Source organism: Xenopus tropicalis, chromosome 8 (genome assembly GCF_000004195.4).
Source record: "Xenopus tropicalis strain Nigerian chromosome 8, UCB_Xtro_10.0, whole genome shotgun sequence".
In the NCBI taxonomy this organism is placed as follows: domain Eukaryota; kingdom Metazoa; phylum Chordata; class Amphibia; order Anura; family Pipidae; genus Xenopus; species Xenopus tropicalis.
In genome coordinates this window covers 22395951-22655674 of record NC_030684.2, presented here as the reverse complement: position 1 = coordinate 22655674, position 259724 = coordinate 22395951, and the positions used below count along the sequence as shown (strand labels likewise).

General features: G+C 44.1%; 10 protein-coding genes across 45 annotated transcripts; 7 read left to right on the top strand and 3 right to left on the bottom strand.

The window, feature by feature from the left end:
- Positions 1–2497: 2497 nt before the first annotated feature.
- Positions 2498–12239, bottom strand: wdr34 (WD repeat domain 34). 2 transcript variants are annotated; one of them, NM_001006745.1, is given in 10 exon segments: positions 2500–3315; positions 3633–3790; positions 4454–4686; positions 4795–4962; positions 5543–5652; positions 5915–6072; positions 6257–6366; positions 7854–8111; positions 11610–11674; positions 12162–12239. In NM_001006745.1, coding segments are annotated over 8 exon segments (1368 nt in total). In that variant the 5' UTR covers positions 8046–8111; positions 11610–11674; positions 12162–12239; the 3' UTR covers positions 2500–3076.
- An 8544-nt stretch (positions 12240–20783) lies between these two features.
- Positions 20784–28006, top strand: set (SET nuclear proto-oncogene). Of its 3 annotated transcripts, NM_203710.1 has the most exon segments (9): positions 20834–20982; positions 21060–21245; positions 22950–23007; positions 23501–23643; positions 25127–25230; positions 25315–25428; positions 25672–25842; positions 25926–26085; positions 26656–26988. In NM_203710.1, coding segments are annotated over 8 exon segments (825 nt in total). In that variant the 5' UTR covers positions 20834–20982; positions 21060–21172; the 3' UTR covers positions 26658–26988.
- Positions 28007–34743: 6737 nt separating this feature from the next.
- Positions 34744–53306, top strand: pkn3 (protein kinase N3). The gene is given in 21 exon segments (NM_001126725.1): positions 34744–34829; positions 42570–42855; positions 43312–43466; positions 43637–43906; positions 43983–44187; positions 44415–44597; positions 44679–44788; positions 45010–45153; positions 45230–45305; positions 46776–46935; positions 47261–47399; positions 47588–47655; positions 48267–48333; positions 48720–48811; positions 48900–49076; positions 49626–49688; positions 49807–49883; positions 49971–50113; positions 50955–51062; positions 51612–51692; positions 51774–53306. Coding segments are annotated over 20 exon segments (2805 nt in total). The 5' UTR covers positions 34744–34829; positions 42570–42581; the 3' UTR covers positions 51987–53306.
- Positions 53307–56759: 3453 nt separating this feature from the next.
- zer1 (zyg-11 related, cell cycle regulator) lies at positions 56760–76370 on the bottom strand. Of its 5 annotated transcripts, none has more exons than XM_012968053.1 (17): positions 76282–76370; positions 72500–72626; positions 69191–69464; positions 68762–68912; positions 67443–67882; positions 65952–66128; positions 64683–64797; positions 63941–64087; positions 63648–63821; positions 63326–63541; positions 63167–63208; positions 62448–62567; positions 61686–61801; positions 61408–61596; positions 60473–60570; positions 59447–59549; positions 56760–59258 (listed from the first exon to the last, which is right to left on the bottom strand). In XM_012968053.1, the coding sequence occupies exons 3-17, from the start codon at positions 69346–69348 to the stop codon at positions 59201–59203; spliced, it is 2304 nt and encodes a 767-aa protein (XP_012823507.1). In that variant the 5' UTR covers positions 69349–69464; positions 72500–72626; positions 76282–76370; the 3' UTR covers positions 56760–59200.
- Positions 76371–76422: 52 nt separating this feature from the next.
- On the top strand, positions 76423–91265 carry tbc1d13 (TBC1 domain family member 13). 2 transcript variants are annotated; one of them, NM_001127049.1, is given in 12 exon segments: positions 76423–76464; positions 78872–78945; positions 79476–79516; positions 81401–81462; positions 82590–82689; positions 82769–82851; positions 83638–83797; positions 85231–85441; positions 87476–87639; positions 87908–88068; positions 89325–89382; positions 89467–91265. In NM_001127049.1, coding segments are annotated over 12 exon segments (1212 nt in total). In that variant the 5' UTR covers positions 76423–76441; the 3' UTR covers positions 89542–91265.
- Positions 91266–96981: 5716 nt separating this feature from the next.
- Positions 96982–200427, top strand: fnbp1 (formin binding protein 1). 26 transcript variants are annotated; one of them, XM_031890579.1, is made up of 19 exons: positions 96983–97331; positions 127436–127551; positions 133946–134002; positions 135725–135872; positions 152131–152193; positions 156683–156787; positions 174227–174355; positions 177161–177307; positions 182275–182466; positions 182748–182825; positions 183782–183964; positions 187350–187445; positions 191285–191299; positions 192756–192883; positions 192981–193113; positions 193950–194071; positions 194330–194469; positions 194574–194732; positions 196340–200427. In XM_031890579.1, exons 1-19 carry the CDS (start codon positions 97308–97310, stop codon positions 196345–196347), a joined length of 2043 nt encoding a protein of 680 aa, XP_031746439.1. In that variant the 5' UTR covers positions 96983–97307; the 3' UTR covers positions 196348–200427.
- Positions 200428–200607: 180 nt separating this feature from the next.
- On the bottom strand, positions 200608–218693 carry usp20 (ubiquitin specific peptidase 20). Of its 3 annotated transcripts, none has more exons than XM_012967784.3 (25): positions 218555–218693; positions 214191–214292; positions 213770–213823; positions 213624–213686; positions 211665–211796; positions 211457–211553; positions 211118–211187; positions 210917–211030; positions 210641–210719; positions 210199–210559; positions 208827–208964; positions 208360–208472; positions 208093–208265; positions 207655–207749; positions 205447–205480; positions 205315–205360; positions 204581–204761; positions 204347–204473; positions 204067–204236; positions 203385–203466; positions 203104–203212; positions 202755–202857; positions 201774–201845; positions 201522–201693; positions 200608–201372 (listed from the first exon to the last, which is right to left on the bottom strand). In XM_012967784.3, exons 1-24 carry the CDS (start codon positions 218675–218677, stop codon positions 201533–201535), a joined length of 2799 nt encoding a protein of 932 aa, XP_012823238.1. In that variant the 5' UTR covers positions 218678–218693; the 3' UTR covers positions 200608–201372; positions 201522–201532.
- A 43-nt stretch (positions 218694–218736) lies between these two features.
- On the top strand, positions 218737–227758 carry c9orf78 (chromosome 9 open reading frame 78). Its single transcript, NM_001172299.1, has 9 exons — positions 218737–218833; positions 224802–224861; positions 225424–225475; positions 225676–225746; positions 225843–225920; positions 226459–226656; positions 226855–226991; positions 227130–227228; positions 227477–227758. The coding sequence occupies exons 1-9, from the start codon at positions 218748–218750 to the stop codon at positions 227566–227568; spliced, it is 873 nt and encodes a 290-aa protein (NP_001165770.1). The 5' UTR covers positions 218737–218747; the 3' UTR covers positions 227569–227758.
- A 2444-nt stretch (positions 227759–230202) lies between these two features.
- tor1a (torsin family 1, member A (torsin A)) lies at positions 230203–236121 on the top strand. Its single transcript, NM_001016237.2, is given in 5 exon segments — positions 230203–230455; positions 231994–232259; positions 233071–233246; positions 233568–233695; positions 235441–236121. Coding segments are annotated over 5 exon segments (984 nt in total). The 5' UTR covers positions 230203–230286; the 3' UTR covers positions 235686–236121.
- A 6666-nt stretch (positions 236122–242787) lies between these two features.
- On the top strand, positions 242788–252727 carry tor1b (torsin family 1, member B (torsin B)). Its single transcript, NM_001045631.1, is given in 5 exon segments — positions 242788–243027; positions 246216–246481; positions 248948–249123; positions 249239–249366; positions 250969–252727. Coding segments are annotated over 5 exon segments (1026 nt in total). The 5' UTR covers positions 242788–242816; the 3' UTR covers positions 251214–252727.
- Positions 252728–259724: the final 6997 nt, after the last annotated feature.

Below are 259724 nucleotides of genomic sequence, written 5' to 3'. Positions count from 1 at the left end.
AAGTACATTAGAGGGGATTATAGGCAGTTGGGGGATGTTCTTTTTTCCCATAAAAACAATCAACGCACCAGAGGTCACCCCTTTAGATTAGAGGAACGGAGCTTCCATTTGAAGCAGCGTAGGTGGTTTTTCACGGTGAGGGCAGTGAGGTTATGGAATGCCCTTCCTAGTGATGTGGTAATGGCAGATTCTGTTAATGCCTTTAAGAGGGGCCTGGATGAGTTCTTGATCAATCAGAATATCCAAGGCTATTGTGATACTAATATCTACAGTTAATACTAGTGGTTGTATTTATAGTTTATGTATGTGAGTATAGATTGGTAGGTGTGGGTTAGGTGTGCTGGGTTTACTTGGATGGGTTGAACTTGATGGACACAGGTCTTTTTTCAACCCTATGTAACTATGTAACTATGTAACCCCAGGTGGGGTAGAAGTGCAAGAGTGTACCCCTTAGTGCTCCACGGGGTTGTAGGTCTTTGCACATAGTGCTAGGTCAAAAATTCAGCGCAAAAAGGAGGTGCAGCTCAGCCCTGTCCTTACCCTGCTGCTGCTCCTACTTTGCACCTCAAAATGATGTGCAAAGTAGAGGAGGAGGCCTACATACCTCCCCTTTTTAAACTAGTAAGGCTTAAAGGAGAAGGAAAGTCATCTTACTGCAGCTTCCTTGCTGCTGGTAGCATAGATCACACATTCTGATGGGAGGGGGTGTGAATTCTTATGAATTTTTATGGTAGGGGGATAAGGAGAGAGGAGAAAGCTGTGCAGACTTGTGCCCCAAACCTGAAGGAGCCCTAAAGGAGAAGAAGTCCGAAAAACATGTTAACACAAAATAAGACAAATCCAGTGTTTCTTGCGATAGAGAACTCTAGTGCAGCTTTTCTGTAAGTGCTTATTTACATAGACCTTTCTGATAAAGCTTACTTAGTTTTTACCTTTCCTTCTCCTTTAAGGCAAGCAGCGCTAGATTCAAAGAGCAGTCCACAGGTCTCTGCCATCTCCATCTGAAACAGAGTCCAGTGGCTCGTGGCTATTCACACAATGCTAATTGCAAAAATTGGGCGATTGCTGGCTTTTTTTTTTGTTTGATTTCTTTTGCACACTGTGTGGGGCATTGTAAATGAGCCCTTTGGGACGGGTTGTTCCATCAGCTGGCACCTCAGCAGCTTTCAACTAACAACATTATAAGAAGAGGGGCTGCTGTAATATGCAATAGACACTCATTGTTTATTGGGATGGTGGGGGCTGTTTGGGCCTCTGTGTACTGGAAATGCCAGGACCTATTTTAAATCCCAGTCCAGACCTGATAAGAAGTAATCAGAAGCATCTTTTAAATATCCCTGGAGCCAATGGGCTGTAAGAAAGAGGAAAGAAATCCAAATTCCACTCCCCTTCAGAAGTGCAGGGTTAACCTATTGTGTCAGTTTGCCTTTAAAAGCATGTTATTATTTCTTATTCCTCTGACTCTTGGTGTTGAGCCATAGCCACCCACTGCTTCTTCTTCTTGGTCTGTAGCCCCCCCCCCCCCCCCCATTACTTCAAATTCCTGTAGGCGCTGGCATAACCTGGGCTTTGCAAATACTGTATTTATTAAAAGCTGTGGTGGATTCAGTTAGATCAGTGCTGTCCGACTGGCAGCCCGCAGGCCGCATGCGTCCCTCGACCCCCCTCTGTGTGGCCCCCCACCTGTCTGGCTGCTTTGATGGCTTAACTTTGTGTTATCTTTAAATGGTATCAGTACTGAGATTAACTGGGCCCCTGCATGGTTATCACCTCAGATTCAGGCTGTAATCTCTCTGTATTGTTTAAAACTGTAATCCCCTGTGTTGTTCACACCTTTTAATCTCTGCAGTGTTCACACCTCAGGCTATAATCACCCACATTGGTCACCTCTTCACACCTCAGACATTGTATGTACTGCCTGGCCTATGCTGTCTGTGTATAGGCAGCATAGGGTAGGCAGTGTATGGCACATAAGAAGCATAGGGCAGGGAGGGTATGGCACCCACAGGCAGCATAGGACAGGCGGAGTATGGCACACACAGGCAGCATAGGACAGGCAGAGTGCTGCCTGTGTGTGCCATACTCTGCCTACCCTATGCTGCCTGTGGGAGATGAACCTGGCAGGGGTTTGTTCTGGGAGTTTGTTAGCAGTTGGAAATAGCCATTAAATGATCCCTAAGGTGTGTAATTATATGCTGGGGGTTGCTGTGCTATCCACAGGGGAGGAGGAGGCAAATGGATTTAAGGGTGTGTCTTAATATGACTAATATATAGTCTAATAATAATATAATTCTTTCACATATGAATGATGGTTGATATCCCTGCAGCGACCATTGTGATAAAATGGGTGTGGTTTGAAGTGGGTGTGGTTTAAAATGGGGGAGTGGCCAAAACGGGCTTCCATTAGCAGCCCTCCACCATGTTTGCGAGAGAAACAGCACTGAATTAGATATTGACTAAACTGTTTTACTTTCAGTTTCTGATAGATGCTATCCAGTCTATGGATAATGATATTGTTTATTTATCACAGTCACAAAGTGAAATCAAGATTTTTCATGGTTCATGTGAGTCCCAGCCCCTGTAGATCTTCCAATCTTCCCTTTTAGTTTGAAATCCCCTAAAATTACTCTAAATGGCCCCCAGAATAACATACCTTCCCCCACATGCAGATTCTATTTCTCTATTACAAGCAGCTGAACTGCTTTAAAGTGGCAGATTGTATTTTACTGCAGATGCATGCTATCAGAACTGAGTAGAACATTGGGAAAGGTGACTTGTTACTTGTCCTTTAATAATGTCCTGCAAGACAGAAATGAGGTTAATTTTTTGTTTGTTTGTTTTTGCAGGATTGGTGTCTTCTCTGGCTCTGCCTACTGGCCTCATCCTATACTAGAATTATATATACCTATACATTAGCATTCATGGTCTGTTCCATTTTCATACACTCCAGCAGCTGGCACTGAAAACAGACTGTGTGTTATTTACACTCCTGTACCTTAGCTAACTTCTATTTTATTTGTATCAATCTGATCTGTGTTAGTCCTGATTCCATTGCGGGCCCCAATGAGCCCCAAGTTCAGCCTACAACCTCGCTGGCAATTTCATCCAAAAGGGCCGTCTCTCGAGCTCTTTGCTCTATAAAGTCTGAACTCAGCTGCCAGATCTTCACAGTCCCAGTGCCGTCCCCGGCCGCTAAAAGTTGGCTTTGTGCATGATTAAATTCCAGGCAATAAACTGGCCTTCCACTGGCTGTCTGCTTTATGCACAGCGAGGGCTTCTGGAAGCTCTTAGCAAAGTCAACCAGCACCACCTCCCCTTGAAAGACAAAAGGAAAATCGTTACAGTTCTCTTTAGTGACGAATCAGCCCAAAATTAAATATATACCTATGCTCAGTAACAGGCCTGGACTGGGATTAAAAAAAGGCCCTGGCATTTTAAGTACACAGAGGTCCAAACAGCTCCCCCAGGCCTATTAAATAGTGACTGTCTATTGCAACTTACAGCAGCCCCTTCTGGCATTTGCCAGAACACACAGATCACCAGTCCGGGCCTGGTCAGTAATCTGGTCAGGCTCCCATTTGGAATTCTACACCAGCAGTGGGAAATATCCACATAGGATGCACATTGCTTACCATCACCTGAGGCTGCAGCAAACACTAAGGGGCGCACTGGGGACCATCGAATGCTGAAGAGATATTTCTGGGAGAGTTGTAAGGAAACTAGAGGTTTGGCTTGCAGCATGGAATACAGGTGAGCGTGTCCGTCTGTCCCAGCACTCAGGAAAAGGTTCCTAGAAAAAAAACAGTTAGGATCAGCACAGACTTAAAAAAAATAAAAAACAAGCAAGGCTTTGTGCATCTGTAATCCTCAGTGTCAGACTGGGCCGGTAGGACACTGGGGAAAAATCCAGCGGCCTCTCCTGACCACGGGCTGCCATCGGTGGGGTATTGGGGGCCCGGCCATGCTGCATTTAGTTGATTAGCCACCAGGCCCCCCCCCCGCTGTCAGTGAGCTGCGGACATCAGAAGTGAGGGATGGAGCTTGGATGCCTGCATCGTCTACCCTCTAAGTCCTGGTAAAGCTGCATGGGGATTAGATGGGATGGAAGGGAGTTCAAGTTTCACCCATGCAATCCCTGTATGGCTCTACCAGGACTTAAAATAAAATGACAAATGAGCACCCAGAAAGTTTTGTAGTAGAAAGAAGATGCAGGCACTCAAGCTCCTGCCCCTTTCCCAAGCCTGCAGCTCAATGACAGAGGGGGGACCCAGCTAATTAAGTAAGTGCAGCACTTCAGGGCCCCCCTTGGGGGTAAAGGTTCGGGACAGGAGGCACCTTGAGATGTCAGCCCCAGTGGCACCTAGGCACCCCAGTTCGACACTGGTAATCCTAGTAGCAAAGGTAATTCCAGATCATATGCTGGACCTCAAGTCAGACAAGCTCTGCTACATACCTATGGAAGGGAGAACAGGTGACGGAGTACACTGGGCCACCATGTGGAGAAAAGGTGAACTGCGCCGGTGCTCTCAGTGGAACAGAAGAGCCCATGTTGATTGGAGCCAGTGTCTGGACACTGGAAGAGCATTTCAACAAATACCCTCCTTCTACCCCAACAATAAACAGGCTTGGGTCAAAATGTGAATAGGAGAGGCATGTTACACCAACGGCGGTGTCCCCCCGTCCAGGCTGGAAAGATGTAAAAACTGTTAAAACCATTTGACCGGTGAATTATTATAAGTCAATTATCTGCGTGTGTTAAGTCAAATAAATGTGATATATATGGAGAATTAGAACCTTGTGTATCTTTGTGTTGCTAGGGATCTGCTGAGCTACCAGGGCGAAGCCATCCAATAATACCAGGTGCCCTTCTTTCTCCATCTGCCACACAAGGATCTTTCCATCGGAAGAGACACTGAAAACCTGGTGCCGGTGGCCTTGTGACTTCTCCTGCATCCAGCCAACCTTCCAAAGGAAAATCATGGATAATTGCTTTATTAAAGGCTTTAAGGGTGTGATTTACCTTCAGGGTAACTTTTAGTACATTACAGTATGGCCTATTCTTAGCTAGTTTTTAATTGGTTGTTGTTTTTTATATAGTTTATGTGGTTGTTGTTTTTTAGTATAGTTTTAATAGTTTATTAATTATTTGCCTTCCCCTTCTGACTCTTTCTAACTGTCATATTTGGGTCACTGACCCCGGCAGCCAAAAAACGATTGCTCTGTGAGGTTACAATTTTAATTTTTTTTTTTTTTTTACTTTTTATAGCTTATCTTTCTATTCAGGCCCTCTCTTATTCATATTCCAGTCTCCCATTCAAACCACAGTCTGGTGGCTAGGTAAAACTGGACCCTAGCAACCAGTTAGCTGTTGTAATTCCAAATAGGAGATCTGCTGAACAAAAAGCTAAATAATTCAAAAACCACAAATAATTAAAAAATGAAGACCAATTGCAAACTGTCTCAGAATTGCACTCTCTACATTATAATAAAACTTAATTTAAAAGTAAACAATCATTTAATAGATAGGTTGAATGAACCATACCTGATAGACTGCATCAGTATGAGTGTCTCCTACATGTCCCGTCCTTCCAATCAGGGGGTCATCTGTCCGACTTGTGTCCCACACCAGTACATCACCATTAAAGAGACCACCTTTAGAACAAATCAGTAAAATAAAAATTACATACTATGTGCTTTTTTATCTGCCTATTTGTGTTTAATGATTGCTCTGATGAAACAGTGACAGTGATGAAATAGTCTTCAATTCACCTTGTCGTTTCCTGCCTCCTGATAAAAAAGGTTTAACCTCATGGCTCATGTATCTCCCAAGATGGGAGAGAAAAGTAATTACATTCTTGGCGCACAATTCTTAAAAAAGTAGAGGCAATAAGGAAAAGTGGGCTAGAAGACATACCGGCAATAAGAGAAGGCTGTGAGGGGTGCCATGCCAGGCACATCACTGAACTCGGAACATCTAAAACAGTATCAGGGTTGTTTGCGTTGAAGCCTCTGCGATCCAGATTCCACGTGCACACGTAAGACTTTTCAGTGCTCCAGTCACCGTCACCGAACCTGAAATTGTTGTTAAAGAGAATTGAAGCAGCAGGTCTATATCACGCCCCCTTCGCCCACCCCCTCTCCCCCCTGAAGCTGCCATTAGGCACAGACCCTTAGAGTCTATATGGAGAACACAGCCCTGTACATAACTGCATACAGTGTATTCTATTGCTGTCAATAACCATGCTAAGTACCTTACCTGCCATATGAGCAGGCAATAATTGACCCAGTTGAATTCCAGGAAACGCTGGTGACCTGAAGTTGTTGCTCCAAAGCATCAGGGTACTGGAGGCTGTGTAGGCAGGTTACCTAGTTTGATAAAAACACAAATACTCTTGAGAGAATGGAAAGATGACAGCTTGGTCCTGGCCTGTATGGGGCCTCATTTTAACCCTCTGAGTGCTAAGTGATTTCCTAGGAGATGCTGGCCCTTTGTAACTTGAGTGACAGCACCACTCTATGTTTGAGCTTTATAAATATTTGCTAATAAAAGTAATGATAAACTAGAAATCAATTCCATGTCAGCACAACATTGTAAATGTGCCTTTTTTTGCACTCTGCATTCTGCTGTTCCTGAATGGTCTCAGGCCTCTACATGCTCCAAACACAGAAACCTGCAGTTAGCCCCTTAAATAAAGCGCTGCCTGCATCATTTTATCCAACAGGGGCAGGCAGGGGGAAGCATGTAAGTACCCCCTCCCTCCAGTTACCCTGTGCATCATTCAGAGAGGCAAATTAGGGAGCAGCAGGAGAGGCAGAATGCAACCTGGTCTGGCCTTGTCTGCACCTCCTGACACTGCATCTTGCCCACCCTTAGTGCTCTAGCAACTGCGCCCTGGGGAAATGTAAATAACACCTATATGTCAATCAACCAGTGATATATACTATCCAGGGATGCACTAAATCCAGGATTCAGTTCAGGATTCTTAGCAAGATTTGGATTAGGCTGAATCCACGCTCCTGGCAGAACTGAACCTGAATCCTTACTATCACATGACTTTTTGTCACATAAAAACAGAAGTTGAAAATTTTTCAGTTGCCTTTAACACTTACGTATCCTAATTTGCATATGCAAATTAGGATTCGGTTCGGTATTTGGCCAAATCTCTTACAAAGGATTCGGTGCATCCCTAATGGTATCCATGCCTATTCCAGGTCAGCCACATCCATGTAGAAAGCAACAACTACCATGGGCATATTGGCATTAGGGAAACTCTACAGGGGTCACAAATTTTAAAAGTAAAAACAGACATAATCCAAAGTTACATTAAAACATCTCCAAAGACCCTACACGTTTCATGCCCTAAGGGCACTCTGAATAAAGTCTTTTTTACTTTTAAAATTTGTGACCCCTGTGGAGTTTCCCGAGTGCCTATATGCCCATAGTGGTTGTAGCTTTCTGCACCCCATGCTGAGGGGCCGGTGCACCTGGGCCACCACTACTACTACTAGATGAGTGGCAGGGCCGGAACTAGGGATAGGCAGAAGAGCGCATTGATTAGGGGGCGCCAGTCATTAGCGGCGGGGGCAATGACCCATCGCATCGCGCACCCCCCCCCCCCCAACAAAGCACGGGGGGGCGTTGTGTCCGACCGGGTTGCCTAGGGTGCCCGGTCGGCTTGGCCCGCCCCTGGTGAGTGTTATGGTCATTTTGTGCCTTTATTTTTGGTTCTGCACCTACAGGTTTATCTGGCTGAATTTTTATTGATTTAGGTAAAGTTGCCCAGTGTGGAATAATCACTGAATGAATGAATTTGCCATACTGCCTATGTACTGTCAGAATGCATTAGATTTACCTGTTCATGTTGCTCCTCCCAATTCACTTCATACCCATCAAACGCGTGACTTTTCCAGTTTTTGTTCAGCTCCTTTATCATAATTCCTTCCACACGTTTCAGAAATTGGCCCAGATCAGGGTAGTCCAGAAGGGGACCGAGATCAACGTCCAAGGTTCTCTGATTGGCATTCAGCTCGGTCTGAGTGCCCATCTCACGAACATGGCAGGCTTGGTTAGATGCCTCCTTTGCCTTTAGGGAGATGGTCTGACAGCATCTCTGTAGAGAACAAATAAGTCATCAGCAGTGGACGAGGACCCCACAATTGCTGGGTACTTGGGTGGGCGGAACAAAGAAGGCCCCAGGGTATCAGTATTAGTTTAGGAAATGATGTCATACAAATGACACCATCAGCCTATATAGCCCATAGGTGACCCACTGGCTGTAATGTAACTGATGATAGAGATGCAGGGGGATTGACCTAAATGGGGGTCGGTGGAAGAGATAGAGAAGAGGGGCCCTACAACACAATAAACATTTATTTACTGCCCACCTACCCAAGTGATGCAAGGGGGGCATGGAAATACCCTCTCTGCTCCAGCTTATGACAGGGTACGTCGCCCATTACTTATACGCGTACAGGACAGGGACATGGAGGTGGTACAGTCACTTTACTAGCCCATAGCCCAGGTCGGTACCACTTACCGACTCACAGCGGGACTCCTGGGACTTCCGCCATGCAGACTCTACTGTTACCTCCTCCAGCACCGCATCAGAAAACATCTTACTGTCAGCAAAACTCCCGCTGTCACATCTCTATTCTATACGCACCCTGCTGTTACCATGCCAACCGCAAGCTTCCGGCGGCGCATTATTTGACGTTCAACCCACATGAGATATAACATTCGTGCTAAATTCTTGATTTCGGTGTATACACTCTGTATTCTATACAGAATTTGCAAATAAAACATAGCAGTTTTAACCAACAAGGATTTTGCGCATTTCTACTTCCAAAGAAAGCCGCCACCTCACCGAAAGTGTAAGCGCCATGTTTGAAATGGGCAGCGTACTTAATGACGTATATTAAATTGAAATATGTTGAACCCCCAGTCTGTCTAAAAAAGACACTGTCTCCTTCGTAACAAAATGAACCTAATTTAATACTTCGAAATTGAAAGTGTGATTTTAATGGGTTAGCTGCCAGCTACAAATATGGCGCCTAGTTAGAATGACCTTAGATCAAGCATTATGGGTAGCCAATAAAGCTGTCGCTGTCAGGGAGCTGTTATTAGTTTACGTGTAATAATGTAAAATAATATATCTGCCAAGAGCTTAAAATGGTATGTGTTTTCCTTCTGAGGCTAAATTCTTGTTAAAAGGCACGCTACAGAATTGATTAATTCTCTTCTGCAATGCTGTACAGTAGAAATGATCACAGCACTTTAGCATAGATGTCAAGAGGTTTACTGTATAATGCATTCATCCTTTAAAACACAAAATTCCCCCACCTTCCTTACTCACACAGTTTACATACTATTTGGGGGGGAAAATACTTGGCCCAACTAGGGTTGTCAGGCGTCTGGTGTTTCTAATAGGGACTAAGAACAACAGCAAGAAAAGGCCCCTGCCCCTTCTCCAAGAAGACAGTACTTTAACAAGTACTAGGGATGATGAGGGCCTGGCCCTAATGGCTATTGTGCTTGATGGCAAAGTGACTAATGTAGTGAACAGACCTAGACCTACAATCTGTAGATTTTGGCAAATGCCAGAAAGGCTGCTGTATGATGCCATATACCCCCCAACTGTCCACTTTCCGCGGGACTGTCCCGGTTTTTATAGCACATCCCGCTGTCCTGGATAGTTCAATGAATGTCCCGCATTTCCGTAATAGATTACGGAAATGCGGGACATTCATTGAACTATCTGGGACAGCAGGATGCGCTGGCTGAAGTCGGGCGCTCCTGCCCCCTGTGTGCGGCTCTTGCTTCTTATGCGCCTACTTTTGCGGCGGCGACAGGCCCTTTTATAAGGTTGTGTATGGGGGGTACTGTCTATGGGGGCAATTGGGGCCACTGTGTATGGGGGGTACTGTGTATGGGGGCAATTTGGGGCACTTTCTATGGGGGTATTGTGTATGTGGGTACTTTGTATGGGGGCTACTGTCTATGGGGTAAATTGGGGGCACTTTCTATGGGGGGTACTGTCTATTGGGCCATTGGGGGCACTGTGGGGGGCGTGGCCACAAAAGTGGGCATGGTCAAAATTGCTGCAGTGAGCGCGCCAAATATTTTTGTCCCTCTTTTCATTTTTCAAATGTTGGGAGGTATGGTCTCTGGCGGGGGTTGCTATGGCAGAGCTGTCAACCTGACAGCTATGATACTTGGGAAAACTGGGGCACGTCAGTGTGCTTCTGGAAGTGACATCACGCTTATGCGCAAAAATCACAGCTGAAGCTGGAAAAATTTTACCCATGCATGCGTCACTGATCACTTACTGCACATGCACGCCTATAATTTACTGCAGGAAAAATTGGGAGAATGCTGCTGGGGGACGGGAGAGCGGGGCAAGCCTTCAAAATCGGGCAACCCTCAAAGAAATAGGGGGAGGGTAGACAGCTCGGCTATGGGCCTCTGTGTACTTGAAATGCCAGGGCCTATTTTGAATCCCAGTCTGGGCCTGGTAGTGAAATACTTTGACAAGGAAAATATTCTAATATGAAATGAAATTAAAAAAAAGTGGTTTCACACTTATGTAGGGCATCAAAGAGGCAATAAAATACCAGCCATGTGGCAAACAGCTGTCATTGACTGAAGCAGAATATGTTTGAGAAAAAATAATGTGAATTAGGACCTAGTATTGAATACTCCCTGTGATACTAAGATAACGTTGTTTATCTTTAGATTTTCTCAAAAGTCACTTACATCATGTACCTATGGATTGGAAGAAAGTTGGTGTACTTTAATAACAATATTTAAAAAGGTATAACAATTTTTGCCTGAGAAATACAATCCTGTAAGCCTGACATCTCTTTTGGGCAAGCTATTTGAAGGTTTGTTAAGGGATCCCATTCAAGATTCTGTTCCAGAGAATTGCATTATAAGTAATAATGTAAGAATACATTTGGGATACAGTCATGCCAACAGTATTGCCTGGCATGGCAACATTTTGCTTTGTGTCCACAGACACCCTTAATTAATTCAATACACAACCAGGGACTGTGGAAGGTGACAACTTCATCAAGCTCATCAGACGAATGCGGAGCCAGCCATATGGGGAAACTGGGGCCATTGGCTTCTTTGATCTGTTGATCAAAAACAAGTCAGTTGTGGACCTAGAACAGCAGGGGGGGTACAGCTATGAGAAAATATAGATTATAGAAAGGGATCCATATCTCCTTGGCTTTAAGGTTCACATCCTCATAAATCACATATTGATTATGGGGAGGTCCCATGCTTCCCAATGATACCAAACAGGGACTGCCTATACCCACCAGTTAGGAGGGATAGTTTCTGGGGGACTGGTAGATGAGACACCCCTTATGTTTGGTATCATTTTGATCACCCACATATGGGTTAAAACAATCCCCTACTTTCATATTAATATTGGGTACTGGCAAGTACCAATATTATATGACAAGAAACTGGCATGAGAAGTACACCTCTCTACAGGGGAGGTCTTGTGACACGCCCCTGGGCACTCCCTTCTCATGCATACGGTAATGAGGGAGGAGCTATTTGGGGCGGTGGTGTGTTTGGGGGTGCTTGATGTTAGTCTAACCTGTGTGAAAGGTGACTGCGTGTAACCCCTTAGTTCCCCTACCCGCGTCTGGGACTGGCGTGTTCCTGACAGATACAGAAATATGCAGGCAAGTTAAACACATCATTGATAGAAAACAACCTTGGGGCACTTGTGGATAATACATGATTGACTAGGCAATGTCAGGCCAACAAGGTATTGTACTGTATTTAAAAGGGGTATAGATTAACTAGATGGGGAGGGGGGTCATACCCCCCCCCCCAACACTAAAAGGCGCTGTCTAGAATATGCAGTGCAGTGTTGATCTCGAAACCTAAAAGTATATTACAAACAGAGAAAGTCTAAAGAAGAGCTATTAAGTTGATAAAGGCTATTAAAATCTCAGTTATAAGGAAAGATTGGCTAAAACGAAGATGTTTATGCCGGAGAAGAAGAGTTTAAGGAGTGATACGATTACTCTGTATAAATATTTAAAGGGGAAGGAAAGGCATTTTGGCATTTTACTGTGAATAGATTAGCCCCATTAGTGCAAGCTAGAATTCTATATTTATTCTGCAGAAAGCTTTATCATACCTGAGTGAACAGCACTAGAAGCTCCCCTTTGTTTGTGTTAGATAGCAGCTGCCATTTTAGCTTGGTATCAGTGGCTTCTGTACTGCAGCTCTAGTTGCTGGTAGCTCAGATAATACAGGGATAGGAGCAAATTCTGACGGGTGGGGGAGCAAATTCCGGTGGGAGGAGGAGCAGAAGGGAGGGGTAGAAGGGGAGAAGGATAGAGAAGCAATCTGAGCAGACTTCTGCCGATGCCCTGAAATATTTTTCTGAGAGAATAAAGTCTGACACAGAAGAACATGTGTACACAAAAGAAGAAAAGGAATCCTGTGTTTGTTTTAATAGAGGATAATAGTGCAGTGTTTCTGTGAGTGCTTATGGCTGTATTTACATAGACCTTTCTGATAAAGCTTACTTAGTTTTTACCTTCCTTCTCCTTTAAGGGGACCACACAATAACCGCTTGGATGCTTTTTTCACCAGTAGATCATTCCAGCAGACACATGGCCATCCATTCAGATTAGAAGAAAGAAGGTTTCATTTTAAGATGCGATGAGGACTGTACATTTGTAGAACTCTCTCCTCAAGGCTGTTGTATTGGCAGATTCATTAGATAGTTGCAAAAAAGTATTGAATCTGGCTGGGTTACCCCAGGGCCCACCGCTGCAAAGCTCCACCCCAAGCTACGGCCACTCCCGCGCTGCTTACTGTGAAAATATAAAGATGGCCGTGCCTTCCACTTGGAGGCATCTTTATCCAACCCCATCTAATATGTTAGTATGTGTAACCATATGTGTGCACTAAATGCTGGGTTGGATCCGCTGGGGGGCAATGGTTGCAACTCTTTAGTTCCAATCGTGTGTGTTAAATGCAGGGTAAACCATGGGGGCATGGGTTTGATTCAACAATGTAGGATAAGTGGGCTCCAATTGGTACCAGCAAGTCATGTGACCCCCCCCCCCCCCCGTAAGTGCATTTGTACCCTAACCTGCAGAATAGAGAATACCTTAAATTGCCTTATGAATAAAGCACTTCCTGCACTGAGCTGGGAGGAAGCATGTATGCGACTCCCCTCCTGTCCCTAACATGCACTTTATTCAGAGGCATGGTAGGGAGTGATGCCAGGCATAGGGTGGAAAGGAGCCCTATGCAGAACTGCCTAAGGCCACGATACACACCTAGCACAGGATTTGAATCCGCCGTCATATGAAGACAGCAGCAATGCCATAAATCCAAAGTTAACAAGCAACAAAAGGCGTGATCTTGCACCCCTTAGGCCCACCTTGCACATAATAAGCAAAATTGTAGGTCCCCTGTGACCCCACTACATAGGGTTGCCACCTCTGCCGGCTAATAAATCCGGGCACGGGGCAGGGGTGACATCATGGGGGGGCAGGAAGGAGGTAGGACTGTGATGTCACAGGGGCCTATTGCAGATCGCTGTGTCATTGTTACTGAGTCATGCCCGGTTTTCCCAATTCCGGGCAGGAGGTTTTGACCCGGACAGCCCTTCTGAAACAGTCAAAACTGGACAGGTGGCACCTCTACCTCCACAGAGGAAGCAGAATCCTGCTGGCAGTGGCATAACTACTCTGTGCTGGGCCCGCCTGCAAAGAAAATCTTCAAAGGGGCCCTGTGCAAACTTACCAGGGCGCCTGCCCTGATGCATCTCCCCACCCCCCACCCACACGCATATAAATCCCCACTCCCCTACCTCAGAGGCATGGAGTGGGGATTTATATGTAAAATAGAGGAAGCAGACCCCGCGGTCCAGGCCCCCTTGTCCCCCATCTGCTTCCTATATTGTTATGCCACTGCAGGCTGGCCCTTGGCTACAGGGGTCTGCTTCCTCAGTACTTACGCCACCATCTATACCCCTTGTTCTAGCTCAGTGGTAGTTTTCTATATAAACAACTACAGTGCTATTTCCCCTTTAACATATAAAATTGTGTTTGTATTTCCAATACGCCCCATCTTCCTCCTGGACCTCAGTGGCATTTATTCAGGAGGTGGGAACTATAAAGGCCAAATAGCACCCCCTAACTGCTTTAACAAACCTTGCATTGTGTTTAAACTATAAAGCCTCCCAAGCTGTGGAAACTTTGCCTCTATGTTTGGAACGAGCCCACCTATATATTATAATTTGCCTTTAACGGCCAACGAGGTGCTAAATATCCACAGCCAAATCTCAGCCATGCACTTTACAAAGCTAAATGGAATGTATTTACAGAACTACTAAATTCTGGAATGTCGGCATGAAATAATATCCAGTTCAGGCTGTTTTCTCTAGTTTCAGCATATTTAATCACCAACTTCTACCAATATTAAAACCATCTGACTGCTATTTAGTGTAGATGAACTGGGACGGGGGGTGGTCCAACACTGACTCATTTGATTTAAACAAAAAAAGCAACACAGTTTTAATATAGCGCCCCCCATGTCTCAATTGTCAGTATCCTAAAACTGACCCCCATTTGTCTTTTTTTTTCTGAATGACGTTCAACTGGACTTTTAGGAGTGGATATGATTTGCCCTCCAGACTGCCGCTGTTTCAAGTGATGACTGCCTGCAAGTAAGTGTACTGGCCCATGCAGGCACTGGGAAAATTCAATGTCCCCTTTTGATGATGATGCCAAAGCACCCCAAATCACCCCTCTGTGTCAAGCACATAGCTTACCTTGACTCACACTCAGCCCTCCTTTGCATCCAGTTCCACTTAATGTAGGGGCTTTGGGAGGTCTCATTCGCTCATTTGGTGCAACTGAACCTAACAAAAAATGAAGTAATGATCTTTCTTCCTAAGCCTGGTCCTACACCCCCCCCCCCCCCCTTTACTATCTCACTACATCAATGGCATGCTCATTAACCCTGTCAACTTCTCTCTCCTTCTCTGACTATATTAACACCACTGTTAAAAACCTGTAATTTTTTCTTACACAATATTCAGCCGGCTCAAAACCCCTTCCCCCCAGTCACACCTCCATCCCTTACCTAGTTGGAAGTCCTCGCTCTTCCACCGATTGGCTCTGCTGCACTGGGGACAGGCGGAAGATTTAAATCTCCAGTCCAATCCCCAGTGCAGATGCGGCTAGCAGGTGGCCTAAGCCACCTTTGTGGCCTACTCACAAATCAGGGCCTGACAATATTGCCAAAATCTGTCCCTTTCATTCAACCATAACAGCTATGATGCTCATGCATGCCCTCATCCTATCCCGACTAGACTACTGTAACCTGCTACTTACTGGCCTCCCCAACTCCAATCTTTCTCCTCCTCTCATCAAGGAGAGTTCAGACCCTTCCACTACTCAAGTCCTTATCTTGGCTTCCCTTTAAACAAAGAAATATTTACAAACTCCTTCTCTTAGGGCTGTGGCACACGGGGAGATTAGTTGCCCACGACAAATTTCCCTTGTCGTGGGCAACTAATCTCCCCAAAATGCCATCCCACCGGCGAGAATGTAAATTGCCGGTGGGATGGCATACATACACGCCGCCACGATTTCCCCGAAATGCCTTGAGAGGAAACTTCCGCAATTTCAGGGAAATACAAATATACAGAGAAGGAATGTTCTGGGCACACAATAAGCTGTACCCTCATACTGTACTGTCTAAGGGAAACAATATGGCACCTCCCTCCCATATGTATAAATACAAATATACAGAGAAGGAATGTTCTGGGCACACAATAAGCTGTACCCTCATACTGTACTGTCTAAGGGAAACAATATGGCACCTCCCTCCCATATGTATAAATACAAATATACAGAGAAGGAATGTTCTAGGCACACAATAAGCTATACCCTCATACTATACTGTCTAAGGGAAACAATATGGCACCTCCCTCACATATGTATAAATACAAATATACAGAGAAGGAATGTTCTAGGCACACAATAAGCTGTACCCCCATACTGTACTGTCTAAGGGAAACAATATGGCACCTACCTCCCATAGTTACAAATACAAATATACAGAGAAGGAATGTTCTGGGCACACAATAAGCTGTACCCTCCTACTCTACTGTCTCTAAGGGAAACAATATGGCACCTCCCTACCATATGTATAAATACAAATATACAGAGGAGGAATGTTCTGGGAACACAATTAGCTGTACCCTCATACTGTACTGTCTAAGGGAAACAATATGGCACCCCACTCCGCGCATGCACAAACTCGTGATCGCACATGCGCGGGGCTTTACACTGGCATACGGGGCAGTGGGGGAGAGGTCCCCATTGCTCTGTATGCTAGAAAAAGTTTAAAATTTTGCTGCGGGGGGGCGGCATGCCGCCCCCAAATTTGTGGCGCCCTAGGCCTGGGCCTTTCCACAAATCCGGGCCTGATGGCACCTCTCTCCCATATGTATAAATACAAATATACAGAGAAGGAATGTTCTGGGCACACAATAAGCTTTACCCTCATACTGTACTGTCTAAGGGAAACACTATGGCACCTCCCTCCCATATGTATAAATACAAATATACAGAGAAGGAATGTTCTCGGAACACAATTAGCTGTACCCTCATACTGTACTGTCTAAGGCAGGCATCCCCAACCTTTTATACCCGTGAGCCACATTCAAATGGAAAAAGTGTTGGGGAGCAACACAAGCATGCAAACATTTCTTGGGGGTGCAAATAAGAGCTATAATTGGCTATTTGGTAGCCCCTATGTGGACTGGCAGCCTATAGAAGGCTCAGTCTGGCTGTTCACTGGGTTTTATGCAATCAACTCTTGCCTTCAAGCCAGGAATTCAAAAGTGAGCACCTACTTTATGACCACTGGGGGCAACATTCAAGGGGTTGGGGAGCAACATGTTGTCCCTGAGCCACTGGTTGGGGATCACTGGTCTAAGGGAAACACTATGGCATCTCCCTCCCATATGTATAAATACAAATATACAGAGAAGGAATGTTCTCGGAACACAATTAGCTGTACCCTCATACTTGTATGTATAAATATAAATATACAAAAAAGGAAAGCTCAGACAGCATGCTGTTCCTTTATATTGCCTATTTAAAGGGAAAATTCATAGATAATTTCTGCATTTAGTAGTTGTATAATTAATATCTGACCCTTCCTATTCTGTGATGCTGGCTTTGTATGTTTATACACCCATAGGCATTTTGCTTATGGGCTGAACCCTCATAACTGAGTCCTGCTTTGCTTATTAGCATTGCTAGTATTTGAAGCAGCAGTGCATTGAAGTGGTTAATGCTGGTGTTCCCCCCCCCCCTTACTGCCTACATCATTACATGACTTGAAGTCTTCTTATAGTCACAATAATATGGGGGGGGGGGGGGGGTGGGAAAAAACAAGCCTTCTCCCCTGCACAGACCAAACTCTATGGGATTGTCAGGTGAATTATGCAAAATCCTTAGTGAAGATACAAGCCATGAGTCTCTGTCCAGCCCCTAGGAATTTTAAGTTTAAATATATATACTGGAACTGATACCAAAAAAGAAGCCGATTGCAATCCCATTATGAAATATATGAACAGTACTTAATTTGCAGCATTTTGTCTGCATGGGAGTGGGATGCCCACTTAAATGGCAGCATTGTGTCTGCATTGGAATGGGATGCCCATTTCTATTCAAATGTACATCTGCTCTGTTGTGATATGTTAATGACACACATTCATATTTACAGAGGGATCTACAACCTGCGACTTTCCAGCTCTGGCAGGACTACAACTCCCAGACACCTGTGCATGTCTCATTTTATATGACTAAGTAGGAAAAGAATGCTACTGACTTGCAAATTTGTTGCAAGCCAATAGCAATAGATGGGGTTTGTTCCATCATTGCACTTTATTTTATATGCATAAAATAAAGTGCAATGATGGAACAACCCCTAAAAATTGGATTTGAGCATACAGTAGGTAATTGTGTTTTATTACAGTTTGGAAACACTAGAACCTTAACTGCAGTCTAGCCCTGGGGCAGGTCTGGATTGGGAGTCAAAATAGGCCCTGGTATTTCAAGTACCCAGAGGCCCAAACAGCCCCCCACAAGCCTAATATATATTGACTGTCTATGGTATCTTAGAGCAGCCCCTCTGGCATTTGCCAGAACCCACAGATTGCCAGTGCAGGCCTACTGAGGCGATCAAATAAATATTTCCCAATGGCAGTTAGGCATAGCAGGTCAGGCCAATATCATGGCAGATCCAGTCATGTGAACAGACTATCATCTAAAAAACCTTAGTACTTCAATCTCCAATAACTAGCACAGTGTGATTAGCGACCCACTCGCCAGAAAGTGGCCACAGATCTGTAGATCTGTCTGAAAAACACATAGGGGCTACACATGAAAAAGATTTGGGCCGGAGCAAAATTCTCTTTACTGACTTATCCGCATGTATGACAATAGCCTCTAAATGTCGCTTTACAAGCTCTACATCCACCATCATCAGATGCCAACCAACCACATGTAATTTCTTCTCTGGAAAAAGGTGCTTGTGAGAGGACGATTACTCTGTACAAGTACATTAGAGGGGATTATAGGCAGATGGGGGGGGGGGTTCTTTTTTCCCATAAAAACGATCAGCGCACCAGGGGCCTCCCCTTTAGATTAGAGGAATGGAACTTTCATTTGAAGCAGCGTAGGGGGTTCACCACAGTGAGGGAAGTAAGGTTGTGACCCAAATCTAAATAAACTCCAAAAGCAAAATGATAAATAAATTAAAAAGTTTGTATTGGGATGGTAGTACAAATTATACCCCATACACAGTGCCCCCCATACACAGTGCCCCCATACACAGAGCCCCCCATACGCGCTCCGACTCCTTGCGCTGCTTCTCTTATGTGGCTCCTCCGGTGGTCCCAGGCCCTTTTATAAGGTTGCGCCCCGTGTGTACGTGTGACGTCATTACGCACGGGCGCAACCTTATAAAAGGGCCAGGGACCGCCGGAGAAGGAGCCACATAAGAAGAGAAGTAGCCCAAGGAGTCGGTGCGCTCAGCTTAAGACCTCTCATCCTGCTGTCGCGGATCCTTCTATGAATGTCCCGCATTTCCGTAATCTATTATGAAAATGCAGGACATTCAGGGAACTATCCGGGACAGCGGGATGCGCTATAGAAAGCGGGACTGTCACTCTTAAAGCGGGACAGTTGGGGGGTATGCATAAGCAGTTGAAGGAACTCCAAGCACACCGGACAACGGAGTTTGCTAAAAAACAGTCTTTATTATTCCATTTAAAACCAAGGTGCCTGACGTGTTTTGTGCACGTGCGCACTTAATCATAGGCCAGTGAGGTTGTGTCAGTATGGGTCTGTATGTGAGTGGATAGATAGGTCAGTATGGGTCTGTATGTGAGTGTATAGATAGGTCAGTATGGGTCTGTATGTGAGTGTATAGATAGGTCAGTATGGGTCTGTATGTAAGTGTATAGATAGGTCAGTATGGGTTTATGTATGTGAGTGGATAGATAGGTCAGTATGGGTCTGTATGTGAGTGTATAGATAGGTCAGTATGGGTCTGTATGTGAGTGGATAGGTCAGTATGGGTCTGTATGTGAGTGGATAGATAGGTCAGTGTGGGTCTGTATGTGAGTGGATAGATAGGTCACTATGGGTTTATGTATGTGAGTGGATAGATAGGTCAGTATGGGTCTGTATGTGAGTGTATAGATAGGTCAGTATGGGTCTGTATGTGAGTGGATAGGTCAGTATGGGTCTGTATGTGAGTGGATAGATAGGTCAGTGTGGGTCTGTATGTGAGTGGATAGATAGGTCACTATGGGTTTATGTATGTGAGTGTATAGATAGGTCAGTATGGGTTTGTGGGTGCTGGGTTCACTTAGAACAGTTGAACTTGATGGATTCTGGTCTTTTTTCATCCCATTGTAACTTGAGGGTGCCACTTTGGACATTTTTGAAATCTTAATTCCAATTAGCACATGGGTCGGAAATAACAATACATTACTCTGTAATAATAAACAACGGGCATTTCACTTCCATTAATCTTGCTGCATTTGCAAGCACCTGCTATGGACTGGGATTGCATCATAAAATCGATCTTATGATCGTGACTTTAGTTTGCAACAATCCGGGCCTGGGTCATTATCCCCCCTCATGACATTGGGCTGGTCCAAGCTTTAATGCTACTTGAGGCTTCCCTAATTCCTCACTTGGTGAACCAGTCTCACCAGCCACCTTAGCATCATACCCCTCAACGTCACAGCCCCGCCACATGTTGAAGGCGCCCATGCCATACTACATTCACTTGTGTGTGGCACCGAGCTGGTTAAGCTGACAGCGGCAGTGGGAGGAGTAGCCATTCTCCCTTCCTCTTACTAGCATGCGGCGGGAACTCAGCGCGCTCACAAAAAAGCAGTCGAACCTGCCGCCCACATGTGACGGCATGACGCGCCGCAGCCCGGCCTTCCAGTCCGCCTATCACCTCCTTGGCTTTCCCTTGCGCCCTACGTCATTCCCGCCGACTTCCAACCCCTCCCCCACAATAAGATCGACCCGCCCTCCCTTAATAGGGGACTGAGAAAATTGGGCGCGGCTTCAGCTGTGCTGCCGCCCACTTTAATGCGCCCTCCTTCCTTCGCGAAGAGGAGGGAGAGAAGTGGGTGCGGCCCTGAGCGATGTGCCCTTTGCGGACACGCCTTGGCTCTGCCCCTTTCTCCCCGCCTGGCTGAAAGGAGGTGGTTCCGCCTGGCTTTTACCAAGAGCGGGAGCGCGGGTTGGTGCCGAGCGCGTCCCCCCGCCCCCTCCTTCCTTTTTCTCTCTCACACACGCACGGGAGCGAGATCTTCCCTCACACACAGCAGCGGCCATTGCGCCTTCTTCTACTTTCCCCTTTCTCCCTCTCAGCTCGGCACCCGGCAAACACACACGCATAGCTCCCGCCGTAGGAAGGAGGGGAAATTCCCAGGGCGTTCCGTCCCCCTTCCCAGAAGCGGCCGCCTCACACCGAAGCAGCTTCCTCTCTCTGTGTTTCCCCCTCCCCTTCCAGCCAGGCCTGAGCCTGCACTCCCTCCCCCCCCCGCCTTGCGCTCTCACCGCTTCTCACACACACAACATGTCGGCGCCGGCGGCCAAAGTCAGTAAAAAGGAGGTGAACTCCAACCACGACGGAGCGGACGAGACCTCAGGTAAGGTAGCGGGAGAGAGAAAGGGGAGGCGGGGAGGACGAGGCCTCGGCACCAGCGCCATTTTCCGCGGCGGAAGGCGCGCTATGCAGGCCGCGCACAAGGGGAGACGAAGCCCGCCCGCCCTGCCTCGGAGAATGCCCCTATGGATACGGCTAGTGGGGCCCTTGGGTTGAGGCTATACAGAGCCCAGAAGGGGGGCTGGGCGGCCCCGCGTTGCGCAGGAAGCCCGGTGGCTCATTGTCCTGTTCCGCCATGATGTTTCCGATCCGCATGGCGCAGGCCGCAGGGCCGCGGGGGTATGAGCGGGAGAGTTCGGGGAGGAGTAGAAAGCTCAGCGCCGCTATCCGTTCCCCGGAGGCCGATGGGTAGGCCCCGCACGGAGCCCTCTCATCTTCCCCAGCACGTGGGGGCCCTGTAACCTTGGCTCTTGCGCGACTGCATCTCCCGCACACTTTGCATCGATTGGAACTCCAGTCTAGCAAACGTTGGCACCCACAGGCTAAACAGGGTAAAACCCCCATTCCCTTCTGGCTGTGCCGTAGGGCCCGACAGCTGCTGTGGATTTATGCCCCCCAAGCTGCAAATGATTAGGGTGGGCTCTCACATGTCTTCTGTTTACCCGCCATAATGTTTATGCTGTGATGCTAAAGGGCAAAGGTGACCTGCTTGCAACTATAGGCTTCCGAGTTCTTTCCACTTCTATCATGTGGCCAAGGCTTCTCTATATGCCCCTGAATTATCTGCATAGAGGGACTGTTGTGGCTTTATTAACCCCAACATCTCCACCTCTTACATGTTCAGCTCCCAGTATCCCTACAGGTGATGAGCTACAACTTCACCGAGACAAATCTTTAGACAGTTTAGCTCTAACAAGAACCTTGTGGGCTAATTGAAGCGTTACCTATACTGTCCTGGATATTCTCTTAATTTTATCCTTTCCAGTGGAATCCTTTGCGGGGTTTAGTGTTGTTGGTTGTGCTTCCTGGTCGTGTTTAAATGATTGGGTAAAGCGAGTTGTTTAATAAATGTGCTACCAAGCCACTCTGCAGCTAGCACTGAAAAGGGGTAAACGGCAATGGGGGCAACCGTTGCTATGTTCAATCAGTTCTGTACATGTACTTGAACTAGAGAGGACTTAAGTTTAAGGACTACTTGGTTTCCTGCACATGTGTTGCATCCTTTCTGCAATCACTTATTAATAAGGCTGCTTTATGGCATAGGGGCAACACAACTTCATGCCCTGCTGTTGCTAAGAAGCTCTCTGCATCATTCCCTTGGCATGTTGGTTTGCAGTGAAGGAATTGGCTGTTGGCCTGCAGCCTGGGGCTTTACTAGGCTACCCAGCGTGCCGGTTAAGGTGGCCATACACTTTACAATGACTATCTTTCCTGCGACCATTGGTTTGTGCCCTCCACTAACCTTTTGGGTTGAATTGTTACATAAGGGGGTAGAAACAATAGGAATTTTGCCCCTATCAGACGATTTAGAGAACTAATATCAAAAGCCTTTGCAATATCGGTAACCTAGTCAATGTACCATACATGTACCGAATAGCGTACACTTTGCATCCAGCTGTAATGGGGCTGCATCCACCTGTTCTTAATCCACAAATGGGGTATAACTCAAAGTTCAATGGCAAATGAAGAAAATTGGAATCTTGCAAAGTTTGTAGGTCTTAAATGTTGATTTTGTTTTATCTTTTAGAAAAAGAGCAACAGGAAGCCATTGAGCATATTGACGAAGTACAAAATGAAATAGACAGGTAAGAGACTAAACATTAGCATGTCATTTCCTTAAACGTCTATCTACCATTGATGTGCTGATCTGTCCCGTTGACCTTTTATACCATTGTCGCAGTTTTGTTGCTTTTGAATCATGTGTTTACTGGGCTACTGCAGTACATTGCTACAGCTAGCTGTTTATAAGGCCTAGTGTTTCCTCGTAGTAGCATGTCTGCAAAGTGAAAGGAAACCACATCCTCATTCAGTAATGCCAGAGTCTCGGGCCACGTGCTCCTGTCAGCTTCACTACCTGATTATGCAGGCTATATAGTTCAGCTCCTGGCACTTTTTTTGGCATCTACATCAAAGATCAGTGCTATCCAATTAAGCCCTTGTTGGAAGTGTATAGCCCTGCAAGTCTAATTTCTGTGGAATTCTTTTAGAGGGTTTTGTAGCATCCTGCCTGTTTATGAATGTCCATGTTACAGATTGCTGCTTGGTTTTTTTTCAATAGCATCACCTTTGTTTCCTTAGACTGAACGAACAGGCAAGCGAAGAAATATTGAAAGTAGAACAGAAATACAACAAACTTCGTCAGCCATTTTTCCAGAAGAGGTCAGAGTTGATCGCCAAAATCCCTAACTTCTGGGTTACAACATTTGTCAATCACCCACAAGGTTGGTTTTCCTAATCCACTTTTTTGTACTGTAATAGTGTATTGTACATAGTTCCCAACCGTATGGTCAGTTGTGTCTGAACCTTGTTGCATTTTTTGTTTTATAATTTACTCTAGCAGTTTGATAGTGTTTATGCAGTAGTTTTTAAGTCGCTCTCACTTACATGCAATTTTTTGTTTGATGCATAGTTAATGTGGTGGTTTCTGTTCTTTAAAGGCATAAGTTTATTTTCAATAAATGTTTAAACCGAACACATTGCATCACTATGTATTTTGCTAGAGTCCTGTGACACTGGATATGGAGTTTTGCTACACAGGCTTATTAGGCAGTTTTTTTCTGCAGCATCATAATGACACTATTCACCCTTTACTGCAAATTGACTTGTGTAGGAGCTATATCAAAGTTAGACTTTTTACCCAGTTCCTGTTGAAGGGGATTGGGGGGCCTTCAAAGTATATATATATATATATTTCTTGTAATTCCCACCCTTATACCTTGTCTTGTGAGCTTGGCACCCCAACACTAAATGTTAGATGTTGCTACTTATGGTAATCACTTTTGTATCAGAGCAGATGGAGTGTAACAGATTGCAATAGTGACTTGCTGTGTGAATGTTACTGTAAATGTCTTCATTCTTTCAGGTCTGTAATAGATTGGCCTGTTTACTTGTAAATGAGGGGCAGGTGGTGGTTGCTTTTCATTGCATTCCAGAATCAAGACAGTTTAAAGAAGCTGTTTACATTGCACCATTATTACTGTACCACAGTTGGTATAAGCAGTTAAAACACACAGATTTCACATAACTATTTGCAGTTTTGCCATTCCATTGAATTATAATTATGCAACATATAAATACTGACTTCGTCTTGGCAACTTAATGTTATTGGTGGCTATTCTTGAGGCTGCTTTCAACTTTTGGCATGGCTCCCCAGGCCAGTACCTCATTCTCTCATTTAGTCAGGCTGGTGTCTATGTATTCTTACATAGCTTCAATGTAGCACTTTAATTCTCTCAATTGAGACTCCATTCTGCAAATGAGATGGATGGCTAATGAGGAGGGGCACGAGAAGGTTGGATTATGTTCACAGGGCACTAGTAGTTTGCATATGCAGGAAACGTGTAAAGAATTTTCTCTGCCATTTTAAATGGTAGACAAAGTTAACAATTAGAAGTGGCTACTACAGTTTGACATGTTACAAGAGCTACTACATACTTTTGCTAATTGTCAGCGCTCTATATAAATGTACTAAATGTTTAGCGCTGTGGTGCATATAGCATCTTGCTAATTCTGTAGTGCCAACCAAATACTTTGTGCCATAGCCCTTATGCTTACTCTTGTGAGGCAAAAGGTTGGTGGGGATTGACAGAACAATCAGAAGGAAGTGATTGTGACCATAGTAGTTTTTTCAATGTTTAGTTTTGTAAGGTTAAACCTTTGGTCTAATTCCTCTGCATATTGGTGAGTCTATTTTATTTTTTGCAGTATCAGCATTACTGGGTGAGGAAGATGAAGAAGCACTTCACTATCTGACTCGGGTGGAGGTTACAGAGTTTGAAGACATAAAATCGGGTTACAGAATAGATTTTGTGAGTATTCAAAACTAGACCAACACGCTGCCTTTTTGTCAGAAACTCGTGTGCTTATTGGTAAAACTGTTTTTCCCGCTCTAGTATTTTGATGAAAATCCCTACTTCGAAAACAAAGTTCTCTCTAAAGAATTCCACTTGAATGAAAGTGGAGACCCATCTTCAAAGTCAACTGAGATAAAATGGAAAGCAGGGAAGGTAAGATTAAAAATAAATTCTGAAATAAAATATAGCACCTAGTTTTCGGGGAGCATTCTTTTTCTGTATATGCGCATTAACAGCATGGTCCCCTGCCTCTCAGCCAGGGCATACTGTTAATCCTGTAATAGTGACATCTGTTTTGGCTGTATAGATGGCAGCAAGATACTCAAGAATTTTGAATGTTGGTTTCTAATCAAAAATTGAAATTGTGTTAATAGCTGAATTTATTTGTTTTATTAGGATTTAACAAAGCGTTCCAGCCAGACACAGAACAAAGCTAGCAGGAAGAGGCAACATGAAGAGCCAGAAAGCTTTTTCACTTGGTTCACAGATCATTCTGACGCAGGGGCTGATGAACTTGGAGAGGTTATTAAGGATGACATCTGGCCAAACCCACTGCAGTACTACCTGGTGAGGAGGAAAGAATAACTATAATAAAACCTACAGTGCTTGTATTTTGGAATGATTAATCTTCTGATTTTTTTTTTCTCAAGGTCCCCGATATGGAAGATGAAGAAGCAGAGGGTGAGGAAGAGGATGATGATGACGAGGAAGAGGAGGGACTGGAAGATATCGATGAGGAGGGTGATGAAGATGAGGGTGAAGGAGAGGACGATGATGACGAAGATGAAGAGGGAGAAGAAGCGGAGGTATGTACGTAAAATCATCACTTATTATGCATGCAGAGAATCTTGCTATTGGGCATCTGTCATGTTGGTTTCAGGTTCCCCATACTTAAGCTCATAAGTATTCATTGGTTTTTAGCTGGTAGGGAAGTGCCTAGATATTCCTGTTGCTTTAATGAAACCAAGTGTCACCCCAAAACTGCTTTTGGAACAGTGTGACAGCCAAGGAGACGATGGTAGGCGTGTTGCTCACATTTTGCTGCGCTATTTTCTTGGCTGTATCTCTGGCTTAAAGCTCAGACCCAGTTAGTCAGTACAGAGCCACAAATCACTTCAGGTAGCAAGTTTATCCCTGGCTTGTTCCTCTGGAGAATTGACTTACAGTAATGTCTCTCCCCATCTGTGTCTCAGCGCAGTAGTTACATTAATGACACCTTTAGTGTAACCTTCACTTTTCGCAGCTTTTGCTGTGCGTTGGGTTGGTCGTCTCATAGGGTTTTGTTGTACTACAGGCAGTCCCTGTTGTAATGAAGGGCGGAAGATGAATATATAGCTATGGTTTCATGGTTGCTTACCATTACTATTCTATTTGTTGCAGGAAGACGAAGGTGAAGATGATTAAGTGATCTCATTGTTTGGATTCCACCCTTTTCCTTTTTTTTTATCCAGCCCCTGGGAGCAAGATGCTGTCGTATATATAATTTCAGTTTTTTTTTTCTTTTTATTTCGTGTGCTCAGTCGCCTTGTTCTCTTGGTCCTTTTCCCCTCTCCATACCATGGTTCATGAATCCTTTTTTTTTTTTTTTTTCCTCCCCCCCCCCCTTGGGGAGGGGTAAGAACTGAGTAAAACGCAGTGGAAATCTCTAACCATTTTATTTTCCCCCCCAAGTCCATACTTCTCGTCTCCAACAATAAACTTTAAACTTTGTAACATCCATGTTGTCTGTGGGGCACAGCTTACCCTGGCTGCCATCTCTGGTGGAGGCTGTGGAATGTCGAACTGTGTGATTAGTGCATAGCAATCCCACTCTTATATTTTGTTTTACCCATTTCCCCTCTCCCTTCTCTGTATATTGGGCTCTGAGGTTACACTGTTTCCATGTGAATACGGACAGATAGCATTTACCACCATGTATCGGTCTAACTTTTTTTTTCTTGTTTAAAAAATGAATAAAAAGTACAAAAAAAAATACTGTGGGGGGTGGGCTAGAAGTCAGTGGGAGGGTTTTCAGTGACAACAGGGAGGTCGGGGTGGGCTAGGTTGGGCATTTTGGAAACATGGCTTTTTCTCTTTGGCATGTTTGTGATGTTTAACAGGACATCCATGCAGGTTAAGACACTTTTAAAATAAAAAGGCAAAAGAAACCTCCTTATAAAGGCTTTCAGGCCCGACAACCTGCAGGGACCTCATGGGACCCTGCTGGATAATATTGGAAACAGACATTCTCAGTTTTTTTTTTTTATTTAGGTTCTTTTTTTTTCTGGAAAGGAAAAATGCTCAGTTTTAAACGTTAAAAGTGTACAAGTTGCTTTGTTACAATAAAACTAAATGTGTACACAAAGGGACTGCTGTTTTTCACTCAAACGCTACCTCCCGAACCAAACCCCTCCCCCCCTTTACCTTTTTACGTTTCCAGAATTTCATGCAGATTTTGTTTGTGATGGTTCAGACTATATTTAATGTTTTTTGATACAGGGCATTTTGTAGTAACCTCGAAAACTTAGCCTGGCAGTGGTTTGGGGCATGGCTGTTGACCTGGCATCTTGCACAGCCAACATCTCTTCTCCATGCAACATGGAGGTTTTTGTGGGAGTTTTTGTACCTTTGCTTGGCAACAGTGATAGTCGGCACTTAATCTGATTCATAGTCTGTTATCAATCTACATCTTTGCTGTCAGATTTATGCCTGTCAATCAACACTACAAATAAAGTAATTGGTGTGACCTGTATGTACTATTCTCTTGAATCTTGTATTCTCGGGGAGGCATTCAGTGCAAAGTATTGCAAGGGCCCCTCCCTGTACTTTTTGCACAGTAAACTGAAATATACCTAATTGTCCCCGTTGGGACCCCCACAGTCATTTGGTCTGCTCCTACTATTGTTGCTGTAGGTAAAGGGCATGGAACCTCCCCCATAAAGTGCCTGGTCTCCAACCACAACATAGTCTCTGTACCTGGCTAAAGAATGCAGTGCATCTTAGTTCAGTTGGCTCCTGCCAAATGCCAGTGCATCACATGGGATTCCTGTTGTGGCATGGGAAACTCAGGACCCAGCTTCCACTAATTGGCTCCTGGGGTGTGTGCCTTTCCTTGTTGGTCTTGGCTAGGTATGGAGGGGCTGTTTTAAAGGGGAAGGAGAGATGGGGTTGTTCTGTATTCTTTAAACACCTAGAAAAGATAATAGATATGTTTGCCCCACCCTCAGATACTTACGCTTAGCTTATAACCATATCATGTGGGAAAACTATACCCCCAAACAATGTAGGTCTCAAGATATATTGCTTAAACCAAGCTAATATTTAAAACCCTGCTTCATCCAAATAAACCATTTTCAGACTTTTTTTTACTAGTATATGCCACCCCTTGGGATCATAGGATTTACAGTGCACACAAACAAGCCAAGGCACACATACATGCTAGGCCCCATCGGTCAATGAATGGACAGAGTTCTGTCTTTTGCTTCCACACTACTTTTTGTTATGGGAAGGTGTGGTATTTCTGGTCATGTGATCTCTGAGGGAGCACCCAGCCCATCACTAAATGGTGCATCAAGAGAAAGGATGTAAAAGTGCAATATTTACATATCTATATATTCCAGTTTGGTAAGATACTTTAATAGGTCACTTAATATAAGTTATTTGTTGGTTAAGGATTCATTCTGGGGGTATAGTTCCCCTTTTAAGGGCAAAATAAGCTTCTAGTGATGTCTGTAGTCAAACTGACACTGAGGTTTTTGAAAGCAGGGAAATCTGATGTTTATGCCCCCCCCCCCTGTGTCTCCATTGTTTTGGCTGTAAGTTTTTAATTCTGTGGGCAACGTTATCCAAACACCTCAATGCCCTCCTATGGAGGATCACTGGATTCTAGGCTGTTTTTGGATGTGGCAGATCACGGAAAGAATTGTTCAGCATGGGGCAGTAAGTGTGTGTTTTGGATGGGTCGGGCCCCTGGTTACAGGGTACAATGATATTAGACAATTCTGTGCTTCCTACCTTGTGGAACAGGTTGGGGAGGAAGACTCTTCTATTTCAGCACAATAATGCCCCCCCCATGCACAAAGCCAGGCCCACATATAGTGCTAAAGGAAAGCCTGGTCCCCCAAATTCACAGATCTGCTCATTGTATCCCTTTTATGAGTCAGATTATGATTGGCTGCCGCTTGCATCTACTCAAAGCCCCTACCTAATGAGCACAAAGAAAGTGGCGGCTTTCCCTAGGGAACCCACAGTTAACTAGTGCTTTATACAACAGGGCTGCATTCTTTATGGCCATTGGCTTTTGTAATGTAGGGTGGGTGTGGTGAGCAGCCGCCTAAAGGCAAAATGTGCCTGGGTATCACCTTCAATGCAGTTTCTATTGTGAAGTGCAGTGAGGAGATATTTGGGTCAGTGGTGTTGCCATTGAAGAGGCAGGCACCAAAATTGAGGGGGAGGGGCAAGCAAGGTAAGGTGTGTTTCCAAGTGCATAATAAGCGGGGGGCATGTATAAAGGAGGAAACCCCACTTAATGCATGTATAAAGGAGGAAACCCCACTACCACAACTGAACTACTGCGAGGAACATAAGTATTTGAACACCCTGCGATTTTGCAAGTTCTCCAACTTAGAAATCATGGAGGGGTCTGAAATTCACATTGTAGGTGCATTCCCACTGTGAGAGACAGGAAATCACATTGTATGATTTTTAAAGAATGTATTTGTATCTTTTGTATTGCACTGCTGCACATAAGTATTTGAACACAATCAGCAAGAATTCTGTCTCTCAAAGACCTGTTACTCTGTCTTTAAAAAGTCCACCTCTACTCCACTCATTAATCTAAATTAGTAGCACCTGTCTGAACTCTTTAAAGACACATGTCCACCCCACAGTCAGACTCCAACTACTACCATGGGCAAGACCAAAGAGCTGTCACAAAAGAAACCAGAGACAAAATTGTGGACCTCCACAAGGCTGGAAAGGGCTACGGGGCAATTGCCAAGCAGCTTGGTGAAAACAGATCAACTGTTGGAGCAATTGTTAGAAAATGGAAGAGGCTAAAGACGACTGTCAGTCTCCCTAGGACTGGGGCTCCATGCAAGATTTCACCTTGTGGGGTATCACTGATGATAAGAAAGGTGAGGAATCAGCCCAGAACTACAAGGGAGGAGCTGGTCAATGACATGAAGAGAGCTGGGACCACAGTTTCAAAGGTCACTGTCAGTAGAAAACTACGCCTTCATGGTTTCAAATCATGCATTGCATAGAAGGTTCCCCTGCTCAAGTCATTACATGTCCAGGCCTGTCAGAAGTTTGCCAATGACCATCTGGATGATCCAGAGGAGGCATGGGAGAAAGTCATGTGGTCAGATGAGACCAAAATAGAACTTTTTGGTCTAAACTTAACTCTCCGTGTTTGGAGGAAAAATAAGGATGAGTTGCATCCCAAGAACACCATCCCGACTGTGAAGCATGGGGGTTGAAACATCATGCTTTGGGGGTGCTTTTCTGCGAAGGGGACAGGACGACTGCACTGTATTAAGGAGAGGATGAATGGGGCCATGTATTGTGAGATTTTGAGCAACAACCTCCTTCCCTCAGTCAGAGCATTGAAGATGGGTCGTGTCTGGGTCTTCCAACATGACAATGACCCGAAGCACACAGCCAGGATAACCAAGGAGTGGCTCCGTAAGAGGCATATCAAGGTTCAGGAGTGGCCTAGCCAGACTCCAGACCTAAATCAAATAGAAAATCTTTGGAGGGAGCTGAAACTCTGTGTTGCTCAGGGACAGCCCCGAAACCTGACAGATCTAGAGGAGAACTGTGTGGAGGAGTGGGCCAAAATCCCTGTTGCAGTGTGTGCAAACCTGGTCAAGAACTACAGGAAACGTTTGACCTCTGTAATTGCAAACAAAGGCTTCTGTACCAAATATTAACACTGATTTTCTCAGGTGTTCAAATAATTATGTGCAGCAGTGCAATACAAATGAAGTAAATTTATACTTACCGTAATTTACATTTCCCTTAGTCCCTGCGGCAGCAACCATGAGATTATTTCGTTCCCCTGTCAGGTAGGACAAGCATAAAAAGTTAAAAATAAAAGGAAAAAAAAACCACCTATAAGTAGGAGTTCCCTTCCAGCCTTCATTAGTGTATTTAAAAAGTAACAAAGACAAAAATGCTTTAACCAAACTTTAATGGGAGGGTAATTCTTGCGGCCGCAGGGACTAAGGGAAATGTAAATTACGGTAAGTATAAATTTACTTCTTCCCTTACGTCCCCTTGTGGCAGCAACCATGAGAACTAACGAGTAGTTTAGGCTGGGTCTAAGGTTACACTGCCCTCTGGATTATGCTACTGCCAAAGGAAGCTTCCTGAGAGGCTAAGATGTCCACCCTATAATGCTGAACAAAAGTATTGGGATTGCTCCAGGTAGCTGCACGGCAAATGTTGTCTATGGACACTCCGGCCATCTCTGCCCAGGAGGTTGAGACTTTCCTTGTGGAATGAGCTTTTATCTTGAATGGAGGAATAAAACCATCTTTAATATACGCCATCTGGATAGTCTCCCGGATCCATCAGGCAATAGAGGGTCTAGAAGCTTTCAGCCCCTTTTGTTTCCCTGCAAAACTGAGAAATAGATTCTCCTCTTTCCTGAATGATTTTGTTTGTTCAAGGTAAGCCTTTAGAATTCTACCGACATCCAGCAGAACAAGCTGACTATCATGATCCTGAGATCCTTGACTAACATAGGGAAGCACAATCTCCCGATTTATGTTATCAGTTGTAGACACCTTAGGTCTAAAATTAGGCAGAGTTCTTAACACCACTCTATCTGGCAAAAAAGAGATGTACGGTTCTTTAGATGAGAGGTCTTGAAGTTCTCCAATACGTCTAGCAGATGTAATAGCCACTAGAAAGAGAGCTTTAATGGAGAGAAATTTTATAGTACAATCCTGAAGAGGTTCATAAGGCGACTCACAAAGTTTCTTCAAAACCAAAGAAAGGTCCCATGTGGGACAAGGGTAGAGAACTTTAGGACGAATCTTAGATATGGCTTTCAGAAATCTCTTGACCAGGGGTACCGAAGAGAGAGGTCTGTCTAAGAGGGCCGACAGTGCAGAAATCTGAACCTTGATTGTGTTGACAGCAAGCCCCTTGGAAAAACCTTCTTGAAGGAATTTCAGTATCGATTTGATAGGTGGTTGTTTTTGAATAATCTGATGATCAACGACACCAGCTTCTGAATCTTCTCCAAATTCTGGAGTAAATACCATTGGTAGACTGCTTCCTGGAATGGATGAGGATGTCAACTACTTCAGGAGATAAGTCTTGCTCTGTTAAGGTGGCCATACACGGACCGATTTTTTACTTACAAACGACCGATTCCCGAACGATCCGATGCTATCGTTAAGTTATCGTATAGTTGGTGGTGTACGAACGATCGTCGGCCCACTAAACGAGCCGACATTATCGTCCCCAAAATCGATCGGCCAGGTTTAAAAATTTTGGTCGTTTAACGATAAAATCTGCCAGTTGGTGTGAGTGTCAGACATTTGTCTTTCAACGATTGTTCTCTGCGCATGTCACGATTGCCAGCAACGACATTGATCGTACGTAGATGTACGATCGTAGGTATTTTACGATAATGATGCGACAAAATCTTTCCCGAATTATCGTTGCCCGTGGATGGCATATCGTATGGGAACTCGATCGCCATACGATCGTTTGTCGATATAATCGTTCATCGCACAACGAGCGAAATCGCCTCGTGTATGGCCACCTTAAGAATGGACCTGTCAGTCTCCAAGCTGTAAGCTGAAGCCTCGCAAGATCCTGACAACATAGAGACCCCTGGGTCAACAAGGAAGGAAACTGGGGAAGAACCCAAAATCTCCATCTGGACATTCTCATCAATAGTGCAAACCAGCTTCTCTTGGGCCAGAAGGGGGCTATTAGAATGACATCTGCTTGATCCATCCTTATTTTCTGAAGTACTCTGGGAATCATCGGAATCGGTGGAAATATATACACTAGGGAAAAATCCCACCTGAAGGACATGGCATCCAAATAATCTGAATGAAGGCTGGAAGGGAACTCCTACTTATAGGTGGGGTTTTTTTCCTTTTATTTTTAGCTCTTTATGCTTGTCCTACCTGACAGGGGAACGAAATAATCTCATGGTTGCTGCCGCAAGGGGACGTAAGGGAAACATTCTTTAAAAATCATACACTGTGATTTCCTGAATTTTTTTTTAAACGGTGTCTCTCATAGTGGGAATGCACCTACAATGTGAAATTCAGACCCCTCCATGATTTCTAAGTAGGAGAAGTTGCAAAATCACAGAGTGTTCAAATACTTATGTTCCTCACTGTATAAATGTCATGTGGTGGTACAGTGTCAGTATTATGGAACGGCACAGAGCTGCTGTACAAGCAGACACATACACTAGCCCCCCATGGGACATGCACAGAGCAAAAGTCAAACCCCTGTGTATTAGTCACTGCTTATAAAAGGGTGGTGCCAATCAGTTATCATGGGTGCTGCAGGCCTACACTCCCTTTTCCTTCCTGCCTCATGTTGTGCCTGGATTAAAAGGAAGATATGAGTCTGTGGCACTCACCAACCCACCCAGCCAACCTGGAAGCCTAAGGTTCTCCCTCACACCTGAAATATGCACACACCAAAGTACAGACTGGGGGGGGGGGGGGCATTACATGCTAGCAAGTCTAGCTAAGGGAGTACATATCTGGGGCTGATTTGGTTCAGTCTGCATAGAACTGTTGGCACTGAGAAAAACCCCTGGCTGGTGCAATTTTGGGAAGAAGAGGAGTGGGTCTAAAGTAACTGACTAGGTTCAATGGCACTCCCCAGTGATTTTACCATTCAGCTATTTAGCTTTTTGTTCAGCAGCTGTGTATTTGGTATTTTAGGAACTATCTGGTTGCCAGGGTCTTAGTTACCCTAACAACCAGGGAGTTTAAAGAAGAGATGGGAATATGAATAGTAGAGGGCCTGCATACAAAGATAAGTAATGAAAAGTAACAATAACATTGTAGCCTCACAGAGCAATAGCTGTTGGTTCATTTAAAAGCTAGAGTCAGAACAGGAAGGCAAATAATTCAAAAACTATAAAAAATAAATAATGAAGACTAATTGAAAAGCAGATTAAAATTGGCCATTCTATAACATACAAGCCCATATGTTCCTGCTCAGAAAGCCTTATAGTAATAATAATTGTAGAAAGTATATTGCATTTATTTCCTAATACCTTTTTAAAGAGAATTTCCTACTTGTCTACTAGCGCTGCAATTCACTCTTCTTGCCTTTCGGTGGTGCCAAAAGGCTGCTCCTAGGCTGCGCACCGCACGATGTAGTTTCCGTCCGTCGCCACTAGGTGGAGCAGTGCACCTGTAAGCGGCCGCAGTGTAGTGAGTGTCCTCTGGGCGGAGCCGAGTCCATTTATATGTTTTTTGTAAGTGAGCTTCCCGGGAAGTTTCAAGTGTCCGCCAACGAGCTCCGGGAGGCAGCACTCGGTATCCGGACAGTGGGAGAGGCCGGGAGCCGCAGTCACAGAGGTCAGTAAGGCAGCGGAGTAGCCCCGCCGGGACATTTGAGAACTGTGGGACGGTACAAGGGTGACAGTGAGAGGGGTGTGTGGGGAGGGCTATAGGGTGTAGTGCTTGGGTGGCGCTACATGAGTAGGCTTATAGGGGGTCAGGGACTGAGATCTGGGGGGCTCCAACTTTCAGCTATAGCCATGTGATATTGCCAGGGATAACGAGCAGGAATTCAGAGGTGCAAAGGACATTACCTCCCCCCGATCTGCTGTAAAGCAACAGGACTGTGCCTACAGCAGTTTCATATTAGGGGCCCCTCTACACTATGGGAATTAGAGATGTTTGTTGAAACTGCTTATTAGTCAGCACCCAGCTGGGACCCTTATACCTCTGGGGCCCCCAGCACTTGCAATATCTGTTTCTCTATTGTTACACCCCTGACTTTGATCATAGGTGCTGTAATAGTGTTACATGTGTCCGACCCATTAGCCTGGGCTTCTGGTGCTATTGGATCTGATGGGCACTGGTGTCAGTGGAATTGTGATCGAAAGCAGCGTCTGTCTGTTACTAATCAAAGCACTGCTGGCTCTGACTGCTGAAACGATGTAGAAGAAGCTTGTTGACTTATGCTACATTGTTTTGCTTTGATCCAGGCTGCTGATACAAGGCAGGTTTTTGAGACAGTGTCCATATACCCCCTGTAGCCCAGGTATGGGTCAACTGGGAACTGATCTATGTGGCTGCGTTCCTCTGGCCCAGAGCCCCAGGGCTACTAACTCCTGTTGTTTTAGCTGAGGCCCCTCCTACAGCCCAAACTACAGCTGCCCCGGGGCACAGAACTGGATCGGTTGGTGAGGTCAGCTGGTACTTTAAAGGGAAACTATCACAAAGGTTAAAAATCTACCAACCCACAGTACAGTAAATGAGGGTTTGCCCTGGCACCTCTGGGACTGATAAGAAGAATTGGCTCTGGTATTTATAGGATTAGTGAGAGGAATTTGCTCTGTCACCTTTGTGATGGAAAGATGGGAATTCCCTGGCACCTTGAAGACCTAGCCTCCTACTTTGAGACCAGAGAGAGACTCCCTGTGCCACCCCTGCGATTGGCAGAAAGGAATTATAGTGGCATTTCTGGGTGATAAAATGATTTTACCCTCACACCTTTGGATAATCCTTTGGCCTAGAACATCTCGGGATGGTAGATTAGCTTTGCTAAACCCCTTTAGGGTTAGTGAGAGGATTGGCCCTGGAAGCTTTATTAATGAAAATAATATGCTCTTATACCTCTGGGACTGGCAAAGGCGACTCACCATCCTTCTCTGGGACTAATGAGGGATTCCCTGTGGCTGCTGAGAAAGCTTTGCTCTGGCACCTCTAGAAACAGTATGAATGTACCAGGACATATGCCTCTTGGTTATCCTAAAGATGCTGTGTTGCAGCTCTTGGAATGTGCCCTGGCACCTCAGGGATTAGCCAGAGAGTTGTGCCGTGGCTCAGTGACACCAGAAGTGTTTCAACATCCTCTGCCGCCCTAAGGTGGCCAAATCAATATATCTATATATGATAAAGATTCCTGTTAAAGGTAATATTGACATTTATAAATTGTCTATGACATTGCAGATTCAGATTACAGAATTGATACACCTTGCAGTTGGTCTGTCTGTACAACAAGTTGAATCTCCAAATGCGGAACAGTACAAGCTTTAGGTCCCTGGAAATGAAAATGGGAATTTGAGTTACGAGTTACTTGGCAGAAGGAAAAGGAGTTGGTCAGGGACCTGCAAACACTGGGCCACTGTACAAGGAGCAGCTGGATTGGCTCCCAGTATGGCAGCGCCCAGTCCAGGAAGCAGATTCAGGAAATGACTGTGTGTTGGCTCACAATTTCCCTAACCTGTGCTTTTTCTTTTTGTCCTTTGCTCCATAGCACTGGAGCACAGCTCTGCCCGCAGCTGAGACTGGGAAAGGTTCCAGGGGTGCAGGGGGTAACAGTTTCAGTCACAGAGGCTCAGTGTGTCCTGCATCAGCTGGAAAATATATTATGCTTATAGGTGTAATCCACAATAAGCTATACCCTCTGAACTGAACTGTCTAAGGGAAACAATATGGCACCTCCCTCCCATATGTATAAATACAAATATACAGAGATGGAATGTTCTGGGCACACAATAAGCTGTACCCTCATACTGTACTGTCTAAGGGAAACAATATTGCACCTCCCTCCCATATGTATAAATACAAATATACAGAGAAGGAATGTTCCGGACACACAATAAGCTGTACCCTCATACTGTACTGTCTAAGGGAAACAATATGGCACCTCCCTCCCATATGTATAAATACAAATATACAGAGAAGGAATGTTCCGGACACACAATAAGCTGTACCCTCATACTATACTGTCTAAGGTAAACAATATGGCACCTCCCTCCCATATGTATAAATACAAATATACAGAGAAGGAATGTTCCGGACACACAATAAGCTGTACCCTCATACTGTACTGTCTAAGGGAAACAATATGGCACCTCCCTCCCATATGTATAAATACAAATATACAGAGAAGGAATGTTCTGGGCACACAATAAGCTGTACCCTCATACTATACTGTCTAAGGGAAACAATATGGCACCTCCCTCCCATATGTATGTATGTATAATTTTATTTATAAAGTGCCACAAGGGTAATCAGCGCTGTACAATCTTACAATATACAGAATTACACACAAGTGAATACCCCATCCCCACGAAAGTTAATAGAAACATGGCAACAGTGGTTCTCCTACTTAAACCAATACAACAGACTTTGAAAGTATTGTACCAATATTCTAACTATAGACCAAAATCAATCTAACTTTAGTTTATTTAACGAAAGCATTCCATAGTCTATTACGTTACTTACCTGGTTAAGCTTACACATCCTTTTCATGTATGTAAAACCTGCTAAAAAATATGGTATTTATAATAACAATCTGAAAAAGAAAAATAAACTGTGAATTAATGCATATGATAATCATCATGGAAACTACAGTGGATATAAAAAGTCTACACACCCCTGATAAAATCTCAGGTTCCTGTGCTGTACAAAAATGAGACAAAGATAAATCATTTCAGAACTTTTTCCACCTTTAATGTGACCTATAAACCGTACCACTCAATTGAAAAACAAACTGTAGACTTTTTATATCCACTGTATATGTGATATGCTATGTTTGAACAAAATAAAAAAGAACTTGAATACAAAAAAAATAAAATAGGTATAAATACACAGGGAATAAGTGCCATGTGGTAAGAGACACAGTAGGAAGGAGGTCCCTGCCCCATAGAGATTACAGACTAAGTGGTTTGAGTAACATACAGGCACATATATTTGTATAAATACAAATATATAGAGAAGGAATGTTCTGGGCATACAATAAACAATACCATCATACTGCACTGTCTAGGGGAAACAATATGGTAGCACATACAAGACATGTATTGTTTTCTATATTTAGTCAGGGGTTCCCAGCTGTATGCCGTGGGCTAATAAAAAGTAGTGTACAAGCTCCCTCTACAGGCTAGTAAATCAGAATGCACTTTTAAAGGGGATTTTTATTTTGATGATTGACAGAACTAATCTTTGTGTAAAGATGTGAGGGATTCTCGTTTTGTTAGCACAGGTAAACGTTAGCGTTAATTATATTTAACTTGTTAATGGCTGGTTTATTAAAATATACAATATTTATAAATAGGTCCTGCACTGCAGCAGCTTTATTTTCCTGTAAATGACAGAGCAGGACTGCTTACAATGGGGATCAGATAGGATCTGTGCCACTGTGACAGAATGCTCTGTTATACAGATAGCTAGAATCTCAGCCATAATGCAGGGAAGGACTGCTGCTTACAATGGGGGGATCAGAAAAGATTTGTGCCACTGTGACAGAATGCTCTGTTATACAGATAGCTAGAATCTCAGCCATAATGCAGGGCAGGACTGCTGCTTACAATGGGGATCAGAAAGGATCTGTGCCACTGTGACAGAATGCTGTTATACAGATAGCTAGAATCTCAGCCATAATGCAGGGCAGGACTGCTGCTTACAATGGGGATCAGATACAATCTGTGCCACTGTGACCGAATGCTCTGTTAGGGCTCTGGCAAACGGGGAGATTAGTCGCCCACGACAAATCTCCCTTGTCACGGGCGACTAATCTCCCCGAACTACCATCCCACCGGCGAGAATGTAAGTCGCCGGTGGGATGGCACACGCTGCGCAGGCGATTTTGGCAATTCGCCGAAAATGCCTCGCGAGGCGACTTGTGTGCCATCTCACCGACGACTTACATTTTCTCCGGTGGGATGGTAGTTCGGGGAGATTAGTCACCCTTGACAAGGGAGATTTGTCGCGGGCGACTTATCTGCCCGTGTGCCAGAGCCCTTAGGGCTTGTGACACACAGGGAGATTATATCTTTGCAAATCTACCTTGTTGCAGGTGACTAATCTCCCCAAAATGCGATCCCACCGGCTAGACTGTAAATTGCCGGTGGGATGGCATACGTGGTGCCACGATTTGCCTTGAGAGGAAACTTCTGCGACTTCGGCAAATTACGGTGCCGCATATACCATCCCACCGGCGATTTACATTCTAGCCCAGGGGTGTCAAACTCAATCACATAAGGGGGCCCAAATCTAAAACACAGGCTAAGTTGCGGGCCAAATTTTTTATTAATATACTTAGTAAGATACTAAGGGGTATATTTATCACAATGTGTAAAAAGTGGAGTAAGACATTACCGGTGATGTTGTTCATAGCAGCCAATAGATGCTTTGCTACTGTTTAAATCTCATTACTGATTGGATGCCTTGGGCAACATTACTGGTAATGCTTCACTTCACTTTTTACACAGCATGATAAATATACCCCTTAGTCTTAGTTACTATGTGAGGAAAATGGAAATTGATCAGGCTGGATGGTCAGACACACTCACCAAGGGCCACATAAAACAGCCAGGTGAGCCGGATTTGGCCCCCGCGACAAGGGAGATTTGTTGCACGGCGACTAATTTCCCCATGTGTCACAGCCCTTATACAGATAGCTAGAATCTTAGCCATAAAGCAGGGCGGGACTGCTGTTTACAATGGGGGGGATCAGATAGGATATGTGCCACTGTGACAGAATGTTATACAGATAGCTAAAATCTCAACCATAAAGCAAGGCAGGACGGCTGCTTTTTGATGTTTTTGAATACTCATAATATGAACCTATATAAGCACAAAACTAGTTATACAGTTTTCATATTTACAGTAACCAAGAGGCAGTCAAGGAGCTTGAAAACCCCAAACACAATTTATTACATTTCCTCCTAAACACAATGGCAGGAAGCCGAGAAGGGACAATTACTGGTAAATAAATAGCAGCAAACCTGTAACACACAGCGCCACATTAAAGCGATAGCAACATGTAAATGTTAGACAGTACAGTATGAGGGTACAGCTTATTGTGTGCCCAGAACATTCCTTCTCTGTATATTTGTATTTATACACATGGGAGGGAGGTACCATATTGTTTCCCTTAGACCAGTGCTGTCCAACTTCTGTGGTACCGAGGGCCGGAATTTTTCCGACCTACGTGGTGGCCGATAATGGAAGACAGTTTTGACCACTCCCCTTTTTGAAACCGCACCCACTTGAAACCACACCCGTGTTATCACATGACCATACCCATATTAATGGTTGTAGTACAGCAAAAAACCTGCCATACTCTGCCTTCCCTACCCTGCCTGTGTGTGCCATACTCTGCCTTCCCTACCTTGCCTGTGTGTGCCATACTCTGCCTTCCCTACCCTGCCTGTGTGTGCCATACTCTGCCTTCCCTACCCTGCCTGTGTGTGCCATACTCTGCCTTCCCTACCCTGCCTGTGTGTGCCATACTCTGCCTTCCCTACCCTGCCTGTGTGTGCCATTCTCTGCCTTCCCTACCCTGCCTGTTTGTGCCATACTCTGCCTTCCCTACCCTGCCTGTGTGTGCCATACTCTGCCTTCCCTACCCTGCCTGTGTGTGCCATACTTTGACTGTGTGTGCCATTCTTGGCTGGTTTGTGCCATACTTGGCCTGTGTGTGCCATACTCTGCCTGCCCTACCCTGCCTGTGTGTACCATACTCTGCCTGCCCTACCCTGCCTGTGTGTGCCATACTCTGCCTGCCCTACCCTGCCTGTGTGTGCCATACTCTGCCTGCCCTACCCTGCCTGTGTGTGCCATACTCTGCCTGCCCTACCCTGCCTGTGTGTACCATACTCTGCCTGCCCTACTCTGCCTGTGTGTACCATACTCTGCCTTCCCTACCCTGCCTGTGTGTGCCATACTCTGCCTGCCATACTCTGCCTGCCCTACCCTGCCTGTGTGTGCCATACTCTGCCTGCCCTACCCTGCCTGTGTGTGCCATACTCTGCCTGCCCTACCCTGCCTGTGTGTGCCATACTCTGCCTGCCCTACCCTGCCTGTGTGTGCCATACTCTGCCTGCCCTACCCTGCCTGTGTGTGCCATACTCTGCCTGCCCTACCCTGCCTGTGTGTGCCATACTCTGCCTGCCCTACCCTGCCTGTGTGTGCCATACTCTGCCTGCCCTACCCTGCCTGTGTGTGCCCTACTCTGCCTGCCCTACCCTGCCTGTGTGTACCATACTCTGCCTGCCCTATGGCACACACAGTCAGCATACAGTAACACAATGCTGGCACTGCTCCTACAGTCTGCACAATAACTATATATTAAAAAACTTTTTAATTGCAGTACCACCTTAGTATATGTGGACAGCACTGCCTTAGACAGTACAGTATGAGGGTAAAGCTTATTGTGTGCCCGGAACATTCCTTCTCTGTATATACATATGGGAGGGAGATGCCATATTTCCCTTAGACAGTACAGTATGGGGGTATAACTTATTGTGTGCCCAGAACATTCCTTCTTTGTATAATTGTATTTATACATATGGGAGGGAGGTGCCATATTGTTTCCCTTAGACAGTACAGTATGAGGGTAAAGCTTATTGTGTGCCCGGAACATTCCTTCTCTGTATATTTGTATTTATACATATGGGAGGGAGGTGCCATATTGTTTCCCTTAGACAGTACAGTATTGAGGGTATAACGTATTGTGTGCCCATGCAGCTCTCTTGCATGGTTACCTGTTAAGCAAAGGATAGCTTACAAAATCCTTCTGCTAACATTCAAAGCCCTTCACTCCTCTGCTCCTCCCTACATGTTCCTGGTCGTCTCCTCCGCTCCTCTCAGAGCCTCCGTCTTTTTACACCATCCACACCCACTGCGCTCTCTCGTCTTAAACCTTTCTATCTTGCTGCCCCTTACCTCTGGAACTCTATCCCTGAATCCCTCCGTTGGAAACAATCACCCACTCTCTTTAAGAAAAAGCTCAGCTGTAGCGCTGAAGCATTATTTTGCCTAGTCCTGCGCTTAAGGGCAAATGCCCATACCTGGTGCACTCTTACCTTCCAATTTGTGCCTGTATGTTACCCAACCACTTAGATCGTAAGCTCTACGGGGCAGGGACCTCCTTCCTACTGTGTCTCATACCACATGGCACTTATTCCCTGTGCATTTATATATATTTATTGTATTTATTAATTATAACACTTGTCCTCCCTGTGTGTAATTCTGTATTTTGTATAGATTGTACAGTGCTGCGTACCCTTGTGGCGCTTTATAAATAAAGTTATACATACATACATACATACATATATGTATCTCTCCTTGTCCTAGGGCTCTCACTGAATGGAGTTCAGAAATGCAGGCCCCCCAGAGCTCCTGGACCCCGGCTTTCAACAGCAGCTGGAGGACTCCCGGGATCAGCTTAAGCGGGAGATCCAGAGAGAGCTGAAGATAAAGGAAGGGGCTGAAAACCTGCGCAAGGTATCCACGGATAAAAAGCACCAGGGCCATGTTGAGAGTCAGCTGAGGGCATCCAACCGGCGCCTTCAAGAGCTCCATCGACAGCTGCAGGAACTCAATGGGAGGATTGTGATCATGGAGAAAGACCAGAAACAAGGTTTCTGGAATATTCTTGCATCTCTATAGGAGGGAAGTTCCAGTGCCAGGGTAACTGCACCCATTAGTTTAGCCAGAGAAAGGGGACTGGAGATCAGGGGGCTGACTTGGGATGGAGAAATAATAGAATAGGAGTTGGTGGCAGTGATATAGGAACTTGGTAAGAGTATGATGTAGAGGTAGGAATGTGTGGGTGTCAGTGACCAGTTAGGAACTAGGTTGGAGCAGAAGTTAGGAATAGGATTGGGCCAAGTGGCAGCCACAAGGAACTGGGTTGGATCAGGGAGCAGAAATTGGTGCAGGGCAGTTGGCAATGAACAAGTGTTTGGTCATGGCAGAATGCTGGAATTATACAGAGATGGGAAGGGAATGGTATTGAATGGGAAGCGTGAGCATAAAGGGGTGTTGGACCAGCAGAGGCTGAAGCAATGTTCCACTGAGACCCAATGTTTTCTAGATGGTGCCATGTCTCCTGATCCTTGCCTATGGGAACAAAGTTTTGACCCCTGGCAGCGAAGGGTGGAAGCCTTAAAGAGGCAGTTGCACATAGAAAGCAAGGTGAAACAGGGTGCAGAGAATATTATCCAGATGTTTTCTAACGGGACCTCCAAGGTGAGTGAATGCAACAGAGCTGACAATCTGATGGGCTCTGTATGATCAAGCTATAAGACACATTCCCACTGGCATGGGCCATAGCTCTAGTTCTTTTAGTTCAGTCTCTATATATAACAGCTACCTTACCCAGAAGCACTGCTTTCAGGCTTTGCTGTTGCCTCCTTCAGGATCGGAAGCTCCTCACCACTGCTCAGCAGATGCTACAGGACAGCCGGATAAAGACCGAGTTGCTGCGTATGCAGATCGTTAAGCTCACCCAGGCTCCCGGTACAACCTGCGAATCCCAAGAGGCCCCAGAGACCCTGTCCCCTCCGGAGCTGCGTATAGAGGAGCTCAGGCATCACTTGCGGGTGGAGACTGCCGTGTCTGAAGGAGCCAAAAATGTGGTTAAACTGCTTGGAGGCCGGCGATTGCAAGACCGCAAGGCTCTGGCTGAGGTTTGAAAGGGATACTTCTTTGGGGAATTTATTCCTGCTGGATGTAGTCCATAATACTTTCCCACCCTGTTTCTAGGCACAGTCCCGACTACACGAGTCCTGCCATAAGATTGACCTTCTGCGCCTGTCCCTTGAGCGGTGCCTTGCAGAACTTCCCTCTGATCACCCAAAGCAACAACTTATTAAAGAGGAACTGAAAAATTGCCCAACCACAGCGAGGAGTAAAGATCCAGGCCCCAGCCACCCCTTAACTTCACTCATTAAGTCCACAGCACTCACAGGTAGCTCAAAGTAAATTATATGTGAACCCAACTGCCAATGAATACAGCCAATAGCTGCTTTCTAGGATAGCTTGAGGTATCATGGTTTAGCTTTAGATGTGTTGCTATGTAGGATAGCTTGAGGTACACCACAGTTTAGCTTCAGATGCATTTCTATATCCTTATAAGCACCAACAAGAGGGCTGGTATCAGTTTATTGTATTGCCCTCCTTTCTGTGCCCCACCAGGGACTCTGGAAATCCACCTCTTGGGCTGCCAGGACCTTCTGGAGACTGTCCCTGGCCGTTCTCGAACAACTTCAGTTCAAGGGAGTCCCGGCGAATCCAAGAACTTTATTCGCTACCGGCCTGGAGGAAGCACCCACGGATGGGGGGGATCAGGCCGACACTTGCGGTCTGATGAACACTGCGGTTAGTTTTACACTTTATATGTCGCACTGGTTAAGTGCATTGGACTCATCTCTAAATGTTACTCTGTGACTTCCTTTTTAGGCGATGTCATGTGTGTTTTGAAAGTCGATAATAAGCAGGTGGCCCACACCAGTTGGGGACCTGTCCATAACCAGTGCTGGGACCAACGATTCACCATAGAGTTGGAGAGGGTGAGTCTCTACGGTGAGGTGTAATGCATACGCACCTTGCTGACTCTCTAGATACTGTATTCCAGCAACAGCAGTTGAGTTTGCCTACAGCTAACAATAAAAAATGGTGAGTCCTAACATTAAATTTAATGTTAGTGACCCACATAGACTTCCTTGTACTCTGGCTACAGCAGTTGAAGTGGAAGTTGCTTGAACTTTCTTTAATCTTTGTTGCACTTCAGTCACGGGAGCTAGAAATCTCTGTCCACTGGAGGGACTGGAGAGAGCTGTGTGCCGTATGCTTCCTGCACCTGGAGGACTTCCTGGATAATGAGCGCCATGGAATGTGTCTGCAGCTGGAACCCCAGGGGAAGCTTTTTGCAGAGGTGAGGCCAGGAAGCAGGGGCGTGTTGGGTCAAGATGGAGGAAGGTGCATATCTAACCTGTCAACTGTTACTTCAGGTCATGTTCTGTAACCCAGTTATTGAGAGAAGGGGCAAAGTCCAGAGGCAGAAGCGGATATTTCCCAAGCAGAAAGGTAAAAGTGATACCCCATAACAAGCTTCATATTGATGTGAAGAGCCTTCGTTATCTGCATATTGGTATTTCAATAACACAAGAAAAAGGGAAAGTTGTGCTCAACCACTAAATTGTAAACCATTAGGCGGGGGTGTAATGAGGCTGTGACCACAAAATACATATAAACAACCGCAAAAAATCCTCTGCACTCACCCATTATCAATATGTAGAAATAGGACATTAGGACATTTCTGTGCATTCAGCTACTAAGAAATGCCTTCCCTCCCCACTCCAAAAAGAGGGATTGTTTGTCCGTACATTGCAATATACTTCAAGCTGGCCAACTACGTCAAAGTCATCCCTTCTGGCCAGTCCTACACTGACTGACCTATACAAGTAATTTAAGATTAGTACTGAGCAAAGGGACTAAGTTTTACCTGCAACATGCTTGCGTATAAGGTTAAAACTCCCATATGGTTGCCCTTTTATTGGCTCCATTGGGATCACCTGACTGTAGCTGGGAATAGTGGGGGCTACAACATGGAGCTGGCCACTGCTCCTGTATAAACAATAACACAAGAAAAAGGGAAAGTTGTGCTCAACCACTAAATTGTAAACCATTAGGCGGGGGTGCAATGAGGCTGTGACCACAAAATACATATAAACAACCGCAAAAAATCCTCTGCACTCTCCCATTATCAATATGTAGAAATAGGACATTAGGACATTTCTGTGCATTCAGCTACTAAGAAATGCCTTCCCTCCCCACCCCAATAGTAGCCCCCACTATTCCCAGCTACAGTCAGGTGATCCCAATGGAGCCAATAAAAGGGCAACCATATGGGAGTTTTAACCTTATACGCAAGCATGTTGCAGGTAAAACTTAGTCCCTTTGCTCAGTACTCATCTTAAATTACTTATATAGGTCAGTCAGTGTAGGACTGGCCAGAAGGGATGACTTTGACGTAGTTGGCCAGCTTGAAGTATATTGCAATGTACAGACAAACAATCCCTCTTTTTGGGGTGGGGAGGGAAGGCATTTCTTAGTAGCTGAATGCACAGAAATGTCCTAATGTCCTATTTCTACATATTGATAATGGGTGAGTGCAGAGGATTTTTTGCGGTTGTTTATAATGGTATTTCATCATGACGCTGGCAGCAGCCATCATTGCTTAGATCACTTAAAAAGAAAAAACTGCTGGTCAGTCAAAAATTGGTCCATCACCTATTTTACAATGGGCCACCATGATCCAGTCCAGTAGTTCTCACACTGAGTTTGGGTCCAATCAGAAAAAAAAAACCCATATTCCCCTGTAGAGATCCTCTTCCCTGCCTTCAGGGGATGGACTTAATACAGAAAGATTGTTGAGCAACAGGAGCATAAACCAGTGGTTGATGGGCAAAGTGTGAGAGAGGGTTTTGAAGAATGATTGGTCCATGGTGTTGCATTGCTTTGTAGCCTCTAATGGAATTTTCTACTTGTTACCAGGAAAGGACTTCCTGCGGGCCACACAAATGAACATTAACTTTGCCACATGGGGGCGACTGATGATGAGTATTTTACCTCCTTGCGGTGCCATGAGCACACTGAGCCCTCCTCTTACCGTTCACACTTCCGCAAATCCTCAGCCATATTTTGCAGGTGCCAGGTGAGTACTGAGTCGCTCATTGGCACACTTACCTGGTTACTAAGGGTTTAGTGCCCTAGAGATTAGTATTACACAGGGAAGTAATCATTGCATACTCCAGCCCCCCCAGCAAAGTATATTTCTGAGTTACAACCACCCTCATGGAAAAGAGAAATTGACTGGGCTCTATTTCCTTCCAAGTGACCCCACAGACACACGGTCTGTGGCCCTAAAAATATGGGCTGAGAATATCCCTTTAAACAAGAACATTCGTGCCTGTCTATTCAGCCTCTCTGTCTCTCTCTCTCTAGCCAGTCTATTGACCTAGACTTTATTTCTGGTGCAGTGATTTCCCCGTCAAAAAATTATTATTTAGTGAAGAACCATCACCGAAGCCTCCCCCAAAACCTCCACGACTCTATCTGAATTCCGAGGGTGCGACTCCTCCCTCCCCTGCGGAATCTCCTGGCAGAGCAGTAGGAAAGGTGAGCGAAGGGGGAGGCCATTTTGCATTTTGTTTATAGATTTGAACCCTTACAACAGGGCTGTGGAGTCCATACAGAAATTCTTAAACTCCGACTCCACTCTGACCCCTCAGCCCTGCCTTACACAGTGTTTACCGGGCTTTCTCTCTCTCTACCGTATCCCTTCATGTGTTATATCTTTGTTTCAGAGCATGAAGAGGATCCACGGGGAAGATGGGGGGACACAGAGTAATGCTGAGCCCACTAAAGTGCATAGGTCAGATGTTGGTCTTTAACCACTGCTAAATGGTTGTCTATAAATGAATGCTGAGACAGGTTGGAATTAGGTACTTTGTCACCCAATTTAGTAGTTGTCCAGGAGACAGGGTAGAATTACCAAAACGCCCCCTCAACACTGCTCTGGTTTCTGGCAACATTTACCTGGATTCTAATGGAGAGCAATGGTTGCTGATCATTTGAGCATTCTGTCCCTGGCTCTTGGGCAGACAAAACTTCCCAAATAACCACTTGTGGCATTTTTATTCATGTGAGGAGGGCATATAAAGACAGAAATCATTATAAAACCATATTAAGTTAGTTGAGAAGGGGGTGTATCTTCTATACAAAGTGATTTCAATCTGTTTTAGTTGAGCCAAAGATAGTCTCTCCCTGCCATACTGGCAGTTGGACCCTGTATGGTTCCTTGCTATAAAGATATCCAACCCTTTTCTGATGTATTTGCTGGTTGGAGTTCGCCCATCGCCACTAGTTAGCAGGTAGCTTTTATTGATTGGCAAATCTATAATTGGTTGCTAGGGGTTACTAGACCTGAAGCCAGTACATGACATGGTTATACCCTTAACTCATTCCTGTTTCCTTCCATTGCAGAAGAACAACGCTGCAGGTGGATGATTTTACCTTTATATCTGTCCTTGGTCGAGGGCATTTTGGCAAGGTACGTGGTACAGAATAAAGGACTGAGTCTATAGATGCGCCCAATTCTATTCCTCAGGGTTTAGCTGTTCTTCTAGTGAAATCCTTGTCTGATACTTGTTCTTTCCTCTAACATATGCCTTCCCATGACATGTAACCACCAAAAATTTGTTGCATGTGTAGAAAGACCACTCCTTCTGTAAAACCAATTGTTTCCCCCGAGGCCACCACCTTGTGGAACCCATTCTTGGAGACCACAGTTTTGTGAAGCCTGTTGCATTTTAACATGCCAGTGCATTCACCCTCTTCATCCTCTTTCCATGGCAATTGTAGGACGAGCACCTTTTTCTTGTTTGGAAGACTCTAGCCCAAATAGAGAGTTTGAAGAAAATTCTTTCTTTATTTCAGGTGCTTCTGGGCCAATTTAAGGAAACAGGGAAAAATTTTGCGATTAAAGCCCTGAAGAAGCGCGACATTGTGAGCAGAGATGAGTTGGAAAGGTCAGAAGCCAACAAGGCGTTGGACTTGCTGGTCTTTTTTTTTTTCTCCCTAAGATAATCATGCTCTACAAACTTTATGTTTGTGTAGCTTGCAGTGTGAGAAGAGAATTTTTGAAGCTGTTAATTCCTCCGGACACCCCTTCCTGGTGAACCTGTTTGGTTGCTTCCAGACTCAGGGGCACGCGTGCTTTGTTATGGAATATATGCCTGGTGGGGACCTCATGATGCACATACACAGCAACGTCTTTTCAGAGCCGACAGCAAGGTCAGCTACAGTGACGTTTCTTTGTAATGCCTTGGTGTATCTCTTAGGGGGTGTTCCTTATATTATTATAGGGGGAAATTAATTGCTTACATGGAATAGTAAAGTTTGGAATACCTTAAAAGATCTGCCCATTTGGCAGCCTTACTTGATTTATACACTAACATGCTGGGATGATCAAGTGGATTGGTCACAACCCAATGATTGGGTCATAATGAGGCCTAAAGAGACACATGCTGACATAACCTTGTCCAGCCTGACTTCTAACCTGGTCACTTTGTCAGGAAGACCATCAGTAAATCCACAAAAATAGACTGAGCAGTTTTTATTGGCCCAAGTGTGGCCATTTTAATATTCTGGCTATCTTCCCATCTGCTTATGGACTAAACCATTTCTTCTTCAGGCAGGGTAGTGGTCTTCCATATACCCTTATATGCAGTCACAATATTAAACCTTGGAGGCTTTTTATGGAAATGTGTTGGGCCTCTGGAATGTCTGTGAGTGTGGTGGGTGATGGATAACAGTGACCAACGTCATCTCTCTCTTCTGCAGGTTCTACTCTGCCTGTGTGGTGCTTGGCCTCCAGTTTCTTCACGAGAAGAAGATTATATACAGGTACAGGTGTCACAACAGAAAATATAGCCCTTAAACTGATGTCCTATTTCACTTCAGCTTGTTGCACATAATATCCAATGGATAGATGCACTTGCATTACCCTCTGTGTTTATTCCAGAGACCTGAAGCTAGATAACCTCCTGATGGACGCAAGCGGCTTTGTGAAGATTGCCGACTTTGGCTTGTGCAAAGAAGGTGAGACTTGGGTCTTTGCTTCAGTTTGGTGTTTGGGCTGTGACTGAAGTATAGAGTAGTTACAAGAGTTCAACTCTTTGTTTATAGGCATGGGTTTTGGCGATCGTACAAGCACATTTTGTGGAACCCCTGAATTTCTGGCTCCGGAGGTCCTGACTGACACGTCTTATACATATGCCGTAGACTGGTGGGGGCTTGGTGTTCTCATCTTCGAGATGCTTGTAGGAGAGGTAAGGGGTAGGCTAAGAAGAATATACCAAAAGGTAGGGGCATCTGTGGTACCCTCATTATTCCTTGGCAGCGTCTCGGGGGGTTGAACCACTGGGACAACAGTCTCTCCCCTCCTGGCTTTAGGCGTCTCCTGCTCTAGACTTGCCTGACACTGGACACTGGCAGTTTTCTTTGCCCACAATGCAACATTGGTTAGTAAATTCTTCTCAAATGGGTGCAAATTGCACCTGATAGGGAAGGGCTCCTACACGCCATTTTTAAATCCATGCCATTTACCTGCTGCAACATCTTAGGTGCAACATGCAAAGGGAGCCATGGACTTTTTGCCTGGGCAAATCAAGTATAAGTTACTTGGCTCCTATTGGTCGTTTATTAATGGGCGCAATTCTGCCCCCATTTCCATGCCTAGTGCTGCACTATTAGTAGATAAGCCCTTTTGTCTCTTCAGTACTGCTTGGTCAACCATTGGAGCATTAAAGGAAAACTGTAGAACCTAATCGCTACTGGCAGCAAAGAATTTAAAGGGCAAGGAAAGACATTTTGCTACCAATAGATTAGCCATAATAGTGCAAGCTAGAACACTATATTTATTCTGCATAAAGCTTTACCATACCTAGAAGCTCTCTCTCTTTGTTTAAGATAGCAGCTGCCATTTTAACTTAGTCTCTAGCTCTAGCTGCTGGTAGCTCAGATTACACAGATTTGTGGTGAGGGGAGCAAATTCTGATGGGAGGGGGAAAGGGAGAGAGGAGCAAACTGAGCAGACTTGTGCCTGTGTCCTGAAGGAAAGGCAGACCCAGAAAATATCTTGGTTTTTGCATGACACCATTTGCATTTCAGTGTCCCTTTCCTGGCGATGATGAAGAAGAGGTGTTTGACAGTATTGTCAATGAAGAGGTGCGATATCCTCGCTTTTTATCCAATGATGCCATCAACATTATCCGCAAGGTTAGTATTGATTTCCTCTTCTCTTGGTGCCCAGACTGTGGGGATTGCAGCGTTACAGTATTGCGTTACCATACACCATTGCATATATGTCCAGTGCCACCAGGTGCCAGTAATCTAGTTCTTGCCCAAACCCAATAACATATGGGCAACTAAACCTTGTGCAGGTAGGGTTTTTTAAGTTGTTCCCCATTACTCTGTGTAGACTGCTGATCATCAAGTTCTTCATTAATCAAGGAAAAGGGGGAAGGGCAACTACAACTCTCACACCTGTTAATACAGCAAGCTCCCGCTGAACTTCCAATCCAACAAGGGTATATAGAGTAAACTATAAATCAAGAAAAGAAGAAAGATAACCCTTTTTACAATGTTGGCGAAGAAAATGAATTATATGTGGTAAATTTTCCTTTCACTTTGTAGTTGCCTCAATATCAGCAATTAGCTACGATGCAACTACCTCTCTCATCTCAACAACAAAACATTTCCAATTTGAAGGAATTCAACACCCTTGTTCTTCAGACCTTAACATCTCTTCTGCTCAATCCTGTTTAGCTTCTGCGAAAGTCCCCGGAACGGCGGTTAGGGGCCGGTGTTGGCGATGCCGAGGAGATAAAGCCACAGCTCTTCTTTCAGGTACTGCATGTTCCTTACAGCAGAGCAGTGAGTGAAATCAGTGGTGTACCCTTAACCCTCTTTGCTCCCCACCCATTACAGGAGATCGACTGGGATGCACTTTATGCCCAACAAGTGAAACCACCTGTTGTTCCCATATTAAGCGACCCCTTTGACATCAGGAACTTTGATGAGGAATTCACGGGACAGAAAGCCATACTCTCCCCGTCCGATGACCCTCGCCCTCTGTCTTCTGCCGATCAGCTTCTCTTTAAGGACTTTGATTTCGTCTCGGAACTTCTCCTTGCTCCCTAGCAAGGTCAATCTTCTCATTGGCCGTTGGCTGGCCAGTGTCCTGTTGCATGGTTGGTTGCCTTTTGTCTTGTGATTTCAAAGGAGAACAAACACAAACCTATAATATTCACTTCATTAAATGATATGGGATCACTTAAAAGATTAATGGAGGGATTCCACCCTAGGTTTCCCCTTTGCACACTACCTGTAGACACTGATAGGTGATGCTGGTGTTGTAAGAGGTAATCTCATTGGTCATTCTCTTTATTATTTCCTTTATATTCTAAAATAACTAAAAGACTTAAATCTTTCTTTAAACTATATCTCTGCACTTTCATGCCCTGAAGGTCACCTCCTCCAGGCCTAAAATTTAGAAAGACATGATGTCATTTAGGAGTGTATGATGTCACTCAGAGTAGGCTGGATTGTGCTGAAGAACTCTGCAAATTATAACAGGAGGAAAAGTAGTGTAAAGGGTTTATATTATTTAATAAACTGAATTTATAGCCATTTTAAAACCTAATGTGACTACATAGTCTGCCTGTCAGGATGCTGTATGCATTTATGTTCACAGGAGGAATCAACATTATCTGTAACCTTTCCTTCCCTACCAGCTACCATAGGTTTCCCTTTAGATTTCCCTTTAGATTTCCCTTAATGGAGTAGTTTGCCTTCAGGATTACTTTTAGTATGTTATAGAATGGCCAGTTCTTTGCAACTTTCAATTGGTCTTCATTTTCTATTTTGTTATAGTCTTCCCAGCTTGACCCCTGGCAGCCAAAAAGCTACGGCTCTGAGAGGCTACAATTTTATTGTTACTTTTTCTATTTAGACCCTCCTCTATTTATATTACTATCTCTCAAACTACTGCCTGGTTGCTAGGTTAAATTGGACCCTAGCAACCAGATAGCTGCTGAAATTCCAATCTTGAGAGCTGCTGAACAAAATGCTAAATAAATCAAAAACTACAAATAAAAAATGAAGACCAATTGCACTCTGTACATCATGCTAAAAGGTAATTTAAAGGTGAACTACCCCTTTAAATAATGTTTCTGTTATAGTCGATCCCCGTACTGTAGTTTGGCTGTGCCTGAATATGAAGGAAAGCAGTAACTGTAGCACTGGACAGGGCATGGGAGTAGCCTATCTAGCATATTATTGGCCATGGATGAATATATGAAGAAGCAGACTCCATTTCTAGCCAGATGTAATATATTTATATATGTTTGTGTGTTGGAAGATGATGGACTCAGTTTCTGGTTTTTACAGTTTTCTATGGCAGTTTATTTATCAATGTTTGTATGAGAAATAGAGATGCAAATATAAAAAACTTGTCCAGTTACACTGTGTGGGTTTCTCATTTCACAAGAGGCATTGCCTCAGCCTTACCCACTTCTGGTTCAGCTGAATAATGTAAAAACTGTATACCCTGAGGGGGGGGGCATAGGGTGCTATATTGGTGGGAGAGACTTGTCTTTTAATTCACTGCAACTGGAAGCTGCTAAATAAATTAGGACTGCTGGCCATAGACTCGCAATGACACCGTGCCCCCTCTGGCAAAATAAACATTAAAAGAGTGGTAGTTGGCTTTATGGAGGAAACAACTCTTCCCATACCATGCCCCTCCTTATCATGGATCCAACCAAAGAAGTGCACATAAGCCCAGCTAAATTGTGGATGGGATGGACCCCTGTTATTGGAATGCCAGGTGCAATGCAACCTTAAGGTGTGGCCCAAAGCCTTCCTTCTTCAGACACCACATTGACTCCAGGAAACGTTGTATTTACATCCAAATAAAACCCAACACAGTGAAGCTGAACGTACATCGATGATGGTAGAGTTAAACCTAATCTGTGTGGGCTGAAACCTTGGGCTTTTGTTGCTTTAAAGGGCTGGATTCAGCAGCACATAGAGGGGCTCATTTTCTAATGTACGTTAGAGTCCTTCATCGGGTTGGTTACCCACACAATACCTGCAAAGCAGTCAGGTTCTGGGCAGCAAGACCAGATGTGGGCAGTCCACAGGTACCCTGCCTGGGCCTCTGGAGTGATGTCACTTCCAGTTTGGGTAGGCTCGAATTGCGGGGAAAGGGGCACAATAGTCTTTTTTTAGCGGGTTGGGTCTGCCACACTGGACTCGCAAAGGAATGTACATGTAAAGTGCTAGGCACAAGTGCACCCAAAGGGGCATACAGTGGAGGAAATAATTATTTGACCCCTCACTGATTTTGTAAGTTTGTCCAATGACAAAGAAATGAAAAGTCTCAGAACAGTATCATTACAATGGTAGGTTTATTTTAACAGTGGCAGATAGCACATCAAAAGGAAAATCGAAAAAATAACTTTAAATAAAAGATAGCAACTGATTTGCATTTCATTGAGTGAAATAAGTTTTTGAACCCCTACCAACCATTAAGAGTTCTGGCTCCCACAGAGTGGTTAGACACTTCTACTCAATTAGTCAACCTCATTAAGGACACCTGTCTTAACTAGTCACCTGTATAAAAGACACCTGTCCACAGAATCAATCAATCAAGCAGACTCCAAACTCTCCAACATGGGAAAGACCAAAGAGCTGTCCAAGGATGTCAGAGACAAAATTGTAGACCTGCACAAGGCTGGAATGGGCTACAAAACCATTAGCAAGAAGCTGGGAGAAAAGGTGACTACTGTTGGTGCGATTGTTCGAAAATGGAAGGAGCACAAAATGACCATCAATCGACCTCGCTCTGGGGCTCCACGCAAGATCTCACCTCGTGGGGTGTCAATGATTCTGAGAAAGGTGAAAAAGCATCTAGAACTACACGGGAGGAGTTAGTTAATGACCTCAAATTAGCAGGGACCACAGTCACCAAGAAAACCATTGGAAACACATTACACCGCAATGGATTAAAATCCTGCAGGGCTCGCAAGGTCCCCTGCTCAAGAAGGCACATGTGCAGGCCCGTCTGAAGTTTGCCAATGAACACCTGAATGATTCTGTGAGTGACTGGGAGAAGGTGCTGTGGTCTGATGAGACCAAAATAGAGCTCTTTGGCATTAACTCAACTCGCTGTGTTTGGAGGAAGAAAAATGCTGCCTATGACCCCCAAAACACCGTCCCCACCGTCAAGCATGGGGGTGGAAACATTTTGCTTTGGGGGTGTTTTTCTGCTAAGGGCACAGGACAACTTATTCGCATTAACGGGAAAATGGACGGAGCCATGTATCGTGAAATCCTGAACGACAACCTCCTTCCCTCTGCCAGGAAACTGAAAATGGGTCGTGGATGGGTGTTCCAGCACGACAATGACCCAAAACATACAGCAAAGGCAACAAAGGAGTGGCTCAAGAAGAAGCACATTAAGGTCATGGAGTGGCCTAGTCAGTCTCCGGACCTTAATCCAATAGAAAACCTATGGAGGGAGCTCAAGCTCAGAGTTGCACAGAGACAGCCTCGAAACCTTAGGGATTTAGAGATGATCTGCAAAGAGGAGTGGACCAACATTCCTCCTAAAATGTGCGCAAACTTGGTCATCAATTACAAGAAACGTTTGACCTCTGTGCTTGCAAACAAGGGTTTTTCCACTAAGTATTAAGTCTTTTTTTGTTAGAGGGTTCAAAAACTTATTTCACTCAATGAAATGCAAATCAGTTGCTATCTTTTATTTAAAGTTATTTTTTCGATTTTCCTTTTGATGTGCTATCTGCCACTGTTAAAATAAACCTACCATTGAAATGATACTGTTCTGAGACTTTTCATTTCTTTGTCATTGGACAAACTTACAAAATCAGTGAGGGGTCAAATAATTATTTCCTCCACTGTATTTATTAAAGTGATACTGACAGCCACTTAAAAATTTTTTTTTACACCTGCTGTTGTGTTTTAATTTGTATCATCTTTAAATTCCTTATAAACTAAATCTGCAAATTTTTTTCGCTTCATGATTATGGTAGCACAAATTACAGACCCACGGAGCAGCTGTTTGTTCCCCTCTTCCGGGTTTGAATTTAAATGCCTCCCAAGTAAATAAATATGCCCAATCACAAACCTGCAATGCCCCTTCTGCTTTCAGCCGATGTGTGACATAAGCTCAGCTCTGTTGTCTATGTGTAATGGGGAGGGAGAGCCCTTAGAAGCAGGCAGGCACAGGAAAGCTTAAGCTGGCCTGCTATTTAATTCTTTGTGGGAAGAGCAGAAAGGGGGCACAGTCCTTTGAAGTAGGCAGGCAATGGAAAGATCAAGCCTGCCTGCTATCTAGTTCACAACGCCATGCAATGCTATGCGAGGGAGGGGGAACTCTTTGAAGCAAATGGCAAGCTGAATCCTCCCAGTTTATGACGCAGGCCTTTTGACAGATTGAGAAGCTACCAGACAGTCGGGTTCAGGATCTTCAGTAGGATTAATGTAGAGAAACAGGACTTTTAGGAAAAAACAGTCAACATGATCTATAGGTAGGTTTGGAAGTAGGTTCATATTTTTATAAGAAATTTTTTGGTGTCGGCATCACTTTAATATTGGAGACAAACATCACCAGTGATCTTGCCAATAGAAACCAATCAGCAATTACATTTAAAAAAAAAAGGAAAGATCTGATTAGTTGCTATGGGCAACATCGCCAGTGATGTTTGTCTCCAATGTTAATAAACCCACCCCTAAAGGTTAACTTCTCAAGGCTGTGCCCTATACTTTACGCACATCAAGGCAAGCCGCTAAATACCTTCATATAGTTACAAGCATTACCCATAAATATTTAGAATCCACATACCCTAGATCTTTGATTGGCTAAGACTTGGCAGTAACAAACAACACTAATTCTTTTTAATATGACTTTATTCGTTCAGGCGCTGATCCTTTTTTTTTTTGTTTTAATTTATTAATTTTTTTTACAAAACATTATGCACAACAGAACTGTACCTTGCCCTTTGCCTCGTGTCTTACATCTTATTCAGAGATCAAATGCAAACAAAATAACACCCATAAAAGGAGGATCTCGGGGGGAAGGGCTTAGTATAATTTAGAGATCCATGAATAAAAGGCTGATGGTTGGGGGATATGGCGTGGAATAAAAGAAGCCATTTTATAACACTATATAACAGGCCATGCCCACACACTGAAGCTGCCCTAGCCCTCTAATGCCCAGTAACCAATCAAATATTTCATTTCATTAGTCTAATGGCAGTAGGCAAATAAAAAGCTAGTTGCTACTGGCTAAGAACCAGGCCAGTGTTGCTAGTGGATGTGCACAACCCCCTAAAGAATCTAGAGAGGACAGAAAACAAAACACCCTAAAAATATTTTTTTTTTGTTCTTATTTTGATTTCCTCTTAGGCACAAGGTCTTTTCTCAAGGGACAGTCTTTGGCTGATGTCCAACGGAGCCCACGAAAAATCTCTGCTATAGCGGGTGACTAGGAGTTGGCAGTGGAAAGGCCTTTGCATCGCTTTGGTTTTATGAAATTGCCTGCAGGAGGAAACATCACGCTTTAAAAATCTAAAGCGTTGCGAAGGCTTTTCCACCTATTGTTGCTGGTGGAAAGGCATTTCAGAGCAGTTAGTTGCCCACTATAGCAGAGATTTATCGTGAGCAACTAACACGCCCTGTTGGGCATCAGCCCAACATAGGAACTTACGGCCAACTGGCTGAACTAGAACAGCTGGAGGGCTGCAGGTTTGGGTTCCTTTATCTAAGGCAAGGGCCACACATGATGTCTTCCTTGGTGCCTAGCTCTGTGTTCTATATGCACCAGAAGCTGCACGTCTGACCCTTGCCTAATGGTTGGGGGCACCCCCCTGCATCGGTTTCCCATTCTCCATGACCACCCTAGTTATCATAATGACTATGCTGCTGCCATGATACGTGAGGGAAGACTGGTGCAGAAGGGCTAGGAACACTTGGAAATATACTTGAAATAGGAGATAAACCAAACAAGAGACAGGCAGTGGATATATCTGAGACAAAGAAAAAAAAAGGGGGGGAGGAAATAATATACTACACATATACATACTTACAGATGGCAAATGGACTAAGGAACGTGATCATTCTATTACGCCAGCCAATAGATACAGACTGTGTGAAAAGGACGTATCCTCGATCAAAGTGCACCATCAGTCACCAAACGACTCTGTCTTTCCAGCACTGACAGAACAGACAAAGGCATGGCCAGTGATACTGATAAGAAATTTTAAATTACAGAACTGTCTCGGCCCATTGGGCAAATTATGGCTGGTTTCACCCTGCAGTCTTTCCAGAAAATATAATTCCTAAAGGATACAGTTGAGACAGCTCAGCTCTTCCTCCTGTGACTCCTCGTGATATCTCCATTAGGTCACAGTCCCAGTCCATTTGTGTGTGCCCAAGTTGCTTGGGCAGAATTACGTATAGATCACACTGAAAAGGAATATATATATTTTTTATGGGACATTTATTTGCCCCACACCAGTCTATTAATAGAGCATGGATTGGTGGAGAAGTGGCTGTGTGATTGCCTTCCAAGGCGAGTCTCAGAAGTCCAGCTCAGTGAACCTGTGATGAGGGGGCTTCAATAGCGAGGGCTCTTGTGCCGGCGTAAGAGCTGGTCATAGATAGAGGCCTTTGTAAAGGACTGGCTGTGATCCTGTTCCCTTAAGGACACTAGAAAGACTGATCTCTTACCTGCAGTTTGCAGGGGGAATAGCAGCTCAGGGAGGTCTTTCTTCTAGTGTCCTGCCCCCTAGTGGTGGGTGCTATACCCCACCGTGAGTAAAAATCCAGATGAGTTTGTCCGGCTTAGCATATAGTCTTCCTGAAGGTGGATATGTAACCTTTACAACACAGTAGGCAACCTTTACTCTGCTGCTGAGCCAATCCTATTGGTTAAACACCATAGAGTCCATTAGTGTTGCCAGATTTCACTGCAGGGTCCATATAGCTCTGTAACCCACTCTTGCACTTGATCCTTGTGATCAAGGAGCTGTACGGCAACTAGATAGAAAAATGTTTAGAGAGAAGGCTTTGGCCACTTCTCTGTCTGCCATGTTATCTTGTACAGGGGGCTCAGCCCAACTCCTAAAGTGCCTTATTGCCAGAGCATTCCGGAAAGATTACTTGAGGTTTTTCTTTTTATCCCCCCGTCAGAAAAATCACACTCGTATTTAGACCAAATCAACATATAAATGATATGACAGAGATCTCCTCTCCTATTGGAACACACAGGGCTCCTCTGCGCCCCGAGAAGGAGGAAGTGAAGCGGCCTTGCTTTTACGTCTGTCATCTTCCTATAACGACGTGTCCATGGTGTCTTCATTATAATTACTGCAAAGTTCAAGGACTTTCCTGGAATCCCCAAAAAAATGGATTGAATTAAAGGGCAAGTAGTTGAGTAGATGAGAGGGCAGCTCTATTGAGTTTTAAAATAGGTTTAAATAATTTGCCATATAATATAGATGCTATTTAAGGTGCCATTACTTAGACAAGGGTGACAGAGACCTTGCACAGAGAGTGTTAATGCCTTTTAGTATTACCTTGCCATGTCCTTGGTTTGCTCATCAGCAGAAGGCATATTGATCAAATCTGTCAGGAGAGGTAGCCCTCCTTCTTTGATCAGCAGGGGGCAGTATTTGTCCGCTGAAATGATAAAGGCATTAATAAAAATAATATATCAATTCAAAAGCTTGGCCCATACACGGGCATAATGAAGGGGTCGATTTAGCAGCTTATTTGCCCGTGTATGGGATATATCTGGCTAAAAATCAGCCAGATGTTGATTGGACAGGTTTGATTTTCCCATCGGATCGAGGGCCACATTGGCTCAATGATGTGGTCCGCCCTTTGATGGCCTCTATCCCTGTCAGATCAGCCTCATATCACCCACCTTAGGCCAAAGGAGCAGATCATATATGTATGGCCAGCTTAAATGGGTAGTTCACCCTTAAGGTCACTTATGTTACAGAATGAGCAATTCTTAGCAACTTTTAAATTGGTCTTCATTTTTTCTTCTTTATAGTCCTCAAATTATTTACATTTTTCTTTTGACACTTTCCATTTTTTAGATTGGCCGGCAGCCAAAAAAAACAAATGTTCTGTGAGGCTACAATTTTGTTATTGTTACTTTTTATTACTTATCTTATTATTCAGGCCTCTCCTAGTCATATTCTGATCTCTCACTCATACCACTGCTTGGTTGCTAGGGTAATTTGCAACTCTAGCAACCACATAGCTGCTGAAATTCCAATCCAGACAGCTGCTGAACAAAAGGCAAAACAATTAAAAAAAACTACATGTAATAAAAAATGAGGACCAATTACAACTTTTTTTTTCAGAAAAGCACTCTCTACATCATACTAAAAGTTAATTTAAAGGTAAAGAACCCTTTAGGGCTCTTCTTAATTCATTGCATCTTACGGAGGACCCAGCTTTTTTAACATCATCATAACTTACCGTATCTGGATAGAAAACAAATTTCCGACAGTAAATGAGTAATATGGGCAATGATTTATAAAGAAAGAGTAAAACACTTCACCGCCCCACTATGTAGGGGAGATACTCACGGTATACAGACACCAGGTTATACAAGGCCCAGGTTGCCCAGTGCTGGCTGACTGGGGAAATACTCTGAGGGAGGAGCCGCAGGATTGGTTCAAAAGACCTGCCAATAAAGATTAAAAGACGCTCGTATTTAGGATCAGATGGAATTATGGGAAAGTAACAAAAAAAAAATATATTGCATCCTATATAACCACCAAGTCTTTACAATTATAATAAAACCATTTATTCCTTAATGAGGTTATGGAGCAGAGAAACGTCACATTTCTCCAGTCCTTTCTAAGCAGAGCAACATCACAAAGCTGTTCCTCCTCTTAAGAAATTATTTTCAACCAACTCTAGCCAGTTGGTGAAATAAACAGCAGGGGGCACTGTTGTTTCAAATCCATCATACTATTCAACTGTTTTGAGGGTTTACATTTTCTTTAAAGGGGTGGTTAACTTTTAGTATGTTATAGAATGGCCTATTCTTTGCAAACTTTCAATTGGTCTTCATTTTTTATTTTCTATACCTTTTGAATTATTTGCATTTATCTTCTGACTCTGTCCAGCTTTCAGATAGGGGTCACTGACCCCAGCAGCCAAAAAGCTATTGCTCTGTATCATTACTTTTTATTCCTTATCTTTCTATTTAGGCCCTTCTCTGTTCATAACCTTGTCTCTCTTTCAAACCGCTGCCTGGTTGCTAGGTTAAACTGATTCATAGCAACAAGACAGCTGCTGAAATTCCAAACTGGAGACCTGCTGAGCAAAAAGCTAAAGCACTTAAAAACCGCAAATGATGAAAAAATGAAGACCAACTGCTAATTGTCACAGAATAACACTCTCTGTATTATACTAAAAACTAATTTAAAGGTAAACTACCCCTTTTATGCATTTAGACCAATTTAAAAAGAATGATTGATGGGTTGCTATTGGTTGTAGAGGGATTCCCTCTAACCTGTAGTTGATATTCCTCCTCGAGCTGATGTCCCAGCTGCGGATAGCGCTCCACATCCGTTCTTCCACCTCTTGTCGGGTCGGCTCACCAATGAACCAGGCCTGGGGCCCATCGAACATGATGTGAGACAGCACCCCGCAGGCATTGTACGACACCTCTATGCCATCTGCTTTGCTGTCCAGGAGGTTACTGAGAAACCAGAGCAACACCGGCCTATCACAACCTGCCATGCTTATTTGATATACGCTAAAACGTGTCATAGGAGGGGATTGGGATACCTGAAAACTGTGATGAACTGTGATGTCATCAGCTGGGGTCGGAGCTCACGTACCTCCGCTACATTTCCCAGAAGTCCCAGCATGTTCCTGTGGAGTTCTTGCTTTTCTGGGAATTCCTGAAAATAAGTTAGTTGTTTTTTTTCTACCCAACAGTAGGGGTCACTGACCCCAGCAGCCCAAAAGCTATTGCTCTTATGAGGCTACAATTTTATTGCTACTTTTCAAAACTTTTTCTTTCAGCCCTCTCCTATTCATATTCCAGTTCCTCATTCAAACTAGCATGGTTCTTAGGGTAAAGTTGACCTTAGCAACCAGATAGCTGCTGAACAAAAAGCCAAATAATTAAAAAAACACAAAAACATATTTCAGATATTTCGAAGTATATCAGAATACAGGTATTCCAGAATGCTTGGGACTAAGGGTATTAAGGATAAGGGGTCTTTCCGTAATTTGGATCTCCATACCTTAAGTCTACTATAAAAATCAATAAAACATGAATTAAACCCAACAGAATTGTTTTGCACCCAAAAAAAGATTAATTATATCTTAGTTGGGATCAATTTCAAGGTACAATTTTATTACTACAGAGAAAAAGCAAATCATTTAAAATTATGAACCATTTGATTAAAATGGAATCTAAATGTGTTTGTTTATTTGTTTAAGTTGTTAAAGGTAAAGTATCCCTTTATGGCAGTCAAGTCAGTAAGTGGTTACAATTCTGTACATGCAATGCAGCAATGCAGTACATGGGCAGTTGCTTACTTTTAGGCACTCCAAAAACAGCTTCATGCCATTGTAGTTGAGGAACATCTCACAGTTGTCGGGAGTTTCGTCGGTGATATTCCACAAGGCGCTCCAGGAAAACTCCATCACCTGATCGCACTGTCCCCCAGGGACAAGAAAAAAGGGGTGTTTACTGGGGCACCAGCTGACTGTATTATCAGGAAAGGGGATGCATCTGCTAAATGATCATAGGTGTCACCTTGCGTCATGCAGACGCAGCTGGCCATACCCAGGCTCGAGGAGGGATTCAAAATAAGCCCTGGAATTTCAAGTACACAGAGGTCCAAACAGTCCCACAATAAATAGTAACCGGCTATGGCATCTTACAGCAGCCCCTCTGGCATTTGCCTGAATCCACAGATTGCCAAGTCCAGGCCTGGTTATACCCTAGCTTCTGCCTCCTTTTCCAGCTTGTGGCACTAACCCTTGCACTGCCCTCTTTTTATTCCAGTTTAGCCCTGGCCCATACTAAAGCTATACACAGCTTAGGCACAGTGCAACCAGAACACTTCCATATTGGGTTCCTTTGCAATCCCCTCCTATTCTGTTGATGCCTTACAGGCCAGGACTGGCAATCTGTGGATTCTGGCAAATGTCAGACAGGCTGTGGTAAGATGCCATAGGGCCTCTGTGTACTGTGTATTCTGAATCCAAGTCCAGGCCTTATGACCTGCCTGACACAATTTGTGACTACTCACCATTTTATCCTGCAGCTTCTTCTGTATAAGTTTAAGCATTGTCTGCAGCAGAGAAGAAACAAGATTAACCTTGATGGTAAAGCCCCCCCCCCCCGATACACTTGGATCAGAACCTCACAATCAACAATAACATCAGAACTTATCACTGCGTGTACTTACCATGACAAAGCCCATCTTGCCGACGGCCTCTTTATGGTCATTGTCTACCTGGCAGACTAAGGCGTTGCAGAGATGCACAGCGATGCGCTGAATGGACTCGTCCTGCCGCGTAGGGATCAGTATGTTGAGCAGCAATTCATTAACCCTTTGGTACTGAAATTCTAATTCTTCTGGGATGCTGAAGTTGCACAGGGTGAGGCAGCAGTTTCTCTGCACCTAAACAGGAGCGAGGCACTTCATTTCTGTTCTCAGACAGTAGGAAAGGTTTGTGGAATAGGGATATCAGTTCCCATTTAAACTTGGCGTTACCATAGGGCCTCACCGTAACTTCCTGATATGACTCCATGCCGTTGAGCACCACTTGGATGACCTGTTGACGTAGGCGGACACTTTGCTCACTGCGGTAGTCGGAATTGGTTAGGTAGAATAGGGCAGCGCTCCCTGTCACCTGGATGGTTTTGTCGTACTTGTGACACTTCAGAGCGGTGATGACCAACTGAAAACAGTTAAGTGTTTCATGATCAGACTGCATGCAGCACTTTTAACTGCCTGACAGCACAGGCCTCAGCATGGTAGAACCCTAAATAGTCACAATGTATCACACACAGTAATTACCTGCAGGGCTCTTAGGGGCTGGTTACAGCGTTCAATACGGGCAATGTCAAACAGCAGATTGATGGCACGGGAGGTAATCTCTGGACGATGCTCAGTGTAGGCCTCTATTGCATTCAGCACTTGCACTTCATTCTTGTCCCCGCTCACCTGTGAAATGGTACATGCCGTAAGATCAAGGACATTTTTACAACAGGGGAAGTTCTATGGCATGGTTACCTCTCTGTACAGGCAAAGAGCAAACTTAAAGGGGGGGGCTGTTCCTGCTGAATTGTGCTTAGTACAGGGGAATACCTATGCTGCCATAGTTTTATGGGATCTCTCTGTACAGGCTATGAGCAAACTTAGGGGGCTGTTCCTGCTGAATTGTGATAAGTACAGGGGAATATATGTACTGGCATAGCTATGGCATCACTATTTTAAAGGTTATTATAAAATGTCCCTGCTCTCCCATTTTGGCTGCTCGTTCTCACCATTATGCCATACCTGACCCAAAATATAACAGATTGGCTATGAGAAATGATAAAGTAGGCAGTGGCCAGCCGGCCAGCCAGCCTATGACAAAACCATGTTTAGTATATTGTAAGGCAGAACGTGCTAGAGTAAGAAAACTTAATAATTGGAAGGAAACCAAGCAAAAAGACTCAAATGACATATTTACCTGTTAATATCTTTAACAAATATAAGGTAAATTTTAAAAATAATTGTATAATGAACGTTTAATGAGCAATCTGTATCCATTTACCTTGTAGGCTGGGATGTGTGTCAGGCGGCACAGAGATGTTTCAAACAAACCCAGGAACTGCAGGGGCCTTTTAAGGGCTCGGAAAGGACTGATGCTGCTTTTTGCAGGGTTGTTGCTACACAGGGAAATTAAACAGAAAGGCAAAGTTGCCCATGCAGCAGCCATAGAAATACAAGCAGCAGAGTCAATTACAAATATTATGAAAAAGGGAAACACCACTCTGCACCTAAGCTTATCCATCCTGTCTGTCAAGATAATGTCAGGGAACTAAATTGGATGACACATCTTAGCGTACCACCTTCTGACACAGGTTAGGCTGATGCCACACGTGGCGTTTTTACGCTGCGTTTTTTCTCAGCCTCAAAACGCCGCACAAGCCACACAGCCCCTGACTATGGCGTTTTTCAGCCTAGTACTGGTGACGTAGCAAATCCCGTTTCCATGGTGCTAATAGTGCAAAATAGTAAAAAACACCGCGTATTTCAGCTAGGTCTGGCAGTTGCCTTTGTGTATACATAGGAATAGCTTGCTTTGCAAATACTGGCGTATTTCAGCCAACGCTTGAAAAATCCATGCTAAGGCGTTTTCTAGTGTATTTACGCATTGTGTGGTTTGCCTCGAGTCTTTTCAAGTTATTTCTATGGATGATGATATCGGGCGTTTTTCAGCCGCTGAGAGAATTAGAGAATACACAGCGTAAAAACACCACGTGTGGCATCAGCCTTAGCCTTTGACAACAACTTTTTGCAATGGTGCCTGGGCCTTTCCCCTTGTTTAGTGTCTAGTTTTAGTGCCCTAACTTCTAGCAAACGTTGTTACACCTCAGTTGTATGCTGCCAGTTTGTCTAGTCACTTAGATAATTATGAGATTACAAAGTAATATTGTGTAATAGTCACCCTGTTATAGTTCCAAAGGTACCCATTGCAGCAAATAAGCACTCACCCCAAATCTCCCCCTAACTGGCCTTCAGGCCCCCTTAGCTCATAACAAGGTTACAGATATATAGAAACATTGGGGTAACAGTCATCCTGCTATAGTTCCAGGGGTACCCCAGGGCACAAATAAGCACTCGCCCCAAATATCCCCCTAACTGTCCATCAGGCTGGGCCCCCTTAGCTCATAACAAGGTTACAGATATATAGAAACATTGGGGTAACAGTCACCCTGCTATAGTTACAGGGGTACCCAGGGCAGCAAAAAAGTACCACCCCTTTTTGGCCACCCCAAACACTGCTTTGGGAATTCTTGGAAAGGATCAGCTCTAATACCTGGGAGGCCCGAGCTCGTCATCCATTTTGGAGACAGCACAATTCTCCAGTGTCAGGTGTCCAGAGATATCCAATGATACAAGCTCCTCAAGATTTTGTACAAATAGACTCAGAACTTTGCGAGTCAACTTAAACTTGTAGTAGCTAGAAAGCCTATCCCGCGAGATATCCAGATGCCTGTAAGGACAGAGAGAAAGCTGAAAGCACATACTTGTATAGGCATGAGTATGCTAGTGGAACAATCCATTACCATAGAACAGGGCTGTCCAACTGGCGGCCCGCGGGACCCCCCTCTGTGTGGCCCCCAACCTGTTTGGCTGCTTTGATGGCTTACCTTTGTGTAAGCTTTAAATGGTATCAGTACTGAGTTTAACTGGCCCCCTGCATGGTTCTCACCTGAGATTCTGGCTGTAATCCCCCTGTATTGTTTAATCATGTAATCCCCTGTACTGTTCACACCTTTCAATGCCTTGTTTTCCCCCTGCATTGTTCACACCTCAGGCTCAGGCTGTAATCACCCATTTTGTTCACCTGTTCACACCTCAGACATTCCCTCTGACACATCCAGCATTGTGTCTCTGTATGCTGCCTGTGTGTGCCATAGGGCAGGCATAGTGTGGCACACATAAACAGGGGAGGGCAAGCATAGTATGGCACACATAGGCAGGGGAGGGCAGGCATAATATAGCACACATAGACAGGGGAGGGCAGGCAGAGTATGGCACACACAGGCAGAGTAGGGCAAGCAGTACTCTGCCTGCTCTATGCCTCCCCTATGATGCCTGTGTGTGCCATACTCTGCCTTCCCTATGCTGCCCGTGTGTGCCATACTCTGCCTTTTCGTATGTTGCCTGTGTGTGCCATACTCTGCCTGGAAGAAGAGACAGAAAGGGAGAAAGAAGTGTAGATGCAGAGGTCACATTTGGCCTTAATTGTGGGTGGCACCAAAGGGCTGCAGATGTATACTCAGCTTTATTCCCAATTGGTTGATATAAAATGTTAGCGTTGATCAAAACAAAAAGGAAATAAAAAGTTCCTGCCCAAGAAAGCAGAGTGCCTCTCCTAGGTTAGGTTGTTCATTTAGGCTGTTACCAGGGAAGTATTTAGGTCCGGTGCCACCCTAGGCACTAGACCAAAGTACGGCCCCCAGATGGCGGAAGTGACATCACCTGGATGGCTGCATGTGATATCACTTTTGATGTGTGTGACGTCAAACTTGGGTAAAAATTATGTCGGACCCCTTACCCTCCTCAGCTCTGCTGCTGTATTTCCACCTGTAGGTCTGGTAGTGGCTCAGGAGGGGTTTTTTACTTAATTGATTATATAGGCACTAAGGCTGTCGCCCTAGGCACAGGCCCTCGGGTGCCTATATAAAAACATAGCCCTGATTGTAAAAGAAGACTGGCTGTTAGGAGGTTACTAAAAACTTTGTCTCTAAGGATCCAATAGTTGCGTCGGCAGAGCCAAAGTTTCTTGCCAACAATGATTTACCTCAGTTTGTGTAGCTGCACTATGACCCGGATGTGTTCCTCAGACAGGTCCATATTGTACAAGACTAGTGACACCAGACTGTCCTTCCACTGTGTGAGGAAGCCAATGTCATTCAGCTGGATTCCAGAGAGGTTCAGGGCTTTCAAGCATATGAGAGGGCGCAGCATCAGCTCCACATCCACCACTTTGGCGATGCACCCCAGGTTGAGGAATCGCAGGGACTGGAATCCTTGGAATGTAAAGTCCCTGACTAGGACCTGCCTCGTAGGGTTTACTAGGCGGTCAGTCTCATCATAACCCCCTAGGCTCTCCTCCTCATAGAATATGTTGCTGCATCCAAAAAGACTGAGGGACACAAGGCTTTGGCGGAAGTTTGCCAGTGTCTGCAAGCTCTTGGCTGTTAGCCTTTCACAGTTAGTAAGGTAGAGCTCAACCAGGTCCTGGAAGGAAGAAAAAAAAGCCTCAGCTTGCTGGTTTTTAAAGGAGAACTAAGACTTAACTAAAGAAATAGGCTAGAAATGTTATATACTATGTTCTGGGCCAGCCCAGGGAACCCCAGCCCTTTAGCAGGGACGAGCTGTACCTCTAATAATGCCCAGTCTCCCACATCTTTTCTTCTGCTTATTCACTGCACATTCTCTATGCTGCTGTCACTTACCTAAGCTTAGGGACTGACTCATAATATACTGCATATATAGAATTAATACAGATAATTACTTCATGGCAGCTTAGAAACCAGTGCAACTAGTATGAGAATTTAATCATCAGCCCTGTAGCATCAGTCTATATGAGGCCAGTCTCATCATTTGCAATGACCCCTAAGCTTAGCTTCTCAACAGCTGCCCAGAGTCCACTGAGCATGTGCAGTGTCACAGACACTAAAGTTGCTATAACTATAGGTTGGTGCAATAAGTTCATTATATAAAATAAGGCATTTTGAGGATTTAGTTCTCCTTTAACAGTACATGAGCTTCTCATAATAAATTTCATATTGCCAGAGCCATTAAATGAGTTGTTCATTAACTTTTAGTATGATGTAGATATTGATTCAGTTGAATTGGTCTTGATTTTGTATTGTTTATGTTTTTCAGTTATTTAATTATTTGTTCGGTTGCTCTCAATATTGGTATTTCAACAGCTATTATTTGAATACACAGTGATGTTCAGTGCACACAATAAGCAGTACCCTCATACTGTTCTGTCTAAGGGAAACAATATGGCACCTCCCTCCCATATGTATAAATACAAATATACAGAGAAGGAATGTTCTGGGCACATAAGATAAGGAAAATTGCCCTTAGGTAGACCCTACAACTCACTTGTTTCCTTATGGCTTCCAAATCCTGATCTTGAACAATGTCTTCTCGCAGGTGGAGGCGCGTGAGCCGTGTGCTTTGTGGCTCTGAGAAGAGGGTGAAGAAGCTATCATGGGGCTCAAAGCTGCTATCAGAATTAACCAACTCAATGTATCTGAAAGAAATAACAGGAGTTGGTAAACATTTACCCGATAAAACATACAGGTATGTAGGATAGATAGGGCACGCTCCTCGGACTAACACAATATCAACATTTCAGTCCAGGTTCTATGTCCTTTCTCAATGTTTGACTTGGATACATAGCCAAAACCCCAAATACATTTTGATGATCTCTATTATTAACAACTAAGGATAAATACTGGCATTTCATAAATCAGACCATATTCCCTAAAGCCCCCAGAAGTCCTAGTTCATGTAACCCTCATTACTTACTCATTCACAAGCCTGTCACAGATCTCACTTGGCAGGAAGATGTCTGGGTGCAAGCGTAGGATTTCATTGTCTAGGAGGTAGCAGAGGGTTCCCTTTAAGTTTCGGAGGCAGAAGTCAGTACAAATGCTCATGAGTGAGTCTGGGCTGTCGGATGCCATCTTGCTGGATGCTCCGAAGTGAGTTCTTCAGTATACAAAAAATAAAAAAAGGCCCCTGAATAGATGGCTGCCTTCGTATTTAGCTATCCTTCGTGAATCATTAGGGCAGCAGATTTCTAGAAGGAAATGGAAAGAACTTATATAACATACAGGTCATAATAAAAATAATAAATAACATACCGATCATAATAAAAATAAATAATAGCCAATCACAATCCTTATGTGGAATTGCAAGTCCATAAACAGTTACCGAGACTCACTTTTCCTTAACATCATAGCAGCTAGTGTTATACTGACATATAAGCAATATAGGACAGCTCTACACAACATAGCCCACATCAGTAAGGAGCTAGATAAACATTATCCAGCTGCGGGGCAGGGAATATGAGCCCCTAGTGTATCACTGCTATATCACTGCACTAATGCGACTGTCTGCACTACCAAGTATACCAGTGCAGTCCAGTGTGTCCCTAAGCACAGAAAAAGTTACTCATGAATGTCTGCCTTCAGTGTTGTACAGTCAGTGTCTCAGCTGCTATAAGTTCTGTAGCCACAGCCTGATTCAGGTAGAAGTTGGGCCGTAAGCTGAATCGCCAGCCGGTCAGTTATAAAGTTACCTGTAATGCATACGGCTTTTGTTCTTATTAACAAAAAGCAACCCTATACATAAGACATAAAGCCCTCACCTCTTGAGTTTCCAAAAAGTCCTCCTCCTAAAGGGCATTTATCAAATATTTATTCTATTCTATAGTGATAGTGCCTTGCTGACTTTAATCTTAACATCTGCAGGTGCACTGTGGCCCGATATCAGTTGTTAAACAGGACAACACAGGGGTGTAGTCCCGAGCTAATCACGGTCCATACTTCCCAATGTAGCCCCCAGATAAATGCTGCTATACTTCCCAATGAGGCCCCGAGCTAATTGCTGTCCATACGTCCCAATGCAGCCCCCAGATAATCACTGTCCATACTTCCCAAAGTAGCCTCCAGCTAATCGCTATCCTTACTTCCCAATGTGGCCCCCAGCTAATCGCTGTCCATACCTCCCAATGTAGCCCCCCAGCTAATTGCTGCTATACCTTCCAATGTAGCCCCCAGCTAATTGCTGTCCATACTTTCCAATGTAGCCCTCAGTCGATGACTGTCCATACCTCCCAATGTAGCCCCCAGCTAATTGCTGTCCATACTTTCCAATGTAGCCCTCAGCCGATGACTGTCCATACCTCCCAATGTAGCCTTCAGCTAATCGCTGCTATACTTCCCAATGTACCCCCAAGTTAATCACTGTCATTAACCAGCCAATAGCTGTCCATACTTTCCAATGTAGCCCTCAGCTAATTGCTGCTATACCTCCCAGTGCAGCCCCCAGCTAATCACTGTCCATACCTTCCAGTGCAGCCCCAGCTAATCACTATCCATACCTTCCAGTGTAGCCCCCAGCTAATCACTATCCATACCTTCCAGTGTAGCCCCTAGTTAATTGCTGACCATACTTTCCAATGTAGTCCCCTAGCTGATAGCTGTCCATACTTCACAATGAGTAATGATTATGTCAGAGAGATTAAAGGGCCAATAACACTAAAAAAGCAATATATTATATGTGTTTTAATATGGTGGCCACATATTAGCAGCTCCTCAAGAGTAACTATAAGTTACTGGTCCCTAAAGAAAATATTTTTCAGGCCCCCAATCCTTAAAGCCTTTGGAAGGATAATATAAACTGCATATAAATGTTTAAACTTCACATTAGTTTGGACCTGCACTGGGACACCTAGAAGCTACTGGATCTGCTCCATCCTATACATCCTGTACATCCTATTATCCTACTATGTGGCATCAAAGTCAAGATAACATAAAGTCCAGGTACCGTAGCTCGCTTTTGCATCCCTTAGTGCTCTGGCGTAAATGCCCAATAAGGAGACGTAGATTTGTAACTTCATACCTAGCTTAAGGCATGCATTCTTTACATTTACACTATTACATCGGGCACAGGACCACACAATACAGGTCCACACAATACAGGTCCACACAATACAGGTCCACACAAGTGAATGAAACACCCAGTATTGCCCTTATGATGTTGCTAACCAAGGTTGTACTGCTGCACTGTGCAGATAAACTGTAGGAGAATGGAAGACTGCAAGAGCCCAATGTCACTTCTGACATCCTCATTAAATTACAACTGAATATGCCAGTGTAGGGCAAATTTGTCTATTTAGCAATGCAAGTGTTAATAGATTAATTAAGTCATCCTGGCCAATATTTTAAATATTGCACCAAGGCCCCCTCCTGAACGGTATTACTAAGAACTGCCAGTGCTTTGCCTGTGCTCCTGTATGACTAAGCAGTGTCGGACTGGGAACCCAGGGGCCCGCCAGAAAACCTTCCACCCTAGGCCCAATTTCCAAACTATTTTTCCACCTTTCCTCACCCAACATCTTCATTCTCCTAGTTTCTTTTATTTACATGCTAGCATCTATTCTTCCATCTATTTCTCCTCTTTCTTCCCATTCAGAAATGACCATGAAACAGACCAAATGGTCAGGAGCAGGAGGGCCCACTTACACCTGGGCCCACCGGGAGTTTTCCTGAGAAATGCAGACCTATGCTGCCAACATCATGACAACCACAACACTTTATACCAGGGTGGCAAAACCAGTGGCCAATCAAGACATATAATATACTTATAACTAATTAAAGAGACTTTGGGACGACTGATCCGGAGAGATGGCCCCATGATGGTCCTATGACGGTCCTGCACCGAACTGATATATATTTCATACATATATAATAAATATATAATATATAGGTATCATTCTAGGTGTTAGTGCAGCACCAGGTATATAGATTAACCATTAATTACAATGCATCTGGATTTGTGCCCACAAGACAGTCCCACCCTATAATGTTTCAGCCTGTCACCCTATTGGATAAAGATAGCATCATACGAGAAGGAGACCCGATCTCACCCTGTGCCACTAAGCCTTCCTGGTCCCCTCGCAAACCGATTCCCCTGCCCCCATGTACAGAGACATTTACCCTGCACACAAGGCGGGCACCTCAGCCGGCAAGACAACTAACCCCCCCCCCCCCAGCTCCTTACTACCCGGTTCCGATTCGGGCCGCATTCGCAGCAGTGGCTCCTACTCACAAGGCATCCTCCAGACTCCGCTGTCAACAAATTCCAACGTCACTGCCGGGCGGTCGCTATAGCAACCGGGCAGCTACAATCACATCAACAAGCCGACTGGAAACTGCAGCTGATCAATTAGGTTCCGCTGTAAAAAATAAAAACATAAATCATTTAAATGCTTTGGGTCCAGTTACAGGAAATTCTGTGCAGGAAATGAAGGTTAAATATGTTCTCGTACCGTACCTATTATGCTGTGTATTTGTGAGGGGACCAGTTTCCCACAGTGGGTAGGCTTTTATCCTTAACTCCTAACACAAAACCTGAATGTGAGACCCTCAAAGGACAAGTCAACCCAGAATACATTTTTTTTGCCTAATTAAAAAGAAAAACAATATTCTAAGCAACTTTGCAACATACATTCATTTACACATTTGTAATGGGTTTTGAGTTATATGTATATACAATTGCTATAAAAAGCAGTGTTTGTCTTTTCTATTCTCTGCCCTGGAGGCCCTGACTCTTGAAGCAATGTAACATAAGCCAGCAGATTGACAGACCTGTCTCGCTGGAGGAGACTGACCTTTGCAACATTGTTTAAAAAGAAACAACCAGGAGTTCAGTAAATGCTGCTTTTCAATAACAAATCATTTTTAAAGCACTGAAATTTCATTTTGCAAAGGTTCTTAGGATTATGTTTTCTTTTATTAGGCAAAAACTTTTAGGGTTGACATGTCTTTGAGAGCAACCTACATCCTTTCACATGCAGTTCAACTATTACTACCCCCCAACCAGAGTTTTACTGGCAATATCAGTTATAGTTAGGTAAAAGCTTTCTCAGTAATATTATGGGAGAAAATCTTACTCCAAACTTTGAAGCCATAACCTGAAACCCACAAAACCCTTCAGGCAGGTTCTAAGATGAAACCCTAACACAAGGCTGTGCACAAACCAGATAGTGCAGCCCTTAAATGCTAAAAATCTGTCTGCACCTCTGAGTGAGATGCTTTTCATCCTTCTCATTGCTGGCCTCTCTGCAAGAGCCTTGCTGAAATCATCAGCAGGGGACAAAAAGAATGCAGAACAAAACAGAAGGTACAAAAAGCACTGATCAGAAGAATTCAGAGGCCAGAGTGTGCTGGTGGATTTGTACCAGCCTACATCCTGGCAACAACTCACACCCTGTTTTAACTTCAGTCCCAAATTTACTGTACAGTCAAGATAAGTTGAATGTCTCAGTGCCGGAGGGGTTGTCGTAAGATGCCATCAACAGTCATTATATTTGGGGCGATGGGGGCTGTTTGGGCTTTTGTGTTATGAATTGCCAGTGCCTATTTTGTATCCCTATCTGGGTTTGGTGCCAAGCTACATGACAAGTGTGGGTCTTACAACAGCACTGGTGGCCCCTGGAAATAAAACAGAAGGCTGGGAGCTGCGGGGGACGCATGCCCAGTTACATGCACATATTAATGTGATATCAGTATTTCGGCCACTTGTACAAACCTGTAACCCCCCAGCCTTTGTACCAAATACATAAAGTTCTCGTTAACATTAGCTGGAGGGTTGCCAACTAAAAGCACTGAGAGGTTTTGTAACTCATCCCCCTCGCCTTCAGTTTATAACTTTACACATATCCAACCTCTTATACAGTCAACCTGAGAAGATAATAAATAAATATCCCCCCAAAAAAATGCAAACTATATGACAAAATTCAAGATAGGTAATCTCAGTGCACAGGGACAACAATAATAAAGGCACAACTCCTTGCTTCCAGGACTGGCTGCTTGCACCGACACTTATATGACTATGATCTTACACCCCCCCTCCCCTAATACACAACCTAAACATAATCTTCAGCAGCTCGCCATCAGATAACACTTCCCCGTATGCACCGGCACACAGGTCACACTGTCCTACAACAATAAATCAGCTGTTTATTCAGTCATTTTTTATTGGGCTGGTTTGTGGCTATTTGGGCCTCTGTGTACTTGAAATGCCAGGGACTATTTGGAATTCCAGTCTTTATATAGTATTATAAGTAACAAAGTACACGCAGACCTCTTGTTTTGCAATAAATTCAGTAACACATGGACACAGTTTTAAAGCAACATCAGCAATATAGTAAGCAAAAAGTAAAGTGCTGTTTTTAAATGCCCAGCTATCCTTTTAAAGGAGAAGGAAAGGCAAAGTCACTTGGGGCTGCCAAAATGTTAGGCACCCCCAAGTGACTTAAATCGCCTACCTTTTACCCCGGGCTGGTGCCCCTGTTCTGAGAGAACAGCACCAGCCCGGGGTAGCTGCAGCGATTCCTCCTTCCTGCTTCGCTTGCGCGCATGCGCAGTAGAGTGAAAAACCGAACTTTAACAGAGAAGTTGGTTTTCACTCTAATGCGCATGTGCCGGTCCCTGGAATTTGCCGGCAAAACGAAGCAGGAAGGAGGAAGCGCTCGCTACAGGTACCCCGGACTGGTGCTGTTTTCTCCTAACAGGGGCACCAGCCCAGGGTACAAGGTAAGCGATTAAAGTCACTTGGGGGTGCCTAACATTTTGGCACCCCCAAGTGACTTAGCCTTTTCTTGTCCTTTAAAGTGCATTATGGACGAAACATCAGTTCTGTATGCACCAAATCCACTTTTTTGGATTTGGCCAAATCCTACATAAATGATTCGGCTGAATACCTATCCGATTCCTAATTAGCAGCAAAAAATTTTCAACTTCTGTGTTTACATGACAAAAAGTCACGTGACTTTTAGGATTCAGAATCAGTTCGGCCTGGGGCCAAATCCGAATCCTGCCGAAAAAGGCAGAATCCCGAACAGAATCCTGGATTCAGTGCATCCCAATGATACCAATGCAAACTATGCAACTCTTTGTGAAAACATAATATATACAGGTGTTGGATCTGAATTACTGGAGGCCCATCTCCCATTGACTCCATTTTGATCAAATAATTCCAATTTTTAAACATTTGTTGCATTTTCTCTGTAATAATAAAACAGTATTTTCTACTCGATCCCAACTAAGGTATAATTACCCCTTATTGGAGGTAAAACAATTCATTTGGGTTTTTTGTTTAATTTATTTTTTAGTAAACTTAGGGTATGAAGAGCCAAATCACAGAAAGACCACTTATTTAGAAAACCAAAGGTCCCGAGCATTCTGGATAACAGGTCCCGAGCATTCTGGATAACAGGTCCCATACCTGTATGAAGACAAATATTCTGTTCTTTTGTAGGCTGGAACAGGTAATTTGTTTGCACTTTTTAGTATTTTAGCAGCCTGGCCAGTAAAAATAGTGATTATTATAATTATATGATTATATTATAGTTATTTATAGTGAAAAATAGGTAAATACAAAAAAATATTGGTCATTTCTTTTCAAGAAAAGATTGCAACTGTGTGCGTCTGTGTGTCATACAACTCCCAGCATCCTTTAAGATTCAGTGCTATCTGCGGTTTGTTGGGAGTTGTAGAGCAGCAATGGCAAGAGAATAAAACTAAACAAGCACCATATATGCTTATTTGAATAAAGATAGATGATAGACAGACAGATAGACAGATGCACAATTAAATATATATTTAAATAAAATCAAAAGAAAGTCACTAGGTAAGATGGATAAATGTAGATAAAAGGAATGACTGTAAGAAGCGACTTACCTCCCACAGTCAGATATGTAGAGAGATAAATACAGATATAGAGCTCAGTATATAGAGGAATAACTGGCAGAGCTAGAGGATGAATGGACGGCAGAGAATACATACACAGATATGCAGGCAGAGAGTTGGGGTGGCCATATACAGTACCTAGGCAGCCCACTAGGGAGTCAGTAGATGGGGAGAACCCCAGTCCCAGGCAGCAGGACAGAGGGGTTAGGGGAGTGAGAGTCAGTGGCAGGTTCCTGTTTCCTGCCGGAACGTTCGTTCCCTCCCTCCCCCCGTACCCGAGTGGCCACAGGAAGTCACCATGTCGAGTGCGCACAAGAACAAGTAAGGCAGCTCCGGGGTCCGGTACCGGCTGGCTGGGATTAGCGGGGTGGCTGGGGATGTGAGAGAGATTCTATTTTGCACATGTGGTTAATCCGCAGGCATATGTCTGGTGTTAGTGCCCGGGCAGTGTGTCAGACACAGGGATACACTAATGTCAGTGCTGGCTCAGCTATTGCCATTACTGGGAGCTAAACCAGCGATCATCCCGTGGGTCTTATGAATGGGTGTTATTACGGAGAGGTGAGTGGGATACGTGGGTATGAGGGCTGGGAGGTGAGTGCGATATATGAGTATGAGGGCTGGGAGGTGAGTGAGATATGTCAGTATGAGGGCTGGGAGGTGAGTGAGATATGTCAGTATGAGAGCTGGGAGGTGAGTGAGATATGTCAGTATGAGGGCTGGGAGGTGAGTGGGATACGTGAGTATGAGGGCTGGGAGGTGAGTGGGATACGTGAGTATGAGGGCTGGGAGGTGAGTGGGATACGTGAGTATGAGGGCTGGGAGGTGAGTGGGATACGTCAGTATGAGGGCTGGGAGGTGAGTGGGATACGTGAGTTTGAGGGCTGGGAGGTGAGTGGGATACGTGAGTATGAGGGCTGGGAGGTGAGTGGGATACGTGAGTATGAGGGCTGGGAGGTGAGTGGGATACGTGAGTTTGAGGGCTGGGAGGTGAGTGGGATACGTGAGTATGAGGGCTGGGAGGTGAGTGGGATACGTGAGTATGAGGGCTGGGAGGTGAGTGGGATACGTCAGTATGAGGGCTGGGAGGTGAGTGGGATACGTCAGTATGAGGGCTGGGAGGTGAGTGGGATACGTCAGTATGAGGGCTGGGAGGTGAGTGGGATACGTGAGTTTGAGGGCTGGGAGGTGAGTGGGATACGTGAGTATGAGGGCTGGGAGGTGAGTGGGATACGTGAGTATGAGGGCTGGGAGGTGAGTGGGATACGTGAGTATGAGGGCTGGGAGGTGAGTGGGATACGTGAGTATGAGGGCTGGGAGGTGAGTGGGATACGTGAGTATGAGGGCTGGGAGCTGAGTGGGATACGTGAGTATGAGGGCTGGGAGGTGAGTGGGATACGTGAGTATGAGGGCTGGGAGGTGAGTGGGATACGTGAGTATGAGGGCTGGGAGGTGAGTGGGATAAGTGAGTGTGAGGGCTGGGAGGTGAGTGGGATACGTGAGTATGAGGGCTGGGAGGTGAGTGGGATATGTCAGTATAATGGCTGGGAGGTGAGTGGGATAGGTGAGTATGAGGGCTGGGAGGTGAGTATGAGGGCTAGTATGAATAAAGACTGCAGAGAGGTTGGCAGATGCGCATATCTTTTCCCCTGATATGGCGACCTTGGGGTACTAACAGTTGCATTACAATGAAGGGGATACAAGACGTGAGAGCCAATGAGGCGACGCAGCCCTTGATTTGATGGGAAAATCAAGCCTGCCCAATCAACATCTACCCAATTCTCAATTTTCCAAAATACACATAAAAACGTGAGACTTTCAAACTCTCGCGTTTTTATGCGTATTTCCGCTACATGTGCCTGCACCCGAGCGTATTCCATTCATTCGGGTGCAGGCACAAGTAGGAGGCATAGGGCGGACTTTTTCGCCCTACGCCTCGTCTGACATCAACCTAAACGCTGTCCCTATCGCTAACCTCTAGCTAAAAATGCAGAGTAGCGTAGCAGCGTACCTGGCCAACATCTTCTTACCGACTGAAGACTAGTCTAGGCAGTGATAGTTAAGGGTGCTTCTTGCACCCGAGGGTATAGTTCTCCTTTAAGGCTAATATCACATTATTTGGAACTTGGATGCCAGTGTGTGTGGCACATTTGTTACCTGGGATTCAGACCAGTACCGCATGTGAATGGCAATTGGTTGCATTAGATTTGCCCACCCCAGCACTGTATACCTTCTGCATATGCTGGAGCCATGATGGACTTGTGTGGCCCCCATATCAAGGGAGATCCATAACAATTCCTAATGTTCTGTAGGAACCCCCAAGTGATACTAGCTTTTTTGCTATAACTTGCCATGTGAACTGTTAGAAGGTGCCAATCATTACTGAGCTGCATGTTGTTATTAAGGGTTAAATAAACTATAGCTGGTTTGTGAGGCTTTGATTTGGTGACCAGAGTTGGCATCATAGAGATGTGAGCAAGTGTGTCTTAACTAGTCCAAGGGCTCTAAGCCTGGTACCCTGAGTGGCATAAGCCTGAATACAAATAAAGGTGACTTTGTGGGACTCCCAGCCCTTGCACGTGATGGGAGGGATAGTTGTACATCAGCAGGGAGGGTACTGGTTTCCTAAACCCCAGTGCACAGGATGTGGCTCTGATAGTACAGCAAGATCACGTGACTAGTTGGTTGCGCACATATTGCTATATCACGTGCTACTTTCTTGTTGCAGAATTGCAGAATTCCAGAGTATTCTCAGCGAGTCCCACATCAACCTTAAGGTGCTGCGAGAGCTCTGCTTTAACGGTAAGCATTACCCTGCCCCTCCTAGTGTGCCATCTTGGCCTTTGCCTCTTCCACTTGTGCTTTCTCTCCAGCACTCAGGGCAAGATTCCACCTTGTGATTGGTTTAATTAGTGAGATATTAACTGGTCCGCACAGCCAATGTAGATTGTAAGCTCTTTTGGGCAGGGCTCTCTTCACCTCTTGTATCGGTTATTGATTGCTTTATATGTTACTCTGTATGTCAAATGTATGAAACCCACTTATTGTACAGCGCTGTGCAATATGTTGGTGCTTTATAAATAAATGTTATATATATATAAATAATATAAGGGACTTTGTGGGGAAAGATAGGAACACAACTGGCATATGTTTTTTGTGACATACAACTCCCAGCAGCCAACCAGAGACTGGCTTACCACCTCAGCTGGAAGATTAAGCCATATTTACACTTCCTTTTGCATTTACATTGCTAAATATAGAATACAGTATATTTTATTACATTGCATTAGTATTTGTTTTCGTCTCTGTAAATGATATATTACTGATTACAGGAATTCCATTTGAAGGGGGTATTCGCTGCCTGTGCTGGAAGGTGAGTCCCTATTTATGTTTTACACAGGCTTCATCCTGTGGCAAGAAATATTCTATAATAGATATAGATATTCTGAGACAATTGGCAGTTGGTTTTCCAGTTATTTACCTTTTTGTTCAACAGCTCTCAAGTTTGGTATTTCAGCAACTACCTGATTGCTAGGGTCCTGTTTACCGTAGCAACCAAGCTGTGGTTTGAATGAGAGTGGAATATGAAAAGGAGAGACCTCAATAGATAGATAAGTAATAAAAAGTAACAATAATAATAACATTGGAATCTCTCTGAGCAATAGATTTTTTTTTTTTTTTTTGCTGTGGTGGTCAGTGACCCCCATTTGAAATCTGGAAAAATGTAGAAGAGGAAGCAAATAATTGAAAAACCATAAATAATAAAGGCTATTTGCAAAGTTACTGAGAATACTAAAAGTTAACTTAAAGGGGAACTAAAGCTTAACCAAAGAAGCATGCTAGAAATCTTGTACATTATGTTTTGGGCTTCTGTGCCAGCCCGACGCAAACACAGCCCTTTAGCAGGGAAGATCTGTGCCTCCAAATATGCCCCCTGTAGCCCCCCATTTTCTTTTCTGCTGATTCACTGCACATGCTCTGTAGTGCTGATTAGTAAATAATACAGCTAACTACTACATGGCAGCTCTGAAACCAGTGCAGTCAGCATGAGAATTTAATAATCAGCCCTGTAGTATCAGTTTATATGACAGGCCAGCCTTATTTTCTGCTTGATAATGTGCTCCGACCCCTAAGCTTAGCTTTCCCAACAGCTGCTCAGAGCCCACCGAGCTTGTGAGTGACACTTCTAACAGATTCCTGTATGGCAGGCCCCATGACAACTTTTCAGTACTGAATCATTACTACTATAGAAATGCTGAGCCTTAAATAAATTCAGTATATAAAATAAGGCATTTCTAACCCTATTCATTTTTAGGGCTTTAGGTGAACCACCTCTTTAACATTTGTCACAGAAGCTGATGCTACAGGGTTAATAATAATTCCGTTATATTACAGAATGCACTGGTTTTAGAGCTGCCATGTAATAATAATCAGTATTAATTACTAATCAGCCTTTTATTGTGGCTTTTATATTAAAGTGGTCTTATAACAGGAGGCCAAGGGAAACATATTATACTGCTGAGCTGGAATAGGACAGTAAATAATAAGTCTGTTCACTTGTGTATTTGGAGAATTCTCCATGGCGGGGAGTGGCTAAACCAAATGCTTTATTCCCTTGGGCCTGGGAAGAATGCAGCGTTACATTTTAGTGCTTTCTGGGTGCTATGTAAGACATATATATATGCCATATATATAGTCCCAAAATCGGCACTCACCAAAACAAAAAGTATAAACCGGGTGCTAGCCACAACTTAACATATCCTCCTTAAGAAAGCACTCACGGTATTTGGGAAAAAAAAAAGAAAGAAAAGAAACATACACATATATGTTTTGCTTTAATTTGTTATATGTAGGCTTAATATTAAGGTCTGGGAACATTGTAACCCTTGGTCTTTAGCACATGAACATCATCCAACGAGAGATTTCAGCTATGAAACTGGTTCTACTGCAGAACATGCTCTGCCTTTTATTCAGCGCTATCAGGATTGACGACGAGGGGACAAGGAAAGGGGCATTTGACTGTGACTGTTCTCTGCAGTGAATTAGCAATATTGTTTTCTGTCTAGATACCCTTTTTGGCACTGAGAGATGCTTACCCAGGCCACTGGCCCTAGCAAACCATACTGTTTGGCCATTAACATGGATTGCTAGGTCAAACAATATCTGATTGGTTGCATAGCAAAATGTTTGGCTGCTTTAACAAAAGTGACATCAAGAACAAAGAATGTAAAATTAATGAAGCTGTTCTATCTTTCAGGTCCTGCTTAACTATCTTCCCCGGGATCAGTCATTATGGGACACTGTGCTGCAGAAGCAGAGGTGAGAGAGGCTTTTCGGGGACCTTGAGTCCCCTTTTTTCAATGTAGCATTGCCCTGCGTAGGTCCCATTATGATCTGATTGTTGTCCCAAAAGAAAAAGGACTGGGTCATAACAATTGGGCCGTTTTTAGGTACTCTTCGATCTTGCTGGGGGAGAGAAAAAAATGGGGGTAGATCTTGAGATCTTGTCAGTTAATGATAGGCCATGGGCGCCATCAGGAATTAGTAAGTCATACTACTAAGTTCCTCCCCCTGCCAAGGTAGTCGTTAACCAAATGGTTGCTTGGGCCCCTGGGTGGGTGGCCCTGCCAGCAGTAAGAATGGGGCCCCAATGGAAAAAATTGTGGATGCATAGCAGCACACCATGCCAGTCTCACTTGATGCACCCAAGCCCTTCCCCCTTTATGACCCAGGAATTACACTTTTTAGTCACAGTCCTTTGCTATGGGGTCCCTGCTGATGACCACTGGGGGTCACTGTCTGACCACAAAGAAGCCTGGTTAGCATATTAGATAGACTTTTTATTTTTAAAGTGATACTGACACCAAAAAAATTCTTTTAAAAATATGAACCTACTTCCAAACCTACCTATAGGTCATGCTGACTGTTTTTTCCTAAAAGTTCTGTTTCTCTACAAAAATCCTACTGAACATGCTGAACCCGTCTGTCTGGTAGCCCACATAGACAATGGAGCTGAGCTTATGTCACACACCGGCTGAAAGCAGAAGGGGCGTTGCAGGTTTGTGATTGGGCATATTTATTCACTTGGGAGGCATTTAAATTAAAACCTGGAAGAGGGGAACAAACATGGCTGCTCCGTGGGTCTGTAACTCGTGCTACCATAATTATGAAGCGAAAAAACTTTGCAGATTTAGTTTATAAGGAATTCAAAGCTCTTACAAATTAAAACACAACAGCAGGTGAAAAAAAAAATGTAAGTGGCTGTCAGTATCACTTTAAGCAGTGCAAACCTTTGAAAAGCCCCTCTAACTATCCATGACTGCCCTGCTCTCTTGAAGGAGAACCATGGTCTTCAACCCCAACTTTAGTGCTTTAAAAGTATCAGAACCCTCGGGCTATCATTATTTTTTGTGACGTTATCTGACATGAGGTTATCTTCTCATCAGGGAAACCTATGCACATTTCCTGCGAGAGATGATTATCCAGCCAGGTATTGCCAAAGTCAAATTTGGGGTGTCCAGAGAAGATGTAACTTTGGAAGATCACGTAAGTAAAAGAGTGTTTCTGTTTTGTTGGAAGAGTGTGTCTGAAAACCATTCTAAATTTGAAACCATTTATTTTACAGCCCCTGAATCCCAACCCAGACAGTCAATGGAACACTTACTTCAAAGATAATGAGGTGCTACTGCAGATAGACAAGGATGTCAGGTAACCAAGATTCATAAGGCAGTAAAGAAGCCCATACAGAGGCACAGCATAAATGGAAAATGTACTGTGCCCACATACTTTTGCTAATTGAAGGGGTAGTTCACCTTTAAATTAAATTTTAATATAATGTAGACAGTGATATTCCAAGACGGTTTGCAATTGTTCTTTATTTTTTATGATATTTGATTTTGATTCGCGTTTTCAGTTTGGAATCTCACCACTGTCTGGTCTGTTCTACCCTAGCAACTGGAAACTGGTTTGAATGAAAGACAAGGAGATAAACAGGAGATAGATAATAAATAAAAAGTAACAATAATAGTGTAGCCTTACAGAGCAAACTTTTTTTTCTACTTTTTAAGATATTGGCAGCTTTTAAACAAATTTGAAACAGCAGCGCCTCCTGATGGTTATTTCAGCCATGTGGCTGAACAATTAAAGGGGGACTCTGGCTTCCGAAGCAAAATTTATTAAAGAGCCCCGCACAACACAGAAACCCCTAATATACCTATCACCGTAACCTGTTCCTTCAAAAAGTGTGAATAAATACCATTTTTATATGCTGAAATCCAGCAGCAAAACAGTTCTTCTCTTTCTGCATCATTTGAAAGCCTGGCAGGGGAGGAGGGAGTAAAATATTGATGTTACAAATTGTAACAACTTCCCCAAAGCGCAGCACAGTGCAGGATTTTTAAAATTATTTTGATACACTTTACTTTTTGGTGTTACTGTTCCTTTGGGTGGAGTTCTGGACTGGATTTTACATTTGTTTTCTTTTACCTATTTCAGGAGACTGTGTCCTGATTTCTCATTCTTCCTGAACCCCACGGATTACCCCTGCCTTTTGATCATGGATCCGGAAAACGAGTACGAGACTCTTCGGAAACGCGTGGAACAGACCACCCTGAAGTCTCAGACTGTAGCACGAAACAGAAGTGGCGTTACTAACGTATGCTTTAGATGTTTATCAGTTTAAACCGGTTTGGCCTCATCAGGTTTAGCACAGGCGTTTGCTGCAGCTTGACACTTCTCTGTGTTTGGAGTGTTGACATTTTTAGTGGCGCTCCCACTTTCTTAAGGGATTTAAAGAACAACAAAATGCTTACAATTGCCCCAATTTATTCCAATACTGAAAGTCTGCGCTCTGGCGGGTCTGGTGATTATTGCTCTAAAACGCATTAGCTAGTCTTTTAAGCAATAATCCCCTGATCTGTGGATGCACTTGATTTGTATAGGAATGAATGGGTGGGCTATTGTGAGCACTTTGTCAGCTGGCTGCCTTGGGCATCAAAACCCCCCCCAAAACATGGAAACCATCTATGTGCCTTAGGCTGATGGCCTACAGTGTAAATTAGTCACGCGCGATAGACCTCTGCTACCGTGGGTGATGACTCTGAAATGCCTTTCCACCACCAACAGCTGGAGGGCCCAGCGGAAAGGCCTACGTATTGCTTCGGCTTTCCAAAGTTGTACAAAGCTTCTTCCTGCAGGCAACTTTTGGCGACTTTGGAAAAGCCAAAGCTATTCATAGGCCCTTCCACTGGCGCCTCGCTCCCTGGGCCATTAGCCTTAGGCTGCTTCTGTTTACGGTACTGTAAATTGAAACTGTACAGTCATATTAGTTGCCCTTGCACAAGCTGATCTTCATGGCTATTCTTCTCTTTAACCTTGTGATGTTTTGATTGGGTTCTGGTTGAACAGATTTTGGTTGGAAATGCTGATGAGTCACATTAGTCCTTGTAAATTTGCCATTAGCTGCACAGGCTGCTAGGCATCTACCTGATCAGGTTGTTGCACTGAATTGTGAAAGACCGGATCATTTAATTTAATTACCAATGTGGTCCAGCAATTTTGCAATTTACATTCATTCATGCATTCATTATTTTTAATTCCAAGATATTAAGGGTTAAAAGTACTGCTAATATGAATGCATTTTGTTACAACAGCACCACCTGTTGGTCCCTTTTTGACCATGAAGTATTCAAGGATGTTGTCAGGAGAAAGAAAGAGGGCTCTCTTTCTTTCTCCTGGCAACTTCCTCGACTGCTTCATCTTCGGTCAGCTACCAGCAGGTGGCGCCTGCATTCATATAACCTCTAATATCTAATATGAATGAATGTAAATTGCAAAAGTGTATAGAATAGCGCACTCACAGTTATACATCAAATTATTTTAAAGGTTTACTTATCCTTAAAGTCATTAAAAAGAACATTGATCACAATAAAAAAAGAACATTGATCACATAATTCTTGTGCAACTGTTGCTGTACTTGTGATCCTGAGTATATATATATAGCATGAAGTTTCTGATAGGCTATTGCATGTATCCGTAATAATGGACCATTTAAGCAAAACCTTTTCCTATTTCTTCTTCTCCATCCAGGTAAGCTCTCCCCTAAAATCCTCCGCTTCCAATTCTCTGGGAGACTACAACCCTCTTCCTAACGGCAGCGAGGCACACTGGGAGGTGGTGGAAAGGATCCTCTTTATTTACGCCAAGCTGAACCCCGGTATTGCCTACGTCCAAGGCATGAACGAAATAGTTGGGCCTATTTACTACACTTTCGCCACTAACCCAAATAGTGATTGGAAAGGTAAGATGCCAAACTATCGCTGTTGGTTGGGGTGGCATAAATAATAAAAAACCATATTATAAAACAGACGTTACAAATGATTTATCCCTATATCTGCAATATAATGATGTAAGTCATAAGTAACATCATAACACACAGGCTATTTCTGTATGTCAGTGATGTGTCCAACTTCTGTTGTGCCAAGGGCCAGAATTTTTCTGACCTATGTGGAGGACAGCCAATAATGGAAGAGAGTATTGTCCATGGCCAGTTATGATGCTGCACCCACTTTAAGCCATGCTCATGTTCCCACACCCACCCAAACTGCAAGAGACTGACTGACTGACCAACATTAAATGGCACAGTTACGTCCAGCATCACAGGCACTGACCAGCCAACATTAAATGGCACAGTTACATCCAACATCACAGGCACTAACCGGCCAAAATTTCGCTGCTAAGTAGCATCTAGCATTACATGGCAGAGTAACTTCCAGCATCAATGAACACCAAAAAATGATAGCACAGCAAATATTTCATGTTTTGCTCTGCAACTCTCCAGTTTTGAATTTCAGCAGCTATCTGGTTGCTAGGATTGAAAATAGCTTAGCGACCAAGGAGTGCTTTGAATTAGAGACTGGTATATGATCAGGAGAGGACCTGAATAGAAAAATAATTAATAAAAAGAAACAACAACAATAAAATTGTAGTCTTATAAAGAAATAGTGTTTTGGCTGCCAGGGTCAGTGACCCCTATTTGAAAGTTGTAAACAGTCCTAAGAAGAAAGCAAATAATTTAAAAACTATAAAAAATAAATAATGAAGACCAATTGACAAGTTGCTTAAAATTGCCCATTCTATAACATACTAAACATTTAATTTTTATTTATTTATGACTAAATACCACCTGTGGCATGCTGAACTATTCAAATGTCTTCAAACTGCTCATTGAGCTACTCCTTGCATCTGATAAAAATGTCCCTTCGCTCCTCTGTGCGTCTCCTTGCACCACTGATTATATCTGATGTCAGCAAGACATAATTAATGGAGCACAATACACATATTCACCGGAGTGCACACAAATTTAGCAGATGAGATGACAAGCACTATGTCTTATAGACAAGGAGGCATTTAACACTTTACCCAGTAGGGAGCGGAGAAAGCAGGAGGGCTGCACAGAGGGGAAAGAGGTTGGGCGCACAAGGTATTTCTGCTGGATGTCAGTTGGACAGCACTGCTGTACGTCATAGAATTATAGGCATAGAAATACAGTTCCCTTACTTTAAAGGAGAAGAAAAGGTATATGTAAATACAGCCATAAGCACTCAGAGAAATGCTTCACTGAGTCATCTATGAAAAGAAACACAGAATATCTCCTTTTCTTTTGTGTACACATGTTCTTCAGTGTCTGACTTCCTCTCTCAGAAAAATCCTTCATTCCAGGGGCCAGAGTCTGCGCAGCTTTTTCCTCTCTCCCTTCTCCTGCTCCCCCTCCCATAAGAATTCTTAAGAAATTACTCCCCCCTCCCATAAGAATTCATAAATATTCACTCCCCCTCCCATCAGAATCTGTGATCTGAGCTACCAGCTGCTAGACCTGCAGCAGGAAGCTAGGAGACCAAACTAAAATGGCAGGTGTTATCTTAAACAAACAGAAGGAGCTTCTAGGGCTCTTTACTCTGGTATGGTAAAGCTTTTTTGCAGAATAAATATAGTGTTCTAGGTGGCACTAATGTGGGTCTATTGGCATTAAAATGCCTTTCCTTCTCCTTTAAAGGGAAAACAACCCCCATGCCTGTGGTACCCTTGTGCAAGCCCCCCTTCAGCTGCATAAAAAACTCCTTAAGGGTTTGCCCACTGGATTCTGGCCTGCAAATGCCCCCAGTAGCATGGGCAATGGCTGTGAGACAGCCAAATTTGGGGGTTTCCAACCCTGCTGCTCTACCTTTGCACACGACATAAAGCCCATTTTATTTCTAGTGCTTTTAATTCCATTAGACATCTCGGTGTGTTGATCTTATGATGCCCCATGTTCCTGTTCTGTACCTGCCCACAGAGCACGCTGAGGCCGACACGTTCTTCTGCTTTACCAACCTGATGGCGGAAATCCGTGACAATTTCATTAAGAGCCTGGATGACTCCCAGTGTGGTATAACCTCTAAGATGGAGAAAGTTTACTCCACCCTGAAGGAAGAGGATGAGGAGCTTTACCTGAAACTGGTGAGCAAGTACTTTGCTATGTATTCTGGAAGGGGCTAATCACATGCTTACATGGATAGGGGCAGGGAGTCTGATGGCAGTTTACAGGAAGGGTTGGTCTGGACAAGAAACCTCAGCTTAAAATGGAAGGGTTAGGGAGTATGAACTAGGACACTAATGCAGTGTGGGGTTCATTCACTTGTTACTAGAACCCTCTCAGAGCAGCTTAAGGTTGGTATATATGACTTGCTAAATACTGGCTACATTTTTTTTTATCTTCCCCCTTCAGCAAGAACAGAACATCAAACCGCAGTTCTTTGCTTTCCGCTGGCTGACTCTGCTCCTTTCTCAGGAGTTTGTTCTCCCCGATGTCATTCGGATCTGGGATTCGCTGTTTGCTGATGAGAACAGATTCGACTTCCTTCTCATGGTCTCTTGCGCTATGCTGATGTAAGTGCTGCAGTAATTATCTAAAGGCTTTTTACTGATTGGTTAGTCTCGTATTTAGGGGGGCACAGGGACTGTGGAGTAAAGGCTCCCTTCCACCTGAAGGCAGGACACTGCAGTGATGTCAAATTAAAGGCTTATCCTTCTCATTTTTCCACTTACCTGGCCAGTGGCATACCAAGCAGTAGCCGGGCCCCCTGTGGGGTAGCAACCCATCGACTCTGCTGTGGCAGACAGGGTCTGCTTCCTGTACACACCTGTATGGCAGTGTATGGTTAGGCAGCATGATTTATATTGACCAAATTGCCCACTTTAAATTTTTTTTAATTGGATCACAGATGGTGTCTCAGAGCTAGGATTGCAACCTTTTTTTCTTTAGAGAGCCTTTGGGGGGGGCGGGCATTGACATGACTTGGTGGTGCGTGGCAACATTGTGGGGCAGGGAAATGAGCAGGGCAGACACTGCCTAGGAGGAATTATAGGTAGGGTTGCCAGCCTTATAAATTTAAATTTGTAATAGCAGCACTGGCCCTAGCTGGCGTTTGCCAGCTAATCTGGTCAAATACTGGCTGGGTGGCAACCCTACTCGGATCAGATATCTGATCTTGTCATTGGGGAGTGGTAATTGGTTGACCTGGTGAGTCAGTGGGAATGACTGGGAATTAACCTCGTTTCGTACGATATTCGGTGCGTGTATGGCAAGTCGGCGAGTCGACCGATATCGCAGGAACCTGCTGATATTGGTCGACTCGCTGATCGGGCCAGTTAAAAGATTTTGATCGGGCGCCATAGAAGGCGCCTGACCAAAATCTGCCTTCAGGGCTGAATCGGCAGAAGGAGGTAGAAATCCTATTGTTTCTACCTCCTTATCTGCCGTTTCAGCCCTGAATGGTTTGATCTTTTGTGCGACCGATGGTCTAATGAAGCACACAATGTGTACTTAACTGGGATATTTCAGATGGTGCAGAAGCGCCCAAAGCTGCCCCTTGCATTTTTAATGGTAACCCCCTGAAACTGCCCAAAAAATGCATAGGGTGATAAATGTAAATAACTAGCCATGCAAGGTGGTTTCTATTGGGAGGCAGCCGGCACTGTTTTATTCCTCCTTTTGCCATAGCCAGCTGCTAATTGTGAAGGGAACATGGCTGCCCAAGAGGTTGGGTTGGAATTGGATGCTATGAGCCAGGCATCTTGGGTATCTATATGGAAGGAAGTCTAAATAACCAGAATATCATACTGCCCCTGTGGTTCTCTTGCAGACTAATCCGGAATCAGTTACTCGAAGGAGACTTCACAATTAACATGAGGCTGTTACAAGTGAGTAATTCTTGTACCCCATACCCAAGGGTTTATGGCTTTGTAGTATGATCGGCTGATTGATGCCAGTTTCTGTCTCCATAGGATTACCCGCTGCCTAATGGGGATGTTCTACCAATACTGAAAAAAGCAAAAGAATTGCAGGACTCAAAATGCTGAAATGCTGCTGCCGAGACCTCCAAAGGGACATCTGTGCCGCAGGGATCCCCACATCTGGAATGGCGTGTGGCCTGGGCTATGTTGGACACAGAGATCTGGACACTAATTGGCTAACTGTACCCTGGCTTCTGGCCAAAGCCATTCTGCACTAAAGTGACAAGCAGTGACCAACACAGCAAGAGTTGACTTTCTTCTGCACTATTTGGAATGGGGGACCAGAATCATCTCCTTGGGAGCCACAGCATTGTCTGATCTCACTCATTCCATTAAATATATCCCTGCGTCTCAAGAAGGGTCATGGCTGCTGCATGCCTATGTGATGGCCTTTTTAAGGGTCATCAATGTATAACAGAAGCATCATCATGGAAGGGAGCTCTGGGCAATACCTTATGAGTACTCGCACTCCTATTCTAGACTGTTAGAGACACTGTAACATCTCACTGATGAAAGCTGCTCCTGATATAGCCTGTTGTGTTAAATACAGGAATGTTCTACTGTCATGTTTCAGTACTATGTTTTCTTTTGTTCCAAAGCATTGTACTGGGATCTCTGTATGTTTTACCCCTTTTAGTAAAAATATACCCATCCACAGTCATACTGATGTAGGAAACACAGGCACAGCATGATCTGACCCAAGGCAAGGTAGGGCCGTTACCAACATACTCCAGCTGTCAGCCTCTCGGCAACAGAATTGTGTCACTTCATTGTATAGGGTTCTGTCATGGCTGCCATATTGCGACTCCTCGTATACCTGCAGCAATCAAGTCAGCAGGGGTGTTCTTGTCCAAATCCTTTATACTGGATAACGCTGCACCCTACTCCCCCGCTGCCTGTTTATGGGGGAAGGACTCTCCTTATGTAGTTCTTTAAATCAGGGCAGCAAGTAGAAGTGCTAACAGTATTTAGAGAGTTTGAAATTAAATGTTATTCTACAGTATATCAGTTTTCCACCAGCTGTTTTAAAAACTACACTTCCCATACACATTTGGGTTTCTTGGGAAATATATTTATATAGGTTGTTCACTTTTGAGTTAACTTTTGGTATGACGTAGACAGTAATATTCTGAGACAGTTTCCAGTTGGTCTTCATTTTTTAATTATTGGTGGATTTTTAGGGTGAAGACACATGGAGCTACTACTAGTAGCTGCTACTAAGTAGCTTTGTGTGTCTTCACCCTTAATGTTTTCACTTTTTTGTTTAGCAACTCTCCAGCTTTGCAATTTCAGCAGTTATCTAGTTGCTAGGGTTCAAATGACATTAGCAACCAGGAAGTGAATTGAATGAGAGACAGGTATATGAATAGGAGACGACCTAGGTGGAAAAATAAGTTACAAAAAGTAGCAATGAGAATAACATTGTAGCCTCACAAAGCAATAGATTTTTTTTTGTATGATGCAGACATTGACATTCTGAGAAAATTTGCAGTTGGTGTTCATTTTTTATTTGTTCATTTTTTTGTCAGTATTTAACATTTTGTTCAGCAGCTTTCCAGTTTAGAATTTCAACAGCTATCCGGTTGCTAGGGTATTATTTACCCTAGTAACCAGGCAGCAGTTTGAATGAAAGACTGGAATATGAATAGGGGGAGGTCTAAATAAAGATAAAAGATAACAATAAAGTTGTAGCCCCACAGTGCAATAGCTTTTTGGCTTCTGGAGGCAGTGAACCCTATTTGAAAGCTGGACAGGGGCAGAAGAGGATTGAAAATAATTAAAAAAAAAAACTATAAAAGATAAATAATGAAGACCAATTGAAAAGTTGCTAGGAAAATGACCTTCTATAACATTTTTAAAGTTAAGGTAAAGTTGAACCCCCCTAAACTTTTAGTTCTAGGTTTCCTTTAAAACTTTTGACTAAACAAACCTTCTGTTCCTATTGGTAGCTAGAACTAAAGGCCTTGCAGTCACATGACTGACACACTACAATCCGCTAAGGCCCTGCTCTCTGCCTTCTGCCAATGCTCATAGTCATACTGCGGTTGCTAGTTTCCCTTTAGCTGCAGATGAGTAAACACCATTCCGACAGATGGACACCAGTGTTGTGTACTTTTCGCATGAAATCCTGTTGTTTCTTTGTGATATTTTCCAGTTCAAGTGCAATTAACTGTTTAGGTGCCTCTGCCCCATTACAAACCTATGAAGGCTTTTGTTGAGAACGTGTAGGTTAACTATTTATTTAACAGGGATGTCCAATCTGCAGTCCTGTGGCTGCTAGGACTTGTCATACAAAACTAGCTAGAAAGCTGCACCATAGACCTTCCTGGTAAGTCTGAGGAAAATTGGACCAATTTCTATTTTAAAACCTTTCACTTTTAATTATATAAGTGTTACTTTTTTATTTCTGTGTGTAAAAAAGCAGAAGAATGACCCCCTAGCTGTTAAGGACTACAAATCCTAGCATCCTCAGGCAGCAGCCGATGGGCAGTGAGTCTGATACGTCACATACAGATTCTGTTTTATCTCACAAAATACACCAGTACAATCAGAAAGTCTAGTGAATGTTAAAGGTGTTTGGCAGAGGCCTCTCCTGAATGTATGTGTGTTTATTGTGGATTTTATGTTTCAATAAATTTAGTATTTCTTTGCAATGTGTTTGTATTTGGCAGCTTGGTACTGTATCCTTTCCCAGAATTTAGAGGTCTGATGGTTGTGCAGCCTTTGGTTTTGACCCGTAAAAGAGCTGATAAGCCCCCCATATGTGGCCTGTCTGGCTGCTGTGACTGCTTACCTTTGTGTAAGCTTTAAATGGTATCAGTACTGACATTAACTGGCCCCTGCATTGTTCACACTTTTAAAGGAGAAGGAAAGGCTAAGTCACTTGGGGGTGCCAAAATGTTAGGCACCCCCAAGTGACTTTAATCGCTTACCTTGTACCCCGAGCTGGTGCCCCTGTTAGTAGAAAACTGCACCAGCCTGGGGTAGCTGCAGCGAGTATTTCCTCTTCCTTAATTCTTCTGTCTTGGGAATCCGTGGGCCGGCACATTCGTAGTAGAGTGGAAACGCTGACTTGTTTGTTAAAGTTCAGCTTTTCACTCTACTGTGCATGCGCAAGCACGCAAAGGCAGAAGCAGGAAGCTGCAGGTACCCCGGGCTGGTATGGTTTTCTACTAACAGGAGCACCAGCCCTGGGTAAAAGGTAAGCGATTAAAGTCACTTGGGGGTGCCTAACATTTTGCCACCCCCAAGTGACTTAGCCTTTCCTTCTCCTTTAAGCTCCTGCCTTGCTCCCGCCTCTAATTGTTTACAACTCAGACTGTAAGTGCTCACATTGTTCAAATTTTAACACCTCAGACTCTGCCTGCCCTATACTGCCTGTGTCTCATTCTCTGCCTGCCCTATGCTGCATGTGTGCCATACTCTGCCTGCTCTATGCTGCCTGTGTGCCATACTCTGCCTGCCCTATGCTGCCTGTGTGCTATACTCTGCCTGCCCTATGCTGCCTGTGTGTGCCATACTCTGCCTGCCCTATGCTGCCTGTGTGCCATCCTCTGCCTGCCCTATGTTGTCTGTGTGTGCCATACTATGCCTGTCATACTCTGCATGCCCTACCCTGCCTGTGTGTGCCATACTTTGCCTGCCCTACCCTGCCTGTGTGTGCCATACTCTGCCTGCCCTATGCTGCCTGTGTGTTTCATACTCTGCCTGCCCTACCTTGCCTGTGTGTGCCATAACTCTGCCTGCCCTACACTGCCTATGAGTGCCATACTCTGCCTGCCCTATGCCGCCTGTGTGTGCCATACTCTACCTGCTCTATGCTTCCTATGTGCCATATTCTTCCTGCCCTTAGCTGCCTGTGTGTAACATGCTCTGTCTGCCCTGTACTGCCTATACTGATATGCCTATCTCCAGATATGCCTATCTTTAGATAGGCATATCTGGAGAAGACCCGCTCGCTCATCAACCTCGCCAAATGAGTGAATTTCTTATGCCCACCTTAAGATGTCCTATGAAAATTGAAAAAAAAGTGCATGATTCACCTAGACTTATGCCCCTGATTCTTATCTGCATAGGAACAAATATAGTGATCTCATCCAATCAGAAGCAGGCTAAGCATTAAGTTGTGGGCTGTATACTATATTGTGGTGACCACATACTGATTCATTTGGGTTAGAAACGTCCCTTCCTGCCTTTAATGCTCTCCTGGCAGAGCTCAATGAGACCAAGTCTGGGAGTTTCGGCTATCAATGGGACCACAGCAGCATTCTGGGAGATCAAAGAGACCAATGTTAATCACAACCACCTACAATAAATCTATCTGTACCTTAAAGGAGAAATAAAGGTAACTAAGTAAGCTTTATCAGAAAGGTCTATGTAAATACAGCCATAAGCACTCACAGAAATGCTGCACTGACTTCTCTGAAAAAAAGATTAGTTGTGTCTGTAATTCATGTGCCACAGACACGCAGCTTTCTGTTCTCTGCACTCTCCTGCTCCCCCCCCCTCCCTCAAGAATGCTAAAAACTCTCTCCCCCCCTTAGGAATGTGGATCTGAGCCAATCAGCAGGAAGCTGACTCATAGTCTAACTAACTGAGCATGTTCACTTGGTCTCCGTGTCTGTGCAGGAGTGAGGCATTATGGGAACTTTCTTTACACAGCTCAGCGTTTTTTCTTTCTGTTTGGCTTTAGATCTTCTGAACAGGTGAAATATGGGGAGACTTAAGGGCACTATTGAGACAACTGAAGGTATGCCTGCAGCTTGAGATTAACTCTTTATTAGCCTTTCCTTCTCCTTTAACAGAACAATTCAGTGTAAAAATTAAACTGGGCAAAATAGATAGACTGTGCAAAATAAAAAATATTTATAATATACTGTAGTTAGGCAAAAATGTAATCTATAAAGGCTGGAGTGAGCAGATGTCTAACATAATGGCCAGAACACTTCCTGCTTTCAGCTTTCTAACTTCTTAGTCAGTCAGTGACTTTAGGGGGGGGGGCACATGGGACATAACTGTTCAGTTAGTTTGTGAGCACGCAGGTCAGATTCAAATGCAAACTAAACTGAACAGTTATGTTCCATAAAGCCCCCCTTCATGTCACTGATTGGTTACAGACAGCTTATAGAGTTATAAAGGAGGAAGTAGTGGACTACAAATGACTGAATGCTGCCAGAGGGCAACATAAGGCAGGTTTCTAGGCCATGTGTACCATAGAAATATATACCACAGTTGGTGGAACAATTTAGTAGTACACAGGTACACTGAGGCCCAAACAGCCCCCCAATAGTGACTGTCTATGGCATCTTACAGCAGCCCCTCTGGCATTTGCAAGAATCGACAGATACAGGCCTACCTGGTGCCAATGCTACCAACCCTACCTGCTTCATATAGTCCCAGAGCAGTGGCATCACCTGACCTTGCCTTTCACATGGGGCTTCCCTGCCCACACCCACTGTTCACCCACTAACTCATCCCCAGTGAAACCCTAAAGGTTCCTTCCTCCTAAGTGGACCCTGTTGCTAGGCTTACAAAATGTATCACCCAGGAAGTTGGGAGTGAAATGCCTTCAGAGCTTCAGGTGCCCCTGTAACTCCCAGCCATACACATGTCCATTTCTGCCCACCTAATATTTTGTGCTTTAGAGAATCTGTGCAAATGAACATGTCTATAACAGCAGCTGACTTGTCACTAACTACAACAGCCCTCATTCATGGAGTCCCTGGCCCCCAAACACCACTAAGGTGTTGGCCTACATCAGGGTTCCAGGCTATGGCCTCTTACTACCTCAGAGCCCCCCCCCCCCCCCCCCCAGGAAATCCATCCAGTTTAAGAGGGAGTCCAAAGAGTTAAAACCCCCATATTTTAGACTAGAGCATAAATACCCATAATACACATGGGCCTATGGGAGTGGGGGGAATTAACTCTCTCACTTCCCTTACAATCAAAGGCCCTGTACAAATGTAACATCTGGGTTAATAATGACAATGAATTAAATATCAGCACAGGGTGATCCTGCAGGCGGTGCATAGGGAGGACTAATAAAAGAATCAACAAACAATGGTAGAAAGAATGCCTATTTTATTACCACACAAAAACTGCCAGCATCCCACAGAAAGCCAATTGCAAAGAAGACAGTTTTTCACTAGGAGGAGCCATTCACCTTCTTTTGGTCAGTAGGGACGGAAGACTGCACCACCACAGCAGTACCCGCCTCTCTGGCGTGTGATTGGTCAGCCTTAAAGATCCTGTAGTAACCGTTATTCTGGGAGAGCGCGATCCCGAGCTGTCAAAATAAGCACGGCCCCTTTCTTCTCTAAGGCCCGCCTCTTTTTGCTATGCTGCCACTCAGCATGCGTTAATTGCTTGGGCTGGGAGAGTGGGCTAATGAATCAGGCTGACCCAGATTTCAGCTATTCAAAAGCCAGCACACTCCCGCAGCAGCAATAAATCCACCGCAACTGCTGCAGAACCTCTTGGCAAGGTGACACTGATTTATGGGGTTTAGATTTTGATCCCCTGGAAATCCTATCTGCCGCTTTCCAGATGGTGCTTAACTCCCAGCAGCCTCTGTTCATTGGGGGCGATGAGAGTTGGAGAAGTACTGCTAAAGAATAAATAGGTTGAGTTGTATACATTGTATCATAGACATTCTATTAGATTGTCAGCTCTTGGGGCCAGACTCCCTTGATTATATATATATATATATATATATATATAAAACGTCATGCTTCCAGCTGTGATGTCATCTGGATCACAGTGACGTCAATTCTGGGTTACAAGGAAAGTACAAGTACAAAGTAGCAGGTCTATGGGGACGAACTGGAGGTAAGTAGGGCCGAACTGGACCTGTTAAACACCTACTTTGCCCTGCTGCGGCCCTAAATAAACATACTTGGGTCCCTTTATCTTGACCACACACGGGGCCAAACTATGGTCTGCCATAGCGCCAGCTAGTGGGGTCACATGTTAGTCGGCCAAGTGCAGCACTGGGGAGGGAACATGGTCTGGGGCCACCAGGCTAGCCTGATGCGACCATCAGATTGGGCATTAGATAGATCAGGCCTCGCCATTGGAAAGTGTATGATGTCATCGACCAAACTGACGGCTTGGCCAATTGGCTGTAACAGTGCAGTTTTAGCATCCATGAGCCAACTAGCTGGGCAAATGGACCTGATTTCCAGACCTCTATAAGTTCAGCTTACAAACTAGTTGAACACTACAACTCCCATCAGGCTCAGCCTGCCATTTCCATCAGAGTCTTCATTTCTGTCATTCCCTTTCTAGCCAATCAGAGAGCGCTTTGGCAGATTCCAGGCCATCAGCGGATCCTTCCAGGCGCAGTGAAATGGCCACTGTGCCAGGTACTGTAACCCCAGCAGCACACAAGCCGAGAATCCGTTGGCCTCAATCTGTCATTCTCGGACGGCTGCGATGGATTTTATTGAAGCCCCGCCTTCTCCCTGCATTTTAACCCCACCCTCGGCATGCGGAGAGCCCGAAAGCCCCGCCCCTTCTCTCTCCCTCGCACTAGCTCTCGCTTTCACCTCTCCAACCCTGTCGTGCCCGCGCCCGCGTTCCCGCTGTGGCTCCTGGGCTGCCTGTAGCCGGAGCTTTTCACCCGGGAGGAGGTGAGAGTCGGTGTGAGTGAGCGACGGGACTGCTTGGGATTTATACGCCGGAGTGTGACTGGGAAAGAAGAAAGAGATTCAGGGACACGGGGCTCTGACAGCCCGGATTGCCTGACACACCTCCCCGGGCTTCCGAGAGAGAGAGGTTGCCTTCTGTCTGCACCGAGGGGGGTGGGATCCACCCCACGGCCCCCGGGCACCATGAGCTGGGGCACAGAACTCTGGGTAAGTACTGACAGTCTGTCCTTGTAATCCCCCCAATAAACCCTCAGCCCCAGACCTGCACTGGGGTCAACCAGCAGCCTGCCCTTTATTATAGGGAACAGGGGTCTGATAGCCTCACTGGGGTCCCTCACACCTCCCTCAGACCCCAGGTCTTGCACCCCTCACACCTCCCTCAGACCCCAGGTCTTGCACCCCATTTGCAACTTCTAGGGTGCTGGCAGCCCTACCTGCCCCTCCCAGGGCTTTGACACCCTTGCCTGGTCCCTTGTAGTGACTCTTACACCCTTACCTGGTCCCCTATAGTGGTTTTGACACCCTTGCTTGGCCGCTTACATTGGCTCTGACACCCTAGACTTATCCCTTATGGCTGCTCTGATACCCTTGCCTGATCTCTTATAGTGGTTCTGACACCCTTGGCTGGTCTCTTATAGCAGCCCTGACACCCTTACCTGGCCCCCTATAGTGGTTCTGACACCCTTACCTGGCCCCCTATAGTGGTTCTGACACCCTTACCTGGTCCCTTACATCATCTTTGACACCCTATACTTGTCCCTTATAGTGGTTCTGACACCTATGCCTGGTCTCTTATAGCTGCTCTGACACCCTATTCTTGTCCCTTATAGTGGCTCTGACACCCTAGTCTTGTCCCTTATAGTGGCTCTGACACCCTAGTCTTGTCCCTTATAGTGGCTCTGACACCCTTGCCTGGTCCCTTATAGTGGCTGTGATACCCTTACCTGGTCCATTATAGCTGCTCTGACATCCTTACCTGGTCTCTTGTAGCTGCTCTGACACCCTAGACTTGTCCCTTACATTGGCTCTGACACCCTTGCCTGGTCCCTTACATTGGCTCTGACACCCTTGCCTGGTCCCTTACATTGGCTCTGACACCCTTGCCTGGTCCCTTACATTGGCTCTGACACCCTTGCCTGGTCCCTTACATTGGCTCTGACACCCTTGCCTGGTCCCTTATAGCGACTCTGACACCCTTGCCTGGTCCCTTCATTGTCTCTGACACCCTTGCCTGGTCCCTTATTGTGGCTCTGACACTCAAGTCTTGTCCCTAATAGAGGCTCTGTGGGGGTTTTTTAATTTGGGTATGACTCTTGTAAGCCCCCTGATGGCTTATCTACACATTTCAACTATTTTTTCTTCTCGTTGTGTTGACTTTGTTACTCGGCTGCTGCCGCATATCCATATGGGCAGATAATTGCTAATTTTCTCCTTTTTGTGCGACATTGGCACTGCTTAGCCTGACTGCCCTGTTATTTGTCTGTGTGTCTGTCCTCCCCAGTCTTTATGTGTCTGAGTGCTTTGCCTTTGGGTCTGTGCATCTGCCTGGTCTGTGTGTCTGAATCCCTCCTGCTTTGCTCTAAAAGATCTGCCTGTCCTGTCACTTGAAGTGTGTACTTCTCAGCCCCGTCCTTTGGTTTCTGTGCCTTACTGCCATGTCTGTTGGTCTGTCTGTTTTTGCCCTTCTGTCCGCTGTAGACTACCCCACAAATTTTAGGTTTGTAGGAGTTGGATATCAACAATTTTTTGTCTGCATAAATATTGGGCCCTCTTGCTTTTGGGCAGGCAAGGCAATGCTTCAGCCCCATTGGCACTAACTAAGAACATTGGTCACAGGGGGTATGACATTTATTTTTATTGCTATTATTTTTCTAATGACAAATTTGGCCCCATGGCCCTAATCTGTGTTGCTTTGTGTTCCATTCCCTGTTAGTGAAACTGTTAGTTTCACCTGCATTCACCCACATTTAACTGATTTTTTTTTATTCTAATGGCTGTTTTCCCCTTCTGGGATGGTGTCTGTCTGCTATTCCTCTGTGTGACTTGTCCAGCTATTTGCCCTGCTTTTCCTTTCCCCATAGAGTGCATGGTGCTGGCCTTTTTTCCCACACCCCATGGTCCGCGGGGCTGTCCGTCGCCGCCCCCACTGGGCCCGCGGGGCTGTCCGTCGCCTCCCCCACTGGGCCCGCGGGGCTGTCCGTCGCCTCCCCCACTGGGCCCGCGGGGCTGTCCGTCGCCTCCCCCACTGGGCCCGCGGGGCTGTCCGTCGCCTCCCCCACTGGGCCCGCGGGGCTGTCCGTCGCCTCCCCCACTGGGCCCGCGGGGCTGTCCGTCGCCTCCCCCACTGGGCCCGCGGGGCTGTCCGTCGCCTCCCCCACTGGGCCCGCGGGGCTGTCCGTCGCCGCCCCCACTGGGCCCGCGGGGCTGTCCGTCGCCTCCCCCACTGGGCCCGCGGGGCTGTCCGTCGCCTCCCCCACTGGGCCCGCGGGGCTGGCCGTCGCCTCCCCCACTGGGCCCGCGGGGCTGGCCGTCGCCTCCCCCCTTCTTCCATTGCTATCCTTTCTTCTATGTGGATTGTTTCTTCTCCTCCTTGGTCCACATGGCTCCCTCTCTCCTCCCCTGCAGTCTCCGTGACTGCCTACACCCCCTTTTTTTATAATTGTTAATGACCAGGTCAGTAAACTGCCATCACACCAACCTGTCTGCATGGCTCTTTTTGTTTTTGTTATCTTCCACCTTTGCCTGAGTGGCTCTGTTTGATATGTGTGGTTCTTTTTTCCTCCCCCTCGGTCTGCTTGGCTGCTTGACCCTCCCCTCGGTCTGCAGAGAAGTCTGCTCTGCTACCTCACACATCCATCATTCCCCAGTCTGTGCATCTCTATATGTACTCATCTGCATCATTCTCTGCAGTCTGTGCAACTGTCTGTGCTGCATTCTGCCCCTCTTATCAAGCACAGTGCCCCCCCCACACACACACACATTGTTATCAAAATACACTAGTTTTCTTCTTTCCTCTTGTGTGCTCAGCATGTAGATCCCCCATGCATTATTATACATACCCAGCGCCCAAGCCATAGGCAAACTGTAGTGAGAGTGTTCTGCAGCCTCTTGACTGCTATCTGACCCCCCCCCTCCCACCCAGATCCCCGCTTTATAATTAGGAATAGCTACTGCCCCAGAGATAACCACTCTAGCTTCCCAGCCATATTGCCAGTCCCTTCCCCCTTACCACTCGCTGCTCATCCCTGCACTTTTCTTCTCCGCTTTGCCCGTAGGCACCTCTGTCTTTATAAATGGAAACGATGGAGCAGCCCTGTGCCGACTTTTTCCATTTGGCCCTGTGTGCCTTCAGCTCCCCTTGTTGCTTTTGTCAGGAGCCACAAATTAAATTAGTTCCAAGCAAATCATGGGAATCTGATATTTGCTAATCTGCTTAGCCGATGATGTAGATGAGGAAGGGACTTATCTGCATTTGCTTCTTTAAGACCGTTGCAGTCTGCATTCATTTGCCTAGCTTTACTGCTGTGCATTATAAGGAGTTGCAGGTACCTCTGTGCCCGTAGTGCCTGGTCATTTTTTTTCTTAAAGTCTTGGTTTTACTTTCAGGTTAACTTTGAGTATGTTATAGAATGGCCTATCCTTAGCAACTAAGCAATTGGTCCCCAGCAACCAGATAGCTGCTGAAATTCCAAACAGAAGAGCTGCCGAACAAAATAATAATAAACAAAAACCACAAATAATAAAAAATGAAGACCGATAGCAGATTTTCTCCGAATAGCACTCTCTGCATTATACTAAAAGTTAATTGAAAGGTAAACTATTCCTGCAATTTTTAATGGTGGACTGCTGATCAGTTACATTTTTAGAAAACATGTGCTTTTGTATGGCCTTTGTTCCTAAATGAAACAGTAGTACAGGTATGGGATCAGTTATCTGGATTCCAGGTCCCTTTTCTCTGTAATGATAAAACAGTACTTTGTACTTGATCCCAACTAAGATATAATTTATCCTCTGATGACAATTCTGTTGAGTTTATTTAATGTTCAAATGGTTTTCTTTTAGACTGTGGAGTTTCAAATTACAACCCCCTTATCTGCAACAACCCCAGGTCCTGGGCATTCTGGATAACTGGTTCCATACCTGTACTTACATGATAGAGGGATGTTTACTTTAATTCCTGGTTGTATACCAATCCAGCACCATTCTGCCTAATAATGGGGCCTGTCTGCAGTTGAGAAGGGCATTGCTCATCTGAGCAATCATGGCTTCCCCCAGTAATGGTAACATAGGATTTTTTTTGCTCATTCAATTCATTTTCCAGTGTTTAGTGTAAGTAAATTGTAGTGGGAGACTCCTAGACCATAATATGGGATGAATCAAAATGGAGCAGAAGTGCATAAGGAAATTGGCTTGTATGTATAATTTGCAACTATTGAATCAGACTTTATGACTTGTCTCCTTCTAATAAGTGCCGTTGGCAAGTTACCTCCACTGCGTTATACTACTGTACCCAGTGAGAAGGGAGAGATTGTATAGCATTATGCAGTGACAATATGTAATACAGTATATAATGTGTGGAATAGACCTAGCTATATGACATTTAAGCCCTGAGAACTCGTCTGGATTGCCTCTGATGCTGGTCCAAGTCATCAGAGTTGTACCTAAAAATAAGGACCAAGGAGTGCGTGCCATTTCTCTTCCAAGAGTTGTACTGACCTAATCTAAGTATAGTATCGGCTTGGTTAGGCCTGGATAGACAAACTGGCAAATGCCAAAGGAGTTGCTGGACGCTGACATAGGCTGGTGTTTTATATTGGGCATGTGGGTGATGTTTGGTCATATTTGGGGCATGTGTACTTGGCCAGCGCCTGTTTTAGCCCAGACATCGGCTAAAACATAGGCAAAAAATCTGCCTCTGCCAGGGCTATGGTGCGATTGGCTGATCGGGGCATCATTCAAGAGGAGTCCTCTCTGGATTTCATAATATCTGGCCAGGCCAGAAGTTTTGACCCAGACAGCCCTTTTGGAAAGCAGACAGGTAGCAACCCTTAACAACTTTGGGCTTCTGATTGACCAATTAAAGCAGCGCATTGCAACTGTGGTTTAAGTTAACGTAACTAATAAACCATAACTGTGAACAAAGTTTAGTTGGCTATATCTGGTGTAGGTGGTCCTACTTGGATCAGAACCAGAGAAAATGTAACAGTGCATTGTGTATAGTGCAGGGTGAGCAAGATCTGGGCACTGGTACATCTGTCTGTGCTACCTGGGTGATTGCTAATTCAGGGCCTGTGAAACAGCATTAGGCCGCTTGTGGCTTAGTGCAAATCCCTTATGATCTGCCAGGAGCCGGAGCCGGGGCGGGTCGGATGGGGGGTTCTCTCTTCCAGAGCGAGTTATTAGCCTGCACTACAATAACATTAGAAGCGGAAGCCATTCCACTTTGCACACTGTACCTGTTTTGTACCTGTTTTGAACAATGTGATGGGGGGCTGCGAAAGGTTTGATATCCATGAGCAGGGCAGGAAACCTCTTTACCCAGTAACCACACACATGAAGATCCTAAGCCGCAGCCTGGCTATGCTAATATTTCTCGTGATGCTCAGCAGCTGTGCTTTGCTGATGACAGCAACAAGGATCTCCTGTGTAATTACAACAATGTAATGTGTCATATTAAGCCCCTCCCCACTGTGTCATGTGTGCGGCTGCCTGAGCACGATGGCAGCCATGGCTTTTCCCTGCAGGGAATTTATTTATGATTTCCCACAAGCTGCACGTGTGGCAGTAACTGCAGCGACTGCAATTCTTTCCATGCAGAACACATGTAACTCGTACAGGGGCAAACTGCTGATCCTTTGTGGCAAATCCTTTAAAAGTTCCCAGTGACCGAGCAGATTTTGCTCCTGGGATCTAACTAATCCTGGATTTAATTCAGGGATTCGGCCTAATCTCAAGATTTTTGGAGAGATTCAGATTCTTTAGAAGCCCTGGGATCTGGCCAAACTAATTCAAACCATGATTTTTGCTGCACAGGACATGTGGGGGGTGGGGCACAGGTGCTGACCATTGCAGTGTATTTATGAATTCTGGTTTTATAAATATTATATGCTTGCTTGTTTTTCATTTGTGAAAGATTTAGGTTATACCAAATTTAAAGAACTCAGCTCAGTGTCAAAATACTGTGCAAGCGGTGTATCAAAAACTTGTGCAAGGGCCATACTGTCAAAATGAGGTGCAGGTGCTGTAGGGACAGAATGGCGTGTAGGGGCTCTAGGGACAGGATTGTGTGAAGGGGCCCTAGTGAGTGAAAGTCGTGCCTATGATTAAGTCCAGTGTGGACAAAATGTGTCAGGCGGTTTTAATGTTTTGATGGAGAATAAAGGACTTTGAATAATAATAATCCAGTGTGCGAGCTTTCTACAAGAAAAAAGAATGGAGTGCAGGGGCCCTAGTGAGTGAATGGCGTGCGGGGGCCCTAGTGAGTGAATGGCGTGCGGGGGCCCTAGTGAGAGAATGGCGTGCAGGGACCCTAGTGAGAGAATGTCGTGCAGGGGCCCTAGTGAGAGAATGGCGTGCAGGGGCCCTAGGGACAGAGTGGCGTGCAGGGGCCCTAGGGACAGAATGGCGTGCAGGGGCCCTAGGGACAGAATGGCGTGCAGGGGCCCTAGGGACAGAATGGCGTGCAGGGGCCCTAGGGACAGAATGGCTTGCAGGGGCCCTAGGGACAGAATGGCGTGCAGGGGCCCTAGGGACAGGATTGGGCGCTGGGGCCCTAGGGACAGGATTGGGTGCAGGGGCCCTAGGGACAGGATTGGGTGCAGGGGCCCTAGGGACAGAATGGCGTGCAGGGGCCCTAGGGACAGAATGGCGTGCAGGGGCCCTAGGGACAGAATGGCGTGCAGGGGCCCTAGTGACAGAATGGCGTGCAGGGGCCCTAGGGACAGAATGGTGTGCAGAGGCCCTAGTGACAGAACTTGCAAAACATTGCCATTTTTGGACACCCAACCTGTACTCTTTTCAGAATCTGACACGCACCCAACCCTAACAGGCCATGGTTGCTAAAATTTTGGGCCGAACCCGTCTGACCTATGAATAAACCTTAGGGTTCAGCATGTTTCAGGTCAGCCCGCACAGGAACATACTGACAGAATGACATGCAAGGGCCTTACTGTAGGAAAAAGTGCCAGTGCTGAAAGGCCAGCGTCAGGTGCCGGGGGGCCATAAGACCAGCGTCAGGCACCGGGGGGGGGGGGGGGCATAAGGCCAGCAACAGGGGCTGGGGCAGTACTGACAAAACAAGGTGTAATCCCTGTAATTTCAGAAGCAGGTGTGAGTTCCTTATTGTCAAATGACGCACAAGTGGCACACGGTAGAATAAAAACGCAAGTGCTGTATTGTCATTGAGTTCACAGCTACAATTACACTTCATTTTCGTCTTTAGAAAATCTGATATATTTCTGGAGCAGCATGCAGTTTATCAAAGAGAAAAAAAAAGCGTTAATTACTGACAGATAATTGTGTATGTGTCAAGCAAAACTTGTACCATGTGAGACACGATGAGGAAACGTGCATGACACGCTGGGGAAATGTGCATGACACATTAGATACAAACCTGGGCCGGACGCACTCACCGATTCTCCCTAATATAAATGTTATCCTATAGCATCCCTTTATTGCTTCCCTGGCACAGCCTCTGTGTGTGTCTTTTATGGGTAAGCACCCCACTGTAGGCAGCTTTGGGGTAGATCTGCCCCAGTGTAGCAGAATTTGGGATTGGCTGTTATTAGACCATGTGATATGAAAATGGCCAATGTAATAATAGGTCTAGTAACCCATAGCAACTAGACTGCTGCTGTGTTAAGAGGTTTGTCATACAACAATCTGTTATTTTTTTCTCCTTTGGCTGCATTGTGCTGTGGGATACTTATTTAGTAGTCCCTACATCAAGCCATGTCCAAATGGAACACGTTTTTTCAAATGTTCTGTGGGTTTTTCTTTATGGCTTGATAATAATGTGCTGAACAAGTGCTGAAATCTGTGGTTGCAGTGAAAATGCATGATTTCTCTGGCCGAGAGTCAGCCTTTAGCCTATCCAGCTGCCTTAGACATCAGTGCTTCAGCTGTTCCAGTGAAAGTCATGTTACAGTGTGACAAGGTGATGGAAGCTGGGCGCCCGACACGTGATTGCACAATAACACTGTATGCTATAGGTCCTCCTGAGCTCCAAGGGTACTGTGTGCCATGCACAAAGAAGCATTAAGGGGGCATTTATAATATATAATATAATACATTTATATGTTTAAATATATGAGAATAAACACCACCTTATGAGTTCTGTTGCAGACCTGTAGCTAGGGTCCTGCAGCGGGTCGGGTGCCTGCAGGTTAACCAAAAGAAAAGTGGGTACCCTGTGAGTTGCGGGTAGATTTTTTTGGAAGTGCTAACCTCGCCGAATAAGCAGGTCTTTTATTGCATGGCTTGGTTAAAGTGATTGTGCTTAGCAGAGCTCTGCTGTTTGTGGAACCACAACTGCCTTATAAAACATCAAATCCCATGTTTGGTGCCTCCGGGGCACCGGGTAGATAAAGTGATTTGTCTGAAAATCCAAAGAGCTGCTCTTGAAATGAAACCAAGTTCTACAGAGGCTCCCCTTGTTCTGCCTGTTTCTGATTCCAAAAGAAAATACCCCGCATGCTACTGTATTTTTCTATGGCTTACCAAGTGCAATCATGTGAATTTCTAGGCAAATAAACTTATGGCCTTTTGAAAGCCACACATTTTTACTTTTTTTCATCTGAAGCCATTGGTTACTGTGGCACGCTTGTTCCATATTTAAATGCTATTAAAAATATGTGCAAATTAGCCACACAGCCTAAGCTTAATGTCTAGCCAATGTACTCTGCTTTTTTCTTGGCAGGGAGTGTGAGAGGTGACAGTCCCACAGAGCTTAGTGCTTTTAGGATTCCTGAATAATTAGCTGTATCCTGAATATTCCTGAAAAGCCAGAGAGGCATGGTTAGATTTTGGGTGTTGGCTGATTCACCCCTATTATAGTTTACTTAAACCCATGCCTGAATTTTCTTACTATAATGCCTTTCCTGTAAACCCCCTCATTCCATAGAAAATGGTCACCCAACCAAGTTCTTAGCATCTTAGTCATTGCTACAAAATATTTCTATTGTTAGTTTACATTTGTGCATAAGGGCAGGGCTGTTGCTTACAATGGGCATCAGATAGGATCTGTGCCACTATGACAGAATGCTCTGTTATACAGATAGCTAGAATCTCAGCCATAAAGCAGGGCAGGACTGCTGCTTACAATGGGGGGGATCAGATAGGATCTGTGCCACTGTGACAGAATGCTCTGTTGTACAGATAGCTAGATTCTCAGCTATATATATATATATAGTCGTTTCTGTTTTGTGCTCGTGTGTGTGTAGTTAAGTAAATTTGGTGCACCCTGGGTGCCTGTGCCTATAGGCATGTAAGTGTCGCTGCAACCACTGTCTCTGTGCTGCTGTCAGGAAATCCTGAGCAGAGTAATGCTAATTTGGAGGTTTACACATTTCACATGTTGCTTGGGCAGAAAGAGTCTCTAAACCTGCTCTATCAGTCTCACAGCTTGCTGCCATCCCAGCCAGAGTGAGTTCTGTGCAAATAAATGGGCCTGAGGTTTCCTCTTTGGACACCTTCGTCCTGTGAGATCTGTTATCTGAAAACCAATTATTCTTTGAAAAAATCCTGCATTCTTCTTTTTTCATGATTTCTATAACAATGTAATTTAATTAAGATTAATTTTATTACTTTTCTGCAATAATAAGTAGTACCATGTCCTGAGCTATAACCTGGGCACAAGGCAGGCAGCATAGAGCGGAAATTTTGTATCATGGAACCAATGGCAGGGACCCAGCCTGGCCTTCTCAGTTTAGCTCTCCAGAAATAGCCAGGTCACTGCTAGCAAAAAAGCTTTCCCAAGCAAAGCACAAAAGTCAGTTCTTTTAAAGGAAAACAATACCCCACAAACCAGTAGATAGTTTATATCATATTAAGTAGCCTATTAAAAAATCTTACCAAACTGGAATATTTATATATATATCAGTAAATATTGCCCTTTTATATCTTTTCCCTTGAGCCACCATTTTGGAGGGCCTTCCGTCTTCGTCAAAGATCACCTGACAGGAAATAATGCAGCTCTAACTGGAACAGGAAGCAGTGTGGGAGCAAAAGACAGAACTCTGTCTATTCATTGACTGATGGGGCCTAGCATGTATGTGTGTGCCTTGGTTTACTTGTGTGCACTGTGCATTGTATGATCCCAGGGGGCAGCCATTAACACTTAAAATGTCAGTTTTCTATTTAGGATTACCCAATCATGCACACTACTAAAATACTATACTTTTATGAAAATGGTTTATTTAGATGAATTGGGGTTTACGCAATATCATTTTATGCAATTTATATTTTAGACCTACATTGTTTGGGGTATAGTTTTTCTTTAATATGAAGTCATTTACCACACCCTTGTATCCCTTTCTACAAAAAAAGCCCCTAGTAAGTGTAAAATTAAGGGTATACTAAACCACCATACAAATTATGATTTTTAGGGCTTTGGCAAATACAGGACCCCTTTCACCTGTACCATCCATATGCTTGCCCTGGTGCCCGTTATATGGTTCCCTTATAGAGGAACATGGGTGACTAAAATAAACCATGGGAACTTCTTTTAAGAAGTAGAACACGCAGGGCCAGGTTTTGGTTCTCTATGAGAATACTTAGGGCAGAAATGAGACCTTCTTAAAACCTCAGGTAGTTTCTAAATGAGAAGTCACCGGTGTGGCACCAGAGGCCCGGGATTAAGCTTGGCTGCCAGACATGTCTCGCATGAATGCTATTGATTTCCTCAGGAGATCGAATCTGGAGAAGGTGGGTGATACAGCACGTCTCTGTTCTTTTTAGAATGGCCGGTGGAGGAATCAAAGGGACTTGCCTAAAATGAACTCTTGGTGTGGTGTAGATGGAGACGGGGATATAAACTGGAACACCCACAGGAATTTACAGAAAATACAAACTCCTTGCAGATAGTGCCCGGGCTGGATTCAAACTTAGGACCCCAGTGCCAACCCCTATGCACCACGCATGCAAACTATCTGGGCCTTAATATCTATTTTTTTTTTTTTTTTTGCAGAAAAGTTCCATTGGGTTCTTAGGGTGGGAAAAACCTTCAGGCGAGCATAAACAAATGTTCATTCAGAATTGTGCTTGTAGAGTGTGTTCCCCTGGGTCTGTGACCAGGTGGTACAGTCCAGTTGCTGCACTAATATTAAAGATCATGTGGTCTCCGGAACCAGAATGGAACGGCCTTGTCTAACCTGACCCAGTGCAGATATGGTGCTGTCATTAAGGCATTTTCTTGTTCTCAATATTGATGTTATTCTGTTCCACATATGAGTGACCTACCTGCAGGCTCCCATTTGCTGTCTCCAATTGGCTTTTGCTATCACTTGTGCCAGACCCTACCACCCTCCTGTTAGTGGCACGTATGGTGTTCCAGCTCTTCATTTTCCCCTAAGGCAACATTATGCCAAGATTAATCACAAGCCACTGAGGACCTACAATGCTCTTAAAAGGACAGCCCTTACACCGAACATTATAACATTATAAGAATTTAAAATGTACAAGTGTCCCTTTAAATAAATGTAAAAATGAAAAGCAAGATGTTTGATAACAGGTGGCCTTTTAGCCCAGATGTGTGTGCCAGCCAAGACCATGCCTGCCGCCAGATTCCAAATCATAGTAACAAAGAGTGCTTTAACTTTTTCCACTGCATTAAAGTAATGGTGCTTAAAGGAAAACTATACCGCTAATTAATATAGGTCTCAATAAAAATATATTGCATAAACCAGCTCATATGTAAAACCCTGCTTCATCTAAATAAACCATTTTCATATAAATATACTTTTTTTGTTAGTATTTGCCATTGGATACTCCTAAATAGATAATTGCCATTTTAAGTACTTAAGGGGCCCCCTGGGATCATAGGATTCACAGTGCACACAAACAAGCCAAGGCACACATACATGCTAGGCCCCATCAGCCAATGAATGGACAGAGCTTTGTTTTTTGCTTCCACACTACTTCCTGTTACAGTTAGAGCTGCATTACTTCCTGTCAGCTGATCTCTGAGGGAGCACACAGCCCATCACTAAATGGTGGCTTAAGGAAAAGGATGTAAAAGGGCAATATATACCGATACATTACTGGGCATGCTCACTGCCTCTACTTCAATTAAAATTAATCGGCATGAGCAGTAGGCACATCTTTGAGGTCATAATAGTTGGAGAGAGAAGGCGTTCTCAGAAAGAAAAAGGGGTGGGGCCTCATGTTAGACAGGGAAGTAACTAAAAGAACTGCTGTTCAGTTGCTTATAATAAAGAAACAAAATTCCCCCTTTCCTAAGCTTTTTCATGGCCAATCACCCTCTTTTTAAGCAGAGGCCCAGCCTGTGTAAGTTGGGTTCCCCCACAGTCTGCCCCCCACCAGGAGACTTGCCTTAAGATTTCCTTGAAGCCCCTGCAGTGACTTTGGTGGGCTCTACCGGGGGCCCCACCCATTTCCCTGCCCAGACTGTGCATTTCCCACCGTTGTTATATCCTCACCCAACCCCTAAGAGATGCCACCACCTGCCCCAAACCCAAAGGTTGGAATTGTTGGCAACCGTTTACCTGGCCCCAGGAATATGCCTGTTGATGTTGCCAAAGGGGCTGGGATATGGGCTGTGATGTCACCTGAACACATTTGTTGCCCCAAACCTTCCCATGCCCATGAGTGGGGGGAAGTCCTCAAGAATGATTTTAAAAAGCTAGGTGCAAAGTTGAGGGCGAGGACTTTTCCTTTTCCTAGGTAATTTTCTCAGAGATATTACCTGTGCCACGAGCAAAATTAAGAAGGCAGTGGGAGCTCAGGGAGATTAATGCGTGGCTGAGAGATTGGTGCAGGGAGGAGGGCTTTGGGTTTCTCCAGAACTGGGCTGATTTCTCAATCGGCTACAGGCTCTTTGCCAGGGATGGGCTGCACCTCAATGATGATGGGGCAGCTGCTTTGGGGGAAAAGATGGCTAGCGGGTTGGAGGAGATTTTAAACTAGGAGTGGGGGGGGGGAGGGTGCAGCGGGAAATTCTGTGGGAGACAGGATAGATGAGGTAGTGGGCATAGTAAGGGAAAATGGGGGAGGAGACTTGCTTGGGGATACTGATAATGGCAGGGAGGCCCATAAGTTGTTTACACGTCATTCTCACGCCGGAACCAGTATTAAATGTATGTTTACCAATGCAAGGAGTCTGACTGGTAAAATGGGAAAGCTGGAGGTACTGGCGTTGGAGCGGAAATATGATGTGATTGGTGTTGCTGAAACTTGGTTGAATGAGTCTCATGACTGGGCAGTTAATATTGGGGGGTATACATTGTTTCGGAGGGACAGGGGCAATAGAAAAGGAGGAGGAGTGTGTCTGTTCATTAAGCAGGAATTAAAAGCAAATATTAAGGAGGAAGTGATGGGGGTAACAGAGGGAGCTGAATCCTTATGGGTTGAGCTTCTCACAGATAGTAAAGAATCTACCAAACTAATTGTAGGGGTATGCTATAGACCCCCTAATTTAAGCAAAGAGGAGGAGGCCCAGCTCCTGTTGCAAATAGAAAAGGCTGCTAGTTTGGGGCAAGTGATAATAATGGGGGATTTTAATTACCCTGATATTGACTGGGGCAATAGTACTGCCAGGACAGTAAATGGGAACAAGTTTATAAACTTGCTGCATGACAACTTTATGTCACAAGTTGTTGAGGAGCCAACCAGGAACTAGATCTAGTGTTCTCTAATGGCCCAGAACGTATAGCAAATGTGCAAGTGGTTGAACCCCTGGGTAATAGTGACCATAATGTTATTTCATTTGATGTTTGGTGCAGGAAACAAATTTACACGGGGGCAACAAAGACACTGAATTTTAGGAAGGCAAATTTTAGCTCCTTAAGGGCAGCGCTTCAGGGCATAGATTGGGGCATTATGTTTTCTGATAAAAACACAGAGCAGAAATGGTTGTCATTTAAAATGATATTAAATCATTACTGTTCTCAATTCATTCCATTAATAAGAAAAAGTAGAAGTGTTAAGAATCACCCTATGTGGCTTAACTCTGAGGTAAAGAAGTTAATAGGGAAAAAAAGGAAAGCTTTTAAGAAATATAAGTCAGAGACAGTAGATGCGTTTAATGATTATAAACACTATAACAAGTGTTGTAAAACAGCAATCCGGAAGGCAAAGATAGAAAATGAGGAGCGCATCGCGGCCGAGGCCAAGACTAACCCCAAAAAGTTTTTTAAGTATATTAATAGTAAAAAGATGCAGGTTGAGGGTGTGGCCCCATTGAGTTATAATAACGATATGGTTACAGCGGATACAGAAAAGGCAGATGTGCTTAACCAGTTCTTTTCTTCTGTGTATACAGTAGAGGAGCCAGTGGGCCAAGTCCCACCCAATAGCTTCACTGTTACCTCAGCTCCAACTACACAGTGGCTGGCACAGGATATGGTGCTTAAAGGGTTACACACGATAAATGTAAACAAGGCACCTGGGCCAGATGGAATACACCCTCGGGTACTGAGAGAGCTAGGGGCAGAATTGCAGTGGCCCTTGTTTCTGATATTCTCAGACTCTCTTTCATCAGGTATGGTACCTAGGGATTGGAAGAAGGCGAATGTCATTCCCATATTTAAAAAGGGAGTAAGATCTCAGCCTGGCAATTATAGGCCTGTAAGTTTGACATCCGTGGTGGGCAAGTTATTTGAAGGCTTGTTAAGGGATCACATTCAAAATTATGTAGTGGAGAATGGCATTATGAGCAGTAATCAGCATGGCTTTATGAAGGACAGGTCATGTCAGACCAATTTAATTGCTTTTTATGATGAGGTAAGTAAGAAGCTGGACAGTGGGGATGCAGTAGATATAATCTATTTGGATTTTGCCAAAGCATTTGATACCGTTCCCCACAAACGACTGCTTTCTAAGCTAAGGTCTATTGGTCTTAGTGAAGTCGTTTGCACATGGATAGAAAACTGGCTACAGGATCGGGTACAGAGGGTGGTTGTTAATGGTACATTCTCTACTTGGAATAAGGTCCTCAGTGGGGTCCCTCAGGGTTCTGTACTGGGTCCACTTTTGTTTAATTTGTTCATAAATGACTTAGGGGAGGGTATTATGAGTAATGTATCAGTGTTTGCAGATGGCACAAAACTCTGCAGACCAGTCAATTCTATCCAGGATGTGACATCCCTGCAGCAGGATCTTGACCAACTGGCAATCTGGGCAGCTAAGTGGCAGATGAGATTTAATGTGGATAAATGTAAGGTCATGCACCTGGGATGTAGAAATATGCAAGCCCCGTATACCCTTAATGGGACTGCACTAGGCAAATCCATAATGGAGAAGGACCTTGGAGTCCTTGTAGATAATAAACTTGACTGTAGCAAGCAATGCCAGGCAGCAGCTGCAAGGGCAAACAAGGTTTTGAGCTGTATTAGAAGGGGTATAGATTCACGGGAGGAGGGGGTTATTCTTCCCCTTTACAGAGCGCTGGTAAGGCCCCATCTAGAATATGCTGTTCAGTTTTGGTCTCCAGTGCTCAAACGGGACATTATTGAGTTAGAGAGGGTCCAGAGAAGGGCAACTAAGCTGGTAAAGGGTATGGAAAGTCTCCGTTATGAAGAAAGACTGGCCAAGTTGGGTCTGTTTACACTGGAGAAGAGGCGCTTAAGAGGTGACATTACATTAACATTTATTTATAAAGCGCCAACATATTCCGCAGCGCTGTACAATAAGTGGGTTACATACATTGGACATACAGAGTAACATATAAAGCAATCAATAACCGATACAAGAGGTGAAGAGGGCCCTGCCCAAAAGACATGATAACTATGTATAAATATATAAAGGGATCATATAATAACCTTTCTAATGTTTTATTTACCAGTAGGTCCTTCCAACGGACACGAGGGCACCCACTTCCTTTAGAAGAAGGGAGGTTCCATTTAAATATTCGGAAAGGATTTTTTACAGTGAGAGCTCTGAAGTTCTGGAATTCCCTCCCCGAATCAGTCGTGCTGGCTGATACATTATATAGCTTTAAGAAGGGGCTGGATGGATTCTTAGCAAGTGAGGGAATACAGGGTTATGGGAGATAGCTCTTAGTACTAGTTGATCCAGGGACTGGTCCGATTGCCATCTTGGAGTCAGGAAGGAATTTTTTCCCCTCTGCGGCAAATTAGAGAGGCTTCAGATGGGGTTTTTTGCCTTCCTCTGGATCAACTAGTAGTTAGGCAGGTTAAATATAGGCATTATGGTTGAACGTGATGGACGTATGTCTTTTTTCAACCCAACTTACTATGTTACTATGAGTCAAACCCATGAGTCCGCGTGCTTAGGCAGGAAAGTATACAGGCATGCACACCTGAGACACACAGACAAAAGGTCAGACACACATAGGGCCACCTACATACTCCTACAATACAATAAGCAAATAGGACGCAGAAGGAATACAACCACTTTCTGTACTTAACATAAGCGCTGGCCTGGCTTATGCACGTAGCATATATGTTGTTTTATTCATGATTAGATAAAAGCCAAGTTTTGTTTATTGCGGGTCAGCATTTTTGTAGAAAAAAAGGCCATTATTGGGTCCCCCACCTACACTCATACTGAGCGCATTCTTCTGCCTGTAGCCCTTGCATGGCTGGGACAAAGGGAGCCCTCTGTTTCGTGGATCCTCAGCAAATTGTTTGGAGGAAATCTAAGGCAGCAGCGCGTCACGCTGAGAATATGTTATCTCTCTGCCGAGACTCCGGAAAGTTAATTCCACCGGGGGGTTTATAAACTAAACATGAAGTCAGGGCCTGCTGCACAATATCCATGCGCGGCAGAGACACGAAAAACTGTCTGAATCTGCCATATTCCTGTGGCGCGCGCTCTGAGATGGATGTGTGTTTCTGCGGCTGCTTAAAAGGGATCTCCACCCCAAAAAAACTGCTTTATTTTCTCCTGATTCTGAACCCTTTCCCCAATTTATTGTCATTGCACCCCTTTAAGGTTATTTGCATTTACAATTGCTATTGAAAGCACTGTTTTTGTGTATCATTCTGACTCCTGAAACATTATAGCAAGTCAGTTCTCCTCCACCTCGGCTAACTTCGGCAACGTTGTTTCAAGGACTCTACAAAACTGCCATGGTTGGGTTTGGGCTTCTCCTGTTTAGCTTTCATATTATAACAAGCTAATAGACTTGTGTCATCTAGGCATCTTGATCTTTTATACAATGTAGCATGCTCTAGCTAGGATCTTGTTCCCTATACATTTGCTGGGGACGGGCAGCAGAGGTGACTCCCAGGCCCGGACTGGCAATCAGTGGATTCTGGCAAATGCCAGAGGGGCTGCTATAAGATGCCATAGACAGTCACTATTTATTGGGCTGGTGGGGGGCTGTTTGGGACTCTGTGTACTTGAAATGCCAGGGCCTATTTTAAAGCCCAGTCCTGACCTGGTCAGTGGAGTCCTTAACCTGGCAAGGGTTCACTACAGGCCTGGACTGGCAATCTGTGGATTCAGGCAAATGCCAGAGGTGCCAAAATGCCATAGACAATCACTTTTTAGTGGGCTGGTAGGTGGCTGTTTGGGTTTCTGTGTACTTGAAATGTCAAGGCCTTATTTAAGTTGGTGATACCCCACCCTGGTACTGTATGTAGGTGCCCTAGAGGCACAGACCTCAGCCTGCCTCCTCCTTCTGTGGTTGGCATATGTGCAGAAGGCCCGTCTGTTCTTGCTTGGGAAGAAAGTACTCCCCTTACCCCTCAGCTTTGCTGTTGGATTTAGAGCAAAGACACACGGAGCTACTAGTAGTAGCTACTTGTCTTGGCTACAGAAATAGACAATGCTGATCATTTACTGATAATTGTCTCTACATGGCAATTCTCAGTATTGTCTATGGCAGGGTATATACATTTAGTAGTTAAGCTTTAAGTAGTTAAGCCTTAAGCTGACTTATCTGGCAGCAAGAGGGTATATTTTTTATTTACCATATAGGCACCCAATGGCTGGTGCCCTAGGCAGGGGCCCACAGGGGTACCTACAGTGGCTTGCAAAAGTATTCAGCCCCCTTGAACTTTTCCACATTTTGTCACATTGCAGCCACAAACATGAATCAATTTTATTGGAATTCCACGGGAAAGACCAATACAAAGTGGTGTACACGTGAGAAGTGGAACGAAAATCATACATGATTCCAAACATTTTTTTACAAATAAATGACTGCAAAGTGGGGTGTGCGTAATTATTCAGCCCCCTTTGGTCTGAGTGCAGTCAGATGCCCATAGACATTGCCTGATGAGTGCTAATGACTAAATAGAGTGCACCTGTGTGTAATCTAATGCCAGTACAAATACAGCTGCTCTGTGATGGCCTCAGAGGTTGTCTAAGAGAATATTGGGAGCAACAACACCATGAAGTCCAAAGAACACACCAGACAGGTCAGGGATAAAGTTATTGAGAAATTTAAAGCAGGCTTAGGCTACAAAAAGATTTCCAAAGCCTTGAACATCCCACAGAGCACTGTTCAAGCGATCATTCAGAAATGGAAGGAGTATGGCACAACTGTAAACCTACCAAGACAAGGCCGTCCACCTAAACTCACAGGCTGAACAAGGAGAGCGCTGATCAGAAATGCAGCCAAGAGGCCCATGGTGGCGCTGGATGAGCTGCAGAGATCTACAGCTTAGGTGGGGGAATCTGTCAATAGGACAGCTATTAGTCGTGCACTGCACAAAGTTGGCCTTTATGGAAGAGTGGCAAGAAGAAAGCCATTGTTAACAGAAAACCATAAGAAGTCCCATTTGCAGTTTGCCACAAGCCATGTGGGGGACACAGCAAACATGTGGAAGGAGTGCTCTGGTCAGATGAGACCAAAATGGAACTTTTTGGCCAAAATGCAAAACGCTATGTGTGGCGGAAAACTAACACTGCACATCACTCTGAACACACCATCCCCACTGTCAAATATGGTGGTGGCAGCATCATGCTCTGGGGGTGCTTCTCTTCAGCAGGGACAGGGAAGCTGGTCAGAGTTGATGGGAAGATGGATGGAGCCAAATACAGGGCAATCTTGGAAGAAAACCTCTTGGAGTCTGCAAAAGACTTGAGACTGGGGCGGAGGTTTACCTTCCAGCAGGACAATGACCCTAAACATAAAGCCAGGGCAACAATGGAATGGTTTAAAACAAAACATATCCATGTGTTAGAATGGCCCAGTCAAAGTCCAGATCTAAATCCAATCGAGAATCTGTGGCAAGATCTGAAAACTGCTGTTCACAAACGCTGTCCATCTAATCTGACTGAGCTGGAGCTGTTTTGCAAAGAAGAATGGGCAAGGATTTCAGTCTGTAGATGTGCAAAGCTGGTAGAGACATACCCTAAAAGACTGGCAGCTGTAATTGCAGCAAAAGGTGGTTCTACAAAGTATTGACTCAGGGGGCTGAATAATTACGCACACCCCACTGTGCAGTTATTTATTTGTAAAAAAATGTTTGGAATCATGTATGATTTTCGTTCCACTTCTCACGTGTACACCACTTTGTATTGGTCTTTCACGTGGAATTCCAATAAAATTGATTCATGTTTGTGGCTGTAATGTGACAAAATGTGGAAAAGTTCAAGGGGGCCGAATACTTTTGCAAGCCACTGTATATGGTAGATACCGCCCTGCCCACCGCGCTGTTGTGTCTAGCAGTGTAGCAGAACCTCCTTTATGTACTCTCAATACAATGTACCTTTTCATGGATTGTTACATTATTAATACACATGGGGGGGAAGCTATTGTGCGTGCACTGCCATAGTAATATGCTCCATTGCCTTCATATAGCGAGAGTATTGGGAGTGAAGTTTTCTATGACAGGGGAACTTTTTAAGAGCCATCCACATCAGTTACTTTGGGCTCTTTCCCTTTCCTTGTTGTGCAAACAGACAGTGCTAATGTGACAGAAATCATATGCTGTAACAGACTGGGGCTGTGCATGAACAATTCGGCGGCGGCGCTTGCTCTGAGTCTCTCGGGATGATTCATGGCTTGGCACCTTGTGCTTCCCCATCTTTTTTCACTCGCTCCAAATATCTCCCCCAGTCACACGTCCTTTAGTGTCTGTGAATTCCCCTGGGAGCGAGCTCATATAAAAGGGCAAGTTAAGCCACAGTTTAATTGGCTTGGTTTGTTGTTTCCCCATAGCCACCAGTATCTTCATTCGGCCTCCTTGTTTTCTTTTTCACCCAAGGCATTATGGCAGCTTAAAGACTAAACCTTTTTTTTTTAATCTTTAAAATTGCTCTACAGCCCCCAGAACACCACACCTTTCTCCCTGCATCCAGGTTTATTTTATTTCTCTATTACTGCCAGTTCTTTTTTTTTTTCTCTCTCCGGCTCTGAGGACCAGATGCCTACTGAGCACGCCTGATGCACCTCTTTGAGGGCTTCATAGTAGGAGAAAGAAGGAGGGCTCAAAAGAGGGTGGAGCTTCATGCTAGACAAGGAAGTAAGTAAAAGAGATGCAGTTCAGCTGCTTGTAATAGAGAAACAAAATAAATCTGCATGTAGGGAGAAAGGTATGTTATTCTGGGGGCTGTTTAGAGTAATTTAAGGGCATTTTAAAATAAAGGCTTATGTATCCTTTAATAGATATGAATTTATAATCCATAAAACAAAAGCAGAGCATACGTTAATTATATGGTTGGGCCCTTATGTGGTTGTTTAGAAAGATTCCACAGACAGTGGCATAATTATATGGCATTGGGCCCCCCTGCAAAAAAAAAAAACAAAAAAAAAAATCTTTGGAGGGGCCTGGCACACATCGTCCCACACACACCTGGTCACATCCCCCTCTCTATGCCCACTTGCTCTCAGGTAGTAGATGTAAAGTAGCAACAGTTCAACTGGTCTTCTTTTTTTACAGTTTTTAAATGATTTGACTCCAGCTTTCAAAGGGGGTCACTGTCCCCAGAAGCCAAAAATCTATTGCTCTGCCAGGCTACAGTTTTATTGTTACTGTTACTTTTTATTGCTTATAATTCTGTTAAGGCCTTCCTCTATTATATTTCTGTCTCTGTTCATACTTCCTAATAATATCTATGTCTCTGGTCATACTACCCACTGCATGGTTGCTAGGTTAAATTGAACCCCAGCAACCAGATAGCTGCTGAAATTCCAAACTGGAGAGCTGCAGGAACAAAAAGCGAAATTATTCAAAAAAACACTAAAAAAAGAAGACCAATTGCAAATTGTCTGAGAATAGCACACTTTACATCAGGGATCCCCAACCTTTTTTTTTTATCTGTGAGCAACATTCACATGTAAAAAGACTTGGGGAGCAACACAACCATAAAACATGTTTCTGGGGGTGCCAAATAAGAACTGTTGGCTATTTGGTAGCCTCTATATGGACTGGCAGCCTAAAGGAGGCTCTGTTTGGCAGTACACCTGGGTTTTATGCAACCAAAACTTGCCCAAAAGCCAGAAATTAAAAAATAAGCACCTGCTTGGAGGCCACTGGGAGCAACATCCAAGGGGTTGGGGAGCAATATGTTGCTCACGAGCCACTGGTTGGGGATCACTGCTTTACATCATATTAAAAGTCGATATAAAGGTGAACAGCCCTTTTAAAACCACTTCTTTCTTTGGCTGAAAAAGGACTTCAGCCTAGTGCTGGGCAGTATGACCAAAAATTTATATCACGGTATTTTTCAAAATTATATCGGTGTCACGGTATTTGACGGTATTTTTTTTTCCAATTAACATTGGTGGCCAATGCCCCTAAAAGTCAATTTGACCTTAGGCCAATGAGATTCTCTGGCTGGCCCAGTTGGTCTCTGTAGAAAGCACAGATCACTCTGAGCACAGGAGGTCAAGGCAAGAGAAGCAAACTGACAGCTAGTGGCGGTGTGAACATGGGACACTTCAGAGCAAATGTGGCACCACACAAGTTCATCTGCAGATTTATGACCAGAGAAATAAAAGTGTAGCCAATGACTCGGGTAACATGACTGGGCTGTTTATTCACGTGTTCTTGACTGACTTTTATATCGGGGGAGCTTCTGCCATGATCCACGGTGGGAAACTCTTCAGGGTGGCATTTGAACAGGGGTGCGCCCGTGCGTACTGACGTCACGTACGCACGGGGCGCAACCGATCTACACCGGTATGGGGGTATGTAAAAAATTTATATTTTTTTAAAAAAAAAAACTGTATTCGGTATTTGGCGGTATACCGCCCAGCACTACTTCAGCCCTTTGCCAATTTTGCCTCACTTCTAGACTATCGAACCACCCAAATCTGTATGTATATAAGAGTAGCATGCACACGTAAATCTAAGAGAATTAGTCAGAGATACTATTTGATAGAAGGTGCTCCACAGGGGAATCCCTCAAGCACATTATACTTGGCTTGCAGCTATTTTTTGCTTAGTATAAAGGCACTCCAAGCCATGACACCACTTAGATATGGCCAGGCAGTCCTGTTTTCTTGTTAATTATTCATCTTGAAAAAATACTTATGCTTTTAAAAGAAGTGGGGTAGAAATGCTGCACATGATGTTTTGGGGTTCTGTACCAGCCCAATATAAAAGTTATAGTACGCGGCTGATTAGTAATTAATTGAGATTCTAACATGGTAGCATATAAGCAAGTGCAGTCTGCATCCAAATTAATTAATAATCGGCTTCAGTGCCAGAAGTAGAACCTCATTTTCTTTTTGATGATTACTGGCACCCCCTAAGCTTAGATTCTCAGCAGCTGCCCACACTGAGCATGTGCAATGCCACTGGCACACAAAATATAGCCTAACAAGATCCAAGATGGCTGATGAACAACGTTGATGGCCTGGATCATTACTGTTATAGGGCTGCTGAACCTCTGGGCTGGTACAATATATCAGTATATAAAATATTTTATTTTTAGCCCTATTTATTTTTAAGGTTTAGTTTTTTTTACTGTGATGGTTGGTAGTCGTTGCTCATATGAGGCAGGGCTGCTTTTCCTCTCCTGTTCTCGGTTGTTTCTAGGTTAGATTGTGGCTGGCTCTGGATCCAGGCCCTATGTTGTCTGATGGTCAGCCTGGCTAATTGAAATCTGTGGAAGGTGGCTCATTTTTCCAGTCAGTGGCCATTAATCCCAGAAACCAGACTCCCACAAACCCTGCCTCCCACACCTGAATTCAGAAGTCAGAACTGCTCAATGGAGTTGGTGGCCACTGAGTTTGGACACTTCACTGCCAGTGCCTGGCTCGCTGACCAGGAGCAATGCACAAAGGAGCCCAGAACCAGTTCCGATAGCAGTGGTGAATGTTGGGGGGTTGGGTTGAGTAGTGGGTCCAAGCTGGTAGAAATGCGGGTCTGGGTCAGGTGTTATAAATTGGTTCCATGCAGGACTCAACTAGAAGGGCTGTGCATGACTACTACCCCTTAAGGGGCTGTGTGTTAGTGATGTGTCGGTGACCCAAACCCTGCAGGACGCAGAGGGTTTAGTTGGAAATTTGGGCGACCATCGTGGGTATGCCCTATACTGTTGAGGCTCACAGTGATAGACTGCTTTATACTATTGCATTGCAGCCTATTAATAAAGGCAAACCACAGACAGCCTATGGCAGCTCTGCCCGCAGGCAAGGTTCTCAGCTGGCAGTGGCATAGATGTGTTTATACAGATATTTGTGAATGTTACCAGCTACTTTTCATAGAAGCTGCATAAAATGTGTTTTTTTTTTTTAATACTAATTTACACTTTAATGCTTGGCGCTGTGGAATGTTTGGCATGCCCAGGCAGCACGGAGCTCAGTCAGATGTGCCAGCTTTTTGTGCATAGACGGGCGAGCAGTGACTGCGGATACGTTACCTTGGGGATGGCTCAGGCTGTATGAATGCTGCCCTTCTATGTCCCTTCGCTCCCCTGTTCCAAAATTGAGCTGCGCCATTTGTTACTGTCTGTCACCGCTCCAGTCTGGCTCGAAGCTTCTGGGAAGAGGCATTCATAGCCCCTATGGCCCTCTGTGTGCCTGAAGAGCAGAAGCTTTTCCCATGCAGGCCCCTCAAGCAAGCTCAGTCCTTTTAGAAGCGTGATTTTCAGGTTTCCCCACACGTTCTAAATATTAAAGGGACACTAATGTCAAAGTCAGTGTTTTTGTTTTCGACCGAAAACAATGGATTCTTGATTTGCCTGGTGCACATGGGCCTATCCGCTTTCTTCCAGTCACGCCGTTCTACCTCCTTCTAACGTGATTATTTATTTTATATATTTAAAGGGGAAATGCACCCAACACACAACTTAAGCTTTTTGAAAAGTAACCAAAATTTCAAGCAACTTTGTAATATACAGTACATCAATTAAAAATACGCAGGCTTTTCATGATTTTAATGTAATAATATGGTTTGGAACAGTTCCCTGTTCCCCTGCTGTTCTGGCTGACTGCTTTGGCTAACAGTAGTCGACTGTCCTCTTCTGCCTTCAGCCTGCATCCTCCAAATTCCACAATCCCCTGCTCACATGATGTCAATAAGGAAAGGAACATTACAGTGCAATGCATTGTGGGTTATTTAGTTTTTGCATGCTGTCTGTAAGCTGTTACATTGTGACATCAATGTTTTAGTCCCTCCTCCCCTGCCAGCAGATAGCAAAGTTTGGTTACCCGGTTAAAGGAAAAGTAACACTAACATTTTTTAAGTAAAAAATCTATTCTACCCTGCCCCAATAATTGCCCTATCCTGCAAACCATTTATTATTTTGAAGGCTTTAGTACAAAATACCTGTTAAAACTTGGCTTCTTGGCCCCTGGCAATGCAGGGGAAGTATCTGGGGAAGCATCCACTATGCAGCGATCGATTGCTTGAGCCTAGCCTGACTCCTTCCTATACAGAGAATCAAGGCTAGACTTGATCAATCGATCGCCGCATAGTGGCTGCTTCCCCCAATACTTCCCCTGCATCACCGAATCGCCTTTCTTCAAATGACCGGAAGCCAAGTTTTAACAGGTATTTTGTACTAAAGCATTCAAAATAATAAGTGGTTTGCAGGATAGGGCAATTATTGGGGCAAGGTAGAATAGATTTTTTACTTTTTCCTTTAAGGGGCTGCGGCCTATTGACTTGAGCCTCACAGGAATGTCCCTACTGATATACCCATTTGATTGCCTGCTGACCACCCCTACCTGCCCTTTTGAGCCTGCTTTGTGTAAATTGCCCCTTAACCTAAGCAAGTTATGTCACATGACCTAGTGAATCCTATGAGTTATAAACTCATAGGATTCACTAGGTCATGTGGTAATAAAGGGTAACCTAACTTTAGATAGCTTTCCTTGTTTTACTACAGTTAAAAGGATGACAGCACATATGTGATTGGTGATTATAGGATTATTATAGGCTACTGCGCTGGGGTGAAAAGACGCCATATTACCCCATAATCCAGTCCTTCAGTTTTGATTTATATCAGTGTATCTTAGTAGGATATTCCAGATTCCTCCTTAATGTCTGAACGTTTAAGGACAAAACCATTATATTTATAGCGGTGCTGCTCTAAACTCTGTAGATTAAAGGACATTGAATCATATTATCTGAGGGTTAAAAAAATAAATAAATAAAAACAAAAAGAAATATTAGCTTGCTGTTTCCCTATGTTTGTTGAGGGAATTGACATACCTTATTAAATAGCTTGTCCCCATTTAGTATACCTGGCCCTTCTCTTGTGATCCCGATAAGAACAATAATCCCCAGGGAGATAAGTGTTGACTAGACCATAATCCCTGCCATTAATCTCTAGCTTGATAAGAAAGGAGCTTTCTGACTTCCACTGCTTAAAGGGGAACAAACACCCATCATCTGGGTTTATGGGTAATAAGGTATATGAAGCCACAGTGGCCCTTGAGTGTTTGATGATTATAGAGTGTCTGTTTCCTATTGGAGCACATGTCCTATATGTTCTCCTGTTATTGGAGCAAACTTTAATCCTATTCCTAAACTTTTTCCTATTGGTGCAGGCTTGCTGAATGCTTTCCTATCGGAGCATACGTTACATATACTTCCCTATTGGAGCAGATTTGCTAAATGGTTTCCAACTGGAGAAATCTTTATGTATCATTTCTATTGGAGCAGACGTGTTAACTCTTTTCCTATTGGAGCAAGTGAAAAAAATGCTTTAGACATACTAATTTCTTATTGGAGCATTATGGGATCTCTTATCCAGAAAGCATCTATTCAGAAAACTGCCTAAGGCTGGTGGCACTCAGGGATATTAGTTGTCCGTGATAAATCTTCGCTACTATGGGCGACTAATCTCCTCATCAAAATGCCTTTCTACCGGTGGAATGCCATATGCGTCGCTTTGGTTTTCCAAATTTGCCTCACAAGTAAACTACAGGCAACTTTGGAAAAACAAAGTGACACATATGCCATCGCGGGTCACTAATTTCCCAGTGTACCACCAGTCTAAATCTATATTGGTTGCAAAACAATCCTATTGGGCTATGTGCCTTGCAGAAAAGAACACTGCCAGTCTGTAGGAAGCTTCAGCCAGTGTCTACTAATCTCCCTGTGTGGCATCTTACAGCAGCCCCTTCTGGCATTTGCCAGTCCGGGCCTGCTTGGCATTATGAAGACGGGGCTTTAAAAATAGGATTATGAAAATTTAAAGCACCTCTGCCTGTAAGTTTCCATTTAACACCCACTGCTATTTAATTCCTGCTGCCTGCAGGCAGAGCTCATTTTGGGAATGCTCATGTGTTTGTGCTGCTGTACATGAGGGAGATGTACAAGAGCCCGCCTCCCTTGTGGCTCTCACCTGATCTGCCAGGCTCTCAGTAAAGGGAAAGTTGCTTAAAAGCATATTGACGTCAAGGCTTCGGTACATGGAATTTATCTGGCAGTCTCCCTTCTAGAGAAAATTCTGAATGCAAACCCCCCTGGTGCTTAATATGTGTAAATGTATTCCTTTATAACATCTGCTTTTTTATAATTCCAGGTATATTTGTAAAAAGGGGGGCTAGACCAATTAGAGGGCAATAAGTGAGTAGACAGTACATACAAAATATTGTCAATTAGGACAAAACCAAACAATAAGCCTTCTGTAAGTACAAATATACAGAATGGAATGTTCTGGGCACATAATAAACTGTACCCTCATACTGTACTGTCTAAGGGCGAGATTAGTCACCCGTGACATTCAGTGAAATCGCACCGCCGCGTATGCCATCCCACCGGCGATTTACATTTTCGCCGGTGGGATGGTAATCCAGGGAGATTAGTCACCCGCGAACAGGGTGATTTGTCGCGGGCGACTAATCTCCCCGTGTGCCAGAGCCCTTAGGGAAACAGTATGGCACCTCCCTCCCATATGTATAAATACAAATATACAGAAAAGGAATGCTCTGGGCACACAATAAGCTGTACCCTCATACTTTACTGTCTAAGGGAAACAATATGGCACCTCCCTCCCATATGTATAAATACAAATATATAGAGGAGGAATATTCTGGGCACACAATAAACTGTACCCTCATACTGTAATGTCTAAGGGAAAAAATTGTACCTCCCTCCCATATGTATAAATACAGAGAAGGAATGTTCTGGGCACACAATACGCTATACCCTCATACTGTACTGTCTAAGGGAAACAGCATAGCAGCCCCCATATAGAGCCTCCTATCTTATGGATCCTAGCTCAATTGTGACGTACCTAGTCTTGTCTACAGACCCTTACAAAGACCCTACATGTACTACTCTTCTTGCAGTGCTATGTAGCAGGCTCGCCTTGTCAGTGTATCAGAGGCTCTCCCAGTGCAGGGCAATTCCCAACAACCCTTTTCAATTCCCATCAGAGGCCTGTATAAAACTGAGCAATTAGCAGAAGCTACTGATGTTGTAATCACAAAATGACGGTGGGGAGGGGGGGGGGTCTCCAAAGAAACCCGACAGTTTTGTGAGAACGACAGTGACGCTTATTCATAAGAGGCCCAAAGCTAACAGTGATGGGATTATTTTGGCTCCGATTCAGCAGCCACAGGATGGTTTTAATACATTCTCTTACATCAACAGCCTGGGCTGGGAGTTATTGTGAGCTCACAGGATCAGATTGTACGTGGGTGCTAGTAAATGTTTCAGTATTGGTCTTGCTTGCTTCCAGTAATATATATATATATATATATATATATATATATATATATATATATATATATATATATATATATATATATATATATATATATATATACAGAGAGCCACACACACAGGGCCTGAGGAAGAGCACCGTTAGTGCTCGAAACATTGGATCTTTTTCAATAAACATATTATTTTTTGCAAAGTCCCTGTGTGTGTGGCTGTCTGCTTCTGTATTATTACTATTTTTGCCAGCACCCAGGGCTTTTGATTTTCTATAGGGTGTGCTCCGTTTGCTGATGAGGGAACTTTAATTTAACAAAGGTACTTTCTAAATAATGACTTGGGATTCCCAATGGGCAGAGCATGAGAATTAAATTTTTCCTCCATTTCAAAAGAACAAGGATATTTAGCAATTCTCTAGCAATGACCCACCCCCCAACCTTTTTTCCCTTCTGTACCATTTCCCAAATAATATAATAATAATAATCTAATAATATGACAAAGAATTATAACCCAATTCAGTCCTCCTTCAGATCTGTTAATCAGCTGCTATATTGTTTAAGAAGTCAAAACCAGCCATGCAGTGAATATAAACAGCCAGACAAATACAGCATTTGTAAAGGCATTTACAATTATCTATATAATACCAACTTTCGTCCACGAAAAGAGGCACGGGGTGGGGGGGTAATTAGGTATTTCTTATGCCAGCTGAAATATGAAGAAGAAACATTACATGTGCCATAGGCCTTGCACCAATGTTGATTCTATCTGAACGCAACCGGATTTTAGTCTGTGACTTAGATCTAAACTGACTGTCACATCGTTAGTTAAGTGACTGATTTAGTTACTGATATTAACTCTGTAGGTTCATATTGATCAAGAGACTGGTCGTATTAAAATGCCCTATTAGAATTAGGAAATGTTACCCACAGGGCTGTATTAAGGTTCAGTGCTGCCCATCTGCTTTCCATCAGTCTGAAGAGAGGGATACCTTTCAGCCATGTCCAGACTGCCAATCTGTGGGTTCTGGCAAATGCTAGGGGGGCTGCTGTAAGATGCCAGAGCCAGTCATTATTTATTGGGCCTGTGGGGGCTATATGGGCCTCTGTGTACTTTAAAAGCCAGACCTGTCCAAAACTATGTCACTGGATTTATCCAAAAGTCTCCAGCTGGGGGGAAATCTTTTTTTTTTTTTTTTTTTATACAGGCACCCCCTAAAGCTACCTCTGCACTGGCCCTTACCTGTATAATAACTAGAACCCTCTAAAGCAAATTAGATATGGACTTTTTTCCCCCCCACTTTCCTCTGGATCAGTGACAAGACAGATGTCACTGAGGCAAGAAGTGGACATGCCCCTTATTTTCAGCCTCATCTTCTCTATTCGTCTTAAAGTGATACTGACAGTGAATGTACCTTGAAAGTTACTGTATGTTATTTGTTTTTCACTAATAGGGCTGCTTTTGTAAGTGATTGTTACTTGAAGTTCCTAAAACTGACTGTTTTGCCCAGCTGACTGTCCCTTCTCAGCCTGTCAGTTATAGTTTCTAATGATAACAGACTCCTGCTGCACAAATATGGCCGCCCCCTTATACAGGAACACGGGATCATATAGGTAATTAGGCATTTGGCAAATACTTTTATGGCAAAATTATTAAGGTCCTGCAAAGACAATGTTATGTTATTAAAGGTTTAATTTTTAGTGTCAGTATCTCTTTAAGCATTAAGGTTTCATTTGTGCTGGAAAAGGAAATGGAGATATTTTAAAAAGGAACTAATGGAGCATCAGGTTGTGTTTCTACCCTGTTGCACTTCTTTTAAGTCCTGTAACCCTTTCCGTGCCACGTCTCTTTGATGTTGCCAATTAAACACCTGGTGCGGCATGGATCAGCGAGGACCCTGAATTGGTAGAATCTATGGCGCTGGCACCATGGTTCTTTTCTGCCAGCCTTGTAGAATCTACAGAGTGTTACAGCCTGGCAGGATCCGCATGCGTAGATAAGCAGCGCAGCATGTTGAGCCTGAACTATGTAGTAGACGTGAAACACGTCCGTGCGCTGCCAGTAAAGCTTTTTTCTTTTTTTCCTCCCTATTTTTTGCAGGATCAGTTTGACAACTTAGAGAAACACACACAGTGGGGGATAGAAGTGCTGGAAAAATACATAAAGTTTGTGAAAGAGAGAACCGAGATTGAAATCAACTATGCAAAACAGCTGCGGTAAGTAGCTGCCATTCCTGCTTAAAGGAGACCTATCATATAAAAATTAAGAATGTACCAATGAATTAGCCTCTTCTAAATATAGAAGGATTGTGCTTAAAAAAATTGTGTTTTGAACTGATTTATTGAAACATTCCACCAAAACCCCACTAGTCCCAACCACCTGTTCAACTTCCTGCTGGCTGAATTATCTGGATGTGCAGGGAAGCCGCCAGCTCTCAGTACACTGCACTGTAAGATAGGAACCAATCAGCAGCTAGGCTGACCTGATAGGGAACTGAAGCCTGTCTTTGCTTGTGTGAGTGCAAGGCTGTGATTGGCTATCCCCCTCCTTTTGTGCTTCTGGCAGGGACTGTTAGGACACGCCGACCCTTCATTTCAAACACTGGCAGAGAACGGATAGGATCTATAGGGAGCTCTAATAAAGGGGCCATTTTTACAGATAGGATTCAGTTTTAGCCCAAAGTGAAAAGAGCACCATATATTACTTATAATTGCCTACAAAATTAGGGTTTTCTTCATTTATCAGATATGTCTTCTTTAACCCTTCCAACCATTTATAAATGGTATGCCCAGTCTCCCTCCCTTCTCTTGTACCCATATAAATTATACAGACCCCTATATCAAGGTAATGGCACACAGGTTTTTTTTTGCATTTTGTAGCTCTGTGAGTGAGGGTAAAGTTCAGTACTCAAATTCCACCCCCCCCCCCTTACTTTGATTGGGAGTCGCTTGCAGTGGTGCAGTCAAGTGGCAGGTGCTTATTGTTCAAAATTGTGGCACAGGGCTTTTTTGAGTAATAAGCATTTGTCCTTTAATGTAAATGAGGGGCAATTTCTACTTTTCTCCCTTTCCTAAAGAGCGTGGGCAACAAAAGCCCAAAATCACCTGTTTGCCATCACCCTGAAGAAAAGTGTGGAGGTCCACAAGTCAGGTGTGGCACTTCCTCCTGAAACCCACTTGTCCATTCCTGCCCTGCTTTATGGCTGAGATTCTAGCTATCTGTATAACAGGGCATTCTGTCACAGTGGAAACAAAAATATTAGACGGAGCACTGGGAACATTGCCTTAATTAAAATATCGCTTTTATTAATAAAATTAAAAACATAACCATCCTATATAGCTCGCTTGACGCGTTTCGTGGCTTCGTACCACTTCATCAGAAGCTGCTATGGTCTCCCTTCTCACCCGTTTTTAAATACACACCTCCAAGTGTCCCCACCCCAGTGGTATGTTAACCCATTAACTCCAGGTAAGTAAAAGTAATCATTAAAAGCATCCTAACAAAAAGCCACAATAGGCATCATACAAGAAAATAGAGCTCTTCATATTTTACCACAGTAATGTACTAAATGCGCCCCATATCAATCAACTGAGAGTAAGCTAAGTAAGGGAGAGGAAAATTGCAAATGCGTAGTGTTTTGGAAACAATATAAATACCTCAGAAAAAGTTATTAAAAACCCAATTAAAATTAAACATTGAAGAAAATCGTATTGAATTTTAGATAACCCCCCCCCCCGTCTCTTATTACTCAGATAGAGGGACATGGTTACCCTATAGAGGGCTTGCTGTTTTGTCAGGTTTGTTTATGGGGATTCTGGAATGTTTGGCACAAGGTTTGACCGCATTCAGGCAGGCACACTTCATTCTTCACATAGTTCTTCCTTCTGTTAAGGATTGGAGAGAGAAATTCTATGCCAAGGGTCATTACTAGTAGATTTAGCCATATTGTCCTGGACCTGTTGGCAAGTGAAATGTGCAAGTCAAAATGCTTATGTAATAGAGCCCATCTTCCTTAGAAGACCTGTATAGAAATGTAGAAGACACATAATAACTGTTGATTAGATGTGAGAGAGGCCAAGGTTTAGTCCCCACTGGATGCCAAGGTTGAGGCCTGCTGGATCATAGGCTTTACCCATACACAGGCCAACATGGGACTTTTCCGACCATCAAATATTGTGTAATTCCATCATCCATGAAGAAAGCTGGAGCTTTACCTGTAACCAGCCTTATATTACATTGGGATCACCCTAGGCACTTAGTGGGACTATGCCAAATCTTCCCCAGTGGGTTCTTCCTCCAGTTTAAGCCTTGTGTATTCGATCCGCAAATAAATTCCATGGTGACTACACAACCACAGAGGGGACTTTATTAGTAGGTGGGAAGGGACTTTCACGTTCGTCTTTCTGGAATTTTCTGCACTTTTTCCCAACAATCCAGTAGTTAGTTGCATGTAACGGTGGCAAGGTGATGCTGAAACGCTCAATACCCTGTCATGGGGAAGTATGGCAGCCCTGAGGAGTGTAGTTTCCTTTTAGGTAAGCAGACTGTGAGTGAGAGCAGAGGGGAAGTGGCTGATGTGGGGAACTTGATTCTCTTCCTGTGTGCACTACTGTGATCACTATCACACTCTGATTAAAAAATGTATTTCATTTTCTAAGGGGGAAGTAACCAGTTAGGTCCTTTATGTGCTTTCTCTGTAGGCCTTAAAGGGCAACATTAACCAAAATCAATTTTTTGGCCAGTGATAGAAAATATAATCCTAAACAACTTTGCCATATACTTTCATTACTCATTTTCCCTGCTTTTCAGGCTATTTGTAAATGTATTTGCTATTAAATGCAGTTCCTGTTTCAAGTCCCGCCACCTTGTTTCCCTGCGCTGCATGTTCTGGCCTGCCTAGAAGAAGTGTGCAAGGCATTGTGGGAAATGGAGCCTTCGCTGATTTCTGATGCTTTATTTCTGCTGCCCGACAAGCAGAGATGGCAATGGCACAGAAGGGCAGGCAGATACTGCTCACATTCACAAATACATATAGCTATAGTGCAATATAAATAAAGGATATCTGGGACCTTTAACGGGTTGTTGAACTACAACCTCAAGCAGCCACTTTCTTTCCCTTTATATTTAGATTCTATTAAGGTCTCTGCCCAATTGGCAGCAAGGAAAGATTAAATTCCGGAGATAGTGGGACACATGCTGTGCATTAGTGGCCTAATCAGTCCCTGCCCTGCGCCTCCCCTTACACACACTTCCCATCCTGTTGGGGGCTGCCGATGTGGAAAGCAGAGTTTGGGATGAGTAAAGCCGATCCACATGTGTTTATTTGATATAAATGCCTCTTGTCTCCTATGGGGGCTGATTGCTCCTCTTACTCACTACCCACCCAATAGCAAAGGCGTGCGTCAGTGCTGCAGTCATGCAGCCAGAATGCTTTTCAACTTGGGTGTCCTGAGAGTTACTTCCAAGCTTTCTTCCCCCTCTGTGTATGGTGTTTATTCACACCGGCCAACCCCAAATGCTCCCTTTCCAGCCCTGTCTCTACTTACATAGTGTAAACTCATGGCACGTTCTTGAAGTCATTCCGGCTGATGCACCAGGGAGTGTATGAAGCCCCCAGCAGGGTCAGATGGACAGGGGCTGTGGTAACTTTATAGGGTCGGTACATGCCTATAGTGCACATACTAAAGGGATTCTCATGTAATACAGGGTTTAAAATGGTGACAGGGGAACTGTCACCCATACATAAAAAGCTGTATAATAAAAGTCCTTTAACAATTAAACATGAATCCCAAATTTATTGTTTAATTAAATCATCCATACCTGTTATAAATGTATTTGTATTTTTGTAATTATTTTTGTTCTGCATCTCTCCAGTTCGGAGTTTCAGCAGCTTATCTGGTTGCTAGTGTCTGCATTATGTTAGGCACCCGGGGAGTGGTTTGAATGAGAAACTGGAGAGAGACTGAATAGGAAAGTATGTTCTAAAAAGTAACAATAACAATAAAATGTAGCCTCACAGAGAAATAGCTTTTTGGCTGCCTGGGTCAGTGACCCCCTTCTGAAGAATTCAAAAACTATAAAAAGGACCAACTGATACATTGCCTAGTATTATCCATTCTATAACGTACTTAAATTCAACTTAAAGGTGAACCACATCTTTAATTCCCCACTCTCCTTACATAAAAATGCTGCACTTTGGGCTGTGAAGTTATTTCTATGTGGACCTCCCCCCTCCCTCCAAAAACAGATGCTCTTATAGGTTCTTTCTGCAGCTGGCTAGCTGAAGCCTGTACACAACCCAGAGATAAAACCCAGAGATCCTGAGTCAGTAGCTCTAGTTAGTCTTCCTTACATCCTCATTCTGCTAATTATTATTGAATTATTCAGGTACTGCAGCTCTCTGGCTTATTTAATTGGTTCATCAGCTGGGATCCACTTCTGGAAAAAAAAAGTTGTTTTTTTGTTTTTGCTCAGCTGGCGTTGGGCTTAAGTGCAATACACTAATATGCACACAAATTAATATTTTAGCATAATACAGTGCACAGAATTTACTAATGTGAACACTTATTAGCTTCTGGCATGGTATCTCTCTGTACGGGCTGAATGGCTGAATTGTGCTTAGTACAGGGGAATCCCTATGCTGCCATAGTTTTTTTTGGTATCTCTCTGTACAGGCTATGAGCAAACTTAGGGGGCTGTTCCTGCTGAATTGTGCTTAGTACAGGGGAATCCCTATGCTGCCATAGTTTTACGGTCTCTCTCTGTACAGGCTATGAGCAAATTTAGGGGACTGTTCCTGCTGAATTGTGCTTAGTACAAGGGAATCTCTATGCAGCCATAGTTTTATGGTATCTCTCTGTACAGGCTATGAGCAAACTTAGGAGTCTGTTCCTGCTGAATTATGTTTAGTACAGGTATTGAACCCATTATCCAGAAAGTTCCAAATTACAAATTTAATAATTCACATTTTTAAAAATGATTCCCTTTTTTCTGTAATAATAAAACAGTACCTGTACTTGACCCCAACTAAGATGTAATTATTCCTTATTGGAGCCAAAACTATCTTATTGGGTTTAATTTCTGTTTAAATATTTTTTTAGCAGACATAAGTAGGAGATCTAAATTACAGAAAGACCCCTTATCCGAAATACCCCAGGTCCCGAGCATTCTGGATAACGGGTCCCATACCTGAACAGGGAAATACCTATGCTGCCATACATTTGTAGATATTTGTAGAGTTGTGATAAGCAAGCTGACCCATAACCTGTGGGACCCCAGGTTTAGGCAGGTTAGAGTCAAAAAGGTGATTCCCAGGTGCGGGTTTTGGCAGATGGCAGGTTAAAGGACAATGAAAGGTTAATATAAACTAAAAGTAAGTCTAAAGGCATTCTTTTTAAGTACTTACTGCATATCTAAATTCCCAGATCCCTGCTTGCTTCTCTGAGATATGGTGCTGGCAGCCTACAGCAGTGTGAAGACTACAGTGACATCACTGAAATCTCTCTGTCCTTCCTGTAGGTGCCAGCGGCAGCCTTCCTATTCTCTGAGCATGTGTGTAACTTGATCCTGTCTGCTGTTCTGAGCTACACATGCCCACCAGCCAATCAGAAAGCGGATCTGCCAGAGGGGAGGGGGGGGAGGGAATGAAACACATGTGCAGTATGAAGCAAGGAGGGAAAGGAAGGGAGAATACCTTTTTAGAGATGGCTGCCTGTTCTAGAAAATGTGAAGTAAGTGTGACTGAGTAAATATTTGATTAGGTGAGCCAAAAGTGTGGCGTTTTTACTAAACAATAGGAGGACTATTGGGCAGTATGCTTTTTAAATTTTGACTTGCATTCTCCTTTAACCTCATATCATTAACTGATAAATCATCAGAGGGGAGTTGGGTTGGGTTCATAAAGTAGGAGAGAACCCTTACGGTAAAGGCACACGGAGCCACTAGTAGCAGCCAGAAAATACCCTGCCATAGACAATACTGAGAATTACCTCTGCTAAAACACACGTAGGGACAATTATCAGTTAATGATCAGCATTGTCTATTTTAGTAGCCACGACAAGTAGCTGCTACTAGTAGCTCTTCACCCTTAGACTGGTTGGGTGTAAGTTTGGAGGTAGTGGGTTTGAATGAAAAAAATGACCTGCTTATCATTATTATGTTGGCTATGAGACAACCTAAGGCGATGGCCCTGCTGTCAGTCCTCTATTGATTTCTTTGTATTGGGATTATAAAACAATAGGAGGGCAACGGGAGGCAATAGGAAGCTTTTGGCAAGCCTGCCTAAGCAACATTGGGAAGGCAAAAACTTTTTTTCAAAGTTCAAGTTTCTAAAAATGCGGCTAAATGCGTCCTTTTGGGGTTTCCTATAGACAGCAATATATTAATGTGACCAATGAAATACAAATTTGTTCCTGTCGGCAGTGCTGCGAAACCTCTCCCCTGGTGCATATTAATAGCATAGAACAGCTGGGTGGCATATTTATAGGTCTCACAGTACCTAATGGGTTGCCTGGCTGGAGGTGATTATACAAACAGACCTGTGGGCGCGGGCGAGTGTCCTTTGCTTTGGTTCAAATATTCCGCTTTTGAAATGTCTTTGTTTTCTCGTAGGAATCTTTCCAAAAAATACCAAACTAAGAAGAACTCCAAAGAAGAGGAAGAATCAAAGTGAGTGCAGCCATTAATAATATTATTATAACAAAAAGCCCCTAGAGAGGTTCTCTCTGTTCGTTGTCTGTTCTCAGTTTTTAGAACTGCAACTCCCAGCAGCCTTAGTCAAATCACTGACAAATTGTGGTTGAAAAAAGTATAAATTGTTTGTAGAAAACTTGTTTCATTTCAAGGAGGCTGCAACCATTTGGCTTTCTTGGCCATGCCCATTGCCTTGCCCAGACCCACACCTTTAGCTCTATGTCTGTTTGTTGGGGGGGTATAAAGGAGAACATTTTGGATAGTTGACAGATCTGCATACAGTATGTTATATATCTTTCATTTATATAGGAATGACTGCCCCACCCCCTCGGGTGACATCAACATTGGGTTTGTCTGTATGGGATTGTAGGCAGCAATTGTGTACTGGATCGGCTTGGTCCGGGTTGGTTGAGGGCCAGCTCTGACCCTCCCATCCCTCTTTTGTATGTATTTTCTTTGACTAAAGCTGGTCACACACTCTTAGATTCATTCGTTTGGTGAGGTTGCCAAATGAGCGAATCCTTTCACGAAATTCCCACCTAAGGTTGGGCAATATTGGGCTAATTTGATCAAACGGCCGAATCACAACAAATATAGGGGCTGCCGGATAAAGCAATGAGCGGTCCCCGATCTTACAGGAAAATCAGACCTACCCGATCGACACCTGGCCGATTTGCACTCATTTGGTTGGAAGAGGGTAACTAACCTACCCATTTCCACCATGAGATTTTGCTGGAAGTGTTTGGGGGAAGTCTGGAAAATATAATAGAAAACCTTTTATTTCTATATACTGTAGGCACATGTTGGCCGCTCTGCTGAAGCTGTTGCCCAAGGCATGTACCCTTGCTGCCTATAGAGAGAAAACAGCCCTGCTTAGTGATCCATAGCCACACCCACATCACTCCTTGTTATACCCCAGCCACACCTTTGCCCCACCCCTACAGAGTATTGTTTTACATTTTATATTAGTGAAACAAGGAACTTAAAGCAGTGTTATTCCCCGGGTTACTGGATAACTGTACTTACACCATCAGAATCTATGATATTGTATGATAGAGGAAACACAAAGATTCTGGTGTCTGAATAAAAGTGCTTAATTTTGCTGGTTTCATGGTGGAAATTTCCCAATTCAACATGCATTTGTACTCTAAAATCTGACAAATTGTGTCCTTATTAACTATTTTCTTGTCAGAGCCCATTGCTGTTCCTGTCAGATATCTGGGATGAAAAAAACTCTAGACCTTGTAGACCTCCTGTAGACAAAATTATCTTGGTAAAAAAGTAGAATATTTTCTTGCCTTTATATAACAATGCCTTTAATAATAGGTATATCTGTGAAGTGGCAGAAACTTTAAAGGGGAACTCCAGCTTCTGAAACAAAACTTGTCAAAGTGCCCCACACAACACAGAATCCTATTATACCTATCACCTGAAATACAGCTGCAAAACAGTTCTTCTCTTTCTCTTTTTGTATCATTTGAAATTCTGGTCGGGGAGGAGAGACTAAAACATTGATGGTTCAAATTGTAACAACGATCATGAAAAGGCTGCATATTTTTAAATGATATATATTGCAGATTTTCTTGAAATTATGTTTACTTTTTTAAAAAGCTTAAGTTATTTAGGTGGAGTTCCCCTTTAATTCAAATGTCCCTCTGATTCCTAAACTGTGCATCTATTTATCATACTGTATCACAGATACACATCATGCAAAGCCTTCCAAGCCACACTGAATGAAATGAATGATTATGCTGGGCAACATGAAGTCATTTCAGAGAACATGGCGTCCCAAATAACAGCAGAGCTAACACGGTTCGTGCAGGAGGTGAAACAGGAGAGGAAACAGGTAATTTGCCCTCTTTTTTCCTTCTTAATCATTGTTACTTTTAGTATATCTTGTTGAACCCTCAGTGGAGCGGTCCTGGGATATCACACCATATGTGATAATCATTTCTTCTCTTAGGGCTAAGACACACAGAGCTACTTAGTAGCAGCTATTTGTCACAGCTACTAAATGACAAAAAAATACCCTGCCATAGACAATACTGAGAATTGCCTCTGCTAAAACACGAGAGAGAGAGAGAGAGACAATTATCGGTAAATGATCAGCATTGTCTATTTTTGTAACCATGACAAGTAGTGCTACTAGTAGCTCTGTGTATCTTCACCCTTAGGGCTCTGGCACATGGGGAGATTAGTCGCCTGCGACAATTCACCCGTGTTTCGGGCGACTAATCTCCCCGAAAGGCCATCCCACTGGCGAAAATGTAAATCCGTGTGCCAGAGCCCTTACTGTGCTGCTTGTGCTCTCAGGCAGAAGAAACCAGGGTTTTATTATTCAAGGCTGTTAACGAAGTTAGTTATGTGGAAGCCAAAATTATTTGGGGACGAGATAAAGGTTAGCCCTGCAGCGTAAGTCTGAGATTTTCACTGGGACAGACAGAAACATGCATGTTGCCCAGCCAGGCGTTCCTAAGAGTTTCAGGGTAATGTCCTGGAAATCAGGTCATAATTCCCACAACTCCCTCCTTCTATCTGTGTTAGAGGAATATGGTTTGAGCGATGTCTGCAATACACAAGGACACTTCACATGAGAGCCAAGTTTGTGGCCAAGGAGCGTGCAGTAACTCATCCTCCCTGTATCACCATCCCCCCTAACTTAACCCTGCAGCCAGTCTCCTTACACTCCATGCCAGGGGGTTTCTTGTGTGACTGAAGGCTGGCCAGAACCAATAAACTCAACACTGCATGTTATTTTAGATAGCCTTTAATCTTGTTAATAAACCGGAAAATTAGCATCATTATTTTTATTATGCAGAATTTGACAAAGAATATTGATTTGGTAACATCCAGGACCTTACATAATAGGTTCAGTTTAATCACTGGCAAACTAACCTATCAGTGTGCTTGTGGGCTGTGGTTTGGGGCAAGTCATAAGCCCCCAGCACTGCGAAGTGACCTAGCGGTGTTAGCCATTGTGCCATACCTGTACAGGATTATATTTGGAGGTCAAATTCTGCATACTGCAGCGGTGTTTGTCTGAGACTCTGCCATTAGACAGCAGGGCTTCCTCCTGAAGGTTAGATCAATGACCATTGTGATACCAGCCTCACTTCTTGGTGGCAACGTTGGCAATGACTTGTAGGCCACTGGCCTATAGTGTGTGTGAAGCGTTTCTTTTTACAATTTTCCATTGTTTGTGTTCAAAATTTCCCATCCTGCACCCACTGCTTCTCAGCCTGAGCCCAAGGTTGAGTAGGGACTTTTCTACCCAAGCCCAGAGATGACATCAGTCGGCATGGGCTTGGCACAGCACTATACATCCCACGGCTGCACAGTTAGTGGTTATTGTACGCTGCAGCTACTCCATAGTAGCCACAACCCAAACCCTATCTAGATAATGCGGACTTCAACCCAGAACACTCCTAAACCTGTGGAGACTAGCCAGCCTTGGCCTTACTAAAGTTGGATGCCATCTCATCAGGTCTCACCTATTCAGTATCTGAGAATGTTGGTAAACCATGTCTTCATTTGCCCTGCATTCAACTATGCAAGGCCTATGTCACATGGGTGTTTTGAGAGTCACTGGCCTCTGGCAGAGAACAGTAGCGGTCAAAACACCTGTGTCTGCCCAGAGGCGTTCCTGTGTTGACTGATTCCGAGACCAATTTTGCTCTCTGCACTGGAAGAACTGAATTTCCAGTTCCAACCCCGGAAATGTTGGTTCTTGGTAAACCGCTGCCTGAGGCTAGGTTCTAATGGCAGCAGTGTCCCAGTGTCCACCTGTCACTTCTTGTAATACAGGTATGGGATCCCTTATTGGGAAACCCGTTATCCAGAAAGCTCTGAATTACAGAAAGCTCATCTCCCATAAACTCCATTTTAATCAAATAATTCAGAATTTTAAAACTGATTTCCTTTTTCTCTATAATTATAAAACAGTACCTTGTAATTGATCCCAGCTAAGATAAATAATCCTTATTGGATGCAAAACAATCCTATTGGGTTTATTTCATGTTTTATTGATTTTTTAGTAGACTTAAGGAGATCCAAATTACAGAAGGATCACTTATACGAAATAACCTTGGTCCCGAGTATTCTGGATAACAGGTCCCATACCTGTATTAATCAATGTTAAGTACCCAGTCTGACGCAGTGGCGTCCTTGGGTGACATTAGCCTAAGCTCTTAGCAATGTTGCCTCTGCGGCTCTGGTTTTTCATTGCATCTAGCTGTGCCATGTCTTGGCCTGTTTTTTAAATTGCAGGGATAACAGGACAGGATCATTTCTGCTGCAGAGTATACACAGACCTTGTTATTATGAAGCTCCACCAGTCTCCCTTTTCATGAAAGAAAACATTATCTGTACATGTTGCTTACAAACCACACAGCAGGTTCTGAGCAACCCTGTGCCTTTAGGGCAGATGTACAGTAAATGGAAAGTATGGTGCCTTTGAGAAGACAATGCCATTTGTGTCCATCCAGCTGGTCCTAATGCCGCTCGTGACAAAGCAGCCAGCCCAGTACTGATCCGGCAGGCTCCTAATCGGCAGTGGATGTCACTGCTTGTTGCTTTATTCCCCTGGGAGCAGGTGGCAATAATCCATGCGGTACATGTTGCAGGAAATATCAAATGTCTGGAAGACATGCATTTCCGATAGAAGCCACCTGCTCCAACAGACTGGAACCGGAGTCTCCCCTTTTTAATCCTGGCCACCTTTTTTTGTGATGTAATGCCAGCCTTCGAGTAAGGAAGTAGTTGATAATGATACAGGGGGTTGGAAAAATTGGTGGACAGGGCAGCAAAATGGACGGACTGGGTGAGGAATGGACAGGGCATAGGCAGGACTGACCTTATAAAGGGGAATCCAGCAGCAGGGAGGTAAATTTGTAATTTTGGCCCTACTGGAGATTAAGCGGCTGGGCTGGTCAAATACCGGCCAAGTGGCAACCCTATTCCCATCGATAACAGTGTCTGCCCTAGGGAAGGAACCACCACGTTCTTGTGCGTCAGGGATGTTGACTGGAGGCCCTAGCAGGTTAACTGCCTTGCGGTGAATCTGCTTACAGATATATCTTTCCTGTCTTCTGTTCTACCTGGTTAGACTTTCTTAGAATCTCTTGTCTTTGTGCAGGTCATTTCCTTTATTAGAGTTCTAGTGACTTTAAACTAAAAAGAAGATAGGGTGCAGCAGAATTTTTAAACCTCCGCAGTTGACTTTTTTCCTATTCTAAATGTTGCATTCCCCACTCAGGGAGAGCTACAAAATACGTTACAGCCAAAAGTACAGTTAGGAGTATCTGTTTGTTTAACTGTTTCATAGATTTGTCCTTCTGCAGGAAAAGGTGCAGCCAGATGAGCCAGAGTGCAATGCCTATAAACATAGAAACTCTCAATTCTAGATAAAAACACAAAATAGTAGTTAAGTATAGGGAGTCAGAAGTCCACAGAGACCTCAGTGGAATTTCAAGCAAAAGCTGACTTCACAGTTTGATGTAGTGGGATAGCTTCTCTGAACCTGCAGTGAAACCTCTCACAGGATGTTACTGTGGCAGGATATATTATAACCTACAAATGTACACCTTTGCATGTTGGTGGTGGATTTATCCTAAACTGTCTAATTGGTGTTCTTTGTGGTGATTTATTTGTGATAATCCAGATGAGGCTTTAAGGTTATGATTGGGGATGCCATTTTTGGCCAGCCAATTAGTGAGGCAAATTGGGTTTTTATGATCATTTGGGCATCGGGGATTTTACTACATCCTTAGGCTGGGCAGGCCTGTTATGGGAGGACCTCATCCACAGCCCAGAGAGGTCCTTCTCTAATGGCACTTCTAAGCCATTTTAAGTGATAGCTTATTGAGCACTTCGATTGGAGAGGCATACATGGGCTAATAAGCTGTTGTCTTGGGTCAGTAGTGGCGAAGTTGATAGCCAATATGCAACTGTCAATGTATCTTAAGGCTTTATAAAAGTGTTTGAAGGTATGGGTGTGTTCCGGTCTCCAGGGGGTAACAGGAATGCAAGAGGATGAATTGATCTTGGATGTACCACTAACATGCAGTATCAGGGTCTGGTGTACAATAGACCAATAAGTTTGGGCCACAAACATGTACTTCACTAGGTTTTCATTTTAGGCCAGTGTTTCTCAAAGTGTATGAGTCCAGATTCAGCTGCAGTTCTGGTGAGGCCAAGAGGACTTCTTTCTTCACATAAGACACACTGAACAGCCACCGGATTTAAGACTTTATACTAAAATGGGGGTGGGTGAGGCTCTTCTAAAAGAGGCACTTCTAAAAGCTGATGAGGGGGCTGGGGGGTTTGCAAGTAATCCTGGGCGTTATGTTCCCCTTTAAGCAATAGCTTCATACGTAGTTGACAGGTCTTTCACGTCTTCTCCAGAAAGAGATATACAGTGGCGATATGTTTGTTGAAGTTATTGACTGTAAGATCTTGTTCTCCTTACTGTTTGCCTTTCTAGTAAGGGTTGGTGTCTAATAGAAAGTGAGAATAATTTGCAGAGACGCAGCTTTATTATGACTTTCTCTTCTCTGGGTCACAGTGGCGCAGGGTCTTCTGTACAAGGGAAGAATGGACCAGTTCCGTTCAAGTGAGAAGAATGCTTAAGTGCATATTCTATGAACTATGAGGAAAGATAAAAATAGCCCGAGGCTCACAGAGCCGAGACTTCATCAGCGGGGGCACTTTTATTCTTTATTGTGATTTTTTCCCTTAGGGTGTTCAATGGAATCTGCAAACTGAATTTATTTTCTGTGCAAAGTATAATTTATTGAATGCCCTTCCAACATTTTGTTGTGTATTTGGATCCTCTATACCAGTGCCCCAGCTCTGTACTATTTTTTTAAGGTATTTCCCTCCACCCCACCCCCAACATAAATTCAGAATACAGTAAATCTGGCTTTTAAGTGTAGGCTGCTAAGGATTAATCAACAATAGTACATAGAAGCTTTGTGATAGACAGGTAGAGAGCAATGAAAGCTTTCGGCAATCTGAAAAAGATGTAACTAATAAATTCTTGGCTCTGGGCCCCCAGCCTTAAAATGGGGCTCTTGGCAAGGTTATAGCCTTCCCTAATTGATAAATGACTTATTATTTATATACAAGGTAGACAACTTGCACAGGGTTGTAGAAACTTAATCCTCCAACCTTGCATTTAAATTTAAAAGAGCAGTGCGGCGAAAAATCGTCAGCGATGCTAGAAAATCATGCTGACGCTGTAGGTTCTGCGGTTTGGGGTTCCCTCTTGATCTATGCTGCACTGCAGCAGATTAAAAGGACCCCGGGTGCTGGTAAGGACTTTGTCACATTTGAATTTTGACCACCACAGGGGCCACCCGAGTACCTGACCTCCAGGGACCTGCCATCACTGACCACTTCTTTCCATTGATGACTGCCTTCTTCTGCCCCACTACCATCCAAACAAAAGCACTTCAAGACCGGGCCCACCAGGATTTCCCCTGGTATCACAGTGGGCCAGTCCCATGCTGTGGAGAACCACTTCAGCCAACATGGCTTTGGTCACAGCCAAAATTAATGTCTTTAGGGCCATGTCTGCCAATAGGCAGTGTCTTATTTTTTGCTTTAAGTTGCCGAAGGATAAATAGGAAGTTGTATTTAATTATCAGTGACTTATGTACATATTACAAGTTATATATGTGGCTATGTTACTGGACCCCACATCTAGGGTTTGCATCTTTTTCTATCAATAATACCAGCTTCAGGCTGGGGGCCTGTTGTTACATCATTTTGGGGCAGGGCTAAGACATAAAGGGCAGGGAAATGGGTGGGCTTGGGGAAGGTGGATGGGGCCAGGAAATGGGAGGGGTTATAGGCGAAGCAGAGGGTGGCACGTGGTTATAGGGTGATCGGTAATGGAAAGGGAGGGATTTATAATGCATTACATATTTATTGGCAAGTACATTGTAATACTGGTGCCGGCCCTAACTGGTGATATAATGGCAACCCTGCCCACAGCAAATTCAATTTAGGAGCCCAAAACCTATTCTTCCAAAGATATGTTGGAATTGCTTATTCATTAGGATCATATTGGGCCCCTTACACTCCTGGGCTCCCCTGCAGGGTCTGCTTTCTCTGTAGTTACTCCCCTACCTGTGTGGTCCCATTTCTGCTCCTTTTCAAACTACTACAAAGTACAGTTAAAATACAAAGTAGTCAGTAGTAACACTGACAGACTTTCGGGAACACGTTTTCTATAGAGGATCAGATAAGGCATTGTACATGAACTTCCCTCCGTTGCAGGAAAGTTGTTTAATTCAATCACTTCCTTATTTGCCTAATTAACCAAAAACCCTTCTAAGCAGGAAGGGGAGATTGTAAAGAAGAAGCACACAGTTTGGAACCAAGTATTTACTATACCCTTAGATACGTAAATAGCTGTCTCTATATTAGGAACATCTCCCTCTCGCTCTCTCTCAAGCTCCTCTGATCCTGTGTTAAAATAGTCTTTGGCACCTGATCTGTATTGAATGGAAACATACTGTATTGTTAATAAATGGATGTCATGAATGCAAAATAAATATATATACTGTAGATGGCTTCTCTGCAAATATTTGCCTGGTAACGGGATGTAGGTGACATGAACACAAGAAACAATTTTTCTTGGGAGGGATTAGAGGTAATATTTTGATTAGGGTTTAAGGCAATAATACGTTGGGAGGGTGTGGGCGTATTATAAATATAAAGAGTGATGCATAGAAAGGCCAACTTATACTTTGAGAATCTATGAAGGAGAGACTTGCAACTAGTTCTATAGAGAGGGCTGGTTATCAACTCTGCTGCATGTTTGGGGGCCAAATTATAATAAAGTTATGTCATCCAAAGAGTTCTTAGAGGTCTTGGGAGCAATAAAAATCTTATGAAGGACCATATCTGGTCCAAAGGGTTACAGCAGAGCAAATGGAACTCCATGTTCTACAGTACAGAGTAGAAAAAATGACTTGCTCAATGCTGAAGGGATCAGTGGAGGCACCGAAGAGGTCAATTCTGATGGAGAAAGAGGTTAGGGTAGAGGTTAATTCATATGGATAGTGTTGGGCAGAGAAACAATGCAGTGCTTAGGAAGGCATATTTGGTTCAGCGAAGGATGTGACCTCACTATATAGTGGTGGGTTAGAGAGTCTCTTGATGAATATTATTGCTGACACATTGGTTTGTATTGCCTCTGTTTCCACTGGTCAATGACCGTCATGGGGACTAAATAGTTAGCTTCAGTCATGGTCTTCTCTTTAGGATAAAAGGGAAAGGCAAAGCAGCCAACAAGAACTGAACAAATGGGAAAGTTCTCTTTCACTTATTTTTTTTTTTTTTTTTATAGGTTATAGCAGTTCTGTCCAACTTCTCTGGTACCGAGGGCCGGAATTTTTCCGGCCTACATGGTGAAGGGCCAATAATGGAAGCCAGTTTTGACCATTCCCCTTGACCATTCCCCCAACCCTGCCTGTGTGTGCCATACTCTGTTTGCCCTATGCTGCCTGTGTGTGCCATACTCTGCCTGCCCTATGCTGCCTGTGTGTGCCATACTCTGCCTGCTCTATGCTGCCTGTGTGTGCCATACTCTGCCTTCCCTACCCTGCCTGTGTGTGCCATACTCTGCCAGCCCTATGCTGCCTGTGTGCCATACTCTGCCTTCCCTACCCTGCCTGTGTGTGCCATACTCTGCCTGCCCTATGCTGCCTGTGTGTATGGCACACACAGGCAGCATAGGCAGGCAGAGTATGGCACACACAGGCAGCATACAGCGACGCAATGCTGGCACTGCTCCTACAGTCTGCACAATAACTATATATTAAAAAACTTTTTAATTGATGTACCACCTCAGTATATGTTCATTTTGTAGTGTGCAGGGTTTATTTGTGGGTTTCTACTGCTCCTACATAGTAACATAGTAAGTTCGGTTGAAAAAAGACATACGTCCATCAAGTTCAACCATAATGCCTATATATAACCTGCCTAACTACTAGTTGATCCAGAGGAAGGCAAAGGTGTGAAGAGGTGTCTGAGAAGAGAAGTCTGAGGTGTGAAGAGGTGAACAATGGGGGTGATTACAGTCTGAGCCTGGGGTGTGAACAATGCAGAGAGTAAAAGGTGTGAACAACACAGGGGATTAAATTTTTAAACAATACAGGGGGGTTTACAGCCTGAATCTGAGGTGTGGGCAATGCAGGGGGCCAGTTAATCTCAGTATTGATACCATTTAAAGCTTACACAAAGGTAAGCCATCAAAGTAGCCAGACAGGTGGGGGGGCCACACAGAGGGGGGTCGCGGGCTGCATGCGGCCCGTGGGCCACCAGTTGGACAGCACTGGGTTATGAACAGGGGTTTGTGGGATTTAGAGAAGGCAGGATGAGGACAGTTGACTACTGTTACATTTTATTTAAGTCACAAAGTAGTCAGCCAGGTCAGCAGGGGAACAGGGGGTGGGGCTTAGGGAACTGTTCCAAATAATATTACATTTAAAATCACGAAAAGGCTGCATATTTTTTAATTTATGTATTCTGCTATGTTAAGTGAAATTATGTTTTCTTTTCAAAAAGCTCAAGTTGCATTTGGGTGGAGTGCTCACTTTTTAATGTACATACTTGAAGCTTTATAAATAAATGTTAATAATAATAATGAAGTGCTTTGCCGGTTTCTGTTGGTCAAGATAATCCAGAATGGTTGAAATATTTGATTTTTGTTTAGATTTCTTATTGAAACAACTTGACAATTAGACTTATAGACCGTGTTTGGCTGCTGTTGGGAATCTGTGTCAGTTGCCTCCCATTGATGTGCTTCCAAGGCAAAAGTGAAGTGAGCATTTTGGGTAAATGCACCATAGTTCTTCAGTCAAAAGGGAGAAAAATATAGACTGGCAAGGAACCTTCATCTCTGTTTATTGGACAGTTAGCAAGTCTGGGGCCTACACTTCTTGGTTTTAATTTGGTTTCTAATTTATGGGTAAATGCAAGAAGTGATAGGCGGGTTATGAATTAAAGGCCACCAGCCTGAGGATGGACAAATATAGAGAACGGCGGAGAGTTCATGAGAAAAACACTTATCCCAAGGAAGAGATGAAGGTGCCCTCCCTAGCAGATAAGCTCTCATCTTGATGCCATTGTCCCGTGCAAGCGTCTCACTTATTATTCAAGGTCTAGTGCAGTATCACTTATGGCCAACACATTGAGAAGGAAACAGGAGGGGCTCAAAGGGAAACATCCATCTTCCACATAACCTTCAGCTCGGAAATACTCTGTAGGAAAAGACATAGTTAGGAAGTCGCACGTGGATCCTTCAGCAGCTTTATCTCTAAGAAAATTGGCCTTTGGCATTAAAAGGAATATTTTGTGCTTCCCTAGGCTTGTTTGATTGGGATCTACACTATCCAAAGTGTACTGTACCATCTGCTGTGGTGTAGCACATGTGCAATGAACCGCCCTAAATCTTACAGGAGTGTGTGTCAGACTTTTTCAGTTTATCCCCTTAAAGGGCTGCTGCCCCCTTTTAACCTTTGTTCCAGGCCCCCAGAGGGTCCAGTCCCATGGTTTGGGATCCACTTCCCTAAAGCAACTACTCCCATATTTGTTGAAAGGAAAAGCTATTTTACCGAAAGAGAGGTCGGCACACGCATGGGGCTTCTATGGACCTCTTGAGTTGAAATGTTTTAAAGTGGGCTAAGAAGACTCTGGGAGATGGTAGTAGTACTTTTGAAGCTATGCACCCTTTAAGCTGGAAGGCAAAGGAAAGAGTCATGTAGATGTTATGTGAGCACTTAGAATGAAACACTGATATGAGGCTATTTTGGGAGTTCTAGGATAGAGAGCAGAAGTACCACTAAGCACATGGGAGATAGAGGGGAAATGGCTGCAACACTCCCTTGTTTGATAAATAACATTTAACAAGTTTTCAGCCTTTGACTTGTTTCGTTTAAAGGACAAGCAAAAAAGCAAAATCTAGAGGTTGTGTTTCCCAGCAAAGTACACTGCACTGGTCCAGGTCAAAAAGTTGATGCTTTTGCCTGACACACCAGTGTTTTAAACTTTCCTTGTCCTTAAACCACCACCAAGTATTATGAAACATTTAATTTACCATAAACTGAGGAGTGCTTCGTAGAGTTGGAAGCAAGTTTGGGTACCTGGAGTCGGAGGTACCATAAACTGAGGAGCGCTTCATAGAGATGGAAGCAAATTTGGGTACCTGGAGTCGGAAGCTATTTTGGGTACCTGAAGTCGGAGGTACCATAAACTGATGAGTGCTTCATAGAGATGGAAGCAAATTTGGGTACCTGGAGTCGGAAGCTATTTTGGGTACCTGAAGTCGGAGGTACCATTAAACTGAGGAGTGCTTCATAGAGATGGAAGCAAATTTGGGTACCTGGAGTTGGAAGCTATTTTGGGTACCTAAAGTCGGAGGTATAATAAACTGAGGAGTGCTTCAAAGTTGGAAGCAAATTTGGGTATGAGGAGTCTGAGTTGGAGATACCATAACCTGAAGAATGATGTGTTGGAAGCAATTTTGGAGTTGAAGGGTTTATATACTGACTTAACAGCCATGGATTTCTCTCTTTCTGTCCCTAGGCCCAACTGCTCTGCTGGTCCAACAACTCCCTGCACCTCTGCTGCACAGCAATTTTAACTGCAAAGAGCCAATACTGGTTCTGTTAGTAGGGTTGTATTTAGGTCCCGGCCATCGGCGATCAATGCATGTGCAACCAGACCTGCTGTACTGTTCATTCATTGGTTACACAAGAGCAAAGTACCCCCCTCTGCTCAGTTGGTGGCAGGCTAGGGTTTTTTCCCCCCACTTATTTATTTACCATAAAGGCACCCGAGGACAACCTCATTAAATCTTCTGCCAGTGTAAGGTAAACATGGCCCTGTCTATCAAGACTTTCTATTCAGGTAAAAGGGTACCGACTTGGGCAGCTTTAGGTGCTTTCTGTCAAATCCTCTCTGTCTGATCTCTGCTGAACCAACAGTGAGTGCTGCATAGGAAATAGCTAATATCACAAGTTTCCCCCCCCCCCACATACCTCCCCCATGTGCTATCTTTTGTGATTAAAATTATTCACAAACGGAAACCTATTTCCTGCTCGATTGTGGCTTTTTTACATTAATACCAAGCATGTTAATCTCTGTACGGGAAGCAGAATGTGCACCCCCCGTGAGCAATCACAAGTGGCCCCTAATTTTGTTAAAAATTCAATTATTTCATGGAATTTTAAGAAAAATCTGCTTTAGAAAGATCCCTGAGGAAATGCAAAACTTTAAATGTAACCCCCTTCCCTTTCTCCTAATGAGCAGAGGTCATGATATAGCTGCAGGCTCGGCTGTATTTAAAGTTCCAAAGAGCATTCCAGAGCTCACTCAGCAGCCCCTCGCCCTGTGAGTACATGAGGGGGCCTGGCGTACGATGCTGGGTTATCGCTGTGCTTGCAGTGGGGGAGTATTCTGGCAATACTGGGATCTGGTTGCTTGCAGAAACATCATAGATACCTTTCATACCAACCAGTGCAGCCCACACTGTAACACAGCCTTCTGGCCTGTTAGCTCATTTGGTCCTTAAAAAGATACACTTATTTGCTGAGCCATTATGGCAAACATTCACATGTATGTGGCTACCAGTCATGCCTAAAACTGTGCTGTGGTCGGCTGCACCCCTACTACTTACGTGTCACTCAGAAAGGCACCTTTATTTGGATACTGTCTACATTGCAGGCCCTGAAACTCTAAGGTTGGATGGACAAGGCAATACAAACTTGACAGCCAATCAGCAGCTGGCTCTTAGCAGTCTACTGCTGTTAAGATGATGAAAGTAAATTCACCACTGGTTGATATTGACTGCAGCATTAAATAAACTTTGTCCAAATGCCCAAATTAGAGTCTTGCAGTAGACTTGAAAATAAACGTTTTTTTGTTGGTAACAGGTGAGAATAGCCCGTCTGGTTGGCGGGTAGGGTTTCTGGTAAAATACCAACCAAGGCCAGGGCTGATATTACAAGTTTACCGGCAATGTCAATTCATCCCTAGCCCACCTCTGATCCCCAGCCTGCCTATTTCTAGCTTTTATACTCGCCAAATACTCTTTGGATACTATGATGGATGATGCTGATCTGCCTCTTTTGTGTTGCTCCATCCTGTGACACTAAAACCCCACACAATTATGGCACGATCCGCCCCTTTTGTGCCCCCGTCCAGCCGGAAAAGATATTATAAAAGGAGCCAGTCCTATTGACTGGTCTCAAGCCGGCCATACATGCACTGATAATATCGTACAAAACCTTGTTTCGTACGATATTCAGGGCGTGTATGGCGGCTCGACAAGGAGACCAGTATCGCAAAAGGCTGCGGATCAGTCAACTCATCAATTGGCCAGGTTAAAAGATTTTGAGAGCAAAATCTACCTTCAGGGCTGAATCTGTATATGGAAGTAGAATTTCTATTGTTTCTACCTCCATATCCGATGATTGGGAACGATGGTCGCAGGAAAGATCGAAATTGCTACGTGTATGGCCACCTTCAGTGTGTCCCTTTGCACATGGATAACATCAGTTCAGCTTTTGAGGTTATAAACTTAGGTCTGGGAAGGACACAGTTGCAGCTCAGATTAGAAGGCTTGACCAGTCCTCAGTGATTGTTATAGTTCAAGAATTTTTTGTTTGACTCTTTAGCCTAAAGGGTAATTTACTAATACTGGGTGCTGGGGGAAGTCAACCGTATGCCACTTTCCTGACATCTGCAATGAAATTTGTTTGCCTGTTAAAGAATGCCCAACTTCTATTAAAATGATTCTGACCGTAAAGCTGTGCCAAGACCCAAACCAACCCCTTGCTGACCAACCACCGCATGCTCTTACTGGTCATAACCGGGAGGAACCACCTACCTTTAATGGCACAGGATGCCCATCCTTTCCATCCTCTGGCAGTGGTACCTGCCCCTGGGCGTGGGAGAGTCCATCCGATGATCAGCGAGACTTGTTTGTGCTCTAAATATTTTACCATGTGAGGATCCTGCCAGCCCACGCAGGAAACACGGCTTCCAGATGTTAAATCCAGATTGGAGAAGGGAGGGATCTGCAAATAACAAAATAACTATTATAACTTTTTGTCAGCTTCATTTTTTGTCACAAAGGGGAGGAATCCTAGGGCAGAAACAGACATTTCTCAAAGCTTGTCATCTTCTCCTATTCACCTTCCAGAGTCTTTTAAACCACTGCCAGGTTGCTAGGGTAAATTTAACCCTAGCAACCAGGCAACTGCTGAGATTGCTACTGAACACAAAGCTAAATCATTCAGAATATTGAAGACCAATGGCAGTTTCTCTCTGAATATCAATCTCTACAGCATCCCCAGATTTAATTTAAAGGGGATGAAGATGAACACACTGCAGTATTTCGAACCTTGTGAAAAGTGTAGTACAGGTATGGGATCCCTTATCCGGAAACCCGTTATCCAGAAAGTTCCGAATTACGGAAAGGCCATCTCCCATAGACTCCATTATAAACGAATAATTCTAATTTGTAAAAATGATTTCCTTTTTCCCTGAATTTATAAAACAGAACCTTGTAATTGATCCTAAGATATAATTAATCCTTGGAGGCAAAACAGTCCTATTGGGTTTATTCAATATTTAAATGCTTTTTAGCAGACTTAAGTTATCGAGATCCAAATTACAGTAAAATCCCTTATCCGGAAAACCCCAGGTCCCGAGCATTCTGGATAACAGGTCCCATACATGTAATTTAAAAGGGTTGTTCACCTTTGAGTTAACTTTCTGTATGTTGTTGAGAGAAATATTCTGAGACAATTTGCAATTGGTGTAATTTTTTGTTATTATTTGAATGTTTTGGTTTTTTTTTAATTACTTCAATTTTTGTTAAGCAGCTCTCCAGTTTGGAGGTTCAGCAGCTATCTGGTTGCTTATGTCTAAAGTACCTTAGCAACCAGGGAGTGGTCACATTTATAGGAGTGGACCTGAATAGAAAAATATTTAACAATAAAACTGTAGCCTCAAAGAGCAATAGTTTTTTGGCTGCCGGGGTCAGTGACCCCCTTTTTGAAAGCTGCAAAGAGTTAGAAGAAAAATGCAAATCATTCAAAAACTATAAGAAATAAATAATGAAGACCAATTGAAAAGTTGCCTAGAATTGCCCATTTTTTTTAACGTGAAGGTGAACCACCCCTTTAACTGCCCCATTAACCTGCAGGTCATGTGACCTGTGCAAACTCATTAGTGCAAGGTATGGCAGATTATGGAAAAAGCATTAATTGAATAGTTTCCGAGCGGAACACACAATACAAATCCCCCCCTCTACCCCCATAGCTCTATATTTTAGGACAAGGGCAGGATGTAGGGAGTCCGACGGGTCAGACTCCGAGTTAGCAGTGGTGCCTGATGCTCTCCTACCTGCACTAATGGGAGCTGTACGGGTGCCAGTATTATAACTGCAGTGCCTTGTATGGGTGCCGTGCTGCAGCTGACAATCCTCTTAGTGAGACCACCTGGGTTTGATAGGCAGAGAGAGAGGGAGTGTTCAGCTATACTATCATATTGCACTACAACACCTCTCAGTATCAGGGCACAGGTAATAATCTCTCATGCTTCCTCTTGTATTCAGTACTCAGCAAATTATTTTTATAACCCTGCCAGGGGAAGCTGTTCCGGTTTGATGGCACGGTTGATAAGTTGCCCCTTCTGCAATCAGTGTGGGGCCCACCTATATCCTTCTCAAACGCAGAGCCCAGGACCAGTGCCTAGATTTGCCTAGATTTTTTAATTAACACTACTTAACGGGGAACTCCGGCTTCTGAACAAAAATTTGTTAAAGAGCCTGACACATCACAGAAACCCCTAATATACCTATCACTGTAATCTATTCCTTCAAAAAGCATGAAATGCAGCCGAAAAAATCAAGATGGGGGACTAAAACATTGACGTTATAAATTGTAACAGCTTACAGACAGCATGCAGGAGCAACATAGCCCACAATGCATTGCACTGTGATGTTCCTTTCCTTATTGACATCTTGTGTGCAGGAAATTGTGGGATTTGAAGGATGCAGAGTCTCAAAGTAGTTACATATTATTTAAGTCTCAAAGTAGTCAGCCAGATCAGCAGGGGAACAGGACGCCAGGCTGAGGTAACTGTTCCAAACCATGTTCTTACATTAAAAATCATGAAAAGGCTGCATATTGTTTAATTGATGTATATTGCATATTTGCTTGTAATTATGTTTACTTTTCTAAAAGCTGGTGGAGTTCCCCTTTTATCTGGCTAAAACAAATGAATGGTAGAGGAAATCCCGGTACAAAACCCGCAGGGGAATCCTCTTGCTGTGGGTACAGGAGAAGCTGCCAAACATTATGTTCCCTATTGCCAAGGAAGTGGCAAAGTGTTATTTGGCTCTTGTGACAGTTCTCGAGACAGGAATAAAAATGTTTAATTCTAATGAAAACATTATCAGAAGGGATAAAAGTGCTCCCCCGGGAGTGAGGGTGATGGCCTATGGGGAAATTAATTGTTACCGCGGGCAACAAATCTCCCAAAAATGCTTTCCTACCAATAATGTAAATTGCCAGTGGCAAAACCTATGCGTTGCCCAAAATTTCCTTGTGAGAAAACTCTGGGCAACTTTTGAAAAACAAAGAGACAGATGTTTTCTCACTGGCGATTTACAGTATTGCTAGTGTGAAAGCATTCTTGGGAGATTTGTTGCCAGTGGGGGTGACAAATCTCATAGCCCTAACTGTGTAGGGTCAGCAAAACCTTATACATGTATGATAGCTCTTTGTACTGTTCCTGCTGAATTGTGCATAGTACAGGGGAATCCGTATGCTGCCATAGTTTTATGGTATCTCTCTGTACAGGCTATGAGCAAACTTAGGGGGCTGTTCCTGCTGAATTGTGCTTAGTACAGGGGAATCCCTATGCTGTTATAGTTTTATGGTATCTCTCTGTACACACTGTTTGCTTTAGGGCAACACTGCAAGGGAAAATGTGATGTGTTTATAGTGGAACTGTGTGTGTTTTTGTTCCCAACTGTTTGGCACTAATTCTTTTTCCCTGTTTATTTTCTTTCTCTCTGGCAGCACTTCCATGAAGGTCGCAAGGCGCAGCAACACATCGAGACATGCTGGAAACAGCTGGAAGCAGTAAGTGAGGAAATGGGGGTCAGAGGTCGATCCCAGGTCCCAGGCTCTTTAATTTCCCATTGAGGCCTGGGTCAGACCATCCCAAAACTAGTGGAGAGGAGGGGGGGCCCGAGAGTGCCTGGGGCCTGCGGGCAGAATCCTTTGTCTCTTTTATAGGCTGCTGCAATATACCATTCCATGAGAACAATTGTATTGCTACCCATTTATCTTACCCATTTCCACAGGGAAGAACTTTGGTAGTTATTTAAAATATATACATAGATATATGTATATATACATATTTATGCTCAGGTCATGGTCCACTACAACCAAACATGCCCGTGAATTGGACCGTCACATCTGTCCGTGCCCACTACAGCCATGGGGCCCCCAGCTGTGCCCCCCTGATGGCAGCCTTGGCCAGAAGTGATTGGAATGCATGTTAACCACAACATTGCCAGATTGTTATGTGATCACAAGGAAGTGAGCCCCACTATCAGGACTAAATGGAGGAAGCAGAAAAGAGGAAATCTGTGTATTGTTACAGCCTTGTGGCTTCATGCTGCCTTAAAAAAGCAAAAGAAAATGCTTTTGTATGTGTAAGGAGTTGTTGTCCTTTATAGTCACATGGATTTCCTTCATGGATAACCCTTATTAGCTCATTTCCTCCTAGTCATTAATTTGCTTAGATAATGCTCCCAGACATACACATACAATGTATTTATGTTATAATTAGGGTGTAGGATGGTTGTATGTCAGGGAAGGGATGGGTCATTGTAAGATCAATGAGCTTCTGTAATTAATTGTCATGGGGTTACTACATGCAGTATGTAGAGGTCACAGCAGTACGGCACAAGGGATTGCAAATTAAGCAAAATATATTATGTGGTGTCTGTTAGGTACCCCCCCCCCCCACCGTGATTGCAATTGCTGATATTGTTCTCCAGGCCAGTACTCTCTTAGCTGGAATATACACCGGCCCAGTGCAAGGTATGCTCCTAACATTTCCAAGCGTCCATCTCTTCCCAATGGCCCATTTGGTTGGATGGTACTGTACAAATGCACAGTATAGTAAAATATCTAATTTTTAATATAAAGTACATGCACACATGTGGTCCTGGACATCCGAATGGGTCATTGGGAAACAGCCAATGATGGTGACATTGTGGTAGGATTATACACTGGGCCTCTGCACAGCCAAGCGGAACCAACCCTGGGAATAAGGTCAGTGATAGTAATCACACTGACAAATACCCTGAAAACAGTGATTTTACCTTTACTTGTCCTTTAAAACCTAAAATTCCAGTTTCTTTAACAGAATCGCTTTGATGCGATCCAGAAGTATCCTGGCTATTTAACCCACCAACCAGCTGTTGTTGAACATTTTACTGCCCTTTTATACTTGCCACATATTAAATCCCCATACTCCATAGCTATTTAACATTTAATTTGGATGAATGCTGCCTGGCTGCTCATAAGTCAGTTCAGTCTGCAGCATGCATCTAAATGAATTGCTTATTAACCATGCAGGATGTGCATTAATTATATGGCTGGTATTAAAGGGTCAGGTGGCAGCACAGACAGGCAGTTTCTAGAGAAGCCAAATGTCCCCCAGTTTAGCAACAGCACGATGAGTGGGGGGAAAAGGAAAAACCGCTTCCCTAGCAACCTTTGTTTCTCTAGCCGAGGTTCCTTATTATAGAGAGGCCTTTGATGTTCTGTTGTTGTGAGTCTGACTTAGTATCACCCAGCAGAAAAGAGAGAGTCTAGAACAGGGAAGTGATTACTCAGCGCAGGAAATGGTTTGTAAAGGAAGCGCAGCTCCCAAGCACCGTGCGTGCAACAACTTAATGGGGGTCAGTTAAGGCTTACCCCCAATATACCTCACTCTCAATGTATGTTTGACTTTACCACTTGCAAAAGGGAAGTCCACCTTTAAGCTAATTTACATAATGCTCTAGTCCTACAAACTTTTAATTGGTCTTAATTTTTTTTATAGTTTTTAAATGATTAGCCAAACAACTCTTGCTTTGTAAAGCTTCAGTTCTACCTATTATTATTTTTACTTTATGTTTCTTTATATCAGCCCTCTCTTGTTCATCTTCCAGACCAATGCCTGGTTGCTAGGGTAAATTGGACCCTAGCAACCATATGACCTCTGAAGACAATAAGCTAAATTGTTTGAAAACCCTCAAAAAATGAAGATCTATTGCACTTTGGCCCACAGCATACCCTCATGTGCCTGTTTCCTGGTGCTGACTTTATGGGGGTTATGTAATAAAAGACCCTACATTTGACCTTGAACAGTAACCCATAGCAACCAATAAGCAGGTAGAATTTATTGACTTATTGGCCACCTGTTTAAAAGGAATCATCTTATTGATTGCTATGGGTTACTGCTCCTGGGCAAACTTAGTGTCTTATATTACATATGGGGGCATTTTTCCTTTAAATACAGTTGCCTACGTTCTAGTAGTCTCTGTGGCACTCCTCCTGGGGCTTGTAGAACATTTACAGATAATAAAGGACATTAGAAATCTCCGGCTGGACCTTTGCCATATAGAAATGAAACCACAAATGATTGAGAAGGGAAGGTTTTACTTATTGCTGTTGCTTTTGGCAAACAAATAGTGTTGATCTGGCCCAGACTGGCAATGTGTGGGTTCTGGCAAATGCCAGAGGGGCTGCTGTAAGATGCCATAGACAGTCACTATTTATTGGGCTGGTGGGGGGCTGTTCGGGCCTCTGTGTACTTGAAATGCCAGGGCCTATATTGAATTGAGTCCAGGCCTGGGAATGATATCCTTAGGCCCAACAGGGACAGACAGACAGACACCGCTGTCAATAGCAATTCCATTTACAGGAAACCTTTATAAAAATGGAAATGTACAATTTGCGTATATGGGAAAGTTGCTTAGAATGTCATTTCTTACATTATGCAAATTTTTATTTTTGGGTTGATGGGTTTAAATGCATGATAATAAAAATGTATATTCTGCTTTTCTTGTAATGCATCACAGCCTGTGAAGTGCAGGTTTTTTTAGCAGCCGATTCCCCCATTGCTGTGACAGTGACGGATCTGTGCAATGCTGAAGGTGAACCACTTCCCTCTCATTATTATGGGTCACCTTGTTGCTCTGCATGACATGATCTGGACGAAAGAGATATGGCAGTCTGCAGAATATGCAAAATATGGCACTGTATATACTAATTTAACCCCATTAGTATGAATGCTACTACTTTTCCATTTAGCTTACAAGCGTTGGGCCTAAATTCCATTGGATTCTTAAGGGAGAAGTTGCAGGCCAGAATTCTTTTAGGTCAGGAATCCCCAACCTTTTTTACCTGAGAGCCACATTCAAATGTGAAAACAGTTGGGGAGCAACAGAAACATGAAAAATCTACCTGGGGATACCAAATAAGGGCTGTGATTGGTTATTTGATAGCCTCTATGTGGACTGGCAGCCTGAAGGAGACTCTGTTTGGCATTACACCTGTTTTTTATGCAATTAAAACTTTCCTCCCAGCCAGAAATCCAAAAATAAGCACTTGCTTTGAGGCCACTGGGGCAACATCCAAGGGATTGGGGAGCTACATGTTGCTCGCAAGCCACAAGTTGGGGATCACTGTTTTAGGTCTTGAGGCTACCTCCCATAGCATGCCCCTCCTGTGATATAAACACCTATGCCCCTCCAATTTCAGGTGACATCACAGAGGGCAGACCAGGTGCCCAACAAATAAATCACATTTAGAGGCTCATTAGGCAGTGTCCTTGTCTGCTGTGTGGAAAAGACGTTTTTAAAGGGGTAGTTCACCTTTAAATTAGCTTTTACTGTGAAGTAGACTGATATTCTGAAACAGTTTGAAATAGTTTCTTATTGTTTGTGGGTTGTTGTTGTTTTTTTTTTTCTTGCTTTTTGCTAGGGTTTTGTTTACCGTAACAACTAGGCAGTAAAACACACGGACAGACAATTATCAGTATTGTCTGTTTTTGTAGCCGTGACAAGTTGCTGCTACTAGTAGCTCCGTTTGTGTGCACCCTTTGCTGCTAGGGTAAGTGAGCTGGAAAGATGTAGAAGAGGAAGGCAAATAATTAAAAAACTCGGAAAAATCAATAATAAAGACCAATTGCAAAGTTGCTAGGAATGGGCAAATCTATAGCCTATTAAATATTAACTTAATGGAGAACCATCCATTTAAGAAAAAATTTATAGTTTACCCCCTCTTTTAATAGTCTGCAAAGTATAGGGACTTTGCTGAGTACATATGAGCGGGGGGCTGCCACGGACATGTGTGCACAGATTATTGCCTGCTTATTTTTCCACCCTATACTGAAAGGAGTTGCCATGTTGCTTATTTGGCTTTTACATTATTAAGCGTGTAAATGAGTCTCCATAGCCAGGAGAGACCTGCCTGCATATTCTGTACTGTCTGGCTATGTAACACGAAATTATATTGGTTTCAAATTCCAAAACCTGAATAGACTTTCTTTTTCCCTATTTTTTTTTAGAGTAAAAGAAGGTTTGAACGGGACTGCAAAGAGGCTGAACGAGCGCAGCAATACTTTGAGAAAATGGATGCCGACATTAACGTAACAAAAGCTGATGTTGAAAAGGTAAGATAAGCCCTGTGTCAGCCATGTGCATCTCTGCTTTGTATCTTGGGCTGGTCTGTACCCTTATACCAGGGGTCCCCAACCATTCTTACTCGTGAGCCACAGTCAAATGTATAAAGACTCGGAGAGCAACACAAGCAGCATAAAAGTTCATGGAGGTGCCAAATAAGGGCTAAGATTGGCTATTAGGCAGCCTTTATACACACTATCAGCTTACAGGGGGCTTTATTTGGTAGTAAATCTTGTTTTTATTCAACCAGAACTTGCCACCAAGTCAGGAATTCAAAACTAACTACCTGGTTTGGGGGCACTGAGAACAATATCCCAAGGGGTTGGTGAGCAACATGTTGCCCCTGAGCCACTGGCTGTGGATCACTGCCTTAGACAATACAATATGAGGATTTATATTTTTTTATGCCCAGAACATTCATTCGCTGCATAATTGTATTTATATATATATATATATATATATATATATATATATATTGTTTCTTTTAGACAGTACTTTATGAGGGTATAGCTTATTGTGTGTCCAGAACATTCCTTCTCTATATGTTTGTATTTATACATATAGGAGGGAGGTGCCATATTGTTTACCTTAGACATTACAGTATGAGGGTATAGCTTATTGTGTGCCCAGAACATTCCCTCTCTATATATTTGTATTTAAACATATGGGAGGGAGGTGCCATATTGTTTCCCTTAGACCAGTGATCCCCAACCAGTGGTTTGTGAGCAACATGTTGCTCCCATGAATTTTAATGTTGATTGTGTTGCTCTCCAAGTCTTTTTACATTTGACAGTTGCTTACGAGTAAGGAAGGTTGGGGATCCCTGCCTTAGACAGTACAGTACGAGGGTATAGCTTATTGTGTTCCCAGAACATTCCTTCTCAGTATATTTGTATTTATACATATGGGAGGGAAGTGCCATATTGTTTCCCTTAGACAGTACAGTATGCGGGTACAGCTTATTGTGTACATTCCCTCTCTGTATATTTGTATTTATAATATTTATTTTTGGCTTTGAGAACAACCATACTGCTCCACACCCTTGAAATTTTTTTTCTATATACAACTTGGGGGGTGTTATCAAAATCCTAGCAGTGGTGTAAATGCCTCCAAAGCTGTGTGTGTGCAAGGGAGATAGTGTTCTGTGGCACCAAAGGAGGGGGGGGGGGTGGAGTGAATGCACTCGGTTTAACCAAGGGGCTGCAGCATGTGACTTGCCCTTTAATTACATAACCCTCTCGCACAGAATAAGAGGCTGTTGAGACAGAATTCTAACACTTGATTGTTCCTAGAAGAGCCCACATAATGGCAGGGATACTGTTAGTGGCCGCATGACACCGCCGTTGGGAGGCAGTTGGATGGGTGCCCTCCCGCATGGCGGGGTGCCCGCAGTCTCTCTCTTTAACTCCTTTGCTTAATCTCTAAAAGTGGCAGTCTAACTCTGTATAGGGTGCAACTCTTTGCCCAGCCTGTCGGTGTGATACTTTATTTATCTTGCTTTAACCACATCCTGTAGTTTGTTTATAAAAATGGGGGTGGCGGGCAGTTTTAAGTCTATCACACATGCCAGTCAGGCTCACTTTCTCCCACTGTATGACATCACCAGAGGCAGCAGCCAAGGGGCATCCAACCAAGTTGCGCTAGTGCTTCTGTTTCAGAGCTTATTGGACCCTGGTACTGACCCATAAAGGCACTTGCTTAATTGGGGAACTCAGAGATTGCACAATGGACTGTGTGTGTCAGTAAAAGGCATTTGTCAGCTCAGAAACTTTTTAGGAAGTGGTTTCTTGCAGATGCATCAAAGCTATGATCCCTGCACGTGCAGCTGCACGGGTCACTAACATCCTGCCTGCTTTTCAGTTAGGGGCCCATCTTTGCCTTTATAAGCTTAATCAGGTATTACAACTGATTACTGTGTACCCTGCACATTCCTCTCTGTATACAGATATGCATAGAAGGAATGCTCTGGGCACAGAATAATACTGTAATGTCTAAGGGAAACAATATGGCACCTCCCTCCCATATGTATAAATACAAACATATTGAGAAGGAATGTTCTGGGCACACAATAAGCTTTAGCCTCATACTGTACTGTCAGGTATTACAACTGATTACTGTGTACCCTGCACATTCCTTTCTGTATACAGATATGCATAGAAGGAATGCTCTGGGCACAGAATAATACTGTACTGTCTAAGGGAAACAATATGGCACCCCCCACCTATAGGTAAAAATACAAATATACAGGGAAGGAATGTTCTGGGCATACAATAAAGTATACCCTAATATGGTTCTGTTATAGCAGCCCCCATAAATATGTGGTCTATTTTTATAGCCATACGCTCATGCAGTGGCACTTTATACAGTATGGCAGCTCCTGCTCATGCCTGGATTCAGTTATATTAAGAAGTAATGCCTTCTCTGTAAAAGAATTAAATGGAAAATATTTCCTGTCTAAACAGATTACAGTTTCCCTATAACAGACTATGACAACACTCTCAGCAATATGTATCTGATTTTGGGACTAAATAGGTTTTCAGAAAGAAAAGACTTGCCTGCAGCATTACAGATACATTACATTCTGAGAAGTGACCTTTAATGCATTCCAGCATTGCTTCGCTCTATTGATGGCAGCAGCTAAGAAGGGGTTAACATGCTGTGTGAGGCTTTCTGGTCTCTACACTGCTGCCTTACAGGTAGAGCTAATGCCACCTGCTCGCTATTTGTGCACAGCCAAAACACTTTGAATATTTCGCATCTCAGATATCAATACACATTTATGCATTTAATGACAAGTATAATATTGTCAGCCTATGAGTAAGTGGCCCATAAGGCACGAAATGCGTTAGACCAGTGCTGTCCAACTGGCGGCCCGCGGGCCGCATGCGGCCCGCGACCCCCCTCTGTGTGGCCCCCCACCTGTGTGGCTGCTTTGATGGCTTACCTTTGAGTAAGCATTAAATGGTATCAGTACTGAGATTAACTGGCCCCCTGCATGGTTCTCACCTCAGATTCAGGCAGTAATCCCTCTGTATTGTTTAAAAATGTAATCCCCTGTGTTTTTCACACCTTTTAATACCTGCATTGTTCACCCCCTGCAGTGTTCACACCTCAGGCTCAGGCTGTAATCACTCCCATTGTTCACTTCTTCACACCTCAGACTGTAGGCAGAGTATGGCACATACTGCCAGCATAGGTCAGGGAGGGTAGGCACACACAGTCAGGGTAGGGCAGGCAGAGTATGGCACATACAGGCAGGGTAGGGCAGGCAGAGTATGGCACACACAGGCAGGGTAGGGAAGGCAGAGTATGGCACACACAGGCAGGGTAGGGAAGGCAGAGTATGACACACAGAGGCAGCATAGGGAAGGCAGAGTATGGCACACACAGGCAGGGTAGGACAGGCAGAGTATAGCACACACAGACAGCATAGGACAGGCAGAGTGCTGCCTGTGTGTGCCATACTCTGCTTGCCCTATGCTGCTTGTGGGAGGTGAACCTGGCAGGGGTTTGTTGTGGGAGTTTGTTAGCAGTTGGAAATAGCCATTAAATGGTCCCTAAGGTGTGTAATTATGTACTGGGGGTTGCTCTGCTATCCACAGGGGAGGAGGAGGCATATGGAATTTAAGGGTATATCTTAATATGACATAATTCTTTCACATATGAATGATGGTTGATATCCCCACAGTAAGGACCAAGCATTTGGGATTTTGCTGTGCTACCACCATTGTGATAAAATAGGTGTGGTTTGAAGTGGGTGTGGTTTCAAAAAGGGGAGTGGTCAAAACTGGCTTCCATTAGCGGCCCTCCACCATGTATGCTAGAGAAATTCCGGCCCTCGGCACTGTAGAAGTTGGACAGCACTGCGTTAGACTATCCTTTTTGTCCAAATAAATGACTTTTTGAATTTTACTTTTTATCACTACTGTTTTCATTACTGAGAATGGTCTCTGCATTTAAGCAATTTTGTCCATTTATATCTGTTACCCTTAGACTGGGGGCATATTGCAAACCATCTATTACATACTACTGTTAGAGACTTCTTTAATCAGTAAACTGTACTTTTGTAGCAGTGCCTATAAACCGACACCGCTTATATAATGTTATTATTGTAATTCCCTTTCAACAATTCTTAGAAATAGAAATGTTAAAATACCCCTTATCTGGAAACCCATTATCCAGAAAGTTCTGAATTTCAGAAAGGCCATCTCCCATGGACTCCATTTTAATCATATAATTCACACATTTAAAAACGATTCCCCTTTTCTCTGTAATAATAAAAAAGGACCTTGTACTTGGTGATTTGCTGAAGTCGCCTCTCAAGGCAACTTCGGTGACTTTGGCAAATCGCGCCGCCGTGCATATCATCCCATCAGCGATTTACATTCTAGCCCAGGGGTGGGCAAACTTTTTGGCTCAGGGGCCACATTGACTTACAGACGGTCCGGGCCGGGCCGGACCAGCGCTAGGCCCAGGGCCGCCATTAGAAATCACAGGGCCTCTCAGCTCCCACCCAGCATCCTGCAGCTCCCCACCCCAGCATCCTCCAGCTCACCCCCACCATGCTCCAGCTCCCCCCTCAGCATCCCACCCAGCATCCTCCAGCTCTATTCCTCAGCATCCTGCAGTTCCCCACAGCATCCTTCAGCTCCCCCCCAGCATCCCACCCAGCATCCTGCAGTTCTCCCCAGTGTCCTTCCCATCCTCCTCCTCAACATCCTCCCACCAGTTCCCCCCCCCCCCCCCCCCACAACGACCTACAGCTTCCTTTGGCTCCATCCTCCAGCGACCTCCTGCCTCCTTCGGCTGTGTCAGTCCCTCGGCTCCCGCTGCATCTGAAGTTTTATACGGTTGCGCCCCGTGCGTTCTGCCGTCACGCGCACGCACAGGACGCAACCAATCAGGCGTCGGCGGGCCAGATTAAAAAGGCAAACGGGCCGGATGTGGCCCGCGGGCCGTAGTTTGCCCACCCCTGTTCTAGCCGGTGGGATAGCATTTCGGGAGATTAGTCCCCGTGTGTCACAGCCCTTAAGGTAGGAGATCCAAATTACGGAAAACCCCAGGTCCCGAGCATTCTGGATAATGGGTTCCATACCTGTATTTGTATTTATACATATGGGAGGGAGGTGCCATATTGTTTCCCTTAGACAGTACAGTATGAGGGTACAGGTTATTGTTTGCCTAGAACATTCCTTCTCTGTATATTTGCACGTATACATATGGGAGGGAGGTACTATACAGTTGCACTCGTTCCTGTGTATGCTTTTGTTTCACTTGAGTCTGTGTGCTCAGGGGTATCATTACAAGTGTGGGTAGCGGTGTCAGTACAATGGTTACTTTTCCCTGGTTCATCGGAGCGATGGTATAGAATCGCGCACATGGTACTGAGGCTGGAGAAGGATAATTGCTCTAAATTACTGAAGTGTTAAAGGAACAGTAACACCAAAAAGTTAAAGTGTATAAAAGTAACAACAATATAATGTACTGTTGCCCTGCATTGCTACAACTGGTGTGTTTGCCTCAGAAAGACTACTGTAGTTTATATAAGTTAGCTGCTGTGTAGCCATGGGGGCAGCCATTCAAAGGAGAAAAGGCACAGGTTACTTAGCAGATAACAGACAAACCCCCATTATATGGGGCTTATCTACTAGTTATCTGCTATGTAACCTGTGCCTTTTCTCCTTTTTTCCAGCTTGAATGGCTGCCCCCATGGCTACACAGCAGCTTATTTATACAGTAGCTTTTCTGTAGCAAAAACACCAGTTTTTTTGCAGAACAACAGCACATTATATTTTAATTACTTTAAAACACTTTCATTTTTTGATGTTACTGTTCCTTTAAGATCAGTTGATTATAATTCATATCATCAGCATCTCAGCACAGAGCAGCTCCTCTTCTGCCCCTCCCATAATCCCCTAATGCTTTGCATCATTAACCCTTTTTTTATCTTCATGTCTCAGCAACCTGCGCCAAGGGGTCGGGGCTCAGCAACCTGCGCCAAGGGGTCAGGGCTCAGCAACCTGCGCCAAGGGGTCGGGGCTCAGCAGCCTGCGCCAAGGGGTCGGGGCTCTAATGAAGCATGCAGAACCCTACAATTCCACCACGCCACATTCATAACCTGTGTGCCACCTTTTCGTATGCACATAATAGGTCTTAAGTTTAAACTGATATTTAACAAACCTAGTTTTCATTTGTTTTTCTAACTCCCTGTAATAAATACTTACAGAGGCAGCACTATTACATAACTCCCCTGAGCTTGACCTTGTGCAGTCCCGGCTGATGATGCCATTGCTCTGCTGGATCCTGAAATGCTTCCAGTTAGGTCCAGTAATAGGGATTCTAAGGAGCCAACCCAGCCCCTTTGTCTGTTGGAAATGATCTGGGCTCATGAGTCACTTCCAGCGGGGAGGAGCTGGGCAGAACATCTGATATCATGGCTGAGCAAATGAGCCTGACAGCAGTGACAAGCTCATGGAGAGAATGAGCAGTGGGTTCTCCCTCATCACGCTGTTTAATATTCAGCCCTATTCATTATTCAGGAGAACAAACAGCTCAGAGCGATTTCACCTCCAGGTGTCCTTCCACTTCCACCCACAATTACCACTGGCCTATTGGGCTTCATGGAACAACAACTGCCCACGTGGCACAGCAGAAAGTTTTCTCTTGGTATTGTTTGTGGCCATTATGGCTACTTACATAGATGCCCCACTTTATCTATCTGACTTTACAAGCTTTTGGCCTAGTGGATTGGATAACTATGGAAGTTTACATCTTTCTCTGCAGGGTGGGCTCAGGCTGATAAGACTGACACTTGCTAGTAAGTCATTGGCCCATATGGTCTAGCTCAGTGGCATAACTAGAGGTTACAGGGCCCCGCAGCACAATCATTTGTGGCCCCCCCTAAACTTATGACTTTGTTTATAAACATGTATTGGAGCTCCTTATTAATTAACTGGACCCAAAATTCCTCCTGGCCCCCAGTAGTCACAGGTTTCCCCTTCCTTGTTTAAGCTTCACAATTGGACAACAGACCCACAATTTACATCAGTCTGACTTGCTGATTTTGTATGGTGTCTGGCTCAGCTATGTGCCAAGGAGCTGTTGGCTTGCTGTAAACCACTATGGCCACCAGATCCTGTTGGAGCTAAAGCGGTAAACCACCCCAGGCTCCCAGTCTAGGCAATCTCATTAACACTGTCCCAGAGTGAGCCATGTCATCAGCTTCTGCTTCCTAAACGAGCTCTGCATAATGTATGTATGTATGTATAACTTTATTTATAAAGCGCTACTTATGTACGCAGCGCTGTACAGTAGAATACATTAATATAAACATATTATATATAAAAAAATATATAAATACAAAGTATTACAATAAGCACAAATAAATACAAGATACAGTTGCAATAAGTTAAGAGTCAAAGACACAAGAGGATGGAGGTCCCTGCCCCGTAGTGCTTACAATCTATATACCGTATATACTCGAGTATAAGCCGAGTTTTTCAGCCCTAATAATGTGCTCAAAAAGGCACCCTCGGCTTATACTCGGGTATATACGGTAGTTACGTTCTCCCGGCCGTGCGCTCGCTTGCGAGCGTTGACTTACTTTCCCGTTCTCCCTCTTTATGCAGCACCTGTTCTCCCTGTGTTCCATGTGCACTCCCTCAGTATGCCGACGCTCTCACGCTCTTCCGCTCTCCCTCTGTATGTAGACTTGACTCCATGCAAGCACCTCCTCCATGGACGCGCGATGTAAAATGCCCTTTCAGTTGACTCTATTTCATTGATCCAGCACCTCGCCAGCCATCGGGCGCGCAACTTACTCTAATTCATATCCAGCCCTGGGCATCTGTCGCAATCGCATGCACGTATCCAGCCCCCCCCCCCTCATGCGCGTGACGTGTGTGGTGGATACGTGCAACGCGACCAATCGCTGGAAAGGTACGTGACGTGTGTGTGCGCAACAGATTCCCGGTTCTGGATATGAATTAGAGTAAGTTGCGCACCCGATGGCTGGCGAGGTGCTGGATCAATGAAATAGAGTCAACTGAAAGGGCATTTTACATCGCGCGTCCATGGAGGAGGTGCTTGCATGGAGTCAAGTCTACATACAGAGGGAGAGCGGAAGAGCGTGAGAGCGTCGGCATACTGAGGGAGTGTACATGGAACAGAGGGAGAACAGGTGCTGCATAAAGAGGGAGAACGGGTGCTGTATACAGAGGGAGAACGGGTGCTGCATACAGAGGGAGAATGGGTGCTGCATACAGAGGGAGAATGGGTGCTGCATACAGAGGGAGAATGGGTGCTGCATACAGAGGGAGAATGGGTGCTGCATACAGAGGGAGAATGGGTGCTGCATACAGAGGGAGAATGGGTGCTGCATACAGAGGGAGAATGGGTGCTGCATACAGAGGGAGAATGGGTGCTGCATACAGAGGGAGAATAACCTGCTTTTGTCTGCTACTGTAGCATTTTTCTTTCCCTGAAGTTATCAGCAGTGCTGTAACTCTTAAAGGCAGGATGGTCAAAGGGTCCTCCATCCACCTTTCCCTTATCTGCAGCTGCCAACATGATATATTTATGAAGAGTTCTCAGGGGGTTACGCTGAGTGTCCTTTTATTATTTAGTAGCGGCTGCATTTCCCACCCTAGGCTTATACTCGAGTCAATAAGTTTTTCCAGTTTTCTTAGGTAAAATTAGGTACCTCGGCTTATATTCGGATCGGCTTATACTCGAGTATATACGGTAATCTAATCTGCCTAATGAAAGATATAGTAGTAATTAACCAGGGGAACTTCCATGCTTAAATCACAGAGAGAGAAAGGGAACCAGTGATCTCCCACGACTTTAACCACTGGGGTGCTATATCTAGCTTGGGGCCCCCTGTCATTATAATCCTTACCTACAACAAGCAGCTTATTGTCCTTAATCATTTACCCCTCTCAGCGTGAGAGCTGTAAGGTGGGGTAATGGGTGGGGGGTTGTTTATGTTCAGGTGCAACTCCCACCACCTACCTAGAACCAAAGTTTGTCAGGCTGAACTGAGAATACTTCAAGGACTCCATAAATGGCCAAGTATTACTTAAAAAAAATAAATAACAGGACCCCTTAACATAGAAATAGGTTGTACTTTCATTTTAATGCCTGTATAAAGGGGAAGCTAAACCCTTATTGTAATTACTCTAACCTTATGTCAATCACTTGCTTAGTCCCCAGTGCCACGCTGGCTTTATGCTGTAATGCACAGGCATTGTCTGTTTGTCACACATGTTCTTTACATTACATACCTATGGCCAGCTAGAAAATAGTCCCAAGTGTAAAATCCAAGGGAAACTGCCTAAAATATAGTTTGTTTGTTTGTTTTTTAAATAATGAAAATAAATGTAATTGTAAACTTCTCAATAGGCATTTATGACATATTTTCACTGATCATAAAGATATGTGTAAATGTCATTGCTATTGAAAGCAGCATCTGCCTGCATTTGTTCTATGAACTGCTGGTTTTGACTCCTTAGTAAAAAAACTAAAACAAAAAAACAGCTAAGCTACATTATTTCAGAGTCAGACCCTCAGACACTGATTTCATTAGCAGTTGGACTGTATAGCAGTGGACATTTTCTTTTATTAGGCAATTAACAGTTTTTGGGTGGAGATACCCTTTTAGTGGATTATCTTTTCCCTCTGGCTAATATCCTATACAGTCCACGAGTGATACTCCAAGTCATCTGGAAAACCAAACACATATTGATTAGATTAGCACTTGTCTATTGCAAGTTGGAGTCCATTATCCATTTACTTTAGTCGGGTTTGTTTGTAATGTGATAAAAGTGTACTGCTCCCTATCACAAAACACTGTCCCATGTGGCCTTGGGGTTCCCCCCATTATGATAAGTGTGTATAGCACTGTCCCATGAGGCCTTGGGGTTCCCCCCATTATGATAAGTGAGTACTGCTCCCTATCACATAGCACTATTCCATGTGGCCTTGGGATCCCCCCCATTATGATAAGTGTGTACTGTTCCCTATCACATACAGTAGCACTGTCCCGCGTGGCCTTGGGGTTCTCCCCATAATGATAAGTGTGTACTGCTCCTTATCACATAGCACTGTCCCACATGGCTTTGGGGTTTCCCCCCATTATGATTAAATAAATTGGAATGTTACCGTTTACATTACATTATATTATTTAAAGGGTAACTAAACTAAAACCCAAGTCCCTTTCCAGAAATTCCCAAAGCTTTTTGGGTCTGCAACTTGGACCAGTCCCACCCGAACCTCAGGCAGTTGTGCACCTGCCCTTTATATAAACCCAAACAAATAGAATCTCCGCCTCTGGTTTTAGCACAAATGTTTTTTGCCTGTTTTTGTATTAAAGGGTTAGTTAACCTTTATGTTAACTCTCAGTATGTTATACAAAGGCCTATTAGAATCTTTTCAATTGGTCTTCATTTTTTTTTTTTTATAGTTTCATTATATGTCTTTTTTCTTCTGCCTCTTTCTAGCTTTCAAATGGGGGGGGGGGGCTAGAAGGCTAGAATTGTATCATTATTTATTCCTTATATTTCTATATTTATTTTAATAGTATGTGCCATTAGATTGCTCCACAATAACCTCCTGCTATTGTATGTACCATAGTCCATCCCTTTAGCTCATATGTCTAAATCCTGTGTTTCCTTTGTTCTTATTGGTCACTTGTTCCCTCCCAGTGCAAGATGGGATGTAAATGTAGATCTCCTCTGCTGCCTGTGCTCTCAGGCATAATAAAAAGAGATGAATTGTTTTTATTTTAATTGAAAACTATTGATTTTTTGTATGTTGAAAATTAACAATATTTATTTGGATTTATTCCTTTTATTTGGGCTTTTGGGTTGAGCACCATTATTCATTGGTCTTTTCATTATGATGTTTACGGCACAGCACAATTATATCGAATGCCCAAACAGAACCCATTCAGCCGCCCCCTGCAGGTCGTACTTTTTGTTCTTTCCCACAACCCACTGCTGATCTCATGCCATTAAATCTTCTCCGGCCTTTTCTTTCAACTCTGAAGGGTTGGCGGCCGCCCTGCTAAATCACAGAGCTGGCAGCGGCAGTGGGCAAGCTGGGTATTGCTATGCAGATGAGAATGCAAATCGCCCCTCAGCGCTGCCATATTGTCTCTTCAACACGGCAGCTTTGCTCTTTGTATCTGCAGGCTGGGAGATGATGGATACAGAAAGGCAAGATCTGGGCCTGTGAATGGGAGATCGGGCAACCGGCCACGGCTCGCTGTATCCACTGAGAGGCTCAAGATTCCACAGTGTCTGTGCATAAAGAGCAGCACTGAGCCACTTCAGACATAAAGGGCTAGCACACAGGGCTAGTTCAGCAGGTATATTGGGCTTGGTATATTGGGGGGTACCAGGCAGAGCAGATGTAGAAGCAGCACAAGACAAAGGGAGATTTGCCTTTTCTTTGTCACATAATTACAGGTTTTACATTGATTTTGCTCTCAAATTCTACCCCCCCTTCTATATATTTAACATATTTTGCATGCCTTGTGGGTGTAGCCCTTCATTCCTGGAAAGCCTAATAGGTTTGTCATTTGCTGAATAATTTGTAGCTTTGTGATGGGATGAAAGTAAACCCTTGTTTAGTTGCTTTGTGCCCTATCCTTTCATTTTAGGAAAAATGAAACCCCATAGAAGGGGCATCCTTACGCCTCTTACTTTGCTTAGTAGTGGAGATGCCAACCTAGGTATAAAAGTACCTGGAGGCATCTTGGCCCCACTTGCGCTGCCACGTTTCTGCCTCGGACTCACCCCTATCTTACCAAGGCTCGGACTCACCCCTATTTTACCCCTGAGCTCGCCATTGTTTCTGAGGATTTTAGGTGACTATTCTTATTACAAATTGACAGTGGGTGAGGGGCACGTTATACGATCGATACCAATGTTATGAATAGGGCAGAAAGATAAATGTATTGTAAAGCTGGCAACCCTGTTCCTAGGTGATTAACCTCCATGAAGGGCCTGAAAATTAGGAAAAAGCTACTGATCCTCTAACTGGTCCAGCCATGTCCCAAGGAGCCACTTGGCCAATGGAGTGAACCTGTGAAGAGCACTTTGTAGGGTTTTCATTTAAAGGAGAAGGAAATTAAAAACTCAGTAAGCTTTATCAGAAAGGTCTATGTAAATACAGCCATAAGCACTTACAGTAATGCTGCACTGAGTCCTCTATCAAAAGAAACACAGGATTTCTTGTCTCTTGTCTTCCAGTGTCTGATTTCCTCTCCCAGAAACATCCTTAATTCCAGTGGCCAGAGCCAGTGCGCAGTTCTCTCCTCTCTCCCCTCTCCTGCTTCCCCTCCCATTAGAACACTAAGAACTCACTCCCCCCCCCCCTTAGGAATGTGTGATCTCAGCAATAAGGCTAGACTGCAGGCAGGAAGCCACTTAAAAGCAGCTGCTATCTTAAGCAAACAGAAGGAGCTTCTAAAGCTGTTTACTCAGGTATGGTAAAGCTTTCTGCAGAATAAATATAGTGTTCTAGGTGGCACAAATGGGGCAAATCTATTGGCAGTAAAATGCCAAAATGACTTTCCTTCTCCTTTAATTACATCCCAATATAGTTTCACCTCTGCTATTTCCTCTTTTTATATTTATGCATTGACAAGGGCTTGGGACCTATGTTTGATTCTAGCCCCAGTTATGCCAGTCTCCTCCCCTTTTCAAAACATAAAGTCAGGTTAATTGGCTCCTGATAAAACTATATACATATACATAGTAGGAGCAGGCTGGTGGGACACTGGGAGATGTCCGGTGGGCCCCATCACCCCCAGCTCACTTACCGCCCATGATCTGTGGGGGTGGAAAGGAACAGCTTGTTGGCTTCTTGAATTTTGCAGCAATGGGGGTGGGGAACCTCTATGGCTGGGGTGGTGGGCCCTTGGGGTGGCAGACCCATATACCCCAATCTGACATTGAACATATAAAATGTGTTGGCGCTATATAATAAAAAGGGTTTGCTTACCATGACACAACTGAGGTATTTTTTGATATTCAGTTTTTATATATGGTTTGTGAGCTCCCGGAGCACAGCAGCTGTTCCACATACTCATGCCATTAGTCTCAGATCTACAGCATGAGCAATTGGTTGTACCCAGCGAAAATAGTGAGGGTGAGGAAGCTTATGTCAGCGCCAGTGTCCCAGGCTATCCTGGGATTCTGAGCATTAATCCAGCTCAACTTGGGCAGGGACTGATGGGAATGTGATAGGGACCTTAGATTGTAAGCTCAACTTGGGCAGGGACTGATGGGAATGTGATAGGTACCTTAGATTGTAAGCTCACTGGGGCAGGGACTGATTGGAATGTGATAGGGACCTTAGATTGTAAGCTTCACTGGGACAGGGACTGATGGGAATGTGATAGGGACCTTAGATTGTAAGCTCCACTGGGGCAGGGGCTGATGGGAATGTGATAGGGACCTTAGATTGTAAGCTTCAGTGGGGCAGGGGCTGATAGGAATCAGGTATAAACGTAGTAAAGGGCTATTATATTTATATATATATATCCACATATTTAGTTTAATGGGAATGAGAACTGGGCTAGCTACCTTGTTTACTTGTTCAGCTCTTCATTGTCTCGGGTTGAAAAGTTTCATCAAACCCTTCTGGGACTCTCTCTTTTTTTATGGGTATTTCTCCACTTCTTAAGAATTGAATGTGGAAATTTTTTAAACTAGTGAGCTTGAATGGAGATGTGGTTTTGAAAAATGACTTCATCCTTCCAGGGTATAAGTAGCCAATGGCAGACTGCTGGCTCCGTGCAGCTCCCTGTCTTGTTTCACTGCAGAAAGGAGCTTGGCACCTAGATCTGTTTATATTCAAATTGTAGACGCTTGCGAGGGGACATGATTACTCTGTACAAGTACATTAGAGGAGAATATAGGCAGATAGGGGGTGTTCTTTTTTCCCATAAAAACAATCAACGCACCAGAGCCCCCCCCTTTAGATTAGAGGAATGGAACTTCCATTTGAAGCAGTGTAGGTGGTTTTTCACGGTGAGGGCAGTAAGGGTGTGGAATGCCCTTCCTAGAGATGTGGTAATGGCAGATTCTGTTAATACCTTTTAAGAGGGGCCTGGATAAGTTTTTGAACAAGCAGAATATCCAAGGCTATTGTGATACTAATATCTAGAGTTAGTATTAGTGGTTGTATATAAAGTTTATGTATGTAAGTGTATAGATTGGTAAGTATAGGTTGTGTGTGCTGGGTTTACTTGGATGGGTTAAACTTTATGGACTATGGTCTTTTTTCAACCCTATGTAACTATGTAGGGAGTGCACTGCCTTGTGCTATATTCCTTATAATTATTAAATAGCCAAGGGGCTAAATATAGTGTTACCTTGCTCCATGCACCATCAGGAGACATACTGTATGGGTGTATGTGTCATACTGGCACCCCAGAAATTACATTCCTTCTCTGTATATTTATATTTTTACCTATAGGTGGGGGGTGCCATATTATTTCCCTTAGACAGTACAGTATGAGTGTATAGCTTATTGTGTGCCCAGAACATTCCTTCTCTATATATTTGTATTTATACATATGGGAGGGAGGTGCCATATTGTTTGCCTTAGACAGTACAGTATGAGGGTACAGCTTATTGTGTGCCCAGAACATTCCTTCTCTGTATATTTGTATTTATAAATATGGGAGGGAGGTGCCATATTGTTTCCCTTAGTATAGTATGAGGGTACAGCTTATTGTGTGCCCAGAACATTCCTTCTCTGTATATTTGTAATTATACATATGGGAGGGAGGTGCCATATTATTTCCCTTAGACCAGTGATCCCTAACCAGTGACTTGTTGCTCACCAGTACCTTGGATGTTGCTCCCAGTGGCTTCAAAGCAGATGTCTATTTTTGGATTCCTTGCTTTTGGGCAAGTTTTAGTTGCATAAAACCAGATGTACTGACAAACATACCCTTATGTAGGCTGTTAGTCCACATAGGGACTGCCAAATCGCCAATCATAGCCCCTATTTGTAACCCCAGGAACATTTTTTGTGCTAGTGTTGCTCTCCAACTCTTTTTACATTTGAATGTAGCTCACAGGTAAAAAAATGTTGGGGATCCCTGCCTTAGACAGTAAAATATGAGGGTACAGCTTATTCTGTGCCCAGAACATTCCATCTCTGTATATTTGTATTTATGCATATGGGAGGGAGATGCCATACTGTTTCCCTTAGTACAGTACAGTATGAGGGTACAGCTTATTGTGTGCCCAGAAGATTCCTTCTCTGTATATTTGTATTTATACATATGGGAGGGAGGTGCCATATTGTTTCCCTTAGATAGTACTGTATGAGAGTACAGCTTATTGTGTGCCCAGAACATTCCTTCTCTGTATATTTGTATTTATACATATGGGAGGGAGGTGCCATATTGTTTCCCTTAGGAAGTACAGTATGAGGGTATAGCTTATTGTGTGCCCATAACATTCCTTCTCTGTATATTTGTATGTATACATATGGGAGGGAGGTGCCATGAGGGTATAGCTTATGAAGTTCTCTAATTTTGCCCAAGCTGGCCCAAAACCCATGGGTTGGTTGGGTTTGGGGCAATAAACCTATCTCTGGTCTCATACATTTAGGACATAGTATACTATATCTATCTATCTATCTATCTATCTATCTATCTATCTATCTATCTATCTATCTATCTATCTATCTATCTGCCTTTCTCTATCTTTTTTAGGAGTGTAATTACCAAAATCAGAAGTCTTGCATCCTTTTTATAATCCCTTTAAATTAAGATATAAGATAAATTTTAAGGGATTCTTTCTTTGTTCTAATTAATATTCCATGTATCTCCTGATTCCATCACCGCTAATTGAAAGAATAAGTGGAAACGTTAAGGGAATAGCGCACATTGCAGCTCCTCTTTTTTCCCAATACTTTCTTGGCTGCCACACTAGGAAAGGCAATAACAAAGCATGGGTGGGGGGCCAGCAAAACGTTGGCTATAGTGGCCCCAGATGTTTTACCCTTTGTGCTTGACCGATCAGTCGCCGGGGGATGTGCCAGTCCTCGCAAATAAACCTCATGGGAGAAGTCGTGGCTGTCCCAGCAAAGGACTGGAACCTTTTGGCGCCAGAGAGAAGTTTCCATTTCTGGAGATTAAACTGTTCCATCCGCTGGAATGTCAGAGATTTGTTGTTCGGAAACTATTGTCTCTGTATTCAGGTCATGGACTGAGCCCAGCGAGGGACTCATAGTGATCAACTTGTACGAGCCCAGCCCATTACTGGCAATGTATGTGGCCCTTGCAGATCCTGTACCTCCATGGTAGGACATATCTGTGCTTAAAGGAGAGCTGCCATTCAGGTTACAAATCCAAGGATTGATTTACCATGTGCTGCAGTGCATTGTGGGACAGAGATACACCATGGTCTCATTTGTTCTGCGTAGGTATCAGAACTGAAAAGGGTCATCTAATAACTTTTGCCCCCCAAGTCTACAATTGGATATTAGCGGGGGCCTTAAAAGTGTTAAGGTAACCAACTAGTCTTGCTTTAATTAAGAGCTGAGTACTTCTGAACCTTTTGATCTGTTGGCAGAGTTGGACTGGCCCACCGAGGTGCCAAGAAATATTCCAGTGGGCCTCCTTTAATCAATGAGAACTGGGTGTCATTCTGATATTACCCTTGTAGAGAACAGGACACGACAAATGTTATTAGGGGAGGAATTCAGTGGCCTTAACATTTGGATTAGCCCAATCCAGCGCTTTTGCCAGAACATTATGTGTATGGCCAGCCTTTATTTGACTGGCCCTGTCTGACCGTTTCTTTGGGTTGACAATCCTGAGCCAAAATTGTGGATTTCCATAATTGTCTGAATATAATGAAGACAATGAGAGTAACCCATGGAAAGTCCTAGGATGGCGTACTTGTATACAGGCCCGCACTGGCAATCTGTGTGTTCTGGCGAATGCCTAAAGAATTAAAAAAGATGCCGTAGACAGTGACTGTTTTTTTGGGCTGGTGGGGGTTGTTTGGGCCTCTGTGTACTTGAAATGCCAGGGCCTATTTTGACCTGTTTGTATAGTGATATTGCCTAGATTAATAGTGAGACCAACCAGCTGCCTACTCACCAGATCCTCTTCCATCTAGAAAGACACGTATATCGATGTGGGCAAGCACTCCGGTTTTCCCAAAAGAAAGTATAGCAAAAAGCAGCTGTATTGTATTAAAATTAGTTTATTTAATCCATATATAAAATAAAAAGCAGAAGCCTACGTGTCTTTCTCCATGTTGGCTCCCTAAGCTGAAGGTCTGGGGCATGAGCACCCAGACCCATCTTTACTATGGGTAAGATTTGCACCCTACTATTGCTAAGACTGTGATTACCCCTATAATTGTTTTGGATTTCCTCTTCCAACTATACAGGCTCGGCAGCAGGCACAGATACGGCACCAGATGGCAGACGACAGTAAAGGGGACTACTCCTCGGTGCTACAGAAGTTTAATCGTGAGCAGCATGAGCACTACTTCACGCACATACCTGGCATCTTTCAGGTAATTGTCCCCCCCCTCAGTGTGAGTCTGAAATTTATCACGCCATTCCTTATAAACTTTTTAGTAAGTGTCACCAATTTTCATTGCTTTTCTGCTCTACATGGGTACCTCTGGAACTGTAGTTCTATACTATACTATACTAAACTATAGCAGGGTGACTTTTACCCCATTGTTTCTATATATCTGTAACCTTGTTATGAGCTAAGGGGCCCAGCCTGAAGGCCAGTTAGGGGGAGATTTGGGGGAGGGCTTATTTGTGCCCTGGGTACCCCTGGAACTATAGCAGGGTGACTGTTACCCCAATGTTTCTATATATCTGTAAACCTTGTTATGAGCTAAGGGGGCCCAGCCTGAAGGCTAGTTAGGGGGAGATTTGGAGTGAGGGCTTATTTGTGCCCTGGGTACCCCTGGAACTATAGCAGGGTGACTGTTACCCCAATGTTTTTATATATCTGTAACCTTGTTATGAGCTAAGGGGGCCCAGCCTGAAGGCCAGTTAGGGGGAGATTTGGGGTGAGTTTTTATTTGTGCTCTGGATACCCCTGGAACTATAGCAGTGTTATGGCAGTAAAATTAGTAGCCCATCCTGTACAGCGCTTTCCAATGTACACAGGACTACCACGACTATGAACCAATAAAATCATTAAGAATATTCATAAGATTACCCCAATGAGAGGATTAGAATGTACACAAGGATCCCCCAACCTAGAGCCAATCAGGGCGATAGATTGCATGAATAGCCCAATAATATTCCCATAATGCGAACACAGCCAAGTGCAATCGGCATTAGATGGACTTCATTTATCCTTCTCAGTTCTACTTATTTTGTAAATGTCTGAATTCCCCAGTTGAAAGGTGGAAAAATAATACCGAACAAAGGACTATTGATTGGACTCCAAAATGGAAGGGAAAAAAATATCACTAAGAAAATAGGCGCAGGAAATTGTTCCTCAAGATAAATAAAGATAATAAAACCTAAAGTACTAGGACTGCATTAAAGCAGCAGCCCCAACATAAATAACACATATCTGACAAATGAATTTAATTACAGGTTAGAAGATGTGGAATCAGTTTATATAGTGATTAAAATGCAATGGAAGTTACAGTATATGTTGGATATTATTTCCATTAATTGTCTTGCACAGCTCCATTACATTTGCACTACAAGGAATGGGCAGCATATGTAGCACCCTGAATCACTTTTACATATACACTTTAGGGCCTGTACAACATCTCTTTTCCCAACCAAGTACAACTGGTCTGGCCTTTGCTGTTATAACAGCCCCTTCTCTTCTGGGAAGGTTCCACTAGATATTGGAACATTGTTGGTAGGATTTGCTCCTATTCAGCCACAAGAGAATTAATGAGGTTGGACACTGATGTTGGGGATCAGGCCTGGCTCACAGTTGGGGTTCCGGGTCATCCCACAAGGGTTCAGTTGGGTTATGGTCAGGGCTCTGAGCAGCCAGGTTCTTCTACTCCCATCTCAGCAACCATTCTATATGGACCTGTAGCCTTAAGGTTTGCTTTCAGTGAAACCAGGGTCCTAGCCTAAAGCCATTATTTACAAGAGCCCAATGGCAGTGATCTACTCCCTACTTGCTGCTTGGTATTGAAGATGGTGGGGAAACCACCCCCCCCCATCCCCATTTGGTGGAGCTATAATTTATAAGGCCCCATAACAAAATATATATAAGAGGAACTCCATCCAAACAAAACTTAAGCTTTTTGTGTAAAGAAACAAAATTTCAAGAAACTATATAAACATACATCAATTAAAAATATGCAGCCTTTTCATGAATTTGAATGTAATAATATGGTACCTATGCCCGTCCCCTGTTCTCCTGTTGATCTGGCTGACTACTTTGAGACTGCACACGTGATGTCAATAAGCAAATGAACATCACAGTGCAATGCATCATGGGTTATATAGTTCCTAGATGCCGGCTGTAAGCTGTGGAGAAGTGTTACAATTTGTAACATCAATGTTTTAGTCCCTCCTCCCCTGCCAGGATTTCAAATAATGCAGAAAGAGAAGAACTGTTTTGCAGCTAGTTTCCACATATAAAAATATTATTTATTCATTCTTTTTAAATGAACAGATTACAGTGATAGATAGATCTGTTAGGTGTTTCTGTGTTGTATCGGCCTTTTTTTTTTTTTTTTTAATTAATTTCGGTTTGGAAGCCAGAGTTCCCCTTTAAAGGATAAGAAACCCTTTTATCATAAAAGCCTCTAAAAAGACTTTATACAGCCCCCAGCATAACATACCTTTCTCCCTTCACTCAGTCTTATGCAGATTCTTTATCACAAGCAGCTTAACTTCAGATTTTTCTGCTGCTTCCTTGTCTAGCATGAAGCTCCACACCATTGTCTTTGCTAAATTTTCCTTCTCCCTTTGACTGTGAAGATTGTCGAAGGGTCTACTGGGCATGCCTGATTGATTCCCATTGGAGCAGAGGCAGCGAGCATGTGCAGTATTAAGGCAGCAGTGCCCTTGGTTCCACTCCAATCCCAAAACCTTCCCTTGTTAATTTTTCTTTTTAAAATTTAAGATATATATATTTAAGATATGACCTCCACTGAGCCATCTACTGGTCTCACAAATGCTGGAATCATATCCAGCCATCAAGGTTTTGGGATTGAGAAACTCAACCCGCCTAACGGCAGCTGTGCCCTGGTCCCACCCCAATCCCAAAACCTTCTACAGTGTGATCCCCCAGCTAAAGGGACAGTATCCCCTCAGGGCATGAGCTGGAATATGCAATACAATCCTTTGTAATATTGGTATGTTAATTCCCCTAGAAACTTCAAGATATGGAGGAGAAGAAGATAGGAAGGATGGGAGAATCCCTGAAAACTTATGCAGACATAGATCGCCAAGTGGTCCCAATCATCGGAAAGTGTCTCGATGGAATCACAAAATCTGCAGAGTCCATCAGTGAGAAGCAAGTGAGTATCCGCAATGTTCTTCCTTATGATGGGCCAAGAATTGCCCTGCCAAAGCTCACATAACTTGTGTGCTGTGCTCCCTCATTACTGGTGGGACAGTGGAACTTACTAGAGTCCTCCCCTTGGTGCCATCTATGATGTTAACTAGGGGGGCTGTTGCAGTTTCGGGTTTGCTCCCAGAAATTTTTTCATCACTTCGAGCCTATGTTGAGAATGGGTGTGTTAGGGTGGGTGCGGGTCTCGATCCAAAGGTGATTAACAGACCTGGAGGAGATCTCTACTACGTTGTTTCAAGAGTCAGAACCAGAGATATAAACAAACACTGTGTTCCATAAAAATTACATATACAAATAGCTTTTAAGCCACAAGCAGAGCTTTTTTTTAATGCTAGTATTTCCTATGCTCAAACCTAAAATCCATTTTATTGCTGGCTGTAGTGTCCATCTAGAATGAGCTGCTTAGCCAGTGGCTCCTCTCTGGGCACCATTCCAAACCGCGGCTTCCATGTTGGTCAGATAGATAGCCGTATCTCTCCTGGACTGCTGACATCCTTCCTGTGCTGGGATTTGCTCTCACTGGAACTGTCTATCCTTTAACCCTGTTATCTGTTGTCAGGCGCTGGGAAATCCTGACCCACAGCGAGGAAGCCGAGCAATTCGATAAAACGTTTTACCTTTCCTGTTACCCGTGAGAAAGTAACCCTCATTGTCAGTATTTAGTGTATCTTTTGTTGTAACATAGTAACATAGTAAGTTGGGTTGAAAAAAGACATACGTCCATCACGTTCAACCATTATGACTATATATAACCTGCCTAACTTATTGTTGATCCAGAGGAAGGCAAAAAATCCCATCTGAAGCCTCTCTGATTTGCCGCAGAGGGGAAAAAATTCCTTCCTGACTCCAAGATGGCAATCGGACCAGTCCCTGGATCAACTTGTACTAAGAGCTATCTCCCATAACCCTGTATTCCCTCACTTGCTAAGAATCCATCCAGCCCCTTCTTAAAGCTATATAATGTATCAGCCAGCACGACTGATTCGGGAAGGGAATTCCACAACTTCACAGCTCTCACAGTAAAAAATCCTTTCCGAATATTTAAATGGAACCTCCCTTCTTCTAAACGAGACTTTCCATACCCTTTACCAGCTTAGTTGCCCTTCTCTGGACCCCCTCTAACTCAATAATATCCCGTTTGAGCACTGGAGACCAAAACTGAACAGCATATTCTAGATGGGGGCCTTACCAGCGCTCTGTAAAGGGGAAGAATAACCCCCTCCTCCTGTGAATCTATACCCCTTTTAATAAAGCTCAAAACCTTGTTTGCCCTTGCAGCTGCTGCCTGGCATTGCTTGCTACAGCCAAGTTTATTATCTACAAGGACTCCAAGGTCCTTCCCAATTATGGATTTGCCTAGTGCAGTCCCATTAAGGGTATAAGTGGCTTGTATATTTTTACATCCCAGGTGCATGACCTTACATTTATCCACATTAAATCTCATCTGCCACTTAGCCGCCCAGATTGCCAGTTGGTCAAGATCCTGCTGCAAGGATGCCACATTCTGGATAGAATTGACTGGTCTGCAGAGTTTTGTGTCATCTGCAAACACTGATACATTACTTATAATACCCTCCCCTAAGTAATTTATGAACAAATTAAACAAAAATGGACCCAGTACAGAACCCTGAGGGACCCCACTGAGAACCTTATTCCAAGTAGAGAATGTACCATTAACAACCACCCTCTGTACGCGATCCTGTAGCCAGTTTTCTATCCATGTGCAAACGACTTCAGTTTAGAAAGCAGTCGTTTGTGGGGAACAGTATCAAATGCTTTGGCAAAATCCAAATAGATTATATCTACTGCATCCCCACTGTTCTGCTTCTTACTTACTGGTACCTCATCATAAAAAGCAATTAAATTGGTCTGACATGACCTGCCCTTTATAAAGCCATGCTCATAATGCCATTCTCCAGTACATAATTTTGTATGTGATCCCTTAACAAGCCTTCAAATAGGTTGCCCACCACGGATGCCACAGGCCTATAATTGCCAGGCTGAGATCTTACTCCCTTTTTAAATATAGGAATGACATTCGCCTTCTTCCAATCCCTAGGTACCATACCTGATGAAAGCGAGTCTGAGAATATCAGAAACAAGGGCCATTTTAATTCTGACCCTAGCTCTCTCAGTACCCGAGGGTGTATTCCATCTGGCCCAGGTGCCTTGTTCACATTTATCTTGTGTAAACCTTTAAGCACCATATCCTGTGTCAACCACTGTGTAGTTAGAGCTGAGGCAACAGTGCAGCTATTTGGTGGGACTCGGCACTCTGGTTCCTCTACTGTATACACGGAAGAAAAGAACTGGTTAAGCACATCTGCCTTTTCTGTATCCGCTGTAACCATATTGTTACTATAACTCAATGGGGCCACACCCTCAACCTGCATCTTTTTAATATTAATATACTTAAAAAACTTGTTGGGGTTAGTCTTGGCCTCTGCCGCAATGCGCTCCTCATTTTCTATCTTTGCCTTCCGGATTGCTGTTTTACAACACTTGTTATAGTGTTTATATTCATTAAATGCAGCTACTGTCCCCTCTGACTTATATTTCTTAAAAGCTTTCCTTTTTTTCCCTATTAACTTCTTTACCTCAGTGTATAGTAACAAAACCTCAGTGTATAGTTGTGATTTCATCAGTGGAATTCAGCTTTTTTTGGGTAAATTTTCAGTCACACACCAAATGCAGAACTTTTAGGTTTGTCCAAATTCTGGATTCTAATTCAACCAAGTACTGAACCAAATCCAAACCTTGAAATATGAGCAAAATGTAAATAAGAATATCGCCTAAATAAAAGTAGGCCCAGTAGAAGTTCTCTCTACATTGTAGGCCTCTAGAAAAGAACACTGCATAAAACAGCTCATATGTAAAACCCTGCTTCATCTAAATAAACCATTTTCATAAAAAATATGTGCCATTGGGTAATCCTGAATACCACATTTCCATTTTAAGTTCTAAGGGCTGCCCTCTTGGATTGTACGATTCATGGCGCAGTCAAGCCAAGGCACACATACATGCTAGGCCCCACCAACTACTTAATGAACAAATTTCTGTCTTTTGCTCCCACAATACTTCCTCTTGCAGTTAGAGCTGCATTATTTCCTGTCAGGTGATCTCTAAAAGAGCACACAGACCCTCACAAAATGGTGGCTCAAGGGAAAAGATGTTAAAGGACAACATTTACTGATATATATATATTCCAGTGTGGTAAGATTCTTTAATAGGCCACTTAATGTGATAGTAACTATATGTTGGTTAATAATAAAAGGGTATAGTTTTCCTTTAAAATTACAGCCAAATGGTATGGGTATTTTTTAGGCCAATGGTGAAAGGTGCAAGAATGGACTGATGTGAATGGTTAAAGAATATGTAAACCCTACATTTTCCTACCATGTATATAAGTTGAGTACATCTTCCTCACTCAAACCACACCATTTGTATTGCATATAGTCCATAAACAAATAGCAGTTTTCACCCAGCTGCCATTTTCCCTCTTACGCATCTTCAGTGGCACTTTCATCTGCAAACAGCACATGTGCATTTTAATGTTCATGCAATGAAAAATGCACGCTTACACAGGCAGAACTTATTTTGAAAAGAAATCCTGTTTTGATTAAGCATTGAAATGGTTAAGCTGAGCACTCTGGCACATGTTTGGGGTGCAATGTTGAGGGGGCACTAGGTACATATTTCTGCTCCCTGCCTACCCCTAGTTACTGCTATCTGTAACTATATCAGCACTGTGAACAAAAGGGGAAAGATTTGTTGCAAGTTGCCGAGCAAGGTCGGGAGAGGAGTAGTACTGATGCATTCCTATTAATTACCATAGGGACCCATTCACTTTAAGGACTTGGATTCAGTTCATCTGAATCCTTCAGAATTTGTGGACATTCAGCCAAATCCTGTGTCCAGTTCATCCCTAGTATTTATATAAAGTACCCCCTGGGCTCATTTCAACCAATGGTATTCCTTGGGGCAGATAAAGGCCAAATGAGACATTCTGAAATGACAGAAAGCTGCACCAAGCAACGCTGTAGCGGGGCGGGGAATAAAACTAAGCACCAGAGCTGAAATAGTTACAGCCTATCAGTTGCCCGTATGGAATTCCTAAGTTAAACATAACCATATTGGGGGGGTCGCTGCATGGCTCTGCTGCCTTTTACTTGTTTGTATTACTAAGCAGTGACCCGCACACAAACCTTAATGATAGGGCAGTGGTGTTCCTGATCCAATTGCAGTGTGTAAATAATACGACAGAGAGGCACAGCGGTCAAGTGTGTCAGAGCTTTCCTTATCCCTGCCGAGCACCACTCAAAGCTAAATTCCACTCTCCCTCTACCTGCAGAACTTGTACTGATCCTGCCATTATTCTAACGGCTGGGGGTGCTGTATAATGGTTGGGGTGAGAGGGGGTCTTGCATAGGATTGAGCACTGCCTTGCTTTACGGCTAAGAGAGTGCTGTTCTGAGACTATTTGCACTTGGTCTGCATTTTTTTTATTTACCTTTATTTTTATTTTTTATTTAGCTTTTTGATTTAGCAGTTTGGAATCAGGTTGCTTGGGTCCATTTTAACCTAGCAACCAGGCAGTGGTTTCAAAGAGAGACAGGAGAGGAGGGCCTAAATTGAAAGGTGAGGAATAAAAAGTAACAATAACTATAACATTGTAGCCTCACAGAACAAAAGCTTTTTGGGTGCCAGGGTGTAAAGCTGGAAAGCAGTGAGGATAGGTAATAATTCAAAAACTATAAAAATGGAAGACCAACTGAAAACTTGCTAAGAATAGGCCATTCCATGACATGTTGGCGAACCACCCCTTTAAGCAATACTTGGACTCTTAATCCCCATAAGGTGATGGAATTATTGGTGCCATGCTGATTAAGTTGCATACTCATTGTGTTCTAGGATTCCCAGATGGTCATAGAATCCTTCAAATCAGGGTTTGAACCTCCGGGAGACATTGACTTCGAAGACTTCACGCAGTCCATGAAGCGCACAGTGTCCGACACCAGCCTGACCAAGGCCGACTGCAAGTCCGACCCCAAGGTTCCGAGTAAATCCCGCAACAAACTCTGGCCTTTCATCAAGAAAAACAAGGTAAGGACTGCCGGTGATTCCGCTGTTTCTCACCGCTTAATCTCCCGGCGTTTTCAGTTGGGTGTTTTGCCTTTTGTTATTTATTTGTTTTATTTATTTTTTGGATTATTCATTTGGGAAAAGCCTCATTTCCATTCTCTTCATTTTCTTTGTAGGTTTCATGGTATTTTTTTGATGTTGTTATTTGTTTTCTCATACCTCCGCCATGATTTTTATTTCCTCCATTACTCGATTCATGGCTCTTCATAATAATCCGCATGTTAACTGCTCTCTCATTTCAGCCAGCTGTTTATGTGACTCGCTATAAACATGCCAGATTCCCGGCCTTTCATTTCTCAAACTGGGCATCGGGAACGTGGGTATGTGCCCCCCACCTCACCATGGCATTAATTCAGCATCGGCAAGACCCCTTCAGCCCTGACTAGCATATGCACCATAAAGCCCTTACTCAATATTGAATGATTTTGGCACAGTCTTACAAAACAATTGGCGCCCATTTGGCACCCCAAGTATTCAGGGATGAAAGGGTTGCTGCCCTGGCACACTTGAATGAAGTTCCGCCTGAGGCTTGGAGTGCCTTGTTGCCATTTAAACACTTGGTAACATCATAGAGGCACCCAGCTTTCATGTCTCCCCATTCAAGTCTCCTAAAATTATTTCACTCTCCGGCTTCACCTGTGCCGCCACCCTCTTTCTTTCGTCAGGTTCTGGGCCAATACATTGCACTGGTGGATGCGCTTCTGAGCGAATCAAAACATTCCTTTCATCTGCCTTTTTTTTTTTTTTTTTTTTTAATGATATCCTGTATCTCCAAATTTCCCCCTTGTGCAAGGTTTGGTTAATTTGGGGGGACAATATTGTTGATGATTGGGGCTCATATTTGACAAATTTTTCACTCCTAATTGTACAAGGGATCCATCTCATCAGCACGGTTATATTGCATGGCAAGGATGGTGGGAAAGCTGTTGTTTTGGGTGCCACCAACTTGTTTTGCTTATGGTTTAGGTTGCACCCATCCTCCTGAGAAAAGAGGCATTTAGAAAGCAATGAAAGGATATTTTGCATGGCCGGATATATGCATGAGCTGTCCTCCCCCTTTCCGGTTTCCATCCATGGTGTTTCTAATTCCATTTATCTTCTCTTGACGTTCTGACTTCTCCACTCCACGGCCATTTCATATTTATCCTTTATTTTTTCTTCTGTTGGGAATAAGTATTGTTTAATCCTCATTTTGATTTTGTTTTGTTTTTTTTTTTCCTATACCTTTTTGTTTATTTTGTTTATATTCTATCACTGCTCCTTTTCTTATACATAGCTTATGTCCCTCCTAACATCCCCTCATCAGCCCCCTCCTCCTCCACCTGCCTCTTCCTCTCCCTCTGCTGTTCCCAATGGCCCCCACTCTCCCAAGCAGCAAAAGGAACCCCTCTCCCACCGCTTCAACGACTTCATGACTTCCAAACCCAAAATGCACTGCTTCCGAAGCCTAAAGCGAGGGGTAAGTTGTGCTCTGTCTCTCATGCTCCCTGTTCATCATTGCTTTTGTATACTTGTTGCATAAATAGTTATTCAGGGCTTGTCCTATCTGTCAGCAACTCAGGCTTACTTTCAGGGGTGTCTTGTATGCACCATTGGGTGGAGTGCTGCCTTAAGGGTTTGTTTCACCTTTACGGTAACTTTTAGTATGTTATAGAATGTCCGATTTTTAGCAACTTTTCATTTGGTCTTCAATTTTTTTTCTAATAGTTTTTGAACTATTTGCTTTCCTCTTCCAACTCTTTTCAGCTTTCAAATAGGGGGTCACTGACCCCGGCAGCCAAAAATCTATTGCTCTTTGAAGCTATAGTTTTATTGTTATTGTTACTTCGTATTACTTAGCTTTCTATTAAGGCCCTTTCCTATTCATATTCCAGTTTCTCATTCAAACCACTGCTTTTTTGCTGAGTAATTTGTACCCTAGCAACCGGATAGCTACTAAAATTCCAAGCAAAAAGCTAAATAACTAAAAACCATAAATAATAAAAAATGAAGACCAATTGCAGATTGTCTCAGGAAAGCACTCGCTACAACAGTGATCTCCAACCAGTAGCTTAGGAGCAACATGTTTCTCACCACCCCCTTTGATATTGCTCCCAGTGGCTTCAAAGTAGGTGCCATTTTTACTGGCTTGGAGGCAAGTTTTGGAAGCACAGAGACACTGTTTTACCCCAAGCAGAGCCACATGGGGCTACCAAATAGCCAATCACAGTACTTATTTGGCATCGCCAAAGAATTTTTTCATACTTATGTGGTTGACCAACACTTTTTACATCTAAGTGTGGCTCATGGGTAAAAGAGGTTGGGGATCCCTGCTCTAAAATATACTAAAAGTTAATGAAAAGGTGGACTAACCCTTTAAAATCAGTGACTGTTGGAGGCTTGGGTCGTACATTTGACTCGCGATGCAAAAAGGCATCTCCTATTCCATTGTATTGAATGGTCTGTTTGTGGAACACATTGCACTATAGGGACTGCTTTTAGCATGATGTAGACAGGGATATTCTTAAACCTTTTGCAATTGGTCATCATTTTTTTATGGTTTTCTAGTTGTTTAGCTTTTGGTTCAGCAGCACTCCAATATGGTATTTAAGCAACTTTTTATTTTCCCTAGCAACCAGGCAGTGGACACCGCAAATAGTATTGTGGAGGGACTGAACAGGTAGATAAGTAATTAAAAGTAACAATAAAATTAACTTCACAGAGTGACCTCCATTTGAAAGATCAAAAGATGTAGAAGAAGAAGGCAAATAATTCAAAAACTATAAAAAAATAAATTATGAAGACCAACTGCAAAATTGCTAGGAAACTGCACACCCAAGCTCATTTACAAAGGGGTGCCCAGTGTAACCACATTTTTTGCACACTTTGCACCTTGCCTGCCAGGCATTTGCTCTTGGAACCCATAGGCGCAACCTGTAGGCTCAGTATGGCAGCGCGATAGGTACGATCCTCATTATGGCAGTGCCCATAGGTACGACCCTCAGTATGACAGTGCCCATAGCTACGACCCTCAGTATGTCAGTGCCCATAGCTACGACCCTCAGTATGTCAGTGCCCATAGCTACGACCCTCAGTATGTCAGTACCCATAGCTACGACCCTTAGTATGGCAGTGTCCATAGCTACGACCCTCAGTATGGCAGTGCCCGGTATGACAGTGCCCATAGGTACGACCTTCAGTATGGCAGTGCCCATAGCTACGACCCTCAGTATGTCAGTGCCCATAGATACGATCCTCAGTATGTCAGTACCCATAGCTACGACCCTCAGTATGGCAGTGCCCATAGCTACGACCCTCAGTATGGCAGTGCCCGGTATGACAGTGCCCATAGGTACGACCTTCAGTATGGCAGTGCCCATAGGTACGACCCTCAGTATAGCAGTGCCCATAGGTACGACCCTCAGTATGGCAGTGCCCATAGGTACGACCCTCAGTATGGCAGTGCCCATAGGTACGACCTTCAGTATGGCAGTGCCCATAGGTACGTCCTTCAGTATGGCAGTGCCCATAGGTACGAACCTCAGTAGGGCAGTGCCCATAGGTACGACCCTCAGTATGGCAGTGCCCATAGGTACGACCCTCAGTATGGCAGTGCCCATAGGTACGACCCTCAGTATGGCAGTGCCCATAGCTACGACCCTCAGTATGACAGAGCCCATAGCTACGACCCTCAGTATGGCAGTGCCCAAAGCTACAACCTTAATATGGCAGTGCCCATAGGCACGACCCTCAGTATGGCAGTCCCCATAGGTACGACTCTCAGTATGGCAGTGCCCATATGTACGACCCTCAGTATGGCAGTGCCCAAAGCCACAACCTTAATATGGCAGTGCCCATACCTACGACCCTCTGGGGACAGACATGGGTACCCCCTGGAACTCTTCTACCTTGCAAGTCATTTAGGCCACACAATGGAGCCTATACTTCATCCTTCTCAGGGCACAAGCACAGGGCTTCGTGCACCTTGCACTTAAATAAATGGTGCTAACAGCTCTAACCATGAACACGTAGGTGTAGGGGCTATAAGGGGTGCAACTCATAGTACAAAAGCCAAACAGTGTTTTTAATAAGCCATTTATTGTCTCTTCTCTACATGAATAACAGCCCCATTATTAATGAGAGGGCTTCATCTGTCATTAAGTCCATTATTCCACCCTCCCAGCAGCCAGTGAGCCGCAGCCCAGGCTGAAATCACTTGAGTCACAAATGAATATAGACCTTAGCTTCAATCAGCCTAGCAAGGATAGTGGTGCAACCAGCTCACAACACTTGTCCCTGGCTTACAGCATGAATCAATTATTTGAAGGCAGTAGGGCTTCCCATTCACTTATTCATTCTGTCTAAGAGAAGGCGGACCAGAAGAATTGGGTCTCCCTGTTGTCTTCATGTGTGCTTTCCTTTGCCAAACATCTGTACGTGGGTGGCCGCTGGGCACTTTCTCTTACATCTAACCCATCACTTATGCATCTAGATACCAGTTACCCCTTATAGGTCCCTGCTATAGTCCCAGGCAACTGCACAACAGTATTACTATTTTCCTCTGCTCAGTGCTAAAGGAGTGTAAAGGAGAACTAAAGCTTAACAAAAAATAGTTTCATACTGAGCATGTACAGAGCCACTGGCACACCTAGTAAGATCCAAGATGGTGAGCTCCTGTGGACAAGTTTAAAGGCCTGGATCATTACTGTTATAGGGCTGCCGTACATCTGGGCTGGTTTGATATTTGTAGCCTTTCAACTTCCTTTAGGGTGCCGGCGGCTGGTTAGATGCAGGGGGCAGTTGAAGCACTGGCAACATGGTACTAATATTATTAACCACCTTCTTGCTTTTGTTTTCTGGCTGAGCCCCTCCAGCAGACAGAGTCTGTGTGTGCTGACAAAGGGATGATGAAGAGGACTATAGGGAAGCCCACGTGTGCCTTTGAGGCTAGGGAATATGTTGTAAGTCTCGCTGTGATAGGCGGACAGCCAGCTCTTGCAGTCACTAACACCAGCTATGGGAGTCCAACTGCAGCACCTGCTTACACTGCTGGTTGGCACTAATATTCTCCGCTAGCTGAAGCCTACATTCCTTCCTCATGGCTCCCCAGTACTAATGCATGGCCAGACAGTTAGGTGCATGGAAAGGCTAAGGGTTAATAAAGAGTTTCAGGCATCCCTGGCTCCGCAAAAATTTGTCAATTTCTCTATGTCTAAACACAAACGTTGGCATCCAGCTCTCCATCTTGTGCTAATGACCTCACAGAGCTGTGCCCTTTGGCGTTCTGCTCTCCCATTTTGTGCTACTAACCTGGCAGAGCTGTGCCTGCAGGAGTTCTGCCCTCCATCTTGTGCTACTGACCTCACAGAGCTGTGCCGCCCCACTCTAGTCTTATCATAGTCCCCAAAATGACAGCTTGAAAGTCAGACGTTCCTAGTAAACAACATTAAATGTGCTTTTTTTCACTGGCACTGTGTCATTGTGTGGGATAGTAACCGCATTAGGGTGTAGCCTGTGGCAGTGGGTAGAGATCAGACAGCTGATCTTATTCTAAATGCGTGGAGATGAGAACACTGCTGGTTCCGGTCCAAGAACGCTGCTCCGGGACGGCTGCAAAAGCTAAAAGTCATGCTGGTTAATAGGAAAAAGCTTCTGGTATTGATCACAGATATATAGGAAACACTTACAGGCAAGTTTGAGAAATAGTGGTTGGGTAGCAAGCTGTAAAACTATAGCAGCATAGATATTCCTCTGTACTAAGCACAATTCAGCAGGAACAGCCCCTTTTTGCTCATAGCCTGTACAGAGAGATACCATAAAACTATGGCAGCATAGGGATTCCCCTGTACTAAGCACAATTCAGCAGGAACAGCCTCTTAAGGTGGCCACACACGTGGCGATTTTAGATCGTACAACCCGCCACTAACTATTCAGGGCTGAAACAGCAGATAAGGAGGTAGAAACAATAGGATTTCTACCTCCTTCTGCCGATTCAGCCCCGAAGACAGATTTTGCTCAGGCGCCTTCTATGGCGCCCGATCAAAATCTTTAAACCGGCCCGATCAGCAAGTCGACCAATATCAGCAGCATCCTGCAATATCGTTCGACTCACCGACTTGCCATACACGCACCGAATATCGTACAAAACGAGGTTTCAAACGATATTATCGGTGCGTGTATGGCTAGCTTAAGTTTCCTGATAGCCTGTACAGAGAGATACCATAAAACTATGGCAGCATAGGAATAACCCTGTACTAAGCACAATTCAGCAGGAAGAGCCGCCTAAGTTTGCTCATAGCCTATACAGAGAGATACCATAAAACTATGAAAGCATAGGGATTCCCCTGTATTAAGCACAATTCAGCAGGAACAGCTCATAGTCTGTGCAGAGAGATACCACCAAACTGGGGTAAAAGTCCCTGACAAGAAAGCTAGAGTAGCCAGGCAGTCTGTAGTCTGGCCCTGTAGGGGGCCAGTTGAGAAATAGCAGTGCCAAAAACACATTTAACTCCTCATTAGCGCCCCCCCCCCCCCCCCCCCCATAGCTTTATTCTAGATAGGAGAATATCTGCTGCCTTTTTTCCCCTTTGCTCTGCTGTTAGAGTATTATTCTCTAGCTCTAGGGCAGTTGTAGCTGCTATGTGTTTGTGTGGCACTAATGTGACCCCTGCAGGGACCAGTAGCGAGGACATGTTGGGTGAATGTAGCTGCCCCACCAATAATGTTCGGCGCTTACCCTCAGGAAATGTCTGTGTTCCTGGCTGCGTGTTTGCGTGCATCTGTACTTCAGATCTAGACCTGCATCCGTCCGATCTATGCGAAAGTTCACAAGCGGGTCCCTATAAAGGCTCATACTCTATTGGCAGGGCCTGGAGAGCGGCCCACCACTGGGTGGAACTGGCATTGCCAGTACTGGTGTGTAAAGCCCTCTTGCTGCACTGAATTGCTTGTTGACCCAATATATATGATTCCAGATGGGTCATTCCTTACCCCTTTTATTGTGGTCCATCAAAAGTTGGCTAGAAGGCAGCAGAGTTGGTCAGTTTAATTGAGTCGTATGCCTTGTCTGGAAATTAAACTGCATGAAAACTCTGCATGCCTGGCCGACATTCCATTACTACTGTCTGTGTGCAACTGTCCCTCGGTGGGGGCCAAGGACTGTGGGAGTCAGCTCTATGCCCCTGTTGAGGACCACTGTGGTAAAGCTGCAGCACTTCTAGTTCTTTGGGAAGGTTTACTTCTCCTTTAATAGTATGGGGGTCTTTTTCATGTCATTGTGTGTGTGTTGATATAAAGAGATTTCATGCAGTGTGTATTGAGTTCCCCTTGCGGTGGGCACCCCTGCTGCTGAAGCGCTGTATTTGCTACTGTAGCATTGCATTTTGGGTAACGCCACCCAACATTACAGCAGCTGGTGCATGAACATCCGCAGTCTCCAGATCACAAGCCCTGAGCAGGCAAAGGACAAAAGTCAGCTGTAGCCCCCCTGTTCCATCCCCTGTATCTGCTGATTAGCTTTCTGCATGGGTATTTGGTATGCTCCCCTTCATGTCACTGCAGCATCTACATCTGTCACCTCGCCCGCTCACTGTACTGAGCCCCATCCTCCTCCCCTTCCCATATCTGGGGAAGGTCAAACACCAGGGGCTGGAGCGACACGGTGCAGGGGTGTAGCAGGCCTGCTATATGGATTAGTAAGGGTTACCGGCAGTGCAGATTTGCCTTCAGTCCCCGCGATGGCAATTCCGCCTGAATTCATTATCCCCTTCGCACAGCTCCACAGTAGGGGATCCACCATGTTCTGCATGTTACAAAACAAATGTGAGAGGGAGGGGATGAACTCAGCCAGTAACAGTGCGGCCCTCTCATGGGCCCTCTCATGGGTATTCTCATGGGCACTCTCATGGGTATTCTCATGGGCACTCTCATGGGTATTCTCATGGGCACTCTCATGGGTATTCTCATGGGCACTCTCATGGGTATTCTCATGGGCACTCCCATGGGTATTCTCGTGGGCACTCCCATGGGTACTGTCTGATACCCTGAGTGCTCTTTGTTTGCCTTAGCCCTGTCATTATATTCACAAAGAATATTGGAAAAAAGGGATTAAGGTGGAGCAAAGTCACTGTATATATTGCGCACAATTCAGTAATTCAGGAGTAAGAAGAGGCCAGTGTGGTGGGCCCTTGGATTGGGTTTTCCAGTGGGCCCCGACTCCCCCACTCTGACATTGGCAACATTGGCAGGCCTGGACTGGGATTCAAAATAGACCCTGGCATTTCAAGTACAAAGTAACCCAAACAGTAACTGCCTATGACATCTTACAGTGGCCCCAGTACAAAGATTGCCAGTCCAGGCCTGACCATGGGGCTGATGAGCAACTTGTTACTTATTGGTTATTGGCCATTGGTTAGGGATTAGCCAGTAAGCAGCGCTGGGGGGAAGAAGGGACATATTTGTACTGAATGAGTATATTAAAGAGGAGGTGTCCTGCAGGGAATCTGTTAGAACCTTCCAAGCTTCAATCCCAGGAATAACAACCATGTATGCATAAACTGCAGCGCCACGGCCTCCCTGGGCACCATCATAACGTACGTTTGGCCATTTTGGCATTGTGAGCCTCTGACCTTGTGAACTTTTAGCACAGGTTTAACCAGTTTGTTCCACATTTCCATCGGGTTAGTGTGTGCCATAGTGTTAGTCACCGCTTTTGGCCAGAGAAACTGGCTGCAGAACCTCCATCAGCTGATGTGCTCTTGTTTTCTCTCTCTTTCTCTGCTTTTCCTCCTTCCAAATGAAGCTTTCTCTGAAGCTGGTAAGAACCATTTTAGCATGTCCCCCCCCCCCCTGGAGGGCTGTTCTCTAGTAAAACCCAGGCATAATCCGAGGCACAGGGCACCCCTGGAGGCAACTGTTGCACCTTTCATGCTTCCTTTCCCACCAAAGAAATCTCTTCCCTTTCATTGGATAGAATATTGGGAACCACATGATTGGAACCCCAAGGTTCTAGCTGTGCCCCACTGTGCCTCTGGTTTTGCCCATAGATTGCATGAATTGTGTGCTGTGCATAATCCGGTTATTTCCTTTCCTTCTAAATTCTATATGTCCTTTGTCCAACCAATCGGAGAAGGTGTCAGATTAATCAGATGATCTGTGATTAACAGTATTTGTTTTACCGTATTCTCTGACAAATGAAAAGTAACCTTACATAACACCAGTGTGTATGTTCCAACACCATTGGAACAATACCTAACAACATGACTGCTTGGGGGCCCAGACACATCCAGGGTCTGTGTATATATAGTATATATATTTATATATATGCAGATCACATGGTTTGGCCATTGCTGCGGTCCCTATAAAGAGTGTTATTACTCCACTAATTAAAGGCAACGTTACGCCAGCATTATAAATGTGCTTAATAAATGATCACTGTTTATTTTGTATCCTTACCATGATTAATTCTTCCCTTCTTATCTCATATTCTCTTTGGAGTCTCTGTAGACTGACTTTTTGGGCTGTGGCTGATGGTGTCTGTAGAGAATGTCTCTTTGTATATGATAAATGCATATGTCTAAATACCAATATACATAGAAGGAATGGTCTGGACGCAAAAACAGCCGTACTGCACCGTCCATGCAGCCCAGGGTGGTGCAACACATTATTTCTCTCCATTGGGCTCATTTCGATGCACAGATCATCAGCCCAACAGCACCACCGTGTGTTTAAGGAGGTAAATGCGGCCCAAGCTGCCTGGTCGCCATCTACAGTATAAGTTGCCCTACCTCCTACTCATTATATTACGTAGCTCCCATAAGGATCTGTTGCGCCAGGTGGAACCCCAAAATTCCTTATTACAGCATACAGCCTATTTTGTCATATTTTATTACAGTGATCTATTTTCCTGGTGCAACCAACTCATGCTGTCTGTCAGGGACTGTGAATATGTCCCCATAGCCACTTTCACTTTTCCACACCAGTGAATGGGTCATTGCCTTCTCTGCCTGACAGTGTTGTGCCGCCAACTTCCTCGTGCCATGTGTTTCAGACAGGCGGCACCAGTTGATTGCACCAGGAAAAAAGCGTTAGGTTGCAGAAGCACAGCAAAAAAATACCATTACTAGTCCTATGGATAATCACTGCAAGTTGAAAGCTTGTTACAGCCACAGATAGGGTGGTGTTCCCAGGGTTAGTGTCCCTTTTCTTGGCATGTGGTGCATGCTTACGACCAGTGCATGCAGCGAGAGCTGATAATCAAAGTGACGTTCCAGTGTTTTGGTTCCCGCCAGGGTTCTACGCCTGAGGACTTCAGCAACCTCCCCCCGGAGCAGAGGAGAAAGAAGCTGCAGCAGAAGGTGGACGAACTCAACAAGGACATTCAGAAAGAAATTGACCAGAGGTAGGCAAGGATGCTGGCAACTTCCCAGAGTTCCCTCTGAGACATCCCAGCATTCCAAGGTGTCCTACTGTCTAACGATCTTTCTTGTTCCTGACAGAGATGCCCTAACCAAGATGAGAGATGTGTATATGAAAAATCCGCAGATGGGGGACCCAGCCAGCGTGGGGCAGAAGTTGGTAGAAATTGGGAATAACATAGAGAAACTACGAGTGGAAGTCCATAAATTTGAGGTGAGTTTATTTTGAAAAGGTCAGAAAATAGGCATAAGGATAAGGGTCCCTGGTGGGTTATTACTCTGCTGCAGTTGGTGCTGATCCACAAGAACATTTCTATAAATAAAGGAGAAGATAACACTATGTAGGTGTTACTGATTTCCAAAAATACATCACTACTTTTGTCTCAGACTTCCCATCACTACTTTTGTCTCAGACTTCCCATCACTACTTTTGTCTCAGACTTCCCATCACTACTTCTGTCTCAGACTTCCCATCACTACTTCTGTCTCAAACTTCCCATCACTAATTCTTTCTCTGTCTTTCCACTTACTTATGTCTCCATCTTTCCACCTACTTTCCATCACTACTTCTGTCTCTGTCTTTCTATTTACTTCTGTCTCTGTTTTTCCATAACTACTTCTGTCTCTGTTTTTCCATAACTACTTCTGTCTCTGTTTTTCCATAACTACTTCTGTCTCTGTTTTTCCATAACTACTTCTGTCTCTGTTTTTCCATAACTACTTCTGTCTCTGTTTTTCCATAACTACTTCTGTCTCTGTTTTTCCATAACTACTTCTGTCTCTGTTCTTCCATAACTACTTCTGTCTCTATTTTTCCATAACTACTTCTGTCTCTATTTTTCCATAACTACTTCTGTCTCTATTTTTCCATAACTACTTCTGTCTCTATTTTTCCATAACTACTTCTGTCTCTATTTTTCCATAACTACTTTGTCTCTATTTTTCCACCACTACTTCTGTGTCTGTCTTTCCACCACTACTTCTGTCTCTGCCTTTCAATCAGTTTTTCCATTTGGCCTGGGGTACTCATGATGTGAGGTCTTTTCACAGGGCTGGCTAGCAGAGGTGGAGGGCAGGCTTCCGGCACGTAATGATAGCTCACGCCGACAAAGTGGCTTATACGACACTCAGAACACACAAACAGTTAATAACTGTGCACAGGATCGAGAGAGGTACAGTATAGTATGCGTGGTACTATGGCATGTAGAAAGGGGCTACACTGCCACATTAAAGGGAGGGGTTCAAGGAGGGGTTGAGTCTTGTGTCAGATTTGGGTTCTTTTTCTTTATCTTGGAATTCAGGATTGTACCAATATCTTTTTGCTGCAGGGGAACCCCTTAAACCAAATGCAGAGTTTGGTCATAGATAATAAACAAGAACCACTTCCTGGGGTCAGTTGCTATAGTGTTTCTATGGTTTCCTCTCTTGAGCAGCCCAGATGGCAGTTACACGGAAGATAACAGCCAGGAGCCAGAAGTGAAGGTGACCCCTACGGAATTCGATGACGATTTTGACGATGAGGAACCCCTGCCAACAATAGGGACATGTAAAGCTATATACCCATTTGATGGTACGTGCCCACCATTTATAAGAATGTAAACGTGGCCCACATGGGTGCACAGGGGTCCTAGAATCAAGTCTTGCTGGGTACTGACCTTTGTTTTGTCTCGTTAGGGGAAAATGAAGGAACAATATCAGTGACGGAAGGAGAAATACTCAGCGTGATCGAGGAGGACAAAGGAGACGGCTGGACACGGATCCGCAGGAAGGAGGAGGAGGAGGGTTATGTGCCAACATCCTACATTGAAGTTTATTTGGACAGAAATACCAAAGGTGCCATGACTTATATTTGAATGCCTCCATTTGCATCTGTCTTTTTTGGGACAGGGCTGGCATCTGTTCACGTGGCACATTTGCGGCAGCCGGTGGGATTGTGTTATCAGCTTAATTTTGGGGCATATGGGGGAAAAAAAACAACTGCTTAAAGTGCAGAGATATTATGGAGGTTCAGTCTCAGAGAGACAACCTGTGGCTGCCCAGAACCTTTAACTTCAATAGGCAATGCCCCCCAGTCAGCTGGACATCTGAGCAGCCCCAGGTCTCCTTTTGTGGGACAACATTGAACCCGCCCCTGCGCTACCAATGCTAGCGCCACCCACGCGTACTCAGAAAGTTTCTGTTTTCCCAGGAATTCTTTTTAAAGTCAGACATCCTTTAGTTAGGCTAGCCCAGCACCTGTATATGTACCAATGTGTCCTTTCTGCCTTGTGCATGACTGCCTCATGCCATCTGTAGCCATGGCCCTTGTCGCAAGAACTAGACAGAAAAGGAGTTTGATGGTCAAGATCTTTATTTATACTGCATGTTGCACCCCAGTACTTATGCCCCAACCCCAGTGCTGGTTTTGCCTGTTTGTAAGGGTCTCTTCATTCTCATATTCCCGTACCATAACAACGTCCCCTAAACGATTATGCTGCTTGTTTCCCAGGACGCAGGTCTTAATGTCTGTCCGACTGTGGCTCATGGATTGTAAAGATGCGCTGCCGTTTGCTATTGGGCATCTCTCGAACAGAATAATAAATACCATTATTTTTCTAGAATCCTGTGGCTGATTTAATAAAGTGTCTGAGAAAGCGGGGACGTGTTTAGTACAAATTGGTGCCTCCATGAAAGTATGGACAGGATACAGGCAACATAGGGACGTTCTTGTGCATAAAAAAAAGCCACCCTACGGGGAAGCATATTAAGACGCCGTGAGTGGGTGGAGTCCTAAGCCTGAAGGGGAGATTGATAACTGGATTCCTGCTGGCTCTCAGCTCCTGGGTTTGAGTCAGTAGGTCTATTGAAGGGAGGATGCTACCAGTAAGGCTAATGTCACACCTGCCAGCAACCACTGGAGAAGCTCAAATATGATATTGGTGGCCAGCAGTCGCCAATAAACAGTGGCCTGTGGCTGTTTTGGGAGACCCACCACCAGCAGAGAAATAGAGCTGGTACTTGCACTGATTGCCATTATTTACCCCCAGTGTGCTCTGCTATTCAGTGTAACTTTTATCCAGTGGCATAAATATTATTATTATTTTAGGGCCCCAAAACTTGGTAGATTGACCTGTTCTACCAAGATATTGAAATTGCTTGTTAAATAGGGGCCTTACTGGGCCCTCTACACTCCTGGGCCCTCCTGCAACTGCAGGGTCTGCTTTCTCTGTAGTTATGTTTTCTGTGTTCACATAATCCTATCCTGGGCAGATCCCCCATGTAGCCTATGTGTATAGAGAACAATGTTGTTTCCTCCATGTAGCTGACCAGGGGGTTGGTTATAGGGGGTTCATAAAGCATGTAAAGTCAAAAGCTGCCCTGTTTTCTGTATACAGGGACCCTAATAATTCTACGACTCCCCCTACTGTGCAATTAACCTGGCTCTCTTTTTTGTTTCCTAGATTCCTAAAGGTGTGCCGGTAGCAAGGACTCTGGGGCGAGCTTGTAAAAGGAGGAGAGACACCCAGGCAGATGTACACAAACCCCCCCCCCCATCCGCTGGACTGTACCAACAGGAGTAAAACACGCACACACACTGATTATTTTAAATGATCCCCCCCAAAAATAGCCAAGGCACATTCTCTGGCCTCTCGCCCGTCGCTACTTTCGTTTATTGCACTTTTCTTGATTTTCTTTTCCACGTGCAACGCACAGCATTACTTGGAACACGTAACTTGGGTATATATATATATATATATATATATATACTCAGGTCTATATTCTGTATCACTGCCCTGTGTTACCCCTTTTACTACAGTCTCATTAGAGAATTTGGTTGCTTCGGCTGTAACCCATGTGTCTTATTTTAGTCACGGCCATTAAAATCAGAAGGTTGCAGCTTTGTGTGTGAACAGGCAGCGGCGGGGAGAGACAAGATAATTAAGACTAACTTTTTGTGTGTGTGTGGTTGTCCTTTAATTTTTCCTGTAGTCATTATTGTGCACAAACAAACCAGCACTCTGCTAACTGTTGCACTCCGTGGTCCTAACAGGCAGCTTCTCAGCGTACCATGGGGCTTTGCAGTCATTTCAGCACATTGGCCAATCGTCCCTGGCCTTCAGAAATGTCTCAGACTATTAAAGGGGCACTATTGCTTTTTTATTTTTTTAATTTAAATGCTATACATTTTAGCAATCATTTAACACAAAGTATTTAAATATATTAAAAATTCTATTATTCTAATTAAAAACTGTATTTTTCTTGCTTGGACAACACAGCATCTAGGTCTCGCTTGTTTGCATTCTCCAGCCATGGACTCCTTTAGGTCAGATGTTGACCTAGAGGAGTCTATGGACTACATGGAGAGCTTTGTCTCCTGACGTGTTTCAGGTGCTGGAGAACCCAGCCGCTTCCCCTTGACTTTAATACAGCTGTGTCAGGCAGTATCTGTTAAAGGCAATGGGAAAGCAATACAGGAATCTTAAGGCCTGATACTACACGTTCCACCTAGTGGCAGAATATTTTGTAACATACGATTTGGCTTATATAATATAATACAAAGCAAATTATTCAGTAAAAATTAGTGATAGTGTCCCTTTAAATCATCATAAAGGGACGGTTTGAAAAAAAAAAAAATTCTCAGTATGTTGTAGACTTTATCTGCCCCTTCTCTAACACTGCTGTTTGGTTGCCAAAGTCTCACATCATAGCAACCTGAATCTGGCTTAAATATTGGGCCTGGTATTGTAAAGCATTACACCCAAGGACTGGCTTTGATAGGTAGTGGTTTGGCCGTCGGTTGTCCCTAACCGTGCAGTATAAATAGGGGTCACCATGTAAAGGCTCAAAGCCACAGCTGTTTTTTTACTGGTTAAGGATCTTTGTTTCCTTTAAGTCATGTGACAAAGATCTGTGGGCATTCTTTTTGTTTTGTCTACAATATCCTGAGAGTTCTAATGAATTCTAAATGTTGTAAAGAATTCTATATTTCTAATGCCCCATCCCATGTTTCCACAATGAAAGAGGCTTCTTGCTGCCATATCCATCCAAACACCCCCTCATGACCATTGCTGGTTGAGGAACCTTTTGCTCCTCCTTTTTTTTTTTTAAAGCCATTTTCCATCTCTCCTTTCCCTTCTATACTGTGTGGCCCTACCTTGGGGTCCTCCTCATGCTTCTGCCTCTTGGTTTGTTACTCGCTGTCTGTTGGACCTGTAACATCTGGTCACTCTCTATTTTTTTCTGCCTGCATGCTCGCCCTGTCTCCTTGCCTCTGCTCACCTAAAGGGTCACTCTGATTTACTAGATGGGTTTCTTATTGCTGCATGAAAGCTAAAAGCAACAACCATCCTTTAGTAGATACTACTGAATGGGGTAATGGCTGTGGTGGGTGGTGGAGAAGACTTCTGTAGACCTGCTGTTGGGGAATCAGGAGCCATGCCACCCTTCCTCAGATGGATATCATTTGCTTCAACTTCTCTACTTAGACTTTCTGAAGTCACTGCTGACCACATATCAAGCATTGAAGATAGAGCCATCACCTAATGAAAGACCAGCTCTTGATTTTTTAATGGTGGTTAGGCTGTATTCCTATAAAAGTTAAGCCTCCCAGGACATATATCCCATAATGACGCAAGCCAACATAAGAGTCCTCATCGGACAAGCATCAGTAGGAAAGGACTTTTATATTCCATCCAACACATGAAGCTGTGAGTGTCCCGAGTTTTTGCCTTGCTGCAGTTTATATTGTTCCCTGGGTTCGGGGAAAGATCATGTTCTTTTTGTGTCTCTTCTCCATTTGTTTGTTGGTCGAAGGGTCCCAAGATCTTGTCCTGTATGGGAACCTTCTGCTTTCAAAGGAGTATCCAGTGTTATGTAATTTATGTGGTTAAACAAACAACTTGCCTATTGCTTCTGTAGTTCTCTAGTTTAGGTGGACAGTATATTATTGTCAGTACTGATGGCACATCTGAGCATCTCTTTGCTTTCGCCACGTCACCGAACGTAATGAGTAGCGCCATCGGAGGAGGAAAGTAATCCATGTTTACAAACCACTTGTAGTAAGAAAGATTAGACCTTTCCCAGTGCTAGAACAGTTGAAACGCCACTCATATGCCCCTTCAGAAACCCCCCCGCTATGGTTTTATGCTGAGTTACCCCCAAAAATGGGCTGTAAATAAACTATATGGAAAGATATTCCCTTGCCAAAGCTCTTACAAGAGGAATTTTTCCAGAGTGAAAACATTTTTTTATGCACTGTTTTTGTTATTTTTTTAACTTTTCACAGCCCCACCCACCCCATACCAACCCCTTCCCCTTTGCTTCAGATAGAGTTCTAAAGATTAAAAAGAAAAACTGCCAAATTGTACATATTCTATTTTAAACTAAAATATATTAAGCACCTTTCTCCCTATTTTCCTTTTGTTTTGTGCTTGTTTTTAATCACTCGTGTACGGAAAGAAAAATCTCTGTGCAGTGTTGTTCCTGTGCCAAGCGAGGGAGACAGTCTTGCCCCATGATTTTTTGGCAAGGGACTTCTCACCCTGTTAACTAGAAAGGATTTAAGCTCTTTGAAAGGGAACAGGAACAGTAGGCTTGTGTTTGAGGTCTCCCTTCTGAGGGTAAATGCATCAAAAAGAGAACAGCTTTGTTCTAGGTAGCCTCTGAAGGTAGATGTGTCTGGGACAATAGGTGTGTTTTAGGTCCAATTCTAAGGCTAAATGCATCTAAACAGGAAACTTGTGTTTAAGCTAGCCTTCCTAAGGTTGATGTGCTTAGAGCACTTGTGTTCCAGGTTTCCATCTGTGGGTCAATTTATCTAAAAGAACAGCTTCTAGGTAGCCTTCTGAGGGTAGATGCGCCTGGAACAATAGAGCTGTGTTACAGGTCCCATTCAGAAGGTAAATTCAAATAGTATGTTCTTTGTAGCTTTCTGAAGGTAAATATGCTTAAAACAGTAGTCTTGTGTTCAAAATCAGTTTTCTGAGGGTAAATGCATCTAAACAGGAAAATGTTTTAGGCAGCCTTTTGAAGGTAGATGTGCCTGGAGCAGTTGACTTGTGTTCTAGGTTTCCCTCTGAGGGTATATGTATCTAGAAAAGAACTGGGTAGCCTTCTTAAGCAGTGATGAGCAGGTCAAAAATTATTCAATTCTAACCTGCTAATTTCCAACCTACACCAAAACTGGTCTTAAGTCTTGTACTTTGACCAGTCACCAGTCCAAACTCATACCTGGGGGCTCACCTGCTTAGCCTAAACCTGCATGTTTTGGGTTAACCTGTTCATCACTATAAAGAAGGCAGACTTGTGTTCTATGCCTCTTTCTGACAGAACATGTATCTAGTACAAAAAACTTTTAGATTCTAGATTGCTACTGTTCCAAACATCTGCCTTCAGTAGACCTAGAGGTCTGTCTAACATTGGATGGGTTGTGTAAGAGCCTGACCACAAAGAAGCTTTGAAGACCCATTACCATAAGCATGATACGATATGCCATTCAGTTCTGAGAACTGCAATACTGCTAGAAATAAACTAATATTAAAAAACTCTACTGCTTTCTATGGTTTTCTCTTATTTCTTATAGTTATGACTAGTAGCACCCTGCCGGTGAAATTTGCAGTCGTTTAGCCTCAGAACAGTGATTGGATCATAATAGGGGTCCAGGGAGATTCATTGGGAAATGATCAACAACTGAACAGCAGTAAGAGAAACAAAGACCCCTGAGGCTGCAGAAGTTGATAAATACATTTATTTCCCTTTATGCAGCAGGCCCTCAGCCCAAGCCCAATGTAATACTGACTCTGTACAGGATGGGGCAACTACAGTACGACATGCACATCACAGTGAGTAGAGAAAAGTAGGTTGGAGGCAGGATACATCACATAAAGCTAAGGAGGGGGGTACATGAAACCAGCGTTGGCCAGATAAGCACTCTCACTGGCCGTCTTTCACTCCAAAACCTTAGCCTTTATTCCTTTGCTAGTAAGCGGATTGGCCAGCACTGTAGACAACTCCCTGCCCCCTTACTATGGGCCTGAGCGTCAGCACAGGAACAATACAAAGGCAGTACTGTTAAGGCAAGCCATCCGCTGAGGGAAGGGAATTGAACATTGGAATCATCACAAGGCTCTGCCTCTTTGTAAACAACAGTAATCTGCTTGCACTCACGGAATATCACTTTCCTGCCCTGTGCCGTATGGGTGGGACCACCCTGATCGCTTCCGAGGTTCCGCAGAGGGATCTGCCTACTGAAGCTTCAATTAGGAGTTGCTGAGCTTGCAGTTCATGTTAAACTCGCTGTTTGGTAAACTAAAGACCTGGGAAGTTAAATAATCTGAATAAATATCTGCTCCAGACAATACAAAGAGTTAAACACAGTGTCTCTGCACGGCTTATTCTCAAGGTGCTTCTAGAAGTGCATTAGACTGGCGGGCAGCAGTCTTTTCTGCTCAGCAGCGCCCCCCTTCCCCTCGGGGTGTGGGGTATCCATTAGAACCTGGGTGGGATGAGGTAACAATTAGGTGTATATAAAGGTTTGATGGGGACAGGGGACAAAATTAATATGTTCTATGCTCAGCCTGTGATTGGCTGGATATTCCAGCCAATAGCTGCATAAGTAGAATTGGTCTCCAGAGGGCAACGCACCTTGGGTCCAGCTACCCAGCCCGTGTCTCTGCTTCAATCTTCTGCTCTCCATGAAGATGTTCTGCTTCCTGATACTGCGCCACTGTCTGACGGATGGCGATCTCTGGCCCACCCCCATATACGTTTAACAGGTAATTCCACGTCTCCTCCGAAATCTGCCCATAATCAGCGCCTGCAGACAAAGAAAAATAAGGACTTGGCAGGGAGTGAAAACGTTGCCCAAGGAGCCAAAGTCACAGGTGGCAGACGTACCCTGTTTTAGCTGTACTTGCCCGCTGCTCTTTGTCAACGCCACTTTGGAGTTATCAATGGGACCGGGAGGATCTAGGGAAAAAATACAGTGGTGCATTTACTTGGTTGGAACCAAAATAATTATTACAAGAAGGAAAAAAAAAAAAAGGCATAGGAAACCCAGAATCATTCATCACTGTAAAACCAACTGGCATCCCCTAATGAATAGGGGTTTCCTTGTCCTTGAAATGGACCACAGAAATGTCCCCTGATGTTCATGGACTACAACTCTCAGCAGGCTCTTGATTATCTGTTAAAGAATGCTGGGGATTTTAGCCAGTACCATCTGGGCACCCAAGGAAATGAACTAGGGCTCTAGTGGCTAATATAAATGGCTGCAAGAGTTACTCACATGCCTTCTATCAATGCTGCTGCCCTGCTTCTGTTCTGACCTAATCTGGGCTCTCAAACAGGAAGGCAGGACAGCCATGTGAATAGCTGGATATGAAATTCATTGGCTGGTGTAGGAAAACATGGCTCCCTTTATTTAAAGGGGTCATGTAAACCCCACTCCTGAGCCACAGTGAAATGTAAAAAGCAACGCAAGCATCATAAAAGTTCATGGAGGTGCCAAATAAGGGTTAAGATTGGCTATTAGGCAGGCTCTATGCACACTATTAGCTTACAGGGGGCTTTATTTGGTACATGTTGCCTCCAAGCCACTGGTTGGGGGATCACTGGTTTAGGGGTATAAATATTAGCTAGAAACAGTGAAAACAGTGAAAAGCAACAGCTCCACCTACTGGGCAGTACAGGTAATATGCATGCCCATATTTCTCTTTCCTACAGGTGTTGTACTGTACTGTCTCAGGGGTGTAGGGAGTTCCATACTAAGAATTCCTATGTACCCAGTAACAGGTCAGTCCTAGATCAGCCAGTATTTTAAGGAAGAAGGCTCTCATCCTTGGAAAGGCAGAATAGGAGGAAGCAACGTGAACTTACCACTGTCCTTGGCTTTAACAAAGGCTTCCCACTCCCGAAACCACTGCATGCTAATACAGTATATTACACTGGGGGCCTCTTCTGCTTGGAATGCCTTATTGAGCTGCAGGAGGAGCAAATGAAAGACGGTGTATGGAATTCTTCATATTTTTTGCTTATGCTAACTGCTAATTTAAACTGCATCTGGTATGTTCCAGAAGGAACAGCCCCCTAAATTTGCTCATAGCCTGTACAAAGAGATACCATAAAACTATGGCAGCATTGGGATTAGGCAGGATTGCTATGGAGTCACTATGGGATATTAATCCTATTTACTGTGCAAGTGAATTTCCTTTTGGTCTTAACTGACCTTAATGAAAGTGTCAATTTCTGTCTTTCTGCGTTTCGCCAAAGCCTCAATCTCCACCTGGCAGATTGAGCAGACATATAAGTGATTCACTGCGGGTCCTCCTCCAAACCTGAAGGGGTTAAAACATCGGAACAAATATAAGTGAATAGATAGGATGCACAGCATGGAAACATTGTCGGTCAAATTAAGATATTTAGTAAATATGGCAATAATGTACAATTCCAATAAGCTATGCCGATGCCAGATCCAACTGAGCAGATAGAGCACTGAGAGATATTTACCTGTTGTATAAATATTCCCATACACTCTGCGGGAGAATCACCACTAGATCATCAATATAATGATATTTGTTGGGGGGAATTCCTGCAAAACATAAAGACACCATGAGGTTTAATGAGTTCAGACCTTGGAACGTGGCCTCTTGGAACTGGGGGAAGCAATGGGGTTCCTAGGTGTGACTGCTATGTCCCTATTTGATTTGCCAAACAATCTCATTATTACCAATAGTGGGCACTTCTACACTTTTAGGAGATGGGAAATGTAACTGTAATGTTCCCCCAACCCACCATGCTCTGTGAAATCAACAACAGAGGGGCTGATCATTCTGGAGATGTGCACTCAGTGGCATTAGTTGGTTGCCCAGCAGGGTAAATAAAAGGCAAGAGAATTGTTTATGCTCCTGTATTACATTAGTGCCCTGCACAGCAATGGTGAAGGATGGGCAAAGAAATTAAGAATGGCATGACAGAGAGGGTAACAGAATGGCATTTGGGCATATAAGGGGTAGGAATGAGTGCATGGGGCGTGTTTTCTGCCAATAAAGTAGCACCCAAATCTGGTCATGCTGTCTGTCATTGGCAATAATATATCACAGCCAATGGCGGGCAGATTCAGGGGATCCCTTCTGCAAGGGATATTACTCCATGCCAGTATAAAACCACTGAAAGACCTGTGTATATTTACCTCCATGTGAACAGAGGAAACTTTGGTTGTTAATTGGTCCAGGTTCTGCGAATGTGTTGAACTTGTTAAGCCACTCACGGGAGATGTAGAACTGCAACAGGCCGGACTCTTTCATGGCTGCCAAGGACACCACCTTCTGCCGCTCCCGCTCTGCCTCCTCGCTGCTCTTCCTGGCGCCCCAAACAAGGGCAGAGAGTTACAAGCAAGCAAATGAATGAGGATAATGGGGATCTATGGATTACCCAACCTGCCTGTGGGGACCCAGTAACTCTTTCCTTACCTGTAGAAGAGAACATAGGCCTCTGCATTCTGAACCACCGTCTCATGGACCTCCGTGACGTACTGATCATCAAACTCATACCACTGTCCGTTGATCACATTCTGGCAGTAAGATATATAGTGCCCACCTATACAGTGCAAGGGCAGTGGGGGTGAATTAGTGTAGGTGGCTACAGTACTATACAATAAGTTACAGCTCCATAATGTACCCTTCACTGGCCTTAGCCATACTTACTGCTAGCGCTGCCATGGTGGCAGATAACAGCCAAGAGGTCGTAAGTGGTGATGCGAGAAACACATTCTTTAGCCAGGAAGGGCCTCAGATTAAGCCCCTCCAGAGGGAATGAGACGTGGCTGCCTATTTTGAAGGAGTACATGACTTCATGCCGGAAACGTTTCAGGTGAATGCACAGAATCTGCCAGGCAATGGGAGGGTAAGGGGGAATTAACATGGGAACACAAGGTGCCATAACATTAACAGATCCCATATTATTCTTGAGCAAAGGAAATATACGGGAGGCTGTGCCATGGTTCAGCAGACCACGGGGAAAGCCAAGGCATAGGGCGCTAATTTTTGTCATTATAGAAAATACATGGAAGCAGCACCACATACCATGCTACTATTTGGAGGGTAATATGGCTACTTAGAGGGGTAAATATGGGCACTGACCCCCACTTTCTTTTCAGCATCAAACCACTTTCTACACTGAGGTCTTAAACCAGCTACTCTCTACCTGTTGTTTGGCTACATCTCCCTGCATGATTTATACGGGCTGCGCTGGGTACTGGGAGTCCAATAATTGCCTTAGAGCTATGGGATTCCAATGAAACAGTAAAACCTTTGCATTCTCCACCAACTGTTCCAGGATCAAGTTAGCCTAAATGTTCCATCCTCCTATGATTTACCATGCCATGGGCACTTATAGCCCAAAAAGCCAGCAAACGTAACATGGGAACCCCAGAACTCACCTCCGGCAGACGCAGCACTTTACAGTATTTGACGCCATTTCGAAGCCTGCAAAGATTGGGAAGCACACAGAGCTCACAATTTATTTCAGGAAGGATGGGGGGGGATGGGAGGAAAGTTTAAAGAATGCTTACTTCTTACAGCGCTCACAACTGTACATGTTGTCACCTACGAGGAGACAAAGATGAACAATGGTTAAAATAATTGGTACTTGAGTATTTTTATTTTTCGTTTATACCATTTAGAGTTACAGTTATCAGTTAACAGAGTAACCCTTTTGAAATAAAAAATAACAAAAGTGGTATAAAGGTGATACCACTTTTGTTATTTTTTATTTCAAAAGGGTTACCCTGTAAACATTTTTGACTGGCTAACAGGGTACATCACCTTTTCCTGTTCCTTTAATGTGAATATATTCTATATCCTGTCGCTAGGGGGCGCTCACAGTAGCAATTAACACCAGAGACATCATTTGGCTAAAATTCATGCAGTACTGATGAAAAAGCTCCAAAAACAAATAAAACAACACCCTTAACATTCTTATCCCTCCTCTCCAGATAAACAATAAACCGGAGTGGATTGTTGCTATAAACTTGTTAAGGTCATAGTCAGAACTACAGGAGTCTATGCGAAAAGAATAAAGACAAGAGAAATGCAACTGCTGTTCTCCAGTGCCTCAACAAACCACCGTGCTGCTATTCCAGCAGTGATCCTGCCAAATAAGCCTATCATTAAATGCAAGACCTGCTGAATCCTAGCCTCTAACTCCCAGCAGGCTTTAGGGACCCTACGGCTCATCAACACCTAAAAGGCTTTATCCTAGTGTTAAAGGGGTTGTTCAACTTTGAATTAACGTTTTACTATGGTGTAGACCAGTGCTGTCCAACTTCTACAGTGCCGAGGGCCGGAATTTCTCTAGCATACATGGTGGAGGGCCGCTAATGGAAGCCAGTTTTGACCACCCCCCTTTTTGAAACCACACCTATTTTATCACAATGGTGGTAGCACAGCAAAATCCCAAATGCTTGGTCCTTACTGTGGGGATATCAACCATCATTCATATGTGAAAGAATTATGTCATATTAAGATATACCCTTAAATTCCATATGCCTCCTCCTCCCCTGTGGATAGCAGAGCAACCCCCAGTACATAATTACACACCTTAGGGACCATTTAATGGCTATTTCCAACTGCTAACAAACTCCCACAACAAACCCCTGCCAGGTTCACCTCCCACAAGCAGCATAGGGCAAGCAGAGTATGGCACACACAGGCAGCACTCTGCCTGTCCTATGCTGTCTGTGTGTGCTATACTCTGCCTGTCCTACCCTGCCTGTGTGTGCCATACTCTGCCTGTCCTACCCTGCCTGTGTGTGCCATACTCTGCCTTCCCTATGCTGCCTCTGTGTGTCATACTCTGCCTTCCCTACCCTGCCTGTGTGTGCCATACTCTGCCTTCCCTATGCTGCCTCTGTGTGCCATACTCTGCCTGCCCTACCCTGCCTGTATGTGCCATACTCTGCCTACCCTACCCTGACTGTGTGTGCCATACCCTCCCTGACCTATGCTGGCTGTATGTGCCATACTCTGCCTACAGTACCTATGTCTGAGGTGTGAAGAAGTGAACAATGGGAGTGATTACAGGCTGAGCCTGAGGTGTGAACACTGCAGGGGGTGAACAATGCAGGTATTAAAAGGTGTGAAAAACACAGGGGATTACATTTTTAAAACAATACAGAGGGATTACATCTTGAATCTGAGGTGAGAACCATGCAGGGGGCCAGTTAATCACAGTACTGATACCATTTAATGCTTACTCAAAGGTAAGGCATCAAAGCAGCCAGACAGGTGGGGGGCCACACAGAGGGGGGTCGCGGGCCGCCAGTTGGACAGCACTGGTGTAGACAGTGATATTTTAAGACAATTGGCAGTTAGTCTTCATTTTTTTTATAGTTTTTCAGTTATTTTGCTTTTTGTTCAGCAGCTCTCCAGCTATCTTGTTGCTAAGGTTTTGTTTAGCTAAGCAACCAGGCAGGAAGACCAGTTCCAAAGTTTTTAAGAATAGTATAATCTATAACTTACTAAACATATTAATGTACAATAAGGTATTAAAGGTAAACCGCCCCTTTAAATTACCAAGTATGAGCCTGCCTGTCAATAAGGTTTAAATCTAGTAAAGAAACCCCAATGTTTATGATAGTCTCTTAGAAAATCTGATAGCCCCTTATTGCAGCTCTAAATGTGGGCTGCATTAAACAGCTTCTAGACCTCCCTTTCCTTTTAATAATACCCTAGTAAGGAAAGAACATAAATGGAGAGGTGTGCTGTTTTTTTTTTCTCACCTTTTAATTCATCAGCAGCAAAGAAAGCAGCCAGGCAATCCTCTAGTGTTATCATCGGACCCCAGAACCAGCTTGGGATGCAAGAGACCACGAATCTAGAGTGGCATTATCAGGAACAAGTAAGCAATGGAATAAAGAGATAATATGCACCATAATAGGCATATAAAGTGTGAACAGACTGGCAAATGTAAAGGCGGCGCCAGTGATTGAAGTTGCCTCCCATATTTACCAAATACACAAGAGGTAGCCTGTCAGTTTGCCCACATAACCCTGTCCTGCCAGTGCAATGAAGGGCCACCCTGGGTCATGTAGGCAAAAAGACAATTTAACCTGTGTTAAATATGTTCCACATTTATCCCTTTTATTGACAGTTAATGTGTCCTTAAAAACAAAAACCCCACCCATATAAAGACAGAAAGGCATCTGAGAGTCAGGCACCTGCGTATGTAGTCCATGAAGAAGGACAGCCAGCCCTGGGCAGCATAGCTATCCCCGCAAGTGCCAGCCTTGGAGACAGCGCTCTGGTGGATGGTGGAGTGTAACTTGGCCAGGTCCTCCTTTCCAGGGATGGGCAGGGAAAGGTCCTGGAAGGTCTCAATAGTAGTGGATACCTAACCACGGGCATCAAATGTGGATTGTTAAAACACTATGAATGTTTATAGTTTCTAATAAATATCATAACCTTATTGGAAAGGCTCGTCTAACCCTGTCGCAGGTCAGACACTGGACCAGACTCAGTATGGACCCATCAAAAATATCGGAGATAACGCTGCGGTATCGGACTTCAGAGCGTTTCTTTCCTCCACTTAAAACTTGAGCTGTAAGTAGAACAAGGAATAAAGGTTGATTATCTCCATGCAAGGATCTTAACTCTGGTTCCCAGATAGATAGAAATAGGCTTTACATTCTGGCACACTGACCCTGAATCTGTGGCACCTTTCAAAACTTTTAGTCTCTCCTTGTTGTACTAACTTCTTGCATGCCCACCCCTTAGGTGGAACTTTGAAGTCTAAGTCGACCTGAGCGTTGTCATGATCACCAAGGTAGCCACCACTCTTAAATGGCCATTAGCTGTTAGCCTTTAATATAATTTCCCAATGAATTCTGGGATAAGCATCCAAATCATCCTTTCTCGATGTGATACTCCCCTTTCTCTCTCCTGGGTACAATACCTTTTTTCAGGACATAGGAATGACTGGTGCGCAATGGACTTGAGCGAGGAGGGGTGCTGGAGTGCTTGGAGATGGATTCCACCGGGTGTGGGCTGCAGGACCGAGAGGAGCAGTGCACGTAGGCATCATTATCAGGCTCTGGAGATTACACATATTTAGAGACAGACTGATTACATTAATTGTGCTTTAATATCCGCTTAGAAAATGGAAACTGAATGAATCTGAGACAAAATGAAGCAAAGGAAATGGTTGCATTAAGTATTTATATGTGCCAGACAGAAGGAGACACTATCTTGGCTTGGCATCGGTATATGGACTTCCCTTCACCTCTTCTTTTTGTATAAAATACACATGAAGTCTACAGGAACAGGAATCTCTCCTTGTCCTAAGAGCCAACACTTGACCCAGAAGATTCCGAACTGTGGAGCTGACCTCCCCACCCCAATACCACGAGTCAGGAGACTCTTACCATCATACATTTATATATCTGTAATCTAGGTATGGGTCTTGAGTGGCTGGAAAACTGATAAAATATAAAGTAGGGCTGATGTCTGACCTCTGACTTATTAAGTGATGGGCACTCTACATTAGCACCCAATGGCTCTCTATTAAAGGAGAAGGAAAGGCTAATAAAGAGTTAATCTCAAACTGCAGGCATACCTTCAGTTCTCTCAATAGTGCCCTTAAGTCTCCCCATATTTCTCCCATTCAGATGATCAGAAGCAAAACAGGAAGTTCTGTAAAGAAAGTTCCCATAATGCCTCGCTCCTGCACGGAGACCCAGGCCGGTGTACATGCTCAGTTAGTTAGACTATGAGGAAGCTTCCTGCTGATTGGCTCAGATCCACATTCCTAAAGGGGGGGAGTGAGTTCTTAGCATTCCTGAGGAAGGGGGGAGCAGGAGAGAGCTGCGTGTCTCTGGCAGAGTAAAACAGACACAACAAATCTTTTGACAGAGATCTCAGTGCAGCGTTTCTGTGAGTGCTTATGGCTGTATTTACATAGACCTTTCTGATAAAGCTTACTTAGTTTTTACCTTTCTTTCTTCTTTAAGGCCAATGGCCAGAGGCCATCATGAGGCAACAGGGAGAGACCAGTGATCAGCTCTGTGGCACAGGGTGCCCCAAGAGATGCAAAGGTCTAACTTGCTGGCTGCAAAGCTGGTGGGGCATAGCTAAGTGTGGAATTTACTAATTTAACTTTTTTTGTCATACTTAGTTGGCAGAGTCCATTACCCAGGACACCCAGATGGGGGTGGACTAATAACTAGGGACCCCTGTAGGTGATTGCAGGGCTTGTAGGTTGTGTTTTGGGGCATAGCAGCCCCCTAAGCCCTCTCTCTATGATTGTGCCAATGCCACTGTGCTGTCACCTGGAATCATTGCTGTGTCCACATCAGCATCCTCATCTGCCTGCTCTGAGCTTGTCCTTCTGTGACAATATGACAGCTTCCTTTCCTTCAACTTCTCCTTTTCAGAGAGCCCCCTCCCAACTTCCTCCCGGATTAGCAGCTCCATCTCGGACAATGTGCCCACGCCTCCTCCACCCTCCCCGTCCCCCATCTCGCCACCAGAATCGCACGACAGGAAGTCCTCCTCCACTGTGCCGCCACGCTCTCCCTCTCGCTGATCGTCCCTGTCCTCCTCTTCCCGTTCCTGGGTCTCTAGCGGGACGGGTTCCTTCAGTTCCTCATGGAGTTGGTCCATCAGGCAGCGGAGAAACTCCTGCGTGTCCTGCAGAAGAAGATGGAATAAAGACATTATGTGTGATGGCCATAAGAAAGGACTCTGCTCCACCCATCATTCAGATTTTACCTGCTGGGAATAACCCCGGAACAGAGGGTTAATCAGTTTGATCCCATGGTACAAGCTGGAGGGCACCACATAGCTTGGGCTACAAAAGAGATAAAAGAGATAAAATGGCTGACATGACAAGCCAAGTGATTTTGCTTCATAATACAGCATTCTGGCAGTTCCACACTGAGATATTTCAACCAATAAAATATCTATATACAAGGTGGGATCACTGATCATTTTAACCCACTTTCATGCAAAAATGGAATGGGATATAATGGGGGGGTGGTCCCTTACCGTTTCTTGTGCCACAGCTCAGAGATAAGTTTCTGGTAACTTTTGCACAGTGCTGGCTTCTTGTCAGTCCGGACCAGGCCTCCACACTCCAGAAAGAACTGCGTCAGGGGAGGACTGTGAGGAAGGAGTGGTTAACTAAAGCACCGATTGATGCCCGGATGATCAGAAAGTCCATACAGGAGCAGCAAAGAGAATAATTACCAGTTGGACAGAGCCTGAAGGGCTGCATTCATGTAGCAGGAGTTGCCAATGTTTTTCATTCCTGTGAGGCCTGCAGGAAAAAAAACATGGTGCAATGGTCAAGGCTGAGCATAGTAGGGTTTTACTTGCCCAGTGTTAACTGGTTTTGGAAATTAACTTGTAAAGCAAATGAGTCAAGTTGTAAATGAAAGAACAATTGCAGGAGTCAATTCATCCTTTTAACAGTGGTTTCCATAGATTGGGCCCCAGTCAGTGACTAGGGGGAGCCCGATCTGAAAACCACTGCAATGGTTGTATTTAAATCACAGCAATATTCACAGAGAATGATGCCAGTGATACCTCTTGGTTTGATGTCATCTTCATCACTCTCTGACTCTCCATCATCTCCCACGGCAATGGGGACAGACTTCAATGGATGAGCAGAAGTAGGGAAGTCCTGGGGGTGGGGGCGAGAGAGAGTGATAAACACATAGCAGTCTATACACCTACCCCCTGCACATGCAGAGGCATAACCCTACTGTCTTAGTACACTACATAGGAGACCCACCCTGTGACTGAGTCTGGGTGATGTTGTCTGGGAGGCTGGTGGCCCCCGGGGGTCCAAAAATACCTCCTTCTCACAGGCGTAGCACCACACACGGAAGGTGGTCAGATTGACAGTCAGGTTGTGCTTCTTTGCCTAAAAGGTCAGACAGTGAGGAGTGTTTAGTACCAGAATATACCAATCCATATAAGGAAGGGGATAAGCGAGAGTGTAATAGTTAAACCATGTTTATGATATGGAGAGCCAGTGGGATGAAGTATATGAGCCGCAGGAGGTGGAGCATGTAAATATTGGGATGAGGAGGGTATGGATTCCATAAGGAGAAGGTAAATATACTCTTAGGTAAATTAAAGGTGATGTAAACTGCAAAAACATATTTAATTTCGATGCCATTAAAAAAAAAAGACATCCTGCAGTAGATTAAATAGTTAACAAGTGTACAAAGAGGAGGGAGGAAGGAAGGCTAAATGCACAAACACACAGTATAGAGTGTGATTACCGTATATACTCGAGTATAAGCCGATCCGAATATAAGCCGAGGTACCTAATTTTACCTAAGAAAACTGGAAAAACTTATTGACTCGAGTATAAGCCTAGGGTGGGAAATGCAGCCGCTACTAAATAATAAAAGGACACTCAGCGTAACCCCCTGAGAACTCTTCATAAATATATCATGTTGGCAGCTGCAGATAAGGGAAAGGTGGATGGAGGACCCTTTGACCATCCTGCCTTTAAGAGTTACAGCACTGCTGATAACTTCAGGGAAAGAAAAATGCTACAGTAGCAGACAAAAGCAGGTTATTCTCCCTCTTTATGCAGCACCCATTCTCCCTCTGTATGCAGCACCCATTCTCCCTCTGTATGCAGCACCCATTCTCCCTCTGTATGCAGCACCCATTCTCCCTCTGTATACAGCACCCGTTCTCCCTCTTTATGCAGCACCTGTTCTCCCTCTGTTCCATGTACACTCCCTCAGTATGCCGACGCTCTCACGCTCTTCCGCTCTCCCTCTGTATGTAGACTTGACTCCATGCAAGCACCTCCTCCATGGACGCGCGATGTAAAATGCCCTTTCAGTTGACTCTATTTCATTGATCCAGCACCTCGCCAGCCATCGGGCGCGCAACTTACTCTAATTCATATCCAGAACCGGGAATCTGTTGCGCACACACACGTCACGTACCTTTCCAGCGATTGGTCGCGTTGCACGTATCCACCACACACGTCACGCGCATGAGGGGGGGGGGGGGCTGGATACGTGCATGCGATTGCGACAGATGCCCAGAGCTGGATATGAATTAGAGTAAGTTGCGCGCCCGATGGCTGGCGAGGTGCTGGATCAATGAAATAGAGTCAACTGAAAGGGCATTTTACATCGCGCGTCCATGGAGGAGGTGCTTGCATGGAGTCAAGTCTACATACAGAGGGAGAGCGGAAGAGCGTGAGAGCGTCGGCATACTGAGGGAGTGCACATGGAACACAGGGAGAACAGGTGCTGCATAAAGAGGGAGAACGGGAAAGTAAGTCAACGCTCGCAAGCGAGCGCACGGCCGGGAGAACGTAACTACCGTATATACCCGAGTATAAGCCGAGGGTGCCTTTTTGAGCACATTATTAGGGCTGAAAAACTCGGCTTATACACGAGTATATACGGTATATTTGTTATGGAGGAAGCAGGTGACCCATGGGTGCTAAATATATGTACTGGAGCTGTCAGTAACAAACGGCCAAGGCAAACGGAACTCTATGCGCCTTGGTGCATTACCTGTGGTTCAGGCATTTAAAGAGACAATTCCCATTTTAGAAGAAGTTAGACATTTATTATTTTCTATTGTGTTTACCCTACCAACCAGATTACAGATTAAAAGAGAACTAATCCCTAAAAAAAAGAACTGTATTCTACATAATGAACCAGTTAACATATGAAACCATAACGCTCATTCTCCTGCTATGCTTGCTGACCTGCGCGTGCAGAGTGCTATGATCCACATACGACTCGCCACATCCCACAGACTGGCAGCCATCCTAGAAGGAAGGACAGGAGTTTAAATCACAGCCAGCACAAATCCCAGGCCCCATTAAGAGTGACCTAAGCCCATGTCACTTACCTGCAGACAGGCCCATAGGTTGGGTCCGCCCACGCCACAGGACTCACATGTTCCCTGCAATAGCCAAACATAGAAACAGGTGTTTGTAGTTCAACAGCAGCTAAAAACCAAGTTGGTTGGGCATTCTTGCTCTACACTTATCTATGGCTTTCATTGGCTGGCTAAGGTTGCTGGGAGTTGGCGATCACTGTTTGGGAGATAATCAGGAGTCACTATGAGCATATAATATTCCTACTACATTAAATTAGAATTATTTTGTTAAAATTGAGGCTATGGGAGATGGCCTTCCCCTAATTCAGAACTTTCTGGATAATAGGTTTGCAATAACTATATATACAGGGCTGTTATAATATTATTCTGAAAAACCTAGAGAGCTGTTTCATCTATGGTCCAGTTCTACATTTCCACACCCCCTACTGACCTTGGATTTCAGTATGAGATCTTCCTTGGTAACTTCTCCAATGGAGTCAAGGTGAGGGCAGGAATCCTCAGCATCCCCCATGGTGGCCCCACCAGGCTGGCACTTATTGTGGAACAAGGACAGTTTTTTAAATACATGATCAATCCAGATCTTTTCATTTACCCATCAGTCCCACTGGATAATCTCTTACCAAGATGGCTGCCACAGCTTAATGGAACTGCTGGATAATGACTAAGCAAGATGACTGGGGCAGCTAAATGGAACTGCTAAGTAATGTCACACCAAGATGGCCACCATAGGTAGACTTAACTGCAATATAAAGTCTAAGCAAGATGGCTGACACAACTACATGCAACTACTGTATAATGCTTGAGCAAAATGAATTCAATATGGCCGCAGCAGCTTCTGCCTTATTCAACAATGCTCACTGGCTGAACAGACACCCCATGCCTCAGCTACTGAGATTATATTCGCTTGGCTTGACTGAGAAATAACCTACACGTGGCAGATACAGTCAAAATGGAGAAGGTTGTATTGTAGGTAACCATGCTCTGGAAACCATGATGGGAAGGAAAATAATGTTTGCTTCATGGCAACCAATCAGGTTTTTTTTTCCAAATGCAAAACCAGTAAATACAACGTTGCTTATTGGTTGCTATGGGTTACTAGACCTAAATGAAACTTGCACCCGTTAATTAATCTCCACATACTTTTTACAGCACTACAGGTTGTTGTGCCCAGCCAGCCTAATTTATTAGTGTCTTTACACTTGTTATATTTTATGTATTAAAATAGTTAACTAACAGTTTATAAATACCAAGTTGCTTTACTTATCCAAGTAAACATTAGAGGGCCGATTCATTAAAACACGAGTTCGAATCCCGAATGGGAAAATTCGGATTGGATACAATAATTTCTGAAGATCGCAAATATCACGAAAATGCTTACGAAAAAATCGTATTAGTCACGATAATATTGTATTGGCAATCCGAAAGTCACAAAATTTTCATACCGAACCGATTATAAACAGCAGCAGAACCTTTCAGAATTTTTCGCGCAAACGTACTAAAAAGTCGCGCGGGCATATTCACGCAAGCAAGAAAAAATCTGCCAAAATAGGCTCGGAGCATTCGTGTCTTAATAAATTTCCCCCTAGGTGTCACTTATTGATGCCAGTGCTCTCTGATACCCAAACAGCGAAGAATACATCCCTTCCTGACACAGGAGAACCATGTACTGTACCTTACATAGAGAACCCTTGCACCTCCAGCAACAAATTGCTTCCAGAACTGATACTAATTTAGTGCAATGTCCCTTTAAAGTGGACCTGTCACCCAGACATAAAAAGCCGTATAATAAAAGTACTTTTCAAATTAAACAAGAAACCCAAATTCATTTCTATATTAACAGATCCAAACCCATTATAAAGGCATTTAAAAATCTCAGCTGTCAATGATATATTGCCTGCCCCGCCTCAAGGCATAGAGGCGGGGCAGACAAGTACTTTAACTTTCAATTCAGCTCTCACTTTCCCCCTCCCTCCTAACCATATAATTGTGTAGCCAGTGCATGGATATAGGCATCTGGTCCCCCATTCTGGCACATACACAAGATTTTGGGGTGATACAAAGCTTGCCTTAATAACAGTGCCCACAAAATGGGCCTGCCTACTTGCCCTGATTGTGTAATTCCAGGACTGAAGGAAACAAGATTTATATTACTTATACAGTGTAAGTGAAGTTTATTTTGCTTGAGAAATACAATAGAAAAGAATTTGGGATTATTTCTTAGGGTGACAGGTCCCCTTTAAGGCCTCACACGAGCAGCAGGGAGAATAAAAGGCACACAATGACTTTTGGATGTAAGTCCACTAATGTTAAACATTACCAATATATATTAACCTGTATTTAAAAAAAAAAAAAAAAAACCCTTTATGTCAGTGATCCCCAACCAGTTCTTGGCTTGGAGGCAAGCTTTAGCTGCATAAAAACCAGGTGTACTGACAAACAGAACCTCTTATAGTCTGCCAGTCCACTTAGAGGCTACCAGATTAGCAATTTACAGCCCATATTTGGCACCCCCAGAAGTCTTTTTATGCTTGTGTTGCTCCCCGACTCTTTTTACATTTGAATGTGGCTCATGGGTAAAAAAGGTTGAGGACCCCTGCTTTATGTGATGAAAAGGCCGCAGTTTGGTTGGCTTGGGAGGGAGAGGAGAGGCCTGGGCAGCAGACTGTAAGCACAGCAGTTAGACCTGAATGAGGATAATAGGGTCACATGACCACTTGTGAGAGCCTCAGCCATTCGCGGTACAAGGCCGCAATCATGATGCCATTATATCAGAGGATGGCATACATCAGCAACTGGTTACCCGTAGATACCAAGCACAATGCCAGCTGCTCACAGAAATCTCAATTTAATTGCAAAAAATAGTCAGCAATTTATACACAGCATGAGTCACTTTCCCTTCAGCTTCATCCATATATGGTTCCGCTGATCCGGCATTATCTACATTTGAGCCTGTATGTCAGCTGACACCATTCTTTTTATACAATATATATATTATATACACACCTGTGGCCCACTTGTGCAGGATATACAACAATCACTATCATATGTTCTATATATACTACCAACTGCCTACCTAGTACAAATACCAGCCTTTCTGCTTTATTATATACTATCCAGTGCCCTTCTCTGTAAATACCAGCTTGTCCCCTTCTCTGTGCATACACCAGAATCTGCCCAAATCCTATGTATATACCAGGCCATGCCCATCACTGTTTTTGTGTATATTCCAGCTTGTGCCACTGTCTTTGTCTCTACCGTTTCCTTCTCTGTGTATATACCAGCCTGTGCCCCTGAGAATATATAAACCTGCTCCCCTCTCCTCTCTATGTGTAACCTTGTGCCTACCTCCTCTCTGTGTATATACACCAGTCTGCCTCTCTTCTCTGTGCCCCTCTCTTGTGTATTTATCGGCATGTACCATCCTCTGTGCATACACCAGGTTGTGCCCACCTCCTCTCAGTGTAAATACCAGGCCATTCCCATCACAATTTTGTCTATATTTTAATTTGTGACACTCTCAGTCTGTCTCTAGCGTTTCCTTCTCTGAGTGTATAACAGCCTGTGCCCCTGGGAGTATATCAAGCTGCTTCCCTCTTCTCTCTACATAAATCCAAGCTAGTGCCTAATTTCTTCTCTGTGCCCAGCACCTCACTGTGTATATACAGCAGTCTGCCCCCTTCTCTGTGCCTAGCACCTCTCTGTGTATATACACCAGTCTGCCCCCTACGCTGTGCCCAGCGCCTCTCTGTGTATATACACCAGTCTGCCCTTTCTCTGTGCCCAGCACCTCTCTGTGTATATACACCAGTCTGTCCCCTTCTCTGTGTATATACACCAGTCTGCCCCCTTCTCTGTGCCCAGCGCTTCTCTGTGTATATACACCAGTCTGTCCCCTTCTCTGTGCCCAGCGCTTCTCTGTGTATATACACCAGTCTGCCCATATATATATATATATATATATATATATATATATATATATATATATATATATATATATATATATATATATATATATATATATATATATATATACCAAATCAAACACAACCAGCACCAAGGGTCTTGTGGTTCAAACAAATATTATAGTATTATAATTGCATGTACAACTGACGTTTCGGTCCCTTTTGGGACCTTTAAAAAGGTATATATATATATATATATATATATATATATATACAGTCCAGAGTGGGAGGCACACCATAAAATGAGAGTAAACCTAGGTGCCAGAGCTATAAAATCTGTAGATAGGTAAAGAATGTCGGCACTCTTAGGATTTCCACAATAAGGCAAAAAAGTAAAGTTTTTTTTCAAATGCAAGCGGTGAGATTTATTGTTTCCAACGTTTCAGTCCTTTACTAGGACTTTCGTCAGGGAGTGCAGGAAGGCAAAGACATTGCACTCCCTGACGAAAGTCCTAGTAAAGGACTGAAACGTTGGAAACAATAAATCTCACCGCTTGCATTTGAAAAAAAACTTTACTTTTTTGCCTTATTGTGGAAATCCTAAGAGTGCCGACATTCTTTACCTATATATATATATTTATATTGAGAGAGAGATACAAGTTGCTAGTAAGCTGCACACCATGAGAAGAAATAATACCTGGGGGTGCCAGAGAAGGTGTGTGTGTGTGTGTGTGTGTGTGTATATACATACACACACACACGCAAGGTTAATATGATGCACTGCCCCCAGGCCCCTGCCGCTACACTAAGCTAAACCCCTGCCTGTACAGACATTAATCCTCTAGTAGTTATGGAGCTTGTACATGGATACGGGGTGCAGGAGCAAACCTACCTCCCTATGCCATGCCAGCCTGATGCCAGATACCTCTGTTACCGCAGCTGTTGACTGCTGATTCCTAACTCCGCCCCACACTGCCAAGGCAAGGGCGGAGATCCGGAAGCTTCTCACTGGCATTATTACATCATTAGACCGCGCCGGAAGTTTACATATTCCGTAGTGTCCGGGTTCAGCAGCGGGGAGAAAGATGCCTGGGGGAAGAAACTTTCGGAGGCGTAAAGCCTCGTCGTCAGATGAAGAAGCGGAGGCTGAAGAAGTAACTCAGGAGGTTAGGTAGGTTCTCGTTATATTTCTGCGACTCAACAGTGAGGATACTCGAAGTTGTATTCGTGTGAAACGTTACCTCAGGCCTTTTTTTTATTCCAAGAACGCGTTACTATGGATACCAATTAGCCATAAACACATTGTTGGGAGGGCAGACTTGGGGGTCTGCTTTTTCTATAGGTGTAACTAACTAACCCCCTTCCCCATCACTGTTCTACCTGAGCGTTAGTGGGCAGAGATAGGGGAAGTGAGCAGTGTCGGGCTGGGACCCAGGGGCCCACCAGAAAACATTAGACCCTCGGCTCACTCTCCAAATTATTTTTTTCTCAACCAACCTCTGCTAGTCTCTTTTATTTACATGCCAATATCTATTCTTCCATCTATTTCTCTTCTTTGTTTTCATTCAGCAATAGGGTATGACCGTGAAGTAGGCCAAATGGTAGGAGCAGGAGGGCTCACTGACACCTGTGCCCACCAGGAGTTTCCTGGTAGGCCAGTCCGACACTGGAAGGGAGGGGCAGGGTGTTGGTTTGTGAGGGGAGGGTGGGTAATGCCCTCTGGGGGGCCCTGCGTGGTCTGGTAAGTCAATACAGGGTACAAGAATGTGTTTACTTAACAAGCACATGTGGGCCGAGGAATGCGCGCACACACACACACACACACACACCATATGTAGATTCAGCACTCCTAAGCGTGGTCAAAAGACCCATGTGCTACCAATTAAGCATTAAAAATAAAAAATCTAGTGAATATTGGTGCACACCGGGAATCATTTAAAAAAGTAGCCTTTATTGTAGTAAAAAAAAAAAAAAATAAAAAATATATATATATATATATATATATATTTTATTATATATTATTCTCTTATTAATACCCTGTTTGTATTAATGTATTCTACTGTACAGCACTGCGTACATAAGTAGCGCTTTATAAATAAAGATATATATATATATATATATATATATACATATACATATACATATACATATACATATATATATATATATACATATACATATACATATACATATACATATATATATATATAGAAACAACAACAAGAGATCCTCTGCACTCACCCATTATCAATATATAGGACATTAAGACATTCAGTGCATTTAAGCTACTAAGAAATGCCCTTCCCTTTAAGCAAAACAGGGATTGTTTGTCCATATATTGCAATATACTTCAAGCTGGCCAACTGGGTCAAAGTCATCCCTTTTGACCAGTTCCTACACTGACTTATGCGATTCATTAAGAATTCTACTGCTTCAATATACATTTAGCCAAGGGACTAAGTTTTACCTGCAACTTTCTTGCTTTCAAGGTTAAAATCCCCATATGGTTGCCCTTTTATTGGCTCCACTGGGATCACCTGACTGCAGCTGGGAAGGGTGGGAGCTACAACAAGGAGCTGGCCACTGCTCCTGTATAAGCTATAGTAAAAAAAGGGAAAGTTGTTCTCAACCACTAAATTTTAAACCATTAAAATATATATATACACACACATACAGTCATGGCCCAAATTGTTGGCACCCCAGAAATTTTTCCATAAAATCAAGTATTTCTCACAGAAAAGTATTGCAGTAACACATGTTTTGCTTTACACATGTTTTGCTTTACACATGTTTATTTCCTTTGTGTGTATTGGAACAGAACTAAAAAAAAAGGGAGGAAAAAAGCAAATTGGACATAATGTCACACAAAACTCCAAAAATGGGCTGGACAAAATTATTGGCACCGTTGTGGATAAATAAGTTTGTTCCAAACATGTGATGCTCCTTTAGGCTAATGCCACACGAGGTGTAGGGCGGATATTTTCGGCAAGCTTAAAATCGATTGCTGAAAATTCCGCCCTACGCCTCCTACATGTGCCTGCACCCGAATGAATGAGATACGCTCTGGTGCAGGCACATGTAGCCGATATACGCATGAAAAAGCGAGACTTTGCATTATCTCGCGACATTTAAATGAAATGAAGCGCTATGGCAGGAGACCCAGGAGGACCCCACTGCTGACAGTGCCGCCATCAGAAATTACAGGGCCCCTCACAACAAAATTTTCTGGGCCCCCCTCTTCCCACGCCCCCAATGGCCCCTCACCCAGTGACCCCTCCCATCAGTTTCCAAGCAGCCTATGCAATAAAATGTCTCTTTAACAAATGGCACACACTACACAGAATATAAATGAGTTTTATATTTGTTAAATCACATTTATTACTATTATTATTAATTAATACAGTATTGTTATTAATACAGTACAGAAATGCTTTCTCCCCCCCCCCCTCTGCTGTGTTCGAAACAACCAGCCACACCTAGCGATTAATTACTGACGCCCTGGAGGCTCCGTACGCTGTAAGAGTAACTGAGTGTAGTTAACAGACCGAGAAACTATATGAGGAGCAAGTGGTTGACATACTGGGTGTGGGCTATGATACAACTTTGGTTAACAATTCTTAGATTGCCGAGCGAGAACTTATTGATATGCTAGTTGAGTATAATCACGGCCTTAATTCTGTCCCTTGAAGTGTAAGTAGGTTGTGTTACAATTGCGGGCTAAGTTAAACATACACTCTATATTAGCGGTGCATTGTGATTGCAAAATACGGGACGTAAAGTGAATATATTTCTGCAGAGATCTGTGGTGGGGATGCGGCTTCTGTGATTTGTCGTATAGAGGGCAGATGTACTTACATCGAGTTCGGGGTATACGAAATTAACTCTAATTTCACTGCTATATAATTTGCTTTATTGCCTGGTGACTGGCTCTATTGAGGTCAGACGAACTTGCATTCCTGTTGGGTATGGGATATAGTGGACACTCCTGAGTTGAACTGATAGACCAAGGGGTATGTGAAAATTAATTTTAATCCCATTGCCCTGTATTACTAAGGTATAGCCATGCTAACCTAAGGAGCACTTTAATTTTCACCATATATGTGTTAAGGATTTCTGAAAATCTGCACTTAATTACATCACTAAGCGCGTGTGCGCAAAGTATATATCTGTCAGAGTGTATGATATAAATGAAGATATGACATCAAGTGTAATTCCAATAAATGATTTTATTGATATGTAATAAAAACAAAAACTCTGAAAGCATTATTTGAAGTTTAATAAAATACTTACCTGGCCAGAGTACAAGTATACTTATTCCCGTAATTAAAATATTTTGGTCAAGTGAATGGTGGAACTGAACCGTAGTAAAATCCTCCGGGAACCATGATCCCCTGAGCAATAGAGTAGAATCTGCCAATATATCTACCACTGTGTTTGCACGCTAATCTATAGGCCATGAGCGATCAAAATACGCATTTGAACTGCTGTGAATAAGATACTTACCTGGACTGTGATGGATGGATGAATGAAATTCAATTATTGAATATATACATACAAACTAAATACCTACCAGTTTGTGATCGTTGGCGAATAGAGTATAATTGTTAAATACTATCAATAATATGATCAATACACCCTGTTAGGAATAGCAGTGCTCGATAACACTCAAGTGGGAAGGTTTAATAATAATATAAGAATAACCCTCTGTGATATTAAATCTGGGACTACAATGGTGGTCCATTTATAGCAGAAATACTTACCTGAGATTGTGGGTATATGCATGCAACAGAGTGATCCCATCAACTGCAATTGTCCATAAGTTCTTACTTTTGATTAAGCTCTAACTTTTGAATAAGAGGTTAATAGCAATACTCTCTATATATGCCTCTGAATGGGGACAATTTGTGTGGTATGTATCTTTGACTTCCCGGACTGTTACATTTTGGTTGCTGAATAGTTACAAACTACCAAATCAAAGGGAGGTGATTTGTACACTCAAGGTAACTTGCAACACAGTAACAAAGTCTAGAATCTGCTGGCTAGAGTCTAGCCTGTTATATTCCCCCAATAGGTATAGGGATAATCATTTGGTTTTAACACCTATTTTCTTTTTCTTTTCTTTTGAATTTTAAAAGTTATGTTTCAATTTAAATTAAATAAAAATAGTTTTTTAAGAGTCTAAACAGGTGTGCCTAAACTTTAGGTGTTCTTTACGACTTTCAACTTCTTTAACTAATGGCACACACTACACAGAACATAAATGAGTTTTATATTTGTTAAATCACATTTATTACTATTATTATTAATACAGTACAGGCACTTAGAGGAAATGCTTTCTCCTGATCGCCCCCCCCCCCCCCCCCCCCATTATCCACCTGCTTCCTCCGGCTCCCCCCCCAGCGTGCTCTGATTTCCACCACCACCCCCAGCATCTAAATATTTTCTCCTGACCCCCCCCCCCCATGGTCCACCTGCTTTCTCCGGCTCCCCCCCCAGCGTGCTCTAACTCCCCTTCAGTATCCACCTACTTTCTCCTGATCTCCCCCCCCCCCCCCCATTATCCACCTGCTTCCTCCGGCTCCCCCCCAGCGTGCTCTGATTTCCACACACCCCCCCAGCCCGTCCACTTGCTTCTCCTGTTCCCCTCCCCATCATCCACCTGCATCCTCCTGCTTCCCCCCCACATCCAACTGCATCCACCAACTCCCCCACCCCGCGTCCAACTGCATCCACCAACTCCCCCACCCCGCGTCCAACTGCATCCACCAACTCCCCCACCCCGCGTCCAACTGCATCCACCAATTCCCCCACCCCATCCCCGCGTCCCAACTGCATCCACCAACTCGCCCACCCCGCGTCCAACTGCATCCACCAACTCCCCCCCCCCCCCCCGCATTCAACTGCATCCACCTGATTTCCCCCCCCCCCGCGTCCACCAGCTTCATCCTGCTCTCCCCTTGCTCCGGCTTCCCTCTGCGTCCCTCAGGCCCCACTGCATTCTCCGGCTCACCCACCACTGTATCCTCACTTTTATAAGGTCGCGTCCTGTGCGTACTGGCGTCACACGTACACACAGGGCGCGACCAATCAAATTACCCGCTGACCACCAATGTACCAATGATAGAGCCCGTAATTTTTAAAGGGGGCCCGGGCTAAAAATACTGTATCACGGCCGGGCCCCCTTTAAAGCAAGAAGTGTCCGGGCCCGGGACAACAGTCCCCCCTGATGGCGGCCCTGACTGCTGATACAGAGACATAAAAAAGCAAGACTACAGTTTGCCAAAAGGTACTTGAGTAAGCCACAATCCTTCTGGGAAAACGTCTTGTGGACAGATGAGACCAAGACAGAGCTTTTTGGTAAAGCACATCATTCTACTGTTTACCTACAGTGAAATATGGTGAAGGTTCAATGATGTTTCGGGGTTGTTTTGCTGCCTCTGGCACTGGGTGCCTTGAAAGTGTGCAAGGCATCATGAAATCTGAGGATTACCAAAGGATTTTGGGTCGCACTGTTAGAGCCCAGTGTCAGAAAGCTGGGTTTGCGTCCGAGATCTTGGGTCTTCCAGAAGGACAATGACCCCAAACATACATCAAAAGCACCCAGAAATGGATGGCAACAAAGCGCTGGAGAGTTCTGAAGTGGCCAGCAATGAGTCCAGATCTAAATCCCATTGAACATCTGTGGAGAGATCTTAAAATTGCTGTTGGGAAAATGCGCCCTTCCAATAAGAGAGACCTCTAGCAGTTTGCAAAGGAAGAGTGGTCCAAAATTCCCAGTGAGAGATGTAAGAAGCTTATTGATGGTTATAGGAAGCGACTGATTTCAGTTATTTTTTCCAAAGGGTGTGCAACCAAATATAAAGTTAAGGGTGCCAATAATTTTGTCCAGCCCATTTTTGGAGTTTTGTGTGACATTATGTCCAATTTGCTTTTTTTCCTCCTTTTTTTGTTCTGTTCCAATACACACAAAGGGAATAAACCTGTGTATAGCAAAACATGTGTTACTGCAATACTTTTCTGTGAGAAATACTTGATTTTCTGGAAAAATTTCTGGGGTGCCAACAATTTGGGCCATGACTGTATATACATACATGCATACAGGGTCAGTCTGAGCACTATTAACCTGCCTGTTTTGACAGAATTAAGCTGGAGGAAGCCAAGGAAGTACAGAGTCTGAGAAAGAGGCAAAATGGTGTAAGGTAAGTGCTAACTTTGCTATGTCTAATACTGTCCTACATGATACTCTGAATTAGTCTTGCAATACAGGTACAGATATGGGATCTGTTATCCAGAAAGCCATTATTCAGAAAGCTCAGACTTACGGTAAGTGCATCTCTCATAGACTCCATTTAAATGAAATAATTCACATTTTAAAAATATACGTGATCCCAAATGAGATATCATCAATCATTATTCAAGGCAATTAATCCTATTTGATGTTTAAAGGATTTTTTTTTTTTTAAGTAAACCCAAGGTCCCGACCATTCTGGATAACAGGTTCTATACCTGTATTTGTGTTATAATCCAAAACACCTTCCCCACTAATTGATTGGCGTCAGTCAGTTGTACTATTTCAACCCTATGAAGCACAGAGTATAACTGTATAAGCTCTGAACATTATAGTAGTAAAGTATAATCCATGCCTTTATAGAAAGGTAAACTCAGGAGCCTTAATACAAGGAGCATCAGTCTGCTGCCAACCATCTGGATTCTCCCTGTTTTTTTTTTTTTTTTTTTTAATCAAATATATTTTATTTGCAGTGCTGCAGCCCTGCTGGTGGGTGAAAGATTGCCAGAAGAGGTGATAATGGCGGTAAGTTCACTTTAGAAATGAGCTGTGTTTGGGCTGAACACAGAGGCAAAGTCTGTCAATCAGTTGGCATTGCACCAGAAAAGGCAAGATCAAAATCTTACAGCTATTGCAAGTACACATTGTTGGTTTATTGGCACTTTGGCAACCACACTTAGATGTCAGCCATCTGCTTTATTTTATTGTATTCCATATTTTTATAGGATGATCCTTTCAAGATGCAAAGTGGTGGAATGGTAGACATGAAGAAGCTGAAGGACCGTGGAAAAGACAGGTGGGCATAATACACAACACACAAGGGTGAGTTAGAATTAAATCACATACTAGAGTTTTGTACCATAAAACTAGTAAACTGATTTTTTGTATTTAGACTTGGAGAAGAGGAGGACCTGAATTTAGGAACTTCTTTTTCAGCAGAAACCAACAGAAGGGATGAAGATGCTGACATGTAAGTAGAATATGTGTCTGAGAACGCAGAACCTTAAGGGGAGAAATTAATTTAATGTTTAAATTAAAGGACAAGTAAATTACACACACACACGGCAAAAATAGCAATAGAAGAGCACTGTTAGTGCTCGAAACATTGGATCACTTTCAGTAAACATGCTTTATTTCTTTAAAGTCCTTGTGTGTGCTGCACTTTGTTCTTATATATATTTATTTATTAGAGGCTTCCCTTTCAAAACCACCCACACTAGTATTTGCTTGATTGCTTGCCCTTTAAAAAATGTCTGATCTTTGAAGACACTGTTGGCAGAAAAAGGATCCCTCCCAGGTCAAAACAGAAAAAAAGCTCCACCAACAGCAACCACTCCACTGCCACAACTATATTCAGTGGCCTCGGTCATAACCAGAATGGAGGAGTTTTACAAATTCAAAAGCTAGTATTACAAATACTAGTAATATATGTACTGCTTAGTCATGGGTGGGGTTGGTGGATTGGATGTCATTACTGTTGGTCTAAACTATCCTCCTCTAACAATCAGGATGAAGTACATTGAGACAGAGCTCAAGAAACGAAAAGGCATTGTGGAAAATGAGGAGAAGAAGGTGAAGCCAAAGAGTGCAGAGGACTGTCTCTATGAGCTACCAGAGAGTATCAAAGTGTCATCTGCCAAGAAGACAGAGGAGATGTTGTCCAACCAGATGCTGAGTGGGATCCCAGAAGTAGACTTGGGAATAGAGTAAGTAGGCTGCCCAGCTGGGTGTCTGAAAGAAACATTTTGTGTATAATACTGCGAGTTCTCTATACATTTTGTTAGGTAAAAAGACTCATAAGACTAATAACACTGATGTCCAAGTTGCATGTATATTCCAACTCCAGTTTTGGGGTCACTAGTAAGATGGATGTGCTTAATGATTCCAGCAATGTTTTATTTCAGCGCAAAGATCAAAAACATTATTTCCACAGAGGAGGCAAAGGCTCGGCTACTGGCAGAGCAGCAGAACAAAAAAAAAGACAAGCACACATCCTTTGTACCCACCAACATGGCGGTCAACTATGTACAACACAATCGATGTAAGACTAGAAAATTATTTGTTTTATATATGTAATTAAAATAAGCATTTGTAAGGTTAGCTTAATGCCGAATCTGTAAATGTCCCTTTCTGTATCTGCGCTTTTCAAATCACGTTTTGTTTCTTTTTTTGCTTACAGTTTATCAAGAGGACCAGAACACGCCCATGAGGCGCCACAAGGAGGAGCCAAAACCACGCCCTCTCCGTGTGGGTGACACTGAAAAGCCAGAACCAGAAAGTAAGTATTTTATACTGTAACCAAGATTTATCAGCACATGTTAAGAGACACAGGATGAAGAGAGGTCCTTACACATAGAGCTTACAACCTAAAATTTAGTTTCAAGATGAACTGCCTCTTTAAAGATTCATGCTGTCCTTGGCAGGTGCAGCCATGTTGCATATTCTTGTCTTTGGACATGCTTGATATCCAATGCCCACGGAAGAAGAAACATTGATTAATACTAACCTCTCTTTTATTCCTTTCAGAGTCACCTCCCAACCGCAAGAGGCCATCCAATGAGAAAGCCACAGATGACTATCATTATGAAAAGTTTAAAAAGATGAACAGACGTTACTGAGTCCAAGACTGAATGGAGCATCAGCAGTGCCCCACCCCCCGCCCACTTTTTTTTTTTTTTAAATGAGGTATTTCCCTTGATTTGAGGAATATATGTAGTTTAGTATATAGTACAAGCATTCCAACTGAGTTTTATCAGACGAAAAATGTTTATTGCCAATTTATACAAAAATAAACACAAATTTAGTGTTTGTTTTTGCTTTGCATTTTATTTGGTGAATCAGAACTGCAGGTCTGTATTCCATATCATTCAGCTGTTTACGCAGCAAGGTTAGAGATTTTAGAAGACCTTCAGCCATACTTGAGGCGCAGGGCAAAATAGTGTTTAGCATATCAGCCACTTTTTCATTTCTCTAACTGGAATCATTTTTGCTTTGGTGTTGCCACTACTCAAATGTGATAGGTCAACTGCAGTAGGCCAGACCATACCAAAATTGTGATTGGCGTAGAACTTTGTAATTTTGTAGATGCTGTAAAGTAACCACTACTAGAGTCCTGCCAATTTTTAAAACCAGCAACCTGAACCCGCTACTAATGAACGAAAAGAGGCTTCCAAGCACTCCAGACCTTCCAGGTTAAAACAGCATCTTTATTAGTCCATTAAAATGTGAACGCCTGACGCGTTTCGTGCGCGTGCGCACTTACTCATAGGCTAGACACACACATTAAAGGGTGTGTGTCTAGCCTATGAGTAAGTGCGCATGCGCACGAAACGCGTCAGGCGTTCACATTTTAATGGACTAATAAAGATGCTGTTTTAACCTGGAAGGTCTGGAGTGCTTGGAAGCCTCTTTTCGTTCATTATTGGAATAACTCCCCTGGCTACGGGTTCGGGGCTTCTGGCACCCGAGCCACCTTGGGATCCGGGTGAGTGTACTTTGACTGCTATCCTGTGTATATAGACTTTGTTTGACTATCAACATTTGTGCCGGGTCCGGGGTTTTTACACCCGGGCTTCATCGTTCCACTGGGTATGATTAATACTTTTTTGATAGTATTTTGAAGGACTTAGCCACCCACATTTTATTTTATTTTGTGTGTACTAAACGTACTTCACCGCTCTGTTTTTTGTTTGATATCTGAACCCGCTACTGCCTTATCCGTGACCTGCTGACCACTTATAAATGAAGTGCTGTTACTGCAAACTGGAAGCGACATTATAAGAAGTTTTTTAAGAAAAATATAAAGGGGTAAAATATGGATAATATAAGCTAAGAAATAGATCTGAAAATACTACTCGCAACAAGCAGGATACCCACTTTTCTTCTGGGTAAACCATGGGTAACCAACCTGCTGCAGAACACTAACCACTACTACAGAAACCACTTGCCATTATGCTGTGTATAGCTCTATTAAATCTCTTATTTATACTCTGAACTTATTCTTTTTCATCCGTTTTTTTTTTTGGTGGGGGGGGGGCAGCATAGACAGGAACTTGCACACAAGGTTGATTCACTATCTGTATGTCCCATGGATGTGTGAGCATTCTGTAGAAAAGATACAGGTCTAGGTCTGCTAAGTGAGCATAGATCCATTCTGACCAATCTGACCATACATGGAAAGATCTGCTTGCTTACTCATCTTGCTGTACTGGAAGATATTTTCTGAGTCTGGTTAGTAAAGTGGGGGAACCTTTTGCTAATGATCAGATCAAATTGTGGCTGAGGTCACAGGCCAATGATCATATCCAGTGCTTAATGTGGTCCTCAGCCAATGGGATGTACTTATCGATATCTGAATGAGCTTCTTAGGTTGCCAGTGTTGTTGCACAGAAAAATCAAAAATGTGGAATTGCAAATAACCTAAAAAAAACCCAAAACAACTGAGTGGGTTGATATACTGTTTGGCCAAGCAGAAAGATAAAATCCAAATGAGTCTTTGGTAAGGTGCAGTCTTCTTCTGATGATTCCATTAGAGGGTCATCTGCTAACTATGGGTAGTGGCGAGAGTTACCATAGGGCTTAAAAAGGTCTGAGTGCCACACAAAACTTTTTGAGTCATATGGATACCTATGTAGCCCAAACTAGAAGCAGAGTGATTCTTTATGCTTGGCTTCCTGTAATATCCACTACGTGCCGACTAATAGGTGGCATTTTGTCCTAGGCTTGCTACCTGGCCAGTATTTTATGTGCCTGACTGATAATAAATTTGGCATCAAGTATATTTTTTTTCTATTAGGGAATAAAGATAAAAATATAGGAAAACTGGTATTTCCTCCTGGAAGCCCAGTTGGGACCTGGCTCATGAGCTATTCACATATTTGCACAATTATGAGGTCTTGAACTGATATTCCTGTGGGGAATTGTGTCAGTAAGAAAGACATCAACCTGACCATTATTTTACCTGTGTGGCCAATAAAAATGAGGCTTGATGCCAATGCTAATAAAAATCATTGGAAGGCCTGTATTGTTTCCAGAAAAGGTGACAATCCTAGGCCCATGATGCCCTCAGTGGAGGTACCAAAATGAATTCAATTAGAAACCAATACTTCTGCCAGTGCTTTAATGCAATCCGTCTTAGGTAATGCCCAATGGTTATGCTCTATGCATTAAACAATTAAAAAATTACGTGAGGTCCATCTTTAATCTACAAGACCAGATAGAATACTGCAGTGATTGGGCAATTAGCCCACAAGCAAAATGGCGACCACGGCGCTCCGGAAGTTGTTTCTCGGAAAGGCCAATACCTAACCCGGGAAGCGCCACTACTAGCAGGAGCTATGAAGCTACTCCGGGCGCTGATTTGGCTGCTGCTCCCGGTGCTGGCTCAGTGCGAGCCTATAACGCTGACAGTCGGTGCACTGTCTGTGGTGGGCGGAGCCGTGTATTATGGACTGCAATGCTACTTCCAGGAGTGCTGCTTTCAGAATGGAGCGATCAACAGCACAGGTAGGCTTGGGTCACATGATCTCCTACCTTGGCGTTGATGAGGGGGTATAAGGGGCAACATGACAGGCCCAACAGTAGAGCAGCTGCTACAGTTTGTTCTTTAGTAACCAGCGCGCACACAATGCATGCCAAATGGCTAATTAATTTATGTGCATCCTGCATGGCTTTCTCATTAATCACAGTACAGTCTGCATCATGCATGCACTTTAGCTGTCATTAACAGTGAAGGGTGTGTATATCATACTTGTGAGGGGACAGCTCTAATGAATGTTTGAGTCTGGCTGTTTTACCTCATCTGCAAGGGGAACTTCAAGGGGGTGCTGTGTGTTCTTTTTATTTTTTAGGCAATATCCACCAGTAAGAACGGCTCCTTTACAGGCCATAACACTGCAACTCTGCCTGTCCTGAGCCAACTCCAGCCTGTGCTTGGGCAGTTCTATGGCCTATGTTGCTGTAGGGTGATGGTGCTGTTGTTACAGTTCAGCAATATTTGGATGGGCGTCAGTTTTTCTTGCCCACTGGCAGCTATAGAGCATGTATGTATATACTCAGTACGCTGTTGCCTAAAAATATAGGCAACAGGCAATACATAGCAAGGACTATTAGAAATAGTAGTGCTGGGTGTTCCTTCCAGATTCTCCAGACACCTGTTATCTCACAATGCCAGCTCCTCATTGGCCCATTGCAGTCAGGTGACACCATACTGGCTCAGTCACTCCATGTGAAGTCACGGGTATCCGACCCATGAACATGGGTTATATATGTATGTGTCTAAAGGTGATGCGGGATTGTGGATGTCATGGTGTCAGTTGTGTAACAGATGGAACAGGGAGTGATTTATTTGCATAATAAAAGAAAATCTTATTCTAAACAATACCCCCATATATATTTATTGCACATTATGACTAGTTTCATAGTTATTTGTAAGTGTAATTGCTATTGGATGCAGTATTTACCTCCTACTGTTCCCTTCCTGACTAGTTACACCGAGAGCTGACATCACTGGGGTAGTGCAGTTAGGGTCCCTGTGGCAGAGGGGGTCTTAAAAGAGCAAAAGATTGCAAAGAAGGCGTGGCTTATAAGGGGGGATTTGGGTAGGCCCTGGGTGGAATAGGGGCATGGCCATACTTGTAAAAGGCATTCTGATTTTTGGGGTCTATTTGTTCACAGGGCCCACCACCAAGGGATCACCTGGGGGCGGGCCCTGTTAACTGTAGTATGAGGCCCCAGGATTACTGAGGGTTCCCTTTTTACACCCTTAACCGAGCCGAGCTGAAACTCCAATTCCCACAATGCCATGTATGTTCTGAGTTTAACAGACCTGAGAAGAACAGAATCCCTGTAGAGGGGATTGGCAGAGTGGCATGGCAGAGGAGGAGCGGTTGGAGAGATGGATGAGCCTGGCAGCAGTATTCATTATGGACTGGGAGGGGGCAGTCTCTGAAAGGGAAGGCCAATTAGTAGAGAGTTACACTTACACTACATGCACTTATGCTATTAAACATCATGGCCCCTCGCTTCTTTTGTCCCCCTTTCAGCCCTAGAGTTGGACTTCGATAGTAACATCTTTGGCCAGCACCTGGCAAAGAGGGTGATTCTTAAAGGAGTAACTGGGTTCATGAAAAACAAGCACCCAAAGAAACCGCTAACCCTCTCCTTCCATGGCTGGACCGGAACCGGCAAGAACTACATCAGCCAGCTGTTGGCCAGGAACATTTATGGGCATGGAACGGAGAGTCAGTTTGTGCACCAGTTTGTTGCCACGCTGCACTTCCCCCACGCTAGCCAGATTGACAAGTATAAGGTAATGCAGAGGCTGCCAGTGCCAGTATGGCAGTGCCATCATTCAGGGCTACAGGAGAGGTTTTGTGCTTTAGATGGTTCTCAGAGAAGGGGGTGTCACAGTCAAGGGCCAAACAGCACCCTGATGAGAGATTAATGACACCTCTTGGGTATTATATAGTTAATAAAGTACCTTCTATTGTACAATTTAAGGATATTATAAGCCACTGAGGAGTTCCATGACCATGTAAAAGCACAAGGCTAAAGGCCAAATGCTTTTAAATAGGTTGTGATACTCTGAGGTGGCTTCTTATATCCTCATATTATACAACAGGGGGTACATTATTCATAATAATACACAATTTTCAGTGATACGTTTGACAAATTATATCACTAGCACCATTTATAAGGATATCACTTCCAGGATATCCATGGCTGTTGTGTATTATAAGGATATATTTAACAAATTGACATATTTTGGGATGTCACTATGTACAAGGGTATGTTGCATTACATATATAAATATGGAGAGTTCTATATGGATGTAGCCCTTTAAAGGGGTTGTTCGCCTTTAATTTCACTTTTTAGTATGGTGTTGACATTGCTGTTCTATAGCATAATAAAAGTTAATTTAAAGGTGAACCACCCCCTAAAGATATTTTGTACAAGTGATTTAGGGTATAATGGGTTTGACTGATCCTAACTGTATAGTAAAACCTATAAAGTAGAATTGCAGTGTTGGAAATCCACACTGGGGCGGGGGAGCATTTCAGGGGCAACTGATGGAAATATCTATGTCGACACCCAGATGTTTAACTGAGGTGCATTAACAGGACCAGCTCCAGGCGTGGATAAAAGGGAATGTATCAAACTGTGAACGCTCCATCTTTATATTTGACGAAGTGGACAAAATGCACCCGGGACTGATTGATGCCATCAAGCCCTTTCTGGATTACTATGAGCAACTAGAAGGGATCTCTTACCGCAAATGCATATTTATATTCCTCAGGTACGTGCATTCAGCTGGGGCAGGTTAGAGGCGTTTTTGTTTGAGTCTTGGACCTCAAAAGGACTGGACTGTAACCTTGTTATCAGCTAAGGGGCCCAGCCTGAAGACCAGTTAGGGGGAGATTTGGGGTGAGTGATTATTTGTGCCCTGGGTACCCCTGAAACTATAGCAGGGTGACTGTTACCTCAATGTTTCTACATATCTGTAACCTTGTCATGAGCTAAGGGGGCCCAGCCTGAAGGCCAGTTAGGGTTTGATATTGGGTGAGTGCTCACTTTTGGTTTTCTCCCATTATTAAAGTAGAATTTCTGTGCATTTTAGCAATGCTGGAGGAGAAATCATCTCAAAGTTGGCTTTGGATTTCTGGAAGAATGGGAAAAAGAGGGAAGACATTAATCTCTTTGAGGTCGAGCATCAGTTATCACTTGCTGCATTCAATAACAAAGACAGTGAGTATGGCTGCAGATCACTAAAAGGGACACGGTGGAACCAGCTAAAAATCAAGGCTTTGACTCCATTAATCAGAAAAAAAGCATTTGAGAATTTGAAATAATAGTAATAACGAATATATTCTTTGGATTCATTTCAGATAATTTGGGGTCTATGAACATGTCTTGCTCTCAGTGATTTCCCTTTAAAAGGATTAGTACAGTTCGAAATGTGGGATTCCTATACAATCTGTTTTAATTAAATAATTATTTATTTAACTTTTTATTCATATCTATGAGATTTTTAGAAGCTTATTTATCAGAAGGTGAACCCTAACTTTCACTGTTGATACATAAACTTCTAAAAAGTCCCATAGGAATAAATTGAGAGTGGGTGAGTTTTTTTCGGTGATCTATAATTTAACACTGTGATAGATCTTACACTTAAAGTATGGTGATCCATATTGCACAAAGATCCCTTATCTAGAAAACGCCAGGTCCCTAGCATTCTGGATAGCAGGTCCCATACCTGTATCCAGGACCGCCATCATGAACACAATCGTGCAGTACCAACATTTTGGCCATGCCCCTTGTTTGTGCAATATAAACAGCTGATGTTACTCTATAATAAGCACTTCATAAAAAGAATTTCACCTACCTGCCCCTGCTCTGCGCTGTCATTGCTTGATATGGAAGTTACGTAAGTTGTAGCATAAGTTACGAAAACTGTGTAAGTTTATGGGCCCAATGATATTACTGTGAGGCCCAATAACCAGTCAGCAGTAGTTCATAAAAATAGCTTCAAACCCAGTGGGTGAGCTGTAGCGTATAGGATAAACCCATGTAAATGGGATTTTTTTAAGAGTTTGGAATTCATTCCCAGAATTCCTTTTGTTTGCTTTTGTCTGTATGAGGCAGTCTCCTCAACCTAATTTATTTGTTTATAAAAATAGTAAAATTAATTAAGTGGGGGGCCCAGTGATGTTGCTGTGGGGCCCAATAACCACTCATTCCTCTGCTGAAAGTTCATGTAGAAGACGCTGATATACTGCAGTTCAGAAAATAGATCCCAATACAAACAGCTGATATTACTCTATAATAAGCAGTTTATATAAATAGTTAAAATGAATAATTAATGTGCTAATAAGTCAGTCAGATAATTGAGGGGAGGTGGAATTTACCTTAACTTTTTAATTCACTGGGGGTCAGTGGAGTTTGCCCATGCAAAGCTTCTCTGCATTGCTATTTGTTAGTTATGTAGTTTTCTAGGCAGGTTTTGCAGACGTTGCATGAAATGTGTAACTATAACCTACGCAATTTGCATAACTTTTGCAATGCAATTGGGGCCCCCCTTACAAAAGAAGTACCCCCTCTCCCCCCCTGCCTGTATCACATTAAAAATTTGTTCCTTTGACCTGACATATTTTTGAGATATTAATTCATAGGGATTCCCAGCAGTTTCATATTTTACCCAATTATTACTCTTTCCTCACAGTCAGAAAAGTTTTTTGTATTTAGCATTTAATTGTTATGGGGACTTCCTAATGGCCACCTGACACATATGTGGCTGAAAATTAGGCAGATATCTATTGGGCATGTTAGGAAATCCTGCCGAATGACAATTGCATTGCCATCCTTTTCTTGTGGGTCTCCATGGGCCCACAGCATGATCCAGTCATTGGCCCGAGGGGGCAGTTGTTTCGACCTGATTTTACTCTCTGCACAATGGCATGTTCCATGGTGACACTGTTTTTGCCAATACACAGGCGGATTTTGGCACAGCGGCCTGATAGACAAGAACCTGATTGATTTCTTTGTGCCCTTCTTGCCCCTGGAGTTCCAACACGTGAAGATGTGTGTGAGGGCAGAACTGCGCCAGCGAGGCTACGAGGTGGATGAAGAGATCGTCACTAAAGTGGCCAAGGAAATGACCTATTTTCCCAAGGATGAGAATGTGTTCTCTGTTAAGGGCTGCAAAGTTGTGTCAACAAAACTAGAATATTATCTATGAGACTTTTATTTTGTAACTGCTTGCCTAGGAGGGGGCACAACTGAGACTCGTGGCCTTACTATGAACGGATTCACCCACTGTTTTTAAAGGGATGGGTGGGGGGGGCGAAGTTGATGTACATACACACTGGTTTATTTTTATATTTTGAGTAATTTGGGGTGACACATGCGCACCTTACATGTGGATTGTTTTGCTCTTACAAGGTAATTTTGTTATGCATATAAGTGCCAGCCTTTGTGGTCGAATCTGTGCTGTATCAAGTTGATGTTCCCTCACAGTGACAATGGAGGATAAAGACACAAGGTTATATCGGCACTCGTGACATTTCATGCTTCAGTTTTGGTGTTCGTACTGCTGTTCACCATGCAGACACACAAAGTACCCCTGAACTCTTACCAGAAATCATTTGACTTTCATAAAGATATATTTATACTCACTGTTATTGTGTGTCCTTCAGACTTCTTCTATCAGGATTGTATCATTGGCTTTGTGTGTAAACACTGCCACTAACACTTGCCCTTATATGTACAAATCCCCGGTAGCTTTGTATGTATCCCTCTCTTCTTTCCCAGCAGCCCCATATGTATCCCTCTGCTCTACCCTGTACATATCCCTCTGCTCTACCTTGTACATATCCCTCTGCTCTTCCCCAGCAGCCCCGTACATATCCCTCTGCTCCCCCCTGTACATATGCCTCTCCTCTCTCTAGCAACCCCATACCTATCCCTGTGCTCCCCACAGAAGCCCCGAACGTATCCCTCTGCTCTCCCCCAGTAGTCCCGTACGCATCCCTCTGCTCTCCCCCAGCAGCCCTGTACTTATCCCTCTGCTCTCCTCCGGCAGCCCAGTACATATACCTCTGCACTCCCCCGGCAGCCCAGTATGTATCCCTCTGCTCTCCCCCGGCAGCTCAGTACGTATCCCTCTGCTCTCCCCCGGCAGCCCAGTACGTATCCCTCTGCTCTCCCCCAGCAGCCCTGTATGTATCCCTCAGCTTTCCCCCGGCAGCCCAGTACGTACCCCTCTGCTCTCCCCTGTACATATCCCTCTGCTCTCCCCCAGCAGCTCTGTACACATCCCTTTGCTCTCTCCTAGCAGCCCCGTACATATTCCTCTGCTCTCCCCCAGCAGCCCTGTACGTATCCCTCTGCTCTCCCCCAGCAGCCCTGTACGTATCCCTCCGCTCCCCCCAGCAGCCCTGTACATATCCTTCTGCTCTCCCCTGTACTTATGCCTCTGCTCTCCCGCAGCAGCCCCGTATATATCCCTATGCTCTCCCCCAGCAGCCCCATACATATCCCTCTGCTCTCCCCCGGCAGCCCCGTACGTACTGCTCTCCCCCGGCAGCCCCGTACGTACCCCTCTGCTTTTCCCCAGCAGCCCCAAATATATCCCTCTTCTCTCCCCCAGCAGCCCTGTACATATGCCTCTGCACAGTAAACATCCACTAATTCCAGCCTTTATAGATTTTTAGCTAACTAACCATATTAGGAACATTTTTGATTTTGCCCTGCCTATTTACCCAGTTTTATTTTTACACCAAACTGTTGCTTTAACAGTTCACATTATGACCCCACACTCACCCACATACTTGTGAGGTTTCGTTTTCTATAGAGTGGCTTATAGCAGTGTAACAGTAGTGCCATGATGGCAGCAGGGAGGGAGTGAGGGTCTCAGGCTAAAGGGCTGCACTTGTTCCTGCTGGAACTGCCGCTGTCCCACAGTAAATCTGAAGCCAATCGCTAGTGCTGCTGACGGTGCTACCACCATTCTCAGCTACATCTTCGACCAGTTTTCCTGCTACTGGTATGAGTGTTGTGAACCAGAGCAGCCACTAAACCTCACAGGTGAGAAGGGGGCACAAGGGGATATGAACATGGTACCTCAGATTGTGGGTGGGGGGGTTGCTAGGATGGAAAAAAAGGAACACACAGCAGTTTTGTAACCTCATTTAGCCATGCAGCTGTGTTATATGTGGCCAGTTTTCAGGGGTGAGTGTTTTTAACATTTGGGGCCCTTTGCGACCTTCTAAACCAGTGCTGTCCAACTGGCGGCCCGCGACCCCCCTCTGTGTGGCCCCCCACCTGTCTGGCTGCTTTTATGGCTTACCTTTGTGTAAGATTCAAATGGTATCAGTACTGAGATTAACTGGCCCCCTGCAGTTTTCACACCTCAGGCTCAGGCTGTAATCACCCACATTGTTTACCTGTTCACAGACAGACAGGAGCAGTGCCAGCATTGTGTCACTGTATGTATTACCTGCCCTATGCTGCCTATATGTATGGCACACACAGGCAGCATAGGGCAGGTAGATTATGGCACACACAGGCAGGGTAGGGCAGACAGTATGGCACACACAGGCAGCATAGGTCAGGTAGATTATGGCACACACAGGCAGGGTAGGGCCCTATGCTGCCTGTGTGTGCCATACTCTGCCTGCCCTATGCTGTCTGTGTGTGCCATACTCTGCCTGTCCTATGCTACCTGTGGGTGTCATACTCTGCCTGCCCTATGCTGCCTGTGGGAGGTGAACCGGCAGGGGTTTATTCTGGGAGTTTGTTAGCAGTTGGATATAGCCATTAAATGGTCCCCAAGGTGTGTAATTATGTGCTGGGGGTTGCAGTGCTACCCACAGGGGAGGAAGAGGCAAATAGATTTAAGGGTACGTCTTAGTATGACATAATATATAATATATAATATAATATATAATATAATAATAATATAATATAATATAATATAATAATATAATATATATATATAATATAATATAATATAATAATATAATATATATATATAATATGACATTCTTTCACATTTGAATGAAGGCTGATATCCCTGCAGTGAGCACCAACCATTTGGGTTTTTGCTGTGCTACCACCATTAATGTGGGCATGGTCTTAAAAGACTTGTGATTACATGGGTGTGGTTTGAAGTGGGTGTGGTTTAAAAGGGGGAGTGGTCCAAACCGGCTTTCATTAGCGGCCCTCCACTATGTATGCTAGAGAAATTCCGTCCCTCGGAACCACAGAAGTTGGACAGCACTGTTCTAAACCATACAAAATATTAGTATGCAGGGCCCCTCAGTCTCCACACTCTGCCCTGGCTATTAGTAATGTGCGGGTAGGCAAAAAGCCAACCCGCACCCAACTTGGCCCAAAACTGTGGGTAAACCTGTGTGTCCTTCAGTTTTCTGCCTGACCTGCAGATCACTACTGTATATGGAGGGGCCAAACCCCATTTGGTGCTACCTTTGATTTTATGGGTTAGGGTGTCCTATTCTGTTGTTAGCAAGTTCTAATGAATTGCATAGGTAGGCTAGGGTAACCATATCACTTTAAAATTAGGGACATGTCTAAAAAATCCATATAGCAGGGCTGAACTGATTGCAGTTTATTTTACATGCAATCAACATGTGTTTGTTAGACGTGTCCCTGAATTTTGTGATCTTTCAACCTAGGATAGGGTAGAAGGCAGGAGCTGAGACCTGTAAGTACTTCTCCCAATGAATACAGTGCTACCAAACCCAAGTGGTGCTGTATGCATTGCCAAAATATACTTTGTTTTGGAGACCTGCAGGCATCCATTTACATGCAGGATAAAGAGTGCAAAAATATGCCAGATTGTATCTTGTCCTGTTCTTTTCAAATGTTGGCAATTTCTGCCAATACATATTACTTCTTTCATATATGTACTTACTTTTACTGCACTTGGGGGGTTCAGTCCCATGAGAAGTTCGGTGAGAAGTTAATTCATGCCAGTAAGAGGAGGGCTGGTTTGCGGGTACAGGTAAATAAAGAAAAATTAAAGGTGACCAGCCCTGTACAGGCCCCTATGCTCATTTAAAGGAGAAAGAAAGGTAAAAACTAAGTAAGCCTTATTAGAAAGGTCTATGTAAATACAGCCATAAGCACTCACAGAAATGCTGCACTGACTTCTCTGTGAAAAGATTTCCTGTGTCTGTAATTCATGTGCCACAGACACGCAGCTTTCTGCTTTCTCCTCTCTCCTGCTCCCCCCTCCATCAAGAATGCTAAGAACTCACTCCCCCCCTTAGGAAAGTGGATCTGAGCCAACCAGCAAGAAGCTGACACATAGTCTAACTAACTGAGCATGTTCACTTGGTCTGGGTATCTGTGCAAGAGCGAGGCATTATGGGAACTCTCTTTACACAGCTCAGTGTTTTTTTCTTCCTGTTTGGCTTCTGATCATCTGAATGGGAGAAATATGGAAAGACTTAAGGGCACTATTGAGACAACTGAAGGTATGCCTGCATCTTGAGATTAACTCCTTTCCTTCTCCTTTAAAGGATTAGTTAACACAAAACAAAATATAAACATTATTTACATTAACAGATTAATCACAAAGTCTACATCATCATAGCTACCGACAAACACAGAACATGGTGGTCTGGTTCCTTTTCTCTAACCAGTTGATCATGGCTTCCCTCTGGTCTGCAGCCCTCACATCCTGCTCTCTAAGATGCTCTCTCTGGATGCCCCACCCCAGGTGCTTCTCCCTTGACTACTGTCCAGTCCACATTTATACACCTTTTCAGCCACTGCCACCACATACCAACTGATCAGATGGGTTGATAAAAACCACACCTTTCCTATTGTTCAAAGACTGTTGGGTTAGTTTTGTTGCATACATAAATGAGTTTTTATGGCTCCTGTAGCCAACACACTGCCATTCACAGAAAAACCCTTTAATATGTAGATTTGGCTTTGGGTGTAACTTGGACAACTGTTTTTTCAGTACAACTCCCCCATACTCAGTGTATAACACATAAATATGCATAAAGACTCAAACACATATGTATATACAAATAATGGCACCCAAGATGAGCAATTTCTTACAGCCCCTAAAGAAGCTGCAATAAGCAGTGAAATGTGCCAGGCTGGCATAGGTGGACTGTAGGTGACTAGTTCTAGTAGGTAGGGCTTGGGTACTAATATGGGGTGGGTGGAGTTGTAATACTGTTACTATGGTGCCTTAGATGCATTTAAAGGGGAGGTTCACCTTAAAGTTAACTTTTACTATGTTACAGAATTGGCCTCGCCACAAATCTGGGCCTGACTATCTAGTCTGATGACCATAAAGACACAGTTGATCTGTGAGACCTCTTTGAATGTTTTATTTTTTTTAATGATTTTTAAATAGCTTTATAATGGATATGGATGTGTAACCCTTTCTTGGCTGTAACCAAGCCAACAGCACGACTAGATAGGTCTAGAGCATGGGGTACACGCGACTCAGTCCTTCAGGATGGGCCTTCGCTATGTGGAAGTAACCAAATGGAGCTATGGTGTAGTGCAACTACAACCCACTGGAGCTGTGTGCAGTGCAGAATAACAAATGGGCGCCAGAAGGTTCTTGCAGATGAACAATAGAACTGGTTTATTTTCAGCAACAAGCAACTTGTAGGGTTAGTGCAATATACTCACACATCAGTTAGCATAGCAGTTTCTCTGAGGACAGCACAGAGAGGGTGCACACCCGCTCCTCCCAACTCCCCTTGAGCCTGGGCAGGATCAGTGCCACCGGTTCAGTTGCTCACTCTGTGGAACAGTCAGCTGGGTACCACTCTCCTCAGGCCCCACGGCAACTTTGGATCAGGGTTCAGACTACCTGCCTCCTAGGTCTAAACCGTGGCCCTACACTAAGGCAACAGTGCCTGTCTGGAAGGGTACTCCCACAGCTACTTTCTTCTAAGCCAAACTGCTCGTGCTCTCTTCCCTCACTATCTCACTTTCCTAGAAAGTGCTCCACAAAACTTGCTATCTAACTGGTCCTCATTCACGGGGTCCCTGTCCCCGACTTCACCAGAGTGGCTGACAACACTCTGGGGCACATGGCTTTACTGGGGACCTAGTTCTTCTGCCTCCAGGCTCAATGCTCCCCTCTCTCAGAACACAGGCAGCCAAAGAGACAGACCCACCCCCTGCTAAACACTATATCAGTGTCCCAGGGGAGTGGTCTCCCTATTAACCAATAATCACACATATGAACTCAAAACTGATACATGGGTCTTTGCCCAGTAATAGCACAAAACCAGGAAGCTGCAGGGTTTAAAGCCATAGGGACTAGTTAACCCTATGGATCCCTACAGATGTGTTAATAAAAAAGGAATTTTGGTTTCATGTTTAATTTTAAAAGGACTTTTATTATACAGCTTTTTGTGTGGGTGACGTCCAGACACAACATCCAGCTCAGGGTTAAGAACCAATGGCTCCTTTTGTTTTGTAAATCACAGCCCCTTACTTACTACACCGGCCCTTACTCAACACCATTGCAAGGGTCCATCATAACACAAAAGAACTGAGGGTGAAGTAAAGTCGCTTGGCACTGCATCTCCACCTGTGAGTCAATGGACCAGCAACTGTCGCTGAAACCTCCATGCAAGTTACTAAAGCCAGAGCAAATTTGCAACTGCCCAGCAAGTTGTGGCAAACTATTTTGTTGTGCCCATTATAATGGTGGGAATCAGCATTGTGGGTAAAAGAATTTTGTAAATTATCCCTTTAGTATTAATAACGGTTGGATCAAGTGTGTGTAAGAACGTGTTGGGGAAACATAGTGACTTGTTTCCTTCAAGGAGAATTAAACCCTAGAAAAATATACGTACTCATGGGCATTATGCCCTGCGTTTTCTTTTAATATATGTTTTATTGATTTTTTAGTAGACTTAAGGTATGGAAATCCAAATTACGGAAAGACCCCTTACCCGGATTACCTTTGGTCCCGAGCATTTTGGTTAATGGGTCCTATACCTGTACCTAATATATTATATATATACTTTCATAGAGATTCCTGACATGTATAGATGAACCCTCCACCCCTGGTAACACTGAATTTTCAAAGCACCGCTCCAAAAAACACACAGTAGACAACCCATATTCTATTCTTTGCCCTTCCCTACGCACTACAGCAGCGTCCTCCCATTTAAACTTTTAAACTGGGCGCCACTCACTTCTCCCCGCCCCCTTCTCTAGATGGGCAATGGCGGTCTTGTTCGGAAGCGTGGGCGTGGCCTAACCAGGAACTGGAGATTGACTGTTATCTAGGTACCGCCCACTCCTGTCTTGGTTATGTGGCTGTGACGTCACGATTTCCCTAGCGCCTAGAGAGCTAATGGCAAGAAAGAGGCAGCGAATGTGGGGGGTTATGGGTCTGCAGTGGCCCCTGGTGCTGCTGTTGTTCTGTCCCCATGTACATACGGAGCCCATCACTCTCGGTATCGCTGTCGGTACTGCGGCGGTTCTTACAGGCTACTTATCCTACCCGCGCTTCTACTGCTACTGGTCCGAATGTTGTGAGCCGGAGCTGCCGCTAAACCAGACAGGTGAGAGGGCCGGAGAGGCGGCCAGTTTGATACAGGGGAAGGAGGATGTCTGAGGTGCAAAGGGCAATGCTCGGAGCTACAGAGCCATTCAGTATAATTATGTGGGGTCCCTTTGGGTTTAGGACTTGTGAGGGGTTTGGGGCCAGATGTGAGTTACTTAGCCATATAGATTATTATTGTGCAGGGTCCCTACGGATCCACCATCTGCCACGGCAGCTACTCTGTATATATATGTATGTCTATGAAGATTCTCATTCATCCAGGTCATGATATACAGTATCTAGTAGAATTAAGTCTAAAACAACTGGACTTTTCTGAGTTTTTCTTGAAAACGTTTCACCACTCATCCGAGTGGCTTCTTCAGTTCAAATGACTGGTAGGGAATTCCCCGGTATTTAAACTCTTGATGGTAGTAGAGTCACAGACATCCAATCACAATGGTTCCATTAATAGGGGTATTATACCAGGCTAATGGGACATTAGAGCATGCGTTACATGCAACCCCCTTTCCCAGGATGGGCCTCCGCTAAGTGGGAGCAGTGTCAGTGGCTTGATGATGTAGTTAAACTACAACTCACACTGGTGTTGTGCAATAGATTAAAGGAATAGGACGCCAGGAGCTCTTGCAGAATCACTGGATAATACTTTATTGTCCAAGACAATGGTATGCAGGGTTATCAATACTCACGCAATAGATGCAGAACAGTATGCAGTTATACAATTGATGTAAAATGGATCAATAGCAGAAATATGATGCTCCCCTGGATATATCCCTTGTCATCAAGAGTTTGGGCAGGTAGAACAACAACAGTGTGATAGGTAGGAAAGCTCACCAGCATAGTCCCATGCTCTTTTGGAGGTTAGGGCAAGGCATATTTGCTAACCTATTTCCCTAGCACTTCTGTGTCCCTAATCTAAGGCCAGTAATGCCTGTTAGGAAGACTACTCCTTTGCTATTATCCTCGATGGAGCAAATGGCTGCTCTGTCTATATAATTCTGTCTGAACTCACCACTACTAGAGGGTGCTATGAAATATGCTGCTATACTGTCTTTTCCTCATTCACGGGGCCCTGTCCCCTACTTTAATTTGGATGGAAGTGGCTACTGGGCCGGATCTGTACCCAGGCTCAATGGAGAGGTGCTTCAGGTAGCAGACCGGCAGCCAGAGAGGAAGTCACACCCTCCTGCTAGACACTATATCAGTCTGCAGGGGGCGTGTACAACCAGGCTAAACCTATAAGGGCTCTGGCACACGGGGAGATTAATCGCCCGTGACAAATCTCCCTTGTCACGGGCGACTAATCTCGAGTTGCCATGACCCGCCATCCCACTGGCGAACATGTAAGTCGCCTGCAGGATGGCACACGCGGCGGCGCGATTTCCCGAAATTGCCGAAAAAGACTTGCGAGTCAACTCGGGGAGATTAGTCGCCCGTGAACATGGAGTTTTGTCGCGGGCGACTAATTTCCCCGTGTGCCAGAGCCCTAAGGGATAGCTATACAACTGTAAACTAAGTACAAGGGCTCTGCCCTATAACAGTACAGATAAGAATAGGTAGGGAAGTAAAGCCATAGGGAGCTTAACCCTATGGGTCCCTACATATATATACTGTATAATCTGTTCTGGCTGCCAATTTCAATTTTTTTTCAATTTACTCAGTTTCACTTTCTATTTCCTTAAAGTTTGAATAGGTTAGTGCTTCCTCATATCGCCACTCCCCCCACCTCACAAGCCAATCAGTGAAGAAAAAGTCTAATAATCCTGCAGAACTAGGAGTACCTCTCTTTATGCTCTACCTGGCAACCCCATATTATCCTTGTGTTCACCCCTCTGCCCTCCCCCGGCAGCCCCGTACGTACCCCTCTGCTCTCCCCCGGCAGCCCCTTACGTACCCCTCTGCTCTCCCCCGGCAGCCCCTTACGTACCCCTCTTCTCTCCCCCGGCAGCCCCTTACGTACCCCTCTGATCTCCCCCGGCAGCCCCTTACGTACCCCTCTGCTCTCCCCCGGCAGCCCCTTATGTACCCCTCTGCTCTCCCCCGGCAGCCCCTTATGTACCCCTCTGCTCACCCCCGGCAGCCCCTTATGTACCCCTCTGCTCACCCCCGGCAGCCCCTTATGTACCCCTCTGCTCACCCCCGGCAGCCCCTTATGTACCCCTCTGCTCACCCCCGGCAGCCCCGTACGTACCCCTCTGCTCTCCCCCGGCAGCCCCGTACGTACCCCTCTGCTCTCCCCCGGCAGCCCCGTACGTACCCCTCTGCTCTCCCCCGGCAGCCCCGTACGTACCCCTCTGCTCTCCCCCGGCAGCCCCGTACGTACCCCTCTGCTCTCCCCCGGCAGCCCCGTACGTACCCCTCTGCTCTCCCCCGGCAGCCCCTTACGTATCCCCCTGCTCTCCCCCGGCAGCCCCATACGTATCCCTTTGCTCTCCCCCGCCCCTGGAGCCCTGTACATATCTTTCTGCTCCTCATTTCTCCTGATTTAACCGTGGTGGCAGTTCACCTGACAAGTGATTATGCTGATGCAGTGACAGCACTGCACACCCCTGTGCTGACAGCCAAATATAACATAGTAGGAGGGCTATTGCAGTGAATATACTTTGCCTAATTTAAATTCCCTAAATATAAAGATAAACCTTATCTGCGCTCCAAGGGTTAGGGGGGGTATTGTGAGTTTTTAATTATTATACTTTTATTGACTATCCTTTTTGAAGTTGTAAATATAGGTCAGACTAATGAATTCCCTTTTTAATTTATTTAAATTGATTTCTATTGAGGGCATGATATTAAGGAATTGGGAATTCAAGGGTGAATTATCTGTAGGTATCATATGTCTCCCTTTATTGTAATAAATGAATTTCTGCTGTATATAGAATTTACTTTATATTTTTAACTTAGTGGTGTGTGTGAATTCATTATTGTATACATTTGATTTTATTATGCTGTAACACATTGATTTATTCTAAATAAATATAAACTGATTTTTCACTTTATTGGGTGGTTCTTAAGCGCCAACTCCTTTGGAGATAATTTAAATTCCCTGCTAGTAAAGTTTTCTTTTATGGCTGGTGCAAATTTGGTCAACTATTGCTGAAAGCTTTTGGGAGTGCTGGGAATTGTAATTCTTTAGGGTCCCACAAAGGACTGGTAATTCTGTGTATCCATTAAATCATACTTGTCTTTCAGCCCTACTGGCCGATCTAAGGCAAAAGTTCTTTGGGCAGCACTTGGCCCAGGAGGTGATATATCGAGCTGTGTTGGGTTTCATGAACAACAAGAATCCTAAAAAACCACTGGCCCTGTCTCTGCATGGATGGACTGGAACCGGAAAGAACTTTGTCAGCAAAATCATCTCGGACAATATATACAAACAGGGATTCAACAGTAAATTTGTCCATCTTTTTGTCGCCACTCACCATTTCCCTCATGACAGTAAGGTCCAGCAGTACAAGGTAACCCTGAATTCTTTGGTTCTAATTCTATCCCTAAGCTCTTTTGGTCATATAGGTTATATAGAAAACCTGGGTTAACATTCACCTTGCTATAGATTTATGGGTACCCAGGGCACATACAAACACTCACCCCAAATATCTCCCTAACTGGCTTTCAGGCTGGGCCCCTTACCTCATAACAAGGTTACAGATATATAGAAACATTGGGGTAAGAGTCACCCTTCTATAGTTCCATGGGTAACCAGGGCATGAATACGCACTCACCCCAAATCTCACCCTAACTGGCCTTCAGGCTGGGCCCCCTTAGCTCTTAACAAGCTTACAGATATACAGTGGCTTGCAAAAGTATTCGGCCCCCTTGAACTTTTCCACATTTTTTCACATTACAGCCACAAACATGAATCAGTTTTATTGGAATTCCACGTGAAAGACCAATACAAAGTGGAGTACACGTGAGAAGTGGAATGAAAATCATACATGATTCCAAACATTTTTTACAAATAAATAACTGCAAAGTGGGGTGTGCGTAATTATTCAGCCCCCTGAGTCAATACTTTGTAGAACCACCTTTTGCTGCAATTACAGCTGCCAGTCTTTTAGGGTATGTCTCTACCAGCTTTGCACATCTAGAGACTGAAATCCTTGCCCATTCTTCTTTGCAAAACAGCTCCAGCTCAGTCAGATTAGATGGACAGCATTTGTGAACAGCAGTTTTCAGATCTTGCCACAGATTCTCGATTGGATTTAGATCTGGACTTTGACTGGGCCATTCTAAAGCTGGCCATACACGCACTGATACTATCGTATGAAACCTTGTTTCGTACGATATTCGGTGCGTGTATGGCATGTCGGCGAGTCGACCGATATCGCAGGAAGCTGCTGAAATCGGACTCGCCAATCGGCCAGGTTAGAAAATTTTGATCAGGCGCCATAGAAGGCGCCTGACCAAAATCTGCCGTCAGGGCTGAATCGACAGAAGGAGGTAGAAATCCTATTGTTTCTACCTCCTTATCTGCGACCGATGGTCGCACGAAACATCGTTAGATCGCCACGTGTATGGCCAGCTTAACACATGGATATGTTTTGTTTTAAACCATTCCATTGTTGCCCTGGCTTTATGTTTAGGGTTGTTGTCCTGCTGGAAGGTGAACCTCTGTCCCAGTCTCAAGTCTTTTGCAGACTCCAAGAGGTTTTCTTCCAAGATTGCCCTGTATTTGGCTCCATCCATCTTCCCATCAACTCTGACCAGCTTCCCTGTCCCTGCTGAAGAGAAGCACCCCCAGAAGCATGATGCTGCCACCACCATATTTGACAGTGGGGATTGGTGTGTTCAGAGAGATGTGCAGTGTTAGTTTTCCGCCACACATAGCGTTTTGCATTTTGGCCGAAAAGTTCCATTTTGGTCTCATCTGACCAGAGCACCTTCTTCCACATGTTTGCTGTGTCCCCCACATGGCTTGTGGCAAACTGCAAACGGGACTTCTTATGGTTTTCTGTTAACAATGGCTTTCTTCTTGCCACTCTTCCATAAAGGCCAACTTTGTGCAGTGCACAACTAATAGTTGTCCTATGGACAGATTCCCCCACCTGAGCTGTAGATCTCTGCAGCTCGTCCAGAGTCACCATGGGCCTCTTGGCTGCATTTCTGATCAGCGCTCTCCTTGTTCGGCCTGTGAGTTTAGGTGGACGGCCTTGTCTTGGTAGGTTTACAGTTGTGCCATACTCCTTCCATTTCTGAATGATCACTTGAACAGTGCTCCGTGGGATGTTCAAGGCTTTGGAAATCTTTTTGTAGCCTAAGCCTGCTTTAAATTTCTCAATAACTTTATCCCTGACCTGTCTGGTGTGTTCTTTGGACTTCATGGTGTTGTTGCTCCCAATATTCTCTTAGACAACATCTGAGGCCGTCACAGAGCAGCTGTATTTGTACTGACATTAGATTACACACAGGTGCACTCTATTTAGTCATTAGCACTCATCAGACAATGTCTATGGGCAACTAACTGCACTCAGACCAAAGGGGGCTGAATAATTACGCACACCCCACTTTGCAGTTATTTATTTGTAAAAAATGTTTGGAATCATGTATGATTTTCGTTCCACTTCTCACGTGTACACCACTTTGTATTGGTCTTTCACGTGGAATTCCAATAAAATTGATTCATGTTTGTGGCTGTAATGTGACAAAATGTGGAAAAGTTCAAGGGGGCCGAATACTTTTGCAAGCCACTGTATAGAAACATTGGGGTAACAGTCACCCTGCTATAGTTCCAGGGGTACCCAGGGCACAAATAAGCACTCACCCCAAATCTCCCCCTAACTGGCCTTCAGGCTGGGCCCCCTTAGCTCATAGCAAGGTTACAGATTTATAGAAACATTGGGGTAAGAGTCACCCTGCCATAGTTCCAGGGGTACACAAATATTTAATAAAAGAGTAAGTATTATAACTGTGCATTTGTACTACAGGATCAGTTGCACATGTGGATCCGTGGGAATGTGACTCTTTGTCCTCGCAACTTGTTTATATTTGACGAGATGGACAAGATGCAACCTGGGCTTATCGATGCAATTAAACCCTTCCTGGATTATTATGACAATATAGATGGCGTGTCCTATCGGAATTCTATCTTTGTTTTCCTCAGGTAAGGGCTAAAGGGGCAGTCAAACAGTTATGATGCCGTGTGATTCCTTGGCACACATTAGGTGTTAAGAGAAACCCAGTGATGCATTTCCTGAACTCATAATGGCTTCCTTTAGCAATGCCGGAGGGGATCTGATTACTCGCAAGGTGTTGGAGTTCTGGAAGGCAGGGAAGCAGAGGGAGGACCTGCAGTTAAAGGACATGGAGAGCGTGATTTCTCTTGGCGTATTTAACAACCAAAACAGTAAGTGCCGAGTATTGAAATGCCATGGTCCACTTTGAATTCCAGTCTGAGCTTGGCCATGACAGTCTGCTTATGACTCATAGGAACCATTTCTCAACTACCCTTAAAGCAATACTGACACGAAAAAACTACTTTTCAAAATATGAATATACGTAAAAAGTTACCTATAGGTCATTTTTCGCTGACAGGTTTGGTTTTGTAAGTAATTGTTACTTGAAGTTCCTAAACCTGACTGTTTTTCCAACCTGACTGTCCCATCACAGCCTGTCAGTTATAGCTTCTAATGCGAACGGCCGCCCCCTCATAGAGGAACACAGGGGATCAGACAGGTAATGTAAATGCATCAGGCAAATATTTTTATGGCAAAATTATAAAGTTCTTGCAAAGACAATGTTATGATAGATGTAAAAAAAAGATTTACTTTCTGGTGTCAGTATCTCTTTAAGGTGGCCCATACACAGGCTGATTTTAGGTGCCAATATCGGTCCTTTGGCAGCTTATCTGCCCGTGTATGGGCCATGAACGGTGGGCCTCCCTGCCTGAGATCAGCCAGATCTCCATGGGGCAGGTTTGATTTTTCTGTCAGATCGGGGACTGCATTGGCTCAATGATGAAGTACCCGAACCGATGGTGCCTATACCTGCCATTTTAATTTGATTAAACCAAATTAGCCCAATATCACCCACCCATAGGCCAACAACATGGCTAGAGGTGCAGGCACATGATTAAGCTTTTTAAAGTGTGGGAGCAGATTCTTGGCTTGTGTTAATCCTGAGACCAAGAATCTGCCCCGTGTCCCAGGAGGCTTAGGCTGAAATAGCCACTTAACCTCTATATCACTTTGTTTTATAGTGAAGTGATAGATGCTTGGGGGGAGTTGGAGGATGCTTGGGGGGAGTTGGAGGATGCTTGGGGGGAGTTGGAGGATGCTTGGGGGGAGCTGGAGGAAGCAGCGGGGAGTGGGCCATAGTATGAGGACACTGGGGGAGGAACACCAATGTTTTAGGAGGCCCTGGGCTGGCTAGCAACATAACCTCTGCCACCAATGTTTTAGGGGGCCCTGGCTACCAATGTCTGTGTGTCCTTTGTACTGATGGGAGGGGTCACTGGGGGAGGGGCCATTGGGGGTGTGGGAGGAGGGGGGGCCAGAAAATTTTGTTGTGAGGGGCCCCGTTATCTCTGATGGTGGCCCTGTCCATCTCTTTACAATTGAACAAGATCAGGGAGGAATGATTATACTGTGAGCCTAAGGGGTGAGAGACTATCATGGTGTCCTTTCAATTTTCTCAGATATGTCTGTTAAATATACTTTATTTTGGAACTTTTGCCAGTTCATATAGTGCTTATGCATCTTTTTTTTTTTTTTATTTTTTTTTTTACATAAGCCCGATTGAATGAGACAACATGGATACATATATGCTTCTAATACAAGTGAATGCTGGTTACTGAGTAAAACCCCTGCAGCCCTAAAGTTTGGGGTTGTGCATTTACAACAGTTTTAAACAACATTGGAAATATATTGGCATTTGTTTATGATATCCATTTCATGTTTTGCAATAAATATGTAAAGGGATTATTAACCTCAATTGTTTGTACCGAAAGGTGGATTTTGGCACAGCAGCCTCATTGACAAGAACCTGATAGATTTCTTCGTTCCCTTTTTGCCGCTGGAGTACAGACACGTAAAGCAGTGCGTCATCGCTGAAATGCAACACCGTCGCATCCCGATAGACATGGAACTGGTGGAGAAAGTGACTAGAGAGATGACTTACTACCCAAAGGAGGAGAAACTGTTCTCTGACAAAGGATGTAAAACCGTGTCTGCCAAATTAGACTTCTATCTCTGATTTCCTTTGGGCATAATGCCGCGTGCCTTACATGGGACATTATGGGTTTGGGCAGCTCAGACTGGGCTAAAAACAACCCTTTGCACAGAGCATTCCATACGCACTAAATAAAAAGGAAATATTTTTATAAGAATTTCAATTAGAGCAAATGGCAGCTCTATTATTGGCATTAAGTCCTTTTATTTCTGTTCTTAAAGGAAAACTATAGCCTATAAACAAATGTCGCTAGAAATGCTTGCCATACTGTACAAGCCCAGAAGCCTAGCAGCCCTATAACATTAATAATTCAGATCTTCAAAACTGTATGCACGTTTCACTATCATCTGACCCTGTTAGGTCTGAATTAATTACTAATTGGTCTTCTATCATGACTTTTATTGTTTTTATATACTGTATATTATGGTTGGTCCATAAGCTCAGGTAACTGACAGGAGCCCAGAGCATGTGGTGGGATGGAGGGCTACTAGGGGCATCTTGGGAGAGACAGATCTTCACTGCTGAAGGCTTGTGGTAGCTTTAGGTGTGTACAGTGTAGCATTTTTCTGTTGAGCATTAGTTCTTCTTTAATGCTACGTGGCTTGAAAACCTCTTTTAGGCGCTTTCAGATTTTTCCTTTTCCCCCAACTCTGTATTAAAACTCAGCGTATGCTGTGGGGGTGATTTTAACCCCTCTAGTAAAAGTGCTAAGTAAAACCTCTGTGGTTTGGAGAAACCAAAGAGATGCTGCTACATGAATGTGTGTCCATGTTGTGTTTGTATGTTTATATATTGTGCTGCTTGGGCTATTGGCACACATCTGTTTAGGATTGTTGGAACATCCTAGAACCCAGCTTTACCGGCAGAGATGCTTTCCATTTTCAGTAATGAGAAACACTCCTCCTGTGTGACTTTTGGTTGGAAACATAGAATTCAGTATGCCCAAGCAAAACCACATACCATTAGGGCCTATCATAGGCAGAGGGTTTCCCATTCATAAGAAGGGAGTGGCTGCCAGTCAGTGTGGGCGTTTTATTTAAAGGAGAAGGAAAGTTGCAACCACTAGGAGGTGGCAAATGTTATCCCCCCCCCCCCAGTGATTGTAATCACTTACCTGATATTCAAGACTGGTGCTACTTTTGGCAGAAAACTGCACCAGCCTGGTGTACCAGTGAGTGAGCTATCCTCTTCCTCTTAACTCCGCTTACTAATGCACAGTAGAGTGAAAAGCCAAACTTTAATAACAAAGACACCTTTTTTTATACTCTACTGTGCATGTGTTGGCCCTGGGATTTCAAAGGAAGAAGAGGATTGCTCGCTCACTGGAACCCTGGGCCTGATTACAATCACTGGGGGATTGCATGTTTCCTTCCCCTTTAATGTGGTAATGCAGCAATCACAACCACTTTTTTGCCGTTGTGGTCCATAGGGGCAGCTTATTTTAAAAAGAAATATGTCTCTTGATAAATGATTGTAAATGATGGGGGGGGGCGGCGGCGGCAAATGATTTTCATATTATAATAAAATTAATTTTACCATTACTGCTCCTTTTTTAGTTTTTATAACTCAAATGTGGGCAATGTACTGGGAGGAGGGAGGGGCCTAATTTGTTACCTGCTAACCTTAGACCCTGCAGCCTTTATTCTCAGTTTTTCCTTGCATTACCCTAGGTCAGTGCATGCACAGTGTACTTATTCTGCTAACCTTACTCTAGTGTTGGCCCAAGGCACCACAAGAAAACAATGGGAATACAAACAAAAATGGCAGGCCAAGGGTCCAAGGTTGTCACGGGTGAGTGAAAAATTAACACTCCACTCCATCAATTTATTGTGCTTTAAAGATGAACCTTAAGTAGCTTAAGGGAGTTAAAAGGAAAAGCTATAATATCTACATGGCAGGGGAAAAACAGATCAAGAACAGACATCATTAAAACAAAAACAAAAAAAATTTCTTACTCAGAACCCCAAAGATGCTTCATTATATATATATATATATATATATATATATATATATATATATATATATATATATATATATATATAATTTCCCTGGTCACTATGGCAGCCTACACACCTATGGGTTTTCCCCGCCCTCTAACCATTGATAGGACAGAAACTGCAATTAACCCATTACCCCCTGCATACTGCATATAACCTTCCCTCTCCAATTGGACCATGTCTTTTTTCTGTCCTCGCCAGGAGTATAGGACAGAGTTTTTTTCTTATAATTTTTGTGACTCACCTGGACCCGTTGGGGATCCCATACCTGGGAAGGTCAGCCTCTCTCCCTGGAAGGATCTGGTGGAGTACTTCCTCATAGAGGAGGTCGGTGGATCAGACCCCCGTTACTAGGCTGCCCGGGGATCATTCATTGCCTCAACCAGTATAATCCGGAGTATCCAGATTAGGGCTATGAGGAGGGCGGCACCTGGTTCTTCCGTATGCGTTCCAGGCTGGGACACATAGTTACTAGGAGCGCATGCGTCAGGATCGCCTCTTCCGGGTTGCTTCATCTTTGGCGCGAATGGGGGAAGTGACGCCGGTGGAACGCATATATGTATTCCAGACGTGGTGACGGCGGTGCGTTGCAACTTTGCTAGCAGAGTGGCATTTTGTTTCACGTGCTGGTAAGTTTAAAACATGTAGGGGAATTGTTTTTGTGGTACTTTGCTGTTATAGAGAGGTGATGTGATTGTTTTTGTTAGACAGGGCTGGAAGACCAGGTGCCTAGTAGCCCAGACAATGCTGCCAATGATGATAGGTGAGTCACAGTGGTGGTTGTAGTGTGTATAGGCAGAAAAGAGTTCTTATAGTATAATGTATGTTATAATTTCTTTCAGTGTGCCCCCCCCCAGGAAGAGAACTAGTAAAGAGAAGCACAAAGTATGTGTGGCATGTGAGAATCCAGCAATGAAGCATTCAAAATTATGCCAAAGATGCACACGGAGATTGTCTGGAGATGCTGCTGCAGATACTTCAAAAGTGATGAAGTGGATAAGGGATGCTGTGGCAGAGGGTTTAAAGTCAGCCAAACGCTCCAGAGAGGAGGTTAGACAAAATCCGACACGCGAAGAAAGTATTGATTCCTCAAGAGAGGAGGATAGAGAAGATTCTGAGAAGGAAGACAGGCTGGAAGTAGAAACTTATTCTTCGTTTGATATGTCGCTAGTGGAACCGTTAATTAAGGCTATTAGGTCCCAATTGAATTTACCAGAAAAGGTAAGCCCAACAATCATCCTCTAATCCGTTTAAGTTCCTGAAGAAAGAAAGATCTACTTTCTCTAGCGGCCCTCCTGTCAGTGCAGACGTTAGGGTTTTGTCTGTGATCACCTCTGGAGGCAGGACAGAGAATTGAACCTAGTGGCTCCTGGTCCCTCCCACTGTATATAAGGCTCGTCTCCACCCTCACTCCTCAGTTCTTTTGTCCTGCCTCGGAGGTGTAGGACAGTTACATATATCATTTTTTATTTTATTTTATACCTATTAACAAGGAAATATACTAGGACACATAGCTGTTCTAGTGGGACACTGACACTTGGGCACGCAGAGCTGCCACTACAAGTGTGGATTACATCACATCAGTGCACTGGGACACGCAGAGCTGTCCATTGAGGTGCTGGCAGATGCCAATTGATTGCACTTGGGTACGCAGAGCTACCCCCATAAGTGCTTGTAGGGGCAATACACAGGGTACGCAGAGCTGCCCAGAAGTGTAACCCCCAACGCAGGTCCACAGCAGGAGGCGCTGAAATGGCAGCGTTATAATATATAAAAAAAAAAAAAAACGGAGAGGTAAGTTTCCTGGGCCATATATAGATAAATAAACAGAGCAGGCCCTACCTGACTAACGCGGGAGAAAGCCCCGCTTGTAGTATCAGCACCACGAGCGCACTTCCGGGTACTGGGGAATGCGCTCCTGGGATTCGCGCCAAACGTCGCGCGATGACGTCACTCTAGGCGCCCTTCCGGGTACTGGTGAATGCGCGCCCTACGTGAACGCGCTCCTGGGATTCGCGCCAAACGTCGCGCGATGACGTCACTAGGCGCCCCTGTACTGCAGGCACACAGCGCCATTACAGGAGCGCTCCCAAACGGCAGCATTATAACAAGAAGCTGCAGATCTCCTCTCCCCCACTAAAGGAGCACTCGATAATTGCATAAGAGAGCCCTTATTCACAATAAGCACCATAAGAACAGCATGGAGAAGGCTGATTCACTCAAGGACCTCAGAGAGGTTATACAGTCAGCTAAAAAACAGAAAAAAACAGACAAACTACCTAAGTGCAAGGTATGTAAGCACTCCCTGAGAAAATCAGAGAGAAATTATTGTTCTGACTGCAAACCTGCCTCACAGACTCCTTCTGTAGCTGAGCCACCTATCCTCTCCCCACAAGCATCACAGGCTCAGGATGCAGCCTCACTGCCAAACACCCCTCAGGCTAACTCCCCATTACCCCCAGCCCCTGACCAACCTATAGCACAGGCACCTATACCCATGCCCTGGGATGAGAATCCGCTGGCCCATACTTCTAACCAAGTACCAGCCCAAATTGGGGAATTCCTACAGTGGATCATGAATACAGTACAACCACCACAACCTCAGGGGGGGCAGACTAAAGCCAGAGATAACAGGAAGCGCAAGGCCACAGTCACTCTACCTTCCTCCTCAGAATCAGAAGAGGGGCTAGCTTCAGACTCAGAGGCAGACGAATTACTCAGTCAGAATTCAGATTTTTCAACACACTCTCAACCCCAATCAGAGTCAGACTCTGATGAAGAGGGAACATCCTCTGCCTCCCCAGAAACCTCAAAAAGGTTATTAAAGGAAAAATAAAGTCAAAGTCACTTGGGGGTGCCAAAATGTTAGGCACCCCCAAGTGACTTTGACCGCCTACCTTTTACCCCGGGCTGGTGCCCCTGTGAGGAAGGAACAGCACCAGCCCGGGGTAGCTGCCGGCGCTTCCTTTTCCTGATTCGCTGCGCGCGCATGCGCAGTAGAGTGAAAAGCCGAACTTAAATGTTAGTCGGCTTTTCACTCTACTGCGCATGCGCCCACCGCTGGCACTCAGGAAAAGGAAGCCAGGAAGACGGAAGCGCTGCGCTCCAGGTGCCCCGGGCTGGTGCTGTTTTCTCCTAACAGGGGCACCAGCCCGGGGTACGAGGTAAGCGGTTAAAGTCACTTGGGGGTGCCTAACATTTTGGCACCCCCAAGTGACTTTGACTTTCGTTTCCCTTTAAGGGAGATGATGCAGACACTAGAGATTAAGGATGAGACTGTACCCCTATCTAGGGCTGATAAACTTTTGGGAGTTCAAAAAAAGTCCAAACTAGCTTTCCCAGTGTTCAATTCCCTCACACAGGCAATTGAGGCAGAGTGGGCCCAACCTGAACGCCGAATTGCGCTCACACAAATATTTTTCAAAACATACCCTGTGCCAGAGGAGCACCAAAAGAAGTGGGATAGAGCACCTAAGGTTGATTCCGCAGTGGCCAGGCTATCTAGGCAAACTGCCATACCTGCTGAGGAGGCGGCATTTAAGGACCCCTTAGACCGCAGGATGGAATCCATTCTAAAACGCTCTTATACACAAGCAGCAGCAATCCTTAGACCCGCAGTAGCATCAGCAGGCTTAGCCCGAACAGCCAGACATTGGGCCTTGGAGTTAGCACGCCATCCACCAGCATCTAAACAACAATTACAGCTGAAGGTGGACAAATTATCCACCACCTTGTCATTTCTAGCAGAATCCGCCCTAGAAATTGCCAGATTAGCAGCCAAAGCGACTTCCAATGCAGTAGTGGCTCGTCGAGCCCTGTGGTTAAGGCATTGGACGGGAGACACTGCTTCTAAGATGAGATTACTATCACTGAAATTTACAGGAGAGTCCTTATTCGGACCTGACTTAAAACAAATCATATCTGACGTTACTGGGGGGAAAAGCACTTTCCTACCTACCGGCAAGAAACAAAAATTTGATTCCTCTAACAGATATTCTGGGAGGAGAGGATGGAACTCACAATCGAGACCATTTCGGCCCTTTCGTTCAGGATTCAGGAGCTCCCCAGCTGATCAGGGAGCAAGACGTGGCAGACCCACATGGCAGCAGCACGCCCGCAGCAATACCAAGAAGCCCAATACTACCAAACCCAATTCAGCCTGACTCAACCAGGCAACCGGGGACACAAAAAGTTGGGGGCAGATTACAACAATTTCTGGGAACATGGGAAACACACGTTACGGACAAGTGGGTACTAACCATAATCAGCCAAGGCTACAGAATTCCTTTCACACCACAGCTTCCACAGGGAAGGTTTCTCCCATCATCCACTGCACCGCACAAACAACACTTACTTCAACAAGCGGTAAATACCCTACTACTTTCAGGAGTAATAGAGGATGTCCCGGAACACCACAGATACAGGGGTTTCTATTCCAACCTGTTCCTGGTACGAAAGAAGGAGGGATCCTTCAGACCAGTCCTCAACTTGAAACCACTAAACCCAATGGTCCTAAACCAAAGATTCAAAATGGAATCCGTAAGATCAGTAGTAGCCGCCATGGAACCTCAAATCTTCATGACGACAATAGATCTACAAGACGCCTACCTGCACATACCAATATACCCAGCGTCACGCAAATACCTCAGATTTGCAATCAACAACTCACACTACCAGTTCACAGCACTACCCTTTGGGCTATGTACCGCACCACGAATTTTTACCAAAGTGCTTGCACCAATAGTGGCATACCTGAGAACCCTGGGAGTACACATCATACCATATCTGGACGACCTGTTAATAAAAGCACCCACGGCACAACAAGCAGTAAAGGACACCACCCTGTGTCTTCAAGTCCTAACGCAACACGGATGGTTGATCAACCACCGCAAGAGCTCTCTAACACCATCCCAGACGATACTATTCCTGGGCCTAATTTTCGACTCCAAGACACAAAAAGTCTTCCTAACCCAAGACAAGATCAACACATTAATCCTGACAACTCGAGCCTTCCTGACCAAGAACAAGACCTCAGCAGAGGATTGTCTACGCCTCCTGGGTCTCATGGTATCGACCCTGGAAGCAGTACCATTCGCCAAATTTCACCTTAGACCATTACAGCTCAATTTCCTGAGGTGCTGGAACAAGAACCACCAGAACCTACAACAGGAGATCCATATTACTCAGACAACCAGGACCAGTCTTCTCTGGTGGACGGAGAACGACAACCTCCAACAAGGAAGGAGTTGGACAACCGCTACCTGGGAAGTGGTAACCACCGATGCCAGCCTCAGAGGATGGGGGGCAGTGTACAAAAATCTCACACTCCAGGGCACCTGGTCCAGAGAGGAAAGCCAATTACCAATCAATGTACTAGAACTCAGAGCAATTGCTCTAGCACTAGAGAACTGGTCAACAATTCTACAAGCTCAGGCAGTCCGAGTGCAATCCGACAATGCAACTGCAGTAGCTTACATCAACAAACAAGGAGGCACACACAGCAAAATGGCTATGCAGGAGGCCTCCAGGATACTTACCTGGGCAGAACGCACAGTACCGAGCATCTCTGCAGTCTTCATACCAGGGGTACTGAACTGGGAAGCGGACTATCTGAGCAGAACAACCATCGACCACGGGGAATGGTCACTCAACGAGGAGGTCTTCCAACAACTAATTCGCAGGTGGGGGACACCGGAAATAGACATATTGGCATCAAGGCACAACGCAAAGCTACCACTTTACTGTGCCAGAACAAGAGATCCAAGGGCGGCGTTTGTGGACGCACTAGTGATACCATGGAACTTCAGGATGGTATATGCATTTCCACCACTACCCATCTTACCCAGGGTAATCAAGAAATTGAAACAGTCCAGCACGGTCACAATACTCATAGCCCCGGACTGGCCGAACAGAGTTTGGTACTCAGATCTCATCAAATTGTCAATTGCCAGGCCCTGGCGACTACCCCTTCGACCCGACCTCTTATCTCAAGGGCCAATAAAGCACCCCAACTTGCAGATGCTCCGATTAACTGCGTGGCTCTTGAAACCGAGTGGTGGCAGCGACAAGGATTTTCACAGAACGCCATAAAAATCTTCTTACGAGCCCGCAAGCAATCTACAGACAAAACGTATCATAGGGTCTGGAGGACCCTCCTAAATTGGTGCAGACACAGGGACATTTCTTGGAAGGATATTTCCACAATCGAGGTGGTGGAATTCCTGACGGAGGGGTTTCAGAAAGGACTGGGTTTACGCACCCTAAAGACCCAGATCTCCGCAATCACAGCACTGACACATTCTAAATGGGCTGAAGATCCTACAATCCAACAATTTATCAGGGGTGTTACCAGAACACGACCACCCCTCAGAGAACCCCTAGCAACATGGAATTTACCACTAGTCCTATCTGCACTACAACAACCACCTTTTGAGCCTTTATCATCATGTGAGCTAAAGTGGCTATCATTTAAAGTGACTTTCCTAATAGCGATTACATCAGCTAAACGTGTGTCCGAGTTGGCGGCACTATCCAGCAA

Coding starts and splice junctions, on each gene's coding strand:
- c9orf78 (NM_001172299.1), top strand. CDS start 218,748: ATGCCTGGGGGAAGAAACTTTCGGAGGCGTAAAGCCTCGTCGTCAGAT. Junction 225,921..226,458: donor AGGGATGAAGATGCTGACAT/GTAAGTAGAATA, acceptor TCTAACAATCAG/GATGAAGTACATTGAGACAG. Junction 227,229..227,476: donor TGAAAAGCCAGAACCAGAAA/GTAAGTATTTTA, acceptor TATTCCTTTCAG/AGTCACCTCCCAACCGCAAG.
- tbc1d13 (XM_012968037.2), top strand. CDS start 76,685: ATGGGTGTTATTACGGAGAG. Junction 85,442..87,475: donor CCCAAATAGTGATTGGAAAG/GTAAGATGCCAA, acceptor ACCTGCCCACAG/AGCACGCTGAGGCCGACACG. Junction 87,640..87,907: donor AGGAGCTTTACCTGAAACTG/GTGAGCAAGTAC, acceptor TTCCCCCTTCAG/CAAGAACAGAACATCAAACC.
- zer1 (XM_012968053.1), bottom strand. CDS start 69,348: ATGGCATCCGACAGCCCAGACTCACTCATGAGCATTTGTACTGACTTC. Junction 63,542..63,647: donor AGTCATATCAGGAAGTTACG/GTGAGGCCCTAT, acceptor GCTCCTGTTTAG/GTGCAGAGAAACTGCTGCCT. Junction 61,802..62,447: donor TGTTTTTGGAGTGCCTAAAA/GTAAGCAACTGC, acceptor ACTTATTTTCAG/GAATTCCCAGAAAAGCAAGA.
- wdr34 (XM_012968224.3), bottom strand. CDS start 8,615: ATGTTTTCTGATGCGGTGCTGGAGGAGGTAACAGTAGAGTCTGCATGG. Junction 8,112..8,537: donor AGGAGTCCCGCTGTGAGTCG/GTAAGTGGTACC, acceptor TGTTCTCTACAG/AGATGCTGTCAGACCATCTC. Junction 3,791..4,453: donor ACCTGTTCTCCCTTCCATAG/GTATGTAGCAGA, acceptor TTTTTTTTCTAG/GAACCTTTTCCTGAGTGCTG.
- usp20 (XM_012967784.3), bottom strand. CDS start 218,677: ATGCCAGTGAGAAGCTTCCGGATCTCCGCCCTTGCCTTGGCAGTGTGG. Junction 213,824..214,190: donor ATCTCATACTGAAATCCAAG/GTCAGTAGGGGG, acceptor TGGCTATTGCAG/GGAACATGTGAGTCCTGTGG. Junction 207,750..208,092: donor TTCATGGACTACATACGCAG/GTGCCTGACTCT, acceptor ATGCCACTCTAG/ATTCGTGGTCTCTTGCATCC.
- fnbp1 (XM_031890575.1), top strand. CDS start 97,308: ATGAGCTGGGGCACAGAACTCTGG. Junction 177,308..182,274: donor AGTCCATCAGTGAGAAGCAA/GTGAGTATCCGC, acceptor ATTGTGTTCTAG/GATTCCCAGATGGTCATAGA. Junction 183,965..187,349: donor TCCGAAGCCTAAAGCGAGGG/GTAAGTTGTGCT, acceptor TTTCTGGCTGAG/CCCCTCCAGCAGACAGAGTC.
- set (XM_012968151.3), top strand. CDS start 21,173: ATGTCGGCGCCGGCGGCCAAAGTCAGTAAAAAGGAGGTGAACTCCAAC. Junction 23,644..25,126: donor ATTTGTCAATCACCCACAAG/GTTGGTTTTCCT, acceptor TATTTTTTGCAG/TATCAGCATTACTGGGTGAG. Junction 26,082..26,655: donor AAGAGGGAGAAGAAGCGGAG/GTATGTACGTAA, acceptor TATTTGTTGCAG/GAAGACGAAGGTGAAGATGA.